Here is a 278,195-nt window from a genome sequence, read left to right as displayed (position 1 = left end):
GACGGTCAGAGGGAGAAGCAGGCTCCTCGCCGAGCAGGGAGCCCGATGTGGGACTCGATCCAGGGACTCCAGGATCATGATCTGAGCCTAAGGCAGTTGCTCAACCAACTGAGCCACCCAGGCGCCCCGTGTCTCTTCCTTTTTAAAGAGATCATGGGGGCGCCTGGGTGGCTCAGTTGGTTAAGCGTCTGCCTTCAGCTCAGGTCATTGATCTCGGAGTCCCGGGATCGAGCCCCACATCGGGCTCCCTGCTCAGCAGGGAGTCAGCTTCTCCCTCTGCCCCTTCCCCCTCTCGTGTTCTCTCTCTCATTCTCTCTCTCAAGTAAATAAATAAAAATCTTTAATGAAAAAAAAAAGAGAGAGAGATCATGGCCTGTGTCCGGATGGGGGTGGGCGGGGGGCGAGGAGATGCAGGGACAACTTTTCTCTCCCGGCTTCACTGGCAACACGCCTCACTAGGTAGACACTGGTCGGGAGCCAGCACCGCGTGGAAATCCTCTCTGCTTCTCTGACATTAGAGGCTTCATAATTCTGAGTTTCCTAGTCTCATAAAGTAAATCCCAGGTCTCAAGCGCCTTCTGTTTCTCTAATCAACAAATATTTGCAGGGTGTCTTAGCATGGATCCTCGCCACAATTTAATTAGAAAGTGGTTTCGATGGGGCGCCCGGGTGGTGCAGTCAGTCAAGCGTCTGACTCACGGTTTCGGCTCAGGTTGTGATCTCGCGTCCTGAGATCGAGCCCCGCGTCGGGCTCTGCGCTCAATGCCACGTCTGCTTAAGGCTCTCTCTCTGCATCCCCCACCCCCCCGCCCCGGCTTGCACTCTCTCTCTCAAATAAATAAATCTTTAAAAAAAGGAAGGGAGGGAGGGAGGAAAGAAAGAGAGAGAAGGGAGAGAGGAAGGGAGGGAGGAAGGAAGGAAGGAAAGAAAGAAAGAAAAGAAAGAGAAAAGAAGGAAAGGAAAGAAAGAGGTGTAGATTGCTACCCATTTCTTTCCAGGCAACGACCCCGGTGGTGGTGGCAGCCACGAAGGCCCACTCAGCCTCAAGGGGAAGAAACTTGGGCCCCAGCCCTTGGTGGGGATAGGCTAGATGCTGGACCAGCAAGAGGACATGAGTTATCCTAACCGCCGTCTTGGGAACAGGTGGTCGGCGGCAGCCCATGGCACATACTGCACACATGGGAAGGTGGTTCAGCATGGAGATGAACGTCTTATGCCTTGGAATCAGCTGGAATGGGCCCAAATCTTGGCATGTCCCCTGACCAGCTGTGTGACCTCGGGCAAAATTACATAACCTGTCCGAGTCTCAGTTTTCTCATCTGTAAAATGGAGAAACCAAGCCCCTTCTTCATGAGATCAAGCGCGTGAAAGCCTTAGCACCTCCCTGGCATGTAGTCAGGGCTCTGGTGTGAATATCATCACTGTGATTACTAAGGCCACTTAGTCCTACGGTAAGGGATCCCATGTGCTGCAGAAACCCCAGGAACATGCTAACCATGCCATGACACAGGAATTTATCTCCAACAGAGTATTTCACTATAACTCGGGTCTTGGTGAGAACACTGAATTATCAAGAAGAGATTGAATTATATTTAATACAGTTATTAAGGCAGAAAACCTGAGACGTTGATAAACACCAGAACTGGTGGCCCAGCCACTCTGAGCTCTCTGAAAGCGGGAGCTTGCTTTATTCATCCTTGTCACACCAGGGCCGAGAGCCTGGCATGCAGTAGATGCTCTCCAAATGTTCATGGCATCAAATCGCCATCTAATGAAGGATGAAACAGCTTTCTCAAAGATGCACGCATTATGAACTAGATAAATATAGGTTCTTCTTTTCCATCCAGAATGGAAATGGGGGAAAATATGGCTTTTCCTTATTATTAAAAGTCATGCATGCTCGTTGCAATATTTTTTAATTTCAGGCAAAATAAATTCAGGCAACTGAAAAATATATTTAAAAGACAGTTTTAAAAAAAAAGAAAGAAAGAAAATTCATCACCCAGAAATAACTATCAACATTTTGATGAACTTTTTCTCAAGTGCTTTTTAAGAAATAAAAATAGAAGCATGGTATTATAGTGTTTTGTAACCTGATATTTTTCCCATAGCAGCATGATCATCAGACCTGCCGTGTGCACTGCAGGGAATTAAAGCAGGACAAGAGCAGAGACGCTGCTGGGCGGCTGCTGTGTCTGCCTGTCTGTCTGTCTGTCTCTCCCTCCCCCTCCTCCCTTTCTGTCTCCCGCTTTGCATGACCATAGTGTAAGCTGGGGGCTGTCCCTGCAGGCTTGGCTGGAGCACCAGCTCTTGGAAGTGCCTGGTTCTCAGGCTCCGTGCCTGCCCCTGTGCCCCTCAGCCCTTCCCTCGGGGTCCAGGCCTTCTCCTTCTCCTGCTGCTCGTCCCTTCAGGCAAGCAGAAGGACTAACGCCCGCTGAGTTCTGGAGTCTCCAACGCTGTGCCAAGTACATTACACGCAGTACGACCGCCACCACACCCATTTTACAGATGAGGAAGTGGAGGCGAGGGAGGTGAAGTACCTTGCCTCGGGCTACCGTAAACAAGCGGTGGCTTAGGATTTGAACACGGGACCTAAGGCTCCGCGTCCTCTGTCTTTGCCACTTAACCACTATCCTGCATGGTAGAACGAGGTAGGGGCAAAAAGTGGAAATCCGCTTGCTGAGTGCTTTCTCATACTTTCCCTCACGTCCCTGAAATGTACACCCTTTAAGGTAGAGTTGAGCGGTTTTCCAGCAGGGAAGCTAAAGCTCAGAGACGTTAGGTGATTTGCCTGGAGTCTCACAGCTCGTAAGACAGAACCATCACTTGAAACCTCACCGGCCTGATGCAGAAGCTCGTTAGTGATGCAAGTAACACAAGCCTGCGCCTCCCCGCACGGTGCCCTGTGGTTATGTCCCACCGCACACCCAAGGGCAGCCGTTACGCCAAGAAACCGACCCTTGAGTAACCGGTCACGAGCAGGGCAGTAAGTCACAGTGGACACTGGAGCCAGACTGCCTGCCTAACTTTGGGCAAGTTATGTAACCTCTCTGTGCCTCGGTTTACCTCCTCAGCAATGCAGGTAAAGATAGAGCCTACCTCTCAGAGCTTTGTGCGAAGTGAGTGAGTGAGTTAGTTTATGCGAAGCGTGTAGGCCAGTGTCTGGCATCTGGTAAGTTCAATACCAAGCATTAGTGATTCTTACTATTTTTTTTTTTTAAGATTTTATTTATTTATTTGAGAGAGAGAGAATGAGAGACAGAGAGCATGAGAGGGAGGAGGGGCAGAGGGAGAAGGAGGCTCCCCGCCGAGCAGGGAGCCCGATGCGGGACCCGATCCCGGGACTCCGGGATCATGACCTGAGCCGAAGGCAGTCGCTTAACCGACTGAGCCACCCAGGCGCCCAGTGATTCTTACTATTAATGGAGGCCAGCATTTGATACAAATGTATTTTTCCCATGGCATTTCCTTTTGAAGCAAACAAAGCAAACCTTGGAAGGGATGTAAATGTCCTGCAACTGCTGTAACAAATGACCAGGAAGTTCCTGGCAACCCTGGCAACATGGGTTCATCCTCTGAGAGGTCTAGAGGTCTGGAGCTCTGAAGTCTAACCCTGTTCTCCCTGGACTAAACTCCCGGTGCTGATGGGCACGGCTGCCTCCCTTCTGCAGGCTCCTGGGGAGACTCTCATTTTTCTAGCTTCGGGAGGTGCCCACAATTCCTTGGCCTGTGACCGCTCCTCCGTCTTCCTCCATAGCACCTTCAAAGCTCTCTCCAGCTCTGACGTTCCTGCCTCCCTCCCCTTCCACCAGGAAAACTCAGGGCAGTCTCCCCATCTCAAGGTCAGCTCATCAGCAACCTTAATCCCACCTACAGCCTTACTTCCCCTTTGCCGTGTGACCTAACGTGACCACAGGTTCCAGGGATTAGGACTGGGACGTATTTAGGGGGGACATCAATCTGCCGACCACAGAATGGTAGCAGGGTCCCTTTCCTCCCGTCTTTATTCACTTCTCTTTGCCCATCAAAGCTGTGACTCCTCTTTCCTAGCGCCCTTTCAGACAGCGAGGAGGGCCCTAATGGCTGTCTACAGTTCCCCTGTCATCAGAATGTAGCATCTACAGATAGGCAAAGGGACTGATACTGACCACCTTTCTTAGCTTGACTCTGAGGAGTGTGTGCAAGACTCCATCCCCAGTCACTGGAATTCTGCTTCTTTGCCTGTTGGTTCCAATGACAAGGTGCTTTTAAAGTGCAACCAAATTATGGCCCACTTCCAGTCATTCAACAACAAATACACAAAATCTACATTAAGCAGCTACTATGTGCCAGGTGCTGGGTTAGGCAACAGGCATGTAAGAGTAAATGAGACACAGATCCTGCCCTCACCGAGCTCAGTGTTGGAGGCATGGATGCGGGGAGGAAGGCCGATGTGTGTGAAAACGTGGTGGGAAACAGTTGGCCCTTACTTAGCATAGTGGGACCCTGCAGCCCAGCAATTTTACTCATCGGCCTTGGCCCCAGTGGTTTCCAATATGACTGCATGTCAGATTCACTTGAGTCTTTGCTTTTTAAAAATCCCAACGCCTGGGCCCTCCTCCAGCCCAATTAAATCGGAGCCTCTGGGTGTATGGCCTGGGTGTGAGTATTTCTTAAAGCTCCCAGGTGATTCCAGGCCACGTGAGAACGAGGGCTAGCAGTGTGTCCCCGGGTTCTGATTTAATTGGACCTGGTGCAGTCTGGACCTGGATATTTTTAAAACTCCCCCATGTGATTCTAAAGCATAGCCGAGTGTGAGAAACACGAGTCGACAGCTGTGGTTCTCGATAGTGGCAGGGCAGTTTTGTCCCCCAGGGGACAGTGGCAATGTTTGGAAACATCTGATGGTTGCAATTAGGGGGCGCTACGGGCATCTGGTGGGTAGAGGCGAGAGATGCTGCTAACCATCCTACAAAGCAGAGGACAGCCCCCCCGCCGCCCCACATCCAAAGAACGATCCATCCCCAAATGTTTATCGTTTCACGGCTCTGCGTCACCTAGACACACCCATGTACATGTGTTCCAGGACCAAGAGACATGTCTAAAGATGTTCCCAGTACAGTGTAACAGCAGAAACCAACCAATCTGAATACAGCCCAGATGAAGAGATAAATCTACATTAGGATATTCATAGCACAGACAACTTCAGGGATCTGAGGGGGGAGAGGCATAAACACAGCAGGGGTGAGAGAACAGAGGCTTCCCTGGGGGGAAACGGGGTCTCTGAACCATGGCTGCATTCTCAGCTAGCACCAGTGACTTGATGAGTCTCTTTTCTTCCTAGGCTCTTTGGTTAGTTTGCCATTTCCTGGGGAAATTTATCCTATTTGGTCTTTTTAAGTAATTTGGGCAACTCCAGTAAAGAAAAAAATCAGCATGCACGGAAGTAATTCCTGCAGCGTAATTGATATATACATAATAGAAAAAAATTAGAAACCATGTAAATATCCAGAAATGGCAAAGTGATTAAGACATTATGGTACATCAACTCAATTGAATGTTATGCAGCCATTAAAAAGGATAATTATGAAGGTGCTTTAGAAACGAAGGAAATGTTTGTGATATGATGGGAAGAGAAAAAAAACAGGAAATAAACAGCACAAACACAGTGATTACAACTCAGAAAAATATGTTGGCCTGTGGACAAATACTGGAAGGATTTGCAGAAATAAAGACTGTCGTAATTAAGATGAGCAAATTATGGGTGGTTTTTTTCCCTAAAAATCTCTTTAATGCTGGTTTTTTTTTTTTTTATACTTAAAGTAGACATTTTTCAGGACAACTGCCCAGGCCATACCCCTCTCTGCTGAACACTGTGTCCCCACCCAAAAGGGTGAATCCCCCTCAGCTCTGCTTGGTCCCTGTGACCCTGTGTCCCAGCCTGGGCACCTGGTCCTACCTGGACCAATCAGATTCTCTCTACTGATTAGCTAGAGAGATTCAAGATACTGATCCCTCTGAGGCAGTCTTTTTTTTTTTTTTTTTTGAGATAAAATTCATATAACATAAAATTTACCATTTTGAAGTGTGCAATTCAGTAGTTTTTAGTACGTTACAGTGTTGTACAATCACTGCCAGTATCTAATTAACGAACATTTTCATCACCCAAAAAGAAACTCCATACTCATTAGTGGTCACTCCCAATTCTCCCCTCCCCCAGCCCTAGGCAACCATTACATTTACTTCCTGTCTCTACAGATTGGCCTGTTCTGGAGATTTCATATATTTGCGACCATGTAATATGCTAGTTTTTTGTCTGGCTTCTTTCTTTCTTTCTTTCTTTTTTTTTTTTAAGGTTTTATTTATTTATTTGACAGAGACACAGTGAGAGAGGGAACACAAGCAGGGGGAGTGGGAGAGGGAGAAGCAGGCTTCCTGCGGAGCAGGGAGCCCGATGCGGGGCTCGATCCCAGGACTCTGGGATCCTGACCTGAGCCAAAGGCAGACGTTTAACAACTGAGCCACCCAGGCACCCCTATATCTGGCTTCTTTCATTTGGCATAATGTTTTCAAGGTCCATCCATGTTGTAACACGTATCAGTGCTTCCGGGCGCCTGGGTGGCTCAGTCGATTAAGTGTCTGCCTTCCACTCAGGTCATGATCTCAGGGTCCTGGGATTGAGCCCCGCATCTGGCTCCCTGCTCAGCGGGGAGCCTGCTTCTCCCTCTCCCTCTACCACTCCCCCTGCTTGTGCTCACTCGCTCTCTCTGTCAAGTAAATAAAGAAAATCTTTTTTTTTTTTTAAGATTTTATTTATTTATTTGAGAGAGAGAGAATGAGAGACAGAGCACGAGAGGGAAGAGGGCAGAGGGGGAAGCAGACCCCCCGCCGAGCAGGGAGCCCGATGTGGGACTCGATCCCGGGACTCCAGGATCATGACCTGAGCCGAAGGCAGTCGCTTAACCAACTGAGCCACCCAGGCGCCCCAATAAAGAAAATCTTTTAAAAAAAATTTATCAGTGCTTCATTCCTCTTCATGGCTGAATAGTACTCCACTGTGTATTCCATCCCATATTTGGTTTATTCCATTCATCTGTTCGTGGACATTCGAGTTGTTTCTCTCTTCTATTATGAATAATGCTGCTCTGAACATTTGTGTACAAGTTTTTGTGCAAATAAATGTTTACAATTCCCTTGAGTACCTAGGAGTGGAATTGCTGGGCTTATAGGATAACTCTTTGTTTAACTACTTGAGGTACTCCCAAAATGATTTACACAATGGCTGTATCATACTACATTCCCGTCAATAATGTATGAGAGTTCCAATTTCTCAACATTCTCACCAACACTTATTTCTCTTTTATTATTATTTTTTTAAAGATTTATTTACTATTTATTTGAGAGAGAGCATGAGTGGGAGGGACAGAGGGAGAGAGAGAGAGAGAATCTGAAACAGACTCAGCCCTGAGCCTGGAGCCTGACGTGGGGCTCAATCACACAACCCCAAGATCATGACCCAAGCCGAAACCAAGAGTCTGACGCTCAACTGACTGCACCACCCAAGCGCCCCTAATATTATTATTATTATTATTACCATCTCAGTGGATTTGAAGTGATATCTCATTGTGGCTTTGATTTACATTTCCCTACTGACTAATGATGTTGACCATCTTTACATGTGCTTATTGGTCATTGGTATAGCTTCTTTGGAGAAATGTTTATTCAAATCCTTTGCCCACTTTTTAATTGGGTTGTTTGTCCTTTTATTGTTGAGTTGTAAGCATCTTTATAAATTATGGATACTAGATCCTTATCAGATATACAATGTGCAAATATTTTCTCCTAGTCTGTGGGTTGTCTTTTCACTTTCTTGTCAGTGTTCTTTGATGCATAACAGTTTTTTATTTTGATGAAGTCCAGTTTATTTATCTTTTTCTTTGGTATCATTTAAGAAATCACTGCCTAATCCAAGGTCATGAAGATTTATACTTATTTGCCCTTCTAAGTGTTTTATAGTTTCAGCTCTTCCATTTAGGTCTTTGATCCATTTTGAGTTGATTTTGTTTATGGTGTGAGGTAGGGGTACAAATTCATTTTTTTGCATGTGGCTATCTAGATGTTCCAACCCCATTTATTGAAAAGTCTATTCTTTGCCCAGTGAATAGTCTTGGAATCCTTGTTAACAATCATTTGACCATAGATGTATGGGTTTATTTCTGGACTCTCAGTTTTATTCCATTGACCTCTATGTCTGTCTTTTTGCCAATACCACATTGCTCTGATTAGTGTTGCTCTGTAGTAAGCTTTGAAATCAGGAAGTGTGAGTCCTCCAAGTTAGTTCTTCTTTTTAGGGATTCTTTTGGCTGTCTGGGACCCCTTGCATTTCCATGTGAATTTTAGATTCAGCTCTTCCATTTCTGCAAATTGGAATTTTGAAAGGAATTGCATAGAATCTGTAGATTAATTTGGTGAATATTGCCATCTTAACAAGATTAAAGCTTCCAATCCATTCACAAGGAATATCATGCCATTTATTGAGGTGTTCTTTAATTTCTTTCGACAAGGCTCTGTAGTTTTCAGTGTACAGATCTGAAACTTCCTTGGTTAAGGTGATTCGTATTTTTTCCTTTTTGATACTCTGGTAAAGTGAACTGTTTTCTTAATTTCATTCTTGGGTAGGGAAGTCTTTTGAGCCAAGGACATGAGCAAGGAGAAGAAGGATCCAGGGACTCCTGGGGACACCTAGAGAAAAATGAGTGTGAACACAGATAAAAACAGAAACCAGAAATTATGGGAAAAGGAAGGCAGTTGGGAGAGGGAGACTGAGAACTGTACTTGAAGCAAATGCTTAAGCAAAATAGGAGATTTGGAGACCAGGTCCCCACATAAGTAGGAGGATCCCAAGCTAGATGAGAGCATGTGGGAGGCAGATGTGGCCAAACGCCAAAGAAGAGCATCTAAGCCAGAGAGGCTCCAGCCGCTGGTGATGAGTTCACGCCACTTCCTTGGTAAAGAGGAACTTCAGGGTGCTTTGTGTGTCTGTGTTTTTTCAGAATGAACCAAATGTAGTTTCCACATGCTCTGTGAGATCAGACATGCCCCGCAAAGCCTGGTCTCGCAAAAAACTACCTCCCAGGATTTGTAAACTGCCAAACTTGCTCTGGAGGGTTCCATCTATGAAATTCTGGCACCTAGAGAGAGTCAACCAGGTGCTCCACCCCTCCTCCCTTGAGCAAAAGATACTATATTTTCATCTGAATGAAGCAAAGTCCCATCCTAGTGCTAATGCTTCTTGCAGTTTGGGTGTGTGGGGCACCTGCTCAGTGTGTGATATTCTCTTCCATAAAGGTAGCACACTGGGGCAAAGGAGGAGGAGGAAATGAAGGGGAGTTCAGAGCCTAACTCCCTAGAGGACAAAACAAATCTCTCTTAATCACTGTAACTATTTGAAAATCATTTCAAAAGAAAATGTCTTCTTGTCGTCTGGCGGTTGCTCAAGGAATTACAGGTCTCAGAGTCATGAGGAAATAATCCTGGGTCAACATGTTGCTTCATTTTGGACACATGCAAACATACACCCATCCCAAAATAGTTCTGTTTTATTTACTCACAACACTTTACTTCCTTCCTTCATTTATTTACTTATAACAGTTTAGCTATGGGGCGCCTGGGTGGCTCAGTCGTTAAGCGTCTGCCTTCGGCTCAGGTCATGATCCCAGGGTCCTGGGATCGAGCCCCGCATCGGGCTCCCTGCTCAGTGGGGAGCCTGCTTCTCCCTCTCCTCCCCGCTCAGTGTTCTCATTCGCTATCTCTGTCTCTGGCTCTCAAATAAATAAATAAAATCTTCAAAAAAAAAATTTAGCTAAAATGTTACTGTCTTTACTGCTTGCCATGTGCTTGCCCTGAATTGTTTCACTGAATCCTCACAAGACTGTGAGATAGATAACTCTGTCATTTACATCTCACAGATGTGGAAACAGCTTTTAAAAAGTGACAAAGCCTGCTCACAGTCACTGAACTTGTAAGTGGCAGGTCCAGGACGCATAGCTCCGGCCTTCTGCCGACTTGGGAGCCTGTGAATCTTGGTAGTATGCAGTCCTGCCTCCGTTGATTGGCTCTGCAAATGTAGCTGTTCCAACCAGCCTCGCACCAAGCTTCAGTTGCTTATTGGCCAAAAGATTCTAGAGCAGAATTTCTGAGGCTGAGTCCCAGCCATCATGAGAGACAGTTCTCCGCGCCCCTCACCTGCATCTCCTTGTGGGGGGACCCGATATTGTCCTAGTCTCTGTGCCTATCTCCTGGTCCTGCTGATTGAGTGCCCCAAGCATGATCCCACCTGTCATTAACCCAACCCTTTCAGCAGATCAGGTATTTATTAGTAAAAATCGCTGGGCCAGTCTGCCGTGTTGATAGATCTTGCAAAGGCACCGTCTGCAGGGCTGAAGACATACTCCCAGCAGCAAGGTCACAGGGCCCTTGTGTCCCCACAGCCTGTGAGCAAGGGGTCTTAGCAACTTTCTGATCATGACAATCCAGTAAATGAAAGCTGGTAGCTCACTGGAGTTTTAATTTGCCTTTTTAAAATTATGAGTGAAGTTGAGCACTTTTCCTATTTTTAAGAGCCATTTCAATTTCCTTTTCCAAGAGCTCCCTGGTCATATCCTCTCTCTCCACTTTTCTGTTGGGTTGACAGTCTTCTCACATTGTATTGTGGTTTTTTATGTGTTAGGGAAATTAACAGTGTGCAAATATTTTTCCAATGTAGTGTTTGTCTTTTGATCTTTTTTTTTAAGATTTTATTTATTTATTTGAGAGAGAGAGAGCACAAGAGGGAGCACAAGCCAAGCCGGTGGGGAGAGGCAGAGGGAGAAGCCGACTCCCCCTCTGAGCAGGGAGCCCAATGTGGGGCTAATCCCAGGACCCTGGGATCATGACCTGAGCCGAAAGCAGACGCTTAACCGACTGAGCCACCCAGGCGCCCTTTGATCTTGTTTTTAAGCATAAAGAACTTTGGGGAAAAAATTATGTACTTAAATTTACCAATTTCTCTTTTATGGTTTGTGTCCTATTTTGAAAGACCTTTCTTGCTCTGAGAATACTTTTATTTCATTTTATAAAAATTTAAATCCCTAAGCCATTAGGGTTATCATGAGGATTAAATGAGATAATGTGTTTAAGACTAAGAAGAGCAGATGACACTTAGTAAGTGCTCGATAAAGTGTTGTTAGTGTGTCGAGGTAGGTAAAGGGCTTAGCCAATGCCTGCACACATCTCTCTTCTCAAAGGCACGTCCGGAACATCCAAGGGGGTTTAATGGGATGTCAGTTACCACTGTGTGACTAAGAAAGGAAGGGGTCCAGTCTCTGGTACCCACAGATCATGAGGTACCCTATATATCCCCAAACAAACAAACCAACCCTTCCCCAGACACTGTCCACCCTTTGATCTCAGCAGGCTCTTTCATGCTGTCCTTCATCCTTTGTTACCTAGATTAGGCTTCTCTTTTTTAAAGAGCACAGTGAGCTCTTGGCTGGATTTTTTCTGGACTCCACTAAACTTGGCATCAGGCCCCGCAAATTCCCTCCAGTCTCTCACTAGCTCTCCTTCTCTAAGGAGAGACTGCCATAGGTTGTGTTTGGAGGCTACAGATTGAATATGATTCCACAACCCTCAACACCAACACCTCCACCCCCACCGACAACTGCCTCTCCCACCCCGTCTGTGTTGCTTCTCCCAGTGTTTTAAGAATGAGTTCCAAAATCTAAAAGTCTAGGGCCATCGAGCCTCAGAGTAATAGAAACAAGATGGGAAGAGACAAAAGATGTGGCTAGAAAGAGCAGGGGCTGTTGGTGTGGGCTCTAATATGGTTAGACGGATAATTTAGAAAGTTCACTCAACAGCTGATGCAGAGAATGGATTGGAGGACTGAGCCTGGAAGCAAAGAGCTTACTGCCGTGGCCCCGCTGAGAAGGGGTGTGGTTTCTAGTATCTGCCTTCAGCTCAAGTCTTGATCCCAGAGTCCTGGGATGGAGTCCGGCATCAGGCTCCCTGCTCAGCCTGCTTCTCCCTCTGCCCTTCCACCCACTTGTGTTCTCTCTGTCAAATAAATAAAATCTTCTTTTTTAAAAAAAGTAGAGATCACTAAACCTTACATGTGGGATGAAGGGCAGGGGAGAGGTTATAAAACTGTGCTTTTGAACTTGGAAAAATGAATAGGTCAGCTCATCCCCGCCCCCTGCCAAACCATAACTAGCTTCTGGTCTCAGCTTAAATGTCACCGCCTCAGAGACTTTCCTGCTCACCCTGGTCACAGTGGAAAGTCCACCCCAACCCTGCTACATCATGTCAGTGCACGCTCCCTATTTCCTTCTTAGCACCATTCAGTTTGTAGTTAGGTTATCCTCTTCATTGGACTGTAAACTCCATAGGGCACCATCTGGTCTACCTAGCTCATTATTTTATCTCCATGCCTAGTACAAGACCTGGCACTTAGCAGGTGGTTAATAAACTCTGTTAAATGAATTTAGGGAGGAGGGAGAGGGGCACCTGGGTGGCTCAGTTGGTTGAGCATCCAACTCTTGGTGTCAGCTCAGATCATGATCTCGGGGTGCTCCATGGTGGAGGGGGGAGCCTCTGCTTGGGATTCTCCCTCCCCCTCCTCTCCTGGCGCACTCTCGCTTGCTTTCTCTCTCTCTCTCAAATAAATCTTTAAAAAAAAGGAAGGAGGGACAGGCTGGGGACTAAGATGGTGGGGAGCGCCCCATTTGCCGCGTCCATGAAAATTTCTCCGGCAGGCTGCTGGCGACCTGGATCCCGAGCTCAGGAGAGAGGAGAGCTGCACCTCTGGGAGGCATCTTGTATGATCAGACCCTGGCAACGATTTGAGATCGCCTAGGCACGACTTAAGACGAAGGCCACCCTGCCCGAGAACTACCACCAGGGACACTTGGTAAGCCCACAGGTTCCCGCCCAGGCTTCTCCTCAGACACGAGGGACCAGGAATCCGCAGGCGTAGCACGTTCCCCCAGGTGACTCGGATGCAGCTCGCGGTAGCAGAGCTCGCGTCCGGGGCAGGGGGGGCACGTACGCGCTGGGGCAAGAGGGTGGCGACCGAAACGGTGACTTTGGGTGGCCAGGTCGCAGCGCACGCCCGCAACCCCGCCCCGCCCGCATCCCCCCAGCGCAGTGGCCTTTGGCCTCACTTGGCCCCGCGCCGCGCTCCGCCCCGGCCCCGCCCCGGCCCCGCCCCGCCTCCCGATTGGCCACCGTTCCACCCGCCCCCTCGGCCTCGACTAATGAGGCCGGCGCGCGCCGGAAGCCGGAAGCCCCGCGGCGCCGGCGTCCCCCGAGCCGCGGCCGCTCGGTGCCATGCGAGGCGTGGGGCCAGCCCTGACGGCGCGGCGCCTCTTCCGCTTGCGGCTCTGCCCGCGGCCGCCGCGGCCGGTCGGACCCCGGCTGTCGAGCGGGGCGGCGGCGGCGGCGGCGGGCGCCCTGGAACGGGCCATGGACGAGCTGCTGCGCCGCGCGGTGCCCGCCACGCCGGCCTATGAGCTGCGCGAGAAGACGCCGGCGCCGGCCGAGGGCCAGTGCGCCGACTTCGTGAGCTTCTACGGCGGCCTGGCCGAGGCGGCCGAGCGCGCCGAGCTGCTGAGCCGCCTGGCGCGGGGCTTCGGCGTGGACCACGGCCAGGTGGCCGAGCAGAGCGCCGGCGTGCTCCAGCTGCGCGAGCAGCCGCGGGAGGCGGCCGTGCTGCTGCAGGCGGAGGACCGGCTGCGCTACGCGCTGGTGCCGCGCTATCGCGGCCTCTTCCACCACATCAGCAAGCTGGACGGCGGCGTGCGCTTCCTGGTGCGGCTGCGGGCCGACCTGCTCGAGGCGCAGGCCCTCAAGTTGGTGGAGGGGCCGCACGTCCGGGTAAGGCCCCGCCTGGGCCCCCGCCTTGCACCAGGGACGCGAGCTCCTGGCGGTCCTCCCGGTACCTGCCCCTCGAGCCCCAAACACTCACCTTCCCCAGCCTGAAGCCGCGCGCGCTTTGCCCCCGGTTACTGTCCCCCGCACCCCGTCCTCTTCCTCCCCAGGCGTTCTGAATCCTTGCCTTGCTCCAGGGTTTACTGTGTAGTGCTTACGAGAAACTCGGCACCGCCCGCCTTTAACGTGACTGTCAACGCCTCCGTCGTGGTTAAGTGTGTTCCACGAAGTCTCTTTTTTTATTACTTTAGCTGAGTTGCCTCTGTGTGGTATTCTTGAACGAGTACGCAACGGAGCATCACGTAGCCTCCAAAAACCTGGATGATGTCAGCAAAAGTTAGTTGCACACCCACTGTGTGTAAGCCCTGGTCTAAGAAGCCCTGCAGAATGCCCAGGGGTGAGGACTCTGGTCTCTGCCTCATGACTGTGCAGGGCGTTGCACTTTCCTGAGTTCAGCCCTGAAATGCGATGATTCCAAGCTGAGTACTTGAGTAATCAGGTGCTTAGCTCAGTGAGCTCATGTTAGGTGCAAGTAAATACTTCAGGATTTAAATAAGGACGACTTGAAAGATTGCTGACAGTTGAATGTAGTCCTCTTCTATTCTTGGTATTAAATATGAAGGGGCCACTAGCCTGCCCTTTTAGTGGACAAAAAATGATGTGAATGTTTCAGGAAGCTTCTGACATTGAGAACTTCTTTGGGTGCAGTTGGCTTTAAAAAATTGAGCAGTTGAACGATTATGTCCTAATTCGTTTAAGAACGCTAACACTGGCATGATCATTTTCATGTTCGTGTCCTCATTCTCAGGTGGGTTAAGGAAACCTACTGAGGTCAGGAGACTTGACCAAGGACTCAAAGCAAATAGGTATGTCTTCAATCATCTACCCAAACCTCAATCTGGGGTTCTTTGCACCATGCTTTATAACTACATCATGCGGTGTGAGTTATGGTGTTTATGAGAGACTTCATCTTTCTTGACTATTTGGCCTCAGATGCATAAACACTGGGGATAGTGAAAAATGGGGTTAATCTCAGTGATAACAGTGCTGTGATTGATTACTCATGATGGCTGGTTAATTTATAATGCTAAATGTTAATCTAGGGCCACGATTTGAATTGATCACATTTCTGACTCAAGCCCAGCCTGAATGGCTGGGACTTCATGTTCTACACACTGTGTGCGTTCCCATCTGCCTGGGTTAAGTCTTCAATCCAAGCACAGGTGTTGGGTTTTCTTTGTTTTTTGTTTTTTCTTGAAACAGGGACCAGTACTTCATGGTGGTCCTTCTGTAGCTTGATTTTTATTACATAGAAAACTGGAGAATTAGGTAGAATGTCACCTGTCCCAGAATGAAATAATCCACCTTTCTCTCCATCCTTCCACCCAACACGTGACCATTGGGTGTTTATCTTATACCAGGCATGCTCCTGGTGCTCAGGTCACTTGCTCAAGAGCTTCCATTCTAGTCTAGTATGGGAAGAGTTAATAGCAGGCATAGTGACTGGTAGGTGCTTTTCGCACACTGGCTCATCTCATTCTCAGCAAGCCATAGGGACCTGTTGTACAGATGAGGAGATTAAAGCTCTTCATGGTCAAGTGCAATGCCCAGAGTGCTGAGCTGGAATTCAAGCCCAGTCTTGACTCCAGAATTATGTACTTTGTCGCTACACGTTGATTCTCGGAGCCGATGACTTTACTGGATCTAAAAGGGATTTGGTTTTCTTAGAATTTGCCTTTTTCTGCAAAATCAAGGACAAGATAAAACAACCCAGTTAATTAATGGCTTTGTTTTTTACTTAGTTTCACCTAATGGGGAGTTTAATGTTCTCTAGTTGTGAGTGTATTTACTTTTTCCAGGAGTAAGTGTACAAGCTTCCATCTCACCGGTAACATCAGTACTCATCTTTCTCTGGAGCCACTGGTCATTGTTCCCTGTTGCAAAATCAGCAATCCTGCCGTGGCCAGAAGGATCAACGTGTAATGTCTTTCCTTTGGCTTTCTTGGTGCACAGCAAACTACTGCGGACATTTCCAGCTTTCCCACCCATTACTCGCTCCTCTCCACAGACCCCCCTTTGATGGAAAGAGCCGACCCCACATTACTACGTGATTCTTGCTTGGGAAGCCCGTTAGAGTAGGAGCTGCTCATCACTCAGCGTTTCCAGCACTCCAGTTCAAGGTGGCCTCCCCCAGTTTTGAGCTTCATGGCATGTATTATTTGTGCATGTATTATTATATTATTTGCTTGGATCTTATTCCTTAACATTAGAATTTAGCATTTGAAATGTATTATTCCACCAGGCCCCCCCCCCCCCCACCAACTCCAACTAGATGATCAGCCCCTTGAAAACTGAGAACCTTGTTTTAAAAGTCTTGCGTAGCAAAATGGTGAATGATGCATGAGATGAGAGTCTGGGGTGCCCCGCCACAAGACGGAGTTGACACACTGATCACTTCCGTTTGTCTTGACGTCACCCTGCTGCACTCAGAGGTCTGAGCCCGGAGGGAAGCCCAGAGGGCTGGGAAGGTTTCTGCATGGCCAGCAGAGGTGTCACGTCAGACATTTGGCCAGCCCTTGGCAGATTTCAGCGTGTTGGCCCCAGTGATGTCTAAGGTCCCATCCAGTTCTAAATCCTCCAATTCGTGAGAGGTTACCGAATGCGTCCATCCCCTTGCTGTTCCCCACGCAAGAAAACTTGGGTTATCATTCAGGTGAGAAGGCGCGTGGCAGCTGAAAGCTGTGACATTGAGACTTGATCTGGGCGCCCGAGGGGCTTGCTCTGGGGAGATCCTGAGCCAGGTCCTCAGCTGTTCAGGGTTCCCTTGTTTTTGTAACCAAGGTAGTCCACACACGAAGAAACCTTTTGTACCAACAGGCAGAAGGTCATGTGGAGTAAAGGTATTTCTTGAACAGAGGATGAGTAACAATAGCCTGACCTTTGCCTCTGCGGGTGTCCCAGACAAAGGCAAGAAGCCTTTTCTAGTCACTTAGTCACACCTCTTGGCGTTTCTCTACCTGGAGTTCTTGTCCTTCTATCCAGTGCATGTAACTATTAGAGCTAAATCCGTCCATTCCCTTCTTCTTTGCTTTACGTGGTCACTTAGCACTTTTTTAATTCCTATCATTTAAATCCTTCAGAGAATAGTTTTTTTTAATCCATAGAAATTGTCCCTGGGATCCAATTTTGTAATCTATCGCTAGGATCACATAATGTGTGCAATCCACTTTGATTTCCGTTTCTTCTACATCGTTCTGGATTTTGCATCCAGGTTAAAGAGACGACAAAGCTAGAACCTTTTGCTCTGAGGAATTCAGTGTTAGAAACCACTGGAAGTTTGGCACATAAATCTTTAGAGCAGGAGTCCCAAACGCCCAGTGACCCATGGTGCCCTGTGATGCTGGGGGAGCAGGGAGCTCACTCCGTGTCGCTTCCGATCTGAGTGCCCCTCCCTGCGTGCACATGGCACCGTGTCCCGGCTCTGTCACTCTTCCACACCTGCTCACCTCCGGACTTGCTGGACGAAGTCACATGGACACGCGCTGGTTTGCATGAGGGCTGCTGTAGGTTTGGCCCTGGGCGTTCACCCCAGAATACGCTCAGTCCACTGCGGGACCACGACAGGTTCTTGTTTACTGAATCCTATAGGGTGCAATGGCATTTTTAGAGTAACGGGCAAGTATGAGGCCAAAAAGGAAGCTGCTGGGGTGTCTTTCATGGGGCAGTGGGGACTGTGGAGGAAGCACTGTGTGGAGATGGAAGAGGCCGGCTCTCAAGACTGTCTGTGCCCTCTGCTGATTAAAGGCATGATTTTATCCAGGTCCTTTAACCCCTGGGCCCATCGGCTGTGCACTGAGATGAGAGATTCTGCTGGCGGTTGGTATGCTCAAGGTCAGCCTGCTTCCCCCTTCTAAGAAGTGCTCTGAGGGTTACTGTGAAGCTTGGCTCAAAATCAGATTCACAAACGAGGGTACAGTTCCTCACAGTCCAGGTTGTGATTACTGGAAATAGGGGTGTATGCTGTGGTGGGGGGGGGGGTTAGAGGCTTTCTGTTTTTCTCCAGAGGCCGACTTGGGTTGAGGAGTTAAGTTTCTTAGAGAGAAAATCCCCCACGAAGCTGACTTGAGTTCCCATTCTAGGAGGTCCGAGCTCTGTTCAGTGGCTTGTGGGCACCAGAGGGAAGCTGGCATTTAGAAAGTGGAAGGGTTTCTTGATGGCAGTTGGAACATAGAAATTCCAGTGAGATGAGAGGTGTGCGGGCCTTGACAGAAGCACGGGGTCCAGCAGAGAGGGGACTAAACTCGCAGCTGACTGGCCGGCGTCCCTACTGTCTCGAGGTCCAGCCACACTGGATGCTTTGTTGTACGACCTCTTTTGATGGCTTGTCCTGCTTTGCAGTGAACGTAGTGGTCCTTGTTGGTTCTACTAAACTCTGTGCTTAGCTAGACCAAAAAGGACCTTATCTGCAGTTTGGCAGGGATGCCCCAGTGCCCCAGAGGGACAGCAGCTTCCACCAGTGGGAATCGTACCTAGAATGTCTTAGCTGTGCCTCCGGGACCCTGTCCAGTGCTTCGAGCTCCTTGTCCCAGCTCAGGGCTTCTGAGCAATGGAAACTAACTTTGCTCCACATTCCAAACATGGGGAGATCTTGATAGCCAACAACTTCAGCAAACTCTGCCCAAAGGGGAGTTTGATTGGCCTTCTGCACAGTGTCCTCCAAGATGACCACAGTGGGCAGGTGTGGAAAGCCGAGTCCAGGTTGATTGGCAGCCCCGGCAGTTGTGTGTGTGAGTCTGGGATCGATGGCAGAACTGATGCGCATAAAGCAGAGGCAGTGTCTTCCCCTCCTGTCGCCTGCGATCCGGCCCAAACAGCTGTGCCGCGTGAGCACCGAGCCTGGGGACTTGTGCCCTTTCACCTAGATTCCCAGATCTCATGTGGCAGGGTCACATTTCACAGCCGTCAGTAGCCCGAAATAGAACCAAGAGACCTTGGAGGGGGAGCTCTCACCGGCCAAACCGTTTCTTTCATCATTAATCCTGAATTGATACTGGAACTAGGTACCTCCCGCATGCTCCTGTCATGAATGTGGAAGAGGCACCAGCCCTCCCCACATGGAGCTTGGCTAATCCAGTCCTAACCCTGCAGCGCACAGGTTCCTAACCTGGAGTCCACGAACCCCAGGAGATGAGCCATCGGTGAGTTTCAGAGGGCTCCACGAATCCCAGGAAATTATGTGCAGAAATTGGCTCATGTGTTTGCGTTTTCCTGGGGAGCAGGTCCCTGGTTTTTAGCACGTGCTCAGGAGGGCATGAGGACCCCAGGAAGATTAAGAACCGTTGTGGCCCAAGGCAGTATTTTATAAGCAACCTTTGTGCACTGCCTGGCCGATGGCCTCTCTTCTCCCATCCTGCCATTGCCTCCTCCCCATTCTCCGGTCTTTCTCTTTCATTTGACATCAGTCTGCAAACCGTCTTCCACATGGGAGACCCCCACCCTGAATTCTTTGGGCACCAGAGGAGTAAATTTGAAATAACCTCTGCCCTCACCGTGAGCATAGAGCTGAGCGAAGAAGACCAGGTTATGGAATTGAGAATTAAAAGGCATTGTAAAGGGCATCTGGTCCAACCCGTAAATCCTTAAAACAGCTCCACCAAATCCTCATCGACCCAGCGCTCGGTGCCCACCTATGGTGAGGGCCATCCAGGATGGCGTCTGTAGTCAATCTACCTATTCAAGCCTTCTTTTATATTAAATTCAATCCACGTCTAACTTGGTCCATGATTTCCCCCTGTTGGTCCAAGATTTACCTCCCTCCTCTCCCCCATAGGGTCACACAGAACAAATTTGTGGCTGGTTCTGTGCCCCAGGCCTTAAATATTTAAAGATGAATCTCACTTCATTCTGAAACCTTTTCTGAGCCACCAATCCTATACTTCCTTGCACCTTGTCCTCAAGTGACAACATTGTGAATCCTTCCACCTTTTACCAGGGAATAAAATGTGAAGTGGTCCTATAACGTTTTTACAGCTTTTGCAATTACAGCTCTTTGTCAATTCTGTACCAAATGTGCTGAGATATTTATTATTACTCAGTAATCAGTGTATCTGTTAATACATAGTTCATCTATGAGTAACAGAGACCCAAAATAATAGTGGTTTGAATAAGAGAGAAGTTTGTCTCTAACCTAAAAGTCTGGAGGTAGACACCCCAGGGATGATTCTGTTCTGTGATGCCTTCAGTTGACCCAGACTTCCATTTGGATCTCCCCTAAAAACCTTAATCCCCAGAGTTACCTCATGTCCCAAGATGGCTGCTGCAGCTCTGGCCATCACATCATCTTCCAGCCTGCAGGGGGAGCAACAAAGAAAAGATGGGCAAAGGGCATACTCTTGCCATTCTTTAAGGTTCCCCAGAGCTGCTCCAGGACACTTCTGTTTACATCTGGCCAGAAGTCAGTCATATGACCACCACTAGCTGCAGTGCAATCTTAAATCTGGACAGCCATGCACCTACCTAAAGCATAAGGCTTCTGTGCATTTGGAAGAAAGGGAGGCAGATGTTGAGGAACAAACAAGCCACTTCTGCTGCCCTGGGCGTCCTCTTGCTCTGGCTGTCAGGAAGCCTACTGCTGTCCCATGTTCAGCGAGTCACAGGAGGCTACCCTGAGCCAGGTCTGCCCCTGTGTCCCCTCCTTTCCTACACACCTAGTGCCATTCTTGTTTGAAAGGTGAAGTTGACTCACGTAGATCAGATACAAATAAGTGAAGTGAAATTAGAATAATTTCATCAAATCTAAATGCACTAATCGCCAAACACGCGATTATTTTATGTCCCACGGAAGTAGGAAAAACCGCTCCCCCACCACGAGGGTGACCCGCCGTCACGTGAAAGATGCATGTCGACTTCAGAGATGTTCAGATACGACATGTGGAGCTGCCGACTGTGGTGCCCGGCCCCTGCACTTGTTTCTCTCGGGAAACAAGGGGCGATACCTCGGTGCGTCCCAGAGTGTTCCCAAGAGCGTGGGGACTCGAGTCCCACGCCGCCTGCATTAGCGCGCCCTGCGTGATGCACCATCCTTTGCTCTGTCAACCTCACGTTTCGGTTGTGTTCACTGCAGTCAGCACATCCCAACATACCATTTGCTTGGGGCAGCTTAGCTCCCATCGAACGCTCCCCTTGAGGCCCCTTTCTGACCGGGGTCGCAGAGGCTAAGCAGAGAGCTGGGTGCCGAGCGCCTGGTCGGGGTGGGTCCTGCAGAGAAGCTGGTTGGCGAAGCCCCGTGCAGGGGGCTTTTGTGTCCCGCTTCATCCGCGGTGCCGGCTCGCGACGAGGCAGGGGTGCGTGTGCTCTCCCGGCCCCGGCAGCTAGCACTGTGTTCTCCCTTGCAGGAGATGAACGGAGTGCTGAAGGGTATGCTCTCCGAGTGGTTCTCCTCCGGCTTCCTGAGCCTAGAGCGGGTCACCTGGCACTCGCCCTGTGAGGTGCTGCAGAAAATCAGCGAGTGAGTATTAAGGTTTTCACTTTGCCTTAATGTTAGCTGAAAGCCAGTCTCCACCCACACAGGCGCTCGGTTCCAAGCACAGTTTTCGCAAGTGGTGTGGCTGTCCTAGCCGGCGATGTCGAGATCACAGGTGGGCACCGGCCATTCTGCCCGCAGGCCCGCACGCGGGGTCCCCTTGATGTCCTTGGGTTTCCTGCAGGCCCCAGTGTCAGAGCCGCAGGACTTCCCTGGACTTTAGGATCTCCCCTAATGGGGCAAACTTCTCCCTTGGGTGAATCTCGGAGTGGGCCATATGGTGCACGATGCGAGCGTGCCCGGGGCATGGAGAGGCCCCAGCTGGCATATCACAATGGCCCTTGGACAGGAGAAGCTCTTTCCATCTCAGGGTCTCCATGCTCCATGCCGTCTTAAGGAAGCTAAGGCTTGCCAAAGGTTGCACTCGGAAGCATGACAAATTCCAGGGGCTGCCATTTCACAACAACCAACAATATAGTGGTTGGAGGAGGTCACTAGACAAATGGAACCAGGTCACAATCTCAGGGTCATGAGATCGAGCCCCGAGCTGGGCTCCGTGCTCAGCAAGGAGTCTGCTTCGGATTCTCTCTCTCTCTCAAATAAATGAATAGATAGAATCTTTTTTTAAAAATAAATAGATAAATAAATAAAATTGCAGCACAACTGCTTCCCAAGGGCCCTGCAAACTAGTCTTAAGACCAGGTATTAAGAATTAGAGGACAATTTGGTGTGTAAAATGATCATTAGTTGGAGTTCCTCTCAGTCAGTGCTGTTCCATATTAAAACGATTTTCTTTGAATTCTCCTGAAGTTGTAATATGAATCGGGATCAGCAATGGTTATTTAACTTGTAGATTGTTCGACTGTCTTATTTCTAATTCTCTGCTCAGGTCTGAGGCCGTGCATCCTGTGAAAAATTGGATGGACATGAAGCGACGCGTCGGGCCTTACAGGAGATGTTACTTCTTTTCTCACTGTGCAGCCCCCGAGGAGCCCCTGGTCGTGTTGCATGTGGCACTGACCGGCGAGATTTCCAGCAACATCCAGGTACCTGCACGGCCGTGGCAGAACCACGCAGGCGTCCCACAGGGCCCCGTACATTTTTCTAAAACCTGATTTTACCCCCCTTTATGAAGTGGGTTGCTTGAGGCATTCGTGTTCTGAATTGGCTAGAGAAGAAATCTCCAGATCTGTAGCCACAGGGTGTAGACCCGTACTAGACAGAGTTACGGACTGAGGACGGCACTCCTCTGCGGGAATTGACTTTGAGTGGAGACGGGGGTAAGGAAGGGAGGGCACTCGCTTCCACAGTTGAGCGTTCGTTCAGTGCCTGTAGGCAGGCATAAAAGATCCATGACTAAAAACTTGAAAACTAGACTGTGTGCCTTGTGCCTACTGCGGGCCCAGCGCTCTGCCCAGGGAGCCGAGGGGACAGGCCCGTGGTGATGGGCCCTGCCTCCTGCGGAGTTGACAAGAAAGTCCCCATCCTTCCTGCAGGTGCAGGGATGGGGACACTGCTGCAGAAGAAGAACCATTGTGGGGCTAGGGATGGGGGCAGACTCCGAGGAAGGGAAGGGCAGTGAGGGGAGCCGAGACACCCGGGTCACTTCGGGCTTGGATCCGGAATGGCCGGTTAGGAAGCTGGAAAGATGAGAACGGATACCGGGATGGGCTCGCAGGCAGCGTTTCCTAGTATCAGAAGGCGGAGAAATCAAGCAGGGCAACTGGGCAGGTGTTCTTGCCCACCAGGGAGGAATGCCCTGAAGGCTTTCGTGTCTGAGGGAGCCGGCAGTCCTCTCTACAGGCCAGGCGGCGGGATCTATGAAAATGGAGAACGGGCGTTCTTTTCCACCTACAGTTTCCACTCTGAGGGATTCATCCCTGGGACCTGCTCAGACCTAAGAGTGCGGACGGTGGCTCATCAGGGCATCGTGTAGTTTGGGAAGGCTGGACATGGTGGCCCGACTGCCCACCATAGAGAACGCAGCAAAGACACGAAGGCATATACCTCTGTTACATCCTCACACCCAGGATCTCCAGGCGTGTATTTAAATGGGAATTTACTGCTACGGTTTTGACGCGGAGAGCCGGCCTTGACTTACTCTTGAGTAAAATTCAGGCCCCGGCCTAGCATGTGTAGCGTGCTCTTACTTACATGTATATTGGTTGAGCGTTTGCTCAGTGCCCGTCGGCCCCTCAAGCACATTCCCTGCGTCACTGCTCAGCACCATGTGGGTTAGGTGCCACTCCCGCTAATACTGTCCTCGGTGGGTGTGAGAAGGGGAACTTCAGTGATGTGCCCACGATCCCAGAACCGGTAAGGATGAGACAGGATTCCAACCCAGCCCACACACCAGCCTTCAGGGCAATGCCTTTTGTGTGGAGATCGGGGCATATGGGAGCAGGTGAGGGGGGAGGGGGTTGTGTGCAGGGTGTGTGTGTGTGTGTGTGTGTGTGTATTTAAGTGTGTACATACCTTTAGCTAGTCAGACTGGAAGGCATTCACCCCAAGGTTAACAGCAGGACTTGGCATTAGGTTTTGGAGTAACTTGTGATTCCTTCCTTATGCATTTACTTCTTGCTCCCTCTTTGACATTGTGCACGTCTCACTTGTATAATCAAAGAAGGATTCATTTGTATTTTGAGCACTTTAAAAAAAGATTTGCTGGAACTTTTTGAATAGGGAACGCAAGATAACCTACAGAGTTCGGGAAGGACAAAAAGGTAACCCCATAAGGTGAAGACCAAGCCCAAGGCTGAGGTGCGCCCTGACCCTGACAGCTGGGAGCCCTCCCTCAGAGTCCAGCCCCAGGAGAGGGTGTGGCACCGCCCTGGGGGTGTCCCTCCCTCTGTGCCACCATCCACCCCACTTTCCTATGACAGTAGTTCTTAATTTTTCAGGAGTCACAGGAAAGACCCTTTGAGCATCTGAAGGGGATGAAATGAAAGCTGGAGGTCATTTTCCCCTGGGGGACATGCGCAGACTCACACGTCCCGCACTCAATTTCAGAAAGCTTGGGGACTCCCAGGCCTCATCGGGGCTCTGGGCCAAACCACCCCTACTGCAAGAGTCAGATGTAGCTGGTGGCAGTTAGGGTAGCTTAAATGTGTTCTGGAGAAGCAAGCTGGTGTACGTGCGTTGAAGCAAACTGCAGGTAACCACCTGCTCTTCCAGTGGTCAGGCGACCTTCGGATGGGAAGGTTCAGAAATCCCTGCATTCAGAACTCAGGGCTAATAAGATCAGCCCTGGCAAAGGGACTTTCCTACAGAGTCTTTCCTAGGTCACTTCGTGAGTGGGTGTGGGTGTGGGTGTTCTCCCTGGGGAAAAACAAGGATGTAGCACAAAATCAAAAAGGTACAGAGAAAAGTACATTTCCTCAGAGAAAAACTGTATAGGAGCATGTATGGCCTATTGAGAAATCCAAAAGCCTAGAGCTCGGAGAGAAGGAACAAGAACAACTACGGGCTACAGCCAGCAGGCCTGCACGGGGCAGCCGGGGAACGGAGGTGAGGCGGATGGGTTAGGTCTGGGTGCCAGCGTGGGTGGGGAGGAGAGTCATCTCTGGCTCCCACAGCACAGAGGCCTGGAAAAGAAAAGGTAAAGGGGACTCCCGTTGTTTCCGGAGAAGCTCAGAGGGACTGAAATACTACCCGTGCAACAAACAGCCCAGGGAGGCCACGCAGGTGCTGCCTCGGGGAGATTTCCAGTCAGAACAGGCCTTTGGCCTCCAGAGCCTCGTCGTGAACAGGCGCTAGGGTCTCCCGGCTCCCGCCCTCCCTGGCTTCTCCTGGCCCAGGAGGTAGGGCAGGCACGGGAAGCAAGGGGCCCAGGCCCACCATCATCGTGTCTTCCAGGCCATAGTGAAGGAGTGCCCCCCTTCGGAGACGGAGGAGAGGAGCAAGATCTCGGCGGCCATCTTCTACTCCATCAGCCTGACGCAGCCAGGACTGCAGGGGGTGGAGCTGGGCACCGTCCTGGTCAAGCGAGTGCTCAAGGAGCTGCAGGTGGGCACGGCACAGGGCCTCTGGGTGTGAGACGAGAGGACCTAGAGGGGGTGGGGGGAGTGGGAAAGAGCCAGATGCCCCTTGGCACGTCCCAGGTGCCCCAGGACGACTCGGGAGAAGTAAGCAGTGCCGAGAGAGGGGCATCTGGAACCTCGCTTCTCAGATGTCTTCCGAGGACATCAGCCCCCCCGGGAAACCATCCGCCCTGTGGCCGGGGCCTCTCCTGGCTTGCGTGTGCTACCCCGGCTTCATAACCACCAGCCCCTTCACTCCCATGTCCCAGTTTGGATGACACACTTTGTGGTCGTCCTGGCCGTGCCTGACCGGCCCCCACACCCTCCAGGCTCTGGCCCCGACACCCCCTCAGTGTGGGCTTTCTCAATAGCCCTGAGGGAGTGTCGAGGTTAGACCAGGCACCTCGAAGGTAAACACGCTGGCCTTTTTGTTGTTGTTGTTTTTTAATAACTTCCCTCTGTTGCCCTGGGAAAAACGCTTCACCATCCTACAACAGAATTGTTCACATTCAGTCTAGGTCTAGCTTTCTGAAACGATCTCATAAGGGGCTTGAGTGAACTGTAGTGAGCAGAATCTAATTATTAGGTAAAATAATTAGATTGCTAATAATTGGTTCTGAGAGCGGTGCTCTCTGCTTTGGGTGATTTCAGCACAGCACCCGCAGCAGAAGCCCTTCCATGGAGAATGACAGAATGGAATTAAAATACTGCCGTGCTTTGTGTTAAATTCATAATCAATCTTAAATCTGAGAACTCAGGATTCAGTTGGATATCAGCTTCATTAAAATCACTCTCTTGCCACCTTTTCCCCAGAGACGATAGGAGCCCCATCTAATTAATATAAGTTTCTTTTTCTTTCCTTCTTTTTTGCTGACGGTGTTGATGAATGGAGCAAGGAGAGAGAGCAGGGGGTGTATCGGGGTGAGAAAGGCCATCAGAAGAAGAGCAGAATCTGGGGTTCTGGGTAATTCACCCGCAGACTCTACTTCCGGTTGGGTCAGAGTCGGCCCCTCCGCCAAGTAGCCATCCTGGGGGAGGGAGGGTCTCTGGTCCCATGCTCGGCTGTGAGCCTGATAGTCACCAGGAGAACCCGAAAAAAGCCCTATCACTGTCCTGCACCAGCGTGTGCATCACGGTTTATAAAAGCAGACCTTTTTATAGAGAGCCGCCCGAAATGCCCGTTGAAAAGAACGTGGTTAGGAAAATCATGCTATAGTCTTATCTTTTAATATTACTCTGTTGTTAAAGTTATGTTTTTGAATTTTGAATGGGAAACAAGAAAATGCTCACGATCCAGGTTCATAAAGCAGGGGCATAAAATAACATCTCACTCAGGGAAAAACTGCCTGGAGAAAGACCAGGAGGAATTACACTTTATCAGACCTGGAGAGTAGCTATTCAGAGTCCTGGAGTGTGGTAGGTTTGTTGGTTTGTTTTCAACGTAAGTTAAAAAAAAAAAAAAAATTCTTCTGTAATGAGCACATAGTACATTTTTAATCAGAAAATTCTAGGTTTTTACAAAATGGTCCTTGAGATCTGTCATTTGACCATGAATGGTACCGTCTGATACGGAGAAGCAGCCATGGCCCCCCCTTCTCGCCCATCCTTGCACGCACTGTGGGATCTCGGGCCAGCGCTTTCCCACTCGAGACACAGCCATCTGGTACTTGCGTGCCAAGTGCCAAGCCAGGCTCTGTGGCCGCAGAGAAGTCCCTGGGAGGTGTGCCACACAGGAGCTATGGTCAGAAGACTGCGAATCAAGCCCCACGTCACTGCAGCCCCCGCTGCTCATTTCGGTCCAGCCCCTGACTTACCACTGTGATAGTGCAGACAGAGAAGGCCTTCAGACAGGCTCACCTTGGGGACTCAGGATGCCGCCGGGCCCTAGCATATGTCAGGTTCTTAGTAAACGTGCCTTGAAAGGAGAGAATGAACGCACATCAAATACCATGATGTAAACCACACAGCAGCGTGCAGGGCTTAATGAGGCCTAAATGATAAATGGAGGGGTGTTTCTGCTTCTGTGACATACCAGCTGAATTTTGTATGTGTGTTTTCTCCACCTTCCTTTCCCAACCAACCATGCCTTACAGAAAGAGTTTCCTCGTCTTGGGACATTTTCAAGTCTGTCTCCTATACCTGGATTCACCAAGTGGCTTCTGGGACTCCTGAACGCACAAGCAAAGGAACACGGGAGGAATGAACTCTTTACAGATTCGGAATGTAAAGAAATCTCTGAGATCACAGGCGGTCCCATCAATGAGACCCTCAAGGTCTTTCTCAGCAGCAGTGAGTGGGTGAAGTCTGAAAAGCTGGTCAGGGCGCTCCAGGCCCCCTTGCTGCGGCTCTGTGCCTGGTACCTGTACGGAGAGAAGCATCGGGGCTTTGCCCTGAACCCTGTGGCAAACTTCCACCTGCAGAATGGGGCCGTGATATGGCGCATCAACTGGATGGCCGACGTGAGCCTCAAGGGCATCACCAGCTCCTGCGGCCTGATGGTCAACTACCGGTACTACCCGGGGGACACAGCCACCAACAGCACCAACTACCTCTGCTCCAAGAACATCAAAGCTTCCGAGCAGGTCCTCAGCCTCGTGGCCCAGTTTCAGAAGAACAGCAAACTTTAGACCTGTCCCAAAGCAGACGTCCCCAACCCAGAGAAGGAGGATTTTTCTGGATGAGTCAGGGAGGGTTATGCGTCGAAAGGGGCTTTTTTAGTCAAGCAGGGTGAGAGCGTGTTCTTAGGCCCGCAGCAGGGTCACACCGGGAGGCTGTGCCCTGACTTCCGTTGCAAGAGCGCAGGCTGCCGCCAGATGCTGGGGGCCTGGACGTGCACTGGGCGGGGACACCCTCCCCCCCACCCCGAGAGCGGCCTGGCTCCCTGCCCGAGGCGGTGCTCTGGTGCTCCATCTTCAGAAAGCTCTAGAGCCTCTGCTGGCTGTCGTCCCAGGGTGGACCGGCCAGCCTCACCGGGCCCCGGGCCGCTGGCCCAGGTGAGAGCAGATTTTCCTTCAAGCTTAGAACATAACTCAGCCATGGTTGTCTTAGCTGTTTCTCTCCACTCACGACAAAGAGGTAGAGGGCTGTGCTACACGTTACTCAAAGTTTTGGAGATCCGAATGTAGGGAAATGTTCATGACTGCACCAAGTTTCTTAAATTAAATCATTGAGCACACGAGGTGGTGTCGCGTGGGGCTTGGATTGGACGGTAGACGTTAGGATTGCAGAGACACGGGTGCGTGAAGAACCTGAGCGTGCCGAGCGAGCTTGCCGTGTGAAGCACTGGGCGATGTAAGACGGCGTGGTGGCCGCCTCGGAGAGCCGAGACCTCGGGGGCTGGAATGCGTGCGACATAGCAGCGGTGCTGCGGGCAGCCGGCCCGGCGGGGGGCGGGGGGCGGGGGGCCTGCGTGCACGGCCTCGCTGCTGTCCCTCCCGCAGGCAGGTCCCCGGGCCTTGCACGCTCTTCATCCTCCACACTCGACCCCTGCGCCTTCCGCATCACCTGCTGCGTGGGGCTTGTTGCCTGATAAGCAGCGCTGGGCCGGTGGTCACCCTGGAAGTGTCTCTTGCTCTGAATCCTGGTGCAAACAGTCCAGTGCCGCTTGGCACGGCTCTGAGCTCCCGTCCCGACCGCGCCGGGCTCTGGAGCCCCTCCGGGCCCGGGGCCAGCGCCGAGGAGCTGGGCAAGAGTTCACGCGTGAGCTGCTGCGGTGTGGCCGCCGCCCTGAACACCCCCTCCCCGCGCGTGCACGCGCACGCTTCACACCTTCTCTCTCTATGTAGCCTCTGGTTGTGGACATTTTCAAAGCAAAGACACAGAAGCGGACAGATAGTCAAGCGAGCCTGTGTGCCTGTCGCCCGGCTCCCCCCACGCTCCGTGAGCTTGCTTGCTTGTCAGGCCTCATCTCGTGACTTCTTATGGTGGTTTAGCAGGTGCCCTGTGAGATGGGCCGGCTGGCTGGGTCCGGGATGCGGAGGGGGCTGTGGTCTGAATGTTGGACCCCCCCAGTTCATACCTTGGACCCCTGTCCCCCAAAGGTGAGGGCATTAGGAGGTGGGGGCTTAGGGGGTGATTAGGGCATGAGGGTGGGGTCCTCGTGAGTGGGATGAGTGCCCTCCACAAGAGGCCCCACAGAGCCCCCTGGCGCCTTCCACCCTGTGAGGTTACAAAGTGTCTGTGCCCGGAAGAGGGCCTGCCCCTGCCCGTGCTGGCACCCTGATCTTGGATTTCCGGCCTCCAGAGCTGCCAACAGTAAATCCCTGCTGTTTATACGCCATTCGGTCGTTGTTATTTCGTCCCAGCAGCCCAGACAGCCAGGGAGGGATGGATGTGGGTGGACGAGTATCTCATCTCCACGGATCAGTCCACATCACTGACGGGAGGGAGCTGGGCTGCCGTATCGTGCTGCACTGAGCCAAAACTCACCTCACACCACTTAGGTCACAGGAAACCCTGTTGTTTGTGCACTCGCCACACTTACCACGGCTCCTAGCAAGGCAGGGGCGGCTGGCACGGCCCAGCTCCCCCTTCTTCTGAGCGATGATCAGACTGCCCAGGTGCCCTTACAGCATCCTTTGCGCAAGGACTGTGGCAGCAGCGGGTTCCTGGATCCTGGCATTGAGTTTGCCGCCCACTGGTGAGCCCCCACTGCCCAGGTGACGTTGTTGCAGGGGGGACACTGGCTTCAGGTATACGTGCTGTCTCCCAGACCTGGGCTCCGTCCCATGTGCTCTCAGCAGACCCGGGGCAAGCACTCGGACCACAGTGTCTTCTGTTAAGGTGCCCACGGTAGGGCAGCTCACAGTAGGTGCTCAATAATTTGTCCTTCGTTTCCATAGCGTTCCAGATTCAGGGCTGAAGCTGTGCTCTTCCCAACCACAGAGCCCGCTCCTCGCCCGTGTCCCCCAGCCCACGTTTCAGACCCCATCTCAGGAGAGGCTCGGCCCCCCTCCCCCTCGAGCTGCTGGTCCAAGCTCCTCTCCCGTGGCCTCCCTGCTTTGAGGTCGGTAGTTCAGACACACCCCCAGCTCCATCCCGACCACAAGGGTTTCCCCACAGGCCCAGGCCTGGGCTCTGCTGGAAATGGGATTAATTACGATTCGGGCGTGCTAATGGACTTGGGGCTGACCTGCTCAGACTTGTGCACAGGCCCCTTTCTGTCCTGAAAGGCAGCACGTCGTCCGACAGCTGGAGCCACCTACCCTCACCTTGCCTCAGTCTCCCCATCTGTAACTGGGGTAACCACAGCGCACAGGCACTTCAGGGCTGCTGAGAAGCCTAAAGGAATGACCACCGTCATGTTCACCTGGATAGAAGAGGTTCTCCAGCCTCTTCCCCGTATTTGGAAATTTAGAGTGTTGGGCGGTTTTCTGGCTTCTGTTCAAATTCCTAAAGGTGACTGTTCCCGGAGGAAAAGGGGCAGGAACTTGCACTCTGCACCGCACAGGCGGGCATCACTGATGCCTGCCTGTTCTTTCTCCCCCGGCGCGCTATCCCTCCTTCTCCCTCGCCTCTCCTGTCCTCCCTGCCCTCCCTCCCTCTGCCCTTCTCACTCAGGACTGCACAGCTCCGCCCTCCCTTGGGCTTGGGGGCATTAACGCTCCAGCCAGAGGGAGCTGCTTTCTCCTGATTCTGTATGTGGCTTAAAAGGTAGGGAGGAGGACTCTCCTAACATTTTTGCAAAGATCGGCTTTTCCTGGGCTTTGTTTGAAATTAAGTGTAAAGTATGTTTAAAATTTAAATGGAGGGAACATCTCTCTGATTTTTAATTGGATTCTAAAGCTCTCATTGGAATATGAGGTCCTTTTGGATCTATTCTTAGAACAGACAGCTGCTGGGTGATTTCCACCCACCACAGACAGTTTCTGCATTCTTTGCAATTTAGCTAAATTGATAGAGGGGACCCCGTGGCTCTTTCTTGCCCTTGTTTTTTGTCTTTTTCCAAATGGCATTTGTATTTCTCACCTAGCTAATTTCCTGTCATCCAGAAAAGGAGGAAGAAAGCATTTATCTGTGCTCTGGTCCTGTAGTTCTCCTCACCTCCCGACCATGAGGCCTGAGGATGTTTCTGATTTATTGCTGGGGAAACTGAGCTCTGGGAGGACTGAGCAGCTGGTGAGGGAGGAGCTGGGACTGCCAGGGCGACAGCTCGAGCAGAGCCTCAGAGAGGAGGCGCCCAGCCACCTGGCAGAAGGGCAGCTGGGCAGGCGAGGCGAGGAAGGACAGGGCACGTCGGGCAGGACACAGGTTCTGGCAAGGGGGCGGGGTCCTGGGCAGGACTCTCCCGAGGTGGAAAGCAAGTGTCCTGTTGTTAGCCATCTCTCCCAGCTGCTAACCAACAGGCCAGGCCTGGTGCTCCAGTCCGGGGGACCCCGAGGGCCTGGGCGAATTAGAAGCAGAGCCCTGGGCCAGGGTTGCCAACACTGTTGCCGAACAAACTCGAATTAAATCGTCACAAGAGAAGCCAATAACTCAAGGACGGACATTTATGTCGGGTGCCGGCAGCGGGGCGTGGGCTCAAGCCTTAACAACTCCCTTCTCCACCCACAAGACAGACATCTAGGGTTTTACAGAGAGGTCTGGGGGTGGTGGTACGTGCGGAACAGGCAGGAGCGCGAGGTCATGGGTGAGGGCAGTGTGTGTTCAGCACGGTCGGGGGCAGGGGAGGGGGCACGTGGGGTGTGGTCTTCCAGGCATTCCGTTGCTATCAGGGCTTTTTTGGCCTGACGATTGGAATGGGCTCAGACAACCTCTCAGAAGTGTCTGGGTTTGCACAGTCCCTTCTTTGTCCCCCTGCCAATGACGCACGTGTGTGGGTGGCTGCACGAGCATGTGTCTCCCCCTAGGTAGAAGCTCCCTGAGGACAGGGGTCCCACTTGGTTTTTCCAGCAGCTTGGCACAGCTCCTGCCATGGGCTGGGCTGCAGGTCCACCGGGGCTCCCAGGGTCACCTCCAGTGCAGCCCCCTGCAGAGGGATGCTCCTCACCCTGCTCTGCTCCTGGCCCAAAGCCTCACATCTCCATATAGGCAGGGTCTTTCTGGCAGGGCTTGGCCCTCGGCCCTGGCTCTCCCCCACGGAGTCCTGCCCCAGGGCACTGTGTGACACGGGGACACAGCCCTCCTTCCCACTGGGACCCACGGGAGCCGCTTCCTCCAAATCCACTTCCTGCCCAGGAACCATAATCCTAGCCGCCCTTGGTGAGTGCCCTTCCCTGCAGGGGTGACCTGGGCCTTGGCTTGCAATGATGAATGGAGACCCTGGGGCAGCCTGTAAAGGAGCACGACTGTCCCTGTCTGAGAGCTGAGGACACCGAGGAGGGCAGAGGGTGAGGGGCCAGCTCGGGAGCTCCTGCTCTTCCCGCGCCGCTGTGCCCCCTGAGACTTTAAACACAGGGAAATTAAAAAGACACTTCTCTTCCATAGTCCCACCTCTCCCGGGCCAGACGGTGTCCCCAGATCCCGCCACCTGGCTGTGAAGGCAGGCCTGTGCTCAGTGCTGATGGCTCAGCGGGCCCTCCTGGGTAGAGAGGCAAGGAGCCGCAAATCCCTGTTCCGCCTTGGGCCACTGTCACTGGAGGTCAGAGATGCCCTCCGGTGCTAAAAGTGCTTCTGCGCCTGGAGTGCGCGGATCTCGGGCGCCATCCACCCTGTATGCCACTAGATGGCGGTGCTGCCTCTTCCTTTCGGGGGCTCCGGCACTCAATCTCAGCTCTTAAGCAGTGACCCGGGTACTAGACCTGCACCCAGATCCCACACAGCAAGCCCCCTTTCTCTCACAAGGCCTGAGGAACAACACTCAGGGCCGCTGCATGACCCGGGGCCGTCCAAGCCTGCTGCTCTCTCAGTTTTCCCAAGGTGGTCCCACCGCAAGCTCCTTGGGTCCCGATGCAGAATCAAGGTCATTGACAGGGGAGGAAGAGTGGGGTCATTTGTCCCAGAGTATCCCCTCTCCAGTCCCTTAGGTGAGTCTCCACTTGGGCCAACTGAGGACATGACTTTTGGTTCAGGCACGGAGCCCAGATCACAAATCCTGCTAAATTTAGGAGCCGTGGCCCCAAACTGCGGTCATTTGGTGACCATTGTGACTTTTTATATCATTGCCTTAAATAAAAACTCAGTATTTCCTATCCACAAGTAGAAGTGCAGAGCACAAATAATGCAATTAAAAAAAAGAAAAAAAAAACAACAGTATTCTTAAATCCTAGTTAGACATGGCTGTCTTCCCTCTCCCTCCCTCCCCTCCCAAGAAAGAGGTGAGTAAATGCCAGGGAGGATTCCAGGTAGACTAGGCACCAAGCAGACTCACAAAGTCCCCAAAAGACTTTTGAAAGAACAAGAATTGCGAAAGGATCCAGTGAGGTCCTTGCTCTGTCCAAGAGCCAGCAGATTAGCACCCATCTCACACTTTGGGAACACAGACACACAAAGTGAACTTCCCCTTCGGGCTCGTCGAAGGCAGGTTCTCCAGGTGTGTTCTTGAGAGCCCCGCGATAGGGACGAGGACCAGAAGGAGAGCCACGGGCAGGAAGGACTCGGAACCAGGCGTCCTGGCCAGAGGAAGTGCCCTCGGTGGACAGGAGATGGGCAGCTCCCCGGTGCAACCTGCTGACCCCTGAGCACAATGATGTTGGGGGGACTGTCCAGGCTCTCTGCACCTTTTGGGGCTCCACAAATTCATTAAACTTCTTAAAAATCGTATTTATAACTTATTAACTGCCGCAAAACCAGCCTATCCATAAATGTAATGTATCAGATCTTAGCGCACCGGAGCCACCAACCTGTCCGCCTGTGGGACGGGGGACTCTCGGTCTTGTTGAGCCCTCAACAGACCCAAGCTGGCCCCAGATCTGCTCAGTTGAAGTACACACTGGGAGAAGGGTCTAAAACTAGGCCTTTGCAGCCTTTCATCTGCATGACTCAGCTCTCCCTTGGTACCGTGCAGCCACAGAAACGGGCAGGCTTGTCGAAACAAGCACCCGACATCCCAGACCCTTCCTTCCCAGTATGTGTGATCCTCGCGTCAGTCTCGCCGCTAAACGTGAAGATTGTAGCCCCAGACCTCGGGATCATGCAGCCAGCCCCCTCTAGGGAAGCAGCTGATGGCTGATCTTCTAAAGGGGGGTGTGAAGTACTGAGAACAGCCCCGGGCAGGGGGCACCTTGGAGGGCTTCCCGGATGGCTAGCATGCCAGAGAGATTGATCAGCCAACATGCGGCACCTCCATCCCTCCAAACTCAACCCACCTCCTGCACTGGCACCAGCCGAGGCCAGAGAAACCGTCCACAGCTCTTGTTTCATGTCCTTGCATCAGAAAGCCCCGTGAGGGCCGGTGGGCTATGTGCTGCCCCATCCGACAGGGACGCTGCTGGAGAGCGGAGGGAGGGCTGGGTGCCGACAGATTAAGTGAGGGGGAAGACACATTCTCTTCACTGTCAAGTCCTTTCCTTCCGGCAGCGGAAATCCGGGAGCTTCTTGCAGGACCAAGTATAGCTTCCCACAGTGCTGGTGTGGGTTATGAGCGACCCGCGCATCGGGCGTCATGCATGGGCCCCCCCCCGACGTGACTGTGTTCACGCATCGTTGTTACATCTCTGACCTCCACACACAAGCCATCTGTAGCTTCACACAGGTGTCTTCTGCCACTTTTGTCATTGCCGGGGACCGCTGGTGACCACAGAGGCTGGGACATGCTTTATTTGGACCCAGATCTGGGTCCCCATCCGGACGTCATCCCTTCTGAGCTGTGCGACCATTACTGAATGTACACTGAGTAAATGCATCCATTTTAATCTATAAAACAGATGTAAGCTAGTAAACGAATTCTTTCATTTTGAAATTTTTCATATTGGCGCCCCAAATGAGATTTTGTGTGTGTGTTAAACTCCTCTGTGGCTGCAGGGGGAAAACGCTTGGAAACGTTGGACGACATGATTTGTGGGCCCTTCCGAATGGCAATGGCGAGCCCGGACCCTGGGCAGCCTCCTCCCTCTGCTGTTCGCGTGATGGTGAGGCCTCCGCGTCCTGCTGGTTCCAGTGCCTCAGTTTGGGATTAGCGGTGGCTCGCTTCTCTTTCTGCCACTCCGTCCAGAAGATTCCGGTAAGTAGAGAAGGCCATCTGCCCTGCCCCAGGCCTGGGGGGCCGTCTGTCCGAGATGCCCAGGATGCCCACAGACCTGGTGTCCTGGGTCTGCTCCCATACCGCAGATGGGGAGACCGAGTCTTCCGGAGACTCAGACCTTGGCTCCAGGCTGCACCTGGAGCAGGTGCACGGGTCGTGGTGCTGGGCTGAACACGGAGGCGCCTGGCCCCAGACCAGAGCTCCGAAGCATGCAAGTGCAGGGCCTCTCACCCAGCTCCCTCCTGCCTGGGGCTCACCTTGGCAAGATGTGCCCATGTTCGTGGTGTTCCCCCCGGAGGCTGCGGATGCTGCAGAGGGAGGAGCTGGGCCAGGCCAGGCCCCCAGGGCAGCACCGCTCTGAGGCTTCCCCTCCTGACCCCCCCAGCCAGCACAGCTCAGGACTCTGTGATGCGACAAACAGGACAGCCTGACCTCTCCGGTTGCTACATTCAAGTCAGGGGAGGGGGTGTCCCCTGAAGGAGGACCAGCTGCACCGTGCCTGCTCCTCCCCAGCCAGCACTGGTCACCGGTCACCCTGCAGCACCCAGCCTGTTTGTCACCAGGTAAGGAGGGGGCCCTCGGCAAGGAGGGGCAGGGCCTTCTCCGGGGAAGCCGTGGGGGCCTCACTTGGCCAGAGAGGAAGAGGAGGCTCCAGAGAAGGGGCAGCTAGGCCCTCTGGCCCTCCAGTCCTAGAGCAAGCATGTGGTCTGGGTGAACCCCAGCATTGCACCTGCTGTTGTACCATCTTGGGAAAGTGCCGTGACCCCTGAGCCTCAGTCTCCCCAGCAGTAAAATGGTCTAACTCGTCCCGCCTGCACAGAGCTCCTCCGTGGGTGGCCCCAGCACATACCCGCACATATGTGCAGAAGCTGCTCAAAACAGGACATTGACCTTTGTCGCCAGGCCCCATCAAAGCTAGACTCAGGGGCTCTCCTCAGGGCACCTACCCCTCCCCACTCCCAGCACCGCACCCTCCTCAGGCTCCAGAGGCCCTCATCGGCCCCCCTCCACCCGCCACAGTGGGGCCAGGGAGAGAAGGCGGTCAGGGGCAGGTCAGCCCTCGGGCCTCTGTCCTTCTGGATCTTTGGCCTCTCACCTTGGCTCTGTGTCAGGCAGACCAACAGAGGCCTTTGGTTTCCTGACTCAGAGTCTCTGAAATCAGGCTGGAGCCTCACATGTGGTGAGCACGTCCCCCCAGGAGACCGTGTGCTTCACCGCGTGAGCCTCAAAGCCTGCGGGCAAGGACATTCGAGGCCCCAATTCCCGCCTCCCCACCCACCCCACAGCCAGGGACGCTGTGGCCTCACTGGGCTCCTGACTGTTCTCGAAGGTTCACGCCTGACTTTCACTTACACTTTTCCGCTAGCCGGGGTTTGTCTGTCCAGCTAACCCCATTTGAGACTCAGCCAGGGTACTGGCCCTGCTTCCTGCCCGGAAAGGCAGGCTGCAATCTGACCCCAGATCTCTCCCATCCTTCCTCCACGACCCCTGGCTGCCCACGAGAGTCAGCTTTGAGAACACTGAACCCCAGTGCAAAGCCGAGTCCCAGGCCAGGGTCCCGCCCACCCAGGTCATCCAGTTCCACCCCAGAGAACACACAGCTGGGCTGGGCAGCGTCCGGCCCTCGGTTAGCCCTGGGCTCTGCCGGTTGCCCCAGCCCTGCTCTACCCCCTCAGCCCTCGACTTGGTCAGGAGCCCCTTTTATGCCTTTTAGCTGCTCAGCCAAGATTGGGCTCTTCTGGTTTCTGACCCCGGCCTTGCCATTTACTGAAGGGGGGGTGACCTTGGGAAGGTCATGTGCCTCGGTTTCCTTGTCTGTAAAATCCTATAATTGCAGCTCCCTGGTGGGGAAGCTGAGCTGCCTTGTGGTGTAAAACGGGTGACGTGCTGAGCTCCCTGGTGGGGTGAGTGGTCTGTAAACGGTGCCGCCCTTCCCGACCCTGGCCTCGGGCGTTCTCCTACCCGCCATTCTGGGGAGTAGCATGACTCGGCGTCACTCCACTCACACGGGGGCCCCTCGCCCGCGATTGGGAGAACATGGCTCCTCCTGTGCAGTGTGTTTTCCCATTTCAAACGGCCTCTGAGGTCGACAGCATAGCTGTGGGGGCTGGGAGGCTGCGGCCCTGGGCAGAGGAGGCCCAGCAGAGCCAGGCCGCACCTCACACCTGCCCCCCGTGTCCCCTGACTTCTGGCTCCGTCCTGGGTAGACACAGAGCTGAGGAGGTGCTCCCAGGGGCCCTGGCGCCTGCCACGCCCCCAGAACCACCTTCCCTGCCTCCCCAACTCCCAGGCCAGGGAGCGGGTGTACCGCCAGGCAGGAGCCTGAAGCTCAGGAGGAAACGTGGTCCTGGACAAAATTGCCTTTCGGTCAGATGTTCACGTGCCTGTGGTCCCTTCTGTGCGAGTGGCCGGGGCTTTGGTACCGCGTAACCGTGAGCGGGGGGCTTAGAGCAACAGAAATCTATATCCTCCCAGTTCTGGAGGCCAGAACCTAAGATCACAGTATGGGCAGGACCAGAGGTTCTAGGGGAGGCCCCTCCTGCCTCTCCCAGCTCTGGGGGCCCCAGGCATCCCTGGCCTGTGGCCAGGTCCTTCTGTCTCTGCCTCCGTGGTCCCATGGCTTCCCTGTGTCTGTCAAGTCTCCTTCTCTCTTAAAAGGACACTGTCTTTGGATTTAGGGCCCATGCTCAATCCGTGAGGATCTAATCTCTAGATCCTTAATTGATTATATCTGCAAAGATTCTTTTTCCAAATACGGTCTCACTTACAGGTTCCTGGGGTTAGGACGTGGGTGTGTCTTGGGGAGCCCCCACTCCCGTCTCCTCTCTGTCCGAGATGTGATGGGGTCTCAACACTGCCTCGGAGAGAGTGTGGGGTTTGCACTGTAACAGTTCCCGTGGACTAGCTCGCGATCTCCACCAGCAGGTGCCTGCTGCCCCCTCCGGCCGTTCCCCGAGCCACTTGCCAGGAGGTGGGAGATGGCGGGAGCGGGGCTGGGCGAGCGGACATCCAGGTATCTGTGGCAGAAAGTCCCACAGAGAGCACCCAGGCCCACCCCTCGGTTACAGATGAGAAACCTGGGCCTGGCTGTGTTTCGAAGCTCCTCTGCCCTTGCCCTCCACCCCTCCCCCACCCCGCCTCTTCCTCGGACTCCCGCTGACCATCACAACAGCCTTCGGGCCTTCTCTGTTCTGCAATCCCCATGGGAGCCATCCCTGCCCATGAGCCCCTCTGCCTCCCCCCGAGACTCCCCTCCCCGCTCTGTGCACCCCGAGCCCCTCTGGCTTCGGCCTTCCCTGCCCCCACCCCTGCAGGCAATCTCCCTGTCGCCCAGCTCCTCTGGCTGATGCCTTCGGCCTTTCCTCCCCCGCTTGCAGAAAACCTCCTGATGACAGACAGGGCTCAAGGCTTCTGTGCCCACCCCCCCCACCACCACGCCCATCCTCAGTTTCGCGTTTGCCCTTTCTTGGCTCACCGTCCCCTCCTCGGATCTCCGACCCCCACGAGGAACAGGCGGCATGGTCTGTCCCCCGTGCTCCTGGCCCATGCAGAGCACCAGCCCCACACTGGCCGAATGAATGGAATGTGACCTACCCCGATTCCATGGCCAGAAAGTGGCTCCCATGCTGGTGTTGTGCTTGGCCCCCACCAGAAGGAAAGCCACGTGCCTGCTCCCGGAGCTCCAGGGTCTTGGAGTCACCTGGTAGGCGCTAACCTCTCTGACACTGTGTCTCTAGTGACAGAAAGGTCAGTCCCAGAGGAAGGAGCCCGGGAGAGTGCTGCCCTGGTGATCTCTTGCTTAAGGAGCACCCATAGGCTCAACTTACGTAATCATGTTTATTGAGCACCTGCTATGTGCCAGGCCCTCCAGGAGGCTCGAGATCGAGATCCACCAGGGAACAGAAGAGAATACACCCTGCCCTAAGGGAACTTGCATCCCAGTGTGGGGTCCAGACAAACAAATGAACAAGTTAGTGTGTAGTACATGAAGTGGTGGTGAGGGCAAATAGAGAAACACAGCTAGATAAGGAGGGTGGGAGTTACCCTTTTATACACTGAGAAGACATTTGAGCAGAGACCTGAGTGAATTGAGGGAACAAGTCACATAGACATCTGAAGGAAGAGCATTCTCGGCCCAGGGAATAGCAAGTGCAAAGGCCCTGCGGAGGGAGTGTGCCGAAAGCAGCGAGGAGCCCAGAAGGGCAGGGAGGTGGGAGAGGAGGTCAGACGGGTGAGGAGGGCAGGTCACAGAGGACTGGTTTGGACCCCTGGCGAGAGGGAAGTCATCAGAGGGCTAGGGACACCATCTGGCTTTGGGTGGTGTGGTCATCCCAGCAGCTGGGTGGAGGATGGGCTGTGGTCAGAGCAAGACTGATGCCGCATGCCCTGTGTGGTTCGGAGGCTGTGTGGCAGTCTAGGGCAGAGACTTGGCAGCTGCAGATGTCGTGCGAGGTGGTCAAACTCCAGATGGTCTTGCAGGTAGCGTTGGTGGGGTTTGCTGATGACTTGGGTGTGAACCAAGGAGGAGTCAGCCTTGACTCTGAGCAGCTGGAGGGAAGGAAGGGCAGTTCTGGGGAGCAGTCCCGGGCCCCACAGGGAGCTGAGGCCGGGCTGCACCTTCCCTCTGCCAGTCGCTGCCTGCCCCTTCCGGTCCCTGCCAGAGCCCGAGGATCACGCAGAGGGACGCTCCGCTCCTCCCCACCTGGCAGGAGGCGGCAGGCCTGCTGGGGCGCACGCAGCCCGCAGGGGTGGGCAGGCCCGCCAAATCCTCTTTCCAGGGATGTGGTCACAGTGGTAGAGACAGAAGCTCCCAATTAGGGGCCTGGACAGGATCCAGAACCCCTGGGCCTCTGCCAGCCACAGACTCTTCCAAATCAGGGTGTGTGCGCAGGGAGAGGTGGGAGGGAGCAGTCAGAATGGAAAAGACCCAGAATCCCGAGCCGGTTGACCTGGTTTCTAGGCCTGGCCCTGTCTCCTGGGCTCCTCCATTGAGGAGAGTGGGGAGGTTGGCGGCGAGGATTTCAGCAGAGCTTACCACATGCCAGGCTCTGTTCTCCGTACAGTGCGCCCTTCCCAATCCTGGGTGATGGTTGCTATTTTTAATCCCCGTTTTACCCATGAGGAAACTGAGGCCCAGAGCTGGTAAGTCACTTGCCCCAGGCCACTCCGTTGGGAAGTGGCCCCTGAGGCATGTTGCTCACCACGCTGCCTCTCAAAGCCCCGTGCGGCCGGCCTCAGCCCACAAACATCCCCCATTCCCCAGCCCCAGTCCCACTGCTGTCCTCACACCAAGCCTCCCAGCCCCAGGGCCTTTACCTGTGCTGTTCTCTGCCTAGAGTGCTCTTCCTGAGGCTGACTCTCCGTGCACTCTTCAGGTCTCAGTGGAAATGTCACTTCTTCAGAGACATTCCCTGACCACCCACCTTCCCCCAAAATCCAGACCTCATCTTGCTCCTCCGCTGACACCTCAGCCATTCAGTAAAGCCTCCCAGGCTCGGAATACAACGGTGAGCACAGAGAGCAAGATCCTCCCTGCGCCCTCACCTCGGGGACAGAGCCCTGCCACCAGCTTCCACAGGGGAACCCACAGGGTCGTCCTGACCCCTCACCCCTCTCCCGCCTCTTAAATGCACACAAACTCCTTGAAATGTGCCTTGAGCTAGCCGGTCCCGCACATGACCCCGGGAGTCACTGGTCTGTTTGAAAGAATTGGCCCTCCCGCAGCCTCCCCCTGCCAACACCTGCCGCCTGTCCTCAGGGAGCCTCCCCTGGAGCGAGCGCCGCACAGGGCAGTGGAGAAACCTGAGTGGCTTCGAGCACAAGCCCTAAATGGAAAGGGCTGAGGGCAGGTGGGACACGTGGAGCCACTGTTCCAAGGAGTGCCTTCTGCCTCTCGGTCTGTGGCAGGAACTCTCCAGAGAGAACAGGCCTAGCGTGAGCCCCTGAAGACCCAATCTGGAACCTTCTTGCCATGTGGGTTCCTCTTTTCTGGACATTTTCCGATTTTCTGTTAAGACGTGGGGCTCAGAACCAAGTATCATTGGTCAGTGCCCAGTCAAACAGGACCTTCACCTCCACCTTCTGTGGACGATGCGATGTGACCCCAGATTGCAACACAGGAGGGCCATCCTCTTGCCCCTCCCGCAGATGCCAGCCCTAGAACAGTGGTTCTCAACTCTGGCTGCCCATGGGGAGCACCTGGGGGGTTCTTCAAACTCCCAGCACCTGGGCCGCACCCCACACCAGTTCAATCAACATCTCTCGAGTGGGGGACCAGGCTGGTGTCCCAGGCCTTCCAGTCCTCCGAGCCCCGACCCTTGTACTTGACTCATTGAGTCCCTGGTCTCCAGGTCTCAAGGGTGCCAGTAGGTCTTTCAACTAACCCAGGGTTCCCAAAGTGTGTTCCAGGGAACGCTAGTTCTGCAAAATGTCCCATGAAGAAAGGGTGTGTGGTCAGTGAGTTTGAGAAATGCTGCTCTAAAGCCACCCCCCCCAGACGAGGTCATCAGAGGAGTCACAGGGGAAGGCAAAAACACCTGAAATCAAGCTTCCTGTAGAACTAACCGGAAGGGCTGTTCCAGCAGAGCGTTTGGGCCCTTGTCCGGCAGTCAGTCAATCCACAAATATCCCAGCGCACCCTGAGCCAGGCCCTGGACCACAGGGCGTGCGAGCCCTCGGTGTGGCTGGGCTCGCCACTCCACACGCCAGCTCCCAGCTTGCTCTCTTGCTCAGGTGGGCACTGAGCTGAGTGGAGTGAGGATGGGATGGGGGGCGGGGGCTGGAAACCCTGGGACCAGGGAGAAGGCACCACTGCAGGGTCCTTCTTGGACCTCAGGTGTCCTGCCCCCATGGAGCCCAGCGGAGGCCTAGAGGGCCCTGGAGGGGTGCCTCCGCCCTGGTCAGCTGGCAGGGGGGCCCTAGCTCGAGTTCTGGGGGCCCAGGTGTTGGGGAGGCCTCTGTGAAACTCCAAAAGCATTTGCTTGTTTATGTGTGAATTTTACCTATGTGCCGACCAGGCGTAGTCCATGGAAATGGTACGGCCCTCAAAGTGCAAACGGGTGTAGAGGGAGCAGTCGGTCCCCAGCCACCCAGGTCCCCACCTCCCCACCTGGGAGAGAGCCAGCCCGTCCTCCTCGCGCCTCCTCCCCCCGCGCCCCCTTCGTCCTCTCCCCCCACCCCTGCCCCATGCTCTGCTTTCTTCCTTTCCCCTGTCTTGCACAAATGGGGGCAGACTCCACCACCTCCTGATACCCTGTTTTCATTCGCCATCACAGGGCACCTTTCATGTCACTCCATAAAGAATGGCTGCAAAATAGTCCATTATAAGAATGTGCCAGAACCTATTTCACGAGTCTCTTAACGACTGGCACTTGGGTTGCGTCCCGCTTTCGGCTCTTCTCAACAATGCCGTAATGAATAACTCTAGACAGACATCATTTCGGATGGGTGCAAGTCTGTCTCTAAGACAAATACCTCACGAGGGATGGCCGGTCCACAGCCATGTGCACTGTTATCCTGACAGACGGGGCAGTTCCAGCTTCCACACCCGCCCGCGATGCCCCGGGGATGCTGTCCCTTTTCTAAAGAGGGCCTTTCTGCCCTGGAAAAGCTCACCATGCCCCCAGGGGTTTCTGGTTTCTGGTCTCGGAATCATTTCTTCCAGTGACATCTTGTGCAGAAGGTTGAGAAGTAAAAGAAAGAAGGGGCGGGTCGGCTGGTGTGCGAGCAGGGTTGGGCATCTGCTCCGTTGTCTGCCACTCGCAGGACGCCCTTTGGGGGAGCCAGGAAGGGAACAAGAAGCATTGGGGCACCCTGGGGATGGCAAAGCAGGAAGCCAGTTCTGCCCCTGCGCTGAAGGGACAAGGGGAGTGTCACTGGAGCCGCCGAGGGAGACCGAGGGAGACCGGGGAGAGGAATCGGGGCTGATGCCGGCCGACGAGGTGTCACCCGGCCAGCACTGCGCCCACACCTGCTTGTGCCCTCCTACTTGCAAGAGCTGATTGTGACCTTTTCGGGAATTTTGTGTGCCAGTTGTGAAACACCCCCATGTTTAAAAATTATGTGAATCATATTCAAAACAAAGATAATCCATCCTCAGAACTCCTCACTTCCTGATGATTTTGCTGCCTTTTGCCACGCACTGTGGTCACAATGTCATCCACATCCGAGGTGATCCTCCCACATGCCTCTCCCCGACTCCACTGCGGAGCGGTCGTAACTCGCCACGGTAGCTTGAGATTGACGGTGGGCAGCACTGCTAATTAGGGCTTTCCACCGTGCCCCCGAGGCTGGCTGTTCAAGTTGCCCAGCCCTCCACCACGCCCGCTCCTCTGCCCTCTGCCCTCTGCCCTCCTGCCCCGGTCTTTCCTCGATGAAACCCAACAGAAGCCAGCCGGTCAGGGCACCAGACTCCCAGGGCTCAGAGCAGGACAGAGAAGGTAGAGAACAGATGTGGGAGAAACCAATGGAAAAGAGTTGGCATGCCGGGCCTCTACCGACGGGGTGACGAAAGACACCTTGGGATCCCCGGCTCCCTCCGTGTGGGAAGGGCATTTGGGCAGGGTCTCGACCCCCATCAGTGCTGAGCCAGGCAGCCAGCTGGGAACTGGCCGGTCTGCGGGGGACGCTCCGGCCGGTGCTCTGATTACGGATCAGAGGATGTCAGACCCGGGTAGCAGAACCCTTCCACGTTCTTTAGAATGACTATGGCATCGTATCAAAGAAAGCAGTGTTCCCATCCTGCCTGATTCATCGCCAGCACACTCACGTGCCGGGAGTCAGGGCTTCTCACACCCAAGCTGCACCGGAACCCCTGGGGGTTCTGCGGGAGTACAGGCTGCCAGGCCCCCCCCCCCAATGTTCTGCCCCAGCGAGTGGGCATTGCGATAGAAGAAATGCATAAATTTGGTCTTTCCCCCTGGCTCCTGGCCAGAGCTCCTCCAACCTTTGTAGTTTTCTGACTGATAAATGTGCCTGGAGCATCTTCTGTTGCCATAGTTGATCTTTGACCCCAGTTCCGACATAGACGCCCTGGTGAGATCTTTCCTGGGTCATGGGAATGCCTTTTGTCCCAGTGAGGTGACCCTGGGTGGCTCCCGCACAGCAGCCCCACCCCCCATCCTCCTGGTGGGGGGCAGGAGACCGAGCTCACGGTCCATCCTGCCTGTGTGCTGACGCGTCCCTCGAAGTCCCTAAGGTGTGCGGTTTGGAAGCTTCCAGGTTGTGAGCACATCCACGTGCCAGGGGGGTAGACACACCCAGCTCCACAGGGACTGAAGCTCCTGTGCTTGGGACCCTGTCGGGCCTCACCCTGTGTGTCTCTCCGTCTGGCCACTCCCCTGTGTCCAGGACCACAGCCTTTGTAATGACCCAGTAGTCGTATGTACACTGTTCTCCGGGGTTCTGGGAGCTGCTCTAGAAAACTAGGGGGCCTGAGGAGGGGGTCATGGGAATCTGTGATTGTAGCCAAGTCAGAGTGTGGGTCAGGGCATCTGTGGGGCTGAGCCCTTAACCCGAGTGGTCTGGGCCAGCTCCGGCTGCTGTTGGAACGGATTGAACTGTGGGACACCCAGCTGGCGGATGAGACTCGGTTGGTGCAGGAAACACCCACACATCGGGTGTCAGAAGCCCCGGGGGTTGAAGCAAAGGAAAGAAACAGTTTTCCTAGACAGTGAGTCTGGGATGCGGTCTGAGACCTTCCTGAGCTCCCACGTGCTGAAGCGTGAGAACGCACTTACTGCCCGGAGGGGGCCGACCTCTAAGGCTCCTGCCCCACAAATATAAAGTGTCTCTCTCGCTGTGTTGTCGCGCCAAGCCCAGACGTGTGGCCAGGTGGACCAGGGGGACACGCGTGGGCCAGAGTTTGCCTTGATCAAAAGGCCAGGTGGCTGCCGAGAGGGACCCAGCAAGGCCCAGGAGACCGGGAGGAGGAGTCTGGAACAAGCCAAGGAAGGCAGAGACCAGAGAGAACATTCTGTGTGATTCCTTTTACAGCAAGTTCGAGAACAGGCAACACTAACCTATGGGGAGAAAAATCGGAGGCAGAGCTGGGCGTGTTGCATGCGTTGGCCTCGGCAGCGGTCCACGGGCGTCCGTGCCTACGAAACTCCGTCGAGCTGCACGCATAAGCTGTGTGTGTGCTTTATCAGAAGGGGGTCCCATCTGCCTGTGTGTCCACCCAGCCTTGGCCTCGCTGATTCAGCTATTTCGTGTTTATAGCAGCCTCCTCCTGCCTGTGAGATCCTAGCTGGGAGAAGAAGCCGCCATCCCCACCCCAAGGCAAACTCGGGGTGCTCAGGAGAGCCTGAGCAAAGGTGGCTTACAGGAGGCGGGAGAACGTGGGGTCAGAGATGCTGGCCAGGGCCTGGGGGACGTCAGCGGGTCGCCAAGACGCTCTAGTGAGATTTGAGAGGCCCCGGAGGCTGTCCCCAGGAGGGCAGTGGACAGACGTGTGCTCCTGGCAGAAAGGACGGTTCGTCCGGGAGGACAGAAGTGACCTGTGTTTGGGGAACTGTGAGCCTAAGGGCAGAGGCCGCCTGCAAAGCGCTGCAGGCCGCTGGGTGTTGGCGCTGATGGGGGCCAGCAGAAGCCCAGACCAGCTGGGCACAGCCTCTGGAAAGCCATGTGTGGTTTCTAATAAACTTGCATACTCGCCCTCCCTGTGACCCGGCAGTTCTACTTTACCCCAAATAAACGAAAGCAGATGTCCCCACGAAGGCTTGCCTGGGAACAGTCACAGTACAAAGCTGGAAACAGCCAAATGTCCAGGAAATGGATAAGCCAGCTGTGGTGTTTGCAGACAGTGGAACTGTGCTCAGGAATAAAAAGGAGGGAACCGCAGGCCCACACATCAACGCGAGTGAATCCCAGAGCCACACAGGGGAGCAAAAGATCCAGACACCCGAGAGGACATTCTGGGAGATTCCACTGATGTCAAGATCAAGAGCAGGCAACACTAATGCAGGGGACAAAGAAGAGGGTTTGACAGAGGGTCCCGGGGAGGCTTCAGGGGTCTGGGCATGGTTCATGTCTTGACCCGGCTGGTGGTTACATAGAAAGCACATCTGCAGACCTCGGTGTGCGCTTCACCGTGTGTAGGTTATACGTACATATGTATATGAAATACCAATACTGCCGGTGGGCAGAGCTGCAGGGCGCCCGGGGTAAGGGACAGATGGAGGGAGGTGAAGGGTGAGGGCCTAATGGGACTTTGTACCGCATTGCTCTGGACCTTGGGAGAGGAGGAGAGACCACACCCATGTGCCCTCTGACCTTTCCCCCCACGGCAAGCCCCCCCCCCCGGCACTTTGACCTCTCTGTCTGCTCCTCACATCCACACAGCACACACACACACACACAGCATCCTGGAATCTGGTGGGTCCCAAAAGGAGCTGCTTCCTGAGGAACAGGAAGTGGCTATAACCTTGACCCTTTCCTGAGACAGCGGCCACAGCCCCTGACCCATGCTTGCCCTCACCCTCCCCATCACCTTTTCACACTGCAAGCCTGATCCTGTCACCCTCCTCTGGGGTCTTCCCTTTGCTCTCGGTGGCGGGGAGTGGGGGGGGGGGCGACGGGGACCAAATTCCTTCCTTGGCCACCAAGCCTACATGATCTGGGTCCTGTGAGCCTCCGCCGCCCTCACGCAGGCACATTCTTTTTCTCAAAAGTCTCCTACCAACCTCGGGGCCTTTGCACCTGCTGCTGTCCTCACCTGCACGGCTTCTCTCCCTAGTCAGTACTTAAGCACCCCTCAGTTCCCAGCCCAGTTGTTCCGTCCCAGCGCAGCTTTTCCCAACCCCGCCAGAGAGGTTGGTTTGTGATTGCACACCTCTGCACTTATCTCCCCGCTGGGTAAGATGATCTCGGTCTTTCTCGCTCATCATATGTCCACTTCTTAGCACAGCGCTCAGCGATAAATTCCAGCTGATTGAGTCACTGAAGGCCGGGGGAGCTTTGGGCTCCCTCCCCGGAGGTCACAGACCTGTGGAGGGGAAAAGAGCTCTAGGCAGATTTCCAAGGCTGTTCCTGCCGGGTGACCCTGGAGGAACCACTTCCCCAAGGTTCGTCAACTGGGAGAGAGGGTGCTGGGCTCGTGGGACAGCATGCTCTGAGCACAGGCGTCCTCGCCCCCAGGATTCTGTGCCTGACCATTCTAGGCCCTCGGTGGGCCACGGATCTCAGAGTTGGGGGGGGCACAGGCACAGTCCTGGCTGATGACACATTAGCGGGCACCCTGATCAAATGGACGGTGGAGGCCGGGGGCTCCAGAGGAGGAAGAAGGCCACAGCGGCCTGGACTCAGGTCCGCAGTCCTTGACAGCCAGAGGTGGACAGGCCCATCCTTGCACGGACTTGTGAGGGGAGTGGGGCCAGGCCCGGCCTGATGGCATTTTTAGCCTCCATGCCCTGAATTCCACCATTCAAGAAGCATCGCCTCAAGTGCAGGAGTTGTCCGGAGGTGAGGCCAGCTGGGTGCCCCCCCCCACCGGCTCGTACAGTAGACATCTGTGCAAATCTCCCTGAGGCCAAACAGCCAGGTCACTCCTCCACCTCCACACAGGCCCCAAACACTCAGCGCCTCCAGGACCCTGCCCAGACATGACTGTGCCCATTGGCAGCACCCCAGCGCCTCAGGGGGCAGGCAGCCAGGTGGTCAGGTGGCGGGCTGCCCGGCATGCTGGGGAGAAGTCAGTCCAAGGGGCCTGGGGCCTGTCGGGTCCTGCTGGATGCAGCCCCATGAGCAAGGCGGGGCTCCGACCGTCTCCCCAGAGAGGCGCCTCCGTCCCAGCCCCATCCTTCCCCACACTGGTCCCAGTGCCCGCATCCCACTGTTGGACCGCCCCCCGCCTCCAATGGGCAGTTAAGGAGCAATCCTGCCGTCCCCCTATCCAGGCTGCTGCTGGTGGTGGCGTTGAAGGTGATGGTGATGGTGAAGGTGATGAACGTGGTGGTGATGAGGACCCCCCCGCCGGAAGCCAGCGGTGGTTCTATTTGGTCTCAACTCAGGGTGGTATCTGTTCCTCAGAAACCACAAGCACTCACCGAGAAGCTGTGTGTTGTGCTCGGGAAGGAACCGGGCGCCAGGGACACAGGCCGCCAGGCTAGGCCCCTCGCCGCCCCTCGGTCTGCTCATCTGTAAATGTGGCTAATGGGAGTTACTTCCTCAAACACCAGCCCGGGGTCCAGCTAGGATGGACTCGGTGGTAGCTCTTACCATCCTCATGTTGGTCCCGGCCTTCTGCTCTCCGCCGGTAGTCCCATCCCCCTCCATCCCCCTCTGTTTCCCCCCCAATCCCGCTCTGTCCCCGTCCCTGTCACCTTGGCCCGGAACCAGGCAGACCTCTAAGCTGCTTTGCAAGATCCTCATAGGGTCTACCTGAGGTCCGGGGGGCTCCAGAGTCACAACCAAAGGGGGGACGTCACCGGCCCCGTGAAGATGCATCCTCTGAGCACGCTGGGCTCCACCTCAGAGCCCGACAGCATCCCCCCAGGGTGGGGGGGCGCATGCATCTGAACAAGCCATGGGGACGCGGCCGGCTCCATCCTGGCCTCCTTTTTCTCTCTGGGAGCTCCTCTGAGCACCGACACTTACATCCCAGCCAAGACCCCTTGGTCCCCACACCCCAACCTTCTGTGCCCAGCTGGAGAGGTCCACGGGTCCCCCGGGTAGCACGACAGCGCTTGACTGCCCCCTCCCTACCTCTCTCCTTCCCAGGCTTCTCAGCCTAGCAAATGCCCCGCCACCAGGAAAATGTTCTTGGCCCTCTGTGTCCTTGCTCACTGCCACAGGGTGCTGCATGCACGTTGGTAGCCAGCACATAGTAGGGCCCTGGAAATGCAAGTGCCAGTACCCCGACCTTGGTCTGAGCGGAATGGAGACAGAGCTCGAGAGGTTTGCCCAGAACCAGAGGAAAGCAAGGCAGTGCATGGTGGGCAGAGCAGAGAGCACACCCCCTCGGGGCCTGGGGGGAAGGCAGAGACCTGCGGGGAGGCCTTTCTAGGTCAGCTCCTGCAGGGGCCTGCCTGTGCTAAGGCCTAGGTGGGCCTGGGGGCAGCGGGGGAGCCCCTGGAGGTGGTCCAGCAGGGGAATGCAGGCTCTCCTGTGCCATTTGTAAGCTTCTAAGAGACTCTGCAGGCATGTGGGGCCTCGGTGGGAAAGGACAGGGCTCTGGAATCCTGCCTCTGTGTTGGCCCTGGAGCCCGAAGCCCTCTTCTTAGGACTTCTGTGCTGGGCACGGGCACCGTTTGGGGGAGAATCGTGCAGAATGCTCTTGGGGCTGTTCTCTCCTCCTGTCCAGTCCCTGGGAAAAGTCTAGTCACCTGACACTAAGTTAAATCACTGAGGCCCTGACCCCACCTGCCCGAGAAGGCAAGGCCCCGAGGGTTGGTAAAGCCTGATAACAGTGGCAAACATGACATTTTTTAGCAGCGTGTGAGCCAAAGTAAACAAAGACAGTGATGCCCCCACTCCCCAGGGACCAAGGGGCAACAGCCATAGCTGCCAGGGAGAAAACAGCCCGGCAGCCGCGGCAGCTTCTGGCCCCTGGGTCCCGGACAATACACTGGGGCTCGGATGGGCCACACCCCCGCCAGAAGGGCCTGGAAGCCTGGCGGAGGGGCTGGCCAACCCAGAGTCTGCAGGGCTTCCTGATGTTGCAAGCCCACCTCTCGGGGTGCCGAGGGGACGGGGGCTCCCAGTCCCCCAGCAGGACCCTCAGGGGCAGGGACGAGCATGGGGGGCCCCAGTTTTCTGAAGGATGAGGCACACGCTAAAGCTCCAGCCCCAGGCCGCAGGTTACTTAGGGATTCCGAGCCTGTGGGGAGAGAAGAGCGGCACCCCAAGGGCTGAGCGTGGGTTCCCCAAGAGCAGTGGAGTCACATGGCTGTCTTGGGCCTGGCTCCATCTGTAGGCACAGACAGATGGAATTTCTCGTCCTTTCCCTCAGCCATTCAAAAACCCGAGGGAATCACCAGGAAGCCTCTTGAGAATGCAGGCTGTGGGTTCCCCGATCTCGTGGGGCCTGGGTGGGGTCTGAGCCCCTGCGTTTCTACTAAGTTCCCAGGTGCTGCTAGTGCTGCTCTGGGGACCACATTCTCAGAACCCCTGCCCTCGAGGAAGTTTCAGGGGGCGATGGGGCGTGGGCTGGGTGGCTGGAAAACGCACAGGCCCGGAGCCACGTGAATGGCCGCCCAGAATGAGAATGTCCGAATGGGGGTACACAGAGGTGAGGGGTGGCCACCACCCCCTGAGAACCCACAGCAAGCCAGGCCAAGAGCTACCTGGGGGCCAGGTATTATATGGATAAGGAGACTGAGGCTCAGAGAAGTGAAGTAACCCACCCAAAGACACATAGCTTCTAAGCTCCAGAGCTGATGTACGACCCAGGGTCTCTGACTCCACACTATTCACTCACCCCTGTCGCCAATCAGAACCATGTCTACTGGAGGAAGGGTCTCTACTGGTGTGCCACAGGGCTCTGTCTTCAACCTTGGCCAATTCACAGTTGGTCTAAGATTTAAATATATCAAGGCATGCCAGTCCTCCCATATGATAGGAAGCATAGGATATAAAGAGGGCTTTATTCATGCTCAGAAATGTTTTAGGAGTCTATCAGGAAAGTCTGAAAGCCACGAGATTCATTAATTTGTTTAGTCAGTATTATCTGAGCTAGCACTGTGTCCCAGGCCCTGCACTAGACACCTGCAGTGCATCAGTGAACAGAACAAAACACAGAAAGTCCTTGTCTCAGATAGTTTTTACTCAGGCTGATTACTGCTGTTTATGACACGAAGGCAATGGAAATGAAAGCCATCTGAGACTCCCTGGCCTTGAGCATTGGCCTCGCTTCCTCTCTTTGCCCAGTCCTGATCGGTTCCAGCCCCCGGGCCCCTGCAGCGGGTGGGCATCACCCCAGTTTCCAGGCTGCCCCTCCTGCTTCTATCATCCCGAGCTTCCTCCCACGTCGCCTCTGGCTCCCGACCTGCTCTTTCCAAAGGCTGCAGAGTATTTCTGTCTGGGCCTTCGCCACCACTCGCTGACCCGCGGTCAGCAGCGGCCACGGAGGTCACTCGCAGCCTCTGCTGGTAATATCAGCGCCGTCGGGGGGGAGAGGGGGGTCTCCCAGTTTAGCGGAGCTGTTTCCCACGTGGGGTTGCCCCGGGACTGGACTGGCTCACGGGATGGTGGTGCAGATGCATGACACGATGTGCCAAGGGGGCGAATGTCAAGTTCTCCACTGAGGTCAAAAGTCAGTGGCATAGGGGCACCTGGGTGGCTCAGTTGGTTAAGCGACTGCCTTCGGCTCAGGTCATGGTCCTGGAGTCCCGGGATCGAGTCCCGCATCGGGCTCCCTGCTCGGCGGGGAGTCTGCTTCTCCCTCTGACCCTCCTCCCTCTCGTGCTCTCTGTCTCTCATTCTCTCTCTCTCAAATAAATAAAATCTTAAAAAAAAAATGATTAAAAAAAAGTCAGTGGCATAGAACTGAGTTGGGGAAACCGAGTCACGGTAAATGAGCAAGGTGACATCGGGGTGCATCCAATGGTTGAGTCGGTGGTGCTTTGGGGCTCCGGCGAGACCCCCACCGGGGTCACCAGCCAGTCCCTGCCGTCCTGGTGGTCCGGCTCCTCTGAAGATGTGTTTCCCTTGTAGACCTCATGACTCTTGCAGAACTGCACAAGGAATGTGGCTTACAAAGGTCAGGCCGCGGGCTGGGAGGGACACTCGCGTGCTGGGCCCTCCACGGGCCAGGTGGTTTCCGTCTGTGTTGATTCAGCTCATCTCCCAACAGCCGCAAAGACAGAGGCTTCCAGCCCCGCTGCACAAGCAAATTGCTGGTAAAACTCCCCGGGGCCAGCCGCACCCCAGCCCAGCAGGTCAGAATCGCTGGGACGGGGGCCTCGGTGTCAGGGTAGCTTTAAATTCTCACCAGGCGATTGCCGTGAGTGGCGGGGCTGAGAAGGCTCTCGGCCATCTGCCGCGCGCACACACAAGGCAGGGGAAGCTCAGAGGGGTTAAGGCACGTGCCCTAAGTCCCACAGCTGAAGGTGATGGGGCAGAGTCCCTGTTGGCCTGACTCCTGGGCCGGGCCCCCGTCCACCCTGACTGTAGGGCAGGCATGTTCACTCTCCTGCCATAACTGTCCCCCTAGTTTTTGAGGAGAGGAGGAGTGAATCAGGAAGCAGACAGTGTGGCTGCGGGATGGGGCTGAGCCCCCCCACCAGACTTGCCCTCTGTGCAGACTCTCCTCTGGGGGCCGACCCCACGCTCTGCTTGTGGCTCCTGACCTCCCCGGTCTCTCTGTGGGGTGGGTGGGGGGGGGCAGGCCTCCTCCAGCTTTGACCTCATTTCCCACAGGGCTCTATGGCAACTCCCTGGGTCATGAACCCAGGCTGGGCCAGGCCCTGGCAGCTCACACCCCTGTCCTGGGGCCATCTGCCACCAGACACACTTAAATCTCAGTCCCCTCCACCACTTCATGGGGAAGAGTGGCCTTGGGCAAGCCCCCCCCCCCCCGGCTTCTTCATCTGTCAACTCAACATGTTATTGAAAATATTTGCCTGCCCCCTGGTTGTGGAGAGTCGAGGAGATAAGGTGGTGACAAAGTTTTGTAAATGGTGAAGGCAAATATTAGCTCTGGTGTCATGTGCCGGAAGGGCCTGGTCTCGTCGCGCCAGGGCACCTGGTCACAGTCCCACCGTACTGCTGGCCGTGATTCGGGGCCATGTTTACCAGGGCCTCAGCTTCCTCACCTGTAGAATGGGAGAACAGTAGCCCGTGCAGCCTTTCCTCACCGGACCAAACGCACCAAATCCCCAAAACGCCTTTTCAGTGTGGGCACCTCAGACCAAGGGCGACCATGGTGGTAGGTAGGCCTTTCTGGAGAGTTCTTGAGGCTGTGCATGCCTTTTTGCTCCAGGCAGGAAGGAGACTTTGTTCCTTCGCTAGTTCACTGTCTGCCTTTTCCCAGGAAGTGTCCAGACTCGGCAGTCCCAGCCCTGAGTTCAAGCCCCAGTTCTGTTGCTCATGCTGTGTGACCTCAGGCTCAAGACTGGCCTCTCTGAGCTTCAGCTGTGTGTGAAGAATATTCCGTCTACAGCCTGAAGGTGCCCAGCAAGTGGCAATGCTATGGGAATGGCCACCAGGGAGAAGGGAGGAGGAGGGGGCCAGGAGCAGCCCCTGGGAATAGTCCTAGGATTTTGTAGGGAGCAAGAAATGGTAGTTCTGATATGGGGGCACAGGGGATGCTTTCACCTGAGGCTACCCTATCCTCCCTTCCACTGGTTCCCCAGCTCCCAAGCACATGCAGGGGGCTGCTGTGTCTGAGCTCCTCCTTAGTGCTGGGCCCCTCCCTCAGCGGCACCACCTTGCAAGTCCGGTGCCCTGATGGGGAAACTGAGGCTGAGAAGGGCAACACCCCTCCCAGGGCACACTGCCCAGCTGTTTGCAGTGAATGCTCCAGATGCCCAACCAGTGCGGTTTCCCAGGGACTTCCGCTGCTGAATCCAGGGATGTCACAGTTGGCAGGAGCAGCTGGAGCCCACGTCCAGGAGAAGGCGAATGAAAGCCCCATGTGTAAATTTTCCAGTCACCACATTAAATACGTTAAAAAAAAAAAAAAGGTGAAATTAATTTTAATAATACCCCTTATTTAACCCAAGATGTCCAAGATATTTTCACTTTGTCACGTAATCCACATAAACGTTATTAATGAGACGTTTTACCTTCCCTTTTTTATACTAACTGTTCAAAATTTAGTGTATTTTACACTTACCGCTGGGTTTGCCAAATACAGGCTGCTCAGGTAACTGAATTTCAGATAAACAATGAAAAAAGAATTTTTTTTTTAGTGTAAGTGTATCCTAAATGTTGCGTGGGACATATTTACACTCAAACCTCTTTTTTTTTTTTTTAAAGATTTTATTTATTTATTTATTTATTTGAGACAGAATGAGAGACAGAGAGCATGAGAGGGAGGAGGGTCAGAGGGAGAAGCAGACTCCCCGCCGAGCAGGGAGCCCGATGCGGGACTCGATCCCGGGACTCTGGGATCATGACCTGAGCCGAAGGCAGTCGCTTAACCAACTGAGCCACCCAGACGCCCTCAAACCTCTTTCTTATCTGAAACTCAGTGGCCTGTGAGCCTGTAATGCTATTTGCTACATCTTGCAACCCTAGTTTCGGCACCTCTGGATCCAGAGGCTTACCGGCCACCTGAACTGGGAGTGGAGAAGAGGACAGGCAGGTGTGGAGGGATCAGGGCCCCCAGGAGAGTCCGAGAGAGCCAGTCACCCCGAGACAACTTGCCTTGCTCCTTCCCTCCCCATGGCCCCGCCTAACCATCATCCCTTTGTTGCCCGTGACATTATCTGTCTTTGTCTTGGTTGAACTTTTGGGAAGCAACTCAACACATTCTATTTCCCACAATCTCCTGGCAGAAAATCAGGCGACAGGGAAGAAAGTCCACATCTCACCCACAATTCTCTGTATCAGCAAATTTTCCAAATCCGGAAAAGGAGTCAGAGCCAGCGGGGGCGGCGGGGCAGGTCGGGAGGAAGGATGGGCCAGACCCAAAGATGGGGGACCCGGGAGCCCACCTCTTTCCCAGGCCTTCCTCTCTGGACCCCAAGCCTCAGCCTCGTCCCACGGGGGCTGAGACGCTGCAGGTGGGAGTCTCTGACTCGGGGTTGTCTCTCTCTGCCTCAGTTTACACATCCAAACACGCTGGGAAGTTGCAGTCCAGAGCCCTGGGATGGGGAAGTGGACACAGCCAGGCGGCTGCCGGGGAGAGATGCAGCCCGCACAAGAGGTACGTCAGAGGGGAGCTGCCCTCCCCCGGCTGGGGCGGTCCCTGGGCTCCTGGCGTGTGGGGGTGCACATTCCGAGTGTCCGGGAATGCTGGAACAGAGGCCCAGAGAGGTGGGCCACAGCTGAGGTCACACAGCATGTCTGCAAGGGGCTAGAACGAGCTGGGGAGCCGGGGCCCAGAGCAGTGGGCTTCCCGCTGCCCCTGCCATAGTCCATGCACTGTGTCACACGTGTCCCCGAGGACGAGAGCGGAGGCAGGAGGGAGGTGCTCCCTCACACCTGGCCTGGTGCAGCCCCCTTCCCGGGCTCGTGTCCCCTAATCTCCTCCCTAAGCCCAGGGTCTCCCTTCTAAGCCCTACTCTCTATGCTGCCCCCCAATCCCTCGGTTCCCCCACCCCCAGCCTCCAGCCCTTCCCAGCGCCAGCCAGCTCACCTCTCTCCCCCTGCCCACCTCAGCTCTCCCCTCACTCTGTCTCTGTCTGTCTCTCTCTCTCTGCTGGTCCCAGCAGAACTCTGCATCCTCAGAGGTATCTTTCCTTGGTGGGATGCCAAAGCCTGTGCCTAAAAGAGCCCCTGCCCTCCCCGTCTCGTCCCCCCTCCCACTTCCCTGTGCATATTTTGTGCTGTGCACATTTCAGCCCCATCCCCCGTGGCCACCAGACCCAGGAGGGACCACACGAACTATAAGGGGCACGGAAGCATTCCATAATCAAGACCCACAGTGTTGTGTTCCTGTGATATTTTTAAAAATCAAGAGTAATGCCAAAAATCCGGGATGAAGAAAAGAGCAAAGTTTTAAATAAAGACAGCATGAGTATTCTGAGTTTTCCTCATGCATCAGGCTCCAGTATGGCTCAGCACGGCACTGTTACAGATCCTGTTTGGTTCTGAAAATTTAATATTTTAATATTTAATCTCCACTTTTTGCATTACTTTTGACTTTTTAGAAAAGCTTATTTATTTATTTCTAAGTAATCTCTACACCCAACACAGGGCTCGAACTCACAACCCCAAGATCAAGACTCACACGCTCCCCATACTGAACCAACCAGGCCCCTAATTCGGATTTTCAAAAAAATTTTGCACTAAAACATGATTGTCTTCATCACTGAGTGTTTTGGGTACCCCCTTGAGCCTTGCGTGCAAGGTGAGTGCCTTCCTTGCCTCCCACAGGCCCCCCAACTACAGGGAAGTCCCCAGACAGGAAAGGATGACGAGGTTAACCATCACATCAGTGCTGGAAATCACAGCTGATGTGCACTGAGCCCCAAGGGCTAAATACCGTTCCAACTCTACCCCTTCCTTCCTGAGCACCTACTATGTGCTGAGCACCATTCTAGATTCGTGGTAAAGCAGACACGGAAACACTTCCCTGCCCACGCAGAACCCACATCCTGGTCTGGAGAGAGAGACAATGAAATAATAAGTAAGGATCAGCAAAATGTGAGGTGTGCAGAGAAGAAATAACCGAGAAAGGAAGACAGGAACCGGGGAGCCGGCTTCACGTTTCAGGCGTGGGAGCCAAGAATGGCAGCACCTAACCACCACACCCACCCCGGGAGGGACAGCCTGCTTGTTGGCCCCATTTTTCAGATGGGAAAACTGAGGCAGCTTGCCCAGGAAGTGGCGGAGCCAGTCTCACCCTGGGCAGGCTGATGCCCGAGGGCTTTATAGTGGGTGGGACGAGTAGGAGCGGAGAAGGGGGCGACACCGAGTGCAACCAGGGTGCCTTTCGCCCCTTCAAGGGCCACCTCCCTAGGACAAAAGGCCGGGTTGGCTGGGTCGGGGGGGCCCTTGGGTCCTCTGCTTACCGACCCGGAGAGGGGGAGTCGCCTGGCACCCCCCTCCCCCCCCCCCCCCCCCCGCGGCGGGGCCCCCTTAAGGCCCTGGGTCTCGTGCAAGTTCATTCATCCAGGGGCCCCTGCTGACTCACGCTTATGAAAGTGCTTTTCCCGGCCCCGCCCCCGCCCGCCTCCTCCCGGCCCGTGAAATACCCCGGCCTCCGCGCCGCGCACAGCCTCCTCCGTGCCCGCGGGAGACGGCCGCCCGCCCCGCGGGGGCTCCGACAGCGGCCCCGACAGCGGCCGTCGCGGCGCGCGCCGGTCCGGTGAGTGGCCTGAGCAGGGCGGGGGGGCCCGGCCGGACGCCCTCCCCGCCGCCCCGGCCACGTGCCCCGCGCCGGGCAGGAAAGGGAGGTGTGGCCGCCGGCCGGGCGCTCCGCTCGTCCCCTCGGGCTGAGCGCGGGGTGCTGGGCTCGGGGCTGGGGGGAGGCTCCGGGGGGAGGGGGCGCACCCGGTGGGCCCCGAGGCTGCGGGCAGCCTCCACTCGTGTGCACGGACCCTCTCACCCTCCGCAGCCTCAGCCTCCTGTCCCTTTCTTGGCACCCCGTCCCCACGCTCTTTTCCGCGCAGGGGCCTCGCCCACCTTCTGACGGTACGGCCCGCAGGACTTGCGCCCGGGGGCATCGTCTGGGACGTTCCTGGGCGAGACGCCCTCCCTCCCCCCCGCGTCTCTCCCTCCCCCGCAGGGATGAGCACGCTCTCCGAGGTGGGGGGGCGTGGGGGGGGTCTCAAAGTCAAGTGGGCAAAGGGCCCACCAGCGGGGCCCAGTAAATGCAGCCATTCGGGTGTCCTGGAGGCTCAGAGCACTTTTAAGCTCTAGTAACCCTAGAAGGAAGGGTGCTACAAACTTCAAGGAATCCTGTCGTTTAATGCTGCCAACATTCCCATTTCTTCTATGCTTAGTTGCTTCTGGGAATGACAGTCTCTTCCAGGAGCTGTTTGCGCTTGGCACTTGCTGTCTTCAGCCAGGAGGAACTTGAACAAAAAGCTAACATTAAAAGCTGGCCATTCTAACACCACATAACTAAAACGCATAAATGAAAATGAAAATAGTTTGAGACCGTCCACTGTCCGTTGGCAGTGGGTGCATTGTTCCAAGGTAATGAGGGCTCTCAGCTGCTCGGGGACCTCGGGACGCTGCACAGGAAATGACCTCGGGGTGGTGACCTCATGTATGTGGCATCTAGAAGCTTCTGGGAGAGAGCACTGAACTTGGAGCCCAAAAGCCCTGATGGTAAATGGGTTCCTCCACCTCCTGGGAAGCAGGATAAGAGGCGAAGCAAGGGCTCCTAGGGGTGCCTCTCACACTGGGGAGTGGGGGGACCAGCAAAGGGAGAAGAGAGGTGAAGGGCATGGCCCAGAGTGGGCATGCTCATTTTGGGGGGCCATGGGGAGTCCAGGTGGACTCAGACCTTGGGGGCATGGCCTCACCTCCCTGAGCCTCAGTCTTCACATCAGTGAAGTGGGTTGCCATGAGAATTAAAGTTGTAAGGCATAGGGAGCTCTCAGCAAGGACATCGCATGGGTCCCCATTGCTGTTCTTCCTGGGGATAGTAGAGAGGAGGGGTGGGGCCCTGGGGCTGTTTGGAGGTTCCAGGAGAGCATGCTGGGGGAAATGCAGCTCCCCCAGTGCCCCGCGGGGAGTGAGAAACTGCTCCCTCCCCACCGGGAACGTGGGCCCGTGGCCTCCCTCCCCGTCTGCAGTGGGGACAGAGCAGAGGGTGAGCAAGGACAGCTGGGCATGCTGCACTCTCGGCCTGGCTGCGAACGGCCTTTGGCAGAAGCTGTCACGCCCTGTCACTCGGCACTCTGGAGCCCGGCTCAATGACCTCAGCTGCCCTATCTGTAATATGGGAGTGAGTGGAAGAGTGTGCAGTTAAATAAGGATGACATGAGTTAATGGGTATAAAGTGTTCAGGACACGCTTGGCACCTACTCAGCTCTGCACAGCCATGCACGAACGTTACCATTTTTGCTGCTGGTAGTGTTAATGCTGGTGCCACTCCCAAATCCTGTCCCCGGGCAGGCAGCGCCACCCCTGCAGGGAACCCGCTGTGGAGAAGGCGGCGCAGTCCCCAGTGCCACCTTTGATCTTTTGGGGCCCCGGGGCTCACCCACACAGGAGGAGGAGACTGTTGCCCTGGGCCCCCGGGACCCAGCCGAGGCAGGGAGGGCTGTTCCCAGCATGAGGGAGTCCCTGACATGCTACCTGACGTGACACTTCCCGCCATGGGTCCTTCGCCTCTGAGCCTCCCTTTCCTCACCTACCAGCAGCGGTGACACGGCTCACGTCCCAGGGTCGCCGGACCCAGGGCTGTCACTTAGGTGCGAGCCCCTCACACACTGTAAGGTGCGGGGAGAAGGTCTGTCGTCATCCCTGGGAGAGCAACACCGGGTCTTCTCACGGGCCCTTCGGTGGCGGGGGGCGGGGAAAGGGTGGTGCTGTTCCTTGTCCACCTGCTCGGGACCTGCCTGGGGGCAGATGATGGTGTTTCTGTCGCTCTGCACGCATCAGAGGTCATGTTCTGGCCTCCGTCATGTTTGGTCACTGGTCAAGATTTTTTCCTATAAGTGTGAATTAGTTACCCACTTTTCCAAAGCAGAGAATGCACATCAAAATCCAGATTTCCACCTTCTCCGGGGCCCCCATCCCTGGCTGTTCTGGGACACGTGACCGCTCGCTCACTTTTTTTTTTTTTTTTAAATCGCTCACTCACTCCTTGCACGTGTGTGTGACCCTGGGCTGAGCCCCGGGTCTCCCTGGGGCAGGCCAGTAGCATGCAGGAAAAGCCTCGGCACCAGTTTCAAAACCACCTTCGTGACACCGAGCAACTGTGCGCCCCCTCTGGGCTCCAGATGATGCGTGTGTGAAGTGGGATCATAACTCACAGTGCTTTCTGCGTGGGGCAGCATGAGGAGCTAGGTCCGTGCTAAGGGCCACATGCTCCTCACACGCTCATGGGGATGTTGCCCTGTGGCCTTCAGGACGGCGGGGTGTGGGCAGTGGGTGAGGTTGGAGGCCCCGTTAGGTGGGTTTGGGGGATGCAGAGCAGGTGGGTCTGGACCCTCCGCCGGCACCTGCAGCCCCAAGAACTGGGTGTAGGTCCCTATGAGTGATGCGATGTGGGCCTGTGGCCAGCAGGGGGCGCTGGTGTCCCAGAGACAAGCAAGCTTACAGGCATTTTCCCCAAACCTCTGTCTTCCAAAGTTTCAAGTCCACCTGTTCCAACTGAGCTCCTGGAACAGGCAATGGGCTCCAGTCCTTGCCCAGTGACACATTTGCCCCGGCCAGTGTTTCATGGCCATTAATTACCTCCCTGTGTCCCCCAGCCCGATGGGGTAGAGACTATTATTCCCATTTTATAGATGAGGAACCTGACCCAGAGAGGTCCAGGAACGGGCCCGTGGTCACCAGTTAGGAAGCACCTTGCAGCGGTCATGAAAGGGCTAGGCGGGGCTTGCCCCCACGTGCGGCAGAGGATGGGGAGAGTGGGGTGAGGCTCAGGGCTGGAGGAGGGGACCCTGCCTCGTGGGGTGGGAGGGGAGGCGGTTTGTTTGGAATGGAACAGGTGTGAGGAGGAGAGAAGGAACAGGGGAGTGGCATCCCGATAAGCCTCAGCAAGGACCTTGGACTTGACCCTAAGGGCCACCGGACGATACCCCGTAGCTGGGAAGGGAGTGCCTGACACCCCAGGCTCATGGCCCTCCCACCCCTTGCCCCCAGGTCAGCTGCCAGCCGCGAGCCCCCCACCAGCCACAGCCATGAGCAACTGGAGGAAGGACCACCTCGGCGCCAGCAGCGTGGAGCCCCTCCCGGTCGTCATCATCGGTGAGTGTGTCCAGGGGGAGGGGCCGCACTGAGCCCCTGGGGTGGAAGGCCAGGAGCCAGGCGGGCCCAGGCCAGGCCTTTCTCTACAAAAGTTGTCTTTAAAACTGGCCACTGAGCATTCAGGACGGGCCTGGTGCTGTGCCTTGTGGTTTATAAAATGTCATTCCCTGTGCTCCATCCAGGAACCCACGAAGCCAGAGCAGAACGGTCCACTGAGGCCGCCCAGCGAGGGCGAGGGGGGCCTGGTCCTAAGCCTGCAACGGTCCCTGTGCTTACCCTGTGCCTGGCACTCCGCTAGGGGCCCACGTGAGGGGGACACTGCTGAAGCATGTGGTTCCTGTCCTTGGGTCTGCAAAACAGGGGACAGACAGCCCCTCCCCTATGCAGTGGCCATTTCTGTAAATCAGAAACCGCTGAACGTCAGTGATGGCATATGGTTTGGCCTAAGGGGACTCCACACATGGGTAATATTCTGCACAGCACAAGATAAGAAGGCAGGGGGCGGGGAGACTCAGATAAGAGAAGTAACGTCACGAGGGTCAATGCCCAAGAAGTACCGCAGATGAGCAGTGTGACTCATTCGGGCTTGGGGACTGGAGGCCCCACAGGGGGCTTTGCACCCCTCCTTACCCCCCCGCCAAGCTCGCCCCCCAGAGCACAGGTATCTATCCTGTAAGATCTTTCTTCTCTGTCTGAGCACTCACATAGCTCTGGGAGGACAGGACGAGTTCTTAGTGATCTTAGCATCTGTCGTGTTGCTGTGTGACCACAAGCAAGTTACTTAACCTCTCTGAGCCCCAGTTTCCTCAAGTATGAAAGGGGGAAAAGGGTAGCCTGCACCTCACTAACGTTATCGGGAGGGTACAGTGGTCTAATGCACGTCAGGGCTTCACGTGGGGCCTGGCCCAGCAGGAGCATGTGCCACGTCTTACTATGTTGTTATTAAAATCCCTTGAAGCATAATAGGCACTCCGTAAACACCTGTGGTTATCACGTGTACCTCGCTGTTGTTAAAGTAGCACCCGGTGTGGCTCAGTCGGTTAGGTGACTGCCTTCGGCTCTGGTCGTGATCCTGGAGTCCCGGGATCGAGTCCCGCATCGGGCTCCCTGCTCGGCGGGGAGTCTGCTTCTCCCTCTGACCCTCCCCCCTCTCATGCTCTCTGTCTCTCATTCTCTCTCAAATAAATAAATAAAATCTTAAAAAAAAATAAAATAAAATAAAGTAGCACCCAGTAGGCTCTCAGCAGTCGTTCCTTAGTTCCTATGATTAGGCACAGCGCCTGGCGCGTGCTAAGGACTTACTGTTGTATTTTTTTTTTAAGATTTTTATTAATTTATTGAGAGAGAGAGTGATAGAGAGCATGAGAGAGGGGAGGGTCAGAGGGAGAAGCAGACTCCCCGCCGAGCAGGGAGCCCGATGCAGGACTCGATCCCGGGACTCCAGGATCATGACCTGAGCCGAAGGCAGTCGCTTAACCGACTGAGCCACCCAGGCGCCCCTTACTGTTGTATTTTAATGAATAAAGAGCAAATCAATGAACCAGCCAGGTCACGACCAAAGCCCTCGGAGCTGGTGGTCTGCTGCACCTATTGGGCCCTGCCCTCTGACCCCACCCTCTCTCCCCAGGCAATGGTCCCTCGGGCATCTGCCTGTCCTACCTGCTGTCGGGCTACACCCCCTACGTGAAACCGGACGTCGCCCACCCACACCCGCTGCTGCAGAGAAAACTCACTGAGGCCCCGGGGGTCTCCGTCCTGGACCAGGTGGGCCAGAGCTCTGGGCACGGCGCAGGGGACACAGCCACCCTGGGGAAGCAGGGCAAAAAGAAGAAGACGCGTTTGTTAGACGCAAGACCCAACGAGGAACGGGAGTGGCCGCACAGTCAGGCCAGGAAATTGTGAGAGAGGAACCAGGGCTGCCTTTTGAGACCTGCCGATACCGCACCTGCTTGTCCCACGTCCCCGAGACCGGTGGGTCTAAACCTGCTCTCCCGGGCACACTTGGCAATATCTGGAGACAACATCAGTTGTCACAGCTAGAGCTGGGGCGGTCCAGGCTCACAGGGTCGCGGCCAGGGAGGCCACTTAACCCCCTACAGCGCAAGGGACAGAGCCCCCCACAAAGTGTGAGCCGGCCCAAACGTCAGCAGTACCAAAGTCGAGAAATCCTGCCCGAATACTTCGGTTCACTACCCCCTGCCCAAGAGGGCTCACCAATCCTCCATCCATGCCCCTTGCCTTCGAGAAGGCCACCCATTGTCCACCCACCCCCAACTTGCAACATCATCCGTCCTCCTAGCTCCTTCCCCCGCCCCCAAGTTGGCTGATGAGGAAGGAAGCTGGCATTTGGTCTGGATCAGCATTTCTCAGAATGCCTTCTACAGGACGTTAGTTCCTCAGAGAAAATGTTCCTACTTCAGTAAGTCTGAGAGATACCAGGTCTGGCAAAATTAAACAGGTAAATTCAGCTGCGGGACTTGTCAGAGCCTTTAAGATGTTGATGTGCATTATCTCTGTGAGGCAGCATTTTCCAAGCTTATCTGACCGCCGTGATGTTAGGGTGCCCCTCTGGATGGCCCCTCCAGTGCCCCTCTGACCTATGCACCACCTCCAGGACCTGGATTACCTGTCTGAAGGCCTCGAAGGCCGGTGCCAAAGCCCTGTGGCCCTGCTCTTTGATGCCCTCCTGCGCCCAGACACAGACTTTGGGGGAAACATGGAGTCCGTTCTCACCTGGAAGCACCAGAAGGAGCGAGCCATCCCCCACATGGTCCTAGGCCGGAACCTGCCCGGGGGAGCCTGGCATGTGAGTGGGGGCTGGGAGAGGATGAGAGGGGCTCTGGGCCGAATCTACCCGAGGTCTTGGAGAGACTCCCTCCCGAGGGTTAGGGCTCTTCCATTTCCGGCCTTTCCCTATTCCTTCCCCCTCCTGCTCTCCTAACCCCTCCTCTCCCTCCCTCTCTACCCTTTCTGCACCCACCCCAGCTAAGGCCTCCCATGCCCTTCCTCCCTACCGGGCTGGGGGCTCGGAGAGGCCGGGACCAAAGGACTCCTTTTACACACAGTCCATTGAAGGCTCCATGGTGACCCTTAGCCAAGGCCAGTGGATGGGGCTCCCGGACCTGCAGGTGAAGGAGTGGATGTGCAGGAGGCGAAGGTGAGGCCGCTCTGGAGAGCCCGGGGGGGGGCAGGGGTGACCGGGGCCCACCCCCACATTGAGCCCAGGAGCCAAAGGTATAGGGGCTCTGAGGCTCCCCAACTGCCCCCCTTCTTACTCCAGGACGGGAAACTGAGGCTTGGATGGGGAGAGGACTTGCCCGGGGCCACAGGGGGCTAGGCTCACCCCAGGACTCCCTGCGAGTGCTCCTTCCACCTGATGCACAACACCCCTTCCCCCACCCCCAACATGGCCCGTGGGAGCATCCCAGCTTCTAAGGAGGGCGTGGCAGCTGGCCCTGCCCTGTGCCTCTGGCCTCCCTCCTGCCCTTCCCACCGCTCAAGCCTGGCCTGGAATCATCTCTTTACTCCAAGGTCAGCTAATAGGATGCACTTCCTTTTTAAAAAATGCTCTTGCAGTAGAAACAGAACCACACAGAGAAAAGGAGACAACTCAGCCGAACGCCACGCCTCTCTACCTGTTGCTCTCCCATTTGGGGGTGTTTCCCCATCTTGTTTCCTGCCCCATCAGGACCACACGACAGCTGTCTGACTGCCTCGGGGAACAGTTCAGTCACTGACCAAATGAATTCCAGCCCCCGCTCGTCCTGGGGAACCCTGCCCAGTGCTCTGGGGGGGCACATAGGGGATTGCCACTTGCGTGGTGGCTGGCCTTGTGTGACACCCTGCTCCCTCCAACCCCCGGGGGCCATGACAGGGGCCTGTCGTCCCCGCCCAGCAACTCCGTTTCACCAAGACCGTGTGTCCCTGTGGATTTGGTAGGAAGATATCCAGGCTGGTGGAGTGATGTGTTAGCAGAGAGACAGGAACCGCACTTTTAATTGGGGACATACCCTTTTATATCCTACTTGTAAATTTAATATTATGGCATAAGGACCTCAGGTGGGGGAGACAGTGTTTGCAACCGTCCTTTTACAAGGCTGCATAATACTCCCGATCGAGCAGCTCTCCGCGGTCTGTTCCCGGACGCGGGGCCACGCCCCCTGCGCCCCCCCCACCCCCCCCCGGGCGCTGCCAGGGCTCCGGAGCCCCGCCCAGTCCTGGGGCTTCGCTTCTTTCCAAGCCGCCCTTAGAAGGAACCTTGTATGTAACATCTTAGGACCGTTCTCTGGAAAGGTTTTTACTCAGAGAAGGGAAGTGACAAACTCACGGACACAGCCCGCAGAGTTCCAGTTCCAGAAGCAGACTGACGAGCTGGGCTGCGTGGCGTGGCCTTGGGGGATGCGGTGTGAGTTGGTGCTGCCGTTGGTCCTGCTGGCTGTCACGGAGGATCCTCCATCTTTTTTAATTTGAGAGAGAGAGGGGCGCCTGGGTGGCTCAGATGGTTAAGCGTCTGCCTTCGGCTCAGGTCATGTTCCCAGGGTCCTGGGATCGAGTCCCACATCGGGCTCCCTGCTCCTTGGGAGCCTGCTTCTCCCTCTGCCTCTCTCTCTCTGTCTCTCATGAATAAATAAATAAAATCTTTAAAAATAATAATAATAATTTGAGAGAGAGAGAGCACGAGAGGGGGGAGGAGCAGAGTGGGGAGAGGGACAAGCACATGAGGCTCGATCTCAGGATCCTGACGTCAGAACCTGAGCCAAAACCAAGAGTCAGACCCTCAACCAACTGCGCCACCCAGGCGCCCCATGTAGGATCCTCCTTAAGCACGTGTCCGCAGTTGGGAGAAAATAACCCACTGAGGTCACACGGGTAGAGGGAGGAGCTAAGAGCTTGCCCAGGCCTGTAGCTCAGCCCCCTGGCGACACGGGCCGTGCGGTCATTGCCCTGGGAGGGGTGGCAATGAAAGCGAAAGCAGGAGGAATGACACTGATAATAAAGTAGTCTCTGCCGTCGCGGTGTGTGCGGGGGACTCTGCCAAGTGCTCGGCATGGGTTATTTTTAAATTAATGTGTTTTATTGAAATACAGCCTGCCTATGGAAGAGCGCACCGCTCCAGCGCATGCAGGTGGCTGGGATGTCTCAGAGCTCACATCTGCACTGCAGCTGCCCAGAATCAGAGCTAGATCCCCTGGCCCCAGGAGCCCTCCTCACAGCCGCCCCCACCCAGCCCCCCACCCGGGGGAGCCACTCCTTCACCTCGAACTCCATGCATCAGCTTTACCTGTTTCTGAACTCGATACGAATGGGATCCTAGCATCTTTCCATAGATTAGGATTTAGTCCTGGGCGGTAGGACGGGTGGCTGACTCTCACCTGCCACTCACTACCTGGCAGGTTCCATTTCACACCACCACCGTCTGATCCTCTCAACAAGCACAGGAAATAGTTACGTCACCGCCATCATCCCCGTCGCACAAATGAGGAAGCTGAGGCACAGAGCGTTTCAGGCACATAGCTCCCCGGCAGCAGAGCCAGGATTTGAACCCAGGCCACCACACCCTCACCCCCACCCTGAGGAGGCCCCCGAATCAGCTCCGTTTTACACACGAGGAGCTGGAGGCTCCGAGGGGTAAACCGAGTCCCACGGCAGGGGGAGGCAGAGCCACAGTCCAGCCCCAGGGCCCGCTGCCGCCGGCCTGGTCACCCCTGTCGCACCTGATCACCCCCACACCCCAGTCTGCTCTCTGACGCCCTCCCCCCTCCCCCGACCTCCTTCCCTTCAGAGGTCTTCGCAACAGCCGGGCCACGGCTGGGGACATCGCTCACTACTACAGGGACTACGTGACCAAGAAGGGCCTGGGCCACAACTTCGTGTCCGGCGCCGTGGTCACGGCCGTGGAGTGGGGGACGCCCGAGTCCAGCAGCTCCGGGGTCCGGCACCCCGGCCCCCTCTTCCAGGTGAGCGGCTTCCTGACCACCGAGGACCAGAGCCGGCCGCCCTTCTCCCTGTGCGCCCGCAACGTGGTCCTGGCCACGGGCACGTCGGACAGCCCGGCCCGGCTGGGCATCCCCGGGGAGGCCCTGCCCTTCGTCCACTACAAGCTCTCGGCCCTGGAGGCGGCCACGCGGGCGGGCACGGTGAGCCCGGCCTCGGACCCCGTCCTCATCGTGGGCGCGGGGCTGTCGGCCGCCGACGCGGTCCTCTACGCCCGCCACTACAGCATCCCCGTGATCCACGCCTTCCGCCGGCCCGTGCACGACCCCGGCCTGGTCTTCAACCAGCTGCCCAAGATGCTGTACCCCGAGTACCACAAGGTGCACCAGATGATGCGGGAGCAGTCCATCCTGTCGCCCAGCCCCTACGAGGGCTACCGCAGCCTCCCCGAGCACCAGTTGCTGCTCCTCAAGGAGGACCGCCAGGCCGTGTTCCAGGACCCCAAGGGCCTCCAGAAGGTCTTCGGCGTGGCCCTGGTGCTGGTGCTCATCGGCTCCCACCCCGACCTCTCCTTCCTCCCCGGGGCAGGTGCGAACCTGGCCATGGACCCCGAGCAGCCCCTGAGCGCCAAAAGGAACCCCATCGATGTGGACCCTTTCACTTACCAGAGCACCCACCAGGAGGGTCTGTACGCTGTGGGGCCGCTGGTGGGGGACAATTTTGTGCGGTTCGTGCAGGGTGGGGCCCTGGCGGTGGCCAGCTCCCTGCTGAGGAAGGAGGCCCGGCAGCCGCCCTAGCACCTGGCCTGGCCTCCTCGCACCCAGGCCCTAAAGAGGAGGGGAGATTCCTACAGCCCCGCTGGACACCCCAGTGAGGGAAGGGGGCCTCTCCTGGCAGGAGACAGGAGGGGCCGTGAGCCCGTGCAACAGGCCTCTCTGATGAAGAGGAGTGGGGAACCCAGGCTGCCTGGGCTGGGGCTGGTGCCCAGAGTGGGAACAGAGGCTGCAGGCCAGGGTGGGCTGTGATTTGGGGTGAAAGTTGCTGGTATGAATTGCGGTCACCCGGGCCAGCTGAGCACTGAGCCAAGAGGACTCCAGGCCCTGCTCCTTCCAGAATCACGTCCTAATTAAACCCAGTGCCTGCCTCCACTCATGTGTCTGAGGATTCTGTGGGTGGGGAGGGGGCTGGGTGCCTCGGGCGGAGGGGGGCGGAGCACAGGGCCATGTGGCAGGTGGGATGGTGCGGCAAGAAGGGGCACAGCTGTGTTAGGAAAGTGAGGGGGGGGAATGGTAGGCTGGGGAGGCTTTCACAGCCCCTGCCCACCCCTCCAGCCTAGTCCCTGCCCCTCTCCCACGCTCCCTCCCAGCCACGCTCTCTCTTTTCAGGCCCTCATGCTCCCCCTCCTTGCACCTGCCACAGGGCCTTTGCAGGGGCTGGTCTCCTGCCCAGCCCTTCCACTCTCTCAACCTAAGGATCACGAGCCCCTCTGTAGCCACCAGGGCAATCCCCTGTTCGCGGCCCAAGTTTCGTGGCAGTTCAGTATTAATGGTTCGTGTATCTGTGGAATCCCTCCAGTATCTGCTCCCTTGGATCTAGGTTCCGGGAGGCAAGGACACCCCCCCCACCCCCACCGGCCCCATTAGTGCGACCCAGCGCCTAGCCCGGGCCTTAACTCGTCCTTTGGACAGATGGTTGATGGGTGGATGGGGTGTGAGGGGAAGAGGGCGCTCTGCTGTGGAGGGGGGGTTCGAGGGGGCACGCAGGCCCGCGGGAGTGGGGGGTGCCCAGCGCGTGGGCACCGGTCCCCGGAGCTGCAGCCAGCAGAGGGCGCTCCGGGCTCGCCGGACACCTGCGCTCCGGCCCTTGCGTCGGCGCCACGGGGGGGGGGGAACCTTCGGGAGGGGGCAGCGGGAGACTTTCGGGGGCGGCCCCCGGGAGCCCCCGGCTGCGCAGCCGGACGCCCACCGACCCCGCGCCTCCTGGGCAGCCCCCTCCGTGGCCGGGGCTGGGGTCCAGCCCGCAGCACCGCGCGCCCCCCGCGGTTAGCCCTCCCGCCCGCGGCCGGGGCCGGGGGCGGGGGGGCGGGGGACACGAGGCACGTGGCCCGGGGTCCGGGCGGAGCGCCCCCCCCCCCGGCGCCGGCCCGTCCCCGCGGTGGCCGCGGCCGCGGGGCAGAGGGAGGGAGGGCGGGGCGGCGCGGGCGGCGGCGGCGGCGGCGGGGAGGGGTCGCGCGGGGGCGGGCCGCGGGCCGGGCGGGGGTCGGCGGGCTTCCGGGCGGCGGCGGCGGGCGCGGCGCGATGTGCGAGCGGGCGGCGCGCCTGTGCAGGGCCGGCGCGCACAGGCTGCTCCGGGAGCCGCCGCCGCAGGGCCGGGCGCTGGGCGGGCTGCTGCGCTGGGTGGGCGCCAGGATGGGCGAGCCCCGGGCGCCGCTGGCCCCCGACGTCCCCGACGCCCCCGCTGCGGACCCCGGCCCCGGCCCGGGGCCCGGCTCGCCGCGCGGGGGCACCGCCGTCATCCTGGACGTGAGTACGCGCCGGCCGGGACCCCGAGCCCCCTCCTCCCACCCGGGCCCTCCCGACGCCGCCCTCCTGCGCCCCCGCCGGGCCCCGCGAGGGCCCCTCCTCCCCGGGCGGGGGACCCCCGGCCCTTTCCGCTCTGCGTCCCAGAGCGCGACCCCAGCCCCTCCGGGTCCCGGCCGGTCTCCATCCCAGTCTAGCCTCGTCCCTGGACCAGGACGGTCCTCCTCCTCCCGGCCCCTCCCTCCATGTCTCGGGATCCCCACCTTCTCGGAGCCGGGACCCCGGAGCCCTTCGACCTGGCCACAGCCCCCCTACTTTTATGCTGGCTGAACCCTTACCCTTTCCCCAGCCCTGCACCTCAGCCTTTACCCTCATCCCTGTCGGGACGAGAGCCCCTGCCGCCTCCAGCCCCCTCCTGCTCTCCATCCCAGATCCCTGCCTGCATCGCTGCTCTTCTGAGACCCCCTTCCCTTCCAGCCTCTGGCTCTGGGGCCCCTTTTCTCATCCTGGCCATTGACCCTGAGCCCATGTATTCTCATCCCCAAAGCCCCCTTCCACCCCAGGCTCCAGCTCTTTGAAAATGAAGCCCCCTCCCCACCTGTGGCTTCCCCTCTTCTTTCAGGAGAGCCTGGACCCCTCTGGGCTCCCTGCCCCCACCCCACCCCCACTCCACTAGGAGCCCCGTCTGTCCTCCACTCCTTCCATACCCTCTACTCAAACCACCCCCCCCATCCCCTCTGGGATCCAAACCACCCACCTCTGGGAAGCCCACCTCACCCTCCCACCCACTCCCCAGGAGTGGGAGGAAGATTCTGCAGGATGGACTGCTGGGGGTGGGAGACTCGCTCTGTGGAGTGAGGGAGAGGCGGCGGGGGCTCTATCCTGGGCACCACCCCCACCTCCTAACGGCATAGCCGTGGGTTGTGCGTGTCCCAGTGAAGGTCCTGTGCCGGGTGGGTCTTGGGGAGAGTTGTGTCTGTGTGTTTGAGTGTTGGGGGGGAGCATGGATTTCCTCGCCCCTTCCCTTCCTCTCTGCTGGAACCCACCGTTGGCTCTGTGCAGAGCGGGCTGGGCAGGGCAGGGGGCGCTGTGCTGTGGGTGCTTGTGGCTGCCCGTGGACAGACAGACAGACACACACACACACACACACACACCCAGATCCTCTCTCAAGACCCCAGCACAGTCCATGTGGGAAAGCCCTGGGCCCACCCTTGCAGGGAAGCCCTGTCTAGACCCTTCCTGTTTCTAACAGGACGGGTAGTGGGCTCCAGGGTCCTTCTCAGGCTGGCGCGTGTGGGCTCCGAGCCTCCATTTCTTCATCTGGGAGACGGAGTGATGGGGGCGGGGGGAGCCGACGCCTGCAGCCACATCACGAGGTCTGCCTCGGTTGCTTGTTTGGCGTGGCCATCGCGGACCCCTGAGGGTGGGGACCCCTGGTCTCCGGGAACTTTGCAGTCAGAGTCAGAAGCGGGGGTGTGGAGGGGCCCAGGGTGGGGCTTTGGGGAGGGCCCGGGTGCTCTGGTCTTTGCTCCCCCTTCTGCCCCAGCCACAGTGGCTCCTGCCCAAGTACCCCAGACGAGGGTTTCGGCTGCAGAAAGGGGGTGATGCCTGAGAAGCCCTTCCTGAGCTGCAGCTTCAATTTGTCACAGTCTCAGGTGCTTGGGGGCGGGGACATCTATTCTTGGCCCTGGGGCAAGAACCAAAGGTGGGATGGTCCGAGGGGGTGTTGCCCCCCACCCCCCACTCCTTCTTATCAGCGTGGCTCCCCTCATCCTAAAAATACCAGGAGGAGTAGTCATCTGGTCTCAGCTCAGGTTTTGGGGGGGGTGGCTGTCACCTCCCCCCTCCCCTCCCCCTGCAGCCGGAACCTCGCATCTGCAGCTGGGTTTCCAAGCTCTTGGTGGCCGGCTTCCACCCACCCCCTGCCCCCCGAAAAATAATCCAGTCCCGTCCCTGGCTGGCCCAGTCACCAGGCCTCGAGGTTCCCTTAGCGGACACCTCTGTTTAGACCTAACCGACCTCCCTGGAGGACAGCGGGGCTCCCGCGGGGCTCTGGGAGGGGTGCAGTGGCTGCGGCCGGGGGCCACGGATGCCGAGTGTGTGACTGAGCATAGCACAGTGGGTGCGGCCGCGTGGACCGCTCGCCCCGAAAGCACACCCGCGGGCATGTGTGTCCGCGTATGCGCGCGTCTGTCAGCGTGGCCGTGGGCAGGCTGGCGGCCCAGAAGGAGAGTGGGCGCTGCTTCCTCGGCCCCTGGGAGGGCTCTGCCCGAAGCTCCGAAGCTCCGTCCCGCCCTGGATCCCCGCCCTGGATCCCCGCCCTGGATCCCCGCCAGGGTCTCCTCTTGGGGGAGGGGCTGCTCCGCTTCCCAGGCCGCCCCACCCCTGCCCCCTGGGACGAGTGGGATCCCAAGATGAGTCAGAAGCCGCTGGAGGGCGCCCGCCCCGCTGGGGCCCACGCTGACTGTACTTTTCTTCTCTGCAGATTTTCCGCCGGGCCGACAAAAACGGTGAGTTTCCCTCCCAGGCTGTCCCCTGAATGAGGCCCCGGCTCCTTCTGTTCTGATGCTTCAGGGGCAGGGGCCCAGGGTAGGGGCGTGGACAGCCTTGCACCTAAAGGTTAAAAGGACAGGATGCCCTGAAGTCAGAAGGCCGAATCCTGGCTCTGCCCCGTGCCTCAGTTCCTGTCTATACCGTGGAATTCCCATAGTTCCTACTTAGTAGGGATGCCACAGGGATTCAGTGAGCTGGTGTCCGTGGTGCCCAGATGTCTTGCATATAGTAGGTGCTCGGTGAACGTTAGCCCTCATGCAGCTGGGCTGGACCAGAGCAGCCCAGGTAGGGGGCGCCCAGCGACCACCCTTTAAGGAAGCCCCCAGCCTCACTCTAGGCCCTTCCCAGGCCCTGGCGCGAGTCTTCCTCGCCACGAACTCATGCACTCGGTGCTGTTTGCTCCTGTTCTGACAATTCCCTGGTGGCCCAGAGAGGTTAAGTGACTTGCTCAGGGTCGCCCAGCTGCAGGAAGATAGTCGAGCTTGTGCTGCAGATGCCCGGACTTTTCCCCACGTCAGGGGTCCTCCCCAACGATGTGAGCCGCACGTTGTCGGGGCCAGTGGGTTCCTGGCACTGCACTGCTCCTGGCTTCTTGGAAAGGCTTTCCGCTGTACAAGGGAGGTGGGGGCCTGAGAAGGGCCAGGTTTCCCAAGGGTCCCCCTGAGCCTCACTTGCAGCAAAGAGTAGCACAACTTCATATGAACATCGCTGTCCTTATACCCGGGACCAGAGCAACGCTCCGTGGCCTTTAGCCAAGACACAGTCCCTCTGCAGGCCTCAGCTTCCCCATCTCTAAAGTGGGCTGATCACACTTAACGTGCCTGTGTCCTCGGCTGTTGGGAAAATGCAGGGAGGGGATGTGGGAAGGGTGGGCAACAGGACGCCCTCACGCCCCAGCACCTGTCCTGCGTGGGCTGGAGTTACAGGTGGCAGCTCTAACCTGGGTCCCCGCACCCCCTCCGTGACCATGGGGGTTACTGCTGACCCATCCCCCCCATGGTGTTGGGGGGTGGAGTGTGAGGCCTTGGGGGATGGGGGTGCACAGGCCTGGACTGGAAGTCAGGGCCCAGGGGTCTCCGTGCCCTGCCCCCTTCCTTGGGCTTGACGGTGGCCCCTCCCAGGCCTCTTGGGACACAGGACTCTCAGCAGCAGCTCCACTTGGAGGAGGGAGAGGGATGTGGGGGAACTTCAATGACCTCGAGAAGTGCTTGTGGCATCTGGGCCCAAACAGCCTCCGAGGTTGGAGCAGGGGGTTGAGGGGCTCGATCCCTGATGCAGGCGTCTTCAGGGTGCCGTGGCCTGGGGCCGCGTGGTCATCTGTGCACATCCTGAGCTCCCGGCCGGTAGGAGTGCAGGCTTGTCCGCGTCATGGGCCCGAATGCCCGGCACACAGTAGGGTCCTCGCAGGTGTCTGTGGGGTCTGTTCCTTGCTGAGTGCGGCTGTGCACGGCCGTGGGGCGCAGCGGGAGTCTGGCTGCGGGTCTCCCCGCGGCGGCTGCGGGTCTGCGTGGCTGTGCTCTGCCTCGCTGGACACACCGAGTGTGCGTGGACCCGCCTGGTGTGGGGGGGCGGTGCGCTGGCCTCCCTTCGGGGACGGATGGGGTCTCCTCCTAGTCACTTCTTGCCCTGTCAGAGACCGTGTTTCTGCCCCCTGAGCACAGCTGTGGGGTCCCTCGACTTTGCTCTGCGGCCCCCACAGAGGCCGAGCCCATCCTCCTTCTGGGGCCTCAGGTCTTCCCGGCCACCGCCGCTGAGTAGCCCTGGGGGGGTGTCACCAGGCTAAGGTGTGTGTGATGTCGGTCCCAGAGGAGCTTCGGATCCTGTGAGGAGGTGGAGTCTCTTCTCCGTCACAGTCCTGGCTCTGCCACTTGCCAGCCCTGTGACCTCAGGCCAGTCAGCAAATGCTTGGGGCCTCTGTTTCCCCATCGGCAAGTGGGCATGATGGCACCAGGACCCCCTCAGGCCCTGGTGGGGCTGTTGCAGAGTCCGGGTGCCCAGGCCGTGGGGAACCGTGAGCCCGACGCCACCTGTGGGCGTGGACGCCGTGGTTGCCAACAGGTGTTTGGGTCCCGCCTGCGCTCCCCGGGGAGTTTCCCATCCGGGGTCTGCCGGCGGCCACCGAGCACCCATTCATCGACCTCCCCGGGGCCTCACTGCTCCTGCTGGGATAAGAAGCATCACCCCCTTTTTAGCGATGACCGAAGCACGGCCCGGAGCACGAGGGCGCGGGGCTGCAGGTCCTCGACTGGGGAGCAGTGTAGACAGCTCTGATGGAGAACACGCCTGGGGGAGGGGCTGGGAGCGAGTATGCTCGCAGGTGCAGCTGGAGCTGCCGACGGCGCACACGGAGGTCGCCCACAGGTGGGTGCTGGTCCTGTCCCCGGCATCCGCAGGAGCGATGCCCGGGGCTGCAAGATGGGGCACGGTCTCCTGGCGTAAGCCTCCGGGATCCCAGGACCAGGCGCTCGGGCTGGCCTGTGCTGGCGACTCCCGGGGCAGAGGCGTCTTCATTGACCCGTCGTGGCTCCTGAGGGGAGGCCGAGGGGCAGGGGTCTGCCCGCAGCCGGGGCACGAAGCCTGGAAGGGTGGGCAGGTGGCGTCCAGCGGAGGGGTGAGTGCCAGAGTGCATTTCTCTCCAGGGACATGGACTCAGGCAGAGTCCTGGCATTTGAAAGGTCACTGTGACAGGGGCTGAGCTCATGCTCATTAGCAAAGACACCTGCAAACGGCCCGCTCAGTGTCCTTGCTGGGAGTGGGGGTGCCAGGCCCGCTCCTCGGATGGTACAGAGGCCTGGGTAGGAGCTGTTACCTCCCTCATTAGCTGATCGGGGTTCATTAGGGCCGTGGTAGGACATTTAAGGTAAATGTCAGCCCAGCAGACTGTGCTCGGGAGGCCTGGCGGGCGGCTCTGTGCCTGCTCTCCTGAGTGCAGACTGGGTGGAGGGACCTGGACGGGCAGGAGGAGATGGAGGCTGAGAGATGCCCCCATCACCCCCACCGCTGTGCCCGTGGTAGCCATGACTAATCAATCACCGCACACTTCCCCTGAGCGCAGACCTCAGCCCTTCCACACGGCCCCGTGGCCAGGGTCGGGGGTCTCACCAGAAGACTGTGCCCTGGGGTTGGGGTGAGAACATGGACTTGGGAGCCAGTTGGCCGAGGTTCTAGCCCCAGCTGTGGATCCCTTAGTGGCTCTGTGTCTCGGTTTACCGCTCTATAAAATGGGAGTCTTGTGAAGACCGAACGCATGGAATGAGGCCCGTGTGCCGGCCGCGGTTCTTCTGCACGGTGCCTCCTTGTTTTTATCAGCAGTCTTGCCAGGGGAAACTTGGAAAGTCTCCTCTCTTTCAAAGACAGAAAGAGGCACCGTAGAGCTTGCATAGCTCACAGCTGGTAGCGTGAAGTCCTCTTCACGGTTGTTTTTTTCTGTGAGTGTGTGTAGGGGCGGGGCGGGGCTTGTCTGCTTTGTTGGGGGTTGCGGGGAACTCTTGTTTTTGAAAGTTACAAATTAATTTCCCTCTGTGACAGTGAGCCTTGAGCCCGGATGTCAGAAGCGCGAGGGGAGGTTGCCCTTAGCCCCCCCCACCTCCCGCACATTCATTTTCTCCCTCTCTCCCAGCCCCTGACACTGTAGGCCTGATGGGCCAGAGGGAAGACAGGTGGAGGGAAGCCATGCAAGGTTCGAGGATCTCCCTCTGCTGAGCTGGTACCTGTGTCCTGCTTGGAGCCCTTGCAGAGTTTGCGGGTGCAGAGAAAGATCATCCCGAGCCTTTAAAATACAAGAATGGGGGCGCCTGGGTGGCTCCGTCGGTTAAGCGTCCGACTCTGGGTTTCAGCTCAGGTCTTGATCTCAGGGTCCTGGGATGGAGCCCCGCTCAGTGGGGGGTCTGCTGGAGATTCTCTCCCTCTGCTCAAACCCTGTGTCCCGGTCCCCCTTCTCCGTCCCGGACCAGGAAGGGGCCTCTCTAATCCACACAGAGGTACCACATGGGCTTGTAGGGACTTTGGTTGCAGATTGGCTGGAAGTAACGGCAGGGGGTCTGTGCCGAGGGGCTGGGGGCTTCCCTCTCCCTGACTTCCACGGCCTCCCACAGACGTGGCTCCTTTAAGGAGCAGCAGGAACTGGTCTGAGATCATTGAGGAAGGGGCGGAGATCAGCAGGTGCGCCCAGGTAGAAGGAAGTTGCAGAGGGGGAAGCTTGGGGACTGCGTCTCCCAGAGTCACTGGTTCTGCCGCGAGCCCTTCCGTCTGTGACCACCTGCCCCCAGCCCATGAGACGTCCCCCCGCAGATGCTGGTGCCCAGGGGGGCTGCAGGCGGAGGGAGAAGAGGTGAGACGGAGGGTGGGACCGGTGGGACACAGGGGCTGTGGGGCCCCTCCCATCCCAGGCCCACAGAGGCTGGGCAGTGCCGGGGGGCCCCAGGCACTGGCGCCCATGGCGCTTCCTTCCCGTGCGGTTTGGCGTCTTCACGGTTGGGTCTCTGGCAGGGTGAGAACCAGACGGCTGTGGGCAGCCGTCTCCCATCAGACGGTATGAAAGTTTGGGTCCAAAGTTTGCTGCGTGGATGGGGCAGAGTGGTGAGGAGGTGTTCCCTCCCCTGAGTCAGGACCTGGGTGCTGGGGTTGGAGATGATGCCGGTATTGGGGGGGGGGGCGGATTATGTGGGCATTTGGAAGCAAGAGAGAATGGTTGTCGGCGCAGTGCTCCCGTAAGCCGTACCCACCCCCAGGTGGCTAGGCGAATCGGGAGAGAAGAGCACCTGGCCGGGAGCAGGTGCTGTTCGTTGAACCTGTCAGTAAATGAGCCCGAGCAAATTAGCTACTTCTTGTGTTTGTTGGCTTGGGGATTATCTGTAAATGGGAGCTGGTGTGTTGGTTTGGGAACCAGCTGGATGAGTCGGTGATTTTCTGTGGCCTGGAGTTTACTGGTTAATTTGGGCATTCACTGGGCGGGCGGAGATTATCTGGCTAGAGTTTATCTGTTGATTTGGGAACCGTCTGGATCTGGGGATGTCTTATCTCTTAGACACCAGCTGCTCAACCTCCTTCCTCCCTTGCTTGCAGACGATGGGAAGTTGTCCTTGGAGGAGTTCCAGCTCTTCTTCGCAGATGGTGTCCTCAACGAGAAAGAACTAGAGGATCTCTTCCACACGATCGACTCCGACAACACCAAGTGAGCCAGGCCCCCGCTGCTGGGGCTGGGGGGCGCAGTGGCTCTGGGGAGGACCATCTTCCCCTCAGCGAGGTGATCCGTCTCTGTCTCCCACTCCCCCGGAGGGGTAGGAGACCCGAAACTTCCCCACACTCGCTGACCCAAAGTCCGATCTGTTTGGCCCCCACCAGCCGGGGTGACCTGGGGAGTGGGCACGTTGACATCACATTGGCACGTTGGTCTTTCCTGAGCACACGTGGCTAAAGAGGGATAGACCCTCAATTCTGCGTTGTGTCCACAGGGTAACGAAAAGGGAAAGTTGGTAGTGACCTCTGCCTCCTGCCCACTCAACCCAGTTCTGACCCTGGCACCTCATGCTCATCCCCAGTCCCGATGTGAACTCCGTGACCTTGATCCTCACTGGTCCTGTCTTAAACCAAACGGACCAGATACTAATCGTAACTCTGAGTTTAACCCCGCTTCTCTTTATCTAGCTAAGCCCCTTCGTGACTCCCCGAACTTGCATCTCAGAACTAACCAAAAACACTGGCCTGACCCGTCCCTGAGCCAAGTGCATACTTACCGACCCCGCCACCTCGTCTTTCCCTGGGATTCCCCAGGCAGGATGAGGCCCAGCCCCCTTCTCCACCCCGCAGCCCATCCCTTTCCTCGGGACTACGCAGGCATGGGGACCAGAGTTCCGGGGATGCTGCTTGGAACAGATTTGATGAGCTGGGGTCCCCTGAGACAGGCAGGAGGTGGTCTGGACAAGAAGCTGCCACCAGGCCTGCCCGCAAGGGACCCAGCCCAGTGGTGGCCTGGACCAGAGGTTGGGGCTGAGAGTGTCCTGGGAGGCACAGGCTGGGGACCAGGGTGGGCAGGTGTCCCTGTCTGGGGAAGGCCCCTGGAAACAGCTTCCTGCTGCAGACCCCGTGAAGGGCTCGGTTTCTGCCAACAGATGGAGGTTTCTGAGCGCTTCCTGCCATCCCCCAGGGAGTTTTCAAAGGGCCAGGGCAGGTGCCTCTTGGTTTATTCATTGTCCTGGTGCGTTTTGTGTTGGGCCAGCTGGGTCGGGATGGGGGAGGAGGAGGCTTTGGTTGAAATCCTCACTTAAGCACAATTAAACAGGTTTCCTTTCTGCAGGACTTGTCAGAACATTTAATATGGGATGTGACTTGGAGGAAACTCCAAGACAGGGCTTCCAAAGCCTCTGAACCCAGGTTTATTTGGCCATAGGAGCCTTCTCCCAGACACAGCTTACTGACCTGGGGTTCCAGGAGCTCTCCAGCCCAGGGCAGCCCCTCCTCTCAGTGAAGGAACTGGGGCCCAGAAGGGGCCAGCTCATCAGAACCTGCACAGACACTCGGGTCCCTTGGCATCTGCCCCTAGCACGCCCCACCACCGCGTCTCTGCTCTGAGGCTGCTGCGTGCGCCTTCCCCAGCGTGGGTGGCATTCTGGGGCTTAGTCTCCTCTGAGGAAGCGCAGAATCCTCTCCACGGTGTAGGAATGGGGACGTGGGACACCAGGGCGAGGGTAGGGACAAGGAGGGCTGTCCCAGGACCCCCGAGAGCCCCAGGACCCAACAGACGGGGATGCCCCGGGGGAAGCCTGTACTAGCTATGGGCCCCCCACCTTCTGTCCATTCCCTCCCTTCTCCCAGCCCCTCGCTTAGCCCCATTCCGGGTCCCATGTGCTCACGACATGGGTAGCGGAGTGGGGGAGAGGAAGTGAGTGGTGGTGGGGTCAGAGGACATGCAGATGTGGACCCTGCTCCGTCCTTGGGAGGGCTGGCATCCTTGACCTCATCTATGAAGCAGGGCTCATGGGGCCAGCATGGAGGATGACGACAGACAGGGTGTGGCGACAGCCTGGGCTGCAGAGGGGGAGAGCGGATGGGATGGGACGGGCCTCACCTGAGTCTCCCTCCTTCTCTCTGCAGCCATGTGGACACCAAGGAGCTGTGCGGTAGGTGCCCAGCTCTGCAGGGACCGGGCCTGGGGTGGCGGGATGGGACTCGGGAGTGGTGGGGGCACAGGTGGGATTCCTGGGAGGGCCCGAGGGGTAGCGTGGGGTCCTCCTCCTCTCACCCTGACCTTTGCTTTCGCTTCCCTCAGATTACTTTGTGGACCACATGGGGGATTATGAGGACGTCTTGGCCTCCCTGGAGACCTTGAATCACTCTGTCCTGAAGGCCATGGGCTACACCAAGAAGGTCAGGGGGCGTGGGTGGCCCCTGGGGCTCCGGGGCCTGAGATTTTTCCCTGGGCATCCTCACCCAAGGGGGCCTGGATTGGGGATGCCAAGTGCTGGGTGGGTCGGGCTCTGGGGTGGGCTTTACTTGGGACTCCCAGAGGGAGCTGATGGAAGCTGGCAGGGGGATGGAGGGGCTCGGCGAATGGCCTGGTCCTGCGGTATCTGGTTTGGAGCGCGAGGCCGTTTCCTGGAGTTCGGGGTGGTCCAGCCTCGCGGTCCTAGAAAGCGAGCAGGGGCCTCCCGGAGCCCTCCGGCGCCCTCGGACAGGTGAGGTCCCCAACAGTCTCAGGCCCTCCTGTAGCAGGGTTGCGGGACCCCAGGGGCCGGAGAGACGCGGGGTCCTTCGGCTGCCCTTGGCCGAGGGCTTGCCCAGTGTCCGGCGTGAGAACCCTACCCGGGTGGCAGGACGGTTGGGAGTGTTGGGAGCAGGCCCACTGCTGGGGTCCCTACGTGTCCCGGAGAGAGGTCTGGGGGCGGCTCCAGCGGCCCTGCCCACAGCCCTGTCCCTGCCTCGGGTGCCCTGGAGGAGGACGAAGGCAGGGAGCCGGGGCCAGGTTGGGGGCTGGGCGTCGCCTTCTCCGCTGCCACTCAGGGGCAGAAGCAGCCCATGCCCCAGCCTCGGGGCCTGCACCCCGCTGGGCAGGCACCCCGAGAAGAGGCACACTGGCCAGCCCCGTAGTATACCCACCGTCACTCTCACCGCCCCGTTTCGTGGCCATGCACACAGGCTCGGAGGAGGGAGCCTGCAGAGTCGTAGCCTGATGGCCGTAGCTGCGGGCGGCCAAGTGAGAGAAGCTGGGGCCGCCCGGTGGGAGGCGTGGAGCTCGCCGGGAGGGGGGGGCGGTGGGGGTAACCAGAGGGCCAGTGAGCAGCCGGGGGCGGGGGGGGGGTGGGGGGTGGGTAGCACACGGAGCAGGCGTGCAGGGAGGGAGCGGGGAGCGGGTTGCGCTGAGGGACACGTCGACCTGGTGGAAGGACCCCGAGCCAGTCCCTTCCCCCCCACGAGCCTCAGTTTCTCCGTCTGTGGAATACAGTGTTCACCTTCGAGTCCTCAGGGGGATTGAAGGAAGTAAGGTCTCCCGGCTGCTTAGCATGGGGCCCGGCATAGAGCAGAGGTGGCTTTTTATCATTAGGCTCCTGCCGTCTGTCCGGACAGAAGTAAGATGAATTCTGTACGCTTTTTCAAATGGTACTCGGTTACTGGCCCGCTTCTATCAGGGAATCGCTCTCTTCCTCCAGGTCTCAGAAAAGCTGGGCCTGATCCTGAGCCTCCACGCGCCCACATTTCCATTCCTTTCCTCCTGCCCTGCTATCACGGGTCTTGGTGTCTTAGAGCTTATTTATTTATTTATAAAAATTTTATTCATTTATTTGACAGAGAGACACAGGGAGAGAGGGAACACAAGCAGGGGGAGTGGGAGAGGGAGAAGCAGGCTTCCCGCCGAGCAGGGAGCCCGATGCGGGGCTCGATCCCAGGACCCTGGGATCACGACCTGAGCCGAAGGCAGACGCTCAACGACTGAGCCACCCAGGTGCCCCTAGAGCCTATTTTAAATATCGTGTAAGACCGTTTGCCTGTCATTGTTCATCTGTCCGGACTTCGGACGTTCTGAATGTAGCAGGCGGGCAGTGGGTTTGCAGGGGAGCATGGAAAGAGCCCAGACTCTGGAGTCCCTGCCCAGACCGGGGTAGCAGCCCAGCTCCGCGCCTGAAGGCCCCAGGGGGGACGTGCCCCACGTGCCCCCATGGGACCCCTCGAGGTGGAGCCACCTCCCAGCTGTGCCCTCTCGAGGTGTCACCCACATGCACGGTTACTTCTTGGACTTTGGTCATAACTCTTCGTCGGGGAGACCTCGTTCTCCACCAAGGAGCGGATTCTAACGTCTCCCAGTAGAACTCGGGCCGGGTTGGAGATGCTACTCTGGGAAGGCGTGCGCTGTGACGCTCGGTGCGGCCTTCGGGGCATTTCTAGTGGCGACTGTAACTGTGTTTGCGGCGGCGGTGGACATTCCTTTTTCTGGCTTGTTTTCTAACCGAGTTGTGTTGGTAGAAATGCAGCTCGTTGGTTAATCCAGATGCTTCACTCGCACCGTCCGTCCGTGTTGAGTCGTGAGCTAGTGCGCTTCGCTTCCTCGTGTGTCCCGCGCGGTCCTCTTAGTTCTGGGCCGCGTCCTGCTGCCTCCCCCCCCCCAATTCTGCAGCCCCCCCTCTGCTGCGTCAGCCGTCCTTGTTTGGCTCGGGATTCTCAAGTGCGTCCCTCCGGTACTTCTCCGCTAATGACAATATTAATACCAGCTCTTATTTTAGAATCCTCTTCAGCCTGTAAAAAAATATGTATGTGTATTTTTTGCCTTCCCTTCGTTAAATTCCGTCTTAGGAGGTGGTAGTGGGTTTTTTAAATTGCCTTTCTGATGACGTGATTCTTCTTCAGCGATTGGTGGGGTGGATTCTATTCTTAGAGTCTCTTCTATTGAACAGTCCTTCACTTCCTGACGGGCGCCCTATCCCTCCGTCACAGGGCTGCGTTCCCTGGGTCTGTCTCGGACTTGATCGGGAATGAATTTAGGTGGGCTTGAAGATTCTGCTGTGTGTGAATCAGCTTCTCCGCCACAGAATCCTTTTTCTATTCAAAAATAGAAAGAATTTATCCAGGAGGCTGGGGTCAAGGTCCTCTGCAGGGGAGGGGCTGTCTTTTCATAGGTTTTTGAGGTCAATCCTGGGTTCAGTTAAGTGCTGGACTTTTTATGTCCATTTTAGTGCAGTTTTAAACAAAATGGTCACAGACACGTTCAGCTTCGCGATCTGTCATGCAGAGTATGTTGTTGATTATTTTTTTTTTAAATCTAAAAGCTTCTTTGACCCAAAACAGGCACTTCATGCAGATTAAATTGAACAAAAACATCTGCTTCTATAGCTCTAGTCTTGTTTTAATTTTTGTCCTGTTGTGCTACATTTTAGAAAATTTCTGTGTGACACTTTTGCCTGTTTTGTTTTTTTTTTTAAAGATTTTATTTATTTTAGAGAGCGTGCAAGCAAGCGGGGGGGGGGCAGAGGGAGAAGGAGAGAGAAGCCCAGCGGACACCCCACTGAGCGCAGAGCCTGACTTGGGGCTCCATCCCCGATCCCACGACCCCGAGATCCCAACCTGAGCCCAAATCAAGAATCAGGTGCTTAACCAACAGAGCCAGCCAGGCGCCCCAGTTTACCTGTTTTAGTTTCTCATAACCAGCCCCTCGACAAGTGTCTTTACATTTCCTGATATGTTTCCTACTGTAGCTACAGTTTCGGGCCTTCTCTCCTTCCTACCTGCCCAGGCTGGTGGTTGCTGCTCTTTTCCACATGTGAAGTGCATTGCTTACATTCTTTTGATAATCAGGCTTGACCTTGGATGTTTTCACTGCACCTGTGATTCTCGGAGGGCGGCACCTCCTCCCTCAATCTCCCTGACCTCTGCTGCATCCCTGCTCATCCCAGGCTTCACTGTGCGGGGGATGGAAGCGAGCAGCCCCCCGGGTTTCCCCGCTTCTCTCACACGGTGTGATTTCCTCATGATACAGTGCTTGAGTTGTTTTGATAATGACCTCGTGGATGCTCGAGAGGCAGATGTGGGTCATACTTTCCAGAATAGGAAATTTGATAATGGCTGTCCCTTCTGTGTTAGGACGTGTGTATTACTAAAGAGGGGAAACCATGTGTCTCGTACAGATGTAAAAATGCATGCGTTCTCTCATTTTTGTCAACCCCAACATTGTTATTTTTCTTACAGGTATTTAAAAAGATTTTATTTATTTATTTGACAGAGAGAGAGCGAGAGCAGGAACACAAGCAGGGGGAGTGGGAGAGGGAGAAGCAGACTCTCCTGCTGAGCAGGGAGCCTGATGCGGGGCTCGATCCCAGGACCCTGGGCACATGACCTGAGCTGAAGGCAGATGCTTAACCGACTGAGCCACCCAGGCATCCCCCTCACCAGTCACTCCTTCTTAAGTTTTGGTTTCAAAATTGAGAAAATCACTTAAGGCCTTAAGGCTTTTTTTTTTTTTTTTTTTTGTCTCCATAGATAGGAATTTTCTTCAGTAATTTTAATCCCAGAAATACAGAGGTCACATCACTCATTTATAAATACTTGGCTTGTGTATACAGTTTTTCATGCAAAATCTTTATATCATTTACCATGTTGTCTCTATTTAAAAAGGTTTTCATGATTTAATTTTGACCTTACTTCCATGACTCAATAATCAAAGTTAATTACTTTTGTTATTCGTTTTTGCTTTCTACTTCCTGTATAAGGAATGTGAATATTTAAAGGACTCATGAATTAATGTGAGGACGGGTAAGATGCCAGAGCTAACTCAGAGGAAAATTCAAAAAATCCACACCATGTACAGAAGCAACCAGGAATTCTGGGGTGACTTTGTGAATAAATGCAGAACTGACCCGTCCCCAGTGACAACCCTTGTCCAGACAAAATTCATGTGTGCTTTTTTTTTTTTTTTTTAAAGATTTTATTTATTTATTTGAGAGAGAGAATGAGAGACAGAGAGCATGAGAGGGAGGAGGGTCAGAGGGAGAAGCAGACTCCCCGCCGAGCAGGGAGCCCGATGCGGGACTCGATCCCGGGACTCCAGGATCATGACCTGAGCCGAAGGCAGTCGCTTAACCGACTGAGCCACCCAGGCGCCCCTCATGTGTGCTTTTGTAGATGAGAATTATTTGCAGTATCATCCCTCTTCTACATTCTACAGGGTTTTAAGAGTAGCTCCAAAACAAGGGAAGACTTAGCCCAGAGGCTGTACTAGGCAGGAGACCCGGTAATAATCTTCTCCGTTTTGAAGACTTTCACACTTTCCTGGCAATGCTCTTTCCGTTCGTGTTTATTATTGTCCGATTTATCTGTCCTCTGGGACAGTGACGAGCTAATTTGTCACACTAAATGACTTAATCTCTGTATTTTTAATGTGTTCCCTAACTGTATTTTTAGCCATGTTGTTTGATGCATATAGACTTTGGTTATGTTTTTATTATATAAATGTTACATGTGCAACTTGCAAAATCAGGAAATAGAGAAAAGTATGAAGAAGAATTTCAAATTTCTACTCCCAACGTTCCTCACCGCTGTTGTTAGTTTATTACCTTATTACCTCTGAGCCTTTTTGTCCCCATGTGTGTTTCTTTAATATACTTAATACTGTTCTGTGCACACAAAAACTTATGTTTTACTTTTTTTCCCCACCTAATATCTTTAACACTTTCCCCACGTTATTAAAACTGTCCAGAAGCATCTTTTTAAATATTAGTATTTAAATGTACTGTTCTTCTTTTGGGGGCATATTAGATTATTACCAGGTTTTTGCTATTATGAGTAATACTGTAATCTTGGGACATAAACATTTATGCACATTTTGCATGATTTCTTAAGGATGGATGATCAAAAGTGGAATTACTGGGCGCCTGGGTGGCTCAGTTGGTTAAGCAACTGCCTTCAGCTCAGGTCATGATCCCAGGGTCCTGGGATCGAGTCCCGCATCGGGCTCCCTGCTCAGCGGGGAACCTGTTTCTCCCTCTCCCACTCCCCCTGCTTGTGTTCCCTCTCTCGCTGTGTCTCTCTCTGTCAAATAAATAAATAAAATCTTTAAAAAAAAAAAAAGTGGAATTACTGGGTCAAAGAATAAGCAGTACAAGGCTCTGGATATAAAGCAAAATTGCTTTATGAAGTGGCTGTGTCCATCTGAGTCCCCATTGCCATGTTTGTTTATTTTTTGCTGTTATTTTTTTGTTATGTTAATCACCATGCATTACATCATTAGTTTTTGATGAAGTGTTCCATGATTCATTGTTTGTGCACAACACCCAGTGCTCCATGCAGAACGTGCCCTCCTCAATACCCACCACCAGGCTAACCCATCCTCCCACCCCCCTCCCCTCTAGAACCCTGTTTGTTTTTCAGAGTCCATCATCTCTCATAGTTCGTCTCCCCCTCCGATTTCCCCCCCTTCATTCTTCCCCTCTTGCTGTCTTCTTCTTTTTTTTAACATATTTTATTTTTTATTTTTATTTTTTATTTATTTGAGAGAGCGAGAGCACAAGCAAGGGAAGCAGCAGGCCGAGGGAGAGAAGCAGGCTCCTTGCTCAGCAGGAGCTCGATCCCAGGACCCTTGGATCATGACCTGAGCCGAAGGCAGGTGCTCAGCTCACTGAGCCACCCAGGCGCCCCTCCATGGCCGTGTTTACGGCATCTTCGAGTGATACTGTGACTTGTCCTTTGATTTGACCAAATTTGGTGGCAGGATTCTTTGCACAGACTTGACTTTGTTAATCTTGCGCTGTTTTGGTTTAGAGGTGCCTCCGTGTCGCTCTCATTTCATCAAGTCTGGGATTGCGTGTTAACACGAGGGAGCTGAGGCTGCTTTCTGCTGGATTTTATGGTTATAATCCGTCTGCTCTGACTGCTGTTGGAATCTTTTATGCTTCCCAATTTGCGTGCTTCCTTTGTTCCTCGGTTTGCCACTTGATGGTCAGCTTTGTTAATGGCATTGATTGTGATTTCGAAGGGAAACACTGTAGCTTTCATTTTCCACTGGCCACCTGGAAAACAGGAGCTTTGTGAGCGCGCTTCCTCCCGTTTTTGTACCTAGCTCATAAAAAACACTTCCTATACCTTCTTGTGGAATTAAAAGAATTTGAGATCTTCAGATATTTGTTCCATACTTCTGCCCTCTTTATTGACATAATCCGGTGTGATCAAAATTAAGCTATGATTAATATTTTCTTTTCCTGACCTCTGTAACTTTAAATTTAATTGCAGCTATTACTGCTGCTCTTTTCATGATTCCCCGAAGCAAGAGTTCTTTCTGAGGTTCGACCCTAGATATTTCGGGGGACATTCCCAGGCATAGTTTGTTGGAAAGGCGCTCATCTGGTAGCATGTCAGAGATTTGCAGGTTTCTGAGGGTCTCCCTGTTGTGTGTCCACCCGGTACAGCATTCCCGGATCTGACCCTTTCCTTCTGGAATCGGTGGAGTTGGTCTCCTGGTTGAGGCTTGGATTGTGGTGGAGGAGAGATCTGTAAAGGCTGCAGTTTCACTCCTTGGAAAATAACTCGTCTTTCTGGAATTCAGCCAACCAGTTACACTCATGGATCTTTTGCAACCTCAGCCACGGATCTGGGTGCTTCTAACACACTTACAGCTCATTTTTCTGCCTGATGGTTTCTAGCAGGCTCTCTCTCTTTGCATTTAAATTCTTACAACATTATATCTTTTTGGCCGTTCATTTGTCCAGGGCCCGTTGATCACTGGATTGAGTGTGACTTCAGCCGTTTGCTGGGGAGGGTAATCAGTCACTGAAATGCATTAGGTGACGGGGGCCTTATCTACCTTCTGCCACAGATTCACTCTCTGTCGGGGCTTGTCTCCAGCGTTGGCACGGGACGTCCACCCCACACGCCTCCCTGTGTGTGCCTGCCTGTCTTCCCCACGCTCCCCATCCCTGTCTCTGTTTCCCTCTCTGTCTCTAGCCATGTGTCCCTTGTGCACACATTGCTAATTAATTCCCGATCAGAGTGATGGATGGCTTAATTTGCTGTCCTTGGGAGCCCTGTTTTCCCTCGCCTTGCCAGGGACTGGGTGGACCTCCAAGGTGCTGGGCAGTTGGCTCGGTGGCAGGGGGGCGGTCTTGGCATAGGAGGCGGGAGCGCTGCACAGCATTTCGGGGACCAGCGTCCCCAACACGGTGCTTATTGGATCCCTTATCATCCTTGAGTGACCCAGCTAAGCCAGAACCTTCTCAGTTCCACCGTAAAGCCTTCCGAAGCCAAGGGGATCGCAGCTGGATCCAGAAGCCCTGAGAAATGTCTTTGCTGCAGACTCTTGACAGAAGGGGAGATTCTGTCTTGCACCACAGAGCGAAATCTGTGGAAACCCTTTTCCTCCTGCTCTACCCAGAATTCCTCTTCTCATGGCCTCTGAATCTCCCTCTCTCGGTTCCCCCCAGACTCCCTGCTGCCCCCTTCTGCTGAGATGGAGTCTCTGGCATTTTCTTGAGAGGAGCCCGTTGAACTTCTCTGGTTGCTTTTGAGTTTTCTTTCATTTTTTTCTGGGTAGCATCACGAAGTCCCAGGAGCCCAAGGAATCCTTGGAGGAGGAGGGAGGGGCAGGGTTGTGTACTGTTCTTCTGTCACACTTTGTCCCTGTCAGTGAGAACATCAGGAACGCCACCACCAGTGAGCGTGCTTATCTCTACCAGCCCCTCACCAGCATCATCTTCACCATCACCTCCATCGTCATCACCACCATCCTCTTCAGCCCCTCCATCACCATCATCCCCACCATCATCACCACCACCACCACCTCCATCCCCACCATCCCCACCATCCCCATCATCCTCATCATCACCATCATCTTCATCACCACCACCTCCTCCATCCCCACCATCCCCACCATCATCCTCGTCCTCGTCATCATCATCTTCATCACCACCACCACCTCCATCCCCACCATCCCCACCATCATCCTCGTCCTCCTCCTCCTCATCATCATCATGACCACCACCATCTTCACCATCTTCATCATAGCAGCTACTGTTCATTGAGTACTTGCTATGGGGCAGGCACGGCACTGAGCATGTTACGTACATTCTGTCACTCAGTCCCCTGTATGACCTTGCAGGAGAGATACTAGAGTGACTGCTCTCATGGTCACAGAGATGAGGAGCTGGTATGTGGTAAAACCAGGGCTCAAACGTCTTCTCTGAATCCATAGCCCGTGTGCCCTGATGCAGGAACTCTACTGTTCCCCTGATGCAGGAGGCACTGGGGTCCCCATTTCCTCCTGCAAGGCAGAGACACCAACCCCAGGTGCCCCCCCAGCTCAGCCCCCCCCAACACCCAAGTTCCTCTGTAACCCCTCTCCCATCTGCCCCGTCCCTTCCCTCCACAGGTGTACGAGGGCGGGAGCAACGTGGACCAGTTTGTGACACGCTTTCTGCTGAAGGAGACGGCCAATCAGATCCAGTCGCTGCTGAGCTCGGTGGAGAGTGCGGTGGAGGCCATCGAGGAGCAGACCAGCCAGATCCGGTGCGTTCCCGGGACCTCCCTGTGTCCCTTGGGGCTGTCGTGCACATACACACGCAGTCTGCTGCTTGCAGGGGCCATGTGTGCTTGGGGGCTGGGGGGACCTCGGGCAAGGTGCTGCACCTCTCTGTGCCTCTATTTCCCCAACTGTAAAGTGGGATGATTCTATACCTGCCTTTTCAATGAGTGTGTGGATGGAATGAGACACTACGTGCAGAAGAATGCCGGGGGTGCGTGCAGGACGTGCAGGCAGAGTTAAGACTTTCCTAGAGTCTGACCGATTTGCCACATCCCTGTACCACTCACTTACGTTATTACCCAAGACTATTCTGTTATTTGCCTCGCTTCTGAAAACTGGAAATAATTTCAGGAAACTACATGGTTGCCATAACCAGAGAAGTCTCCACATGCCGTCAGTGAAGTAGCTATAAAACCCAGCACCTGCTTTTGCATGGTGTTGGGGAAGCCCGAGGCCTGCCCTGCCTCCATCTGTTAGAAGGAGGGACTGGGGTTGCAAAGAGAGGCCTTGAAGAAAGAGTAGCCCTGAATCCTGACTTTCTCCGCAGGACTGAAAGAGAAGTAAGGTGATTTAAGTGATCTCAGGCCATGTTTGCATGTCAAAAAGCCAAGGAAAAGCATCTGTGCCAAGTTGAGACAATTCCCCTCTGCCCCTTCTTTCCAGAACAGCCGATGCATCTGGTGCCGAGGGGACACAGAAACGGGACGGGAACCACAGCCATGCATCTGCACAGGCAGAGGCTCGCTGGGGCCAGGGTGGCCGTGGCTGTCCCGTGGGGGTTTAAGCACGTGGTGTGTGGCTGGTGAGGGCTGGTCCCAGCCAGATAGGCTTGCAAAGGCTGCTCAGGGTCGCTGGTGCCAAAATTTGTTTGCTCTGGGTACCCGTGGGCACATTATCTGGGAGATGTCAAATGCAGATCCCCGGCCCCTGAGCGTGCCTGCTGGATTGGAGTCCCTCGTGGCTGAGCCCACAGCTTTGCATCCGTCTGCGCTCAGCCTCGTGATTTGGAGGGTCCCCAAAGTGAACAGCCCCAGCTCTGGAGGCTGACACAGAGACTTCCTGCATACTCTGGTCACTGTCTGGAGTAAAGGCTGCAGGTTTTGTCCTGCTGTAGGACAGGAGTTGGTGGGTGCAGTCGGCGGCCGATTCCCTGCGCTGTGCCAGCCCCATCATGTGTCAGCACGTACACCTGCCCGGCCCCATGCTGGGACCTTCCTTTGGGACCTCGATGGCAGAGGGGGCCCTTCGCGATGGGGAGTCCCATCTCCATATGCACTCCCCCTTCAAACCGCCCCGAATCTCAGCTAATCCGTCCCCTGGCTGCAGGTCCCCTTAGGCTCCCCTGTCCAGGAGTGAAAGCCACTGGTTCACAGCCCGCGGTCCCTGTGGGACTCCCGCTGCGCACATTTGTGGTCTGAGGGCCACGCTGCATTTGCTGCCGGTTTGTGGAGCATCGGGATGGACACCTCAAAGTCTCCACCAGCCTTTCCCTCCCCCAGAGACTTGGGGTAGCCCCTGCTGCACAGGAGCGAGGCTTGCTGAGCTTTTGGGGTCGTGGGAGACAGAGTCTGGAACGTACCAAGGCAGAAGGCGGCCCGGGACAGGGCGTGTTGGTGGTGTGCCCAGCGGTGTGTGTGTGTCCGGGTGTATCTGTGTGTCTGCGGTGAGTGTTCCAACATCTCTTTGCACGTGGGTGTTTGGCCATTCCCTGAGCATTGGTTGAGCCCCCACTGTTGGGCCCCGCAGCGTGCTTGGTGAGTCGCGTGTGCCCGCCAGGGCGTGCCGGGCTGTGCACTTGTGTGTACGTCCGCGTGCATGGGCGCAGTGGGCAGGGACAGCACATGGGGCCTGGCCCCTCTCTCTAGGACCTGGCTGAAGTCGGGAGCACAGATTTCTCTGTGCTGTTCTATGCCCTCTCTGGACTGTGTCTTAGGGCTCCCTTTTTCAGAGAAGGGGGCTGTCTAGCTGGTACAGACCCAGCCTCCCCCTGCCCCAGTGAGGCAGGGAGGGGAAGCTGTCACTTCAGTGGGGTGGGAGCCTGGCTCGGTGTCCGCCCTGGAACGGAACCCCCCGGGCACAGAGCCGGGGCTGTGTCGTCCTAGAATGTAGCGAAGTTCGGATCCCGACTGCCCTCTAGCTGTGTGGTCTTGCTGAAGGCACCTGTCTCTGGGCCTCATTTACTCCTCGGGGAAACCAAGGCCATCATGGCCGCCTCACAGGAATGGGGCTCCACCGGGTCAACTGTGCACATTTCCGCTCACAGCAGGTGCTTAATATTTGCCAAAGCTAGAAGCGGCCAGGGTCCTGCAGCCTCCCTCATGTGTGTGTTTCCTCCACTCACTGCAGACGGAACCACAGCAAGCCCAGCCACGGCGTGGTGGAGACCTGGTCTGGAAGCGCTGTGCCCCCCCACGCCCCCAACCCCAAGCTGGGGGCCTCGGAACAAGGGAAGAGTCTTCCTTCTGGTGAGAGAGAGTGGCGGCCTGGGGTGGGGAGCCCTGGCGGTGGCCCAGATGTAGCCTGGGCCTCCAGGTGGGACTGGGAGGGCTGAGGGCGCCTCTCCCCTCCCCCAGGCCTCACCCTGCCCACCGTCAGCATCTCCGTTCCTTTTTCTTAGTCACTGCGGACCCCAAGGAGGAGGGCCTGGAAGCCCAGATCAGCCGCTTGGCAGAACTAATAGGACGGCTGGAGAGTAAGGTAAGCCCGCCTAGCCCTCGCCCTTCTCCCCTGTCCTCTGCACCCAGTGAGTGTAGGGTTGGGTCTGGAGTCCGGACAGGAGCCAGGGACCTTGGAGGGGGCATCACCCAGGGGGCAAGGGGGGATGGAGAACAAGACTAGGGAGAAAATGTCCTTTGCACAAGTCCAAGGAGAGGTGCTGGGGGTGGGGAGCTGTCCCAGGGCTGGGGGCAGCCCGGAGGGGCGGAGGGGCGTCTAAAGGAGCAGGAAGGAGTCAGCAGGGACATGGAAGGCGAGGGGACAAGGCTTCCTGCAGCTTTGCTCGAAGGTGGGCGTGGCCTGGGCAGGTGATGCCAAAAGGTGGTGGATGAGGGACTGCGACGTCCCAGGGGAGATGAGAAACATCCCGAATGACCAGATACGATTTGGCACGTCCACGGGTAATAGAAAATGGCACAGTCTCTACAGAATCCTGTCTTCAGAGAACATTTCACCACTCAGTAGGTCCTCAGAGTAGGACCGCATTAGTCTCCCACGGTGGCCATAACCGGTACCACGAGCGGGGCTGAAAGCCCAGCCTGGGGTTTGAGCCTAGACGTCTGAGATGAGGCTGTCCCCTGAGGCCTCTCTTCTGGGCCGTAGACACCGCCTTCTTCCTGTGTCCTCGCTCGGTCCTCCCTCTGTGCGCGTCTGCGTCCTGATCTCCATCTGAGGACAACGGTCAAGTTGGATCAGGGCCCACCCATGGGACCTCATCTTAATTACCTCTTCAGAGGCCCTATTTCGAAACATAGTCCCGTGCTCGGGTGCCGAGGGGTGGGACTTGCACATAGGATTTTGGAGAGGAAATAGGTCAGCCCATAACAATGACCATTTGTTGGCAGAAAGACAACAGGCGGCCTTGAGGTTGACCAATGGGCTCAGGTCTCAGATTGCTATTTGAATCCCGGCTCCAGCACTTGGCTGTGTGACTCTGGGCCAGTGACTTACCCTCTCTGAGCCTCAGATTCCCGCTCTAACCACAGAGAAGTATTCAGGATAGTCGTCCTCCCAGCGTTGCTGTGAGGATTAAAGAAAATGAGGTCTTCATGGCCTAGCCCAGAGCCTGCGTGCGGCGAGCATCTCCTAAGAGCGGTTGGTAGCAATCGCTACTGGCTCTTCTGATACCAAACCCGGACCCGGGCGCCCTGCCTGCCTGCGGGAGCAGGCAGCTCCCAGCTCTGCGCCTACAGACCTTTTCCGTGGCTCCTACCTCGCTGAATTTTTTACGTCTTTGGCAAAAGGGCAAAGAAGTACTTTGATGGCTTTGGGGGTTCTGAGGGATTCGTGGGGGCGGGGCTCCCCCCGCCGAGGGAGGCTGAGGCCAGACCTGGAGGGGAGCCGGAAGGAGGCGCCGCTACCCGCCTGCAGGGCGGAGGCCGCTGAGTGGGAGCGGTGGGAAAAGGGCCCGGCGGGACCCTGAGGCCCGGTTGTCATAGCAACTCGGAGCGCCTCCACGGGGCGGGTCTTTGAGGCTTATTTTTAGCACCCGGTCGCCTTAACAACCAGCGGGCTGGAGCCCTCAGAGCACCTGGGTGTCCCGGAGACGGGGCGGGGCCCCCTTGCCGGCCTCTGATTGGTGCAGGCCGCCGGCGGGAGCCAATCCGGTCGGCCGGGGCTCTCCCGGCCCTCCGCCCGCCAACCTGCGCCTGCCCGCTCCGCCTGGGTGGGGCTGATGGGGCGCTGGAGGGGGCGGGGCAGACCCCCCAGCCTCGCCGCCATCCTCGCCCTCCGCCCTCCGCCCTCCGCCCTCCGCCCTCCGCCCTCCGCGGCCCTGCTGGCCCGCAGAAGCCAGGGGAACCAGTTGCAGCCCCTGCCTCCAGGGGCCACCTATGCGGTTGTAGGATGACGTGCCAGGCCCACCCTGGCCTCCGGTAAAGCTCCTAGCGGCGCCGTGTTTCTGAGAAGTGGGTACTTTCCGCAGGACCGGCTGCAGAAATTGCGAGGCCGTTTCGGGCACATGCAAAAGGAGCACGCAGGGCCCCCTGCTCAGACATTCTGAAGTTCAACGGGGTGACTGCACAGGTCACATGCCCCATTACCGCTCGCTGTTTTCCTTAGCCAGCTGCGGGTCTCCCACTCGTGCCTCCTCCACGCGCGAGAGCAAGGACCCGGGTCTGTGACTGTGCCGGAGACGCAGGCTGTCCTCGTGGAGGGTGGACGGGGATAGGCACAAAGGCGCCCAAGTTGAAGAAGAATCACAAATTTGTGGCTCAGGAGGAGAGAGACCCTGGCTTCACACCCAGTCTCCAGCGCTCACCCAGGGCTCTGTGCTCTGGAACAGCGAGAGCATCCGTCAGGTGCCCTGTTCTAGACACCGGCTCGGGGTCGTGAGCAGTATGCACGCGGGTCCTGCTTGCTTGGGGCTGACGGTGGGCCAGCACCTAACCTCTGCGTGCACAGTTCAGCAAGATGTATTGGCGAAGTGTTTAGTTCAAGGCGTGTGGGAGGCCAGGCCGTTAGATTCACGAGGCGCCAGGGGTTAGGACTCGGGGTGACTGGTCGGTTGATGGGGAGTCTCAGGGCTGTGGCCAGCAGCTGTGGCAAAAACCCAGCATCCTGGACTCGAGACTCAAGCCCCCACTGCTGCCTGTCCCAAGACTACCCTCCCCCGCTAACAGAATGCCCGCTGGGCAGGTCTGGGTGGCCTCTGTGCTTCCCAGTGCTCCCACATGCCAAGGCCAGAAGGGCTGTCTGCCGTCGGTCTCCCAGCCTGGCTTCCCAGCTCCCCGCAGAGCCAGCACGGTGTATGGAGGGTGGACTGGGTCCTGTCCAGCCGCCTGGGGACTCCAGAGCCCCTGGAACCTTGCGGTGGAGAGGCTGCAGCTCTTTGATGGCTCTGGGTACTCTGGTCTCATTGTGGTGGTCCTGGAAGCCTCCCTGGGGGAGGTGGCCTCTGTCTCCAACACGTCTTTGTGCATTGTTGTTTCAGACCCTTTGGTTTGACCTTCAGCAGCGCCTCTCGGATGAAGAAGGCACCAACATGGTGAGGCCTGCTCCCTTCCTGTCCCTTTCCTGTGGCCCCATCCCTGCCTGAGCCCGGACTCGATGTCGGCAGCTCCCTGACCTTGACACCCCCACCCCGGGACCACCACCAGGGGAGACACAGCCCCAGCTCCTGGCCACCCAGCCCTCCCAGGGCTGCTTTACTTTTGGACGAAATAGTTGGGCTCAGAGCAAAGTGAGCAGCCCAGTGACCCCAAAACCCGGGTTCAAGCAGAAGTGGAGGTTGCCGGGCGCTGCTGAGGCTGCATCTCGGAGCAGGGAGCCTTGCAGGCAGCTCCCGACGTCCGCAGAGCCTCTTTAAGCACCCTTGTTGGCTGTCCTGCGTTGGTGGGGTTACGCAGCTTTGAGCTCTGAAGTCCTAGTTCTTTTTGGCCAGTTTCATGTGTAAGAAAGAAGGGGCCTGTGTGTCCATGGGTTTCTTTGGTTTTATTTTGGCCAGTTGTCCTGTCCTCTGAAAGGTCTGGGGAGGCCGGGTCTTGAGATGTGCCCAGGGGGCAGGGAGGGGTCCTGGGAGGAGAGGGCTGGCGTGGAGTGGGGGCGGGCGGCCCACGCTCACGCCCCCCCCCCCCCCCGGGTCCCACAGCACCTGCAGCTGGTCCGGCAAGAGATGGCCGTGTGCCCTGAGCAGCTGAGCGAGTTCGTGGACTCCCTGCGCCAATATGTGCGGGGCACCGCCGGGGCCAGGAACTGCTTCCAGTGAGTGAGCTGGGGGGAGGGGGAGGTGCGGCGCGGGCACCTCGGCCTGGGGGTGGAGGGCGGGCTCCCCCTGAGAACAAACCGTGCCCCAGGGAAGCCCCTCGTTGGTCCAGGCTTTGCCCCGCCGTGCGAACATGGCCGGGACTCTGTCTCCCTGGCTTTAGCTTCCTCGTCCTCCCTGGGGTTGCTGGAGGTGACAGTGGAGTAGGGGCCGTGAGGGACCCAGGCCAGGGGCTGGGGCAGTCTGCGTTGACTCCGGGTGCGCGGCCGCCCCCGGGCCTCACCCTCTGCTCCCTGCCGCCCAGGCTGGACGCGGCCACGTCTCAGCCTTGCTGGTGGCGCTGAGCGAGGGCTGCTGGCCCAGGCCACCGGGGAGCAGCCGGAGCCTCCGGTCCCTGCCGCGGTTCTCTCCCCCCAGCTCGCTTGTCTCAGCCTCCAGAGCACAGGCACCTTCCCCCTGCTTCCTGGGGATACAGCCAGGAAGCAGGCCCCTGCTCTTGCTGAGCATTTATTCTAGGAGGCAGAGGGGCAGGCAGAGAGAGGGGGTTCCCGACGGGGCCAGGAAGCAGGGTCCTGGAGGGGGGCTTCAGGAAGGGTTTGCTCTGGGTTGAGGGGCTGCATGTGCTTGAGGCCAGAGCGAGGAGCAGCCCGACCCGCAGGATCTGAGGAAGGGCAGTCTGGGCCAGGGATCAGCTGGTGCCGAGTCTGGGGACAAAGCCAGCACCTGGTGTGGCCTGACAGTCACACCAGCAGAGAGAACTGGGGCTGGTCGGGACCGTGCGGGAGATGCTGGAGAGAAGGCAGACGTGGTCTGGTCTCCTGTGTGGGAAGAAGGGCGAGTGGGGACCGGGGCCAGGAGGGGCCCCGCAGTCTCGGGAGAGGGGCAGGCCTTCCCGCGCTGTGGGTTTCGGAGCCCAGCTGACCGGCCTTGTGAGGGGCTGGGATGGAGGAAGGTGGAGAGAGGAGGCAAGGCTGAGTGGAGAGCCTTTGGCTTAAACCCGAGAGGGGATGGTGCTGTGTGCTGGGCTAGAAGGGTGGGAGAGGCCAGGTGTGCTGGTGGGGGTGTCCTACAGGCCTCTGGGGCCACGTTAAAGTCCAGCCAGCAGTCGAGGCGCTGACATACAGGTGGGGCGACCCCGGGAGTGGAGGCGCGCTCACCGTGGGCGAGAACGGGGGACAGGGAGGGCAGCAGGCGGGACGCAGTGGGGCTTCATGCCTGCGTGGGAAGGCCTGTCCTCCCTGTGCCCCACGCCTGCCTGCCTGTCGTCCCGCCCCCCCCCCCCCCCCAAGCAACCCGTGTGCTGTCAGCCAGACAAATGCAGTCCCCACGGGGGCTTTCATCACCCAGTAACTGAACGTACGTGAACCAACTCGCTCCCAAGCTGTGCCATCCGCGTCGGGGGAAGGGTTACGTCCAGTCAGTGGGGGACACGCGTGCCCCGTCCTCTCCCCGAGTACGAGCCCACAGCCCCACGTGTGCTTTGAGGCTACGACCAGCAGCCTCGATCCTGTGCGGTTAGGGCTGGAAGGGCCCGTGATTCTACAGGGACGGCCACCCCTGACCAAATCCTCCTCCTCCTGGGATGCTGCGCATTCTGTTCTGCGGAGCTGTGAGAAAGCAGAAGGCAGGAGCGCAGCCAAGGGTCCCGATGGGGATGGGGTTAGAGAGGGTGGAATCCTAGAGCCTCCCCCTGTCCCCGCCAGGTCAGCCATGCTCGGGGAGGCAGCCCCCTGCCTCCTCCCCTGGCCCAGGTAGGATCAGCCCTCTTTAAGGGGAGGTAGGGGGCCTGCCGGCCCACTGACCCCAGGCAGGCCTCCCCGAGCCACTGCTGGTCCAATTCCAACTCCCGAGACTGTTTCAAGCATTAAATGAAACAATTCTAGAGGACAGCGTCGCAAGAGGAAGATGCTTTTATTTTTGAAGGAAAGTAGGTAGGTAGGGTTTTTAAATGAACAGAAAACCTTTTCACGTGTCATTTGATTGTAATTCATTGAGTATTTCTTGGCCCCTTTGCAGGGTGGGCCCTGTCCTGGGTGGGGGGGATACTCCCTGAACTGACCAGTCTGGGGGGGGGGGCTTGCCTCGAGAGGGACAGGGGCGGCCCCCCCCAGCTGGAGCCTCTCTTTCAGCATCGCAGCTGTGAGGCTGGCGGACGGCTTCACCTTCGTGGTCTACGAGTTCTGGGAGACTGAGGAGGAGTGGAGGAGGTGAGCTCCAGGCGCGGTGGGTCAGGGGTAGGATGCAGGCGCCCCCAGGCATCACTGGAGAGCTGGGTGGGCAGGGTAATAATGAGCGCCTCACCGGGCCGCCAGGGGCCCTAAATGCCATGGGAGGCACATTTCTATGCCTCGAAAGACCCCTCCCCCCCCACCAGCTGGGCTCTGAACCCAGGTCGTGCCCTGGGAGCCGAGGGTAAGGCTGTTTCCACTTGGGGCTAAAACTCCAGAAAGTTCTCTGATTAAGAACACTCTGGGAGGCCGGGCTGTCCTCTGCCCCTCCATATCTTTACCCCCTGGCTCGAGGCGCCGAGCATGGTGAACAAGGGGTTAGGCCTCCTATCCTGGGCAGAGCCAGGACCCCCCTGCGCCCACGCTGGAGGCTCCCCCAACCCCTAGAGCACACCCCTCCCTGTTCCCCTGGCTTGCAGGCACCTGCAGAGTCCCGTGTGCAAGGCGTTCCGGCACGTGAAGGTGGACACGCTAAGTCAGCCAGAGGCCCTCTCCAGGATCTTGGTGCCAGGTAGACGGAAGTGGGGTGTGCAGAGGGTCCTAGAAGCGGGGAGACCAAGGGTGTAAGAGGCGAGCCCTTGAGAGGGGATAGGGCCCACGATACCAGGTAGCCCTGCAACCTCGAGCCGAGAGTGGGGCAGAGCCTCCAGCACCAGGGCTGTGGGCCCCCAGTGTGGGCAGGGGCTGCCCTTCCCACTCCCCTCCTCTGTTTCCTGTCTCTCCCCCGCCACCAGCTGCTTGGTGTACTGTGGGCCATGCCTGACCACCTCCCGGAGGCCTTTGGATCAACCTGCCACTCTGTCCACTCTTTTCTAGAAACTTTGGTATACAACCTGTCTTTTCAATATACTTCCAGACAAGAATGTATTTTCCCTGTGTGATGTGAAGGAGCAGCCCCTGCCCCGACCCCCCCACCCCCCAAGGCAGAGCAGCATCCGAGACACAGAATGTACAGGGAAGCCTCCTGGAATCAGCACCCTCCCTCCCCAGCCCAGTGGCCATGCATGACCCTCTCCTCCCCCCCTACCCCCAGCAGACCGGCCCCGCCCCGGGCCACTGCCTCATGGGCCTGGGGGCCATTCCTCTCCCTGGTAGGAGCCGAGACCCTGTAGTGCCCACCCACGGCCTGGGCCCCGCTGCACAGGACCGTAGAGCCCACGTAGCCCGTGCCCTGCTTGGCAGTCAGGCACCAATAAACCCTGGTTGGGAACGGCCGCGTGCTGTGTTTTGCTTTCGAATTTTCTAGTGCAGGGCCGCTAGAGGAACAAAGCGGTCTCGGTGCATGGGGCCCCCTTAGTGGTCATGAAACCTTGGCCTGTTTCCTTATCTGGAAAACGGAGCTGATAAAGCTGAGGTATGTATTTTAACAGACACGGTCTTGCCCGGTCCAAAGTTCTGGGAGTCCCCAAGAGTCCCCCTGTGGCTCAGTAACTCCCTGAACTCCGCGGCACCCTTTCACTCAGCTACGAATTACGGCAACAGCAAAGGGAAGCTGTGCAGGGGTGGCGGAGAGCAGGCCCAGAGCCTACACCTGCCCCCTTTCTCCCGGCACAGAGGCATGACCACGTGCATGGAGTACTGCTCTCCAGAGCCTTGGCGGTCGGCTTCCACCGGGGGCCAGCCCTGCCCCGGGCTGACCTAGCCTCCAGCCCCTCTGGAGGTCAAGGTGAAACCTCCTGGTCAGAGACCCCAGGTAAACACAGAGGTTTGAGGGCAGGACAGTCCAAGGTTCCTAGAGGTCACCTCCTGGGAGCCCAGGGCCAAGGCCAGACTGCTCTAGGCACAGTGGATCCTTCACTACACACCTGTAAGTGAGCTATGCCAACAAGACATTTCAAGTCCTGTTCTGGAACCTCTCTAACTTGCCTGCTCTGTTTCTGTGTCAGACAGAGGTCAGACACAGAAATCTCAACGGACCAGGAAAGAGCACTCTGGCTCCCCGTCTGCAGGCAGGATGGAGGGGGCACAGAAAGGTCCTAAACCAGGGCAACAGTGGGTCGGTGGGACCTGGTGGGAGCCCTGGGGCCACAGATGCACCCGGAGCCGCCAGCCTGTGACATGGGAAGGAGAGGACAGCTGTCCTGCCACCTCCTGGCAGGGTTGGATGCTGGCCCTTCACGAAACACCAGTGACCTACAACATGTGCTTGCAGGAAGTGTAAAAACCAGGTTCGGATCCCAGCTCTGCACCTCCCAGACGCATGCCCCTGCAGCCAGCTTCTCTGAGCCCCCATTTTCTCACCTGTAACACAGGGAGAAGACCCTTCCTTGAAGACCAGGACTGCCTGGCTCACAAGAGTGGCATGTAACAGGGTCCTGCCCACAGCATCCACAAGCACCCCCAAAGCGGGGGCTGCGGCTGTTTGGGGTGTAACTGAGGAACCCCACGAGCTGGGCGTGTTACACTTCCGCCCTACATCTTACCCGCTGGCCCGAGCTCCCCCGCCCATGTTGTAGGCTCTCTGCTGATCGCAGCTTGAGCTCTTAGAGCCTCAGTGGATTCTGAGTGGGTGGGAACAGGCTCCGAGGAGAACAAATCTCAACCCTAAAAGGTATCAGAGCTCCCACTGAATTTACACTTCTTTGCCAGGCACGCATACACCATCTCCCTCAACGCTGCCATCCTGTGACTGGCAGGTTCCCCCGGGGGGGGCGTAAACAGAGCAAGCAACTCACCAGAGGTCACACAGCAAGGTAAGGGCACCACTTACACCCCAACCCAGAGCTACCCACCCCCAGTCTTGTGCCACACAGCACCCCCACGTGGTAACAGCTCCAGGATGGGACATTAAGACCTCAATCGGGTTCCTCAGTTAAAGACGGAGTCACCCCAGGAGCCCATTGCTAGGTCTATGCTATGCCCAAAAGAACAGAAGAGCCGCAAGCGAGCAAATACTCGTGTACAAACGCCGATGGCCATCAGTGGATGATGAGATGACGTGGGCTCTGGCCACACCAGGGAGTGAAAACACGATGCCATGTGAAAGTGACCAGCCATGAAGGGATCTAGCGTGTGATCCCATCCCCATGAACCGTCTAGAATAGTGACGTCTACAGAAGCGGGAAGCAGATCAGTGGTTGCCGGGCTGGGCTACGAGGGAGTAAGGAGTGACTGCTAAGGGGGCGGGGTTTCTTGTTGGGGGACGGAAGTGTTCTGGACACAGGCAGAGGTGGTTAGAGGTACCGGAATCGTACACCTTAAAATGGTTACTTTTGTGTTAAAGTTCACCTCAACTACCGCCCACCCCCCAAAAATCTCAAATCAGCTCACCTGCCCCGATCAAGAAGTTCACCACCTGCGTTCAGTGGCCGATCCACGTTCTTGCCACATATCCAGCTCAAAACCCAAACCTCCCGCGGCGAGCGTGCAGAGGCAAGCCTGGGTGGAAGGGGGGGGCAGCTGCTCAGGGGACCGGCGGCACCGGGGGCTGGTGTCCCTGCCCAGCTACCGGGGAAGCACCTAAGCCAGGGGAAAGGTCCTGCCCAGAGCACCCGGCAGCCCTCGCCCTCACAGCAGAACTCATCACTCTGACACACTATCACTTGGCCACATCTGCAGGATTGAGACGTGGGTCTCCACCCTCCCGCACAGGGGTGACCGTGGCCCGGGACCCGGGACAGGCCAGCCTCTGTGCCGGTGGTGTTACAGGTAGGTCTCAACTCACGCTCGTTGCTAACCTGTGGGGGGCAGAGGGGCTGTCCTTTGCTCGGTTTTAGAGGAGAGCGAGGAGGACGCAAACTGAGGGCCACAAGGGAGAAAGGAGGCGGTGGCTGCTGACCTACCCGAGGAAGGACACCGAGGCTGACACTAGCAGGAGGGAGGTTTGCGTGGGCTAGCCCAGGCTGTACCGCTGCTAGGGAAGGGCAGAGCCCACCCCTAGAGCCCAAATGCCACCTTGACCGTGAGGACACCACTTCAGCCCTTCCTGCCACCCGCCGGCAGGAACCTCACGGGGTCACTTAGTGTGGGAGGAGGACAACCCTGAGTCAGCTCATACATCCGCCGGCTGAGACATCAGAGGGCAACACCCCGGCCTGCAGTTCTCTGCCGTACGTGCTGCATGATGACGGTTGAGGTGACACTCCATCCTAGGAGGACCCGATCCTGTCCCTGACACAGATCAAGATAAAAATGACTGTCCCCAGGGAGATGTGCATCGCCCCTTCAGGGGCCCCACCCTCTTCCCTCAGCATGGAGTGCCAGTCCACTTCCTCCCTGATGTGCCTTCCTGTTTTTGGATGGGCCCTAGCATCTTCTTTCCCTTTTCCCTTGGTGGCCGGGAAGCTCGGTGTTCACCTCATCTCAACCTAGGTTTTCTGGAAATAAAGCTACCATTGCTCAGCAGCCCCCACCCCACACTGCTGCGTGAGACACATTATCATCTTTAATTCTCACGGTTGAGCCCTCCTGGCATCATACGCAATAAGCCTGCTCTGTTTGGTGGGGAAACAGATTCCCAGAAGCACTTCATCAACTCCCCCAATATTGAGATAGCAAGTGGCAGAACCTGTGCTCAACAGCAAGAGTCTGACCCCGAAGCCAATTCCCACAGTGCCCCCTTCAAGGGCCCAGCCTTCCCCTGCCACACTCGGCTCTTCCCCGGGACTCCGTGAGCGGCCCTAGCCCGGCCCCAGCCTTCCCGGCCGGCACGGCACCACTCGTCCGAAGCGTGCGGCATACGTGATCAAGGACTCCACTGGCTGCCGCCGAGGGGCAGTTCTGCCGCAGCCCCTGGCCTGGCTCTGAGGCCCTTGCCCGGGGGGACGCTGTGGCCACCAGACACAAGGTGTGGGGCTGGCCAGAGGGCACCTGGAGGAGACTCCTGTGCCCGCTTCACTGGGTCAGAGTCTACACCCGCAGCCAGGACGGAGGAGGGCAGAGGGGCCATCCCTGTCCCTGGGGTTGGGCAGACCAGGTCCCATCCCCTTGGCCACTTGGAACATGTGCTAGAAGGAAAAGGGACAATGGCATTTAACCCCAAATCCATCCCGACCCTGGCTCTGTACCTCACAGGACGGGTATCCTGGACTTGTCCGAGCCTCAGTGCCTCACCTGTAAAACGGACGAATCTGAAAACACGCGAAGTCAACGGAGCCAGACACAAAGGCCATTCGTACGGAGTGTCCGGAAGCAGCCGATCCGCAGAGACGGCGGACTCCTAGTTCCCGGGGCCAGGGCAGGGGCTGCTGATGGGCGCAGCTTTCTCTGGGGGCACAAAATACACCAGAATCAGATGTTGGCAGTGGCAGTACCACTCTGGCCATCAACACCCACCGCACTGTGCGCTTTGCAAGGTTGAACTTCATGGTATGTGAATTACAGCTCAAAAAAAATTAATGCAACTGGCTAGGCCGGAATAAAAAAGGCCCCCAAACCCCAGCGGCATCACCGCTCGTCTCACACGGGCAGGCACGCATTGCTCAACACAGGACCGACAGGGCCCGGGCCAGCCCTTACCCTGAGGGCGCGGTCCTCGCACGTCGGCCCCTCCCGGCTCTGGCACACTGGCTTCCAGTGGACGTCCCAAGGCAGAGGAAGGGCGGCCCGGATCCAGCGGCATCCAGAACATCCCAGGTCCCATGCAGGGTCAGTGCCAGCAAGCACAGCACGAAGGAGCAGCTGGGCCCCGGCTGCCTCTCCCCCCACCCTCTCCCCGCCGCCGCCTTTCCCCTACCCTGGCCCCAGGGCTGAGCCCCGGTCCCCTCACCCTCAGCTGCAGGTGTCACCCCTCACCCCAGGATTGGCTGGGGTCGGGAAGAAAGTACAGAGCCAACAGCCCACTGGGCCCCCAGGCTCTTCAGGTCCAGCCGGAAGGGAAAGGGGGGCTCTCCCTGGGGCCCTCCCGTCGGAGTGTGGGCCAAAGCAGAGCTCCCTGGGCCTCAGCCCCTGCCTGTGGTATGAACTGTATCCCCTGGAGATACTAAGTTGAAGGCCCACCTCCTGGAACCTGTGACTGTGACCTCATCTGAAAAGAGGATCTCAGCAGTCCCTCAATTAAGGGGAGGTCATCCTGTACTAAGGTGGTCCTGATCCAATGACTGGTGTCCTCGTAAGAGGAGGGAAATCTGGACGGACACACGAGCAGCCAGCCATGTGGGGGCAGGAAGCTGAGCTGGAGGGGTGTGTCTACAGGCCAAGAAATACCAAGGGTGGCCAGCAACACCAGGGGCTGCAGGCGGCGGGAGGGCCCTCGCCCAGAGCCTTCAGAGGGAGCACGGTCTTGGCCACGCCTCAGTCTCAGACCGCCCCCCTCCGGGACTGTGTCTGAAGCCCCCCAGCGTGTGGCCTTCTGTTAGGGGAGCCCCAGGACGTCAGTACACCCTCCTCAGCACTGCACCTGAAACCCCCTGAACCCGCACAAGCCCAAATGAGCAACCTTAGAAGACAGGACGGGTCCGTTTCCGCAGCATCTTTATAATGAAAGGACACGGGTCGCAGCTGGACACGGGGGCAGCCACACCGGCGCCGCGTGGAGGCCAGGCCGACCCCCTCCCGCTCAGAAGAGTTCCAAGACCGCGGCCACCGTGCTCTGCCCGAAGATGAAGGTGCCCACAAGCACGGAGACCACTCCCCACACTTCCAAGCAGCACCTGCCAGGTCAACACACACACATCAACACACTCTTCTCTGGACCTCTGTGCAGACAAGCCAAGCACATGGCAGAAAGCCCATCACGGGAAGCCAGCGGAGGGACCGAGGTAGAAAAAAATCCACAGTATCCTCCCTCACCTGTAGGGATGGATGGGTTTCCAAGGCAACGGGGGATAATGGCCCCAGGCAGTTAAAGCCCCACACTGCAACTGTTAACTGATGACTCCATTCCTCCCTAGCCTTTTATCAAAGCCAAAGAAATGGGGGAGGGAGACACCTTGTCATTCCTTTCCCTTTGGGAGCAAGGGGAGGAGGGATGAAGTCCCCCCCTGAAAATGAGGAAGGAGAAGAAAGCCCAAAGTCACCCTTGATCGGGACAGTGGGTGGGGCACGAGGGCACGGGAGGCAGAGGTGGTCGGCCACGGAAGCCCCCAGGACACGTCTGCGAGCTTCATGATGTACCGGCCGACACCGTGTGGACAAGGAAACAGGATTCCCACGAATGGCAGGGCTGCCAGAGACCTTTTCTGGCCGGATTAACAAAGGCCCCCGGACCCGCGGTCTCGGAAAGACTGTTTAGCAAAGCAGAGTCCCTGGAAGCAGGGAGAGCGTGTCAACGTGCCCGGGGCCTGCAGGCTCCTCGAGCAGCTCTGAGGGATCAGGAGGCCCTAAGCAGCGCCAGGATTAAAAATCTCTTCAAAGCCCACCAGTAGAAACTGCTGTGAGCTTGGCCCGAGGCCCAAAAGAGCAACAGCAGGACCTCGAAGACCACTGAGGGAAAGAGCCGCGTAGGGGCCCCAGACGATCGGCGCCAGCCCCCAGCCCAACTCAGGTTCAGAGACGTCCAGGAAAGCTCTTCTCCCCCACAAGGGGACAAATCCTAGCTGGCTGCTTCAGGAAACCCGAACCTGGGCTTGAGGGGGCTGGAGACAAGGGGAGACAGAGACACCGGCCTGCAGGTGGGACCCAAGCCCACGGCTGCTGTAACTTAAGAGCACCTGCCCTGGGCTGAATGCTGGTCCCCAAAATTCACGTCCACCCCGAACCTGTGAACATGAACTTATTTGGAAATAGGGTCTTTGCAGATGTGATGAAGTTCAAAATCTGGAAAGCAGATCATCCTGGATTGGGACTGGGCCTTCAACCCCATGACAGGTGTCCTTATGAGAAAGAGGCACAGGGAGATTTAAGGCAGAGACACACAGGCCATGTGAGGCTGGAGGCAGAGACTGGGGTGATGCAGCCACAAGCCAGGGACACATGGAGCCACCAGGTGATGGCAGGAGATGGCAAGGAACAGAGCAGGCTCTAGAGCCTTCCGAGGGAGAACAGATTCCTGTTGCGGTGTGTGCCCCAGCAAACCTAACACGGCGTCTGTCTGCAAGCCTCGGCCTGTCCTCACGCCTGTGGGACGGGCACAAGGGCCACCCAGGCTCTGGCCGAGGTATGGTGCTTCAGCCATGCACATTCCCTTTCTCCGAGGGGACGGCCTGGGCCCCTCAAAGGCAAAGGACAGGCTCCAGTCCTATCAGAGGCCACGCTGGAGAAGGACGGCCTTCTGCTGGAAAAAGGGATATCTCAAATTCTCTTGTCTACCCCCACCACGGGGAACAGGGAGGAGGCAGGTGTGAGGCCCGAGCCAGGCCAGCCAGGCTGGAGTCCCAGCTCTGTCCTGACCTGCCATGCGCCCATGGGGAAGTTTCTGTCCCCTCGTCCGCAGGCTGGATAGCCCAGGATCACAGGGAGCTGGGCGAGGCCCGGCAGGTGTCCAGACAGGGCCTACTACCTTGCTGAGGGAACGAGCTACCCTAATGCCCACATGGCCCCCAGGAGGCAGGGTTCCGTGCAACAGGACCAGCTGTGCCCCGTGCTGCCCAGGGTCGGAGTGCAGGATGGGGAAGCATGCACGGCTGGGACCCCCCGAGCCCACAGACAGCTCCCAGCACGGACGATCACCCTCTGGGTGGGAGCGAGGGCCGTGCACAGACTGCTAGCTCGCGGGCCCCAGCGTCGCAGGCCGGGGTTCGGCTCCTGGCGCAGACGCCCGCTCATTGTGTGGGTAAGGCCCACATTGTGTGGCCGGCCGTTTTCTCCTCCGCAGGACAATGGGATCTCCACAGGCCCTGCCACGTTCCCGTTCTGCTCGCTCGGAGCCCCTCCAGTGCCCACGCTGCCACCCTTGTTTCAGCACACTTACTTGACGTTCGGAGCCATGGGCTCGACGCTGGCAGCATGAACGAGGCACAGACCTGCAAAGAGACACGGGGCCGCTGCAGCTGTGGACAAGCGAACCCAGAGCAACCCTGAGCTCGAGAGCTCAGTCGGCACCCAGCCATCCCCAGGGACCCAGGAGGCCAGCAAGGCCTGTGCCCAGCGAGGCCCCCTGGGCTCCCTCTGCTCCCGGCACAGCGAGCTGGCGGAGGGCCCGGCCTTGGGCCCAGCTCAGCGTCCCCCTCACACCCTGGCCCCTCTGAGCCTCTCTTTCAGACGGCAGGGACAGCCCATCCCCCATGCCAGGCTCTGGGATGACCCGTCAAGGACCGGACTCTGGGCCAGACACCGGTAGGCAGCTGCTAGGCTAATTTTTCTTCTAAGAATTCTCCTGGGATCTGAAGCCAGTTCTGCCTGAAGCTCCCATGGCTTCTCCCCCACTGAACCCAGCCTGGCTGATCGTTCCCAGAAAGTGGAAAATGGCTGGAGCTAAAGGACACCCCCAGGACAAGGGCACTGAACCCGACGGACGGGATGTCTCGGACTCCCAAGTAAGCACGAGGGAGGCCAGCAGACCTGGCGCGGCTGAGGGAGGCGGCCATGTGACCACGGCCCTCGCATCCGAAAGCACTTCCCAGAGCCAGAGATACAGGGATCTGGGGTTCCTGCCCTGAGCACCAGCAGGTGCCCGGCACGTCTGCTTCTCTGGGAAGGCTCTCCCCGGGCTGCCCAGGCCGGGATAACCCTCAGGCCGCCTTGACTGGAACTTCACTCGCTCACACCAGGAAGGTTTTGTAAGAAACCGCGTTTGCCTCCCAGGTCAGGGAACAAGGTAAGAAGATGTTTGCGGGTGAATATCGTCTAACTGGAAACATTTTTACAACATAAGAGGAAATCCCACAGTGAGTGGCAGCAAGGGGAGAGTGGGCAACGTCGAGGGTGACGCAGCCCCGCTGTGCCTCCCGAGAGGCCTCTGGGCCTCAGTCTTCTCACCGGCAGGATGGGATGACAACACTCCCATCAGGTGCATCTGCCAGCCGCGGAGACATTTCCCACACGGTGTACGCAGTCCCCAGCCCGTGTCCAGCTCGGTGAACAGGGCTGGGCACCATCCTACCTCTGCGGGGCTCCCCCACCTCCAGACCCTTAAGCTCCAGCAGAGTGGAGCAGGTGCCTCACCTGGGAAGATGAAGATGAAGAAGGAACTGATGCCCCCAATGATGCCGATGATCTCGCTGAGGTCGGGCAGGAACAGGGCCAGGGCCAGCGTCACGGCTACCCATAGCACGGTCAGCAGCCCCCGGACCCACGGCCCCGAGGGCTCCGCCAGGGCCGCGAGCCCACCTGCCCAGCAGCAGCTCCTCCTCCAGAAATCCTGCATCACGGACCTGGAGGCCACACCAGCGCAGGCGGCTCCAGCCCCACGCCCGCCCCCCATCGGGCCCCCCTCACGATTGCCCTGCACACCCAGCAGGGCCCCGGTTCCTCGCCAGGCGCCGTTCCCCAAGGACTGCAGGCCGCCGACAGAGAAGGGCCACGCGGGGTGCAGTCCTGGGTGGGCTCAGGAGCCAGGCTCCGGTCCTGACCCTCATGAGCTGGGCCACTCTGGGCAAACCACCTCAGCTCCCCCCTCCATGTTCTCTACAGAGATCTTCCCCAAACACGAGCCCGCGTGGTGCCTGGCGTGCCCCGAACCCTAACAGAGGGCACTGTCCCGTGCCGAGCGGAGCCCCTGTGGGCCGGGCCTCACCTCCCCAGGAAGAGTGCGATGGGGTAGACGGTCACGATGGAGACCCCGAAGAGAGCCCGGGCCACGATGATGACCACGTCGTTGCCCGGGTAGGACATCAGGATATCGGCAGAGACGTCTGTCCCGAAGGTCAGGAAGCCATAAACCCCTGGGAGGCCAAGAGGGTGGAAGCCCAGAGTGAGGATTAGGAAGACGCCGTGCCGGTGGCAGAGACGGGATGGAAGGCACAGCACGGGGCGTGCGGTCAACAGCACTCTACTAGCACAGTGGGGACACGGACGGCGGCCACACTTGCCGCGAGCACGGCCTAACATAGGAGCCCACCCCCTGCGCTGCATGCCTGACGCTAACGTAACCTCGTGTGTCCGCTATACACACACACAGTATTTTTACAGGTCACATCCCCGCTCCCTCCGCTCGGACACACTGACAGCACCCAGCTCTTACCACCCCGAAAATTCTCCCTGGGAGCAGACAGAAGGTTCTAGAAGGGTTCTCTGTTCTGCAGTTTCTCAAGGCTTTCCTATCCTCAGCCAACACGATACCCTGCGCCTCTGACTCAAAATTCCTGCTGGCCAAACTGCTGCTTCTCCTTTTTTCAGCTCCCAGTGCCGGTGTGAGGGGCCCGCTCGCGGAAGCAGCCGCCGCTCAGAACCGCAACGACACCTCATGCCCGGTACGTCCCACTCCTGCCCAAGCACCCGTTTTCCTGACCCAGGGCATCAACCGTTGCCGGAATCATGCAGCTAGCGATGGCAGGACCAGGGCACCAGGGCCCTCCCCCACACCCCCACCCCCTCGGCATCCTGGTCACCTGCCCTGTCCCGACACCGTTCATCCCCTGCCGAGAGCTGTGCCTCGTTTTGGCTTCTCTCTGGGCCCTTTCCAGAAGGTCCCACAAACCTGCTGGCCCTGGAGGTGACTCTCCATCACCAGGTCACGGACCTCCGACCCAGGGACACAGACTGACAACCACCACCCCGCCCTGCTGGGGAAAGGTTATCCGGCAAGCTTCCCAGATGACCACGACGCTCCGAGGAGCCCGAGACATTCTTGGCTGCCCACGGGCTTCCCAAGTCAGGAGCTCCAAAGCTGGATGGAAGAAAGGGCCCCGGGGCTGGAGGAACACAGCCGGCCACAAGTCTGCCTGAGCCGGAGACCTGGGGCGTGCTGTGTGACCCTGGGCATGTCACAGCCCTCTCTGAGCCACACTTCTATCACCTTTGGAGACCCTTCTGCCTACAGGTCTGCGAGCACCCAAATCCGTCAAATCCACAAAAGCATTTTGTACGCTGCTCCCCAGCTGTAACACGAAGATGACCCCCATTACGGTCCTGTACGCCAGCAGGGGACGGGGGTGGGGGCAGCGTGTAAGAGCAGGGCCTTTGGGGACAGCCGGGCCCAGGTCTGGGTCTCAGCTCTGCAGTCTAGTCGGGAGACCCTGGACAAGCCATGGAAAGCCTCTGACCCTCCGGCCCCTTGTCTAGGAAATGGGGACTTCCCTAGGGGGTTCGGGTTAAATGAGCCAAGGCTCCCACACTGCTGGGCCTGCTCCTGGCACGGCACAGCGGAGCTCACAGGAAGGACTCCAGAAGCACACGTCACTCGGGCTCTCCTGCGCCCCCAAGCCAGCTCCGTGGTACCCCGGCGGGCCTTACCGGTCAGCGAGTAGATGAGGCAGCAGGCCAGCAGGGACAGCACGGAGACCAGGGCCCAGTGGGAGAGGCTCTGGTTGTGCATGCTGCAGTAGATGGACACGGCAGCTTCATGACACTGGAAGGCAGGGGCGGAGCTCAGGGGGACGGGGCCAGCAGGAGGGAAAGCCCCCCCAACGCCCGCCCAGAGTCGAAGGTGTACGGAACCCGGCAGAGATTCACACGTGGAATATTACACAGCACCAGAGGAGGAACACAACCTTACGCCCACACGTGGGAGAGCCTCACAGCTTTAACACTACACCCGAGGAGAAAACACGTTTCCGTGGACGTGCAGTTCAATTTACAAGCTAAACGTGCCAGGAGGTTCTCGACGGCAGCACGTGGACAGGTGGGGGCGGTCCTGTGCACTGCAGGATGCTGGGCAGAGTCCCTGGCCTCGACCCCCTGGATGCCAGGAATAACCCCCAGTTCTCACCACCAGAAAGGTCTCTGGACGGTGCCAAATGGGCTCTGGGGGACAGAACTGCTCCTAGCTGAGAACCACCACTTACAGGAACAAAAGGAACTGTGGGTGGAGGGTGCTAGTGAATGGGAAAGGTCACAAGGGAGCTTTCGGGGCTATCGGCAATGTTCTAGATCCTGACTGGGCTGAGGATTATGCGGGAGCAGACGTACCAGCGACTGATACACTTCACAGGAAATCTGTTACATCATGAGAAGATTTAAATACAAACCACCTGTAGCCAACATCAGGGTGTTTGTTTAGTTGGGGCAGGTCCTGAGCAGTGGCATTTCACGAGCAGCCCAGGAGACCCTGACTTGCATTCAGGGTTGAGAGGCACTGCTTCATCTCCATGTCCCTCCCCCCACCACCCCACCACGCCCCCCGCCATGGCCTCCAGGACCGTCACAGGCTCCTGGGACCGGGTTCCTCCCACACGTCAGCCTCTCTACTCACTTCTGATCAAAACCAAACACGCCGATCACGTCCCCCTACCCACGCTCCAGGCTCCAGGGGGGACGCTCCCCTTACCCACTGGGCTCAGTTCACCTCCGTTCCTCCTTGCTGCCTCAGGGCCTTTGCTGGTGCTGGGTCATCTACCTGGGATTCTCTCTTGGTCTGGCCAGCTCCTACCCATCCTTCCAGAAAGCTCTCCCTAGGAGGACCAATTTCCTCCCTGGGTCTCCCCCGCCCCGTGAGTACACTGGGGTTTGCTTGTTCCGCATCTGTCGGCTACCTGATGGCCAGGACCACATCTGCCTCACTTACGCCTCTGAGCTCAGGCCATCCATGGAGCCTGGTGCACAGCTAGAGAATGCTCTGGGGTGACTCATTTACCCACCCCTTAACCCACCCAGCAACCAAGAGGCCTCCCCTAGCCCAGCCCCAGCTCACCAGCACTCAAATGCTGAACAGTCCCCCTCGTGCCAGTCTGGGATGCCACACAAACAAGCGGGACACAATCCCCACCCTCCTGCAGCACACATTCGGGAGGGGCGAGAGGGGCGAGAGGGGCGGGAGGGGCGGGAGGGGACACACACTGGGTCCTCCTGACTCCAGGTGTAGTGGCAGCATCCAGCCCAGGGTGAGCTCACGCACACCTTCCCCTGTGCATCTTAGGCTTTCTGCCCTGGGCCTCCCTGACCTTGCAGGAGCCCGCTGGCTGCAGGCTGGCTCAGCCAGGCAGTGGGGCCTCGCAGGGAACCTCCACCAGGGGAACCCAGAGGACCTATGCTCCCACCTCCTGCACTCCTATTGCATTTCTGAGGTACATCCCACATGCTTCCCAGGATGGCCCAGTGCCCGTGACAGGGAGCCACCCTAACACACCTTCCGTCTCCCTGTCCCTGCTCCCAGGTCCATGCCAGCCCCAAGCCCACGGGCTCTGCAGAACCACACAGGATGCCACGTGGCGGCGGGGGGCGGGGGGGGGCCTCGGGGCCGCAGCTCTGTGCCTAGAGGAGCAGCCGAGCACAGCGACCATGAGAAGATGCTTGGCGGTGGCAGGAGGCCGCCCAGCCCTCCTTCCAGTTTGTCCCCAGATTTCTGGGCCCTGTTCCTCCTGGTTCCACACAGGGGACTGAAGGTCATCTCCCAAGGGCGGGGCTGCTCGGCTGGGACAGTGTGTAGGGTGGGGGTGGGCCGCTGCTGGCCCTCTGCTCTCCTGGGGTCAGAAGGCCAGGCAGAGGAGCGTGCAGCCGCTCAGAAGCAGAAAGCGGCCACACATCCACCTGCCGAGGAATGGATTCACAAGCCGCGCTCGATCCGTCCAGCGAGACACTCCAAGGAGGCCGGGAGCAGAGCCTGCAGCCGTCCTCTGCCCCTCCGCGGGCCCTCGGGACTCTGTGCAGGCCAGACGCGGAGCCCCATTGCTCAGTGTAGGGGAGGGGAGCTGTATGACCAGGTCAGAGCTCCTGAGGACAACAGGCAACCTCCCCTTCCTGCCACCCCCCCCCCGCCTCTCTGCCCTCTCACCCTACCCCCTACCATCCTCACTTACAGCTGCTCTCCTCCACCCCCAGGTCCCAGAAGCTCCCGGCCCAGATCCTGGCAGCCCTGCCTGGGCCTGAGCCTCACCCCCACCCCCACCCGCACCCCCATGCCCCTGCAATTCACATCATCTCCCAGCTCCCCATCGCTGCATCCCGTGTCCCTGGAAACGGTAGCCCAGGCCCCGGTTGCTAGGAGAACCGGTTGAGGGAGCCGAGGCAAAGGTGAGGGGGGCACCTCTCGTAAGCATCTGGAAGGCCGCCCCCGCAGCGTGAGCCTGCCGCACCATATGGTGTCTGGGCACAGGAGGGAGGGATGCAAACCACGTCCAGACAAACCGCTGACAGCAAAATCATCGCTTTAGATCTTTCAAAATATTGGGTGCACAAGAAATGTGAGAAATTCCTGCAAGCGGCTTGCTAAGCCCCAGAAGCAATCTATCAACGGATTTTTAAGGAAGATAAATGGAAATGTTCCAAGATTTTTTTTTTTTTGTCAAACATGGTTCTCAAAGAAAATGCAAGATGAAGAAGAGAAGCAGAAGCTAGTTGAGAGAGAAGCAAGGAGAAACATCAGGCCACGAGGCACTGCTGTCAGGCCTGGACCCCCTGCCCTCGAGAATAAGATTTTACATTGGGGCTGTTTTGGTGGTGGTGGTATGCTGGGTAGGTGGCTGTTTTTAGGAGGGAGGCACATCTTTCCTAAAATAAACACCGAACAAATGGAGTCAGCTGCCACCTGCTGAGAGATCAGAAGACCCTGAGAGGGACCAGAAGGCAGGGACCAGGACCCATGCCCTCCACCACACCCCTCGGGCACCGCGTGGGGCGCCTGGCTCGCCCCCTGCCGCTCTCCCACCAAGCCTGAGGCCCTCTGCCCTCCTGAGCTCACCAGGCGTCCTCATGGCTGTCCTCTCGAGCTGCCCGCCCTCCCCTTCACCTGGCTGCCTCCCACACGTTCTTCAAGGTTCCTTTTAGGCGTCAGTGCTTCGAAAAGGCTGTCTCTGAACCTGCCCCATGCAGGGCTACCCTACCTTACGCTAGGCCCTTGCTGGATTCCACACACAAAAGCCATCCTCACTCCATGACACCTGGTCAGAAATTCTGTCTATGCCCCGTGTGCCCCGCCACTCGGCTACCAGGACGCCTTCCAGCCCTCCCCCCCAGCAAGCCTCCTGAGGCAGGATCTTTCCTCTCGAAGGTGCCTGGGGCACGTGTGTAAGGTGTTCTCTAGAAAGCAGGTGGCTCTAGGTCTCCAGCCATGGTGACAGTCCTGTGAGAATTCTGCAGAGGACGGAACAAATTCCGGATCCCCACACCCAACAAATGTGCTGTTGGTGTTGGTGGGGGGCCAGGTTCCCGAGTTCAACGACAATTCATACCTCACTGAGCCCAGATGCCCACCGCCATGCACAGTCTCCAGGAGACAGCCCGTCTCCTCCTACGGCGAGTCCTTAAACTTCTTTCCTGACAGGGGGCCACACTCTCCCCAGGGAGCAGGACGTCACCACCACAGCCTGAAACACCACACACCTCCACACACCCGCGGACATTACCTGGAATCCAAAGCAGATGGTCGGGAAGACTCTAAATACGGATGTCCAGGAGGCGGCTCTGCAAAGAGACACGAACAGGTGTTTATCACAAAAAGGGCAACTCAAAACAGACTCCACTTGAAGAGGAGTTTTCAACGATACCAGCAAAATGTGCCTAAGCCTGACTAGGAGACAGGTTCTTAATCCCCAGGAAAACGAGGCATGTTAAATGCTACACCTCCTAGATGTATCTGCACCGACATTTGTTCACTTGACATTCTCTGCACAGGCAGAACTCGGACAGGATGTGGTTAGAAGGAAGTCCCAACTTCCTGCCAAGCCGGCCTGTTCCCACTGAGGTTAGGGGCGGGGGCGCAGGCAGCACCCCTGGAATCCAGCACTGCAAGGACAGCTTGACCACCATCCACGCTAAGAGGACAGAGGTGTGCACAGAGCAGAACCTTTAGGTCCAGCCCTCCCAGACAGGGGCCCCCCAGCTTCCTTTGATAAGAAGCTCTAGGGCCCAGCCTCTGGCACCTTGGCGGACATAGAGGCATGAGCAGCACCTGCAGGCCTTGGTCCCCCGTCAACTCCTGCCCATTCCTCCCCTCCCCTCCTCAGAAGAATGCTCTTCCCTGCCTCCCTTTCCCCTGGACCCAATCCCCCTGGGCCCTCACCCCCTTCTCCTGCCCCAGTGGAGCTCGTCCCATCACCCACAGCCTCCACAGCTAAATCCAATGCCAGGGCTCAGTCCCACGTGACCCAGGAGCAGCATCGGGCAGCAATCACCCCAGCCTTCTTGAAATTTTGTTCATTGACTTCCGAGGCACACCCTCTATCCTCCTCTATCCTGGGTTGAATGACATCCCCCCAAATTTACATCCCCTGGGAACCTCGGAACAAAGACTTATTTGGAAATGGATACATATAATTTGTTAAGTTCAGATAAGGTCACACGAGCGGGGTGGATGCTCATCCGACTGGTGTCCTTAGAGGAAGAAGAAACAGAGACAAGGGGAGAAGGTCTCGTGAGGACAGAGCCAGAAACGGGAGGGAGGCGCCCATGTGCCAAGGGAGGCCAAGGATGGCCAGGGCCACCAGAAGCTGCAAGGGGCGGGAAGGAACCTCCCCCTAGAGGTGCTAGAGGGAGCAGGGCCCTGCCACACTTGGCCTCTGGACTTGCAGACCCCACGGAGAGGCACTTCTGCTCAGCTCAGCCACCCAGTTTGGGGTCTTTTGTCACAGCAGCCCCAGGAGGCGAACCCATCCTCCTGCTTTGCCTTCTCGCTTTCCTTCCAAAGGCTCCGCCTCCTGTCCCTGACCTCCTGGTCCTGGACTGCGTGCCACCGGCTCAGGGGCAGGTCTCAGCCTGGCAGCCCTAAATGCCACCTCTGGCCAATACCAACCACGTTTCTCTCTCCAGTCCAGATCCCTCTCTCCGACCCCCAGACACGCAGGTCCAACCGGCCACCTGACGTCTTCATTATAGGTCTCCGAGCCGCCTCCAACTTAACACATCCCCACATGACTTCCTCCCCCAGCCACCTGCTCATGTCTTACCCACCCCAGGAAAGAGCACCCCTCCCAGTGCTCAAGCCCAAAGCTCAGAGGCGCCCTGGCCTCTTCTCTTCCTGACGTTCCCCTTCCAATCCGTGAGCCAGGAGGGGCCACATCATTTGTGGAGTCTGATGCAAAATGAACATGCTAGCCTCTTGTTCAATTGAGGACTTCAGGATGGCAACAGCAGAAGGGTAAACCAGGTGCAGGATCCTTCTGGGCACAGGGCCGTGGTGACTGGCCTGGTCACGTGCCCATGGCCCTGGTCCTGCCATGAGCGGATTGGATTCTAAGCCCTGCTGGGCTCAAAATCCTGCAGGGGCTTCCCAGCAGAACCGAAGTCCTCACTGCAGTGCAGCATCCCCAGAGGACACCCCCACCCCACCCGACCCCCCGTCTTGGCCTTGCTCAGGCCGGTCGGGCCACACCAGCCTCCACGCATTCCCGTTCCCTGTGGCCAGGCACCCGGGCCTTGCTGGCCAACTTTGCTGGCTCCGTGCAGTGGGGGAGGTCTGCAACAGCCTAGGCACCCCAGGCTGGCGTGGTGTTTAGTGCGTGTGTGTCCCTCGTTCTGTCCCTGGCCCTTACTCGCCGAGTCCATCCTGAAGGAGGACAGGTCACTCCGCAGGGCTCTGCTGTATCAGAGCCAGGAAGGATTTCCCAGGGAGGTGCCGGGACTCTGTGCAAACCACAGGAGGAGGAGTGTCCCTCCTCCAAGGATCCCCGTGCAGCAGCCCTGGGAGCCATGAGGAGCCACCCCCGCAAACTCACCTCACTGCAGGGCGGGTCTCACGAACGAGGCCTTGGGGCCCGACGTAGTACTGCACCACGATGACCAGAGCCAGGTAGCAGGCGGCCAGGGTGCCTAGGATGCTGAGGGACGGGGCGCGGTGTTAGGGGCCTCCTTGGGGTGGCCGCCAGCCCCGCCGACTAGAGCCTGGGCTACCGCTCACAGTGGGGTCTGAGTCCCAGCTCTGCCCACACTGGCAAGGTGTTGGCCAAAGTTCTCACTGCTCTGAGCCTCGATTTCCCTGTCTGTGCAATGGGGACGGGGGAAGATCTCTGCTCCTCTGTTCTACTTCCGAAGTGAAATGTCTATCATCACGTACAACGGGGAAGGCAGGTCGCAAACCCGGAGGAATACTTCTGCCCGACTCTATTTTTTCAGGACTATACGTAAAGCCTCAGACTGTAAAGTAAAAAAGAAGTGTTTGGGGTCTCTCCGTGCCTGTGTGTGCATAAGATGTCTGTACTGATTAAAGAACAAAAGCTCAGCAGCAGGTCACGTCCGTAGAGGTAGTGTTCTTGTTCATCTGTTTCCCATCATGCATATGTGTTACTTGTACGCTTTTCCAGCTTTTTTCTCTTGTCCAAATGGGGGGACAGGGGCTGGCCGCTCCCCTAACCCCACGCAGACACCGGCAGAGGTGGGGGCCCTAGGCAGAGCCACCGCCCGGCCAGCCAGGAAGCGTCTGCAGGCCCGTACCTCGTGTATTTCTGGAACCCGATCTCCCGCGGGGCGGACAGGGGCAGGATGACCAGCGCGGAGAGCAGGGGCAGGGTGAAGCGCTGCTCGGCATACCAGGGCTGCAGGGCGCTGGGCAGCAGGACGTCACACACTGGAGGGCAGGGGGACAGGGCCCACTGAGAACACTGCACGGCCTCTGCCCTGGCCATGGCTCCGGCCACGGGGCTCTGGCCACGGCGCTCCCTGCCCCACGTCTGGGCAGGGTTGGCCCCGGGCACTAAGCCTGTGAGACTAAAGGGATGGGACAGGGACCCCATCACGTGCCACCACGGGGGGAGGAAGCCTGCTGCACAAATTCATTCCCAGCCACTCACTGCACTTCTGCCAGACAGACACTGTGCTAAGTGCTGGGATCCAGCGACAAGAAAAGACAAAACTGCCTGCCCTTAAGGCACGTCGGCCCTCAAGTTCTTGTAAACATGTTTTGGTTTGCTCAGGAGCCCGGTGGGTGTGCAGGGTGGGGGCCTGGAGTGGCATTCCGGGGCTGGAACCGGGAGACCGAGTCAAACGGTGGCCCAGAGCGACCACTTTCTCGCTCGCTAGGGACTGGAGGAGAATTAGGGCAGGGCTGAGCTGCCCAGGTCGGCTGCATGTGGGTAGGCTGCAGGCACCTGGCTGACCAGAGGGCTGGGCTGGACGATCCTCGATGGCTCCACACTGGGTGCCTGGTGGGGACACGTGGGCTCCACTGGGCCCTCCCTGCAGGCTAGGCTGGGGCAGCTGGGGGCTCCCCGAGATCCCGGTGGAAACCACCTGTCCTCTTAAAGGCTAGGCCTGTAACTGGCACCATGTCACACTGGCCATATTCTACTGGGCTGAGATGCCTGGGAGCCCACTCTGATTCAAGGGGGCGGGACACAGACTCCCCCCAACCCACCCCGTCGCCCACCAACGTCTCAGTGGAGGGAACACCGAAGAACCTGGGACCATTTCTTCATCCCGCCACAGTAAGATGGAGAATTTGAAGTTGAGAGAAGAGGCAAGATGGATGGGGGAGGGGAAGGCAATGGTGGGGACTGCAGCGGGTGGGGACAGCAAGATGGCCTGAGGCTGGGGGCGCCTGGGTGGCTCAGATGGTTAAGTGTCTGCCTTCGGCTCAGGTCATGATCCCAGGGTTCTGGGATCGAGCCCCACATCGGGCTCCTGGCTCAGCGAGGAGCCTGCTTCTTCCTCTCCCTCTGCCTCTCTCCCTGCTCATGCTTTCTCTCTCTCTCTGTATCTCTGTCTCAAATGAATAAATAAAAAAAATAAAATAAAGATGGCCTGAGGCTGGAAGGGGCTGGAGGATGGGCACTGAGAGGTGGTTCTGGCCCACTTGGGGCTGCTTGCTCTGCTGCACTGTAACCCTTCTTCGTGCTCCACCAAAAGCTCAATAAAGCCCGCCATGCCAAGAAACGAATGGCTTCTCAGAACAGCTTGTTTGCACTGAACCACTCTAAGGGCAGACTCCCACCTTGAGGTCACTCACACAGGCACCAGGCGGGAGAGCGAAGCAGGCATTCCAAGCCACAGATGCCATGGCCATGCCAGAGGCCACATGGCCTGGGAAGGGGCCCAAGCCCCATTCACACACCTGGAACTCCTCAGTCAGGAACGCAGCTCTGACAGCTGGGCTCCTGAGCCCTCATTTTCTAGAACATTCCTCTAGGTCTTTCAGCACACGTCACTTACCGTCATTTGTATCCAATGCACGAAACGACACCCCCAAGCACCCCCAAGCACCCCCAAGCTCTATTCAGCCCCATCCCAAGAAGCCTGGGCTTGCCTACAGCGAGACCCATCCCCAAATACCTAACCACCAACACACAAGCAATGCTCTCTCGACCCCAGTCAAACTGCCCAGGCCGGGGTGGCCTCTATCCTCAGTGCACTAATCCGGCTGCCCTACTCCTGGGCCTGAGTGCAGCCTCTGAATCCTTCTCAATGGGCACCACACCGGACCAACAGAGGTGAAACCAGATGTGCCTCGACGTACCTCTAGCAGGCAGGGCACTTTTGTGCCCATTTACCCACCAGGAGGCCCCAATTTACCAACTTCCCTTCTTTCTGGGCTGAGTACCTCCCAAGACATGGAATCCATGCGTTTCAATATCCCAGGATCAGGGACCTGCTCATCTTTGGCTCAAGTGGCAGAACACACAAAATGGCAAAGTGGGAGACCGAAATCCAACCATATTGATAGTTACGTTCCAATTAAAAAAATCTCAACACTCCAGTTAAAATCAGACAGCGTCAAGATGATAAAAAAGCAAGACCCAACCACATGCTGTCTGCAGGAAATGCATCCAGAACTCCCAAGGCACAGTTAGGCTCACTGTGAAAGAGCTGGGAAGAGAGAGAAGCGGGCAAACACTCATCTTCCTCTTTTTTTTTTTTTTTTTAATTTTATTTATTTGAAGACAGAGAGAGACAGCGAGAGAGGGAACACAAGCAGGGGGAGTGGGAGAGGAAGGAGGAGGCTTCCCGCTGAGCAGGGAGCCCGATGCGGGGCTCGATCCCAGGACCCTGGGATCATGACCTGAGCCAAAGGCAGACGCTTAACGACTGAGCCACCCAGGCACCCCGGCCAACACTTATCTTAAGGAGGCTGGCGTGGCTACATTCATAGCTAAGGTCCATTTGATGGCCCACTATTATCAGAGACCAAAAAAAGGGACAGTTCATGGGCATGAGCCTGATAACAGAACTTCAAACACCAGGAGGCAAAAATGGACAGAATTAAAAGGGCAAATAGGGGACTTGGGTGGCTCAGTCCACTATGCGTCCGACTCCTGATTTCAGCTCAGGTCATGATCTCAGGGTTGTGAGATGAAGCCCCCCATCCAGGCTTGAGATTCCCTCTCTCCTGTCTCTGCCTCTCCCGTGACTCACGCTATCTCTAAATAAAAATAAATGAAATCTTTAAAAGGGCAAACAGATGAATCCACAATGACAGCTCATTTTAACACCTCTCTTTCCGGAACTGACAGAAAAACTAGATCTGAAGAAAACAAACCGGCGAGGCTATGGAGGATCCAATCAAAGCCATGGACCTCCTCGAGCCGTGTGGAGTTCTCAGACACAGCGCCCAACAGCAGAACGCACACCCCTTAAGAGCACATGGAGTGCCCACCAAGCTGGACCTCGTCGGGGCCCAGCACAAGCTTCCAACGCCCAAGACCGAAACTACGAGCAGTGTTTTCCGACTGTGGCATAAACGAAGGCAGAAGCCAAGAGGGGACGCAAAAAACTCCCAAGGAACTGGAAACTGAACCACACGAATCTAAACCTCCTATGGGTCAAGAAAGAAATCACAGCAAAAACTAGCAAATATGTTGAGCGGAACAAAAAGGAAGAGAGAACCTATCAATGTGGGGGAGACGCAGCTGATCCACAGCTTGCAGGGAAACGGTCAATGGGGGCCGAGAAGCCAAGGGGGTCTGTCCTCGGTCATGGAGGTCCCCGAATTCAGGGTGTTACTGTCTCTCTCTTCATAGGGGCTGCCCCTGCTCCGTGCATGGGGTCGTCCCCATGAGACATCTACCACAGCCCCTCTCCCTCCGTGACCCTCAGCGTGCCCATAATTACTACTCTGGGTCTCCCTCTGCCACGAGTAAGGAGCTTAAGGGTGGCCTTAGCCTCTGCTGCCCCCCCAAGGCCCTGCCCAGCACCCACGTCCCGCTCATCAACCAGGACCCCCCACCCCCCGACTCCAACGCCAGTACTTACGCTTCTCCAGCTGGTCCCCAATCACCCTGAGGAAGGCCACGGAGATCATGAGCAGGTTGACAATGAAGCAGGCCTCACACAGCTTCCCAATGGTGGGGCCGCACAGCCCTCCAACCACGCCCTGGTAGGTGGCCTGACCGCTAACAGAGGCCGCGTAGCCCAGGATGACCAGCCCGCTGATGAGGAAGACCAAGGAAACCTGCGGGGCGGGACCATGGGGCCAGGGTGCATCCCCAGCTCAACACCCGAGCCCGCTGCCCCTTGGAGTCTGATACCCTCTCCACCAGACCTGTCACCCGCAGAGGCCACCTGCCGGCCGGGGCCTCTCCCCCACGTGCCACCAGGCCCTCCCCTGCCCTGAGCCCAGAGCTACAGAGCAAGCGATGGTCAAGGCCTCTCAGGCTGTAAGTCTATGCATCTGGAACTCATACCTTCCTGCTCCAGTTGGACAAAAGAGGCATCGGAAACGCTGAGAGTCTAAATCCCTCTCCTAAAATTCCACGGGTTGCGCATTAGGAGTACGTATCATCGGAAGAGGACAATAAATCCATGTGTGCCACCCACGTGCATCCAGACAGAACACACCACCATACCCCAAAGCTTTCTCTAGCCCCTTCCCATCTCATTCTGCCCCTGTTCTGTCCCCACAGGAAACCTCTTCTCACACCCGGAATAACGTGTGTGAGGCCCAGCCACGCTGGGGGCACCAGCCATTTATCCCTATTTTTCTGAGTGCCATTCCATCGCCTGGAATGAACCACAGTTGGTTTATCCATGCCCCTGATGACAGACATCGGGGTGGTTCTTCCTCCTAGGCTACTGGGGAAGTGCTGAGCATTCCAGAATAAGTCATTTGGAGGATGCATCTTTCATTCTCCTGGACACACATCTAGAATTGCTGGATCACAGAGGAGGTGTAGGTCTAACATTGCAACAGTTTGCCAGACTGCTTTCCACAGTGGTTGTGCCGCTGGACCCCCTCCCCCAGCGATGCACGAAAGCCCCACTCGCTCCATGGTTAAATGCTCCGGAGCCTTTTCAGGACCGACGGCTACGTGTCCCCAAGCTGGACTGGGTCTCCACGATCCCGTGGAGGAGAGCAAGGCAGGAGTTGGGAGACAGAGCCAAGACGCCTGAGGAAGCTGGAGCGTCCGTCTTCAGACCCAGCTGATGCCACTGGACAAGCACAGGACTCCCAAAACGAACCTGAAACCTCAGAACCACAAGGAACACGCACGGTCTGTCCAGCCACAAGGTCTCTGTCCAGGCCATCCCTGTGCCTGGACCCCTCTCTGCCTCCAGCACGCCCCCTCACCTGGAGGGCTCCTACTCTTGCCCATCCTCTCCAAGTTCACCTACTCCAGAAAGTCTCCTGACAGGCCACCCCGAGGTGGCTAAGCCCTCCGTTTCAAGCTCTCACAGAGCCACACTTCTCTTGGGCACGTTTCTGCCTGTAGCTGGTGTGACTTGGCAGCTACAGTCTCTGCAGATGTAAATCATGTAGATATAATTAAGGGAAAAGGGGTCTTTGCAAGTATAATTAAGCATCTTGAGATGAGGTCCTTCTGGATGGTCCAAATGGTCCCTAAATCCATGGACAAGGGGTCTCCTAGAAGAGAAGGCCATAGGACGGTGGGGCAGAGATTGGAGGGATTTGGCCATGTGCCCATCCAGAGGTGAAGGAGGCAGGAAGGACCCTCCCCTCGAGCCTCCAGGGGGACTGCGGCCCTGCCCACACTGGATCTAGACTTCTGGTCTCTGGGACCCTGAGAAGGAAGTTGTTTTAAACGTCCCGTTTGTGGTCCTGTGGTCAGTCCGGCAGCCTGAGGACACAGATATTTACAAGTGTCCACGTCTCCTGGGGTTCTCAGGCTTCTTTACCCACCAGACTCTAAGCCCCATGAAGGCCAGGACTGTGTCTGTTCTGCGTATCATTTAGCCCCAGAAACATGCCCAGCACGTGGCCGGCACTCAGGAGGTATTTGCGGACAAAAGGAAAGGGGTGGCGGGGTCAGACGGAGCCTCTGCCTGTGAACGCCCTCTGCCCATGCCGTGAGCCATCCATGCAGGACAGCACAACACCCACCCCACACCTGGGCCTGCCTCCCGGAGACTCCAAAGGAAGTCCAGGTTCATTATATTTCACAAAACCTCCAGTGCTAACCTGGTCATTAGAGACCTACAGTCTCGCACCAGTGACCTCTCAGCAGTGGGGTGTTTAAATGCTTGTGAAGGGAGACATGGGCTCACTGGCCAGAAGTGGGGGAGGTCGCTGGCTGGGGACAGGGATGGGGGCTGTCGATCACCAGCCTCATTCCTTTCCTGGTTGGGCGCTTACGTTTATTCATGTCTGGTATCCCTCTACTCAGGTCAGGAATCTTTGGACCATCCTACACAAAGTGCGAGTCACGCCGGCAGCAGCCCTGTCCCCGGGAGCTCCTCAAAGACGCAGGACCTCAGCGCCCCCCCCAACCCTGCTGAATCAACACCTCCACCTCAGCAAGGCACCCGGGGGACGGCACAGAGCGTGAAGAGGGGGACCCCATGCCCCTGCCTCACACAGGACACTGGCCACGTCCATGGCTGACCACCTGCTTCATCGTTCACTCTGTGGCTGGACATCAGGCCTCTTCCTCGTCGTTCTGAAGTCGTCACACGTCCAAACGCAGCAGGTTCCCCCCCCTCACAGGCACCTGGACAAGCTCTTCTGTTTCTGCTGGGGCTCAGCTCAAGGCCACCTCCTCAGGGAGGCCTTCTCTGACCACTGCGTACTGCATCGTCCCACCCTCTGTCACAGGACCCTTCGAGCACGACCACCGCCCCAAAGGATCTTCTTTGCCTTCTTGTATCTTACCTGTGTCCCCCGGTAGGAGGAGCTTCAGGAGGACAGAGACTGCACGGTCATAGCCAGGGCCCCCCAGAACAGGCCCTCGACCACCACTGGGGGTGGCATGGGTTAGTCACCCTACACAGGGCAGGACCGAGCACTTTCCAGAAGGACATCAAAGTCCCCGAGGCCATTATCAGCTAGCTGCCAGAAAAAAGCACTTAAGATAATGTCTGCAGAAGAGCTCACCACAAAACTCAGCGGTTGCATTCAGCTCGGGGAGCAAAAAATCCTTGCAAATAAAACGAAGCTGTGCTAATTAGCGGCCCTTCTCTGTGACGGATGTTCAGCCCCGGGCTCCGCGGGGAGGGAATTCGGGCTGGACGTCTGTGACTCGGCAGAGGGCCCAGCGCGGCGGCCTGTGGGTGTGAGGGGCTCGCAGCACCTTACACGTGATTTGACTGCGCGCAGGGTCCGACTTTCATCATGGAGCTGCAACCAGCAGGTGAGAGCGGCCAACTGGCCAGGTGATGGCGCCTTCCCGGCCACCTACCAGGTTCACTCGCTGCAGGTGCCCTCGAGCACTCGGCCTTCACCTCCCCGCGCTCGCCAGCCTAGGGGTGTTCTCAGCTGGGGGCTGCGGCGGGCTGACCCCCTCCCCAAGCAGCGGAGAGGACCCAAAAGCCAATCTCTAAGGTGTTGGTTTCTACGACGGGCAGCACCACAGAAACCATTCCAAGGATCCCGCCTGGATCCCTCCCCTGGAGACCCCCCCAAATGCTCCGCAGGGGCTTACCAGCTCCACCAGGAATGCGGGGGCCACCCCGCCCGCCTTGCAGAAGGCCCAGGGGAAGTTGAGCAGGCCAGCCCCCAGCGCGGATTTCAGGAGGATGAAGACGGCGCCCAGCGAGGACAGAGCGGGGCTGGCGGCCACAGGGACCGGCTTCTCTGGGAGGCCTGGGCGGCCGCCCGGCCCCCCCTCCATGGCTAGAAGCAGCAGCAGGGTGGGGAAAGGGGCAGTCTTCACACCGCCTTCCCGGCTAGGACGCGTCCTGCTCCCCAAACCAGTCAGAGCAACGCATCTGCCCCCATGTCCCCACGCCACGGTCTACCTTGTGCTGCCCCGTTAGGTGACCCGTTCCCTGGCCGGCCCCACAGCCTTGGTCCTCAGCCCTTCTGCCCTCACCTGCCCACCCTTTATCATCACTCGGGTCCTCCCACGAAAGCCCGAGAGCGGCCCCAGCCCCTCACCCTGCTCTGCCAGGCTCCACTCCTCCCTGCCCACCCCAGCCCCTCGCCTTTACCCGCAAATACCACTTCAAGGTGACCAGTCAGTCCTCAGCCATCAGGGACGGGGCTCAGGCTTGCTCCAGGTGCTTCAGCTGCATTTCCTGGGGCCCCACGGCTGGAAGAAGGAAAATTCTAGCTCTGCCAGGGGGTGGTAAACCAATCAGGAATTAAGGGAGCCTTAGAAAGCATATACTGGGGTCACATCCCCACACCTAAGGGGACAAGGACAAGAGACCAGAGCCATCCATCCCAAGAGCTTGCGGCTTCTGAGACTCCCAGCCTGAGGAGGGGTCTTAAGACTCCCTCCCCTCCCCCACCCGGGTGAAGGCCCCTCCCAGGAGGCGGGGCTTTCCTGGCGGCCTGAAGGTCGGAGGGGGCGCAGCTGGGAGAGCTCAAGGGGCAGGCCTGCACCTCCTCTCACCACAGACCCCAGTCTGAGGAAGCGGGCCTGGAGAGAGCTCGGACCTCAGTGTCCACACTTGCTCAGTGTGTGATCTCTCCGAGCCTAGTTTCCCATCTGTCTGCCCACCTTGCAGCTCAAAGTGGGCTGTGGGGCCGCTGTAGACTCAAGTGCGTGCAAAGGCCCCGGGCAGTCAGCAGGTGCTTCCTCGAGATCCTCTGAAACGAGCGTGCACACGAATCACCTGCGGTCTTGTTAAGAGGCAGATTCTAATTCATCGCACCTGGGTGGAGCCAGGATTCCACAATATTCACAGGCTCCGGGGGGTCAGGTGCTGCTGGTCCGGACCATACTTTGAGCAGACACCACGTCTCCGACCTAAGACACGGTCAGCTAAGATGGCAGAGTACAGGGAACTGTCCTTTCTGGAAAATGCACATTCACGAACGTCACACCTCGAATTGCAAATGTGAACCTGCTCACTCCTGACACCCAGCTTCGAGTCCCCCCCCCGAGAGCGTGTCACAACCCAGTGCTTCTGACTCAGTGGGTCTGGGAATCTGCATTTCTAACCAGCTTCCCGGTGATGCGGGCAGAGCTGGTCCAGGGACCACCTCTTGAGGACTGCGGCTTGAAGTTAAACATCTCCAAGGCCCTGGAGCCTCACCCAATCAGTCCTTATCTGACAGACACCAGATCAGCGCCGAGGGCTTCTTCTCCGTGTGGTCACCAGCAGACTGACTGTACCTTTGCTGGCCCTGCACAGAGCATGTTCAGTAAGCACGGGGCCCGCCAAGTGACCAGCCTGTTAGCACGGACCTCAAAAGGGACCTGGGATGGTGGCCCGGGAGTGCACAGCTGGACCACATCTCGAGCAGCACTCGCTGCCACCAGCTGAGCAGTGCTGGGAGCCTGGCCCCGCAGCTGGTGCCAGGCATCTCACTGAGCCCTCACATCAAATCCCGAGGGGGTGCTGGCAGGGCCACGCTCCCCGAAGACTCCAGTGGGTAACCCCTCCTGCCTCGTCCAGCTCCTGAGGACTCCAGGCTCCATCTTCACATGCCACCTCCCCAGGATGATCTCATCTCCAGATCCTTACCTTCACTGCACCTGCAGAGACCCCTTTTCCACATCCACGGCTCTAGGGCACACTATTCAGCACCCTGCTCCCCATGTATCTGGGGTCTGAGTGTGTTCTCAGTCATTCTGTCGGACAGTCATTCGACAAACACTGACTCAGAGCCAATCGGAGGTGAAAGAGGTCTCCACTCTGGAGGAAGGGGCGACCTGTGAGGAGATCAGGACCAAACAAATAGGCACGGTCCAAAGGGAGGAGTGACCACAAGGCTCCAGGAGCAGGGGCATCTGGAGGAGCTCCCGGGATGAAGGTGACAAGTCTGTGCACCCTTGGTGAAGGGAGGAGGGGAGGCATTCAGGGGAGTGGGGAGTCCCCATGAAGGGTCAGCTGGGGGTCCCGGGAAGGCCTCTGTGTTCTGCTGTCCCCCAGGGTAGGGACCCAGATCAGGCACCTGGGAAAGGCCTTTCTTGCTGTAGGAGACATTGAAACCCCACCTCCTCCTTCTGGAGGTTTTCCAGGAACCCAGTGAGGTCATCGGCCCCCCGAGGAGGGTGGTGGGCACCTGGGGAAGGTAGGTGGAGCTGGGCAGCAGCCCAGGCAACTGGAGGGCAGAGAGCAAGCCCAGCTCAAGCCTCAAAAGCTGCACAGCTCTGACCGGCTCCCCTCACGTCCTCCCCAAGGCAGTGAGAGGGGATCAAGAGCCTCACCAGCGGCTGGCTTTGTACTTCTTAATCTGGGCTCTGGAGCCTGGGGCACCTCAAGGTCCCTGCCTGGACACCTCATTAGCTGCCCATTAACGTGCATGACTTAGAAATTGGCCACTGGGCTGTGAAATTCCACTCAGTGAGGAAAACCTCTTAGTTCTGAGAGGCTTTGATATGCACCCCCTGCCAGCCTCCCAGGGCCTCCCAGGGCTGAGTGACCTTTCCAGCTGGGCTGCTGTGGAGAGGCGCCCGGGGGGGCCCCATCCTTGCGGGCGGGCGGCTGGCTCGGGTGGGGTGCACACTGGCACCTCGGAGCACCAGGCAGGTGGTGGCTCAGCCCAGTGCCCCCACGCGGGAGCCGTCCCCCTTCTGCGTCATCCCAAAAGGGGAGCACCTGTCATCAACTGACCTTGTCAGACCATCCATGACCCTGTCATTCTTCTCCAGGGTCCAGCTCCTTTCCTTCTCCACACAGTATGGGTCACCTGATAGGTTCAGAACTGCAGGGAGAAAGACCTCACTTGTTACCCTGGACCTTGGTGCTCATACCCCTTAGAAAGTTCTGGAAGGTGGATGAGGGCAGGTCCCAGGTCCCCTCGTGCACTGGCTCTGCAGTCTGGGTCTGGGCCTCGCTGGGACCACCTGGGAAATGGGATCACAACAGCTCCCACCCCACAGGGACGTTGGGAGGACTCAGGAGAATGTGCTCTCGGCACAGAAGTGAGCAGTAGGTGTCATTGGGAATAGTGCATGTCAAATTCCATTACTGGCATTTATGTGTCTTTCCCTCGGTCTGATTCTGAGCTTCTGGAAGAACGTTCTCAACACTGGCTGCCCAAGGAACTCTTCTAGAGGAACCAGAGCCGGACTCACCCTCAGAGCTTCGGTGACCGTGTTCTGGGGCGGGCATCCGGATCGCCACAAAGCCCCCCCAGAGCTGCTAAGGTGATGTGTAGGAGGAGCACTGTTCTTTGCAGGAAGGGACCCTGCCTCACTGTGCCCCTGGGCCCACGCCCCCCCCCCCTTACCCTCGGCATTTGCCCCAGGCCTCGGGCAGCTTAACAGAAGCCAGCTGGGCTGAACCAGCCGCGGAAGCAGAGAAGCCTCAGCTCTTCAGGCGCCAGGAGCCGGTGGCCTGTCATGGGCAGGTCCACCCGCAGCAGCTAACCAAGGACCCGCAGTTCTCTTGCGCAAATGCACCACAGCTCGGGGACAGAAGGACCCAGCGTGCTCGGCGGACTGACAGCTCGTGAAGATGTCCTCATCCCGATCCCAGACCTGTGAACGCGTGAATGGACACAGCAAAAGGGACTCTGCCAATGACAATTAGGGACCTTGAGATGGTGCGAGTGTCCTACCTGGGCCGGCTGGGCCCTCAGTATCACCCCAGCGCCCTGACCACAGGGACACAGGAAAGGTCAGAGGTCAGGGGGGAGAAGGTGGGGTCAGGACTTTGGAGGTGGGGAGGGGCCGGGAGCCGAGGAACACAGGCCCCTCTAGAGGCTGGGAAAGGCGGGAAACTGGTTCTCCCCGGGAGCCTCGGGAGGGAGCCAGCGCCGCCCACACCTGATTTCAGCCCAGAGGCTGATTTTGGCTTTCCAACCGCCAGAACTATAGGAGACTAAATGTGTTTTCGGCCCCAACTTCACAGAAACTTGCCACAGTGGCAACAGGAAACGGATTCACCCAATACCCTGGGTTCTGACGCTCGGGCCTCTCAGAGAGGCTGGAGGTCCAGGACCCCCACCCACCCGCCTCCGCCCCACACTCAGGGCAGGGGCTGGGCCTCTGGGTGACACACGGCCCAAGGGCACAGGCCGTGCCAAGTGTTGCTGTCCACCCCCTCCAATGAGGGGCTGGTGCCCCAAATTAGGACCCGGAACCCAGCTGTGGGTGAAGGGAGGGCACTGCACCCTCGCAGCCAAAGGAGGGGGGTGCTGTTTCAGCAGGCAGACAGCAGGCTGATGGCAGGGCAGTAAGGACGGCGCCTGGCCCCTGACCCCTGGGCCCCTCTGCCTCTCCCTGCCCCCACGCCTGGTACAAGAACCCCCTGGGGAGGTGTGGGGGTTTGGGTGGTAAATCACGTAAAATCCACCATCTGAGCCCCTGAAAAGCATAGTCCTGTGGCAGACTGCATTCACAATGTTGTGCAAGCACCGCCACCACAGAGTTCCAGAACATTCCATCCCCCAAAGGAAAGCCCTGTGCCCATCAGCAGTCGCTACCTGCCCCCACCTGCACACTAGCCAGTTGTCTGTCCCTGCGGCCGCCTGTCCCGGACATTTCACAAACACACGATCACATGCTCTGTGGCCTTTTGTGTCTGGCTTCCTTCACTCAGCAGGACGTTGTCAAGGTTCAGGAATCAGTACTTCATCCTTTAGTGGCTGAAAAATGTCTCGGTGTCAGGATGTGCCACTTTCTGTTCATCCGCTCATCTGCTGACACACACATTTGGGTTGTTTTCAGCTTTTGGCCATTGTGAATAGTGTGGCTGTGAAAGGTCATGTACAGATTTTGCTCAAACACCTGTTTTCAATTCTTTTGGGTCTACGCCTAGCAGTGGAATAGCTGGGTTGTACGGCGGCTGTTTATGGGGAGCTTGTAAAACAGATTTCAAAGCTCCTCCCGAGGAGCCTATGACTGCAAGTCCGGGGCCAGGCCCAGGAATGTGTATTTCTCAGCGACTCACCTGCAGTACCCTGTGTCACCAGCAAATGAAACCAAGATCTGTGTGTTCATATCCACATATCCGGGTAATACCAACCGTTTAAATAAAAAAAAAAATCAAAAATCTTACTATTTCTCTGGAAACTTCTATTTCATCTACATACGAGTCCCCGACTCCATTTTACGTCCAGCAAATCTAAATCTAAGTAGCACCCCCATTATTACCAGTAAGTGGGCATCCTTCCTGCCACGGGAAAAGGGGAAGCAGCCTGGCCTCAAGGGGCCCAGGCCAGACCTGGGCTGGAATGCTGGTCTCACCTTGGTTTTCTCACCTGGGAAGGGGCAGTGAGAGCATCACAGGTGGCTGAGACGCCCAGGTGGCTTCCTGCACGCAAGACCCAGGCCAACGCCAGGAGGGTGATGGGCACTCTGCAGACGCAGTGCATCCGCTCACTGCTGGGGCAGTGCCCTCAGACCCACCGTGCATGGGGCCCCCTCCTGTGGGGGCACACAGGACGGACACAGGCACGTGCAAGAAGACCTCAGACCCTCGTGTCCCCTAAGGCGGGGCTGAGGGTGGCGATGGGGCACCCAGCGTCCCTGTTTCCAGCTCACCTCCACAGCACCTTCGAGGTTCCTGCAGATAGGACCCCTGCCTGGCTCCTGAGAGCACGGTCAGGGATGAGCCCTGGGGCCCAACCGCCATGCCCAGCCTGCTCCCTCAAATGTATTTGTGGTTGTGGTGGGCTGACTTTTTTTTTTTTTTTTTTTTTAAAGATGCAGGTGCTCTCTGGGATGATGGGAGTTCACACCAGGGCAACAAAGGATCCCCGACAAGCAGGGAGTTGGTCCAGCCTGGGTGCAGCCATCACATGCATCTGTCACCATGGAACGATCTATCACTGACAACAGCTGACACAAGGCAGCACGGCTCGGTGAGCAGGGCCCCCAGCAGGAAGCAGCCGGGCTGGAACTGGAGCCTGAGGCTACAGCCGGGGTGCAGTCCAACACCTGTGCCTGGATGATGACATCCCCTTCATACGTCCCAGGTGGACCCTGGGCATCCCAGTGCAACCACCAACAAGGGCTCTTTTAGGGGAGGACATCTGTTTTCCAGACCCCGTTATCAACTGGTTCTCCCCAGAGACCTTGTCCCCTTTCCAGGGAAGCACTCCCCACGGAAGAACTCTCTCAGCTCAGCCTCACCCACTCCTCCGTCCCCTCCCGTCCTCCTATGGCTCTGTCCAAGGCCTCCATGTCCAGTCATCCTCCTAGTGTGTCACTGTCCCAAAAGTGAGGCGTACAGGCTCCGTTCCAATCCTGCCTGCACCAGTGGTGTGGTTCTGGGCCAAGTACCAGGCCCCCGGCCATGCACAGAGACTCAACGCACACAGTCTACTGAGCGCGGTCAGCCCAGCACACAGCTGCTGAGAGTACCCCTCTGGCTAGAAGACAGGAAAGGATCCACCTTCTTTTTTACACGTTACACCTCTATTAACGCAGCGCTTTTTGGCAGGCACATCACAGAACAGGCTGCCAGCTCCTGGGCACATCCCCATCCACACCCAGGGCTCCAGGATGGCTAGGAAGCTGCCCCGTACTCAGAGGCCCACTAGAGTCTTCACATGGTCGCTACTGAACTTCACCTTGCTACATCATCCCCCATGCAGTTTCCCTTCATGGAGCTGCGGTAACCACGGGTCCCTAAAAATCCAACTACTTGCTAACAACTCTTCCGTTCTTGTCCTGTCCCAACTATGCGACCCTATGGACCCTACGCCCGAACCTAAACCATACATGTGTGTGCCCCGGCTAGCCCAGTCCACCCTGTCTAAACAGGAGAGCCAGTCCCGAAGGCAAGGGACAACCGTGGACGCCGACCTCGAAGGCCAGGTGAGGGACCTTCCCAGCAGGCAGGAACAGGAGACACTCCCAGGTCCAAGTTCCATCTTTCGGGGAGGAGATGTCCAAGTCCGCAGAGAGATAGGCGCACCCACGGCCTTCAGCTGGCAGGGAGACTCTGGGGTCTAGAATTTCGTTCCACAACCACATGGCCTACGGTGTTAGGGAGACTTTACAACAGAGACGGAGAGAGAGTGTAAGTCACAAAAAATGTCTCTAATTCAGTCATTTGCCAACATACTCCAGGTTTCAGGCTTCTCTGGAACAACCTAAAGATGTGCTGTCCCCGAGACAAGGCCTGGGCATTCCAGTCAGTCCCAGCTCCCACAACCTGCTGTCTTACTCCAAGGCCGTGTCCTCATTCCCGGGACCTGCCTGTGCACGAGGACAGGCTGTGACCCCGGCTTCCACGGTGCCGAGCAACAGGACAGGCAGCAGGACCAGAAGGCCCCATAACAACGCACAAGCCCCTGGTTCTGCCACACTGTCGCTACCCTCGGACCCCCGGCTCACCCTCGGACCGCAGGGCTACCGAACGCTTACGTCCTCCAGGCTGCTTGGGGTGAGAGAGCTTTGTGGGAACCCAAGAGATGCCTGCAACACCCTGAAGCCGCAGCAGAGTGCAGGGAGGAGCCGCAAGGTCACCAGTGTGGGGCGCCTGGGTGGCTCAGTTGGTTAAGCGACTGCCTTCGGCTCAGGTCATGATCCCGGAGTCCCGGGATCGAGTCCCGCATCCGGCTCCCTCCTTGGCAGGGAGTCTGCTTCGTCCTCTGACCCTATCCCCTCTCATGTGTTCTCTCTCTCTCATTCTCTCTCTCTCAAATAAATAAATAAAATCTTTAAAAAAAAAAAAAAAAAAAGGTCACCAGTGTGACCGCCAAGGATGTCCTGTCGCAGGGAGAGGTGAACCTAAGCGACGTCCCCTCATCCCATGGCCTGGGCCTTTCTGGTCCCAGGACCTCAGCAGCACCCTGATCGGCCTCTGCCCCTCCGGTCAGTCTGTCCTCACCTGTGACGTGAAGGCTCAGGTCAGCCGGTTGGCATACGGAAACAGACTGGACAGGCAAGGCTTAAGTATTAACGGGCTCCCCGGATTAGGTCATGGTTTCCTACGAATGGCACCTGGCAGATAAAAACGGCCTTCGTCAAAATTAAGACACTTTCATGCTTCAAAGGAGACAATCAGGAAAGTGAAAAGACAACCAACAGAACGAGAAAACACATTTGCAAGTCACATACCTGATAAGGGACCTGGACCTGGAATACAAAAAGAGCTCTTACAACTCCGTGATAAACAAAACCCAATTACAAACTGAATCCGAACAGACAAGTCTCCAAAGAAGACGTACAGATGGCCCACAAACGCCTGAAAAGATGTTCAACATCATTCATCTTTAGGAAAATGCAAATCCCAACCACAATGAAGACACCACTCAACAGCCACGCTGTACTAGAAGGATGCACGCTCACGGACCTGGGGGAGGACATGGAGAGCCGGGGACCCTCATGCCCGGCCGCTGGGAATACAAAATGGCGTGTTCGCTTTGGACAAGAAAGCTTGGCAGTTCCTCAGAAAGGTAAACAGGGGTGCTCTAAGATCTTACTTCTGGGTATTTACACCCAACAGAGATGAAAACTGATGTCCACACACAAACCTGTACGCAAATACTCTTAGCATCAGTAATCCTAAGAGCCAAAAAGTAGAACAGTCCCAACGTCCCCCGACTGAGGAATGGATATACCAAGTGAGCCCATCCACACGCCTCACTGTTGCCTGGGCCATGAAAAGGCATGACGTCCTGGTCATGCTACCACACGAGTGCGTCTTACAAACATGCTAAGGGGAAACAATGGGCCACGTATCGCATGATTCCACGTTCGTGCAATGTGTGGGCCAGGTACATCCCCGTACAGGAGGGGTTCTCATGGGCTTGGAGGGAAGGACTAGAATGGCGACAGAAATCAACTGGTAGTGACAGTGTGGCATTTGTTTTGGGGGGCTAATGACAATGTTCTGGAATCACAAGGGTGACGATTACACAACCTTGGGAATATACTAAAAACCACTGAATTGGACACGTCAGAGAATTTTACAGTATGTGAGTTAGAGCTCAAACAACCCCCCCTAGCCCCCCCTGCCCCCACCCAGCAGGCTGCCTAGGAACCCATTCCAGCAGGTCATCAGGGAGAAATGGGGCAGGCGGAAGAAGAGCCTGCAGGTCATCAGGGAGAAACGGGGCAGGCGGAAGAAGAGCCTGTTACACCCTTCTTTTCAGCTTCATACAGATAATGCATATTTATTGAAAATTCTCTTCACCGACAATGGTGAAATCAAGACCCCAAATTACAAAACATGATGGCAGTTGATACTTATAAAAATAAAGCGAAGGTCTATGTTTCACAGATCTGTGCAAGTTTCCTTCAAATCTCAGTCTGTCCTTTCATCAAAAAGGAGATCACGGAATCTGTGTTATTCCTCATGATGTCATAGTAAAAAAAACCGCATTCCACTGACAAAAAAAATAGCTTTGCTTCCAAATAGCAAAAGTCTTTAAAGTGACTTTTCCCAACAATAAATATAGAAAATAGCCTTTGAGGAGCACAGTTCAGCTTGGTCAGGGCTTCCGCTGGTGTATCTCGGCGCACCCCTCGGGTCAGGAGCCCCCAGCCAGCCTGCCCGGGCCCCTCCGGGTGCGTGCCGTGGCCGCGGGAGGTCTCCCCGGAGGCTGATCCGCGAGCGAGCCCCTCCCGCAGGTCCCTGCAAGGCCCAATGAAGACAGACTCTATGCCACTGCAGCTGGAGACCTGAGCCCTCTCCAGTGGGGCTACCCTGGGAAACCGCCAGCGCCGCCCGCCCCTCATGGCCGTCCTCGAAGGCTCTCTTTGGCTCTCACGGTCAGCTGGTCTGGTGTCACACGGAAGGGGTCTTTGGTGGGTGAGCCTGCTGCATGAGCTGGGGGCGCTTCACCCTGGGCTTCCTGCGCTTCGGCCTGCTTCTGGCCTTGTTGATCTGTACCACAAAGAAGGCCAGGACCACCATGGCTCCCAGGAAGGCAAACACGGGGATGGTCTGGCCCACCTCCTGGTTGTAGCGGCCGGGCATGATCCCTGCAAGAGCACAGCAAGGGTCAGGGGCAGCAGAGCTCTTCGGCCACAGCCTCTGCCTCGGAGGCCAACGCGGCAGAAACAAATGCTAGCGAACTGCATCAGCGAGGCTCACAGGGCAGACATCATCTGAAACCTGAGGTGAAGTGACCCGGGCCATCCGTAGAGAACAAACGAGAGATTCTCGGGTAAGCAGCCTCGGGAGTGAGGGTGGGAGGGGTGTCTTGAGGTGAGGTTTTTGCTCCTTCCACTCCCTATGCCACCTCAGACGGAGTCCACGACTGGCCCTTCCTCCGTCACAGACAACCTACAACAGGGGTGCCTAGAGCTGCTTTCGGTTTCCCTAAGTGCATCGCAAGACAGAGGAGTCTGGACACTGGGAAGGAAAGGAGGTGCTGCGGTCAGAGCAGCTGAGTGGGAGGAAGAGGAGGGAGGCCGGGCAGGGAGTAAGGATGACTGGCCATGCCCCACCCTCCTGGGAAAGCCTTCCACAGATGGGACATGTGGTCACAAGTTAAGAGTGGCAGCTGGCGGACCCCTGGTCCCAGAACTAACCATCATCGGTACACCCCATGAGTACAGGCAAGGCCCTCAGGAGCTTGGCATCACCGCACAAAGTTCCCAGGGTTGGAACACATGGGCCATGGCACGCCAGTTCCAGGAACCAGGGATCCCACAGGGAGCTGTAACCTCTTGGAAGAGCAAAGGGATCTCCAGAGAGAAACTGCTGCCCACACCTTACTGGAATAACTGGGTATCAGTTGTTCCAGGTAAGGGAGAACCTGTCCCAAATGGTCTCGTCAGGCTGAAAGCCACTGCCTGTGGGGGGGACATTTTATGTCATTTGGGGTGAGGGGACACAATCAGATCAGCTGAGGGGCACAGACCCGCTTTCAATGGAGTATCCCAACCTAGTAAAGTCCCATCCCAGGTGGGCCAGAACAGAGAATCTGTGGAGACCTCTGGGCTGAGGGTTTAGGGGCCAGGGTGGCTCAGCCACTGGCTGGGACCAAAACCAGCAGATGACAGGCGTTCCCAGGGATGCACCATACATGTCTGCTTGCAGAACTTTGACAAGAGTGTGCAAATTACTCTACTGGAAGAATTTTAAGTGTAACGCCTGGCTATCCTGAAAGAACTTCAAATTCGAAGATCATGGTACAATGTTCTGAAGGGAACACGGTGTGTTAATCTCTGAGACCCACTTCTGGCCTTGTTGATTCGTACCACAAAGAAAGCCTGGACCAGATGCTCCCAGGAGGGCAAAGACAGGTACATCTGGCCCACCCTGCAGGGGACTGGGGGTACCGGAACAAACAGAGTAGGGTTGAGCACACTGAAACACCTACGAACTGACCTCCAGGCATGTCCCAGGCACCGCTCTCTCCGGGAGACAACGGTCTCACTTGAGGGCGGTTCGATCGAAAGTTGGGCAATACCACTTTGTCCAGGTCGATGGAGAGCAGCTTCTGATGTTTCCAAAGATTACTTCACGAAAATGGATTAAAACAAAATAAAAATAAGCAATTGTACTAGCTAATGATGTTTAGCCAATACCTAAGAAATAAAAAGTAATTTAAGGAGAAAGGTGAAGTGACGTCCCATTGACACGTACCTAAGCCCAACAGCATAGCAACACTAGTGACAGCTTCGAGGTCCCAAGACAGAAATGTCAAATCAAGTCCATACGCGTGCGATAGGAGTATTCTGAGGAGGGGCCAGTTCTACTGGGCTCCTAACAGGCCCCACAGAGCCTGCTTCTGCTTAAACTGGACAGGCTGCCAAGCAGTGGGAGAGGAAAGCACACATTAAGCTCTGAAAGGAGCCTGAGCACAGGAACTGAAGCCAGGGCTCAGGGACCCGGGCCGGCAGGAAGGTGCGTGCACGTCTCTGCCATGAGGTACCACGGCCGGCCAAGCCTGCCTTCTGATGAACGTGGACCAAGGCGGCCTAGGAGGCTCCACGGGTGCCGGGAACCAGACATCCTCTCTGTCCTCAAGGACGCCACCACGAGGACGGAGGATGAGGCACACACGAAGAGGGGAGCAATCGAGAGGAGCAAACCATGGGAATGAGCATCAGCCCTGCCTGCTGGGCCAGAACGGGGAAGAAAGAACAGTAGTAGCACCGCTATTCTCGTTCCTGATTCTGAGACCCCAGCGTTTCAGGATCATACGTGAAGAACAGAGAAGCTGACATGCTTCACAGGGCAGCGAACAGCTTGGCCGGGGGGGGGGGGGGGGCTAGATTAGAGCAGAGTGCAATCAGGCCATCTGAAGACTGCTCTGGCCGACTCGGGGGAAAGGAATACAGTGTGTTTGCTGATTACTTCTGGAAGTGGCCGGCTTGTCTTGTACTTTGGCCAACTGAGGCAAAGAGACTCCGTTCTCTGGGCACCTGGGGTGAAGGGGCACCGGGCGACCCCGGGTCTGGGAAGGGCCCTTTCTGTGCAGGAAGGAGAGAAACTATTCTCGCCTACTTGCAGCTGGGCAGCTGCTTGGAAAACGCTGGTGAGCCCGACACTGTCCTGCCTCACGGGGGTGGGACTTTTAAGTTGCAGGTTTCATCATCTGAAAATTAAACTGACAAGGTGAAGTTACGGAATCAAGGCCAGATAAGCTTTATGACCCTGCAGCTGAATAGATGCAGGCTGTGCTTGAATTCTGACGCGAGATCCTGCTCTGGAATTTAATTATCTGGCGATGGCACTTTCTAGTTGAACAATCGTGGAAAACGGCACACTGCGTCGTAGTCTGAAAAATTCATGACACTCCCAACGGAAGGACGGAGGGGCCACCTTGCCCACAGGTTCCTCTCGGGTGTGACATTCCTGCGACTGCTCTAAGTAAGGACACCTGATGCCCAACAACGAAACCAAGAAGGGGGTCATTTCAGAGGCGGACAGAAACTTGGCGCTCAGCATCGGCCTGACGGACACCAGGCCTTTCCAAGGCCGTCTAGAGCCGTCTGACATGGTCTCCGATCTCTCAGCTTCAGAATCGAGACCCAGACTGAGGACTGAAAATAATTCTCAACAAAATGTTTCACATGAGATAAGGGGGAGGCTGACTGGGCGTGTTAAGAAGCAATTCTCGAGAATGCTGGCGGATGCCAAATCCCAGGCGCTGCACGCCGTCCTTGACGGCTGGCTAGTGGCGGCCAAATTCCTGACGTGGGCACATGTAAGGACCAAGGACAGCCTTATCTGCTTCTGAGTCCTGAACAGCACTGTGCGGAGAAACTGGGCTTTGGCAACTCTGGCCAACACTGACTGTCCCCTGAGTCGGAAGTGCTGACCACAGCTGGAATGAAAGTCTGGTCCAAATGCTACGATAATGGGAGGTTATGAATAAATGAGATGTAAAAATGGAATCTTATCAGAAATTTTTAAATGATGGGATGTTAACTAGAATGGAAAAGTACTCTGTAATTAAAGTTTCAGGAACAAACAGCTGACAAGAAGACGACATGAACCCTCTACAATCCCACGGTCTTCTGCCAAGCATGTTCTCAAGAGGGCAAACGGTCCGTGACTGGTGCATGACGAGTCTGTTCACAACGTGCAGGCATCCTCCTCTGGTGGCTCACAGCATCGATGGTGGTCCTCTGTCCCCTGCCACCCCCAGCCCCGGCCACAGCAAAGCCTGCACACGCCGAGACCCAAGCTAAGGGGGAGCCTGGTAGGGGGAGCCCCAGTGGCCAGGAGGCGTGAGCTGTGCTGCCAGTGAGGGGGACGGCCGCCGCGGCACCGCTCGAAGAAGAGGTGTGGGCAGACCGCCCGCAAGCTGGCCCGGGGCACGGGCCCCTGCCTCACTGTGCCAGGACCGCAAATCAGGACAAGCCCCCATTCTTCTGGCCAGAAACAGGGAGGAGGAGTGAGGGGGAGAAAACACGGGAAGCAGCGTGCTCAGCTGGCTGAGGTGCCCAGGAAGAAACAGCAGGAACCACTCTAGCTGTGGCTTCTGAAAGCAAAGGGCGCAAATCAGTGAGATGAAGCAGCAGGTGGCCCCGCAGTCCCGGGCACCACACGCACAGGGACCCCGGGGGAGGGCGAAGACACACGCTCCGGCCCCCAGCGGGAACGCATACCGCCTCCAAGCAGTCTGAGCCCCCCGCCCCCCCGGGCGCGGACAGAATAACCCGTCAGCATTTCAGAACCTGAACCAGAGGCATCAGAGCTGTTCGAGGGACAGCACCGTCAGATCTCAGCTTCTTAAGCGAGAATCAACCAAACCTAACAAAATGCTAATTAGCCAAAGCACTTCTTCAGGCAGGACACCACCAGAGCATAATTCTAAAGGTCGATGTGGGGGCTCACCAATTTAAATAACATCACAAAATGACAAGCCGGAAGATCGGATGATTTGATAATGATGTCAGTAAAATTCCATTCTCTTAGAAAAAAAGAGTAATGAATCACAAACCACGCAGAAGGAGTGGAAAAGCACAGGAAGGCACTAACCTGGGAGCCGTCTCGTTTAAAGGCTGTGGCTTGGCCCACGACAGGTGCGGACAGGCCGGCAGAGCCCGAGGCTCCGGGCCTCCCAAACGGGCCTCGAGGACCTTGGAGTACCGATGCAGGTGGTTCCCTGGGGCGGCAGCAACACCAGCGACACAAAACCACGGTCGTTAGAAGATGCAGAGACAAGGGAGGTGCCTTAGCCTGTCTGCCCGCCAACAGGCCCACCACGCGCCCTGGTAACCTGGCTCCCAGTGCTGACTGGTGCCCCCAGGGACACGTGCTCACTGCTCACAGGGAGTGAACAGAGCAGAAGGACCATGCCAGACGCATGGCCGTGGCCGGGCGCCTTACTGACCACACTTCCACACACGAGGCTATACTCGAAGAATCTAACCTGTAGATACACTTCAGAAAGAAAAGCTTTCTTGGAGTATTTAATTTTCAGGCAAAACAAAAAAAATGAGCATTTTCAAATTTCAGAATTTATTTCTTAGACCTGCCCTGTCTAGTACTGTAGCCACGTGTGGGTACTGAGCAACTGAAACAGGGCTGTCAACGTTTCAACAATGTTCTGGTGTACTGGGCCAAAGAACTTCACTGAGATGAATTTCACCCATTTCTTTTTGCTTTTTTAGCGTGGCCACTGGAAGATCAGAATTGTATCTGCAGCTCACACTACCCTTCTGGAGGTCCCCACGGTGAGGATCTGCCACACAGCGGGCTAGGCCACACGTCGCCACGGCTCACTGCCCGGTGACCTCGACCAGTTACACCTTTCAACTCCGGTCTCTTCATCTATTTTCCCAGAGCTCTGCGAGGCCCTGGGGAGGTGACCCGTGTGCCTGGCACTTGGTGAGCGCTCAGAAACACTGGCCCTTCTTCCCGAAGACCCCCAGGAGCTGGGGCTCCATCTGTGAGAGGAGACAGTACATGCTAACTTGGGGCAGTGTGGGGACCTCGGAGTGCACGTCCTACCTATTCCCAGGAGAACAGCCCGCCTGTGAGCATTGGGAACAGCTGGGGGCTCGCCAACAGGCTCTGTTTCTAGCAGGCACGACGGCCTCCTGAAGCAGCCAGGCGCCCGCCACACACACTCACCTTCCATCCTCTCTGGAGTGGCCGAGCCGGCTCCGCTGGGAGGGCGCTGCCGGTTCCCGGAATGACTGAGGCTGGGAGGGGTCACCCCATAGGACGTGTACTGAAGGAGTGCATCCAGGAGCCAAAAGCAGTCTGTGGGTTCAATGGGCAAGCTGTTTAGGGATTAGAGTGTTTTTAAGGAATCCCAACAGGAAAATAAAAGCCCCCCAAATGAGGAGAAACGGAAGGTGAGAAAATCACCTATTCCTGAGAAGCGCACATCCTCTGCGGTCAGCGCCAGCCCACAAAGACTAGCATGACGGACAGGACCTGACTGTGGGCCTCATTCCTGGCCCCAGGGCTCAAGTGGGTCAGTGCCACTGGGCGCTGGGCTGGACAGGATGCCCAAGCGCCACCTGGCTCTGGGCCCCTCACGATGAGGACAGAATGGAGCCCACTGAGGGATGGCCAGACCACGTGACACCCACTGAGCAAAGAATTGCTCAGAGAACAGGGCACCAAAGCTTCTGCCAATTTCTGGAGGCTGTCCTCAGGGAAGGATCTGGATCTACACTTCGAGGGGGGGAGCCAGGACCACTGTGTGCACTCCACTGGGAAGTGAATTCAAGGTCAACACAAGTGCAGAGTCTAGTAACTGGGCCAGTGGGCCCCACAATGTATGGGAACAGGGAACAGTCAGTTATTCTGAGGGACCCAGGAAGGAGTCTAGGTGCTGGGCAGCAGCCGACGGCCCTCATCACAGACCCACGTGAAGGGTCCTCTCGTCAGGAGACTGAGATGCTGCAGCGTCTGTAAACCTAGACCCGCTGCCTCCACGCGGGTTCTGCCCGCGTCCATCACCGCAGTCCCACTGCCACCAGCCGGGACTGGACAGGCCCCTGACATCTGACGCCAGCAAGCACTTCGCTCACTCAAGGGTGCTCTGGCCACGTGCTTGAGGATTTAGAACCAGGACAGTCCTCTCAGGCATTTAAAACTTTAATAAAGACTCCTACCAGAAGATCTCCAGTCTTAAAATCTCTATGGAAATAAAACATTAATCTTCTTTCAACTGTGACTTTAACCTTTTTAAAAAGACCAACCACATTCTGAGGATTTACACAAAACGCTAGGAATTTAGTCAAGCTCAACTTCACTCCAAGAGATGCACGCAGCTCCCAGCTCACGCTCCCGTGGCTTCGCTCTTTGCTTGGGCCGGGTTCCTATTTGCAAATGTGAGGCTCCGGCCCCCCTCCCCGTCCCGTTCTCCAGGGAGCCCAAAGACAAGCTTTAGACCTGGCTGTGTCAGCACCTTACCAGGCCAAAGGACACAATGCTTTCACTCCCATTTCCTCCTTCACAAAATGAGAAATCAACAGTCCGTGTCCAGGCTCAAAACCCCAAATTTGGAGGATGCACTGAGAGATACTGAAAAAGTGGAGGAATGCCAAGGACCAGTCCCCCCCTTGCAAGCTCCCCCCACACCCAACGAGGATACCGAACGCCCCCACTAATGAAGGCTCACAACAGCCAAATTCCCAAGTCTGGGAGGAGAGCCAAGCGCTGGTCCTCCAGAAAGAGTGGGTCCGACCTGGGAAGGGCACCCCACATGGCAGCGCCTGGGACGTACAGGCTCCAGAGGGGGACGCGGGGGCAGGCAGAGCCAGGCAGAGAGCCTCTCCACTCAAACGCGACAGTCCCAGCATCTACGAGCCTGAGGACAGCGGCACGATGGGGAAGGCAGGGCAGCCTGGACACGCAGTCTTGTTTGGCTTGCTCCAGTGTCCAGACTTAGACACCTAGCGAACGTGCCACGCAGCGAAAGCAGCTGGGACTTGCCCGGCCGCCCTAGGCACTCAGCAGCAGGTCCCTGTATCTTCCAGCACCTTTCCAGGGCCTTTCCAGGGACAAGGGGGACGAAGGCTTTATACATCAGGCAGGTAGCCCAAGCTGTTTTGTGGCCACACCCCCAGCCCTCACCCTTCTGTCGGTGACTGTCGTCCAAACAATTGGAGTCCCCGTACAGCACGATCCGGCCTCCGCCCTCGGCTGGAATCTGATAAAGTCCCAAAATGGGTACATTTTCAACAATTGCCGTTTCCTGCTTTAAAACCTCCAATCCTAAAAAAATACCACAATGAAGACAAAAATATTGAGGAATAAATTATTTCTTTTGTCGAGGAATGAAATGATTTTCCAATCGCTACTTGATATTTAATCCACACGACCATTACTTGACATTTAGTCCACAAGACCAAAAGGAAAAAAAAAAAATCACAGCAAAATCTAATATTCAATCACAACAGTGCAAACTTTTACAACACGAAAACGTTTTAAGTGCCATTAATTTGGTTTTAGCAAAACTCACATGTGTATAGACATTTCCTGCCATCCTCTTATATTTTCACTTGAAATGGTGGTACATAGTATTTTTAATCCTGAAAACACACATACATGTCCCCTCTGATTCTGCTAAAAGGCCTATGTCCCGGGGCTGCGCTCACAAGGGGCCACTGGCCAGGCAGCTCTCGGTATACATGAGTACCTTTGCGGATTCGGTTACACATACCTAGGTTTGGCATTTTATTATTAAAAATGAGGACAAATATAACTCATTTTTTTTTAAAGGGACAGTCTTTTTTTTTTTTTTAATTTTATTTATTTATTTGACAGAGAGAGACACAGCGAGAGAGGGAACACAAGCAGAGGGAGTGGGAGAGGGAGAAGCAGGCTTCCCGCTGAACAGGGAGCCTGATGTGGGGCTCGATCCCAGGACCCTGAGATCATGACCTGAGCTGAAGGCAGACGCTTAACAATTGAGCCACCCAGGTGCCCCCAAATATAACTAATTTTTAAAACAGATGCCCACATACTTTAAATTCACATTTAAGACACTGGTTACGTTTGTCTCACGATACAAATGTTCCCACAGTGCAGCCTCCTTACCTCTGCCCAATCAGATGACACAGTTTACAATAAGAACCGAATCAAGAAGTCAAAACTGCATCAGTGCCACGGGGAGCAGCTGCCAGTGACCTCACCGTACAGCCTACAAGGCCGGCCCCGAAGCCAAAGCTCTCCTCTGCACTGGACAGGACGCACATCTGCTGCACGCTGCTCACCGTGCTGGTAACATCTAAATTACAGTCTGTGGCTGTAAAAATATGGCATTTCCTGCTCTCTGTGCACAACCCCACTAGGAACTAAGTGCAAGAGAAAACAAGATTCTCTTTGTTGGAGGGAAAGACAGAGCAGGAAAACAGATGAAATGGGGCGAGTGCGCACTGCGTTGCCACACGGCCTCGTGGTTTGTCAGAGGTTTGTTTCTGACAAAAGGGTCCCTCTTGATCCAGCATAACCTAGATTTTCAAATTCCTATTTCGTACCCAAAAGATTATTCAACTTAAAGGCTATCTGTAAATTAAACGCCACTTAGAAAGGACTTGAAGATAATTAATTTTTATTTTCACCAGCAGAACAGCGAAACAGACACCCTGAAATCTACAGTGATATGCCCCCCTCCCCAAACCAGGCAGCAATAAGCCGACAATGAGACCACTACTCTCGCACCTGCACCAGAAACTACGCTGCCCTGGAAGAAACGGATTCCGGAAGAAATCACTAGCCCATGGTAAACTGTGCCTAGCAACTGGGAACACAGAATCACTGATGTGCCTCAAGTTAAAATACAACCTTATGAACACAGATCTATCTATTGACTGACCTTGCCTTGATGAAGGGAAAAAAAATCACTCTAGGTAATAAAAAATAAATTCTATCTTATAAGTGCAAACAGATGACAGAGAAATTCTGCCTTCTTGTCATTTTTAACCAAAGAAACTGTCCTAACTTCCAATTACAGAAAATGGCGACCTTCATTAGAAGCAAAACTGCAAGGAAGACCTTTCTTGTCTTCAAATTCTTTTTTTTCTTTCTTAAGATTTTAATTAATCTCTACATCCAGTGTGGAGCCAGAACTCATAACCCCAAGATCAAGAGTCGCATGCTCCACTGACTGAGCCAATCAGGCACCCCCTCTCTCCTTCAAATTTTTTTTTTTTTTTTAAGATTTTATTTATTTATTCATGAGAGACAGAGAGAGAGACAGAGGCAGAGGGAGAAGCAGGCTCCCCGCGGAGCAGGGAGCCCGATGCGGGACTCGATCCCAGGACCCTGGGATCATGACCTGAGCCGAAGGCAGACGCCTAACCGACTGAGCCACCCAGGCGTCCCCTCCTTCAAATTCTTAAGGGAATTTTAAGAGATGATCTGTAATTAATATTATGGATCTTAAAGTTCTTAACTTTAAAACAGGGTCAACATTTTTCTAAAATTTTAGTGATCTGGCAATCTAGAAGCAGAACTTCAGAAATAGTAACAAATTTCAAGCAACTGTGAAAGTCATTTAAAAAATCTACAAATATTCAACAGCTGCTCTCCTGAAGGCAATCTATTTATTTTGCAGTGATCAGTATCCACAAGTACTCAACTTATCTTTCAGCCCCCAAAGCCACCATCCAGAAGTCCTGCCTAAAGCAGGTACCGTGCAAATTATACTACAGTAAGTTTTAAAAACACAAAACTGCTAAGGGGTACGGGGTGATGAAAATGTTGTGGAAGCAGCTAATAGTCATGGAATTGTACACCTTAAAAAAGTGTAAACAGAACAAAACAAAACCATTAAAAAAAAAGAGACAGTAAATGTGAATTATATGTAAATAAAATGGTTATTACAAGAAAAAGCAAAGAAACCAAAATAGCATTCCTTACCTTGGTCTTTAAACGTCTGTGTTATCACAATGCCATCTTCTGGAAATTTAGCGATGCTGCACCCTGACGCATAATACACTAGAGAAAAAGAGTTACTCGGAGTTAGTTACGAGAAGGCAGAGACACTCAACACTTTATCAACAGCTACTCATTCACCTCAAATGCAGTCTTTATGTCAGTTTTTCTAACACTGTTTTTCATTCTAAGACAAAGCTTGCTAGCTCCGAATTCAAGCTAAAAAGTGCTGCTAATGTGAGGTTTCTGAACAGACTTCGGAAGTCAGAGCTTTGTCAGGGTGAACAGAGGTGAGAACAGTAATGCTCAGGATGTTGTTCTAGAGACTAGTTACCAAAAGCTGATCTGCGGGTAAACTTCTTAAATGAGGCATGCACAGAGATTTCATGACCAGAATTTTAAAAAGCAGGGACCCGTGAGGAATGTCCTCTCTGGGAACACACACGAGTGAGGTCAAGAACCTGACTGCTGGCACCAAGATCAGGAATGCCCACAGACAAGATTCTCCTTTGAAGATTATGGATCAACGACAGCTTTACTAAAATGTCTTTTTGGGAAGACACTGACTGGTTCTGCCTACAGACCCTGCTTCTTCAGGAATCACACCATCCTCTCCCTCTGAAACCTTAACTTCACAGACACATGGCTTATGCTCTCGCATCCTGAGATCATGTGCCCTATTCAAGAACAAGCGAAACCTTACTGTCATGGTTTGCTAAAGTAAAATCCCCTTCATACAGGCCGTCGCTGAACCCCATGTTCCAGACAGAGAGAAGTTCGTTCAGAGCAGGGACATTAGCCCCTCCGGTGTCCGGCATCCACCACTGCCTGTGGAAGAAACAAGGGGCGCAGGTTGTGAGGGGCTGAAGCCTGCCCCCCACCCGCGCCACACACACACTCACTCACTCACTCACTCAGTCTTTTCATGACGAAACTAAATGTCTCCTGCCGGAATCCAGCCCGTGCACACTAAGGTCACCTGTCTGGGTTTGATAATACAATGTACATGCTTCAGCCAGCATGCACAATAAATCAAAGCTAAATTCACTTCACGCAACGCGCCATGTGAACACAAATACACCGCTATGGAGCCTAGACCTCGAGAGGGTCCATGAAAAGAGATGAGAAAAGAGTCTTTAAAGTTGAACTCTCAGACTCTGAAGAAAAAAACTCAAAATACATTATGATACATTCATAAAACACCGGGAATCCTTGATCAATAACTTATCTTCTAGAAGGTTCCTTTAAATAACGGCTCCTTTCATACACTTAAATTTGTATAGATTCAACAACAGAGATATGGGAGAAAATGACAGCTCAAGTATCTAAGATCAACAAGGGAAGACAATACCTGGGATCAAGGAGCACATCGCTTAGTCTATAAGCGACTCTCAGCAACATCGCTGCTCGGGAAGAGGGAGCCCACTCCAGCCCAGCGTCTGAACCTGACTCTGGCAACGGAAGGACCACTTCGGACCAGTCCTCTTAAGTACTTGCTAGACAGAATTTAATTCTCAAGAACCCAAATTTCTTATCAAATACCAACTTCTATGAGTACCTCGTATTTTCGTCGTAAAACTTGACTTTCCTCATGACAGATGTATTATACCAATCACTGAAGACAATGAGCGACAGGCCATTGTCCACGTCCCTCCTCAGCTTGGCGACCTCCTCGGGGAAGTACTCCTCCTCGCTGTCCACCATGAGCAAAGTTCCTGAGGGACAGGGTGCCGGCGGTGAGTCCGCGCCTCTGAACCGCAGGATTCGCGGCTTCAGAAACACACTATTTTACTGGCATCCACGTCTCAAGCCCCAGCTTCTAATATTTTGGTCTGTGGTCCCCGTACCCCTCTACAAGGGGGTGAAAAACAGAGGACCCGGGTCCCAAAGCACAGTCACCTACTAACAACGCTGGGCTCTCTCGTGTGTGACACCCAGGTACATAGATGTCACTCACTGGAGAAGAAGCAAAATGCAGCACTAGTTTCTTCTAATTAAAATAAAGACGTAAAATGCACAAATATCCTTGTCCCTAGTTTGCCAGTGTCCCCTTCCCCGAAGGTTACCACTGTCACTGCCAGACAGGAACACATGTCCCTCTGCTTCCGAGCCTGGCTGCAGCCTCCCCGAGGACGGGAGGCCCTGCGCCGCTGGCTCGCTGCCTCTCGCTCACACTGCGTTCACCTTTCCAACGGTCCCCGCACACGCGACCCCGCGGGAAGGACACCTGGCCAGCGCCTGTGGCTACTCACCGTACTGACTCGCGTCAAAGCACGTGAACGGGGAGCCGAGGACTTCAACGAAGTAGCCCATGCTTCTCAGGTGCTGGTACATGTCCCTGAAGTTGGTGTGGATATGGTCACCGTTCCTGAAAGACAGTAAGCTCTGCGCTTGGGTGGCCCATCGCTGCGGAGATGAGGGCTTAGCTAGCCACGCAGCTCACTTCCGAAAGCGGCCCCCTCGAGGCAGCGCGGCTCGCCGACAGCACGCGCCCGGGGCGTTCGGCTCGCCCACCGACGTCGGCCCTTCCAGACCCGCGGTCCCCGGGCTTGCACGTAAAATGGGTGACACCAGGAAACCGCACCTACAGCATGGGCTCGAAGGACACACCCGATGAGAAGGAACGGCCGCAGAGCTGCTCTGTGAAGTGCCCTGAAGCGTCACGTTAGCCGTGGCAGGCACGGAGAGCAACCACGCTGACCGAGCACGGGCACGCAGAGGCGCGGGACCTGCCCCGGCAGCCAGTGATCCCGTTAACCATGCAGCAGCAGCGTGGGTCACCTTCCCATCCCTTTCCCCCCGAACCTACTCATTTTCCCACTGAACCCTCTATGTAAGCCCCTAGCCAAGCCCCCGTGGCAGCGCCAGGGGCCCCCTCCCTGCCGCCCTCCAGAGCCAGCTCCCCCGCACGGCTGAGCCCAGGCACCTCTCCAGGACGTGGCCCTTACCTCAGCCTCTCAGCTTCTCACCACTCCTCTCCCCCTGCCTCTGGTCTGAGCCTTCCAGAGACATCCTCAGGAAGAACCTGTTACACCTGTAAGTGTCCTGCCCCCATCTTTCAAGGCTCCTTACTCCCCCACTCCCTGCAAGAAGTCCAAACTCCAGTACTTACAGAAGGCGGCGATGAGCCTGGCGTACGGGCCAAGAAGACGCCAAGCCAGCTGCCCTGGAGGGCAAGCCAGGAGGGCTGGCTGAGGGGCGGCATGGCGCAGGGTTGCAGGGCGGAGCAGGACACACCAGGGAGTGTGGCATGTGAAGAGGCAGCCACTAGAGAGTTTTAGGCCACGTGTGCTCGAATTCCTGTTTTTTAAGATTACCAGGGCTGCTGCACAGAGAACGGACTTTAGGGGAATAATGAGACTGGCCAGGAGGCTGCCGCGCAGGCGAGCAAGGACAATGGCCTGGGTGCGGAGGGGGCGGGCAGCCAAGGTGGCGGCAGGCAGCTAGGGCAGGGCCCGGGACACACTGTGAAGGCAGGACTGGCAGAGTCTGCTGACTGACTCAACAGGAGTCAGGAGTGAGAGCAATCGAGGTCGAGCTCAGTGGTCGCAAACGCCGGGCTCCCCCTGCCGTGGGAGGACTGGGGGGGGGAACGCGTGGCGGCTGGCAGCTGCTTACCAGTCCAGAGGGTCGTTCTTCATTCTCAGGTTATCCCTGGGGAAGTAGCCAGGCGGATAGCGGAGGTTGTGGTACTGGTCCCAGAGGACTCTCTTGCTCCGTGGTGGGGCAGGAATGACCTTCACCTTCACCGGGAGCTTCACGGTTGAAGTCTGCTCGGCGCCATTTTTTGACTGAAATTAATAAAAGACATTCAAACTACCCCTTCTGCTCAGAAGAAACTTTCAGGCTTTTGGGTTTAAAAAATTACTTCTACATATCATTTGAACACAAGCATTCCTAATGACAAATGTAGGAAGAAACATTCCCATGTCACAATTCATCCCATTAAAATTCTTCCTTTATGAGTTTAAGATGTAAAATTTAAGGCACCTCGTTCCTAAAAACTCTTGGACTACACAGGTTTAGCCCCACCGCCCCTTGTAGAGCACGCGTATTTTTGCAATCATTTTGAACTTGAACTCTGGCACGAAAACAGTCTTACCTGCTGTTGCTCAGCAAGAGAATGGGAGGCAGCGCACTCACTGCTGAGTGGGCTCTGGAGCTCCAGCTGCTCCGCAGGAGGCCCGGGGAGCACCACCCACGGCCTGCAAGCCTCATCACACCCGTCAACTGGCTTCAGACCCCAGACCCCAGGCACTCGGCCCGCGCCCACTTCCTGGCAGGAGCTGGTGGAAGGTGGACAGCAGGACCCTCCCTGGCGAGCACGCACTCTCACCTCCGCTGGGGAAGCTACGGTGACCGTGACGTGCCCCTGCGCAACACCTTCCCACGAAGCTGCCTTCTTGGTGACAGAGATGGAGATGGCCAGGTAGCCTGACCACGGCCATAACACGGAGGAGTACGAGAAAGCAACTTCGATGTTGTCTCCATTCTGCGGTAAGTAGGGCTGCCAGTCAGGCTGCGGAGAAAAATAAGCAGAAGCTCTGGTGAGATACTCATTTGCAACCTTACCTGACTCGGTTTCAGACCCTGCTCCACTAAACAGCACCAAATGGAATTTATATTCATATCTTAAACTACCTTTAAACAAAGCAGACTAGGTAAAGTCTGGAACATCACCCACTAGGTCTAGAAACAACTATTTCAGACAATCTCCCACTTTAAAGAAAACTTTTTTCGCCAAGCTTAAAAAAAAAAAAAAAAAAAGGACACATGGTTTGGCAAAGAACTTTGATCTGATAGAGAACGTAAATAAATGAAAGCTCTCCAATTTGTGAACAAATTCCAATTATTTGTACGCTTCAAGAATCACAGCAACGTAAAGAAATAAAATACTAAAATGGCGCGGATTAACTGTCCAAAGTCAGACCATGCAGCTAGTGGCCAAGCAGGCAGGTCTCTGCAGGACGCCCAGAGGAGGGGGCTCGGGCCTGGGCAGAGGGGAGCATGCAGGGAGGCATCTGGAAGAAACACAGACTCACTCCTGCGAAATGAACCAGTATTTCAAACCAACCTAAACTACTCATTTCCCTCACGAGCCAGAGAGCAATATTCTCCCCAAGTGAGTCAGCATATTAAAAAAAAAAAAAAAAAAAATCCTGGAAAAGACGACAAATATTTGTAGGATATGGCACAACAAACAGTGCTGATAAATGCTCCAGGGACCACTGGTTAACAACAGAAAAAAGTTAATTTTTATCCATCTCTTATGACATGTATCAAATGAGCTCAATACTAATGAGAAAATTAAATACCTTACAAGCATAAAAGAACATTAGTAGAAAATAAAATCAAGATTTTTATCCTACTCTGGAGAGAAAAGTTTCTAATTTTTGGAAACGAGAAATCATAAAAGATGAAAATTCAACCACAGGGAAGTGTGGGGAACTTGTACAAAACCAAAAATAAGTAAGTAACACTACCTCTAGTGTCGAAGAGAAAGACACCAATCTGGGAGAAACTGATGCGCAGAAACACAGCAATGGTTAATTTCTCTAGGACAAAGAGACGTTCAGATCGACAGAGAGATCCTGAAATCCCGCAGAAAGAACGGGCCACGGGAATGAAAAGCTAACTCACACAATCGGGGATGAAGCCAGAGAGCGCCACCTCCCAGATAACTGGAGAAGAGCTCAGAAGCAAGACATACACGTTATCCCCTCTGAATTTAAAGTTAAAAGATGAACCACATACAAACAAACCAAATGTCCACCAACTGATGAATACACAAACATGGCCCGTCCACAAAACGGAATATCCCTCAGCTTGAAAGAGGAACGAAGCACTAACGTGCTACGACATGGATGAACCGTAAAGACGCTGCATGTCGTGAAAAGCCAGTCACGGTGGGCCACGCTGGGCATGACCCCATGTATATGGGCTGTCCCCAACAAGCAAATGCAGAGACAGAAAGCACCTCAGGAGCTGCCCGGGGCTAGGAGGAGGGAGAATGGGGAGCGACTGCTAACAGGGGTTTCCTCTTGGGGTGATGAGAATGTTTTGGAATTACAGAAAGTGATGGTTGCAATCACTATTTGTCAATATACTAGGAATTCCTGATTCACTTGATTTAAAAGGCTGCATTTTATGTACATGAATTTTATTTCGATTTTTAACAACCTCGTGGAATTAAAAAAAAAAAAAAAAAAAAGAGCTGTCCCAGCCCCTGCAGGCAATGCAGCCAGCGCCCCTCCGTATAGCTTGGCCGGACTGCCGGCAACACCGTGAGCAGACACGACTCTCAGGGAGGGTTCGGTAGCGTGTACCGAGGGCCACAATAATGTCCAGGCTCTCTGACTCGGGATTCCAGTCCAGGGAGTTCATGTTAAATAACTCAGAAGAAAAGGAAGCCACATATGCAAAGACTCTCAGTGAACGTTTACAGCTGGAGAGCCCAGCTGTCCAAGCCCGGGATGCGGGCCACTTCCTGCGTAGCCCCGGTGGCTAACGCGACAGTAAGCAGTCACAGCTGCTGCCTGCGTGCGTGTGGACAGATGTGACATCAAGAATTCACACTGTGAAGAAGAGTGAGAAGGAAACTGTTGCCAAGTTTCTGAGATCTGACGGCTTTGTTTCAAATACCACCAGAAGGAAGGATTATTCAATTAGATCAGCGTTTGCTCAATGGAAATCCTCTAACGATGCTGAGAAGCGCCTGAGTATGAATGGATTTCTGTTTTGTCTTATAAAGACAACAAAGTAGAAATCTCTTTTAAGTTTTTAACGTTTGGATTATATAAAGCTGCACTGTAAATGCCCTTTTTTGTAAGCTCATCACGATTATCTTGAAAAGAAAAAGTTTGTTCCCTGAAGGATAAAACAAAACCGTTTTCGGTTAAAAAAAATAGATAAATTATGATTTAACAATCCTATGTGATATTGAATGGCTGTTAGCAAGTACGTTGAGACTGTGCGTAGAGTTACATTTAACAATATGACAAGAGCCGAGAAAGACAAGACTAAAGTCAGGCCTACTACACAGAGAACAAAAATACATACTTGAGATAAAGGCTGGAAAAGAACACTTTAAAAACAGTGGTTACCTTGATGTGCTGGGGCTGGAAGTGATTTTTCTGCTCTCTTTCCCCAACCTTTACTATCACGATAATACTTACGCAGTAAGTAAAAGAAAAATTATAAAAACAAAACTAAAATCAAGAACACACCTTTTTGACTGGAGGGCCCATTAGTGCTCACTCAAGAATACAATAATTATAGGTGGGCATTTAATTACAGGTGAAAATTACATAATGAAGAATCAAATATAATTAGTCCATTCAGGAGCCAAATCGGAGATGCCAAAGTAAAGTACCAAACTGGTTCCATTAATTTATCCTCAGCTTATCTGTAAAGGACTCAGGAGAAAATAAATCACCGCTTCCAATACCCTGGCACCCGAGACAGGAGGAGAAAACCTCTCCTGCTTTAACATTAGGAGAGAGACAAGGCACGAAGGCCGGGCCACGTCCAAGTTCACCACAAGCCAGAGAGCGGCATCACCTTGTCTACAATCCTTCCTGTGACGCCCATGCCGTTGAGGATTGTGACGTTGACGATTGTCGGCATCCCTCCATAGTAGATAGGCTGGGAGCAGTAGGGCCACATGTAAGGACACTCGGTCAGATCGATGTAGCTGGGGCTCAGGCTGAAACAAAGAACACAGTGTCAGAGCAGAGCACATCAGAGGAGGACAACGAGGTGCCACAGCTGCAGGAGTGCGTCCTCACGGGAACCCGAGCCAGGGAGGGCTGCGTGCAGGGCCGCCCTGGGTTGGCACCTGGGGACCTGCTTTGCCACGCTCCCTGCACTGAGAGACCACAGGGCCAGCCTGCCCAGACTGCTCACGTGTGGCACGATGAGCAGGGAACACCTCTTTCCTTCCATGATTCTGGAACTCTGGAGGCCCTGGCTGGCAGAGAATGAGCACGTGACCATCCATCCCCAGGGACTACCCTGGACCCAGAGTCTCGAATGACGGCACCTCAAATCACTGGGGCAAAGATGGGCGTTTTATAAAGGGGGCTCACAGACGGGTGGCCATGTGGCAAAGATACAGTTAGATCCCTGTTTCACACTGTACGCAAGAATAAACTCCAAACGGATCAGAGAAACTCAAGGATATAAAAGAAAGCAGACACATATTAGAAGAAAACGTGGGTGAATTCCTGTACTTTCATGAACAGAAAAGCTTTCTGTGACTCACAATCCAGGACTGGCAACGCCAGCAAGAACCTAACTAATGTGGCTACAGGAAAAACACAATGAACAGCAACGAGCTCTTTACATCAAGTCAAAACACTGTCACACGGAGAGAAAGACCTGCAGTGTATATCGCTGACAAAAGGTCAGTGACCCTAATCTGTAAAGAATTCTTAAAAACTGAGGAACAAAACTGCACAGAAAAATGAGAAAAAGAAATAAGCAGACGCTTCACAAGAAAGGGATAAAAACGGCCCTTCACCATAGACAAAGTGCCCCACCTCACTCAGAACTAGACAAACACAAAAGCAACAGGGAGAGCCCCTCTATCCCCCATGAGACTGGCCGCAAGTCAGGTGTGGGGGCATCCTGTGGCGGGGGCTCTGGGAAGCAGGCCCACGCCTTCTGCAGGGGAGCAGGGCAGGACCTAACTAAGCCTCCCAGAATCCCACTGGTAGGAACCTCCCCTGAAGACACACCAGCAATGCAGCAAATTTATACCGGCACAGTGCCTTCGCTGCAACAGTCTGTCATTACAACATGCTGCAAATAATTTAAAGGCCCACAGGTGAGTACGTAGTTGAACAGACAATGCACACCCACATTACGCCGCTGTGAAGAGAAAAAAGAGAGAGCTCCATGAGTTGATACGGAGTGATTTCCAGGACACTGTTAAGTGAAAAAAGCAAAACACAAAAAAATATTTGCAGTGACGCTAAACTTAATGTAAGAAAAGGGATGCCAGGAACATACACGTGTATCTGCTCATTTGTGCAAAAAGAAATACAAGAAGGATAAGCCCAAAACTAACGAGACTGTTATCCACAGGGGGTGGATGGGACAGGGTGGAGATATGGGGGAGCGGGAGCAGGGACAGAGGGGACGCGGGACCTCCCCTGTGCCCCTCTGACCGCAGAGCCAGGGTAACGTCTCACGTACCTAATACATAACCCGTAGAAATCAACCACAATGTGTGTGGGGGTGTGTCCACCCAGAAATACAAACTAACCAACTCAACTGCAATAAGAATGAGCATTGAAACACCACGAAGCACCACTGACGAGGCGGGAGACAAGAAGCGAGCTGAGGAACTCTGGGGCTCAGCAGGGCCACGTGCTGCAAAGCCCCAAGGATAAGAACTAGACACAGATCCTGCCCTCCATTCGGGACGTCTGTTTTTCACTAGGGGAGGGGTCAGCAATTCTGCAACTACCCGGCATAGACTGTGAGGACTGAGCAAAGAGGTAAACATCCTGTGCCTGGTGTGCTGGAGAAGGGCGTTCCGCGTAAGGGAAGACTGGGTGGAGAACCTCGGCCTGGGTGGGACCAGGGGAGGGATGGACTCCTGGGCTCCTAGCCTCATCGACGGACAGACGCAGGTGCGGACGGCGTGAGCAGGTGCGGACGGCGTGAGCAGGCAGACTCTGCCCAGCCGTCTGCTGAAGGGCTACAGAGCCACCGGCTCAGCGGCTGCCGGGTCTTGGTTCCAAACACCCTCTCCCACGGAAGGGCCGGGGCTGCGTGGGGAAAGAAAGAACACCAGGGCTGGGGCTGAGAACGTGTGATCAGCCTGTGCTGCCAAACAGTGAGAAAGTGCTCAAAAAACGAGGGAGCCAGGCTGCAAAGCCACCGCAGCCAACGAGAAAGAGCCTCCGATGGCCAAATCTGGGACAATCTGAGCAACAAAACCAACAAGGCTATCAATGGGCCTCAATCCAGAGAGTAAAATAAATATCCCTGTGCCCACACCGATATAAACAAGCGGATAAGGAAATACAGGAGAGAAAAGGAAGGAGAATTCCAACCAGTAAGCGTGGAACGAATGAGAGAAACAGAAAGTCCTCACGGGGCGGCCTCTACAGCAGCGCTGTTACAGTCAAGAGCCAGTAACGAATGCCGGGACCCGGAGTCAGAGGACGACAGAAACAGGGTCATCTCGGGGCGCCCGGGTGGCTCAGTCAGTTAAGCATCTGCCTTCGGTTCAGGTCATGATCCCGGGAGCCTGGGATCAAGCCCCACGTCGGGCTCCCAGCTCAGAGGCAAGCCTGCTTCTCCCTCTCCCTCTGTTCCTCCCCCCACGGCCCCGCTTGTGCGCGAGCTCTCTCTCAGTCTCTCTCGCTATCTCAAATAAATAAATTTTTTTAAGAAAGAAAGAAAAAGAAAAGACACAGGATCATCTCCACGTGCACTCACACAGGACACTCAGCAATCACAAGGGCCAGGGGAGGGACCTGGCAGGTGCCACCTATGGAACCAGGAGCCCTGCTGCTCGGATGTGCCGCAGGACAGCCCACGGACCCTCTGCCGTGTCTGTGCCAGGGCAGGTGGCCCACTGCTGCCTCCCCACCCCACCACCACTGCCAAGGCTGAGCATGGGAGTACCAGGGCAGGGCCATCCCTAGGGACACAGGCCCCTCTTGGTTCAAGAGCTCCCCATCAGTGGACACACTCTGAGATCTGGCTGTGGCAGCCCTCAGACTCTTCCTGTCTCCTTCCCGAGTCCCCTCCCCGCAGCTGATCTCCTGGACATGCCCTCCACCTTGGTGTCTGCCTCCTGGAGGGCACAGAGTGACGCACCACCTCAACCACACGAGGCCAACGGACACTGCCAGCCATGAGAGGAACAGGAACTGAGGAAGTGTCCCCACGGGAGGAGACCAGGCAGACGGGCCCACCCAGCGTACTGTGGGACAGTGGCTGCATCCTGGACCCGGAAAAGGACGGGACGCACAGTGGGTGAAATCTGACTACGGTCTGGAGATGAGGCTACGGTAACGAAGCAGTGTTAATTTCCAGGCTTTGAGGCTTGCACCACGTTCCCTGAGACATAGTCCTCATGTACTATTTGTGAAACTTCATTGTGAATCTAGTAATAAATAACTCTCTCAAACAAAAATTTCAACATAAAGAGCAAAAATCAACTCTGACTAAAAATACATGACCTCAAACTAATCATGAGAAAGCATCAGATAAACTCACACGGAGAGGCAGTCGACTTACTACCTACTAGTAAGTAACCAGCACTCCCAAAGGGTCGGGACGGACACAGCGCACCGGGGCCTGGGCGCCTGTGAGCGAAGTCTGTGGCTCCATCACAGCGCAGTGTCAGGGCTCCTTTGCTGTTCCAAGAGTTCAAGTACTGTCAGCGAAGGTTCTGGCATCAGGGGAAGCTGGGTAAAGGGCATGTGACAACAGCTACACTATTTTCGCCAATTTCTGCAAACCTAAGATTATTTAAAAGGAAAGTTTTGGGGTGCCTGGGTGGCTCAGTTGGTTAAGTGACCCACTCCTGATTCTGGCTCAGGTCATGATCTCAGGGTCCTGGAATCGAGCCCTACATCGGGCTCCGTGCTTAGCAAGGAATCTGCTTGAGGATTCTCTCTCTCCCTGTCCCTCCCCCTGCTCACGCTTGCACGTGTGCTCTCGCTCTCTCTCTCCCCAAAATAAATAAGTATATCTTAAAAAAAAAACAGTTTTACAAGTAAAAAGAAGAGTGCCTGGGTGGCTCAGTCAGTTAAGTGACTGACTCTTGATTTCGGCTCAGGTCACGATCTCAGGGTCCTAGGACTGGGCTCCGTACTCAGCACAGAGCCTGCTTGTCCCCCTCCCTCCCCCTCCGCTCCTCCCCCAGCTCGCACTCTCACTCGCTTGTGCTCTCTCTAAAACAAAAAAAAAAAATCACTTTAAAAATAACCTCCCTTAAAAAAAAAAAGTTAAAAGAAACCAAACCAGTATCTTAAGCTATGTGTGTTACAAATAACAGAACGTGAGTTCAAGTGCCGCCTCGTGGCAGCTGCATGATGCCCCCCCACCCCGAGGGGCTGGTGTGGTGTGATCAGTGCCCGGCTCCTGTCCCTGAGGCCAGCATTCTGTGCACAGGGAGGAACACCCTCAGAGCCCAGGGAGGAAGGGAGGCCGATTTAAAGGAAGCATACCAACCTCGCCTGTGGCTTGTAGCTGTTGAGGATCTGATAGGCCCTGAGGAGATCCAGCTTGCCGTGGCCTTGTTCAAACATGTTGACACCAGGAAGCCTCCGGGCGGACGCAATGAGCGCCTGCTTCATGCTGGCCGGGTTCACCAGTTCGCGTTTCTGCACTGTGCTGGAGAGAAAATCACGAATTTGCTCACTGCCTCTCAGCAGGAGGAGGAAAATCGGACTATTCCTAACCTATTCCGATCTTGCGTCACATCTCCTGGGGGCCGCTCCAGTCAAGCCCGTGTGGGCTGAGAACGAACATGTCATTTCTGCACCTGTCTCGAGACAACTTCTTAGCCAAGTGACTCAGGGAGCTTCTGCCTGTTATATACTAAGTTCGTGAGAACCACGTATTTTCCCAGTGACACGACTAAACAGACCACAAAGGCTGCAGGAGGCAGGAACGGGTCAGAGTGCCCAGCTCCTGAGGGGAAGGGAAGCCTGCTGGCAGAAGGAAGTAGACAAGCCGTGATGGCACCCGGCAGCAGAAGGAACAGAGAGCAGACGGGGCCCGCGGAGGACCTTCACGCGGCACAGACAGGAGCCACAGCACCCGAGTGACGCCCATGGCCTCCGCCCGCCTTGGCCGTTCTGGAGGCCGGGTGTGCGAGCTCACAGGTGGGGAAGGCCCTTGCACACCTGGGCCCGAGCTCGGCCTCATCAGAATGCACCTGGACAAACGAACACACAGCGCTACCTGGCCAGGAACCCCGTGACACACGGGCACAATCAATGCTTAAGAACACGAGCACTAACACACACATTTCCGTATGTCTACGTATCATAAATACAAGTAAATTTTACCCCCTCAATGCAGGGCACAAAAAAGAAAGCAAAAAGAAAAATGGACTCTCCACAGTTCCCAAATATCTAGGATGGTGGCTGGTCTTGGAAGTGTGGGCGGGATTTCTAATAGGTCTAGATGGGAAATCTGGTGTAAGGAGAGTCAGAGGAGGTGAAGTGGGAGTCAGAATCAGAGTGGCCAGAAGCTCAGTGGCAGCCACCAGCCCCCACCCCTGCATGGACAGGCCAGACCAAAGGCCAGGCCCGGCTTCCTCAGGAGTGCTGCCAGGCTGGAGGCGAGCTGACTCGCCCTAGGCACATTTCTGAGCTCCGACAGTGGCACTTTTATTAGCTGCAGGGAGATAAGGAAAGTGAAAGGCCTCCCCGACATCGGAAGCAGCTGTACTTAGAGAAAGTACTGGAAATGAAAGCCTCCTCGCCTCGCTGCTTGCCCGATGGGGAGAGGTCTGCTGGGCTCAGGAGTGCAACTGAGCCTCAGCCCCGTCCACAGTCATGGTCGGCGGGGAAGGAGCCAGGGTCTCTGTTCCCATTAAGCAACAAGGTAGCCAGACCCCAGTGGAACGTACTCCTCCACCTAGTATGAAAGCCTGAGTGCAACCAGGTGACTCCACAGTCTACCTTCCCTCCCCTCCTCCTCTTTGCACGGAACGTGGGGTAAGGAAAACAACTGGAAGAAAAGACAGGGTTCTTCTCTAGAGCCCACCCTAGCCAGTGTATTTTCAAGAATCTGGCTCTGAACTCTAAGGGAAGGATGGGAAAAGGAGGACAGAGGTAGAACATTCCAGGCCTCAGAAACTAAAATCAACATAAACTTACTTGTTTTAAAAAAGAACTTTAAATATAAAAACATTTACTATCATCTCCCTATTTTAATTTTAAAATTAACATAGAATATATTAATTTTCAACTATGCAGTTTTACATTACCCCAACACAAAAGCTCAACTAATGCCTCATCTAAGTCGAAAGAGAGTGAGTTGGGGGAAAAATACAAAATGAGCACTAACTCCAAAGAGCTCTCTCTGTAACCTTGAGATAAGGCACACGGCGCATCTAAGTCACAGCACGTGAGCATCAATTCTGGCCAACTGTCTTTGAGAACTTTCTTCCAACTTCACTATCTGCAAAATTAAGGGCCAATCGCTAAGCTCCGTTCCAACCATACGAGGGACTCAATGAGACAGAGAGAACAGATAAATTACACGGAGAAACTTCAGTCCCACTGCCTGACCGCAGCTCCTCTCGGCTAACAGAGCACATTGAAAGGTCACTCCCTAAGGAAATGAAAAAATGGGAGGAAAACATCTTTTTGTTCCCTGCCTGAGATACACACTTGCTTGGACATAAAAAGTACAACTATAGCACAAAACTGTTATGTTAAAAAGGAAAAAAAAAAAAAAAAAAAATGGAAGCACAGGGTCCCTGGGGAATCCTGAACCTTCCTCAATATCGCTGTGAACGTAAAACCATTTTTTTTTTTAAAGATTGTATTTATTTATTTGAGAAAGAGAGAAAGAAAGAACACGTGGGCATGCACGAGCAGCGGGGGGAGGGTCAGAGGGAGAAGCAGACTCCCCGTGGAGCAGGGAGCCCGACAACATGGGGCTCCATGCAGGACCCTGCGATCATGACCTGAGCTGAAGACAGCCGCTTAACCAACTCTTAAAAGTAAGTCTTTAAGGGGCTCCTGGGTGGCTTAGACAGTTAAGCATCCACCTCTTGATTTCGGCTCAGGTCATGATCTTAGGGTCCTAAGATCAAGCCCCGCGTCAGGCTCTGCACCGAGTGTGGAACCTGCTTAGCATTCTCTCTCTTCCTCTCCCTCTGCCTCTGCCCCCACTCTCTCTCTCAGATAAATAAATCAATCTTAAAAAAAGTATTTAGTAAGAACAAACTGGAACAAAAGCAGACATGAGAACAGTCACAGGTACTGTGCCCTCACCCAGGGCTTTCCAGTCAGATTTACCGTGTGTTCATGCACATGAATCCCCACCCCACGGAACAGGGTGGAGACGGAGAGAGAGATGGAGCCAGGTTCACGGCGTGCTCCTCAACTCTCAAAGCTGCTGGGGACAAGCAAGAGTCAGCCCCTGCTCTGAAGCACCACCCCCTCTCTGCTGAGCGGCACTCACCTTACCAGCAGGGTGACGGCGCCGGCAACCACCGGAGAAGCCACGCTGGTCCCCGACAGGGCCCGGCAGCCCCCCTTCACCCCGGAGCCCCTCACCCCAGCACCATAGGTGACGATATCGGGCTTCACACGGCCATAGCCTCCTGGGAGTTCCTACGGAGAAAGCAGCTTGGTTTCCCCCACAGCACAGCACCGGCATGCATCTGCACGCAGCTGGGGGTGAATACGGGGTATTTCCACGTGGTGTAACCTTAGTCACACACTGGTTCTGCCTGAAATTCACCGCACTAGAACACAAGCTTAAATGGCAATGTAGAAAACAAAATTATTCTGGTGCTTTTTAATAACCAGTATGATAGTAATGTAACAAAGCAATTCAAAGTGAATATCTTAAATTCTGTAAGACTAGAAACTAGAAATTGCTTTAAGTAACCTAAAAATTAGAAATATATTAGAAATATCAGAAAATTAGAATTAAAAATTAAAGAAAGAGGTTTCTTTACAAGGAAAAGATGACACGACTGGATATTTCAGTCTCAGCAGAGGGGGAAGAAAACACTCAGAATGGTAAGTGTAACTGCATGAGTAACAAGATTTTAACTGAGTACTCGCTTAAATGTCCTGAAAATTGAAGCAAAATGAGAATTACAACAAGATCTTACATTCTGTAAGAAAGAAGTACACCAATCTGAAGTGAACAAAATCTTTCCTGGCTCTCAAACCTAACTAGATGTTGGATCCAGATTTGCATGGGGCCCTGTGTAAAGATGACTGCCAGACCAGGCAGGAACATTTCTCAAAATGCCGCTACGAAACAAGGCCTTGGTGAAGGCCAAGGACACGACTCGTGAGTCAGAGCATCAGGAAAGGCAGGCTGGAGTACCCGAGGCTGCCCAAAGGAGCGGCTACCTGCACATCCAACTCTGTCCTGGGGGTAGCAGAGGACGACTCAGTGGCACCATTAAACCCCAAGGAGCTGAGCTGATTAACTTGCTGGAGTTATTTCAATTTTGTCCAGCTAAATAGAATTATTTCCAGGGCAGCAGAGCTGATAGTAAACTGTTCTCAGTGGCTTCTCCAGCTTCCTAAGGCAAGAAAAATCCTCTCACCAACACTGAGGAAGGACTGCTCACCTTCCTACCAGTTAGGACAGTGGCATGAATCCAACCGACCTAAAAAGTGAGCTACTCAGAAGTCAGTTAAGAAGTGCCACCATGAAACGGCAGACATCCAAGGCACCAGATCGTTCACCCTAGTGGCCAGGCAAGCACCCACAGCCCCAGCCACCTCCCCCAGCTGCTTTTCCATATGCACACCTATAAACACACCCAAGGCTCATACACACACGGTTCTGTGCAGTGCATCCCGCTAGTGAAGAGAAGCCTACCCAGGTAGTCATTCCCCTTGAGGAGAAGCGGGCGATGTTGTCCTCAAAGTCAATGCCGCCCACTCCGATCACGTCCATTTGGTCAGCAGGGTTATTCAGAGTGCTAGATTGAGGCACAAAAACACAAGGGAAGAGAAGTATTTTAAACGAGTAATTCAGGGGGGCACCTGGGTGGCTCCATCGATTAAATGTCTGACTCTTGATTTCAGCTCAGGTCATGATCGCAGGGTCCTGAGATCGAGCCACATGTCAGACTCCGCGCTGAGCACAGAGTCGGCTTGTTCTTCCCCCTTGGCTCCTCAGCCCACTCCCCTCCCTCTCTCATAAAATCTTTAAAAAAAAAAAAAGAATAATTCAGATAAGGGCCTATACTTCCAGAAAAATCCAAGATGGCATTAGGTTCTTGTGTGGCTCCTGGTGGCTGTCTGTCAAAGGCCATGCTCTCTGCTACTTACACGCTGGTCTGAGGCCATTATCTTGTATGTGGGGCACATTCTCATTATTTCCCAAGACGCACTTCTCCGGGCGCCTGGGTAGCTCCGTTGGTTAAGCAACTGCCTTCAGCTCAGGTCATGATCCTGGAGTCCCAGGATCGAGTCCCACATCAGGCTCCCCGCTCAGTGGGGAGTCTGCTTCTCCCTCTGACCCTCTCCCCTCTCATGCTCTCTCTCACTCTCTCTCTCTCAAATAAATAAAGAAAATCTTTAAAAAAAAAAAAAAAAAGACACACTTCTCCCTCGTGCTCCCGGGCCTGGAGGAGTCCTCTCTCTGAACGGCACAAGACTCCACGCACTCACGACAGTCGCCCACTCACGGGCTCTCACGTCACTCTCACACGGTGCCCAGGGTGTGCATCCTGCCCCCACTAGATCCCACACTTCTCCGGGAAGTGGCAACAGCCACACATTGGCACCTGCCACCGTCAGGAAGTCAAAGTTCTCAACTGATCACGTGCAGGGTGCGCCCCTGCCTCACGGGGAACCGAGGCACGACCCCTCCACCCTCATCGTGACCTCCTCACGGGGCAGACACAAAGGAAAACAATGCAATTCTCCTCAATACCACAAGTGCACCAGATCTGCAGAGAAATCACAGTGAAACAAAGCACAAAGGTTTTAACTCTAAAGACAAGACATTAAGTCAAGATGACATCAAACTGTTGGAAAGTATCGATTTCAATGCATGAAATCACATTTCTGAACCTCACCTATTACAGCTCTATCACCAAAACCAGAACTCTGACAATTCAATAACCACAAGTGATTTCCCAGGGGCTTAAGGGAGAGTATAGCAAGACTAGGCACGTGCTTTTACCCAACTATTTTAAACCACCAGGAGTCAATGCCGGCACTGCCTTCTTAGCTCACTGGCCACCAACATGCTACCAGGTGGTTGTTCAGAGGCACCAACACTGATTTTTTTATTGGCTTGTGCTAAAAACGAAGTCCAAATGTGCCAAGGGCTCAGGACCCCGAGAGGGGCTCGCAGGCGGGGCATTGTGGGGATGCATTAATTCAGAGGGGTGGGAGCACAACGCCTGTGACAGACAACAGCTCTTTGAGCACGATCCTGTCATGTGCCTCGCGGTCCCTGAAGCACAGCAGTAAGGCATCATGGTGGGGGGGGGGGCATTCCTAGCACGAGCCCCCTGCGGCTCCACAAGCAGACGCTTCGTCCGACACGGGGCCCTCGCCAGGGTGCTCCTCTAACACACAAAAAACGGACAACTCTTTGACTGTAAGAGTGTGACTGCCCACAGAAGTCACAGGATTTCAGAAGAGTGACCAGCGTGGGGCAGCGCGGTCAGAATGCCGCGTGGAAGAGCTGGTGAGAGGGGCGTGAACAGATAGAAAGGCAAGCAAGGAGGGTCAGCAGCAAGAACAGGTGATGGGGACAGAGATAAAGAGGGTTACTGCACGGAGACCCAGGAGGGGACTGGGTCTGAGGAAGGGGCAGCGGGGGACTGAGCAGAGCCAGCACCCGCAGGCTACAGTTCCCCAACTACGGCTGCAGGCCCAAGCGGGCCCGCCACCTGTCCACATACATCCCCTTTTCCAGGAACAGCCACGCCCACTCGTTGACACACGTCCAAGGCTGCTTTCCCGTTGCAAGGGCAGGTGAGTGCTGACAACAAACACCACACAGCTTGCAAACTCTAAAATATTTACTATCTGACCCTTTGCAGAAAAAGTTGGCTGGCTCCAGGATAGAGTAGCGAGGACCTTAAAAACCAAAAAAAAAAAAAAAAAAGTGTGCATCTAATTAGGCAATGACGACCTACTGCAGATTCCTGAATAAGAAAACTGCTAGAATCTGTCTGAGGAGCAGAACAGAAACAAGGAAAGGGAAGAGCTACTACTTCTAAGGGCTCAGTATTGGCAGAGCCTTCCCTCTGCTGTCGAAGGTCTCCCTTGCAAGTGCCACCCAGGGTGGCCTCATGCCCACTGTGACAGACAGTGAGGCCGAGGCCCAGGGATGAGAGGGCCCCAGGGCCTGCGCTCTTCCCACAGCAGTGACCTTACACCATCCAGGCAGGGAGACAGGCTGGAAAGCTGATGGGCAGTCTGGGGACTCCGGACTGAGGGGGGACCAGAAATGGGAGAAGTGGCCGAGGGGGGAGAAACACATGAAAGGGGCAACGAGACAGCTTAGTACCTGGGGCTTCCCACACGTCACAGCACACACGACTGGCGACACAGCAAACCCAGAACCGTGGGCCCCTTACAAGGAGACAGGATCACTAACAACGATCAGGCTGGAACCACGGCTGCCAGGACATACAGCTCCTGACCTATACAAACAGTAATCTCCTAGAGCTCAGCCTAACCCTGTGCCCTGGGCCCCTTGTGTCAGTCCGTCAGCTGAGAACCCGTCGTGCACGCCTGGGGGTGTCACTGCATGACGCAGAGAGCAACTCTGAAGGCCCAGGCACATGCTCGTCTCTCCCCGCTGCGCTGCGGAGTAGTGAGGACGGTCTGCGTCTCCTTTTCCCTCTGTGGTTACCTCATACCCTGTCACAGCACTGAACTACACACATCCTGGGGACCCAACAAGGGAGGGTGACACATATCCTGCCGCAAAAGCATTTCAGCACAAGAGATGACTTACACGCGTCACCTACAGAATAAGAATCAGAGCCGTAGGTGAAAGAAGATCGGGATCTCTAACCAGACACGAGTTCAGGGCTATACTGCAGTGACCGATGTTTCACATCTCATGCTGCTTTAGTTCACCATGACGACCCAGCACAAAGGGGCATTTCTGTGACCGCGTTCTCTCTGCTTCCCTCCATCTGACCCCACTCATTAAGCCTGCAGACGCCGGCCGGGTCTGTTACACGGCCCACACTTTCCCCCTCCACCAGCTCTGCTGCATCTGCACCTCGTGCTTCCTAAGACGACAGGCACCTCATCCCGTATACCATCTCACGCCCGGGCCTCGCAGAGTGGGTCTCAGTAAGTACTGTGCAATCCATTTATTTCTAGCAGGTTTACTTTCCTGATGTCAGAAAAAAAAAAGGGGGGGGGGGTGAATAAAAACTGTAGGCCTCCAAACTACTGTTTACAGCAAACTAAAAAATAATAAATAAAAAATTAAGCACAAAAAGGCTGGCCTGAGCTGACCAGTGAGGTGGGGGTGGTGGGCACTGGCTCATTTCACAGTCTGGCTGGTTGTGTGTGGAACATTCCCGTGATACACAGTTTGAGACAGACACAGAGACAGACGGACAACAGATCTGCAGTTACTTCAGGGGGAAAAGCCCCTCTAAGTCATCCCTAGGGGGAATACTCACCCATAAAGAGGCCCGTCGTTGCCAATAGCAGAAACCATGATTACGTTGTTAGCCGTTAATTCCCACACCTACAGGATTAGCAAACATTTATTTATGTTAGTGTGCCACTCTCAATCACATACAACTGTCCAAAAGTAACTACACCTTCTAAAAAGACTTCTAAAGAAAGAAGGGTGACCTTGAAAAGGTAACACTCGATCATGGGCACGGACGTTTGCCAACCAGCGTGTTCATCGGCGCTGACCAAACCCAGGATTTGGGGCCTTGCAGCGCACAGAGCAGAGCCCGCTCTCTGCGCAGGTTCAGAAACGCGCCGTGTGGAGGAGGAACCAGGATGTGCTGGTCCCAATGCAAATCGCCAAAGCTCACGCCCTCACCCATTGTTGCGACAGGCCACCAGAGCACCAGTGATGAAGCGCAGAGAGCAGAAGCTCTCACCAGGAGCGCCACCGTCCTTTGTGCGGGGACACGACCAACCTTGTCAACGAAGGGATGGTCCATGAAGTCGGGGCCGCCGATGCTGAGGTTCAGCACATCCATCTTCTTCAAGATGGCGTAATTGAAGGCGTCCAGGAACCAGGAGGTGTAGGATACCTAGTTAATTGCCAAACACGACTTTAGGGGTTTTAGTGAAAGTCTCAAAGGGCTACAACACAGTTTCTGTCTCTAAGGGTAAAGTATAGCCTCTTAAGCAGCATAATGTATTAACTAAAATTTCAGAAACGAAAACCTGGAAAAAATAATGCTCCGAAATGTAAAGTATACACCCAGAAATTCTAGGTCCCTGCAGCTGGACTCGAGGGACAGCCGTGCTGTGGGGGCTCTCCCCAGGCCAGACGTACAGTGCCTCACCCTCAAGTGTACCTTCCGGGGTGGGGTCAACCCCCACACCTCTCACTGCTCTCCTTAAAAGGATTTATCACAAGACACTTCCCTTTCAGTTGAAAGTTTCTGCGCAGTTTACTGTATGTGCCTAATATTCTTCATCCTAAACAGACTGACGGGTAAATGGCATCAATAAAAGTTATCTCATAGAATTATTTCTCTGATGTTCAATTCCCCCCAGTTTCCTGACAGCTGAATCGCCTTGTGTGTAACACCATTCAGACGTTTTTATAAAATATACAATTAAACTTACAGCAAAAACAGGATCAGTGCAATATTTAAGAATTATTTTTTAAAGGCTTTTACAAATAAGACAAGTTTATGTTTCCTTGTATAGGCAAACACAGGAGGAGGGGATACAAGAAATTAAGAGACTATCACACTGGAGACATGAGGAAGTAAGGTGAGCCCCTGCTGGATGGGGACAGTGTTGGGGGAATTATCCCTGTGTTGCCTTTAGATATTTCTGAACCGTGCACTATCTGTAAAAAATTAAATTAAAAAAATAAATAACAGGACCCTCCCCTTTTCTATGACTAGTTATGAAAAGCTAGGGAACAGGGCCGGGATCCCACACTGCCCAACGTGACACCACGTGGTACAGAGGCAGCCCTCAAGCCCATCACAGCCCAGGAGGGGTGGCAAACACACCAACTCGAGATTCTTCTCGCGTGTGAAAGCACCAGAAATGTGCCCGTGACGTGCGGGCAGGCCAGGAGGACAGGAAGGAATGAGATGGGAGGGAGCCTGCTGTGCAGTGCCCTGGGGTGGGGTCTTCAGGGTCCAAGTGAGGCTGATGGGGGGGGGGGTGGCGAAAGGGCGAAGCCACACAGAGGGGCCGTGGAGGGACAGCGTGGCACGTGTGGGATGCCAGAAGCAGCTCAGCATCAAGGAGGCATGCTGTTTTTCTTTTTTTTTTTTTTAAGATTTTATTTATTTGCGAAAGAGAGAATGAGAGAGAGAGAGCACATGAGAGGGGGGAGGGTCAGAGGGAGAAGCAGACTCCCCGCCGAGCAGGGAGCCCGATGCGGGACTCGATCCAGGGACTCCAGGACCACGACCTGAGCCAAACGCAGTCGCTTAACCAACTGAGCCACCCAGGCGCCCCCCAATTTTATTAATCTTTTTTTTTTTTTTAAAGATTTTATTTATTTATTTGAGAGAGTGCGAGTACATGAGAGGGGGGAAGGTCAGAGGGAGAAGCAGACTCCCCGCTGAGCAGGGAGCCCGATGCAGGACTCGATCCCGGGACTCCAGGATCATGACCCGAGCCGAAGGCAGTCGCTTAACCGACTGAGCCACCCAGGTGCCCCATGATTTTATTTATTTAAGAGAGAGAGAGAATGAGATAGAGAGCATGAGAGAGGGGAGGGTCAGAGGGAGAAGCAGACCCCCTGCCGAGCACGGAGCCCGATGCGGGACTCGATCCCAGGACTCCAGGATCATGCCCTGAGCCGAAGGCAGTCGCTTAACCAACTGAGCCACCCAGGCGCCCGGCGTGCTGCTTTTCAATGAATGTGTTCTCCAAAGTTTTACTTTTTCATGTTTCAATGTCAACTCCTTAAGCTTCAGGGGTCCTCAAAACACCTACCTGGTTATTGGTAAAGACCCTGAAAATATGAAGTTCCGCATCTGGAGCAAACCCTTGGCATTCCCGCATGCTGGCTATCACACCTGCCACAAAGGTGCCATGGCCCAGCCCTGCTGACCACAAGGAGAAAAGTCACAGAACAGAGCTGATAATGTGCGCCTAGATGCAACACTTCAAACCACCAATTCAAACAGCTTCGTTCTCTGAGCCCCGGATGAAGAAGCTGCACTGCCCCTGCACGGTCTCCCACCCAGAGCCCACGCCCTGGCTGCCCCGATTCTGGGCCTCGCAACCCCGCCCCCTCTCAAACTGGGAGGTCAGTGCTCCTCCACCAGGCAGCCCTCTCTCCTCAAATGCTACTTCCTGACATCCTGAGACAGACAAGCTTCTGCCCAAAGGCACAGTGGACTCGTCTCGGTAACAGCCCTACATGACTGTGTCATCATGAGCATCCAGAAAACTGCACTCTGAACCCATAAAACTAGGGACAGGAGCGAGGTTCAGAGACCGGGTCACACCACAACATCGCCACCCACCGTCGTCCAGCGTCCGCTCATTGGTCCAGTTGGTTCTCTCCTTCACATTTTTGAAGTGGGGATGCTTCTCGCTCAACCCAGTGTCAAAAACAGCAACCCTTACGTTAGCACCTTATTCCAAAAAAACAAGCAAACACAATCATGTTTGGAGAAATCACCTTTTTGGATTTTGTCTATAAAACACATTCCTCCTTGGGACCTGTCACGGAGGCCCAGAGCCTGCCCAACGTGCACGCGTTAGGTCAGGAGCCCCAGGGGCCCTGGCCGAGCCAAGAAGAGGAAAAGACTGGGAGACTGGGACAGATGCCATCATGTGCTAAATAAGACCTGACGCTATCGGGGAAATCTCTTGGGACACCCCTCACCTGTCACCAGTGCTCAGTCCTCCACACGGGAGTGATCTACCCCCTTCTGGTAACTTTCCCCACATCTCCCTCCCCTCATCTCTATAGAGAGGCGCAATGGATCAAAGGGCACCAATAAAGAACACACCCGCAGGAGAGGGGAGACCATTCCCACGCCTTCCCTCTGACGCTGCTCATTAATAACCTCTGCACACGGGCTGCCAGCAACATGCGGGGATAAGGGTACAGTAAGGAAAACCAGTACGCTCTACATCTTGCTATAATAAGGAGCCTATTTCAGATATAAGCCAAAAGCTATGTGCACCAATGTCAAGACTGATATTGCCAGGTCAAGAAATTCTAGAAAACTTGTAGAAAAATCCAAGATACTTGTATTATTTAACAGCTAACAGTTGTCACGAAGGTGGGGTCTTTCTGGTGTGAGAGTTGTGTTCACGTGTCAATACTATGTTAAATAATCAGTTACACTGACCTAACTAACAGAACATACTGCTTACATTTAAATACTGGACACAATCTCAAAAACCACTTGGTTTGGGGGGGGGGGGGAAGAAAATGCTTTTCTGCCTAGAGAATTTGCTTTGTGAAGAGTTCTCGCCCTGAAAAGATAAAACCACGAGGTGATAATCATTTTAATGAAACATCAGCCCACCAGGCATGAAGAGTTCAAGTGTCTCGGACCTTCTGCAGGGCGCGGGCTAGGGAAATCAAGGGAGAGGTATGGGTCTCCCAGGCTAGTGGATGCGGGCGAGGACCCCGAGACCAGCTGAGATGGACAGGGGTAGGGTGGGGGGGGCTAGAGAAACTGGCTTCCGTTTGGGGTGGGGTACAAACCTTCACAGCAGTTATGACAGCGATGTTCTGCCATGATGCATCAGTCAGGAAAAGTACCTCATTGGTTTTTCTATTTCCTAGGACATGGTCATGAATACCATCCCCTGCTCTGAAACTAATGATCGACAGGTGCACACTCTGTAACTCAGCCATTCTGCACAGAGCTCCACACTCAAGGGAAAAACTCATTTTCACATTCTCTCTTCAAAGTAACCATCTCTGCACTTGATCTCATTCCCTGTGTCACCTACGTGTCAAGAGGAGAGAAATGCTCCATCCACCCCCTAACCTCAGAAATGATACAGAAAGATAGAAAAGGTGCAGAGCATGAAACGACCTCAAAAGGCACAGAAACCGATGCCCAGCACAGCGGAAGTCAAAGGCGGGGGGCTGGGGGTGGGGGTGGGGGTGGGGAGGGGTGGCTGCCGGACGTGTCCAGCTCCACGTGAGCAGAAGCGCAGGTGCCTGAGGCCTGTGGCAGCAGCACTAGGCACCCGAGACGGAGGGGCGCCCCGGCCACCAGGCCCCACGTGGCTCCTGGGCGAAGAGCACGCACCTGTGTAACCCATCTGCCAGAGCACGTCCGCCTGCAGGGTCTGGGCGACCTGGCGTGGGATGGCTCTCAGCAGCCGTCTACTCGAATGTCTCCCGGTAGCGTGCCAGAAGCCGGAGCCCAGGGAGAGGCTGGCTCTTCGCAGGGGACGGGATGACTGCCACTTCTGGCTCCACCGGGTGTCGTTACAGGGCGCTACGGGGTCCGCTAGAGCCAAGGAGAGACAGATGAGAAGCGGAGCGGCACGGGGACAACCCGACCCGTCAGGGAGAGCACCCATTCTGGAAAGAGCGCCAACTACCCCTGAAACCCTGGGTGACGGAAGGGGGGCGGTTCTCGCCCCTGCCAGAGGCCTTTCTCCAGGCAGTTACACCCACAGGACATCACTTAGCTATCATCGTTATTCCCAAGGAGTCCTCTACTTGGCATTTCCTAACTGACGGAAGGCAGAGAAGGACTGGCAAAATAACCACTTTTAAAGAAAGAAAGTCAATCGTGCCTAAAGCTGAAGAGAGGAGAAATGCCTGATTTTTCACCAGCAACTTGTTCTCACTGAACCAAAAGGGTTAAACACAACGACGACAACAGAACAGCAAGGAAGCACGTGGCCACCGAGTGATGGCGACATGTCACAGCACTGGGTGCTGGGACAGAAAAGGGCATGTTAACCCACCACACCTGTCTCTGGTCCAACAGCAGCAGGACCTTCTTCCAACTGTACAGTGCTCACTACTCTCAACATGCTTTCCAAAAGCAGAAGAACTAGAAAGGAGTCGGGGGGGGGGGCGGGTCTGAAGGCGACGAACTGTGTCTTCTCTTGACCTTGCGGGGGGACCGCGGGCTGCACTCTCATCAACACCTGCCAAGCTGCACTGACAACCACGAATCCCGTTATCTGTAAGTACCTTACTTTGTTAAGAATGGAAGGGAAAAAGCAAAAGAAACACCACAAGAGTAGTCCTTACCTTCCAGGACCACACTATCACAAAGAAAAACTACATCTCCAATCAGTTTTGAGAAGAACACACCTATGCTCCTACTACTCAAATTCTGTCTCTAAAGCAAAAGACTATCGTTTATTCCCGTCTTACCAGGCTTCCCCATGAAAAAGCACAGGGACCTGGGAAAACAGTCATGTCAATTCCATTAAGTAATTATTTGCACAGACCAACTGAAATTATTCTGCGCTGAACCCGCCATGCTGACTCTGTTCTTTAAGTCAACAGCGGGGGACAATACTGGACGTGCTGATGGAAGAGTGGTATTGACAACATGCGAGGGTCTGCTCCGTCGGCCTGAAGCAGACCAGACTACACCGAAGTAATGAACTCGGCTCTCTAAGAGCAATTCAGAAAAACTAGAGAGTACTGGAAGGAAAGCAGTTAAAATGGTGAGAGGGCTTGAACCCATGTCGTGTGAGAGACAGCTGAAGGACCTGGAGAGAAGAATCTGTCAAGGGGGACACCGTGGATATCTTGACAGTATCTTTAAACACTGTCTTGAGGCAAACAGGTTGGCTCTGAATTCCAGCCTGTGGACAGAGCCAGGGATGGGAGCCAGGGTGGGACAGGCTCCAGCCAAAACAGAGCAGAGCCTTCTCACAACACAGCCAGAGAAACAAGCAATATTTAATGTCTATTTACATCCTAAAAACTCTGCTAAGCTCTTACACTTGCACTATCTTATATCATCTTTGTGAGAACCCTAGGAGGTAGGTAGCATTATCTCCATTTTTCGGACAGGAAAAGATGAAGCTTACAGGAAAGCGGCTCAGCACACGAGGTGGCAGATGGTGACAAGACGGACCGGGCCTGTCAGCAGTGCGCCACGTCCTTAGGGCGCGTCAGGCACACGTGTGACAACCATGGTGCAGAGTGTAGAGAAAGGAACCCAACCCTGAGATTCCAGGATTGCTGTGCTAAAATTAGGCACTTCCATGTTTCTTAAAATGTCCTGGGGCTCTTTATGATAAAAAAGTAAAATAAAAAGCACAATGCTAAGCCATTTATCTAGCTAAGTGTACAAGGTCTGGTTTGGTTTGATCTTCCTGGACTGTTTTTAAAGAGAAAATGCATCACAGAACATCCTGCCTGACACAGAGAGCTCTGAGGAAGTCAGGCACCTGACCTCTGCGGAGCCTCCAAGGGCGGGCTTGTCACACTATGCAAATTAGCTCGGCCTCCCCGGGCGCCCTCTCTGAACCTCAGAGGCTCTCAGGCCTACTACCTGACAAAGGGAGAAAAGGAAAACTTTATTGCTCTTTCCTTCCAGGGAAAAAAAATGACAGTAAATAACAGAACTGGCAGTTTGTTACCCTAGTTTATCACAAATGGGAAAAAACCTTTTCTCTGGTAATAAGCATGCTTCGGAAAATGTTAAGTAATAAATATGCAATTTATTATTTAAGGATAAACTCTACCCTGACAAGCCCAAGTTGTAAAGAAGTGGGAAAGAATAAGCCCTCAGGCTGGAAGAATAATCAAATGCCTTCCATCCTCACACCTGCACAGCCTGTGACTGAAACAGGCCCAGGGGAGGCAGGACTGTGCATGGTCAGGAGGCTCTCAGAAAAACAAAACAAAACCCACAGAAAGGATGTTTTACAAGATGCCTTAAAAATAAAAACACATGCTGACAGAAGCACAGTGCAGCCAGAGGAAACTCGAAGACCCCAACCTCTCCGAGGAGCCTGGGTGAAAACCACTTGCAGCAGAGACGAACATCACCATCGTCCTCTACTGCAAACTTGCAGATTTTTCCCACCAGAATAGCACGAAGCCTGTTGTTAGTTTTTTAAACTCCTGGCAAGAAAACGTTCACAACTGATGAAACTAGGTGAAGGGACGTGCGTGTTGACTAAACCCCTTCTCGGCAGCCTGTGTGAACACGCACATTCTCTCTCTGAACCCCAGCGAAGCAGATGAAGCAGACTGACAAGCGGAGCCCGCGATCACAGTACTCACACTCTGCGTACTTGAGCGAACGGAAGACTTTCCGCTGGGGTGTCACCCGTTTGATGTTGGGATGATCTTCAAGTGTCAGCAGCCCCGCTTTCTGTTTTTCTTTTATCTGAATCACCTCAAAATCACTAGGGTAGTCACTGGATGGGTTGTTTCGAGGAATGATTCTCCAATTGTCTATTTCACTGCTCTTCAGGGCACTCGAAATAAAAGAATTTCTAGCTTTGGCTGTAAAGTATCCATTGAAAGCCACGATGTATTCTGAAATCAATGACCACAAACAAAAATAAGAATTTATGTCCCTGTATTGTAACATAAGGATGTATCCACTCTCAAATTTCCCTGGTAAAAGAAAACTTACAGATCCTAAAACCTACAGTAGAAGGAGCAGTAAACCAAGACTGGTTTAAAGGCCCTAAACAGCCATTTCCAGAGCGCTGAGTTAAAATGATCTGTAGGAGTCCCCTGATCACAGAATACATCACTTAAAATCAGACACGTGTGCTATTTTTAAAAAAGCAGAGATTAAGAGAAGTTTGAATATATGGCAAAGAAATGCACGTAACTTTTTCAAATAGGAAAAAGGGATTCAGAAGGAAAGGCTCCGTTTTATTTTACTGAGCATTCCGCACCTCCCAACTCCCCACCCTCCGTGGCTGCAACGGTACCTGTCCCAGAGAATCAGGTTTTAGGGAAGTAATTCAGAATGCCAACGTCCTTGCTTCACAGAAGCTACCTATCTCGGGAAAACCAACTTTAGCAGAGTGAACATCTAAGCGCCGTGCACTCACCTCATATGAAATGTATCATAGAAAAGAGGGCAACGTCTTTTTTGCAAAAGCTAATATTTAAAATTAAGTTTTTAAAAAATGGGGAGAGGGGGCTAAAATAGTATCATTACCATATTCCACAACCGTTGAAGAGAATTCCACCTTCAATGTCAGGTGGGAACAGCCAGGGCACGGGGCCTTTTCGAAAGACTTCTTCTCCAATCTGTCACCCAGATGTTTCTTCCCACAGAGCAAAACCACTAGCAGAAGCAGCCAGATGTTGACAAGCTTCATGGTCCTAAGTGAGTATGGTCATAAAATCGCATAAATTCAAATCGCACTTTTTTTCTTTCTTGATTATAAGTTAATTTTTGTTTCGGCCAAAAGCTGAAACATTATTGATCAGCCACTTTACAGTCTTGTCCAACGTAAATAAAAGTTAAATTTCATGGCCTTCTGTGGTTTGGCCTGGAAAGAGGCTTTCATTTCTTTCTTCGTTTCTTCTCCATCTTGGGCCTCGGGCTCCTGTCACTCTGGGCCAGACAACTGAGTCCTCCACTCCATCTGCAGCACAGAACCACAGTCTGGCAAGGCGGGCAGTCCCTCTGGGAGTTGTGAGCCGTCTATAAAACAAAGTGAGCCAAGCGAGTCAGTCCTGCGGGAGTCAGTCCTACGGGAGTCGGTCCTTCAGGAGTCAGTCCTACGGGAGTCAGTCCTACGGGAGTCAGTCCTTCGGGAGTCAGTCCTACGTGTACCGCTGGCCAGAGAGCCACACAGACGCCCCATGAGAAGATGAGACAGACATGCGGCTCAGGCACGAAACACCTGTCTTCTCTTTCTTTAGTTACTCCTCACTTCTCTCCAGCAGAGAAAATAAGAGATAAGACGAAATAAGAAAGGTTAAAACAAATGAGAAAAACGGAGCAAACTGAGCATAACAATGCCAGGAATACTGAGCCCCCTAGCAGCCAGAGAGGGGGGATCACAGTCCTGCACATCTGCCCCCCTGCTCTGCTTCGACCTCAGATTCTCGATTTCTCATCATGTGCAACCCTTCATCTCCAGGGCTCTTCCCCAACAGCATTTATTTTTTAAGTAGGCTCCACACCCAGTGTGGAGCCCAATGCGGGGCTTGAACTCATGACCCTGAGATCAAGACCTGAGCTGAGACCAAGAGTTGGATGCTTAACCAACTGAGCCACCCAGGCACCCTGCAACAGTAGTTTAATTCCTCATAAATTTTACCAACTCTTCAGGCAAAAGCTTGGTATATACATCCTCACTTTCTACCGTAAAATAATACCTAAGCACAAACTAATTTCCATGCAAGTCATATCCTTGCCACTTTTTTTTAGAGAAACTATGCTTTAAAATTATTCAAACTATTTTGAATATTTTCTGCCAATTCTCTGAAGAGAACATAGAAGAGTTTACACAGTCATCAAATTTATTTTACATGAAGCCTGACCTTAAAGAAATCTAACCTGCTAAATAAGTTAAAACACCAGATTACCTCTTTACTGGAAGTAATACAAGAGAACAGTTTGTCAGATACACTGCTGCCAAAGAAAAGTGTTATCTGAGCGTTAAATTACACACAGGCACAGATATCTTTCAAGTATGTGAGTGGCAGAAAAATGATCATTCTTCACAATGAAAAACAGAGCGGCAGTAAAACAAACAAACAAAACAACGATGCTGGCTGTGGCATATCCAGAAAAATCAGTTGCACTGATCCCACCAGAAACATAAATAATCCAGCAAGGGGAACACAAATCAATAAAACAGGACAGGCCTTACACTGCTAACTTGTTTCTAAAAAGAAAACACTTAGGACCAGGAGCTGACCCCCTTTAAAGAGAGGTACGGAATTGGGCGCCTGGGTGGCTCAGTTGGTTAAGCGACTGCCTTCGGCTCAGGTCATGATCCTGGAGTCCCTAGATCGAGTCCCGCATCGGGCTCCCTGCTCGGCAGGGAGTCTGCTTCTCCCTCTGACCCTCCCCCTCTCATGCTCTCTCTCTCTCTATCATTCTCTCTCTCAAATAAATAAATAAAATCTTTAAAAAAAAAAAAAAGAGAGGTACGCAATTATTAAAACCCCTTCCTCTGGCAGCAACTGGTGCTTTAGAGTAACAAGGACTTTGTGGTTTCTGGAACTATTCATATGTGCCTCTATTCACAGGAAAACACATAAAATATAAAAAAGTTTGAAAGGTTAATATTTAGGACTTCACTGCAGTAATAACACACGATCCTGAAAAGCAGGCCTTCTCCGGCACTAGGGACTAAGGCTGGTTGAATGGAGCTCATCAGATGGAAATGAAATTTTAGAAGTTATTTCCTATCAACACAAAGAACAACAATGAAAATGCCAACCACAAGAACAAAGAAATTAAAACCAAAGATCGGAACAGAAAGACCAAAGAAAGGCAACAGGGGACACCAAAAAAGCCACTCCAACATATTTCATGGCAATACGCTTGGGAGTGAGCCCCAATTTTTTCTGCTTATACCTGATATTTGCAGTAATGGGGTATCACAGAATATAATCACATGAAGCATATACCTCACTTAATTATAGTATGAGTGGTCAAAGAAGATAAAGCTCACCACTGGTGAGAAGAGTTCTCATATTAAATGAACTTACAGTGAAAAAGATTTAAACAGGTCTCTCAATTAAGGCAAATTAAAAAAAAAAAAAGGCAACCTCTTAAGCTCTTCTGCCTCAAGCTAAAGAATCTATGACATATTTGGGCTACATGTAACAAATATTACTGAGTGATACTGGTGAGCCAATCTTAGACCTAACTGTGTCAGATAGACTTTAATTAAACCTGTTCTTAATCTGCACACAGGCACGGACAGCGAGCTCATACCGTAGCCCGTGTGGAAGAGATGGCTGGCGTTCTACAACTGATCCCCAGAGACGGACTTTGCAAGACAGAGAAATGGGAAGAAAAGGTTAGAGGGGTTTTAAACTTTAAAAATGCCTAAGATAACCAGCTCTCTCCCGAAGAGAAAATGTTTTAGGTTTTGGAAAAAAGGACACCGCAATATCCCTAAGACATTCTACCTTAATTTATGCAATTAAATCATACAATTTTATATCGTGCTTACCAAGATTAAGGTGCGATCCAGCCAAGAGGCCGACTATAAAAGCAAACAGCTAAACAAAGCGCAGGAAGACACCGAAGAAGAGGCGCACACGCAGGGCCGGGATGCCGCACCGAGAGTTCTTCTGGGTGAAACGGGAGGCTTCTGCCAAGGAGGAGGAGGAGGAGGGGGAGGAGGAGGAAGGAGAGGGGGAGGAGGGGGAGGAGGGCGCTCTGACAGAGCCTGAGCCAGCAGAGCCGGAGTGTGGAAATACGGGGGGAGAAGGGGAGCAGCCTGAACACAGCTACAGCACAGCCCAGAACAACACAGAACGTGCAAAGGATCAGCAAGTCCTCTGCACGAGGAGGGAGGCCAGGGGGTGCCAACCTGGAGGAGGAAAGATGGTGGGAAGCAGGCACCTGGCGCAGGTGCGACCTCTGCGCAGGGCCCTCGGGAAGCAATGGGAGTGAGGTACGCAGAGATGGTCCGGAGCCTGGTGGGGCTGCTGAGCAGCTCTGCTCCCAGGTCCAACTCCTTTACGGCGCCAGTCACAGAGCCAAGCACCAAGAGACGGCAGGGACACAGCAGCCAACAAAACCCAAGCCAAACCTCCGAGCTCACCGTGTGAGTGCGCGCGTGTGTGTATGTGTGTGTGTGTGTGTGTGTGTGTGTGTACACAGAGGTGCCCCGTGAGCCTGGGAGGGGACCTCTGAGGAAGGACCTGCAGAAGCAGGAAGCTGGCCAGGCCAGCTGGGCACAGTACCAGAGGCACCTGGAAGGGCGAGCCCAAAAGCCCGAGGCAAGGAACACGCCTGGTTTATGTAAGGAAAGCCAAGGGGCCCTGTGGCTGGAGCAGGGGGAGGGAGGGGGAAAGCAGAAGGGATGGGAGAAGTGCGGGAGGGCCTTGTAGGTCAGAGAAAGGACCTCAGCTTTCACTCCCAATGGGAGGCAAAGCAGGATCTGAGCAGAGGAGCGACCCCAGCTGGTCTGCACGAGAACTGGCTCGCCCTGGCTTCTGTGCAGAAGGGGGCACAGGCAGACGCAGGTGGCCAACTGGACGGCTCCCAGGACGACTGGGTCGGGCCAGGCCGGGGTAGGAGGGGCGGTGAAGGGGGGCACGCGACGGCAGTGAGACAATCCGCGGACAGCCAGATTTGGGGGGTGCACACCTGAGGAGCCAGGGACAACACTGAGGCCTTTTGTCCAAATACAGATGGCGTCTGCCCCTGACAGAGACGGAGAAGGTGCAAGAAAAGCAGGTGCTGAGCTCTGACCACGTGAAAATTAGGGTAAGCATTAGCGCTAGGAAGGCATGGATCAGGGCAGAAAGGAATAGGGAGATAAGAAAAACCCCAAAATCTGTGAGAAAGAATTTCCATAACGAACAGCGGTCTGTTGAAAGGGCCACACACAAAAAGGCGAACAGCAGCCTGCCCCAAACTCCAAAACCACCAGTGGCTGGAAGACACCCTCAAGTAGAAAAGTCCCGTGGGGATAACGGGAAGGTTGGAAATAATGGGACAAGGAGACACCTCTCTGTTTGGTTTGGTTGTGGATGACCTGCTTACATTCTAGGTTCTAAGAAGACACTCTTTACAAAGACCCGTGGCTCCTAAAAAACTCTGACAACGGATACTGACGTTTCTAGGGTTTCCCAATCCCAGAATAAGCAGGCTTCAAAATATAAATTTGCTTTGAAGAAAACAAAAATGCCACCAGGGGCCCAGAGGCTGGTGAAGGATGCCACTGGCACCGAGGTCACAGGACCGGCCACTGCGCTGCTGGCCTGTTTTAAAGACAGCCAGTCCCCACGACTTCTCTACTGGGACTTCAAAGGCACAGACCGCACCTCCCTCACCTAAACATCTACTCACCTGTGTCGACGATGGGTTACCCGCCCCCCCCCACCGGCTCTCACTGCGCAAGGCAAACCTGCTCAGCACTGTCCCTGAGACAGCCTCACCATCGAGGGGCAAGCATGGAAGCAGCAACGCATACAGAGCGTGTAAATACAGACGCAGACATACACACATAGGAAAAGAAACATTTTAAACAAGAGCTCCGTCTTCCCTTTTCTTCCTCTCTTTCTGCGTAATTTAGCCGAGGGCAAGAAGGCGCTGGTGGAGAGCCACGGTGGCCTGGTGTGGGGCGATGGCGTCTTGAGAGGGTGAGGAAGGTGTGGAGCAGAGGCATCTGGTGAGGGTGTCAGAGCCTGAGTGGGGTGATGACCATGAAAGCGGGAAACTGAGTTGATCAAATAAATATTTACAGATAATGGGAAGCAGGTTTCTATTGTCAGAGAAGAAAGGCACAGGTAAGAATAAGGAAAAAAACCTGAAAGATCCATGCAGGATCAGACTGAAGTTGGAAGTACTGGTGTGAACTCCAGGTTCTCCATATATGGGACAGACAGACATAAAAACAAACATGCAAGTGTGTATGTGGTACACACGCACACGTGCATTTCCTAGCTCTGTCTACTGCAAGGACACGGGAGTAGTGACAGCTCAACAGGAGGGAGCCCTCTAGTACCCAGAACTGGTTTCCTTTTTTCTTTTCTTTTTTAAGATTAATTTATTTATTTGACAGAGGGCGAGAGAACATGCTCGCACGAGCAGAAGAGAGAGGGAGAGTAGGAGAGAAACTCAAGCAGACACTGTGCTGAACGCGGAGCCCAATGTGGGGCTCCATCCCACAACCCCGAGATCAGACCTGAGCCAAAACTAGAGTCAAATGCTTTAACTGACGACACCACCCAGGCGCCCCCCAGAACTGGTTTTCTAAATGCCATTCCTCACTGCAAGAAACCAGGCTCCTAGTTCCAGATGAGTGGGCAGGTGAGTCTGAACATCCTGTGCCAGAAAGTGAGAAAGCACTCAGAGAACAATGGGAGTGTGTCTGAGGAACACAGAGGCCAGTGTGGGACAGCCTGAGCATCAAAATAAATAATCAAAGTAACAGATGTTAACCCACTGCAGAAAATACAAAACAAGAGTCCACAATAATATTTAAAACTAAGTTGAAAGCTTGAAGAAGAATGAGATATTTACAAAGGCCCGGAATGCCTCCCAACAACAACAAAAAAATCCTTATTTCCAAAGGGACAAGCTACTTCTACAGCAGAGAAGCTTCACCAAGTTAACCAGCCAGGGGACAAACGGACCCAGACACACCGAGCAGATGACTGGAAGAGGCTGGCATCACTTGTGGGGTTCCTGCCAACGATGCAAAACCTGAATCACATCATGAGGAAACATCAGAACCCAATCAAGGGACATTCTTCAAAATAAACTGGCCTGTAATTTTCAAAACTACCAAGATAATGACAGCCAAGGACTGGCTGAGACACAGCTCCAGACTGAAGGACACTCAGGAGACATGACCGGTAACTGAACTTGAGGTTCTCAACTAGATCCCTCTGCTGTGAAGACATTCCTGGAACAATTGGCAAACCTGAATGGGGCCCGCCTGGGATGACATAGCAGGGAGGTACTGGGACTCATTTCCTGATTTTGAAGGCTGTGCTTTATGTAAGAAGGACTCTGCTTGCAGGAAATGCCCCATGAAGTATCTAGGGATAATGGGTATCAGGTCTGCAACTTACTTTGAAATGGTTCAGAGGGGGAAAGGCTTTGTGCTGTTCTTGGAACCTTTCTGATAGATTGAAACGGTTTCCAAAATATGTAAAAAAAAAAAAAAAAGAAGAAGAAGTTGTTTTATATTTAGTCTCAGCTGCTAGGAATGAATGAGAAGGATGGAAGTATTAAATTTTAAAAAGTGGTGGGGAGGGCAATTTTAGGCTCTTTTCTGATACTCAGTCTGAGCTGCCCACTATGTGCACGACCAGACTACAAACCATGTCAGATACTCACACACATCAACTGTCACACAGAATGACATTCCAACAGCCCAAGAGATGTGACTGAGCTAGTCGAAGTGAAATTCAAACTAATTCTCCTTCTAATGAATTGACAGAACCCCTGAAAAGATTCATGGTAAAGTAAATTTCTGTTAAAACTGACTCCAGTGGGGCGCCTGGGTGGCTCGGTCGGTTAAGCGACTGCCTTCGGCTCAGGTCATGATCCCAGGGTCCTGGGATCGAGCCCCACATCGGGCTCCCTGCTCAGAGGGGAGCCTGCTTCTCCCTCTCCCCCTGCTTGTGTTCCCTCTCTCACTGTGTCTCTCCTTGTCAAATAAATGAATAAAATCTTAAAAAAAAAAAAAAAACCTGACTCCAATGTTTCCACAATTTACATTAGATCAAGAAACTCCCTGAAAACAAGTATAATTGACAAAGAATATCCTATTACCTTCAGGTGTACATCATCTTAGTGCTTGGATATTTTCACACACTGGAAGTGATCCCCCTAAGTCTGGTTACCATCTATCACCACACGAAGTTTTAACAATGTAGTCTGTCCCTGACTTCTTTATAACTGGAGGTCTGCACCTCCTAATCCCCTTCACCTATTTCTCCTGCCCCCCAACCCCTCCCCGCTCTGGTAACCAACAGTTTCCTGAACCTATCAGTCTGTTTCTATTTGTTTTGTTTCTTCATAAAAACCAAGTAACACTGTGAGAGACATCAACTGAGACACCAATGTAAAACACAAATCATGTTTAAGAATTCAACCCAATAAAATGAGGACTCTCATATGTTGTGAGTGAGCGTAAATAAAACTCCTGTTACCTTTTAGAACGGTCATTTACCAATATGTATTAAAAGCCTTAAAAATGGGGGCGCCTGGGTGGCTCAGTCTAGGCATCTGCCTTCGGCACAGGTCACGATCCCGGGGTCCTGGGATCGAACCCCGTGTCAGGCTCCCTGCTCAGCGGGGAGCCTGCTTCTCCCTCTCCCACTCCCCCTGCTTGTGTTCCCGCTCTCACTGTGTCTCTCTCATGGAGCGTTTATTCTGTGGCAGTCGCTCTTCTAAGCAATCTTCCCAACCTGTTACTAACCACCCCCTTTCCAGATGAAAACACAGAGGTGCCCACGGTGGCTCATCACCGGGCCTGGAGCCACGTGGCAGTGAGTGGGAAAGCCAGGTGGGAACTTGAGTAATCTGGCATGGAGGCCACCCTCTTAAGAGGCAGGTTACCCTGCTTTTCTAAAATCTCCCCTAGAGGGGCGCCTTGGTGGCATAGTCGGTTAAGTGTCCGACTCTTGGTTTTGATGCAGGTCATGATCTCGGGGTCATGGGATCAAACCCTGTGTCGGGCTCCACACTCAGCCCAAGTCCGCTTGATACTCGCTCTCCATCTCCCGCAGCCCCTCCCCTCAGCTCACAAGCACACACATGCACGCACTCTCTTTTAAATCTTTTTAAAAAAATAAAATCTCCCCTAGAAATTCATTTCATAGAAGTGTGAATCTGAAAGCATACAATGATTTACACCCAAAGACTATAACCAGGAAAAATTAGAGAGTATCTAAATGTGCAATACGAGACTAGCTAACTGATTAACCAAAAGTATGGAATGCTGTGTAGCAATTTCAAATTATGTTCCTCCAGAAGGCTGAATAATGGTCCCCCAAAGATATCCACATCCTCATCCCCAGAACCTGTAAATGTTACTTTATATGGTCAAAGAGATTCTGCAGGTATGAGTAAACTAAGGATCCTGAGATGGGGAGAGTATTCTGGATTATCCAAGTGGGACCAATGTAATTACAAGAGTCTGTACGAGAGCGAGGCAGGCCCACTGAGCTACTCCCCCACTGATAGCAGGAGAGAGATGATGGAAGCCGGAGGCTGAGGTAATCAGAGGAAGAGGCCAGGAGCCAAGGAACGCAGGTGCCCCTAGAAACCAAAAAAGGGAAGGAAACAATCTCACCTGGAGCCTCCAGAAGGAATGAAGCCCTGCCGACACCTTGACGTCAGCCCAGTGACACTGATTTTGGACTACTGACCTCCAGAACTGTAAGATAATAAACTGGTGTTGTTTTAAATCACTAAGTTTGTAGAAATTTGTTAGAGCAGCCATAGGTCTTGAATATATTTCCCAAAGAATACGGGGAAAGGTTAATGCAATATTAAGTAAAACAGTTCACAATGATCCAAATTTCGATTTTTAAATAATGTATCTATATGCACAGGAGAAAAAGAAAAGGAAAAGACCTTTGCCACAAGGTAACAGTGGTCCTATCTCTCAATGATATTAGTACAGGGAGTTATGGTCTTAGTTCTGGTCATTTACACTTTTACAAAGAGCCTTTGTTACACTTTCATAATTAGATAAAACAACTAAGTACTTTAATAAACCTTTTATAGAAAAACAAATTTTCTGGTAACACAGTGGCACAAAGATTCAAAATATATTTAAGATTTAGGTTTTCTTAAATAAATTTTATTTATTTTTAAGTAATCTCTAAGATGCCTAACATGGGGATCGAATTCATGACCCTGAGATCGAGTCACACACTCCACCAACTGAGCCAGCCAGGCACCCCAAAGATTTGGTTTTATCTGTACACACAGTAGAGCTTAAAAGGGATCTATTTCCTAGGAATTGTGTTTAATAATCTGTGTCTACCTTAGAGCTCCAGGCAAAGCTTTTCCCTCGTTTATTCTGAACAGGCTTATCATGTGCCATATCACCTACTCATAGGGCCTAGCTAGAGCTGTTACTGGATCCACTGTTTACTGGATTTAATTTCTATAAATTCTTTATGTAGAAGACCTGGTGATTTTTCCATACAAAGGTATGCCCTAAAAGATGGTATTTGCACAATTACGGATTTTCTGTTAATAAGTATGCCTCTAATACAGGTGTAATCAAAACATGTTTGACATCAAATACTAAACGGAAAATAAACAGTTCAAACGATATATGCCAGGAAGAAGATTTAATGAGCTATGTTTTAAAAGGAGACCAAGTAGAGGAAATGTATTACCTGGGCAAACAACAGGTCTGACAGCTAACATTCCTTGCAGCTCAGGTTCTTCTACTTTGCATTATAATAGAATATCACTCAGATTATAATTCTGAGTATAGCTAAAGTATATCTGAAATCATTTCTTGGCAAATAAGAACACAATTCAGGGGAGAGGAAATTACTTGTATCACCCCACAGTCATCTAGTTTAGATACACCAGCTTTTTTAATGAACTTTTACTGAAATAGCTCCAGAGAAAACTGAACTGTGTTTAGGCCACAAAAGGGTAGCATTCAGTTCAATTACACTTTGGCTGTAAAAGTACCACTTTCATAACTAATTGCATACTCGGCAGTACTACCACTGTGTAATCAGCTAACATTGAAACGATGCCAGACCGCACTATCTTGAAATAAAGGTGTATTCTTCAGACTGACTGAACCATTCCTTCTGGCACATTCTGTCCATTAGCGGGACAAAACAAGTAATTCAGCCCAAAGAGTCAACAATGCCAGGGTGAAGAGGTGCTTGTCTACACTGTCCTTTACTGCCTATTCTTTCACGGGTGCTGTGTCCATCTCCTTATTCTCTTGATCCTTCAGTCATCCAGCACTAGCTAGCCAGCCGCACGAGGCAGGCACCTCCAAACCCAGTACTTTCCTCAGTTTACTTGAAACTCACTTCCCTAAGCAAAGACATCGTCAAGATTAGTAAATCCAGGTAACAGATCTCTGCAGCACATCAAAACTGATTAGGCCACAGGGAAGGGAAAATCGATGTGTCTGTTTTTACTACCTCCTTGGCCTGTCTCAGGCAAGATGCTGACGGAGACCAAAGTCCCCACCCAAATACCAAATGCAAAGTCTAGCCTCCCATCCTTAATTAACATTTCAAGTCACAAAGGGTTGGAGTTAAGTTCTTCCAATGAAATACAAACAATATCTCAGCTCTCCCCTGGTGCAAAGAGGCAGTTGCAAATCTCCCCCTAAAAACCCCACACAGGACACAGATGAAACCCGGGTGCAGTTTACCTAAGTGTTCACCCCTCCTAGCTTCTGTTAGTCTATTTATGACACTTAACTGTGGCTGCCACACAAAAGAGGCAATAGGCAGGGCAGAGCAGGAACTATCTACCACTAGAATGACAGAAGATGGAATCAAACATGTGAATTTGAAGGGAATGCTAAAAATTTAGCTAGAAGAGATCCAGCTTGATCCCATGGGGCCCCATGGGCTGCAAAGACTCTGCAAGCACTAAATTAGAATTTCTCTTTTTTCACGGATACAACCGACTCCTGAATATGAGAGATGCATGGGGAGTGCAATGGAGAGGCTGAATGAGCAGGGGTCCCACTGAGGCCAAGCCCAGACACAAAGGCCACAGATGATCCCACCTCAATGAAATATTCAAAAGAGACAAGTCTAGGGAGTCAGAGAGCAGATGAGTGGTTGCCTGGGGCTGGAGTCAGAAATGGGTAGTGACTGAACATGGGCACTGGGGATCTTTTTGGGGTAACAAAAATGTTCTAAAAGTGGGTTGTGGTGATGACGGCACCAAAAAAAAAAAAAAAAAAACACTGAATAAGTACACGTAAAACAGGTGAATTTTATGGTATGTAAATTTTACCTGAACAAAGCACTGACATAAAAAATATATATATATCGTGTGCTGCAGATAAAAAAGGAAAGTTGGGAAGAATCAGTTCTCCAAGCTCCTCACTCTTACACAAATGCAAACTGAGACCCTGCAGGTGGGTTGCCTACTAGCACAGCTAAGGCTAAAGGGCCACAGGAAAACAAATTCTACGGAGTTCAGCTCTGAGATCTTCTGCTACTTTATTTCACTTGGAAGTGTCCTTCAGAACCTAAAGTATTTAACTTAATTTGCACAAACTGGCCAACATTCCCAGGAGCTCTCACCAAAACAAAGGGTAAACATCTTAATAAAAAGGATACTGATAATCTGTAATACAGCAGTCTTAGACTTCGTCTCAGGTAGCGCACACACGACAGGGCAAGGCAGGAGTCTCTCCGGCCCACCTTGCCCACGAGCTTCCCGCACTGCACTCCTGAAAATCGGGATGTTCAGCAGTGTGCTCGGACTGCGGCGAGCGAAGAACCCAGGTCGCTGAAAACGGGATCCCGGAGCCCCTACGGGAGCCGGCCCGGAACCGTGGGTGCGCCGGGAAGCTGAGGGCCAGCGCCGGGGACACGGGTTCGCTCCGTCGAAGTTTACTTCACCGGGAGAAAGCGGTGAGGCTGAGCAAGCTAGCACCCCGCGCGAGCCCGGAGAAAGGGCCGGGCAGGGCCCCCCGGCCGCAGCCCGCCGAGCACGGCCGCGCGCGCTGTTTCGGGGGCTGGAAAACGCCCGTCCACCCGGCCGCCGCTCTTCCCGTCTGTCCCCCGCCCCACGCTCCTGTGCGGCTCCCGGAGGGTCCAGGGGCGCAGGGAGGCCCCGGCCCCGGCCGCCGCCGGCGCACACCCCCGCCCTTGGGGCCTCGGGCGCGCGGGCGGCTGCACAGGTCGGCGGGTGTGCGAGCGAGCCTCCGCCCAACCTACCTGCTGCCGCCTCAGGCTCGGGCCCCGCGGTCCCGGGATGACGGCACCTCCACCGCGAACACGCCTCGCGTCTCCATTCGGGGCTGTTTACCCCCAACTCTCGCGAGACTGCGCGAGCGGGGCGGGGAGACCGACGGCTGGGAGCGCCGGGAGCGCCGGCCCCGCCGGCTGTGCGTCCCCTGCGTGCCCTGCGTGGGCCTGCGTGCGCGCTCCGGACGCCGGGGGCCGCCGGGCGCGGGCCGGGCGGACGGACACAGGTCTCGCGACACTTGCGGCCGGGGGGAGGGTGGCGGGCCTTCCGGGTCCGGGTCGGTGGCGGGGCTGGTGGGGGTGTTGGGCCGTGGGCCCTCGGGATGGTTGGACGTGGGGCCCGAAAGCGGCCGCGCGGGGCCAGGGCCCAGGGATGACGATCCTGGCGGAACGGCCAGCATTTGCCGTAAACGCCCGCGAGCTCCCAGCGCAGCGCCCTCCTCCTGGGGCCCGACGGCGTCCGGATCCGGGGCCAGGCTCGGGCGGCGCCCCCAGGCACGCACTTCTGCAAGCCTCTGCCCATTTGTCCGACGCGGCCGCGGGGCCGGGCCCGGGGACCCCCCACTGGCGGGCGAAACTGCCGCCCCGGCTCCGGTCTGCTCCCCACTTCGCCGGGACCACTGATGCCCAGTGGTTACCCCATTGACCAACAAGGCTCGGTGCGTTCAACTCTGAAACGCTGGCCTCCCCCGGAATGCCTGCGTGGTTTAGGTACTAGGATCGCGGGCTGTTTTCTGCCCACGCGTGGAACCGGCCCACACTCGGCGCTGGGTACAGGCGGAGGACGGAAACACGTTCTTGGTAGTGCTTTTGAAAAGGGATGTGCTGGGCGCCTGGGTGGCTCAGTCGGTTAAGCGACTGCCTTCGGCTCAGGTCATGATCCTGGAGTCCCTGGATCGAGTCCCGCATCGGGCTCCCTGCTCGGCGGGGAGTCTGCTTCTCCCTCTGACCCTCCCCCTTCTCATGCTCTCTCTCTCTTAAATAAATAAAATCATGGGGCGCCTGGGTGGCTCAGTCGGTTAAGCGACTGCGTTTGGCTCAGGTCGTGGTCCTGGAGTCCCTGGATCGAGTCCCGCATCGAGTCCCGCATCGGGCTCCCTGCTCGGCGGGGAGTCTGCTTCTCCCTCTGACCCTCCCCCTTCTCATGCTCTCTCTCTCTTAAATAAATAAAATCATGGGGCGCCTGGGTGGCTCAGTTGGTTAAGCGACTGCGTTTGGCTCAGGTCGTGGTCCTGGAGTCCCTGGATCGAGTCCCGCATCGAGTCCCGCATCGGGCTCCCTGCTCGGCGGGGAGTCTGCTTCTCCCTCTGACCCTCCCCCTTCTCATGCTCTCTCTCTCTTAAATAAATAAAATCATGGGGCGCCTGGGTGGCTCAGTCGGTTAAGCGACTGCGTTTGGCTCAGGTCGTGGTCCTGGAGTCCCTGGATCGAGTCCCGCATCGAGTCCCGCATCGGGCTCCCTGCTGGGCGGGGAGTCTGCTTCTCCCTCTGACCCTCCCCCTTCTCATGCTCTCTCTCTCTTAAATAAATAAAATCATGGGGCACCTGGGTGGCTCAGTTGGTTAAGCGACTGCGTTTGGCTCAGGTCGTGGTCCTGGAGTCCCTGGATCGAGTCCCGCATCGAGTCCCGCATCGGGCTCCCTGCTCGGCGGGGAGTCTGCTTCTCCCTCTGACCCTGCCCCCTCTCATGTGCTCTCTCTCAAATAAATAAATAAAAATCTTTAAAAAAAGAAAAGGGATGTGCTGCACAGTCAGATAAAACTGTTTCTATCTTGTTTGACTTTCCACAGCAGCTGATCGTGCTGACAGGCACCAACAGGACACGAAAGCACAGCACTTCGTATTCCCTTCATCATTCTTTAACCGAACTAGTATACTAAGTTAATGCACCATCACCCACTAGATTTGTGATCCTGGGCAAGTTGTGCCCCGGCTCAGTGTACCTCACCTTCCTTACCCGAAAGACGTATTTGTATCTCACAGGATGAGGGTTCAATGAAACACCATGGTCCATAAACAATGGTGCTTAGTATCTAGACCCACCTACACCTGATTAAGTTCTTCTCCCCATTCTGAGATCGCATCCATGTTAGGAACCCAGAGAATTCTTGACTCTTTCGCATTCGCAAGTCCTCTAAGTGAAGCAGTGCCTGCTGCCACCATATAACGCACTTGAGCTTAAGCTCCACTGTGGTGTTCTAATGTGGGGTGAACTGGTCTAGGCCACGGTTCTTTTAACAGGCCTTGAGGTCACTGTGCCATTGAATACACAACCCAACTGTCAGTAACTGAGGTAGGCTAGTGAGCTGCAAAAATCCTTGTCGTGTGATCGCAAAGCCCCAAAGTAGGGAACCCGGCACTGCTGCTGGTTCCAAGAACCCTATAAGCTGAAGGGGGGAGTATGAGAGAGGTGTTTTGGAAATCTACCAAGAAAGGATGAGAGCCACAGGATCCTGGTCTGTCGGTTTTCCACCACTCCAGGTTCTAGAATAACTTCATGCTTTATGTGTATAATAAGGAATCTGCAAATTCCACGGGAAGGTATATCTTTATTCAAACTGAATACGATTTTAAAGAGTAACAGCCGAGCCAGCAGTGAGACAGACACACAAACAGACTGGACTTGGTTTAGGAGGGCACACGATGTCAAGACAGACGACACCACCTAAACCCCCTGGTTCCCAAATGTGGTACGATTTTGAGTAACAGACATTAAAACAGCGAGACTCCTCAAAAGCGCTCTCTCCTTGCTGTCTCCCTTTCTCTTTCTACTCTTTTGAACCCACTACAATCTACCCTTCATCCCCACCATGCGACAAAAATGGCTCGTGGCAAAACCAGCAGTGATCTCCACGTTGCCAAAGTCGATCAAAATCTACCTTCAACTATTTACTCAACCTCTCAGGAGAATGAGATCAAGAAATCTACTTAGTCTATTTCAAAAGACTTAATAGACACATGGTTATGCACAATTTTCTTGCTGAATTACCAGCTTTTAAGGAATTAGTACCATAAGTGTTCATAGATTAAATTAATTTTAAAGTAACTGTTTCTATGGGGAAAAAGCTCTCTCTCTCATTCCAAATACAAATACATGGAGCAAAACCTCTCCCACAGGAAGCAGAAGCAGTTTTTCTTGTTAAATTTTCAGTTTACAGGTTGTTTCAAAGGTTCTTCATTTTCCACATTCTTAGTAAGAAACCCCATCTACAGTGGCCCAATGATGATTCTCAGATGAGCCCTGGGAAAAAGTATTTCATCAAAGGGGAAACCTAAGGAAGATTCTTGGTTTTGATCTTTCACTAGCTTTGCACCCGTCAGCTTACTTACACAGGTCCTGCCAAGTAGAGAATTTGCAAATATCACTGACATGATTTACTTTTTCTCATCATTTGGCAGTGACTCAGTCCGTAACCTATAAATAGAAACACTGCTGTGCCACGTAACTCCCGAGATAGAAATATGGTGCTTTTACATACAGTTGCTGCTTCTTACTACATGTCAGTAAAATTCAGGTTGATGTGGCAGGAAGTCAAATTTTCTCTAGTCTTAATGACCATAAGTTAATTGTTAGGTGAGGGAAAATAGCCAAATGTGACAAAACGAAGGCTTCCAAGCAGACTCCATCAACACCTTCCGTGCTGTGTAACACCGCTAGCAAGTTTTCATATCTGAAGGTCTTCTTTGGTGTAATGAAGGCCTGGTCTATACCTGGAAGAGCTTCTGAACTCAACCACTGATCTTCCGAGTCCAAGTCCGATCTGGAAACAGTGAGGCAACGGCACTGACAAAACTGTGGGTGCACCGTAAAGGCATGGCCAGGCCTAACTCCTAGTGGAATACCATCTCAGATGAAAACAGCTCCATACAAGTCCTGATTTCAGCCAATTTACTAGTTTCTGCATCAGTGTCACAGTAATAAACTCCAAATTCTTAACTTGCATACATTGTCACGTTCATATAGTGATTTACAGTTGCTGAAGCACTAGAGAGTGGTCCCCCAAAATGTCTGGCTTTATAAGATCCAAGCCAAAAAACATTTATTTCACAGTAGGTGTCAAAGCTAACCCCTATCACGGGGGGTTGCGCACAATGATCGTCACACCAACAAAAGCGTTCACTGCAATGCGTAAATTTGTTACACGAACCAAGAATGAGCTTCTAACTTATTTTAACACATTACTATATATCACACACATAATTTGTCCGTATTTTAACCACTATTCCGTAAGTAATTGATGTTTACTCCAATAATGCTACTATAAGAGAATATTACATAGAAAAGTGTATGAAAACCAGATATAACAAGCTCTAAAGGGCTAAATTTCAGTTATAAAATGGGTCATAGGCTGAGAAATCACTACTTATCCACAATAATTATAAATCAAGAGATAACTGAGGGTCAACCATTATAGGTTCAAATCTAAGAAAGAATGAATCAATTCCACAGATAAAAAAAAAACAACCACCAACATAATGTATGATATTATACATGGCAAACCTATAGCACAAAATTGGGTAGGCTTGTTTAGTGCGAAAAGGAGTAACCTAGAATTTCAAGACCCCGTTAAGTTTCCACGTTAAGCCACCTTAGCAAGACATCTTTTTTAAAGTAACTTACCCATAAATAAAGTTGCCCGAATGTACACAACATATATACACAGATGGTTCTCTAGTGAAATATCGCTTGAAGAGCAGCATTTTCATACAGAGTCAAACAGAGCTATACAATAGGATATACAGGGATTTCTACTGCTAATTACACCAGCGATCTTACTTATAACACTTTCAAAGTCTTTCCTGATGAACATTTGAAAACCAATACTATAATTCGTGTACCAAAATGATTTCCCTTAAAAAACAACATTGGAAACTACGAGAGCTGACAAGTCATTATATTTTAATATCAGATTGCTATAGCTCCTAGAACAACATAAATCACACAGCTTTGAGACAGCTTCGAGAAAAAAAAAGAAAAGCATTACAATTTAGGTTCCCTCAATAGGTTCTTGTGCCTCAGTCACTATGTGCTCTGTGCCATCCACATGATGCGGCCCTTGTGGTTTTTCCACAGCATTTTCTAAAAGTATTATGTGTGCTTTGCAAATGATGAGTCAACAGTATGCTAAATCAACCAGTAATAAAACCAGTAATAAAAGAAAATACAGAAGATAAATTAAATGTGTCCTTCCAAACGTCAGAATACTGCAGGTTCCCAAGAGGTGGCAAAACTTCCCAAACCATCATGCAGTTTCATGCTTTGCAGGATAAGGCCTCCTTACGTAAAGAACGATTGAGAACATTTGCTCCCCACACCCAGAGCCATTCAGGCATATACTGTGCAAAAAGAAACTAAAAATGAAAGAGAAAAAGGTTAGAAGGTTAGAACCCAAAGCACAGACCCTTAAGTGTCAGTATATGACTTAATACAACAAACATCACCAAAGTAAATACAAAAAAAAAGGAAAAGCCCTTAGGTGCTCTTGTACCCAAGCACCTATTTTTGCAAAAGAACCTATGCTAGACTCCCTGGGAATACAACACACATGACCACTGCCTGCCCACCCCTTCTCTAATGAGGCTGGACAGACTCACACGCAGTAATACAATCCCATTCTTACTTAACCTGGTATCAATAACACATTCATTTGGTTAAGAATGACAAAACCACTCGAGGAACAAAGGGCAGCTGAAATGGATAAATGCATCCGTGATTAGTACTGTGTGAGGGGCAGGCTGGGGTGAAATGAAACAAGAGGGATATATGGCAATGTCCAGAAACCTTCCTGGTCGTCACACCTGGGGTGCTGTTGCTACCGGCAGCCAGTGGGTAGAAGTCAGGGATGCTGCTGAACAGTCTACAGTGCCCAGGACAGCCTCGCCACAAGGGATTATCCAACACCAAATGCCAACAGTGCTGATGGGGAGAAACCCTGCACTGTGCGGATGCGTTTGTCCAAGACTGAGCTGAGCTGTATTAGAACTTGTGCTACTGTAAGGAAGGGAGATGAATGGGAGGCCCGTCTCAGTTGGTGGAGCATACAAAACTTGATCCCAGGGTTGTGAGTTCAAGCCCATCATGGGCATAGAGCTTACTTTTTTTTTTTTATAAAGATTTTATTTATTTATTTGACAGAGAGAGAGACAGCGAGAGAGGGAACACAAGCAGGGTGAGTGGGAGAGGGAGAAGCAGGCTTCCCCGCGGAGCAGGGAGCCCGATGCGGGGCTCGATCCCAGGACCCTGGGATCATGACCTGAGCCGAAGGCAGATGCTCAACGACTGAGCCACCCAGGTGCCCCTAGAGCTTACTTTTTAAAAAAAGGAAGGAAGGGAGATGAACAGGCCACTGGCAAGTGCTAAAATTCTAGCCTTGAACAGAAAGTAACAGAGGTCACCCCAGACCCAGGGAAGCCGCACGGAACAGGAGGGGGTCCCGGTGTCAGGGACAGCCGCAGCGGTCCATTGCAGGTCCCAGAGAAGCTCCACCTCGCCACCTCAGAGACAGGAGCCCCGTATTTGCCCAGGAGCCATGGGAAACTTTCTGGGGACACAACTAAGGTCTCTCTGGACCTCTTTAAAGAGCCAGGATTTTGTGGATAAAATACTGGGATACTCCTCCTTGGAGCTACTATTTTAAAGCGAAAGATTCCAAACATAAGGAGATAAAAGAAGTCAGCTTCAGGTCCCTTAGGAGGACCCTGGAAGTAGGGATCTGCTCAAACACGTAGGCACCTGGGACAGACTACAGAACTGGACCCCCTCTTCCAAGTACAGTGGTGCCCCCACTGTCCTGGTTTTGCTTTCCATGCTTTCCGTTTCCCATGGTCAAGGTCAACCGTGGTCCAGAAGCACATGATCCTCCCGACTTACCGCCCTGTCAACAGCAGCCTAACGCGACGTCCCCTCACTCCCTCTCCTCACACAGGCAATTTATCGTGTCATGTCAGCACAACAGGAATGCTGCGTACCGTACAGGTATTTTGGGAGAGACCACCTTCACATAACCTTTGTTATAGGATATTGTTAAAATTGTTCCATCTTATTATTAGTCATTGTTGTTAGCAGCTCACTGTGCCTCCTTTATAAAGTAACGTCATCACAGGTAGCACGCACAGACAGGAAAAAACACGGTCTGCATAGGGTTCGGCACTATCTGTGGCTTCGGGCGTCCACTGGGCGCCTTGGAACATATCCCCGCTGATAGGAGGAGGACTACTATGCATTTTTTCAGCATTTATTTAATGGAGACGGGATCAACGCCTAGAAATCCGTTTGTTTTTAATTTCCGTTCAATACGGCCGCTGTCTATCACGGGGGACCAGCAGCAGGATGCACCTTGCCGTTTCTTATGACAATAGGTGTAGAGCCCTCATGGGGGCACCATTTCCAACTTATCCTAATGGGTCTTAGCACCCTGGGGAGCAGGATGGAAAGAGCTAATGGAAGAGGAGAGAACTGCATCCTCTGTGTCCTGATAGATTAGAAACTAAAGGGGTGACTCATCTATGTGTTTACAGGAGGAGAGCGGGGAGGGGAGGGAGGACTGGATCTTTGGCTCTGGAAGGCTCTGTGCATGTTCAGAGACCTGACCCACCTGTCTAGGCCTAGGAAAGGAGCTGTCCTCCCCTGCGACAAAAGCCAACGGTAACTGACAGCCCCTGGGGGGAGCCAGAGCCAGAGGAGGAAGTCAATGGCAAATGCACATGTACAGCTGGCTGGAAATCTGCATTGGCAATGAAAATGCCGACGCCATTATTTCCCAGAGACTGGAATGGTTAGGACCTAGGTAAGAAATGGGGATGGAAAGGAAGGAAAAGATCCCAAAGAACTTGGGCTGGATCCTCGAGCCAGAGTTTTTCCAAAGGTAGAAACAAAGCTGCAGTGAAGGTGTGTGGTTCCCAGTCCCTTCCTGGCTGGCAGTGGGTGTGGGAACTCAGGCTAGGCAGGGGGGCCCTGACCTCTGAAACGGCTGCTGGCCTGCCTCCCCTGGACCCTCACCCACATCTCAATATGCAGCCCCAGAGCCTTCTCAAGGCCAACCAGCTCCCTTCTCCTCTAAATACCACGTCTTCTTTTTCCAATAGCAACACACATGCACTACGTGGAAATAAATATACCAAAAGTGGGTAGAAATTGAGAGCAGACTGCAGGCCCATCCAGAGAGCCCAGATGCCCCCGCTTGCCAGTCCCTGTGGCTTTTTCTATCTTCCTACACCAGGAACACAGCCCCCAGAGTAATAAGCAAGACACTTACTGGTCAAGTTGTCAAATTAATGGCTTTTTCAACCTAATACATACCCACATGCTTCTGGCCTTCACCTCAAGTAACCCAAACAGAAGGCTACAAGCTTTTCCACCTTACTCTGTGTTCCGAAGCTGACAACCCTGCCTCGTGCACTTCTGAAAACGAGAAGAAAGGCTCCCAAATCAACACTGATAACTAGTTAACAAAGCCAAGACATTTGACTCCTTTATAGCTGTTTTAAGTTCAAATCATTTTTTCTATTTTCTGCTTGCAAATCGTTAAGACAACTAGCACAACACAAAGAAGACACCATCATCTGATTACATGAATGCCAAGAGGGCAACAGAGGCCAGTTCCCAAACAGCTCCTGTGCAGAAATGGTGTCCTGCAGACATCCGTAAGGGCTGGGCCAGCTGAGGAGCGAGAACACCGCCCTAACCTCTGTGCACGCTCATCAAAAAGAACTGTTTATGCAGACTTAGCAATGACCAGTAAAAGGCTGTGAAATCACTATAGAGGCCATCCCGGCAGGGGCTCCCACAGGGTCCCTCACACAGGAGCAGCGCCCAGCTCTCTGTCCCCGACACTGTCACTTCAAACCTCCCCACTCTGCAAGCCCCCACTCACAGGAGCCAGCAGTCAGCAGCCCCTGCTCGTCCCCTCCACTGCACTCTGGGTCCAGCCCCCACTGCCAGGAACCATGCCTTCTCCCCCTGCCCCCGCATCTTCGGGCTGCTCTTCTCCACACACCCCTTCCCACCAGCACTTACTCCCAGCCACATCTCTGCTGCCGGAAATGGAATAACAAACACAACGGCTTCCTCCGGCCAAATCCACCTGCCGCCGTGCCCGCACAGCCTTATTTGTGGAGCAGGAGGTTGCCATGGCCCTCCCCACACTCACCTACTCACTGCAATCCGCAGCTCCCTTTTAAAAGGCTCCCAAAACTGCCTTCATCCAAGGCATTGAGCACTTCTAAGACCCTACAGCCAACACAGGCTATCACTCTTACTCAGGCCCTAACGTGGAAGACTGACCGGGATAAGCACAGATATTGCTTTATAAGGTGTGTTTGACACATCAAACTTCCTCCAGGAAACTCCTTACGGGTTAAAAATTGACAGAGGATTGAATAAATAAAGCTCCTTCTGACTAAAGAAACTTTTAGCCAAATCTTTCAATAAAAATAAGAACTAATGTTGATTTTCTTATCTATTTATGTGGTGATGGCAAATTTAATAATCTTTATGCAAAGAGTCCCCATGAATACTGAGTATTTTATACTCCCGCCATTTCCTGTAGTAAAGCAGCATACTTCATCTCTTAGGTGCCACACAGATTAAACTATCAGTAAGAACTGCACAGAAGAGAATTTAGGGACTTAACCAGAACGACTACGAGTGTCAGGTTTAAGAATCAGAATGTGCAATTCTCACGTTTCAGCAGTAGGTTTCAATCGGATGGCCATGTATCATTTAGAAAGGTTTAGGATGCATTAACCTAATTACAAGAGTTGCGCGCATACTGTTACCTGGATAGAATGGGACCAGTATCCTGTGGTCCTTTTTGAAATGCCAAGGGTAGAAACAGCATGATGTGCATACACTTTCGGTGAAGGCACCAACCACGGACACTTGTGCAGAAAGCTGCCAGGTGTGGTCACGTTGGTGGCCACGTAGAATGGGATGAGACTCTGTACAAAGATTCCTTTAGAAGCATATTCATACTGCAGTGCTCTGCTGAAGTGGTCTAAATAAGCCTGTTAAAACAGAACAAGGGTAAAGACTTAACGGGCGGGGTGGGAGGGGTACTTGGAAGAAAATTCAGAAGAAAACAGGCTTATGACCATTTCGGGAGAAAGTACAGCATAAGTTAACACGAGCTGGGGACAAAGAGCTCAACAAACTGGACCAAACCACATAATAAATGTCCTCCTGCTTTATGACTTTGCTGTCCGAATCAGGAACACATTACCTTAGAAGCAGAATACGCAGCCAGCTGGGGAGTGGGTTTGCAGCAGGAGCCGGATGAGATGGTTACAATGGCACCCTTCTTTCTCTCCAGCATCCCTGGTAACACTATATGGACCATCAAACTAGCCGCAGCAATGTTTACGTTTATGATGTCCCAGAGTTTGTCCTCGGAGACCTGAGTAAAATACTGGGGGTAGGGATAAAACACGCCTACGTGATTCACCAAGATGCCAATGTCTTTGTCCTTCAAGGCTTCTCGAATAGGGTCGTAGATCTCGCGGCCGTGGCTGAAGTCCGCAACTATAACTTCGGTTTCCACTTTGTAGGTGTTAGCTATGTCTTTAGCGACCATCTGCAGCTTGTCTTGATTGCGGCTAATCAGGATGATACTGAGACCACGGCTTGCTAGCTCTTCCGCGTATGCTCTGCCGATCCCATCGGTCGCACCTACAATACAGGCCAGGGAATGTGAGCACGCTCGTTTCACGGTGTGACCTTCAGAGCGAACCTTAAATACCCCATTTCTGGGTTTAAGCTGAGAAGGGTTCACACTAGAAATAAACCCAGTTCTCATACTGATCACTATGTCGAGTACAATGTCGAATCCAAAGATGAACGACACCTTAGTCAAACACTCTTCCAGACCCCCTGACAAGTAGAGGAAGGGCAGTCTCACGTTCACCGAGCTGGTAGTGAGATACGGCAGGAAACAGTTTTCAAACTTATATCTGGCTTGAACGAGTGCCAGGGAGGTACTTTCCTGGGAAACAATGATAAATCAAAATGAAATTTAAAAGAAGGGAACTGACAGTGGTGACAGTTTCTAAGGACAATCTCAAAAGGGAGCGAAAGGAAAAACAAGAGGTGGGAAGGTGGGCTGAGGCAGGACCGGGAACAGGAGGACAGAATAAGAAGGGCAAAAATCGTTCCAAGAGGAGGGCACTAAGAAAATGTGGACAGAATCACAACAGAACTGTGTTCCCGTGAACACATCACAATGAATTCAATGGCTCCTCGAATAAGGCACCCCACTGAAAACAGAGCTTACACAGAAGAGATAATACTGTTTTGAAATCAGGCAAGGACTAAAATCTCCTCTCTTACCACTCACGACTGCCCATCTTCCATACTGCTTGATCAGATCTGCTCTGCTCACCAGGCGTGGGATGAAATGCAGTCTGACCAGGCTGTAGAAGTCACAGATGACAGTGATGCTCTTCCTGGCTGTGTACCAGGCTCCGACCAAGGCCAGAGCTTCCATGTAGCAATTGCATGACCTGGCGATCTCCCTATACAAGAGGTAGAAGCTGTCAACGGCAGCCATGGCAGCCTGCAGGGAAGGGGAAAGAGAGAGGTGTTCTTTGCTTAATTACGTTAAAGGAACATGCAGAGTGGGAATGAAGAAAGACATCTAAGGATGTCAGAGCTTATCAATTATGCACTCAAATAACAGTTAACGCTTCAAATGCATGTAACCCATGGATCCACTCAATGTATAATCTCGTTAACATCTGCAGCTTATGAAGTCCTTTTCTTCCAGGGAGATTAGTCAATGTAACTACCAAGAGCTATCAAATTCCTACTGAAATTCAGGCACTGTGCTGCATGTTGTGGATACAGAGATAAACACAATATGCTCTGTGCCCTAAAAAAGCTCCTCGCCCAGCACAGTGACAGACACAGACTTTTAATTCATGTAACAGCTGAGAGGTGTGTTTACTTCTCTGCTTTCTTCATCATCAGCCAGCACAGAGGGCCTACCACCCACACAGAGACAAAGTAGAAGGAACAGTGGCGGTCTTAAGATACCACCTTGGCCAAAAAGAGCTTACAATCCATTTGAGACAAAACTAAGCTGTAATAAACTTTCCCATAAATTGTATTATGTATACATAATATGCATAAACGCTTATTTACAAAGGGATAATCCCCAAGCTTAAGGAACTGGTTTTCTTAAACAAGAGAACAAGCACTCCTCCGTCTTACTGCCGTCGTGGGCACCCCTAACTCTGCCCTGCGCCTTACATCTAAGGGAAGAGTCCAGTACGACTCCTATAAGTATCCACACGGCAAGCATTTCCAAAGCACCTACTACGTTCCATGGACCGTGACAGATGCTAAGGATTCAAAGATGAGTTAAACAATTGCACCTAGGAAAACAGAAGGACACTTAACAAAACTACTTTAAATGCCATATGAACTGCTTTGTGGGCCTCTGTGGTGCGAGACGACCCTGCAGAGGCAAAGGCCAGGCGCCACCAAGGCTGATGAACTTGGTCCTAGACGAGGCCTGGGAACCGCGGAGGCTGGGTCCAACTGTGTGCTGTCTGCGAGGGACAAGATATGGAAGGGATCACAAGAGCCTGCAGTTAAATTACAGCAAACTCTGATGTGCACAAACACAAGGATATAGAACTTATTACATAAAAGAAAAGATGACTTTACTCCAAAATATATATATAACACTTCTGGGAATGGCCTCTCTTTCGAAGTCCTGTTAAAATAGAAAAAAAAAAAAAAAATTCGTGAAACCAAGAGAATTCCCAACGATAGTAGCAAAAATAGGCATAAGCTTAAGAAAGAATGAGTGAATGCTCCACTGCAGTGTAATCTGAGCCCAATCATGTTCTGCAGAGTGAAAACGAGCAAAGCAGGAGAAAAACCAATTAGCCACTGAAATGGAACACATTCTAAGACTGGCAGCATCCTGTGATAAAAGGCATAAAATAATGGAAAACCTGTTGAATATAGAGAGAGATAGGTATGTGAATATATATATATATACTGATACATATATGAACGTGTAATCCAAATTACAAACCAACAAAGGATACAAGGAAATAGGACAGAAAACTGCGGAGAGGAGCAGGCCGCAGGATTCCCAAATGCCCCACAACAAGGACACAGTTGCTCAGGCAGGACGCCGTACACGGCTACCATATTACTAATTGTGTGGACATGGCATTACATTAAAGAAATGTTTTCCCCAAAGGGCAGAAAAAACAACTGAAGTTGGGCCATCTCATATCCTATTGGCAAGTGCTATATCCTGGGGTTCTGTTCATAGAGACGCACCTCCCACAACAAGAATGCCAAAACTGATCGTGAAAAGAAAACTGTAAACTGTATTAACTCCACAAGCCAAATCCTTAATAATATAAGAACAATGAAATGCTCCTTTGGGGTAATTTTTCTTCAAGGACCACACTAGCTGAGATTTTCTGAAATCTGAAGTGTCAAGATCAACGAAGTCTGGACTGAAGAGGCCCTTCTAGTCCTGATCAATCTGCCATTCAGAAGGCAACAACACTCTGAGGGTTGCTCCCAGATCCTTGGAAATACATTCACAGTGAGGATCATCTGTCTCAAATATGTCCATTCTCTCCCTGCGGTGCAGGAATGCCCCTCCAAGCTTCTAGATGCTAGAGACAAGGGAGTGTCGCGTCACCCTTCTCAAGGGCCCTTGTTCTGCAGCTCAGGACACAGCCAGGTCCCTGCAGAGGTAGCTGGACTGAGCAAGCCCCTGATCTGGCATGCCACCACCGTGTTTGCCATGGCTCTGGCCCTCAATAATCATAACGGCAAGACTCCCAAACAAAGGAATAAAACAGTAATTTCTCATAGGAAAGAACATAAAAACGAAATCCCATGTTAAACCTTCACTTTGGGGAGTTCCTGAAATAATTTTTTTTTTAAAGATTTTTTATTTATTTGAGAAAGAGAATGAGAGAGAGAGAGAGAGAGCATGAGAGGGGAGAGGGGCAGAGGGAGAAGCAGACTCCCCGCTGAGCAGGGAGCCCGATGCGGGACTCGATCCCGGGACTCCAGGATCATGACCTGAGCCGAAGGCAGTCGCTTAACCCACTGAGCCACCCAGGCACCCCTGAAATAATTTCTTAAAAGCATATACGTGCCTTCTGTCATAACTAATCTAATACAAAGCCACAAGGAAAGTAAATGCAAAACAATAGTATTTGTAGGTACTAGTACTTTTCCAACACAATGTAATAAAATTAGGAATAACAAACTACAGCAAAAAAATCTGGATTCTTGGAATATTAAATCTATTCTCCTAATAACAGGTGGGTGGGGGTGCCCGGGTGGCTCAGTCAGTTAAGCATCTGCCTTCAGCTCAGGCCATGATCCCAGGGTCCTGGGATCAAGCCCTGCATCATCGGGCTCCCTGCTCAGCGGGGAGCCTGATTCTCCCCCCTGCTCCAACTCTCTCTCAAATAAGTAAGTAAATAAATAAATCTTAAAAAAAAAAATAACAGGTGGGTGTAGATCTGAGATACTGAAACACTGTTTTCTATGAAAATTTATATCCTATGTATCAAGATCTACTGGGTTGTCACCAAAGCAATACTTGTGGGAAAATTAACTGCACCCAGGGTCTGCAACAAGGTTCTAGCTAAAAAGGAGTAGCTCAGATATGGCTCAGACTAATGCGAAGCTGTGTAAAGGGAACTTCTTCTCCCCTCAAACACCACTTTTTCCAAGAATTTGAACATTGGTGAAGGAAAAACTATCGAAAGGGGCCTGACTACAGAGGAGATTCCCGATTTTTCTGCTGTGGTCCTTAACTACCTTGCTTTTCTCTCACCTTCTCTCAGCCGGTTCTGGGTCTTCAGGAAAATGCTGCTGTCTTAAGGCCAACCTGCAAACAAAAAACAGCATGAAACAAACTCCTTTCTTTTGCCCTCACAGCTCAGCTGGGAAAACTTTATATAAACATAAGACCAAAGTTCTTCAAAATTAAGGAAACACAAATTCTTACACCATGAATCCCCTGTGCAGACGGCAGAGCATTTCCTCATCTCAGAAAAAGGAAGGCACTAACAGCGTCTGCAGAAAGACCCAGCTGCAATGTGCCCGCTTTTCCCTGGGCCTTCTTTCTTAAGGAACATTTCATTAAACGGAACAAAACCAGTTACAATAGCTGGGAGAGAGGTGGTGCTCTGCACGACACTGGGAGCTCAGGACACAAAGCCCCGGAGCAGGCGGGCAGGGAAGGGAGCAGGCTGGGCCACTCTCACTCCCCGATGCCTGCCTGGGCTCGCCGCGGGCCTCAGCCCTCTCCCTGCAAGCCGCCTTCTGACGCTCCACCTGCAGAGCCCCTGAGCTTCCCCACTACTGCGGCCTGGCACCTCGATCCCACATTCCTGGCAGATTCTGCCGGCCGCTGAGCCCCGGCATCCAGCACTTGCCTAATCAGCTGGCAGAGGTGGCGGGAAGAAGTGTCCTGCGGTATTCGGAGCAGCCCCTTCCAGCCCGTGAGTGGGGCCAGCACTTTCAGAATGCGCAAAGGAAAAGAACCTCTGGCACACCTTTCCCCTTCTTTCCACCCTAGACTCGGTTTTAGAAGACCCCCTGCAGGCTGAGTTGCTCCACGGCTGAGGCCAAATCTTATTCCTCTCTGTTCTTCTAGCCCCTTCCACGGGCCTTGGCCCAAAGCAGGAGCTCAGCACTACCCGGTCTCCAGGTCAGCTCTCATCCTGCACTTTCTTGTTCACCAGCTCGCAAGGGGATCTCCCGATCCTCTACAGACAGGAAAACCGCATATGTAAAACCCACCAGCAACCTCCTGCTCAGGTGCATCAGAAAGATGCACCAACTTCAGAGATGCTCTGAGAACAGCAGTTTCAAGGGCCTTGGACCTGGCATGGCCTGGCTTCCTGGCTCTGCTTATCACACTGCCCTCCACCGTCCTGTCACAGGGTACCAGGGCGACATTTAACATCACAGTTCCACCACAGGCAAGCACCTTAAACATATACTGTCATGGCTACATTTGTTTTCAATCACAGAGAATCAGAGGGCTGACAGTGTTCTAGGCCTGGTCTACAGCTTTGAACGACAGACAGCATGCCATCTCATCATTCCCCAGACACAGCTCAAGATGGAGACCTGACTGACAGCCACCAAACTCACAGAAGACTGAGACATTCCAACACCAACTTATTTAGGAACAATAAACAATACCGCCAAGAAGTCTAAACATGCATGGTCACTGCCTAGGCAAGTCCACCTGGAAAACCAAACTACTACAACAGCAACGAACAGCTAAGTGTCAGACACTGAGGACCCTTCCCCAGTAAGCCAGGAGTCCCTGCGTCGCTGTGCACGGAATTCACCAAGATAAACAGAGCAACTCCGTGCAAAGTGGCGAGGGTACTGCTGCAGGGCATAAGGCCCTCCTGGGCAGAGAGGAAGCAAGGGCACCTCACTGCAACAGGTTCGGCCTGCCAGGAACCGCTGACAAACTCAACCGGCTCATAGCACAGGAACTGCACCCAGGGGTGGCTAGGGGGCTGGAAGGGAAGGCCAGACTGTAAAAGGTCTTTATGACAAACAGAAGCGTGCGGACTGACTCTCTAAGTCCCTTCTGCCAAAGGAGGGAGCCGATCGGGTTTGTTGTAAAAGGCGGCTGGCAGCGGCGGGGGCCGGCTGTGCAGGGAGAGAGGGGTCCGGGACCCTCGTCCTTCCAGATGGGGACAAGGCAAGGCTGAACGGAGAGCGCATGGCTTTGTGATGACTCCACGCTGCTTCTCAGACACACCAGACGTTTTCCTACTTTCGTTCATACCCTGATGGACCGACCGTAAATGGAAAATAACAGGACATTAGACATTCCTGACATCCTCTCAGTCCTCTCCCCACCCCTGAGTACATGATGGAAAATAATGTCTTCCTAATGAAAGAACAGATCAAGACTTCCCCCAAAGCCATTAGGATCTAGGAAGTCTCACGGAAACCAAGTTCAAAGGAGTTTATTACACATTTAAGTCCAGAAGCCTACCAAGATACCTAGCTGCATTTAACTTCCTATGAGGGTTTGACTAGTTCATTTTTCTGCAGATAGGTATTAGCCTAAAACTTAGAGAAATCCTTTATAAAGCAACACTGAAACACAGTAAACTTCTGGCCCCTATCCAATCTGCTTGTAAAAGTTATTATAAAGCTTTGTTTTCTTGCCTCTACAGAAAACTCAATCATCATTTTTCACCAAAATAGGAGAAAAACAGGTGGAGGGAAAGAGTCAGAGCTGTCCCCAAAATAGGAAGAGAGCAATTCCCTATGGTCTGTTAGGCACTTTCTACTTCTACAGGGCAATATTCATCAGGGCTAATGCATTGAACACATCCTAGGTAAACTACAAACTTTGGGTGATGATGATGGGTCCATATAGGTTCATCCTTGATTTAAAAAAAAAAAAAAAAAAAGGTACCATTCTGGTGAGTGACGCTGACAGTGGGGGGATGCTCCATGTGCGTGGGAGCTGGGGGTATACGGGCCATCTCTGTACCTTTGTCTCAATTTTACGGTAAACCTAAAACTGCTCCCAAAGAGTCCTAAAACAAATCCTGTGGGAAACAACAAACAAACCCTAAAGGTAATATTGGAAGTCTAAAAGTGTCACGGGAAAATTATGGTCAAAACTGCAAGGAGAAAAGTCACCTCTTCAAAGCACGGCTATGGGGGTGCCCTCCTGGCTCAGTCTGTAGGATGTGCGACTCTTGATCTCGGCGTCGTGCGTCATGAGTTCGAGCCCCACGTTGGGTGTAGAGATAATAAAATAAATAGAACAAAGCACCGCTGTGACCCGTAACGTTCTCCTGACCCAGAGTTTAGCGGGCTCAACCTAGCAGGGATGAGGGCAGGCAAACCTCATGCAAAACCTTCATGAATCAAGAGTTCTGGGGGAGAAGTCTTGGCTCAAACACTGACATCACCAAGTTATCTAAACGCATGAGGCCTGAGGGTAAAAGGACATCAGACAGACTGGCCACAACGTTTTCAAGGAAAACGAAGCAAGCATGATGGGAAGACAGTTAAAGCACCACCAAACAAAGGCAGCAAGCCTGGTGGGCTGAACAATGGCCCTGGGAGATGGCCCCGTCCTGATCCTCACATGTCCACCTCATGAATGCCCCACCTTACGTGGCAAAGAGGACTTTGCATATGTGATTAAGCTAAGGACCTTGAAACCAGGAGATGATCCTGGATGATCCGGGTGGGCCCCTGTGATCACACGTGTCCTTGGAGGAGGGAGGCAGGTCAGAGTCGGAGGAGATGTGATCAAGGAGTGGAGGTCAAGGAGGCAGCGGGCAGGATTAAAAGACGGGAGGCCATGGGATTTGAGGATGGGGAGAGGGGTTACCCTCTAGAATGCAGGCACCTCTAGCATCTGGCAAAGGCAGGAAAGATATTCTCCCCGGAGCCTCCAGGAGTGACACAGGCTTGCTGACACCTTGACTTTAGCCCACTGAGGCTGATCTCAGACGTCTGACCTCCAGAACTGTGAGAGAATAAATTTGCACTGTTTTAAACCACTAAGTTTGTGGTAATTTGTACAGCAACAATAGGAAATTAAGATGGATCAATGGATGGAAGGACAGAAAGAGACGGTCAGCCTCGTTTTTAAGACAGTACAGAAACAAGCTGCAAATCCTGCACATCCCTTAATCCAAAAGCTTCTAGTGTTCGAAGGAGCCAGAAACAGCCTCAGAGATTCCTATGATCTTCCCCAGAGTGGGGCAGGCCTGAGGGGGTCCTCCCCATCCTCATCCACAACTGGCACTGACCAGCTTTTCAATAAGGCTCCAGGGCTGTGGACTTTATTTTCGTTAAGGTTTTTTCATAGAGAGAGCTCTTCTTTCACACAGAGTCTGCATCGGTCTTGCTGTTGGCACTGAAATCCTGTCTGTCCTCCCAAGACCAGCTCAACCCCCCATTCAATGCCAGTGCTCACTGATAAGTGCCAGCGACACACAAGGCCTGGGATGAAGGGGAGCCCTGCGCCTCTTCCCTCTCCTTCATCGGCCACTGCACCGAGCCCCCCGAGTTCCTGTCTGTCTTACCCACACGGCCCTTCCCGCACCACTGTGTATTCTGTTCAGCTGTTTCCCTTGTCTCTTGGTTCCCCAACTAGAGCACAGGCCTCTCGAGGGCAGATGTATCCACAACTAATTTTGCTGTCACTTGAAAAAACTGAAAAATATGCACAAAAGTTGTAAAACCTATTACGCGTAGTTCAAAGAATAACCAAACACCCACGCGGCCACCCCACTTAGAAGCCTCATAGCTTCTTCCCTGATCATATTATCACCTTCCGCCACCCTGGGGGTTACCACCCTCCTCAATTCTGACATCACCGTTCCCTTGTCCTTTTTTAAAAAAAAAAAACAGTTGTATGATTACCCCAGCAGGGATTCTGAAAGAAAGTGCTCGGTTTTGTCTGGTTTTGAACTTCCTCTAAAGGAATCACAGCACGTGTATTTTTGGTGACTTGTTTCTTTCAGTCAATGATGTTTTCGAGACTCGTCCATGCTCCTGGAGCTGCAGGTCATATACTTTCACTGCTGCACACTAGGTCACGATACAAACACACCCGGAGTCACACATCCATTCTATCGCTGATTTGCATTTGCGTTGGGGTTTTCCTGGCTTTCACTCTACAGTTATGAACAGAGGTTCTGTGCACACTCACTCACATCACCCGCACACAGGGACACACCTGAGTCAGACTGCTGTGCCACAGGGCATCCGTGCATTCAGGCAGGCACTGCCCAAGCCGCTGGGCCGATCCCCACGCCCACCATCAGCCAGTGTGAGTTCACAGTGCTCATCCCCAATAGCTGGCACCCGTAGGCTCACCTTCCGCCCACAGGGTGGCCTTGAAACGGGGGCTCACTATGGTTCTAACTTACATTTCCTGATTATGGATAAGGTTGATTGCATCCTTACGATGCTTCTGTGTTGTTTGTGTGGCTCCTCGTCTGTGAAATGCCTGTTCCTAGCTTTTGCTCTTACTTCTACTGTGTTGCCTTTCTTTTCTTTCTATATTCTGGATACTGGTTCTCTATGTTTGCTCTCTGCTTTTGATGAACTGAACATCTTGATTGTAATGCAGTCAAATGGATTAATCTTTTTCCTGTATGCTTTGTGCTTTGTTACATTTCACTTCAGAAATCCCCTCTTAGCCCCAGGACATAAAGGTATTTTCCAATATGATTTTCTCAAACTTTTCACAATTTTGTGTTTCAGATTTAAGTCTTTAACCCTCCTGTGGCTCTGTGATGGTGTGAGGCTAGGATCGCACCCATCTTTAATATTCCTCCTCAGCAGCTGGAGTAAGGTTGTGTATAAAAATCTGTGTAATAAATAGAAGCAAATACTGGTTTGTGTTCAAAGCTCAAATTTCACTCTTGAGGAGAAAAAAATGTAAGGAGCTTCTCAAATTGTGTGTCAGCACTTTGACAAAGTTATTATTGGTGTATCATGACATTTTGGAATTTCTTTCCTGCCCTTGCCAATTTTTGGGATACCGCTAACCGGAATTCATGGGGAGCTCAGCGGAAGGGCAGAAATGGGAGTTCTCATCCAAGATCCAATAGGCCTGGGTTTCTCCATTTGGAATTAAAATAACAACGGCATCAACTCCTAGATATCAACCCAAGACAACTTACACAGAAACTTGTAGAACCACATTCCCAGCAGCCCTATTCACAATAGCTAAAACATGGGGACAACCCAAATGTCTATCAACAGACAAACAGATAAACAAAACGCGATCTATCCACATCCCAGAATATCAGTCAGCAATAAAAAGAATGAAGTAGGATGCATGCTGCTACACAGACAAACCCTGAAAACACTACGCTCAGCGAAAGAAGCCAAACACCATATGATCCAATTTATATGAACTGTCCAGATAAGGCAAATCCAGAGACAGAAAGGAGATTAGGGTTTCCAGAGCACAGGCGCAGCGGGAATGGGGAATGACTGCTAATGGGGAAGGATTTTTTCCTGGGATGATGGTTAAATAGTGGTGGTAGGGGGCGCCTGGGTGGCTCAGTTGGTTAAGTGACTGCCTTCGGCTCAGGTCATGATCCCAGGGTCCTGGGATCGAGTCCCACATCGGGCTCCCTGCTCGGCAGGGGGTCTGCTTCTCCCTCTGACCCTCCCCCCTCTCATGTGCTCTCTCTCTCTCTCTCATTCTCTCTGTCTCAAATAAATAAATAAAATCTTTAAAAAAATAAAAATAAAAATAAAAAAAATAAATAGTGGTGGTAGTTGCACACAGTGAAGAGGCTGCTATGAAGAGCACACTTTTAAATGGCTAAGAGGATGAATTTTACATTATATGAATTTTATGTCAATTTTTAAAATCTACTAAAAAAAAATGCTGATTTGTTGAACTCTACGCCCCTGGAATATTCATTACTGTAGTGACTAAACCACAGATTCTGAAAATAGACCTCCTGGAGTCAGATCAAGGCTCTGCGCCCCCCACCACCCCCCCCACCCCAAGAGCTGTGCTGGGTGAAAGTGAAGTTACTTCGCCTCTGCATTTTCCTTACATTATCTTATGTTACCTAAACACGGAGATACTAGTTCCAACCTAAGATTTCGTAAGAATCAAACGAAGTCATACATACAGAGCACTGAGAACAGTGCCCAAATTTCAGTGCTCAATAAACCTTAGCTCTTAGCTGCTGGAACTCCGTGTTCAACGTTAGCTAGGGGCTATCTGCATGGGTCAGGGTTAGATCCCAGAGCTGGCTTTAAGCCAAAGACACCGCTAAGGGCTTTACCCCTGACCCCTCACTGTTCTCTCACCAACGTTAGGAGGCAGAGTTATAATCATCCCGTTTACAGATGGGGAAACTGAGGCCGACAGAGATTAAAGTGACATGGCCAAGACCCCACGGGAATTCGGGTCAAGGTCTCCCAAAGTCCAGAGCCCTGGCTAGCCTCCCCACTGTGAGACCCCCGGGCGGGCATCCTGCTGGCATCGCCGCGCAGGCTCCAGGGCTTGGGTCTGCTGGGCGGCACGCTCCTCCGAACCAGGGACAGCCTCATCCATCTCCGGAACCCTTCCATTCCAGCACCTGACGGCGCCCAGCAAACCCCAGCAAACCACCGCGCTTCGGGAGCCGCAGGTGCCCTCTCTCCAAGAGCTCCCTGATTCCGAATTACTCCTAATTCAGAACAAAGACAACAACAAATCCCACTGCAACCAAGTCCTTTAGAAATGAGAATAAAGGAGCACGGACAAAGGGGTGACTCTCGGAGCCTCACTGGGACCCCCGGGCTAGAGTCTGGGGCCGGAAGGGCCGCGCTCGGGTGGGTGGGGCCCCCTACCTGCCGGGTCCTGGGGGAGGGGGCGGACCCAGGACAGGGGGTCCTGCGGGGGTGCAACGCCGGGATGGAGTTGGGAAGGGGCGCCGTGGGGCTGGGGGACGAGTCTGGAAGGAGCGGTGCCGAGGCCGGGGTCCGAGGGAACGGAGAGACGAAGGGGTTCCGGGGGTCCGGGGTGCCGATGGCGCCGAGGGGCACGGTCCCGGGGGGCGTGGCGGGGAGCACCCGGAGGGATGGGCCGAGGGCGAGCAAGTGGGGCCGGGACCCGGGGCCGGGCGCGGGGAGGCGGGGGGGTGCGCGGTACCTGCAGAGGCTGCGCAGTCTCCGAGCCGGTCCCGCCAGAGCCGCGCGGCCGCCGCCCCGCTCACCGTCACCACCACCACCGCCGCCCCTGTCACCACCACCGCCGCAGTTGCCGCGAGCCGCGCCCCACGTGACCCGCGCACGCGCCGGGGGCGGAGCCGTTGCGGGGCCCGCCCCCGGCGTCCTGACGTGCCGGCCCACCCGAGTGCGCGTGCGCGGCGGTTGCTGTGGCGACCAGGCGAGCGTTAGGCTGCCAACGACTCCGGCGCAGGTGGTCGGCGGGTTAGCGACCCCGCGGAACGGGGTGTTCGGTGTATCCGGAATAAGCATGCACCCCGAGGCCTCGGAGCCCGTGGTGGACGGGGCGGCGGAGCAGGGCTGCGCGCAGGAGCCGGGCGTGGAGGAGTCGGCGGGCGCCCACGGGGACGCGGGCCCGCGGGGCCGCAAGGAAGGTGCAGACCGCCGCCCCCAGGGAGCCGAGGGGGGCGGCGGGCTGCGCCCAGCACCACCCCTAACCTTCCCTGCCAGCGATAACAACAGTGATAATAACGGGAGCGGCACACACCTTTGAAAGGATGCGTGCCCCGCGCTCACCTCGTTTGAGCCGTGCTCCCGCCCGCTGCGGTAGGCACGCCTCCCCCCATTTCATGCAGATGAAGAAACTGAGACTTCTAGAGGTTACGGAACCTGCTGCGAAGAGATCACCCTCGTGCAGTCCATGACAGAACAGACCTGCGGGTCAGTCGGACCCCGGAGCGCAAGCCCTTACCCAGCACACCCTTCTCCCCATCGCCCACCTGTTACATGTTTTAAATGTATCCCTTCGTTGCTATCACTATATGAGATCAAAGGCTCTCCGGGCAGGACGTCCTGACTGAATTCACAGTGTCCAGTCCAGCGCCTGACCCACGGTAGAGGGTGAATGAGGAGCTGGTGCTTCTGGGGCCAGTGGGTGACTCCCCACCGGTTTCTCAGACAGACTTCAGCCTCTGCTCCCCCTTTGCTTGAGGCCCTAAGGGGGATCTCTTAACGACTAGATAAACTACTCGATTTGTGTTTCATTTTTTGAACCCGGTCAACAAACATGGAGCAGTGACTGACTGTCCAGGCGCATCCCGTGTGAAGAGCCGTAGGGAAGCCGTGCAGCTCTCTGGAAAGAGACAGGCACGGACTCTGGGTACAGATTGCAGCTCTGCAACTCGCCAGGTTATGGCTGTCAGCCCAGAGCTTAACCTCTCTTTGGGGGCCGTCTACTCGTCTGTAGGCAGGGATAATTATAATTAGGTTTCTGGGTTGCAGTGGGCCATTAATCAACACTAGCTCTTGTTATTCAGATAATCATTGTGTATGTTGAGCACCTCTCCTTTATTTATTCCGCAGACACTTACCTGGTGCCTCTTGTGGCTGGGCATTGTGTGCAGTGGGAAGGGGGAGAGTGAAAGACACAGTCCCACACACAGAGCATTTAGTCGATAGACGCAGGGACACAGAGCGCAACAGCCAGCCGCTCTTAAAGATGAAGTGCGTCTGAACTGGCCAGTTTTGATTGACCTTTGAAAAAATTAAGTGACTTTGAATGTGCTCATTCTCTTTTTACCAAAGACATTTTCACCACTTTTGTTTCTTTTCCTGTGGTTTTTATTTTGGGCACTTTTTAAAAAAAGAAGAGGGAGCATTATAACAAACACCCTTGTATCATCACTAAGAATTGAAAGTGATGAACATTTTATCATTTTTACTTTAGTCTTTTTTTTAATTAAAGAAATAAGACATTTCAGATAAAGTTGATGCTCCTCTTGCCCTCCTCCCTGCAATTCTCAGTCCCATTCCCTTCTCCCCGTCCCTTGTCTAGAATTTTGTCCTTAAACAATACATAGCATTGGTTTGTATGGTTTTGTTTGTTTGTTTGTTTGTTTTTAAGATTTTATTTATCTGAGAGAGAGAATGGGAGAGAGAGCATGAGAGGGGGGAGGGTCAGAGGAAGAAGGAGACTCCCTGCTGAGCAGGGAGCCCGATGTGGGACTCGATTCCGGGACTCCAGAATCATGACCTGAGCCAAAGGCAGTTGCTTAACCAACTGAGCCACCCAGGCGCCCTGGTTTGTATGTTTTTAACTTACATAAGTGATATCCTGTGCTTATTATGAAACTTGCTTTATCGTCTCATACACGTTTCTGAGAATGATCCATATTTACTGATGTAGCTCCAGTGCATTCTTCTCCAAGGCAGACTACTAATCCATTGTTTTACCTAACCAGCCACAATGGGTGGACATTTGCATTGTTGACAGTCTTTGGCTGTATAAAGTAATGCCGTAATGAATATCTTTGTACACGTGTCCTTGTGCACCTGTACCAAAGCTTTTATAGAGGACCCGCCTAGACGTGAACTTTCCATGGTCCTTATCAATGCTTTACAAATTGTCGTGCACTTCAAGAGTACTCATGTTCCATACTAAAACCAGACACTTATTAATCAAGTTGAAATTGGGCAAACTTTTTATAGATCTCTTGATCTCTGTAGAACCAATCTCTTCTTTTATAGAAATTAATGATCCGAAGGAAACATGTGTGGGTCCTTCTGTCACATCCCACCCAAGTGAGCAGAAGCAGAGCGGTGATAGCAGGTCGGACAGTCACTTCACACACCAGAGAGATGACAAGGAAGATCGTGGCCCCAGGTATGTGGGCACACCGCTGCCAATTATAGTACATATCTACTAAGGAAGGTAGATGGTGGGATTGCCCGTTTGTATAGATCAGGCGATTGAGGCTCACAGAGGTTAAATAGTTGGCCCAGTGTCTGAGAATTAGCAACAGAGTCAGAACGGCGCTGCTTCTATGGTGCAAGTAACCACAACGTATTAAACTTTAATGCCAGGCCTGGAGAGAGAAACATCAGTAGTTCTTGATGACACTATTAAAAGAATTTTTGTTAGAACATACATTGCAATTTTTAAGAATGCTGAAAGTAATGGTATTGGATGAGGCCCTGAAAGGTATACAAAAAAAGAACTTAAAATAGTTTATCAGGCAAAAAATGAAAAGTTATCAGTCATGTATGATATTTTGAAATTTGAGGAAGAAATGGTTGTGGCAAAGAATTTTTGGAATGTATTTCACAACTGACAAATTGCAACAAATTTCTTGTTCACATAACAGAATGACTAAAAGTTTTCTGCAAAAACTCTGCAAGCAACACAAGCTTTATATTACCCCAGCATTGAATGACACACTGTATTTACACTTTAAAGGTAAGGACCTGGTAGAGGTATCTCACGTCAGGGGGAAGCCTCTAGCAGTGTAAGAAATTTCTTGCTGGGATCCTCTGGAGTTCTCAAAGTACATTTAAGGAGAAATTTTGGAGTTTAGTAAAGATTTGTAGAAAAGCAATAATATTTCCTTGACATGTCTTCCCTGACTGGGCTTATAAAGGGGGCCACTGACTATACGGATACCAAGGAAACATGTTGATATCCTTTATTTATATTTTCTGAAGGACTTATAAATTTTTCAAGCCAGCAATCTAGCGGCGAACACTTTGCTTGGACAGAACATGTCTTGAAAGAGGAGGGTGGTCGGTGCCTCCCAGATTGGAGAAGCATGAACAGTGGCATCCTTGGGGGCCAGGGCTTTGGCGTGCAGGGTCACATGTAAATCTCAGCTGGGGTTCGTAGACCCGGGTAGTTCCAGGAATGACAAAGAGGAGGGACAGCTTCCACTTCCTCGGGGTTCAGGGTGGCTGACCTGCTTCATAGGTCCTCTGTGTGTTCCTTATTTAGTCAGTAAATGTCTTCTGTGCATAGTGCTGAAGATGCAGAGACGCATATGGTCAAGATGTCGTGGGTGTCCTGGGGGCTGGGGCAGCCACTGTGAGCCATGCTGTGCCACAGAGGCCCACGAAGAGCACCAGCAACACACATACCTTAAGGAAATGCAAGGACTCCTAACTGGTCTCTTCGCCTCCACGTCGCCCCCTCCAAAATTCTGCACCCAACGGGGAAGTGTCGTGGTGCCTGGGACGACATAGCAGGGCGGATCCCAGGGGACCTGATATTTAAGAGTTGGGAAGAAGAGGACCCCACGAGTCAGACTTAGTGGAGAGAATCAGAAGGTAGAAGAGCTAGGAGGGAGATGTGCCCATATAATCTCCTGCTGGAGACCGGACCAAATCGCCCCCAAACCTAGCAACCTAAAACAAATTCATTATCTGGTACTGTTTCTGAGGCCTGGGACCCAAGGAATGGCTTAGCTGGGTCATCCCGGCTCAAGAGGGATACTGTAACTTTTTAATCAAAATTTTTTCAGGTAACAAAATAAATAACTTTTCAAAGGCTTTGGTAATAGCAGATGAACCATGAATTACAGACTGATGATGAGTTACCAAAGTAAAGAGCGTTTGTTTTCCTAACCTTAAATTTGGCTCCTAAAACTGAAAAATAGAACAAAACCCACAGTTTGAGGGCACCTGGATGGCTCAGCAGTTAAGTGTCTGCCTTCGGCTCAAGTCTGTTGTGACCCCGGGGTCCTAGAATCGAGCCCCAGGTCGGGCTCCCCCAGGTCGGGCTCCCTGCTCAGCAGGGATCCTGCTTCTCCCTCTCCTTCTGCCACCCCCCCCCCCCGCTTGTGTTCTCTCTCTCTCTCTTTCTCATTCAAATAAAACCTTAAAACAAAAAACAAAAAAAACCACAGTTTGCCCTCGCTTCAGGCTTAGCCAGACCCCCATGCTCATGGCATTGCTTCACTGGGCTGCCTCTTCCCTTGGCTTGGCCCTGCTTTCCTTTGGTTCATTTGAGGCAGGTCACCCCTCACCTCCACCCACTCCCAGCCATGAAGGGCAGGTGGCCGCTGCAGCTCTAGGCTCCACCCTACAGGGCTGGCATTCCAGCAGAGAGACTCCCTCTCTCCAGTGAAGCCAGCAAAACCTCCCAGGGTTCATCACAGTTGGCCCCGCTTGACTAAGTGTGACCGGTGCAGAGTGGATTGCTCTGACTCTGCTTGGCTGCCCGGGGAGCCTTGTCGGGGGCGGGGTAGTGTCAGCAGAGGAATGCTCATCAAAGAAAAGTGGCAGTGGGTCGATAGAGGAAGGAGGTGTGGCTGGCCGGCAGGTAGTCAACAGCAGGGGTGACCCCGAGCCTCATGTGTGTGGAAGAGCTTATCCGATGTCCCCTTCCTTCTCCCTAGGTATTTTTTTTTTTTGAAGATTTTTATTTATTTATTTGAGAGAGAGAGACACAGCGAGAGAGGGAACACAAGCAGGGGGAGCGGGAGAGGGAGAAGCAGGCTTCACACTGAGCAGGGAGCCCGATGTGGGGCTCGATCCCAGGACGCTGGGATCATGACCTGAGCCGAAGGCAGACGCCCAACGACTGAGCCACCCAGGTGCCCCCCTTCTCCCCAGGTTTTGCTCGCATCGAGAACTTGGAAGAGTACACGGGGCTGCGCTGTCTCTGGCTGGAGTGCAATGGAATACAGAAGATCGAGAACCTGGAGGCCCAAACCGAACTGCGCTGTCTCTTCTTGCAAGTGAACTTGCTCCATAAAATCGAGAACTTAGAACCTCTGCAGAAACTGGATGCTCTTAACCTGAGCAACAATTACATCCAGACCATTGAAAACCTCTGTAAGATGCCCCACGAGGGGTCTTGATGCCATTATGCCCACCATTTTCCCCTAGGGGAGGTCCTAAAAGGTGTTCAGACCCTTGTTACTTACTTCTGCTGACCTCCACCTTGCAGCCTGCCTGCCGGTCCTGAACACGCTCCAGATGGCCCACAATCACTTAGAGACCGTGCAAGACATTCAGCATCTTAAGGAGTGTTTGAAACTTTGCGTCCTTGACCTTTCCCACAATAAGCTGAGTGATCCGGAAATCCTGAGCGTCCTGGAGAGCATGCCTGATTTGGTAAAACCTGCCTTCTTTAGAGAATGAATTTCTCTTCCCCCGCCCCCCGCCCCCACACACACCCCCTCCCCTCCTTCCCTCCGGCCTTCGTCCTTCATCCCGCCTGTCCTCTTGGGGTCTTTAGCTGGAGTACCTTAATGCCAGACACCGTGTCATTTCACCCACAGACCTCAGGCAGATAAGCACTTCTTCCCCTGATGGTTCCCCCCTCCCCTGACTCTGCTACATGTTGGATTTGGTTGACTGCATCCTCGAGGCGTCCTGTAACCTGTTCTGCTGGACCCATGTTTCTTGCACGATGCCGGGGGAGGTGGAGGCTTGCTCCCGTCCAGGTTCAGTGTTCTCCTGGGAGGGGTGCTGCTGCGTCTCGTCGCAGGGCCTGTGATGTCTGCTTGCCTCCCTCGTTTGTGACTTGAAGACAGCGTGATGGGGCCCCGGGGTCGTCCGCCTGCTGCAGCCAGGACAGAGCCCCATCCCTCCCTCCAGTCCTGGAGCAGTTGCCTCATAAGTCATTCCTTCAGGAGCCACACGGTGGCCACTGTCCTGCCCTCCTGCTCCTGCCTCATTCATTAGCTGGAGCGCTTCTCCCACGAGGAACGCCCTCGTCACCTAGTGGTTCCCCAATATATAGTTCACACAGCAAGAGCCATGATGATGGTTTGGCTCTTTCTTTTTTATTCCTGGATTTTCAGAGAAAGGAGCCGAGAACCTAGCAAACGCTAATGGTGACAAGGGACGGTTTTTCCTTCCATTGTGTCATTACGAACTCGTGGGTGTATGTATGCAGTATTTGATATGATTTAACCCTTGCTGTCATTTTAATTTTGGATATTCAGATGGTCCCATCTTCCGGCCTGTGCCAACCCCTCCGGGCCACCCCTTCCTGTGTCCCTTTGACTCAACTGCGGTAGCCCTTGATGGCTTCCTTGCTTTCTTGTGTGCATGTGTTGTCATGTGCTCTGGGGAACATATTCAAAATAGCACCCCAAAACCCCGAGTTCACTGTTTACTGCTTAGGGTATGGATGTGTAAGGGAAAAGTGAGTCTATTTTAAGAAAAATAGTAAGCAAACCATAGTTCGGGAATACTGTTCTGAATAGACTGGGAACAAGGACTAGTTTAGAATTACCAGCGTACGGCGATAAGATAAAGCTGTATCATACAATACTTTTTTATTTTCTTTTCTCTTAACTGCCGTAATGAAGTACCACAGACTGGATGGCTTAAACAACAGAAATTTATTTTCTCATGATTCTAGAGGGTAGAACTGGCTCAGGATCACAGTGTCGGGGGTGGGGCAGGGATTGGTTTCTCCCGAGGCGCCTCTCTGTGGCCTGCAGATGGCTAGCCTCTCCCCATGTCCCGTGTCCTCTCATTGTCTCCTCTGCGTGTCTGTGTTCTAAGGACACCAGTCAGGCTGGACCAGGGCCCATCCTGATGACTGCACGTAATCTGAATCACCTCTTTAAAGGCCCCGTCTCCAAATGCAGCCACATTCTGAGGTGCTGGGGTTAGAAATCAAACATATGAATTTGGGGAAGGGGGACACAGTTCAGTCCAAGACAAAAGCAGTCTGCCTTACAGTTGTTTTGTGATTGCTTTTTTTTTTTTTTTTTTTAAGATTTTACTTATTTGAGAGAGAGTGAGAGACAGCATGAGAGGGGAGAGGGTTAGAAGGAGAAGCAGACTCCCTGCTGAGCAGGGAGCCCGAGGCAGGACTCGACCCTGGGACTCCAGGATCATGACCTGAGCCGAAGGCAGACGCTTAACCAACTGAGCCACCCAGGTGCCTGGGTGATTGCATTTTTTTTTTTTTGAAGATTTATTTATTTGAGAGAGAGAGAATAGGGGGAGGGTTAGACGGAGGGAGAGAGAGAGAATCCCCAGCAGACTCCCCGCTGAGCACGGAGCCCAATATGGGACTTGATCCCATGACGCTGAGATCACCACCTGAGCCAAAATCAGGAGTTGGACGCTTAACCAAGTGAGCCACCCAGGCGCCCTGTTTTGTGATTGCTGTTAAATCCTCCACCCACAATGCAGCCCTTTGGTCTTTTAGTGCCTGCCCTGGGGTGTATAGTGCACCCCCACCCCACTCCCCTAGCCCTGCAGGGAAAATACCACCAGAATGAAGTTTGGGGAATGCTAAACTAAACTAGTTTGCAGTGTATTTGTTTTCTCCAGACCACTTTAGACACAAAACTCTTTTATGAGTTCAGGCAAACTAGTCTTAAATGTGTCTCCCACATGTCGCCTTGGCTGCCCACTTCTGAGCGTCACAGGCGGGAAAGGAGGAGGCAGGGTTTAAGGACAGGGGATGCTACAAGGGTCCCAACGACATCCAGCAGATGCATGAGCCTGGCGAGTGGGCGCCTTCCATCCTTTCCCCATCCCTGCTTCCTGTCTCCCCGGGGGCTGTGTACGCTTTCTTAAAATGGGTCCTGGCCGGGAAGGAGAGAAAACAATCAATTAAAATGAGGTTAATGTCAGCAAAAGAGCTTGAGTGAGCAAAATAATGTCCTTGCTGAGTTGGACAGGACTTCGGGTGTGTTTTCTGAGATTGTTCTGGAAGGACGGTGAGATTTCAGGTCTGGAGTTCAAGTACAAGAAAGGGCTGCTCCATTATCAGGACAGGTCTGATGGCACGAAAGCAAGGAAAACCTTCTGGCTTCCCTGATAAGTCATCAGGAGGTGAAGAGCCAGAACCTTCTGGCTTCCCTGATAAGTCGTCACAGGTGTCTTTTTTATGGACTCCCAGAGCACAGCACATGTAAACTATTTGAATCACACCCATGTTTTATTAACCAGTCTGGTTCTGCCTGTATGCTTCCAGCGCGTACTGAATTTGATGGGAAACCCTGTTATCAGGCACATTGCTCATTATCGAAAGACGGTCACCGTTCGACTAAAACATTTAACGTACCTGGATGACAGACCAGTTTTCCCAAAGGACAGGTAAGGAGGAAAGAAGCCTTTGGATCACATTTTCACGTGTCATTGTTGAGCATGCTTAATAGTAAACTTGTACACATTTCTGACTTGTGAGCATTTTCACACATCATTAAATGTTCTTAGGAAACAAGTTTCATGGTTACATCATTGTTTATAAGAAATTCCCTATTTTTGAGCACTTAGTCATAGATTTTTTTTTCATAATCGTCTGATAACTATCCTTGCACAGAAGTTTCTGATCTCACTGCTGATTTCCTTAGGGTGGACTTCTAAGTGTTGTATTATTGGATTAAAGACTGCGGTTTGAGCCTTTTTAAAGGTGCTTGTAAATATTTTCTGATTGTTTTCTAGAAAGTTTGTGACGGTTCATGACTTCACCAGACATAGCCATGTAAAAGAAATCTTTGCCAGGTGAATTGATGAGTGAAGATTGTATCTCATCTTATTTTGGGGGTAACTGATGGGGTCAGGGGCTCTTACCATGTTTGTTGGGCAGGTGGATCTCTTCCTCTGTGAGGACCCCATTTAGAACTTCCTTCCAGTTTCCTTTTGTGATGGGTTCGTAGGAGCTCTTCTTTCTATTAAGAATATTGAACCCGGGACTGCCTTGCATATTGCCACTACATTTCTATCTGTATTTTAATTTAGGTCGCCGTTCCTTCTACCTTAGAATAAAACCTCAGTAAATGGGCTGCTTGAAGGGAAGTGCAATGTAAACTTTAAAGCACACGGCATTTAAGAAGCAGTGTAGCTGGTAATATGCTTCTGCATTCAGAAAGTTAAATCAAACTAACAAATATTTCAAAGAGAAGTGAGAGCCTCTACTCCAACCGGGTGAGGAAACAAGACCACCTGCTTCTAGGAAGTTGGGGTGGGGGGAGGTGCACCCAGCCCTGGGGGTGAGGGGGGGACACCAAGCAGAGCCTAGGCGATGACTTTGAAGGCCAGCCCTGCAGCCCTGAGTTCTGTTCCCTCGGATGGACTCGCTAACCTCCCCAGCCTCACGTTCCTCACCTGGAAAGTGGGGACAGTATGACCACAGGGTGCTTGTGAGTAACGGGTGGGATCTGAGAGGTACGGGGATCAGGAGTGAGCCAGTGGGAGGGGCTGCAGCCAAGGATTCTGAGCCTCATCCGGGGGCGGCGCTGAGCCGCAGGAACGTGGGAACAGGGCTAGGAGCCGGCCCCCTTGCGTGGCGCTGCTGCTCTCTTTCAGGGGTCGGGCTCACCTGGCTTTGAGTTCTCGTTCCTCCCATCCCTAGCTGTCCCGCATCAGCCACTCGCTGTTCTCCCTGCCTGGGGAGCTCCTCACAGGTGTTTGCAGGTGTCCGCTCACCTGTCACCTCAGAGCCCTCCCTGACCCACCCCTTAACTCAGGAGCACCTTTTCCACCTGGTGTCTTTTTAACCGGATTTCTTTTCTTTGGACACATCAGCCTCTGACATAGTTGTTTCCTTCTTTAGGGTCTGCCTGTCCCCCTAAAAAGGCAGCTCGTACAGAGCGAGTTTTGTCATCTCTTACGTTACCTGCTGTATCCCCAGCCCCTAGGACAGTGTTCCCTCTTAAAGTGTGCAACTCAGTGGTTTCTAGAATATTCACAGAGTTGTGCAACCACCACCACATCAATTCTAAAATATTTTTATTGCCCCAAAAGAGTAACCCTTACCCATTAGCTGATATTCCTCATTCCCCCCTCTGCCAGCCCCTATCTCTATGGTTTGTTTCTGTTCTGGATGCTTCTTATCAATGGAATCCTACAATATGTGGTCTTGTGTGATTGGCTTCTTTCACTCAGCGTGATAGTTTCAAGGTTCGCGCACATCGTTGTGTGTATCAGTAACTCATTCCAAAATAACGTCCCAAAAGAGTATTCCATTTGGAAACCCCAAGTTTTGTTTAGCTGTCAGTTGATGGGAGTCTGGGGTCGTTTCCACTTTGGGGCCATTGTGAAGGGTGCTGCTACGAATATTCACGTGCAGGCTTTTGTGTGAACATTTGTTTTCAGCTCCATTGAGCAGATACGTGGGAGCACGACACCGGCTGGGAAGGGGAAGATTTCATGTAGCTCCGTAGCTGCTAGGCTCTTTCCCGGCTGGCTGCACGGCCTGCGTTCCCAGCAGGAGGAGTGGCCACGTCCTCGCCAGCGTCTGGTGGCAGGGTTTCGGATTTCAGCCGTTCTAACAGGCATGATGTGGTACCTCACTGTTGTAACCCACAGTTCCCCCATGTCAGAGCATGCCGAGCTGCTTTGCCACCTGCCTGTCTTCTTTGGTGAGGGGTCTAGGTCATTTCCCGCCTTTTTTTTTTTTTTAATTGTGTGTGTGTGTGTTTTTGGGGGTTTTTTTTTGAGACTTCATAATTGTTTGTTTTGGATATAAACCATTTATCAGTTATCTTTCCTGTAAATACTTTCTCCCAGTCTGTGGTTTCTCCTTTCATTCTTTTAAACTTCCTCCATTTTTAGATTGTGTTGTCTTTGGAGTCATGAGTCATGGAAGTTCTTTATGTATTCTATATACACGTCCCTCAGTAGGTGTATGGTCTGCAGAGACTTTCCCACATTCCGTGGGTTGTCTTTTTACTTTGTTTATGGTGTTCTTTGTGTTACACATTTGTAGTTTCGATGGAGTCCGACTTCTCTATTTTTCCTTTTATCGCTGGTGCTGTTGGCTGATATGACGTGGAGAAGGCTCCGCAAACCATTGAGGGGGGAGGTGTGCACGTATTAACCGGTATCCTTGTGGCCACATGTCCCGTGTGCCTTCAGTTTGGTTTGGGGGAAATGAGCGAGTTTGGTGAGACCGTCTGTTTTGAATTTACTTTTAACCTGTGAACATTCAAACCTCCCCAGTTTCTGTTTCTTTGTCCTCATCCACAGAGCCTGTGCGGAGGCCTGGGCCAGGGGCGGGCTTGCAGCTGAGAAAGAGGAGAGAGAGCAGTGGGAGAGCCGAGAGCGGAAGAAGATCAAGGACAGCATCGAGGCCCTAGCGATGATCAAGCGGCGGGCGGAAGAGAGAAGGCGGCAGAAAGCCAGCCGGGAGGAAGGTAGGCGCTCGGGATGGGAGCAGCACCCAGGGCTCCGTTTAGACTAGAAATCTGGGCTGGTGAACTTGGTCTTTCATCTCGGGGATTTATTTCTGACCATTCATTCACACATGCGAGGATCCATGCGCATGCGGCCTCACCCACCTGCCAAGGGTTGGGAAGAGCCCCAGCATTAATCGGCAGTTTCAATCCACTTTCAGGGATGGAAGCGCAGTTCTGTTCAAATAGCCTCAGTTTTCCAAAATAAATGATGTATTAGTTTTCTAGGACTATCCTAACAAATTACCGTAAATTTAGGGGCTTAAAACAACACATTTATCATCACAGTTTTGTAGGTCAAAAGTCTGATGTGGGTCTCACGGGGCTAAAATCAAGGTATGGGCAGGGTTGTGTTCCTTCTGGAAACTCCCGGGGAGCTTCTAGAGGGGCCCACGTCCCTGGGCCTGTGGCCCCTCCACCTTCCTCTGCAGGACCTTCAAATGTCTCTCCAGCTCTGACGCCCCTCCCCCCTCTCTTAAGGATCCATGTGGGGCCACTGAGCCCACCCGGATAATCTAGGATCATCGCCCCATCTCAGGGTCCTTAATCTCTTCTGCAAAGTGCCTTTTACTACGTGAGGTCACATATTGACAGGTTCTGGGATTAGGATGCGGACACCTTTGTGGGGCCATTATTCCATCTACCACAAAGGAATATTGTGAATTCCTATCAAGGCAGTGTGGGGGTGTACTGATTTCATGCTGACCCCTCATAGGGCCACCGACGGGACTAACACCAGCAAGCACCTAGACCAGGGGCGCGGTCTGTGCCTTCCTCCCGTATCTCAGTCACGTGGTTATTAAGGTTTTCTGTTCCTACTACTGCTCCTTTAAACCCACCATTTGTCTGCACACAGAAAGTTGTCTCTGCCCATGTGTGTGTGTGGGGGGGGATAAGGAAATAGGTTTTGGCACACACACGTCAGGCCCACGTCCTTCCTCGCCTGAGGACCAAGCACGCAGACATTGTCCCACACGCCAACAGGGAGAGCGCAGGGTTCCGCTCCTCTGAGGAGCCCGCAGTTTCCCTGGGGAGGTGCAGAGGAGAACCAGATGCCCGTGTTTGGAATGCAGCCGTAAACTGGGAAATCAAGTAAGGTTCCTGGGTTGGACGACATCACATCAAGAAGGGCTTTGAAAACCAGCCCTGCCATGGCAGGTGACAGGAGGCCATGGGCCGTGAAGTGATGCTAGGGGCATGAGCTTGGTGGCTCATGTGGGGGCAAGGTGGCCTATGCTGGGGGCCAGGCAGATTGCTGTAGCCCTGGTGCTGGAGAATCGCCGTGGAAAAACATGGAGGCCCTGGACCGCTTTTTTAATTGACATGAAATTCACATAACGTGCAATTAGCCCTTTTGCTGTGGTATGATCACCGCGTGGAGCAACCAGCGCCTCTGTCTACTTCCAAACATTGTCATCACCCCAGAATAAAACCCTGTGCGGGTGAGCAGTGACCCCCCACGCTGTCCGCCCCCAGCCCCCGACAACCACCCATGTTTCTGGATGCTTCATATACACGGCGCTCTCCGCTAGACGGGGCCTTTTGCGTCTGGCTTCTCTCACCTGGCCTGGTGCTCCTGGGCTCCTCCAGGTGATCACATGATCAGTCCTTCATTTCTTTTAATGACCCCTCGGCAGCTCAGTTCTGTGAACGTGGGTTGGCAGTAGCACACCTTCTCTGGCACAGACGGTGCTCCCTCTGGCTGGCTCCGACTAGAGCTGACCGTCCGGTCAGTTGCATGGAACCCGCCAAACCCTCGAAAGGTTCGGATCGCCCGAGTCCTGGCTCGGCAGGACCAGGGAGGCCTGGGAAATGCTCTCGGCCCAGCTGGTCTCTTCCAGGATCTCAGAAGCTGTCTCCCTGCCTTGCTCTCTCTCACCCAGTTTCAAGACTGTTTACTCCCAGGGTATGGGTAAATGACCCCCCCGCTGCCTCCCCAGTCTACTACCCCAAATCCAGAACTCAGAGGCACCTGCCCACACCCGATGCCGCTGGCCGACATTTGGTAAAGGCTTCTAGGGACAGAGTGAATCCTGGGTCTGCGTTGGTCCAAGCCCGGCACAGGATCCTCGGGACAGTCCTCAGACCACCTTAATAAGAACCCCCGTCCTCATCTTATACCCAGTAGAGGACCTGGAGTCTCCATGTGTATTTTTAAATGACATTTAGTGTTTCTGACCTAATTACAAAATGTGAATGTAACCACACATAGAAAATGAGAAACCACCAGTAATAACAATGGCAGCAAGAACCACTCAGCATTTAGTATGAGCGTTTTCTGGCTTTTTCCCATGCATGTAACATTTATGGATTTTACAGAACAATGGCATAACCATATTGCTTTCTGCCTGTTGTTTTAAATTAGCATAATATATTTTCCATAAAGTAGACATTCTCCTATAGCATTTTTCCTGTTTTAAGCTTTTTATTTTAGTGTTTTTCAAAGTTTCAGAAAAGCTTAAAGCATAGTAAAACAAACAGCTGTATTGTGTCCGCTTAGATTGGATGGTGTTCAACATTTTCTCTCACACACACACACACGCACACACATGCGCACTCCTGTTCTGCCAAGACACTTCAAAGTCAAGGTAGACGTCGAGGCCCATAAGGCCCAGTGCTTCCGTGTACATCTCCGAAGAGCCCCCTGCACGCTCTTTAGGCGTGTCCTGTGCTACTAGACGGATGTGCTGAGCCACCCCCCCGCCCCATGGACACTGAGCGCTCCTTCCTCAGTGCTCAGCGTGCACTTTGACGGACCCCTTGGCTGCGTCCTCGAGCTCGCCCCCAGCAGTTCGCTGCGTGTCCCTGAGAGACGCCCTGAGCCCCCTGCCCTCCCAGACCGTTTCCTGGCTCACCCTTGGACTTCTCCTGTTCAGGGGAGGAGCTGGCGCCGGAGGAGAGCGAGAACGCGGATGCCAACGTGCCAGGGAAGGAAGAGCCTTGTGAGGAGGGGGCGAGGCAACAGAAAATGGAGCTGTTTGTCAGGGAGAGCTTCGAGGCCAAGGAGGAGCTGGTGGTGGAGGTCGGCGGAGAGAGCGAAGGTCCGGCGCCGGGGGGGCTGCGCCTGGAGGAGGCCCTGAGGCCGGCCGCCCACGAAGGTAGGGAGCCGCTGCTGAGCGGGTGGCTCCGCGCACTCCCCTGCACGCTCGCCCCTCCCCGGAGCCCTTGCTTGGCAGCTGCCCCTGACATGGGAGCGGAGTGGCCGGAGAGGGACCGCAGCCTTTGCCGTCCCGAACGGACGGAGGGCGCCTTTGAAGAGGAGCTGGCGGTCTGGAGCGGGACACCGCCAGCTCTGTGTGCCTGACATGCATGGTGCGTGGTGATGACCAGAGGTTCCCAGGCTGGTCTTGTGTGGCCCCATCTTATGCAAGTGGAAACAGAGGCTCAGAGGGGTGAGGTAACTTGCTCCAAGTGGAGAGCGAGCGCATGGTGGACGGTGGACGGCGGGGACTGGGGAGAGCACCGCCTGCAGAGACCACCCTCATTCATCCTTGCTCCGCCCACCCCGGCCTCTGCCCTCTGCCCCTCCTGAGCTCACCCCTCTGGGTGTCGGGGGGCCTGAGGGGCTGAACTGAGCTTCTTCCACTTTGATTCAAATGACTCAGCCCCAAGAAAGGCGAATCTACATATAAAAACCTTCTGTTTAAAAAATTACTTTCCGTTCGCATTTCCCACATTGGACTGTCTTTCCTCATAGGTGGGGGGGTGGGGGGAACGAGGAGCTAACCGACGTGAGCAGCTCTTCTGCATTTTCTGTGCAAAGTCTGGGACCTCCTCATGCAATCAGGAGTCAGTGCGAGCTGGCGGAGAAGCGAGTTGGGACTCGGTGCCTGAGTCACCTCCCCAACCCCGTGCGGAAGTTGGCATCTCAGGGCAGAGAGAGCGCGTGCACCATCGTGGAAATCACAGTGTCTCCCACCTCTTTGCACTCTCCCTAGGCGGCCTTTGGCTGCCGTCTGGTGGTCCCCAACATGGTCTGAGAACCACACAGGTGTCTCACTAGGACACCCTGTGGAGAGGCCAGGCAGTGCGGGTTCTAGACAGATACCCTGAGGTCAAAGCCATGTCCAACCCCTCCCATCAGCTGAGTGACCTCAGGCAAACCCCAAAACCTCTGGGAGCCTGTTTCAGCCTCTGTGAAATGGAAAGTCTCTGCCATGGATTGAATGACGTACGTCAGCCATGCCCCCAATAATTGTTCATCTCTTCCTTGCTTTACCTTTTCCCAAAACAAAGCCTAAGCAGATCGTTTTTAGGGAACAAAGGGACCCAGCCACTTCCTTGACAAGGCAGATGCTTCACCGACTCAGCCACCCAGGCGCCCCATCGCTTCGTTATTTACTGGGCCTCCCTGACACTCACGCCACCACCAGGGACAGGCGGTCCCCGCGGGTGGTGGCCTCAGCCCCTCCTGGGCCAGGCTGCAACCCTGGACTCTCCAGCCTGCCTCCCCTCCACCTCCCCAGGGGAGCTTTATTTCCTTGCCCACGAACCAGGCCTTTTCCTGGCACCTGCGCATTCCACCTGCTCCCTGGCTGGTACTTTCATCTTGTCGGAGTCACAGCCAAGTTCCAGCCACAAGGTGGCTCTCTCCTCCCCCTCTCCTTTCTTCTAAGACAGAACCCTGTCCTAACCGGGGGATTCTCCCGGCTTCTGTCCCAGGGGCTGGCCTCCCTCCACTCTTGGGCCTGTCAGCCTGACCACTGCGCATAAAACTCACCCCAAGGTGAATAACTCTGTGTTGTTGTCTTAGAACCGGCCCCCCAGACTGTGGCCGCGGGGGATGCAGCAGACACAGAACTGGGTGCCGACGAAGATCTGGAGACCATCAAACTGGAGGTGGAGGAGAAATTCTTCATCGACGTACGTAAATAGCTGCGTCTGCAGAGAGGGGTCTGCTTCACAGTTGGTATCAGATCACACAGAAACCCTCCAAATCCGCACTAGCCAAAGTGTGCTCCGTGGTCAACGGGCCTGGCATCCCCGAGACCCTCAGGCCAGACCGGCCCTGTAACACGATCTCCCCGGGTGTTCATAAACGTGCACCTTCGAGACTGAGCGATGCTGGCCCCGGTGTCCCCCTCCAGCTCCCTCTGCAAAACTGGATTCGTTTTCCCCAAAGTCACACGGCAAAGCAACTCTGTCCAGAGAGCCTTCTACCGACCTGTTGAGAACGGGATGGGACCATGGCCAGCTGTCTGGCCGCTTGCCGCTTGGGCTTCCTCCGCTCCTCCCAGCCCTTCCCATTTGGGAACTGTCGCAGGAGTGGGTACCATGGGAGTTCACGCATTTCCTCGCCACCCCCAGGAAGCGTGCTTGGGGGGGCGAGGAGTGGGGAGGCATCTGTCACCTCCCCAGCCTCCTGGCCAGTGGGCAGCTGGGGCTCACTCAGGGCTCCGGGAAGGACGGCCCACAGCTTTGCCTGCCGCTGCCCACTTCCCTGGTAAACTGCGCGATTTCACGCGGCTCAGTAAGACTCGCACTGAGCAGTCCGTGTTCAGAGCGGGCTCCTAGCTCTCGGAGCCCACGTGTGGTAAGAAACACTGGGGAGGGAGAACCAGCTATGTCCGGGACGACCGGTAGAGCTTACGGTTCTCATTCTGCCTGGCACTGTTCTAGGCTGATCATGTTTTGATTGACTGAACCTTCCAGTAAGTCTAAGAGGCGGTAGGTACCATCGCCATCCCCACTTCACAGACGAGACTGAGGAACAGAGAGGCGAAGTAACTTGCCCGGGGCTCCACAGCCAAGCCTGGAGGGGCAGGAATGCCAAGTGAGGCAGCGTGCCCCAGGCCCCTCCATCCAACTGCACGCTGTCTGCCTGCCTCGCGTCCTGGCCTGGTGGCTGTGAAGACACAAACCCATGACAGGAGAGCCCCCCGCGCCGCGCCCCGCCCCAGCCGTGGGGAGGCCCGAACCACACTCCCATTACACCACAGAGTCCTAGGCCGCGCGTCTGGCTTGGGCCCCATTGTCTGCCCCCCCCGCCCCCCCTCCCCCATGCGCTGGCTGGGTCTTTGATGACAAAGGCATTCCTGCCGACCTCTGTCATCGCTGAGGTCCAGATACCCGGGCTGGCGCTGCGTGTACGCTGTGAGCGCGCACGGCCTGCCTGACGGCTTCGGGTCCTTCCTGCACACTCGGCTTGCACACGCCCCCCGCTTGCGCGACCCTGTGCCTGCTGCCGGGTGACAGGGGCTTGTTTGTTCTTGCAGGACCTGCCCGACTTGGAAGACGCTGACACAGGCGAGCCTCCGGAAGGCCAGAACGAGGTCATCAGCCCCGCGTCCCCACAGTCAGCCCTATGTCACTGTCACTCCGGTCCTGTTACTCACAAAGCACGGCTCCTTCGTGCACGTCAGGCGCCCCTGGCCCGCACCCCCGCACCCCCGGGTCTCCCCTCTCCGAAGCAAGTGGAGCTGCTCACTCGCGTCAGGTCTTACGGTTAAGCCCTTGGGTCTTCCTGAACACACATCTGGCACTGATTTTTAACACCTGCTCATCGTACATGAGTGCCTGGGAACAACCTTCTGTCCTTCTGACGTGGGAGGCGTTCATTTTCGGAATGCCTGTCCCATAGCGACACACAGACGGGGAAGGGGAGGAGAGTGTCCGAGGCAGGATGGGGCTTCTCCCACACAGACCGGCACTGCGAGGACAGCGTAAGACACCATCTCTGGGCCCGAGCCCATCGCCAAGGAAGGAAGCACGCACGAGCCCACAGTTCCCGTGGAGGGCTCCTCTGCAAGGGGGCTACGTCCGGTGGGGCGCCTGCCAGCCGGAGGCCGAGGCTCCGAGCGGAGCAGACCTGGAAGCCCAGGAGGGTGCTGGGGCAGCGGGCGCAGAGCGGGCGAGGGGAGTGTGGCTGGACCCCCGACGGAGGGCCGGAGAGGAGCCCTGCTGGAGAGCTCACCACCCCTTCGGGGGCTCGGGAATTTGGCCAAGGGGCATCAGTCCTGAGGTCTCACGTCCCAAGGGCAGAGTGCGGGGCTCCCTCAGGCCCTTCTTGTATGTGACAGCAGAGTATCTTACGATCAATAAAAAAGCAGTGTCAGCACAGGGCATTCTGCAGTGACTACCGTGAAAGCAGAAACGTTCACACATCTTTTTTCTCTTAACAGATGCGCTTTCCAAAGATTATAACCATCTCAAGCTTGAGTGATGACAGTGACCCTGAACTGGACTACTCCTCACTCCCAGTGCCAGAAGACATCCCAGACGCCCTTTCGAACATATTCGCAATCCCCAGGGACCCGGCGAGGAAGGCCGAGACACCCTTCACCGACATATGTAAAGCAGCAGCCGAGAGGGACTCAGAAACGCCAAGGGGAGACATCAAGTCCCCACGCCCACTGATCCAGGAGCTCCCCGGCGAGGAAGCTTCAGGCCAGCCACCGATGCCCCCAACCTGCCAACAGGATGGCACACCACCCCCTTCCAGTGCAGACGGGGACAGTGACCTACTTCCAGCCTCTCTCCCAGGTATCACGACCCTACTTTCGAGACCACAGGGGTCCAGGCTTAGATGGGGGGAAGGAACTGCCGCTATCCAACCCCAGGGTAGCAGCCGACGGGTTGGAGGCCACTCACAACAGACCACGGAGACCGCTGTAGATCGTGTCCCTGCTCATGGCTGCTTGCTGACCTGGGCCGAGGATGGCCATGTGGGTCTCGGCGGGGCTCGGGAACCTGTTCTCACCCCAGTCCACACCGCCCAACCCTCAGCCTGTCCAGACCCAGGCTTCTGAGGAAGGGTGAGCTCCGGTGACACGACGACAGGAGTGTGGGACAAAATGAGGGTGACTGCTGGCCTGAGGGTGGAGGATGGGGTGAATGCTGAGCGGGGTGCTGCTGGCGGGAAAGGGAGGCCCACTGGGCAGGGGGCGGCCAGAGCACCTGGCTGGGTGCGACAAGTCACCAGCTGACCGGTCGGCCTGGCCTGGTGCTGGGGGCCACGCACATGGCCAGGGAGAGGCACGTGTGGGGGAAACAGGGCAGTGTTCACAGGTAACGAGCAAACAGGGTGGGGCGCGGTGACAAGTTAGTCTCTGGGCCTCTGATGAGCCCAGGCGCTTCCTAGGTGACACTAGCCAGTAGCCAGGCTTCTTTCCCAACACCAGCTTGCGCGCCTGACTCGAGGCCCGCACGCAGGGGGACGTGAGGGGCTGACAAAGGTCCCAAGAACACAGCTACCTTCTCTCCTAACTCTTCAGGTGAGGCCACTGATGAGAATGAGGCGCGGCCTGAGACGGAGCTTGCCGAACCCGAGGCGGGAGAGGACAAGGAGGACATTGAATTTGGCTTGGATTGAACCCCAGGGTGGCCCTCCTGCCCCTAGGCTAACGGGGACAGCAAGCCGGCAGTTGGGGCCCCCCTGTGGGTACAGGTCACCCCCCTGGCTGGGCTCCCCTTCCTTCCAAAGAGTCGCAGTTCCTGAGAGCGCCGGGCGCCTCGGCTGCCGCGTGCACCTGCCGCTCAGCCCCCGTGCGCCGGCCGTTCTCCTGCTCTCAAAGCAGGACGCGACCTCCCCCGCTCTCTGTGGCCTCGGCTGCGTCCTGACCAGTACAGACATTGAACATAGTGAGTCAGTGTTACTGGATTATTTCACATCCCCGCGAGTCCTATGTGATTCCTTTAACCAGGTACGCTCTTCCCGTGTGATGAGAAATCTACATCAGATCCTGGTGTCCTGTGACATTCTGAGGGGCTGTTTTCCCCGGAGGGGGGCAAAATCTTCCACAGAGCCACACGCTCAGGGAAGTGAATTCAGGCATCACACATCAGAAGTGGCAGGAGGGGGCGCTGTGGCCCGAGAAACCGATCACGCCAAGCCCCGTTCAGCTGCCAAGTTTATTCACTCCCGAAACGTGGGGCCAAAGCGTCTCCCTCTACAAAACACCGGATCACGGCAGAAACTGCTTAACAAACACAAACAGCAGCACCAGCAGCTGCGGACTGCCCGCGGGCGCGGGGGGCTGACGCCCTTACGTCACCCCGGCGTCCGGAGGGCGGGTGGGGGACGCGGCAGGCCCGGCTCCTGTGCGGTGCGGCCCCCCGCCCCCTGGAGGGAATCCCAAGGACACGGACCTTCAGGACAGGCCCACTGGGGCCTTCTCGACGTGCCCTCTGGAATGATCTTCTAGCAAAAGCGCAAGTAGGAGAAACAAGTGTTGCTGTCCCCGCCGCGCCGGAAGCAGAAAGGTCTGCGCCCTGGATCCTGCGCTCCTTTCACTCCCCAGCTTCCAACCACGGAAGGCGCGGCAGGCCCAGGACGAAGGGCTCCCGGGGGCCGGGGGAGCGGCTTCCCCGGGCCCTCAGAAGCCCATGCGGGGCTTCTTCCGCAGCGCCTGCTGCCTGGAGGTCTGGGAGGAGGACACCGCGGCACCTCCCCGGGTGTTCCTTCCTGGCGGCAGCTGGGCCGTGCCATCCTGCAGGGTCTGGGGCCGGGGGGGCGTGGCCCGGCTGCTGGAGGTCCCGGGCAGGGGGGAGCAGACGCCTCGAGGGGGGGCCTCTCGGAGGGGCAGCCTGGCCATGTAGTCGCGGAGAGTCTGCTGCCGCTCGGAGGGGACCCCCCGAGCCCACGGCTCCTGAGTCGACTCCTGGGAGGGCGGGGTCGCCGGTGGCCGAGGCCTGGCCTCAGGGGACGCCCGGTCTGGGCTGTGAGGGGGGCTGGTGGCGTCTGAGAGCTCCAGGCGGCCGCTGAGCGAGGAGAAGGCACTGGACAGCGGAGTCCGGCGCTTGCGCCGCTTGGGCCGTCCGCCGGGCCCCGGGCTCCTGGCCTGCTGCCCATCCCACCAGGCAGCCACGCGGCCTCCCCAGGCTGCCTCCAAGCGGGCACTCAGCTCGTCCTCAGGGCCCGGCTCGGGGGCGGGGGGCGGCCCCGCGGAGGGGAGCGAGCCCAGGTCCTTCTGCCGCAGCAGCCGCCCTGCAGCCATGGCCGCTCGGAGACCCTCCGGCCCCTTTTGCTCCACCTTCCTCTGTTCCATGCGGCCCAGCAGACGGCGGTGGGAGAAGGTGGGTGCTGCCCACACAGGCGGGGCCGGGGGCACGTCCAGCAGGGCCTTCAGCCACCGGCTGCAGCAGGCAGTGGCCTGGGGAGTCCAGGAGGCTGCGGGGCCACGCGAGTGAGGCCCAGGGTCTGCCTGGAGGCGGAGGTGCTGGTGGAAGACATCCCCAGCCGCCGAGAGCTGGAAGAGCGACAGGACTGGCTTGGAAGCCGACGATGGGATGGTAGCAGCCAGCCCTGGAGAGGGGAGTGACGGTGACGCCAAGGCCCAGCGGAGTGCCCCCCTCGACTCCTTTCCCTGGCCCCAGCGCACCTATAGTTGGCGCTTTCAGACGCTCCTGCAGGCGCCACTGACTCTTGGGCTCCAGCAGGGGGAACGCGGAGAGGGAGTCGCTGCTGGAAGGGAGAGACTGGGGGGGCCCCGCCAGCCGGGGTGCAGAGGCCCCCTCTCCTGGAGGAAGGAGAGACGGCTGAGGCCCTGCCTGCCTCCCGCCCGCCTCCCGCCCGCCTCCCGCCCTTGCTCGACTCTTACCTGCGAGGTGCAGCAGCTGCAGGTGCCCGCCCTGGCCCCCCAGGAGCAGCGGCTGGGGGTAGCCGGGGCAGGGCGGGGGCAGCAGCTGGGCCCACAGGGGAGCCGAGGGGAGGTTGTGGTCCCACTTCAGCATGGGCACCAAGGGGAGGCGCTCGTCCACCAGGTAGAGCGAGAACTGGGGGCGACAGGAAACAGACGACAAGAAGCAAGACGCAGGGCTGTGACTGAGGAAGAACCGGACTGGGGCGGGGGGACGAGACAGGGCAGGGGGAGGGCTGTGAAGGGGGAGATGTGTGGTGGGGACAAGGCCAGACTGAAGGGTGCTACAATGGGGCTGAATGGGCAGTTGTGGGGGGGGCTATGACCGGGGGGGGGCTGTGACCGAGGGGGGCAGCACCGAGGGGAGAACAAACCGGGGGTTGTAGCCACCAAGGAAGGCCACGATGAGGGCGGGTGCACGGGCGTGTGTGTGTGTGGGGGGACCCATGACCGAAGGGGCTGTGACTGAGGCACGAGGAAAGTGTCCGATGGGACAGGCTGCTCCGTGTGGCTCTCAAGGGGACTTCAAGCCCCAGAGCTGTCCTGGCCCCGTGACCCCCCTGACGCCCCCACCCCCGTCCCCACTAGGTAGCACCACATGGGGGGCATTTCCCGGTGTATCCCCCAGAGCACCCCATGGGAGGGACCCTCAGGAGAGGTACAGAGCCGTCTGGTGGCACAGAACCCCCCCCTGGCCTGCCCCAGGCCTTCCCCGAACCCGTCCAACCCCGGGACCTGTGTCCGAGGCACACCGGCAACACCCCCAGGCTCCTGGGGGGGGGGGGGGGGCACAGACCCTCAGACCGCCTCCCCTTCTCCTCAGCTCACAGGGCAACTGGCCCACGTCGCACGGCCCGCTGCCCAACACCCCATGCCTTTCCTCCTTCCCCGTGGGGCCCCCTTAAAGCTCCGCTCAGCGGCCCCTCCCCGTGCAGCCTTAACCACCTGCCCGTTACGCAGTCCAACCCCAGACTCCTCAGAGTCTCCCAACGCCCGTCTTGCCTGAGTTGTCCCCTCTGACAGTGCGCAGGGGAGAGGAGGGGAGGGCGCTGCTCACCTGGGTACAGATGAGCTGGAGTGTGGGCAGTCGAGGCTCGGCGCCGCACTCCCCCAGGTACTGGCTCAGCAGGACCCGCTCCCCCTTCCGGCAGGCTGCTTCTGCCCCGCCACGGAAAAGCAGCAGACCACAGCCGGGTGGGCCCTGGGGGAGAAACCCAGGTCAGCCCTCCCTCAGCCCGGGGCTGTGCCAAGACCCCCGCCGGTCCCCCCACCAGGCGGGCAAGGCTCATGGCCCTGCCGCTCTCCATGCCCTCTGGGGAAGATCCCCGGCCCCGTATCTGCTCTGTCCCACTGCTATGCCCAGGACGGTCCCCTCCACTCACCTGAGTGTCAATAATTTTCACTCCAGTGCGGTCCCCCACAGTCAGCACCCGGGGATGAGCGGTGAAGTCTGCCCAACGCCAAGGAGAGGGGTCACAGAACACAAGGGTCTCGGGGTCCTTGTAGACTTGCTGCAGCCTTGGGGAGATAGGCCAGCCATGTCGGGCTGATGTCGGGGGGGCCGGGGTCCAGGACATGTTGCATGGGGAGCACGGGCTGGGGTTCGGGGCGAGCTGTTTATAGCGGTGGAGGATTTTCACAGGAAAGGGGCATTACCCATCCTGGGGGGTCCACAGACAGACGGCTCCGGAACGGCTGCAGACAGCCAGCTCCCCAGGCAGGTGAGGGCTGCAGGGCACAAGCAAGGTCAGCGGACCCCCCCCCACCCCGTTCCCATACCCAGCTCCGCGCACACCAGCCTGACTGAGCCCCTCACCTGAGGCTGATCCCTGTGGCCCCCTTCCCGACCTGCAGCACCTGGAGAGGGGCGACCCGCCCCTGCTTGCTGACCTTCCACAGGGCACAGTGGTAGTCAGAGCGGACAGCCAGCAGGGCTGTGGGATGGAGAGGGTCAGAGTTAGGTAGCAAGTCAGTCAGGGAGGGAGGGAGGCAGAGGGGGAGGGAGGCGTCCAGGGGACTCACATTCCCCTTGCACAGTGCGGGTCACCACCTGCCGGACAGGTCCTCGGAGCTGGATGTGGCCAGGGTCCCCGAGAGCCTGAGGGTCACCGCCTGGGGGCAGACTGACCTCTTGGAAACCTGGGCCTCTGGCTAAGGACAAGTCTATGAGCTCTGGTCACTGCAAGTCCCCCAACATCCTGCCATTCTCCTGGACCATGCCGAGAGCACCTCCTCCACCAGAGGGAGCCTCCTCCACCCCCTCCTGCCCCCTACCAAAGGATACAGAGCGTGTCTAGAGCACCTCCCGCAGGGTAGACCAACTGTCCCACCTGCGGCGTCCCCCCGGGCACCCAGGCCAAAGCACCCCCGGTGAATGTGTCGTCCAGGAGCAGTTGCTCCCACCGCATAGCCAGCTCCTCGTGCAGCAGCTCCCCCAGGAGGCTGGCCACTGACTTGCCCAGGACGGGGCCCCCGACAATGGAGAACCGGCGCTGTCGGTAGCTGAGGAAAGCCCAGGGGCAGCTGGGGACGAGGGAACAGCAGGAGGATCAGGCGGTGACGGTGACCGAGAGGAGGACTAGGTCCCATCCCAAAAGAGGCCAGGCCATTAGATGCATATTTTTATCAACCTAGAATCTCTTCCTTTGGGAAATGATTCCACCCTAGTCCCTGCTGCTAGGGTGGTCATAGGTTGCCTCTGGCCACAGTGATCGGCTCATGGAGGAGCCAGACACAAAGACCACACCAACCACACCCTTCCCAGGGCTTTTGCTGGTGCCTGAGGAAAAACACTAGCTTCTTCCTTGAGATCATAAGCCATCTCACTGCCACTTAGGAACAGTATGTCCAGGAATTAAGCCAAACAAAGCCAAGTGAAGGAGAAAATAAAGAGATAGAGCCCTAGTAACATTATGTGAACACCTAGATGCAACCATGCCTGCAGCCCATAAATCTAATTCCCCCTTCCACTTAGAGCTGGAGTTTGGTGTGAGGAACTGTGGCCCCTGACCACGTGGGGCAGAGGAAACAACTCTGAGGGGACCCTGGATCAGTGCCCTGGCTGCTTCCACATCACCTCAGCTAGGCCTTCCCAGCCCGTCCTTTCTCACTAGCCACTTGCCCCCAGGGCTGGTGTCCACCGAGGTCCTGGAGTAGACTCTTCACACTGACCACTGTCTTCTTCTTAGAACGGCTCTGTGTGGAAAGGCCTTGTCAAGTTCGCACAACCGAGGTTACCCCGACAACAAGTAGGGAGCCCCCTCTCCTGGCTGGACAAGGGTTACTCACCCGTGCTCCCTCCAGTTTGAAATTCTCCAGCATCAGCTTCCCCAGGGGTGCAAAGGCTATGTCCCCATGGTCCCACAGGAAGCGGCTGAGCTACAGGAGAGGAGGCTGGGTCACCGCGCACAGCCCCCACCACTCAGCACTGCCCACTGTGGGGCTACTCACCTGCTCGGTAACGTCCAGCACAGCTTGGGGCTTCCTTCGGAACGGGAAAGCTCCCCGGAAAAGCAGGTCCTGGGCAGTCACCCCAGGGTCCCAGGGATCTGAGGGAAGAGTGAGGCTGGAGAAGGGGTTTGTTCGGGAACCAGAGATGGCCCAGAAGTGGGGCCAGGTATCCCAGATGACTGGAGGTCACCAGCAGGGAGAGGGAAGGCCTTTGGGTGGGAGGTGGGGGACAGAAGTGACAGGGGGAATGGCTTGGAAGGGAGCCCCAGGGCCCAAGACCCTTACCAGGACCAGGAGGCAGCAAAGGAAGGGGTCCGGGGGTCTCTGGCTCCCAGAGTAGGCCTGTGGCCAAGTGTGGCGCCTCATTCTGAGGAAACACAAGCCCGAAAGGAACACAGTGAGTGCAGTCCCAGGCCAGGTGCGGGCGCTGGCACGTTGTCTTTTTTTTAATTTTTTTATTTGTTTTTTAATTTTTGTTTTAAGTAGGCTTCACGCCCAACATGGGGCTTGAACTCACGACCCTGAGATGAAGAGCTGCATCCTCTACCAACTGAGCCAGCCAGGTGCCTCTTCATTTCTTTTTAATTTGTAAGCATGTGTCTTACTACTCGTTGGTACAACAGTCACTGGGGTGAAGCAGTGGAGGCACGGGGAGGCTCGCCCTGGGCAACAGCGGGTTAGGAGAAGGGCTGGGAGCCTGGGGCCAGCCCGTGCCTCTGAGCTGCGCCCCCCCCCCCGCCCCGCCCCCAGCCCTGGGCCATTACTGGCTGACCCTGTGCCACCTGATTCTCACTTCCACTCAGGACACCTCATGCTGACTCGGGGAGCCCACAGGCCACTCCACTCCCCAGGGCTGAGCCGGCCCAAGACCACTCAGCTCCAACACTCAGGGGTACAAGCGCGAGCAAGCTGGGCTCCCAGAGGGGACTGAATGGACATTAAGACCTTCCTTGCCAGGGACCCGCCCCCCCCCCCCCCATCTGCCTGACATCATCCTTAAGCAGCCTGTCTCCAAGTGGGAGCCAGATGGCTTAGGCTTCCAGGGCAAGCCCCTTGTCCTTCCTGTCCCAGGAGGCCTCTCCTCCCCTGGCTTCATTTGCACTGTGCTATGTGAGCATCCTCTGGGTTTCAGGCTGAGCTCTTATCACACAGGGTGATGATTCTATCCTTTGGTCGCTTGGTCCCACTGGCCCTAACCCTAAGTTCCACAGGGCAGGGGATGCCTCTGACTTCCTCACGCTAGATTCCCGGGACCTAATGAGGCCCCCCTGAGCACTGCAGGGGCTCATCAGTGGGCATCAGCTGAGCAAAGGCAGGAGAGGAAGACAGAGGGAGGGGCGGCAGCCCGTGCTCAGGAAACCCTCTGTGGAGAGCGGCCGTCCCCGGCAACCCCGAGTGGAGATTCTGGCTCACCTGTGTCTTGGCAGGTTAGTGCCAATGCCACCCCACCTGAGCCCGACACCTGGTGTGAGTGCTGGGAAGGGGGGGCCGGGAAGAGGCCACAGCCAGGGCTCTCCCCGCTGCGCTCACCTTAGAGTTCTCGGGCAGTGACTCTGGCAGGGTCAGGGCGTCTCTCCAGCTACACATGAAGGACATGTCAGGGACATTACTCAGACCAAGGGGGCCAGTCATGAACAGCGTGGGTCGGAGGGAGCTGGGGAAGTCCATCCTGGAAAACAAGAACCACACATCACGCCTTCTCGGAAACTTGAATCTGAGCATGCTTTCCAGGGTTCCTGGGAGAGTAAAAACTGCCCTAACAGGACTATATCTCATATTTTATTTCAGAAGATAGATAATAAAGAATAGATATGCAGCCTACTGCCAGATACTAATAAGTACTAATATTAAAACCAACCAACCAACCAACCATGAGGCAGGGGATGGCAATGGTGATGGGCAGCGGAAGCCAGGGAAAGCCTCGCTCAGAAGGGGGCATTTGGCACGGCCTGAACCTAATGAGGAACAGAACCATGCAGACAACTGGGACGAGGGGTCCCGGGAGAACGAACAGCAAGTGCCGAAGTCTTGGGGCAGGAAAGTGTGAGAAACAGCTGGGAGGCCACAGAATGAATGGGGAGGAGAATGGGAGAGGGATGAAGTCAGACAGGTGGTGAGGGGGCAGCTTCTACCATAGCTCTCCCGAATTCCAATCACTTGTTGGTAGACCATGCACCTTACACCCGAAGTTACACTCTCAAGACCAACTGCAGTTCCCCCAAAGCCAGGACAGAGTTTTATTCGTCTGTCTTCCCACTTTCAAGCATAGTACCTTGTGGAAAATGCAACTGACCCTGTGCTGAATAACAGTAAATTTACGTCAAAGCGTTTTGCCAAATTCAAACTGCTCTAGAAAAATAAGCAGCCACACCATCCCCCTTCTTTTATTAACCACAAAAATAACAGCAGGGTTCACTTTCTGAACACCAGCAGCTGCAAGCGATGGGCTAGCTCTTTTACTCGTCTGTTTTCCCTATTCTGGAGTTCAGGAAACTGAAGCTCGGGGAACAGCAAACCCCCAAGGCCAACAGCCTGATCTCCCATCCAATTCAAAGTCTCAAGTTCTGCACCACTCCACTCCCAGGCATCCACAAGCCAACACCAGCATTAGCCTTGGTAAACAAAAATCTTTTCCCTTGGAACTGCCACTGCATTTGGCTGATTTATTCTGTGACCTGCACACATCGACGTACTCTCAGCACCGCGCAAAACACCCGCCATGCAGTAAAAGCCAGTAGTGCTTCTCAGTGAACGAACAGGTGTATCTTATGGCACAGCAGCCTCACTCTAATTGCGGTCTCCACGTACAGCCTTATCTCCTTCCTGAGACTGGGAGCTCTCCTAAGGCAGGGGCTGGATCTGATTCATTCCTGAGTTCCTGGCGTCCGGCTGCAGCCCTCACCCTCTTTCCCGTAACAGGAGAGGGCACGAATCAAGGAAGTGCTCGGTGAATCCTTGTGCGAAACACTGGCTACCACAGGACGCGCGGTCCTGACTGCACTTAGGGGCACCCACACCTCCCAGCGCTGGCTGCGTCCCTGATAAGCCAGCGTGCGCAGGTGTCCAGACAGGCGGCTCCAGCTCACCTCCAGCTCCTCTCTCGCGCCTGAGCGCCAATCACTCTGACCTCCTTCGGGATTTCCTCACCATACTTTTCACTGCAGACCATCTCTCCGCTTAGAATGAACGCCAGCGCCCTTCCCGTGCAACTACAGAACCCTACTCATCCTTGAGATTTTCAGGCCGCAAGCCTCCCGCAGGTCCTCGCCTCCCAACACCCGCACCCCTCCCCCAGAGCACGTGTGTGATTAGACATTTAAAGACGAAACTATCGGATTCCAAACTGCTCTAACAGTCCCCACGGGAAAGGGACTCCATTTCCTCCCAGTGCCTCGGTATTTGCTCCAGTGCAACAACTAGTACATATAAACTGAAAGAACAAACCCAGAAGTGGATGAGCCTCAGACAAAACCGGGCAGGCAGAGGGCGCCGGTGGAGCCCGCGGCCACCGCAGAGGCCCCGCGGGAGCCGCTCCGTGTGCGGGACAGCTGCCGCCACGCTTTGCATTTGTGGGGTCCTCCCGCTCCGTGAGGTAGGAGCTGACGACCCGCCGGGCGGCTGTGGGGCGATGTGTCCCAAAGTCACACAGCGTGGCGCCCGCGGACCCGCGCAAAGGCCAAGCCCGAGCTCCGCTCCCGGCCGGGGGACCCCACCGCCCCCCGCCGTCCCGGCGGCGCGCGCGCTTACGTGGCCCAGGCCCCGCTGGGCTCGTCGAGGACTTGGACCTGCGCGGGACGCCCGGCCGACCCACGAGCCACGAGGCAGCCGGCCAACTACACCCCGACTCCAACGCCCGGGACGGAACGGCAACACCGCGGAGATTAACGGTCTTCCGGGCCGGGCCGGAAGTACTCCCTCGAAGGCAGGAAGTCCCGCCTCCTAGCCTGGCCTCCGCGGGCGCCCTAGAGCGCCACCTCCCGGGCGGAGGGGGAATGGGAGTGGAGGCGCCGCCTTGCGCAGTGGAAGAACAGTTGTAAGGCCAGCGTGGCCGCGGGTTCGAATCCTGTATCTGCTTGACTTCCTGTTTCAGGGCTTGTTGTTGAGTATTAAGTTAATTCATTCAACAAACACTCACTGAGCACCAATATGAGCCAGGCACTGTATTAGTGACTAGAAATCCAGTGAATTGTTCTCATACCCTATGAAGCCAGGCTTTACAACTAGGGGTACGGTAAGCCCTGGAGTGCATGAGGCGCTCCCAGTGGTCAAGCAAGTATAGCTCTAGGCATATGGTGACTAACATAACATAATAAAATAAAATTAAAAAAAAAAAAAAGTATAGAGCGCCTGGGTGGCTCAGTTGGTTAAGCGACTGCCTTCGGCTCAGGTCATGATCCTGGAGTCCGGGGATCGAGTCCCGCATCGGGCTCCCTGCTTGGCAGGGAGTCTGCTGGTCCCTCTGACCCTCCTCCCTCTCGTGCTCTCTGTCTCTCATTCTCTCTCAAATAAATAAATAAAATCTTAAAAAAAAAAAAAAGTATAGCTCTAGGCATATGCTTCTCAATTCTAGCTTTCATCGCATCACCTGAATGCGGTGTAAAACAGTTTCTGGGTGGGGTGGGACCTGATATTTTGCCTTCCTAAATTCCCAGGTGATGCTGATTGTGCTTGTCTGGGGGACACGCTTTTAAGAACTACCGTGCAATCATAAATCTTACCATTATCTTAACCCAATAGTTCTCAGACTTGAGTGTGCAACAGTATGCCCCGGAGGGCTTATTAAACTACTTTGCTGGGCCCCACACCCAGAGTTTCCTGTTCCGTAAGTCTGGGATGTGATTCGAGAATTTGCATTTCTAATGAGTTCCCAGGTGTTACTGATGCTGCTGGTCCAGGCACCACACTTGGAGAACCATTATTTCTAAAAAATCAATTTCCAAAATCTCAGCATCCATCTATACAGTTTTTCTCTGGGAGGTGCTTGAGATCAGACACTTGCCTTTCCACACTGTGGAGTATTGCCTGAGATGGGTGCCGAACGAGCAGGAAATTCCGAAAAGCAGAGTTCCTACAGGAGAGTCCCCATTAGACTGAGAAAAGTGGGTTCAGTAAGAAATAGTGATGGAAGGATGCAGAAGGGGCCTTTTGGGAGCTGACAATACCACGTTCATCTCAGTGCTGGTTACGTGGATGTGTTCAGGGCGTGAAAATTCATCAAATGATCTGTACACTTCTCTGTACGTGAGATATGTTTCAATAAAGCAGCTTTTTTTAAAAAAAAGGAAAATGTGATGCTTTATCTCATTAAAACTTCTCAGTGTGCCTTCTCAGCTGTTTTAGAAGGCAGAAGTCACTCTATGAGGGCAGGAATTCTTCAGGGCTGGTCACTGCTGTACCCCAAACACCTGGGAGAGTGGACGCTTGGTAAGTACTTGAATAATTGGAAGCAGGAATGAAATGAGATGGTTCTCCTGAGAAAATCCCAGCACTCTGATTTAAACTGAAAAAAATGAAGTCAGACTGTTTCTGATAGGCAGCAATTCTGTTTTAGCTGACTGGTTTGATTATGAGGGTAGGCTTTGCCAATGAGGTCACTTGGAGAGCGTTTTTCATAAATGGAATAAGTGAAGCCTGCATCTCCATGGTTTTGGTGGAAACATACTGGAAAGATAATTATAATATATAATAAATTAGAAATCGCTGCTTTTGCAACTATTTAAACTTGCGACTAAAAAATTGGGGATGTATAGTTTTTCAAAATTGTTTTAAGGTTATATATGCAAAAAAAATTGAGGACCGTTTATACTGGTTTCCTATTACTGCTGTAAACTGCTGTTTCCTATTACTGCAGATTGCCACAAACTCAGTGGCTTACGACCACAGAATATTGGGGGTGCTTGGGTGGCTCAGGTCACCATGTCAGGACCCTGGGATGGAGCCCCATGTCAGGCTCCACACACAGCCTGCTTGAGATTCTCTCTCTCCCTCTCCCTCTGCCCACCCCCCCCCCATGCTCTCTCTGTAAAATAAATGAATCTTAAAAAAAAAAAGACAACATAATATTGTACAGGTTTAGAGGTCAGTGAGACTCATTTCATAATGGGTCTCACTGAGCTAAAACCAAGATTTTAGCAGGGCTGTGTTCCTTTCTGGAGGCTCTAGGGGAGAATCTGGGTTCTTGCCTTTTCTGTCTTCTGAAAGCTGCCTGCATTCCTTAGCTCCTGGCCCCCTTCCATCTTCACAGCAACGACGGTCAGTTGAGTTTTTGTCATGATGCCAACTTTCCGATTCGGCCTGTGTCTCCTTCTTCCCTATTTAAGGATCCTGGTGATTGATTACCCTAAAACAATCTCCCCTTAAAAAAAAAAAAAAAGATTTTATTTTTAAGTAATCTCTCCACCCAAGGTGGGGCTCGAACTCACAACCCTGAGATCACGAGCTGCATGCTGCACGTGCCAAGTCAGCCAGGTGCTCCCAATCTCCCTATCTTAAACTCAGCTGATTAGAAACCTTAATTCCCTCTGTAACCATAATGCTCCCCTTGCCATATGATGTAACATAATCCTACGCGGTGGGAATGAGGACACGGACATCTTTGGGGGACTGTTATTTTGCCTACCATACCACTATTCTGTATCACCCTTAAGAGATACCCATCTAGCTTCTGCATTGTGAGGCCAATCCATTTTTTCCTTCCTTCTTTTCTTTCCCTAAACAAGTTGTTACTTTTTTTTTTTTACCGACATACACTTATCGTGCAGTAAACTGCACAAGTCTTAAGTGTCCAGCTTATCAAGTTTTACATACATGTATCTCCCCATAATCACCACCCAGATCAAGACAGAGAACATTTCTGCCCTTCTAGAGAATTCCCCTTCCCAGTGCGACTTCCCAGTCAATATCCCCTTCAAGAAGTAACCACAACTCTGACTTTTATCACCATAGACTAATTTTTCCACTTCACGGAATGTGTATCAACATAATCATATTGAAGTTGTTCTTTTTAGCCTGGCTCCTTTCACTCAAATGCCTAAGAGATTCGCCCATGTTGTGCATGTAACAGTAGTTTCTTACTGTTGGGTTACAGTCTATCGTATGACTGTTTGCCCATTTGTCCATGCAATTTCCTGCGGGTGATGTTTCTGAGCTTCATAACCCCATTCTTGTCTCTTTGTGGTTGTATGCAGCCATCATTCTGTTTCTGAGCACCTGCTGTGATGTCCCTTCTATCTACATAGGCCTGCTTCCACTCTCTGGACTATACCCAAAACCAGAATTGTTCTTCCTGATGCCATTCCTTGAAAGGTTTGAGAGGGTGAATCTGCCCTGCCCCGCTCCTCCCAAGTCAAATATTCCTGGTTCCACCAACTTCTCATAGGCCAAGCATCCACACTACCTGGTTAGCATCGTCATGACCCAAAGGTAGGGATCACCAGCTGCAGGAGCAACAGTGACAAACCTTCAGACTGTGAACCAAGAAACTGGTCCTATTTTCCTGTTCATTGGCTTCTGTAAGACTCCGTTAAACATGTGGCCCCTTAAAACTGTAGTGTATTGCATCCTAGCAGGCTAGATGCCAATCGTCTTCATTCCTAACTTCATCTTGTTTTTGTTATTTTTCCTTCATTCCTAGTCCCTCACCTTAAAAAACTGCTGTTTTGTGGTATTTGTATAAGCCAACTTAAAATCCCTTCTGAAACAACAACAACAACAAAAGGAAGGGGGTGCCAAATGGTTAATTTTGGCTAGAGGCTTCAGGAAGTGGACACTTTTTAAACGTAGATCCTACGGATGCCGTGAGGCTGCCTCAATTGAGAATACCTGCGTTTATCAGCTAAAGACATTTACCTCCCGCCGAAGTTTAGCGGTTGGGGGTGGTCTGGTGCGATGGGTGCAGTTTGGGGCATCCTGGGGCGAGAGCAAGGGGGAGGCCCTAGACCCACATCCCCAAACCCCTTCCCAGGTCTTCACTTCCGGGACCACCCCAGGCTGGAGAACAGGGTCATGGGAGCACCCGCCTTCCTCCCCTCCCCGCTCCCTGGCCTGAACACCTGGAAGCGGGAGGTTAGCCCGCAGACCGCTCAATCCGTGCTCCGCGTCCCGGCTGCCGCCGCTCCTGCGGCTGCTCAGGAGACTGGCCTTCAATTGGCTGGGCACAGCGTCGGACGCAGCTCTGCAGGCTCTCATTGGCCAGCAGTGAGGCGGGGGCGGAGCTTGACTTGCTCCGGCTGCCGAGCCACGTGCTCCTCAGGCGGAGCCGCGCCGCACCGTGTAAAAGGGCGCAGGCGGCGTGAGATCGGTCCCGTCGTCCTCTCTGGGCCCCGTGTCCGGCCATGGCCTCGGCAGCCGGCACGGCCTCAGGCGCGGATGACGGTGGCCGCAGGAAGCCCCGTCTGGCGGCGTCGTTGCAGATCAACCCCAGGCCCAGCTCCTGGCGGCCCACGGCCAGTCTGGGCCAACATCCCCGGGAGCCCGCGGTCACCCCCAACGCGGAGAACGACGAGGGGGGCGGGCAGCCCCAGGCCTCGGCAGCAGGGGACGGTGGGCCTGGGGAGGGGGCCGGACTCGGGGACCTGGGGGCAGCCGGGGCACGGGAAGAACCGGGGGGACAGATGGGGAGGTCCCCGAGGGTCTCTGTCCCGCCTGCAGGGCCTGCCGGGGACCTCCCGACGGCGGTCAGGCAGCTGGGCCTGCAGCTCAAGGACCCGCCGCAGGGCCAGGCCGTGGCCCTGCTCACGCAGTATGCGGCCAGTCTGGGCGTCTCCCTGATCTTCCGAGAGGACCAGACCGCAGGTGAGGCCCGGTGGCGTGCGACCGCGGCGCTCCCTGGGCTAACGTCCTATGAAGTAGGCGGGATCGCGAGCTGGCCTGCAGCGAGGCGGACCTGCCGGGAGCACCAGCTCCACCCGACATCTAACTGGCGAGGTCACAGCAGGGGGAGCGTTATCCCCAGCTGAAGCTTGGAGAGGTTCACTACCCAGCCTTTCAGCCCGGGTTTTTTTGAGGGCCAATTACTTGAAATTCCAGGTTGCCACGCCAACACTGGAGCTCCCTAAGTGAGGGCCAGCTCCTGACCGAAAGATGTTATCGAGCATAGTTTGGTAATGGCAACAGTGCGAGGAGACGGGATCGCTCGCATGTCCTCTCCTCTTCCTCCGTGTGTCCCCCCAGCTCTGACTCAGACACACACAGCAATACCCCAGGTCCTACATTCAGGTTCCCAACCTTAAGGCAGAGCCTTCCCAGTTTCTAAGGAGATGGTAAGAGAATCTGTTCAGATGCTGGGTACATTTGTAGACTGCCTAGGAGAACCCCAAATGAACAGCTCAAAAAAAGGTAATGCATTAAAAATGTACTTGGAACTTGTCTTAATCAGGGACGGTAAGACAGCAGGCACGGAGGTGATTGTCATGATGGAAAGAATTAAGGACAGGTCCCTAGGAACGGGAGGCACGCTCACCACGCAGGTTCACAGGGGACAGGACCAGGGTTGGCCAGGAGGCAGAAGAGTGGGTAGAGAAAACTGCAGAGCCTTTGTTGGGGTTTTCTCGGGAAGGAATGGTTGAGGCAGGGTAGGTATGCTGGGTAAGCTTAGGATTGTGTAAGACAAGGCGCCAAGTAAGGTTTGGGGTTAGGAGGGTGTCCCTAGTTGCCCAGTATCTGCCTTGCGGTGATCTAGGGTTTATGGTCTGGGTATGAGCTCTGGATCGGTTGGTTTCATTTCTTTTTTAAAGATTTTTTTTATCTATTTGAGAGTAAGCCCATGCACGAGTGGGGTGAGGGGTAGAGGGAGAGGGTTCGCAGACTCCCCACTGAGCTCGGAGCCCAATGAAGGACTCAATCCTGCGGCCCAGAGACCTGCGACCCTGAGCCAAAAACAAGAGTTGGACAGCCAACCGACAGAGCCCCCCAGGTGCCCCTGGAGTGTTGGTTTCTATATCAAAGGTGTGTTTGTGGGGCACCTGGGGGGCTCAGTCAGTTGGGCATCTGCCCTTGGCTCAGGGCATGATCCCTGGGTCCTGGGATGGAGCCCCGGGTTGGGCTCCCTGCTCTGAGGGGAGTCTGCTCCTCCCCCTCCACTCAAGCATGAGCTGTTCTGTAGCTGCGCAGGGCTCTAATCTCCTGTCCCCTGACGCAGTTCCTCGGCCCACCTTTGTGTGCAGGACACTGATGTTTTGCTGTGAAAGAGAAAAAAGGCGTTGATAGTTTTGACAGTTGGGTTTCCTTTCTCCACTGACCCAGAACTCCCATTTTAACATTGTATAAATCTCAGCGCTCACAGAGGTCCATACAGAGTTTGAGGCCCCATATCCCTGAGAATTCTGGACTGTCCCCGCACAGGGGACAGTATGCCTGAGCAAACAACAGCGTACACACTCCCACAACACAACACAGAGCTCCGTCACAAATACGCAGTCCCGCACTGGGAAACGGATTCCTCTCTTAATGAAAAAAGAAACTTCATCAAAAAAAGCAAAAGCGCACTGCCGAGCGAGGAGCCGTGTAAGACTGTGTGTGAACGAGAAGCTTTGAAGACAAGACGTCGGGGGTCCAGTCCACAAAATGAAACCCATTCTTCGTGCAGTATTGCCATGAGCCCACGCTTCGCATTTTGAACGCGTTCAAACATTTTGTATTTTGTGGTCATCGTTTTGATTTTGTGATTCATATTTCATGCGTCGTCACGTCCGTTCTAAATAAGAGGAATACTCCTCTTATTTCTTCTGGTTTTCTTTTATGGCAAAATTGCCTGATGGCCGGTAGTTTCGGGGTGAAGGTAGGGGTGGGGTCAGGAGGAAGCAGGCTGAGAGGGGCTGTGGCTCAGGTGGGCCCGTGGTGGGGATGGAGTGCGGGGCGCTGCCTCAGGGCCCCTCCCTCCGCAGACCCCTGCTTGCCCTTCTCTATGCGCGCCGAGCTGGATGGGCTGCTCTGCCCCGCGGGAAATGCCAACAGCAGGTCGGAGGCCAGGCAGCAGGCGGCGCTCTCTGCCCTCCACTACATCTGGAGTCAGCTGGGGAGCCCAGGTAAGGGGGACAGGTGATCCAAGTGGGTGCGTGTGCCGGGCTGGGTTGTCACGGAGACCATCTGGGCATCAGGGCCTCGCCTGCAGGGAGCTGGGGAGAGGGGACTGTGAGCTGACTGATGCCCTAATTCCTTTGAAGCCTGCCCACCCTGGGGGTGCAGGGACCGCTAGAGGGGCAGCCCAGGAGTTTGGGGTTGCTGGAAGATGATTCCCCCTCATTCCCACCAATTGAACGTCTTGGCTTCCAGAAGGACCAAGGACGGGTGGGCGGGCCCTGGTACCCATGGTAACCCACCCCCTTGTCTTTCTTCCAGAGCCCCCAAAGACCCCAGGCAAGCCTCCAGTCGCCCCTCTGAGTGTAGGTAGGTGGGCCCCCATTGTCCCCAGCCCTGTGGTGAGGGGAGGGGTACAGTCTGTGGGGTCCCCACCTCCACCTTCTCCCCAACGTGCAGAGAACATCCTGACCCACGAGCAGCGCTGTGCGGCCGTGGTCAGCGCTGGCTTTGACCGCCTGGTGGACCAGACCTCCCCATACAGGGCCTGTAAGGGGACTGTGGCTGCCGTCATCTTGGAGAGAGGTAGGGCTTGCCCTGCCCCCACCTCGGGACCACCCCCACCCCACGGACCCCTTGCCTTTGCCAGCGTGGCTCTGCCCCCTTCCCTTACAGAGGTGCCAGGCGCCAGGGGCTACGCCAAGGAGATCTATGAGCTGGTGGCGCTGGGCACAGGCAGCAGCACCTACGCCGGCTGGCTGGAGTTCTCCGGGCGGCAGCTCCACGACTTTCACGGGCTGGTGGTAGCCCGCAGGGCCCTGCTCAGGTGAGGGGTGGGCCGGGCGGGCGCTTGGCTGCAGGACCCGCAGCGCGCAGGACCCCACAGCCCGAACCGCTCCTCCGCCTGCCTCCTCCAGGTTCTTGTTCCGTCAGCTCCTGTTGGTGACACAGGGTGGCCCCAAGGGCCAGGAACGGTCGGTACTGGCCCCCCAGCCTGGGTCTGGGCCCCCCTTTGCCCTCAAGCCCCGGATCTTCCTGCACCTCTATGTCAGCAATACCCCCAAGGGAGCCGCTCATGACATCTAGTATGTGGGGAGCCCTGGCGGGGCCCTCCATTCAGCTGGGTGGGGAAGGGCAGTATGGGGGGGACAGAAGAGCAGCCTCACTCTTGTGTCCTACGCCTTCGCTCCCTCTGCCCACCTCTGCAGCCTCCCACCAAGCTCTGAGGGCGGCCTCCTGCACAGCCCGCCCTCCCCCCTGCAGGCCCACGTCCGCGGGGAGCTGAAGCCTGTGTGCTACGTGGCCCCCGCGCTCCGGGACACCCATGTGGGCTGCCTCTCCGCCAGTGACAAGCTGGCTCGCTGGGCCGTGCTGGGGCTGGGTGGTGCCCTGCTCGCCCACTTCCTGCCTCCCCTCTACGCCACCAGCCTTGTCCTGGGTGAGGGCCCTGGGGGCTCTGGGGGTGAGGGCGGAAGGTGGCGTCTGCGTGGTGTGTGGGAGAGGGTGTTGGTGACGCAGACCTTGTCTTGTGCTTCTGTCCCCCCAGCTGACCCCTGCCATGACCCCCCAACTCTGAGCAGGGCCATCCACACCCGGCCCGACCTAGACAGGGTCTTGGGGCCATGCCTGCCACCCCCCTATGCCCGTACCACGCTGCACCTGTTTGCAGGGCCCCCCGTGGCCCCCTTGGATCCTGCCCCCAACACCTGCCATGGCCTGAGCCTCAACTGGAGCCTGGGGGACACCGATGTCGAGGTTGTGGACGTGGTCACCGGGCGTGTGAAGGCTGAGTAAGAAAGGCCCGTGGGCAGCATGGTGGTGAGGGGTCCGTGGCTCCGTGCCCTTGGGGCAGGACGGTGCATCTGGGTCCCAGCTTGGGTTCTGATCCTAGCTTTGTGACCTGTAACCCTGGCTGGTGCTTCTGTCACTCACCCTGTGACACCCATGAGTCCCCCCAAGATTGCATGGCCAGAAAGGAGATGGCGTGAGCAGCATGGTGTGGGCCCCTTAGCTCAGTCTCCCGGCCTTCTCTGTCCATCCGCAGTGCCGGCCTCGGGCCCCCCTCCCGCCTCTGCAAGGCAGCCTTTCTCCGGGCCTTCCGCCAGGCTGCCAGAGCTCTCGGGAAGCCCCGCCTCCTGGCCTTGAAGACCTACGAGGCAGCCAAGGTCAGCGCTTGGCCACCCCTCCAGCCCTCTCTGTCCTCCCGCAGCAAGCACGCGCTCTCCACCCTCCTCCTGTCCTTTCCTAGGCCGGACCCTACCAGGATGCTCGCAGGCAGCTGGCCCTCCTCCTGGACCAGCAGGGCCTGGGGGCTTGGCCCTCGAAACCACTGGTGGGCAAATTCAGAGACTGAAGCCCACCTCCTGAGCCGAGCTGGATCCTGCTGGAGGAGGGTCGCTTCTGGAGAGGGGTGGGGAGGCGCATAGGGGGATGGGAGATGCACGGGCAAGGTTGGGGTTGCAGGGAGGGGCTTATGTCGTTGGGGGGGGTGGCTTGCTGCACATTCGGACTTGAATAAAGAGCAGTTTTTGGTGCTTCTACGTGTTGTTGGCTCTTTTGGGAGGAGCGGGGAGCCTGCAGCCCTTTTTTTGAAGGATTCATGAGTGGGACAGCTCCACCTACCTGCAGAGAGGTGTCCCCAGGAGTGGAACAAGATGGCAAGTTTTTCTAGGAGGGTGGGGGCAAAAAGTTATTGGCAAAAAAACCCTCAAATAAATAAAAAGTAATTGTTCTCGACACAGAGTTTTCTTGGAGAAAAAGCAAAATGTCTTGTGCAGATCAGCTCATCTTCGGGGAGTGGGGAAGACCCAGGTGAAAAATCTCTGATGGACCGGTTGAGACTACCCTTTTGGGGAGGTTGAAACTGCAATTATATTATGTGTTAAACCCCGCTTTGGGAACTCAGTCTAAGTGACACCATTTGGGGACTGTGGGGTTTTTTTTAAACACAGAATGACTTTATTGTGTCGCCAGCCCACCTGAGTGGTCCAGGGGAGGCCCTGTGGGTCCTGGGGCAGGGCTGTGGTTGTGTGGGGGCGTTCCTTCTTGGGTGTGATTGGGGCTCCTGTGTCCCTTCCTTTCCCAGTCATGTGGGAAACAAAGGCAGAAGAAAAATGATTAAATATCCTTACTCCCTCCAGCCCATTGACAAGTCCTTGAAACAGGCAGAGTGACATTCCTCTAGGGACTCAACTGTCTCCACGCTGACACTTTGCTGAGGGCAAAAGGCAATCCTAGCTCAGCACTCCCACCCCCCAGGATCCTGTAAGTATACTTTAAAGTATAAAAATTTAGAAATTTCCTTTATCCCTGAACCCCTCAAGATACGTGTTGGCAATCATCCCCCAAGCATATAGCCCACTGATAGACATCTGAAGGGTCTCATGACTCAGGTTTTATTAGACGGTAATAAATGACCTTTTCCCAACAATAGCTCAAGGCCCTGGGAATGTTGCTTCCAAAATTCCTTAGAGAATGATGCAATCCCAAATCCCCTCCCAACTAGAAAGTATGTAATGGGCCATTCCTCATGACCCCGGCAGAATCTGTTTCTGCCCACGGGTCCTGTCCCGTGCTTCGATACAACCACCTTTTTGCACCAAAGACGTCTCAAGAATTCTTTCTTGGCCATCGGGCTTCCAACCCTAAAGTTCTTTCCTACATCAGCTGGGGGAGTACAGACCGCCCAGGCAGGCCTGATTATTTCTCTAGATGAATCGACTCCAGTGCACCAAGCTCAAGTGGCTGGCAAAGGCCACACACACCCAGGGGCAGAGAGGTGGCTTGGACGGAGGGGGCACCGTCCCAGGACTCCAGCATCAGCACTGGCCTGCCCCTGAACGTTGACCCAGCTTCCCAAGGCCCACCTAGGGGAGCAGTCCGTAGTTCTGAATCTTAAGACAGCTGCAGGGGCAGGGAGCCTGGGGCCACAGGGCGTGGAGCTGGGGGGCTGGCAGGATTTCAACCACCCGTGGCCCCCGGTCTCCAGACTTCAGAGCAGGCTGTGCTCCTGCGCAGGGGACACTGCCCGGGCTGGCGGGGTGCCCAGGTGTGCAGACATGTGCAGGTGTGCGTGCCTGTGTGGGGTGAGTGGTCTTCCCAGCCGAGGCCCTCAAGAGTGCCTGATAGCCCCGCCGATGCGCCACAGCTCCCTGGAGGAAAAGGAAGGCTAACCCCGCAGCCGGCCCTGTGAGGCAAGCAGGCTCAGGCAATCCCTTGAGTTACCCAGGGGAGCAGCTGGGGCGGCACAGGAGGAGGACCGGGACCCCACTCTGTAGGGCTCGCTCTGTCAGCTTCCCAGGGCTGCAGTAACAAAGGACCACACGCTAGGTGCCTTAAAACAGACATTTGTTCCCTCCCAGCTCCGGAGGCCAGAAGTCTGATCAGCAGCAGGGCCGGTTACTTCCGTGGCCTCTCGGGAGCAAATCATTCCAGGTGGCCGCTTCCGGGAGCAGCGGGCCGTCCTTGCTCAGGGCAGCATCACTGCTGTCTCTGCCCCTGTGCGCCCGGCCTCCTCCCTTTATACGTCTGTGTGTCCCTTCTAAGGACCCCAGGCATTGGATTTAGGGCCTACCCAATTCCCATAGGACCTCATTTTAACTTCACATGTGCGAAGACTGCTCCCAGGTAAGGTCACTTTCAGAGGCCCCGGGGGCGGGGCATGAATTTGGGGGTGAATGTTTACCTCTATACACCCGCAAGCCCAGCGGAAGGGACCCTGGGCCCTACCCTCTCACAAAAACCCAAAGGACCTTACCGGCAGGGATTAGGGCAGCAGTCTGCCCAGGGCCTGCCTCCTCTCCCCAGTGGGACCATGATGCCCGAACCCTCTGGCATCCTTCAACATGGGGCTGGTGAACCCCCATGTTGAATCCTGGTCCATGTGGGACCATGTCTGCTACCACTCCTTCCTGAGCCTTGCTGATGTAGGAAAGAACATTAGGGTTTGAGGCCAAGGGCCACGAAAGAATTCTTGAGACATCTTTGATGCAAAAAGGTGGTTGTATCGAAGCACTGGACAGGACCCGTGGGCAGAAACAGCTTCCCCCGGGGTCATGAGGAATGGCCTGTTAGATACTTCCAAGTTGGGAGGGGGTTTGGGATTGCATCATTCTCTAAGGAAATTTGGAAGCAACGTTCCCAGGGCCTTGAGCTATTGTTGGGAAAAGGTCATTTATTACCGTCTAATAAAACCTGAGTCATGAGACCCTTCAGATGTCTATCGGTGGGCCACATGCTTGGGGGATGATTGCCAACACGTATCTTGAGGGGTTCAGAGATAAAGGAAATTTCTTTTTTTTTTTAAAGATTTTATTTATTCATTTGACAGAGCACAAGCAGGGGGAGCGGCAGGCGCCGTGGGGCTAGTGGGGCCCCACTTCACAGGGCAGGATGCTCCTGAGGTCAAGTAGAGTAACTTCTGGAAGAACACGTGGGTGGGTGGGGTGGTGCTGCCTTCCCAGCCCTTCCACCCCGGGCACTGCGGCGGCGGCTGCTGGATTGGCTCCCGTGACCTTGGACAAAACTCCCAACAGCTCTTATAAAATGAGAACTGTACGTGGGAGGTGGGAGATGCAGTCTTTGTGGTTGAGAGAAATGCTCGGGGCCGCAGTGTTTGGGGGATGGCAGGGAGAAAGCTGCTGATGGGAGGGGCAGGGGGAGGGAGGGGAGGGGGAGGGGAAGGGGGAACGGAGGAGGAGGGAGAAGGGGGGAGGAGGAGGGAGAAGGGAGGGAGAAGGGGGAAGGGAGGGGAGGGAGGGGACGGAGGGCAGGGGCTGCCTCTGGGCTGGCCCGCAGGTGCTCAGGAATGTGCAGGTGCAAGGCAGCGGGGCAGGTGGAGGATTAGGGGAGGGAAGTCGGAACCCTGAGGGTTCAAAGCCAGGTCAGCGCTGATGGTTTTATCTGAGTAAACGGCTGGGTTATTTACCATTAGGTATTGTTTCTCTAAAAGAAACTTCTCAGGCCAACTTTGAAATCACGATTTCTCTTGGTTATTTTTTTCAGGGACGAGAAGATTTTAAAACACCCAAGCCTATTAATTAGCCCATTAATTGCACGTTGTTGTCCCCAGGAGATAATTTCAATTGATTTACTTTTTGTACCGCATTGGTAACTACAACAGCCGTCCCAGACTGCGGCTATATGCCGCAAGCCTTTTGATATTCATTCATCAGATAATCACTGGGTAAACAGGTTATTCACGGTGACATTAACTCTGCTGTGTTCTGCCAAGTAAGGAATATTTGTCCCCACCCTGCGTAAATCTGCCTGTCCAATCCTTTCCTCCCAAGACAGTCCTTATTACACAAAACTAGCTCAGGTCCTTTGACTCAGCTTATTTATGTTGAAGGACAATGATAAGGGCTGCTTTTGAAATGGAGAGTCTGTTAATGTCCCCTTGGCCTAATCCCCTGTGGGTGCAGTTTTTGCCAACCCAGCATATTTAAATTAAGAGGTGATGTCATCTAGCTGGGCACAAGTCACACGGGCCGGCTGCCTCCTCCAGGAAGCCTGGGCCGTCCCCTCCTCCCTTCCCGCCGCTCTGAGCTCTGGGAACCTTTCCTGAGCATCCCCTGCACCATGCTGTCCCTCCGCTGGGCATGGACTTCATCACTGAGCAGGAGGGCGGACCTGGAGGCCAAGGGGCCACTCCACCTTCCCAAGCCTCAGTTTCTCCACCTGGCAAATGAGTCAGCCACAGATGCATCGCCTGTGGGGTGGTGGTGGCGGAACTGGGAAGGGGGCTGAGCAGCGCTCCCGGGTCTTGGCGGTCCTCAGGCGGTGGCCTGTGTCAAGCCTGTCTGCTCCCAGCTCCCGGGGGTGGCCCCCGGTTTGCTTCTCCCCATCTCCTTGGAGGGCGGGGGTCTCCCACACAGAAGGTGCCTGACCGACAAGCGCTGAATGGGAAATGAATGAATTATATAGGATGTCCTCTTTACAGGAGTTGGCTCCAGGGAGAGAATAGAAACCCTGTTCTCAAGTATAGTTTTAGATGACATTTTGATATTTTCCATTGTATTGTGGCCCTTTTCCCTCTGCCCTGCAGAGAGTGAATAAGAGTTAGAGAAAGGTTAGTGAGAGTCACCCCACTCCCCGGCTCGGCGGTGTGATGGCAGGTTAAAAACCCCCGCATACACCCTGAGACGCTGTAACAAAGACAGCCACCCCCTTGGGCTTTCAGCAGAAAGGAGGTGACAGGTCCTCCGGTGGCTGTCCCCCATCCTGACTTCAGGGGAAGGCAGCCTCCCCTCCTAGGACCGGAGCCGGGGTTCCCCACATCACTTATGCTCACCTGCCCATTGGTCCACACGCAGTCACACGCTGCAGGGCTGGCTGGGACGCGGGAATCTGGTGAGAGCGTGAGTGGACCCCACTGCTCACCTCGTCCCTGGGGCCGGTACTTGGAAAGATGGGGGGAAGGCATCACGCTCTGGGAAAGAGGGGGCACACGCGTTTGCTGCCAGGCCGTCCCTGAAGGTAGAAATGGGCTGGGGGCAGAGGTGGGTGGGTCTAAGATATGGGTCTAGGACTGAACAACTGTTCTGGGGGCATCACGAAGTGAAAACATTTCATTGCCCAGCGTTGCTACTGGTTGAGAAGACGGCGCGTGGGGATGTCAGTGCTGCCCTGGGTGACCATGCCGGTGTGGGCTTTTCCCCATAGGCTTTGCTGATGTTTGTCAGGATCACGTCCCAAATAAACCAGCTGCATGTAAATCCCTGAATCAGGGTTTGCTTCTGGGGGAACCCAAAGCTCTGGGAGAACCAAGTCAGACCTCCTCAGAAGCCGGTCCACATTTGGCGCCCACAGGCCCCCACGTCACTGGTCTCATCATGCTGCCCTCTTCCTTCCCAGGACTTACCACAAGCTGTGCTTGTCCCATTCATTTCCTTCTGGACTTCTCTGTGGCCTGACTTCCTACCTCCCCGCCTCCCCTCCGCTCAGGACCACACCAGCATCTGTCGTGCTAACTGCCCTCTCCGATGTGCTGGAACAACATCGGGCACGTGGCAGACATGTAAGAAATATTGCCCCAGAACCCAACTCTTGTCCCTCCCAGCTTCTGAATGGCCTTGGTGTGACCCCTGCCCCCTAGCACCCCTCGCCCGGCGGCCCTGGGACTAGACCTGCCCCAATACAGCAGAGAAGTCACAACATCACTTTTTAACATTGTTTAATGTTTCTCTCGGAGTTGCAGGGGGCAGGGGAGCCCCGAAGCTTAGTTAGGACGGCGCCAGGTGACACTGCTGAGCTCCTCAGGGGATCTTATTTTAAGCTGATCACTGGCCAAGTACAGTGGAAGCCTTTGGAACAGCAAGATTGGCTAATTTTAGCGTGGGGCGCCCAGATTCGTTGTTTCCAGTCACCCTTGGTTTTGTCCCGCTTAGAGCAAAGGTGAGTTATGAAAGTCACGTGACATTTTCCACACGTTTTTGGGAGCAGGCTGCCCCAAGGCAGGGCTGGGGAGCACAGCCTCAGCCAGGGCCCCTCGGACGACCAGGGAGCCACAGGGCTCTCGAGGACAGCCCTTTGTTTTATTTTTAACCGACATTCTGTTCCTAGGGGTGCCCCTTGGTTGGATGTCAAATGCTGGGTAGGGCAGGTGCCGGCCGAGGACCAGGAGGCACGGAGCTGAGGGCATGGGCTGGCAGTCCTGGCTTTGCCGACTCAGGCTGTGTGACTTGCCACATCACAGCCCCTCCCCGAGCCCTCACGTCCACACTTGTAAAATGGGCAGGTTCTTTGGTTCTAAGAATCCGTGGGCCAGGCTGCTCCCCAGTTGGCAGGGTCAGGGAAGGGCACCAGAGGGCCCCTCCTCGTCACAGGTGAAGAGAGAAGTCCTGCTCTGAGCCTCGGGGACTAGCTCATCTGCAAGGGGGACACTCTCCTCCTCCCAGAGGTGGCCTGTGCACACCTGGCCTTCTGGAACATTCTATCTGGCCTGCACGATCAGGGTTAATTTTGTTTCTCTTTGAATGCCTTTGGGCCCAGCCAGCACTCCGTCCCTTTCTCACTCTCCACTCCCATGCTAGCATTTCCTGGGGCCACCTCCCAAACCAAGGGAATGCACATCACCAGTGAGGGGCACGGCGCCCCCAGATGTGACACCCGGGAGGGACGCCAGCTCACAGGTGCCGCGGCTAGCTGGGGATGCAAGCCTCAATCTGAGCATGAAGAGACCTGGGACAGACACAGAACGAGGAACATTCTATTACAAAGGAAGGGCTATATTCGTCCAAAATTTTGGTGTCAGAAGTGCCACAGAAGGCTGTGGAAACAGTCCAGATTATGGGGGGCTAAAGAGATGGGCTGCATAGATGCCCCCTCTAGTCCCTCCTGGTGGGGGAAAAGCCGTAAAGGACATTATTAGGTCAACTGGCAAAACTGGAACCGACAGTAGGTTAGATTAAAATATTGCGTCCACATTAAATGTGCTGAGGTTGATAACTATATTGTGGTTTTGTAAGAGAATATCCTTCACCTTAGGACAGAGACCCCCTGCCCCCGAAGTATTCCAGGGTCTCCTTGGCTCTCCATCTTAAAACAAAGGACGTGATTTACCTTAGAGCTTCCTCTCCTTTTATTTTCTTGGGTGACTCACAGATTCCTTTGAGAATCCAAAGAAATCACTGGGCACTTGACACTCTGAAACGCACATACATACATGCTTTGTTGCTTGTCATCTCCAGAGGCTTCCAGGCCCTCTTGGAAACCCTCTGCTGAGAATTCTTGCACTGATGGTTTTCCGACAGACCTTCTAGTGCTACATTCTTTTTTTTTTTTTTTTAAAGATTTTATTTATTTATTTGAGAGAGAGAATGAGAGAGAGAGAGAGCATGAGAGGGGGGAGGGTCAGAGGGAGATGCAGACTCCCCGCCGAGCAGGGAGCCCGATGCGGGACTCGATCCCGGGACTCCAGGATCACGACCTGAGCCGAAGGCAGTCGCTTAACCGACTGAGCCACCCAGGCGCCCCTAGTGCTACATTCTAAAGTTGTTTTGTTTTTTTTAAGATTTATTTTTTTGAGAGAGAGAGCGCGCGAGCAGGGGGAGGGTCAGAGGGAGAGAATCCTGGAGCAGACTCCCTGCTGAACGCAATCCCAGGACCCTGAATCACGACTCCGAGATCACGACCTGAGCCAAAACCAAGAGTATGACGCTTCACTGACTGAGCCACCCAGGCGCCCCTACATTCTAAAGTTCTAAAAGGACCATGATGTAGTCAACTTACTCTCAAATGGTCCAGAAAAATCTATTTATATATAATTAAAAAAAATAGTAAGTGATAAAGCAAAGCAAATGGCAAAATGTGTTTTTTTTAAAAAAGGTGTATTCAGGTAATTGTATGTATGTACTGTTTTTGTTCTTGCAACTTTTTTGTGTTTGACGTTTCCCAAATAAAATGTTAAGGAAACAGTTGCCTGGTGACTAGTAATCATTCCCTAAGTGCTGCCCATTATTAGCATATCAATGTGAGGAAGAGGGGAGGGGATTCAGGGCCCCTGGTGAGAGGCAGGCCACTGGCAGGCCCAGCCCCTTAGCCTGGCACCTGCGGGGCCTCAGGTGGGGGCAAGGAGCCCAGGTGGGTGGGTAGAAACAGGGCAGGCAGCTCGTAGACAGAGATCTCAGTGAATTTCTATTCAAACTTGAACTATTTCATGATGTTTGCTAAGGGAGCCATTCTGTGAATAGTCAGGGACCATGGTTTGGTTTGTTTTGGGTTTTGTTTTGTTTTTTACCTCTCTTCTGGTTTCTTAACTGCCCCTCCATGGCATAGACTGTTGCAGTGAACTCTGCTCCCCAGAATCACATACTGTCCAAACCCAGACGGACTTTAATAACCATCTGGTCCAACCTCTCCATGGGAATCAGTGAGAAAAGGAAGGGCCAGTGAAATCAGTCACCATGTCCACTGTGATATGACAAAGAAAGGGTGACAGCTGGTGCCGGAGATACCCCGAGACAACCCTGCTTACTCTGCTCAGGGTAGCACAGCAAAGTTATGTTCTTGTAATATTCTTGTCTTGAATATTTCCTTTGAGGGCTTGGGCACTGTTTCAGATGAGCCTAAGAACTGAGTATTCTGCTGGAAATCAGGATGCTTGGATCTAACTAAGTAAACCGGCTGTGTGACCTTGGGCAGGTGGCTTTCCCTCTCTGAGTCTTGGTCCCCCCATCTTAAAATACGAGAGATGATTTACTACATAAATTCTTATCCTTTTACAGGGGCCATGGATTCCTTTGAGGATCTGATAACAATTGCTGGACACTTTTTTGAACCCGTGCACTTTGAGATGCACATAACCTCCAGAGGTTCACAGACCCCCGCATGGAAACGCTCTGCTTAGATGGTATTCCGATGAGCTGTCCAGCTACCGATTTCTCAAGTCCTGTAAGCCATCAGACTAGAGTCAGTGGGTGGAGCCCGCATTTGCACCATCCGTCCATCCATCCCCAGGTCACTTTTTGGGCTCAACTCTGCTTAGAGAGACGGTGAGCCAACATTGTAAAGCCTTCCAGATGTCAGCTACGCTTGTGGTGAGTACAGCATAACGTACAGACCTGTCCAATCACTCTGCTGTACACCTGAAACCAGTGCAACATTGTGTGTCAACTGCACTTCAATTAAAATAATAATAATAATAAAGTTATCTGTGGGAGCCACATCTATGACATGACATGAAATTGCTTGAAGCAGAGGGCCATTTGCCTTTTGCCTTTGGCTGGAAAATTTCCACCTTTGGCCACAGTCACGCCCATCGACCTCAGAGAAAACAAGCCCTTCGGGGACTGGCAAGACTCCTTTCGGCCAATGGGGATGAAGAGACCGCCTAGCAACTCGCTTGTCATCACTATCCCATCCAATCAGCATGCAGGGAAAGCTGGCTAGACAAATTCTACTTAGACCAGTCCCTGGGGCTATTGCTGGGGAGAAAAAATAGAGCGTTTAATTAAGCCCCACGTGTGAGCAATCAGTTCCAATTTTCTACTTCTAATTCGGTAGAATTTCCACCGGACACGTATTAAGACACTGTAGAGTCTCGTAATGTTGGCAATGGGCTTACCTATGTTTCCTTCAGCCCTGGCACACTTTTGTTCAGATGGCTGGGATGTGAACCAGAGGAGAATGCAGATGCCTGGGTGGAAGCCATCACAGGATGGGCAGAGCTGCAACGAGGAGTTATTGCACCAGGCACGTGGCACAGGAAAAAGGCCTCCAATCAGAAGAGGGAGGGCCGGGTGTGGGGTCTGATTTGGGTCCCAGGCCTTCCGTTGGCTGTCGAGGATTGTTCCTTGGTTCTGGGGTGAGCTCTCCAACCTCAATTCAAGGCACCCTGACCGGAGGTGGGAGGGTTAGAAATTCTCACATTCTTTTCAACATCATCATTTGCAAATGTTTCACCTTGGGATGCAGAGCTCTCTACCCACAGAGCAGCCCCGAGGGTCTTGCTGGAGCCCCAGCCAGAAAATCACAGATCTAGCCCAAGCCCCACACTTGACAGAAGGCAAGGAGCCACGGGCATACAGAGAGTGAAAATCTAGGCCTGAGGGAGCACCCAGAAGCTCATGAGACTCTGCTACTCACTTCCTGGGGCAGGTGGCACGGGGTGGCGATTTTATAAGGGGCAGGGGCTTCCCTCGTGTGTGATCACTGGGCCACTATGCAAAGAGCTTCCTCGCTGAAATGTCAGTGTGGGAAGGACTGCGGTTGACCTGCCGACTTTGGGGGTCTAGAGGAGACATGTACCCCCCTCAGCTGGGAGGGCACCCAGGGGAGTCAAGAGGCGTGAGGGCTGCCCACGAGGTAAGGCTGGCTTGCAGCCAGAGGAAGGCATGGGCCTGGCACATAGTGGGCCTGCGCTGAGTATTAGCCGAATGAACGAAGAGCAGGCAAGCTGTCCCGGGGATGAAATGCTGGCATGCTTACACACAAACGATATCGGATCTGCCCGTCCCCGACTGGCTCGCCACCACCCATCTGTGACCCAGGCCACCTTCTGCTGTGGATTTCCAGCCAGCAGTAATGTGCATGGCTATGTCACTCATGGAAGGTGCCATCGAGACCTCCCCGAGGTGTGGCCTCCTGGGGAACAAAAGATGAGACGAGGTACTCCTCGTACAACTAACAATACGAGGAGAGAGGCCCTCACAGCCTGTCTGAGCCGCTCGGTCGTTCTCTGCCCCACGCTGGTCTCCCTGCGCGCTGCCTGACCATCTGCATGCACACCTGCAGTCCAGCCACATCACTGCTTCCTCCAGCACCTACCAGAAGGCCCAGACCCTCCACTCAGCCTCACAGCCCACCACCTTCCCATCCCTACCCCTTTCCAGCTTCAGCTCCCCAAACATCCCTCCTCATTCAAGCCCTCCTGGGTCTCGAGCTCAGGATTCATTGCTCTGGCCTCAGCACACACTGCTTTTATCTTGAACACCTTGGTCCCATGTCTGCTTCCTCCATTGGATGCAAAGGGCTGAATCTGTTCATGAATGAATAGTTACTAGACAAACATATTTAAATGTAAGCTGAGGAATTACCCTCTGGCATCAAGGGCCTGGTCTGGAGTGGCAGCTAAGGGGCAGACCCTAAGGCCGCCCACATGTCTTCACTGAAGCTTTGCTGCATCCATGGTGGCTTAGCTGAGGGCATAAAGCCAAGGTCCCTAAAGGGCTCAGAAGCCAGTGGCAGGAATGGTTCTCTCGAGGGCCCTGCAAGAGCTAGCCACAGTCAAGGCCAAGAGCTGGATAACTGGAGAATGTCCCACCAAGAGTCCAGTTGGCCAAGGAAGGCTTGCTGTGCTGGCAAGTGGCACTCCTGCCCAGGTCCCAGCCACATCAGGAGGAATGACAGGCCACCGGCTCCCCATGTGGGGTTTAACACAGAGGCCAGTTCTGCCTTCTTGACTGAGAGCTTCCAGAGGTGGGGAGGAGGCAGCGGCATTAGGAAAATGCCACTGGTGGAGGGGAGTGGAAAGAGGACATATTGATCTCTGCTGGAACCCATGATATAGGGCTGGGTGGGGAGATCTGATCAGAAGGGTCTGCAGTGACTGGCCCCTCCAGTTCCTGGTGGTAGGGTGGCCCTGGAAAGAGAGTCTCCGGGGAGGAATGGAGTTCTTTAGGCGTGGTTCTGTGGGCGTCTGGAACCCAGGCTGGGGTGTGGAAGACTGCAGGGGAGGAAGGAGAGTGGAGGATGGCAGACCTAACAGGAAGAGGGGATGTGCTTGGTGATGGGCACAGAGAAAGGAAAAGGCAAGGAGCATCGATAAGGTCAGCAGGAATCATGGCGGCCAGTGGGGGCCAAGACTCACAACAAGCAAACGCCTGTGGCCTTGAGCCCCTCCTAGCTTTGGGAGTGCTCCTGGGGCTCTAGAAACATCCCACCGGATGGTCTACACCTTGGTGCTCTCCAGCCGGGTCAGCCGGGGGCGATGGGTTGCGGTCCTGCCCTTCTCACGAAGCGTTTTGAGTTAAACGTATTTAGTGGGCAAGGCGGGTCCCTCTGGGATCATCAGGTCGTCGACGTCGCTCAGCAGCTCGTGCTCACTGGCCGAGGCGGCGGTTTGCTGGTGGCGGAGGCGCGCCTGGAGTTGCTCCTGCTCCTTCTTGAGCTCCAGGTAGGAGTGCGAGAAGGTGTGGAAGATGGACGTGGCTGGGAAGGCCATGATGAGGATCCCACTGAGGATGCTGCTGAGGGCCACCATCTGGCCCGGCACGCTGCGCGGGACCATGTCTCCGTAGCCCACCGTCGTCATGGAGATGACCGCCCACCAGTAGGAGGCCGGGATGCTCGTGAACTCCAGCACCCGCCCGGACTCATTCTCCGCCACGTAGACCAGAGGGGAGAAGAGGGTGACGGCCACGCAGAGGAAGAGGAGGAGCAGGCCGAACTCGCGCGTGCAGCGGCGTATGGTGAGGCCCAGGGTCTGCAGCCCCAGCGAGTGGCGGGCCAGGCGCATCACATAGAGGACGCGCAGAGCCCGCAGCACGCGCAGCGCCAGCCCCACCTTCTCCAGGTACGAGCCCCCGCCCGGCCTCTCGCCGTCCTCCCGGGGCTCGCCCGACACGGCCAGCGACACGTAGTACGGGGAGATGGCCAGGATGTCGATGATGTTCAGGGGCTCTTGGAAGAACTGGCACTTGTCCGGGGCCTGGACAAGGCGCAGACAGAACTCCAGGGAAAACCAGGCCACGCAGACGGTCTCCACGATGAAAATGTAGTAGCACTTCTGAGAGCACTCACCCTGGGGAGGCGACAAAATGCAGAAGGAGAGTGGTGGGCAGCCGCGCTGGGTAAGGGGGGAGTGACCGTGCCGAGAAGCGACTCCATGTATCCATAGTGAGATTGACATCAATATCAATTTCCATATGTATGGATATAGATTCTCTATATATTATATCGTTTTTCTCTATATTTGTGTATTATCTATTATCTATCTATCTATCAATCACGATTGAGTTCTGTGTGCTGTAGACTCTCATTTGTCCACCCAGATCCCCTTTATGAATAGTTCTCAAGTTGCGGCTGGGCACGAGGCCAGTCAGCTAGATCAGGGACCACCCTTTCCAGCCTCCCTGGCATCGAGGTGTGGCCAAATAACTAAGAACCCACCCACAAAATGTGAACAGAAGCGATGTGTGCCGCATCCCGTTCCAGGACTTAGGATGTTGGCATGAGTTCCTACACACTCTTCTCCACTGTCAGCTGGGACAACCCACATGACCCTGCAACCCAGCTTAGAACCTACAGATTGGACCAACGCCCCAGGGGAGGATGGAGTGGGAAGGTGGAAACAATCCTGGGTCTCAGGTGAGAGCTGCCCACTCACCTTGACCCCTCTTTGCAGGAGAAATCAACATCTATTTTGTTTTTTTTGTTTGTTTGTTTTTATTTGGGGGGGAGGGGCAGAAGGAGAAGGAGAGAGAGAATCTCAAGCAAACTCCATGTCCAGCGCAGAGCCAAACACAGGGCTCCAACTCACAACCCTGAGATCATGACCTGAGCTGAAATCAAGAGTGGGTGCTTGGGCGCCTGGGTGGCTCAGTTGGTTAAGCGACTGCCTTCGGCTCAGGTCATGATCCTGGAGTCCCGGGATCGAGTCCCGCATCGGGCTCCCTGCTCGGCGGGGAGTCTGCTTCTCCCTCTGACCCTCCCCCCTCTCATGTGCTCTCTGTCTCTCTCATTCTCTCTGTCTCAAATAAATAAATAAAATCTTAAAAAAAAAAAGAGTGGGTGCTTAACCAACTGAGCCACCCAGGTGCCTCAACATCTATTTTGTTTAAAGCCGTTCTCTCTCGGGGCCTCTTTGTAATAGCGGCCAATCTTCGGCTTCACTAATATAAGCCCCTTCTGTGTACCGTGCCCTGCTCTAGAGCTGTCACACCGCCCAGTGATGTTGTGAGCAGGCAGTGTGACCCCGTTTCGTGTCCGGGACATGGCTCGAAGCAGTGAAATGACTTGCCTGAGCTCATATGCAAAGCAGATGGTCTCTCAGCCACTGTAGGCTATTTTGTAGCTTCCTTGCCTGCCATCCCTCATTCATTCATCCAACAAAAACACAAGGAGGGCTCACCTGTGCCAGGCTCCTAGGCCCTGGGGGTAAAGTAAGAGAGAAGCAGATGTCGCTTCTGGGAGCTTGGAGGCCAGTGGGGCAGAGAGGGCTCCTGCGTCCCTGGTGCAACCTTGTGATGTGTGCGATTGCAAGTATTCACACAGGGTCTGTTTGCCTCCAGAGACTGCAGCTAGGTGGGGGCTGTTGTGGATTCAGTTTTGCATCGTTCATGCTCCCTGCCTGGCTCCTAACAGAAAATTCCACTAGCCCCCGTGCTACTCAAACTGTGGTCCTCGAACCAAAAGCATCGGCCTCCCCTGAGAACTTGTAAGAAACGCAGATTCTTGGACGCCACCTCATCCCTAAGGAATCAGAATTTGCGTCTTAACGAGACTCCCTGTGATTCATGTGCACATCAAAGTTCAAGAAGCTCTGGCCTAGTGCAGTGGTTCTCAGCTTTGGCTGCACAATTAGAATCACCTGGGGGCTTTGAACCCCCCCCCCCCATGCCTGGGCCAGGACCTCAGAATTCTAATTTAGTTGATTGAGGTTTGAATCTGAGCTGTAGAATTTTCCAGAAGTCCCATAGATGATTGTAATGCAAAGCCAGAGTTTGAGAACCTGACTCCAAATACTATGTGTATATATATATATATATATATATATATATATATATGTTGGCATATACACATCATATATATCTATATGATGGATGAGTGAATGAATGACCAAAGCCAGTTGCCTGAGTGCAAAGCAAGGTGTTGACAACTGCAGTTTTCTTTGGATTAAAAACCTCTGAAATGGAAAAAGAAATTATTTCCAGTGCCTGGGCCCACAGGAATACTGAACTGAAATGAAATGCTCTTTATGTCTGGCCGCTGGAGGAAGAGGAACGGGTGTTCTGTCCCCATCTCAATGTGCCTGTCTGTGTCTGTGACATGGGTTCAAATCCCACACTTCCACTTACTCTGCAGACCCATTGTCCCCCCTGGACTTGTGGTTCTCTACCCTGGGAGATGGGTGGTGAATGGAAACGAGGACTGTGGCTGTCTGTGTGCCGTGATCCGCCGGTTACAGACACAGCCTGCCCGGTCAGTATAAGGGCAACAGTACTCTTCTCCTCTTGCTGGATTTTACAGGAAGGGGAAGAACCTCCAACACAGGAGGTCTTTGCCACGACCACCTGGGGTTTGCTTCAGCATCCTGGAGAGCTCAGGAATTTTGGACCCTGACTCCCCAGTCCTGCTGTAGACTCGCTCTGTGACCTTGCAGGAATCACTGCCCCTCTCTGTGCTTCCGTTTCCAATGAAGAGGTTGGAACAGAACCGGTATTTCTCAAAGCTGAGTCAGCACACCCCACATCAGAATCCCCCAGAGTGCTTGTTATAAATGCAGATTCTTGAGCTCTCATCACAAAATCAAGGGGCCCAGGAATCTGCATTTTGGCAAGCCCTCCGGTTGACTCAGAGGCGCCCGGGAGGTTTTTCAGACTCTGGGCCAGATTGTCCCTACAAGGCCACTCTTGTCACTGACATTCTGGGAGTTTTCCCCTTGGCTTAAGACTTCCAGTAGCCTGGGAATAACCTTTCCAGACCAGTGACCCAGAGGTAGGGCAGGCTCTGTGGGTCCTCCCTCTGCCTCCGTGCCGGCATTTGGCTATTCAAGACATGCACCACCCACCTCCCTCCAGCCTGGCCTGCCGGCCACCTCCCTGCACTGCAGCAAGCCCTCTGCCGCATCACCACCCGGCACCACTCTGCTCAAATCCTGCAACCACTGTCCCAGCCCTGGTCCTCCGAGAAATGCGTTCATGGCGGGGATGGATGGGGCCTGAGCCAAGCAAAGAATCCCCAGGCCAGCCATAGTTGAAGAAAAATAGGAGGGAAATTAAAAACTGACTTTTTCCCTCTCTGCGAAGCTTCTGGTGGTATTTTGTCAGTAGGGTGAACAACTAATTCTGGTTTGCCCACAACTTTCCTGCTTTGAGCACAGAGAGTCCCAGGTTGCCAGAGCCCCTCGGTCCTGTGCAAATCCGGATGGGTGTCACCCTCCTGGTGGGCCTTGTCCCTGGAGGAAAGAGGTCTGCTCTGATTGCTCCATGTAGTGAAGAATGTGAGTCAGGTCTATGACGACCGGGGGTGAGCAATGCCACACTGTGGGGGCTCCCACACAGCATGGGGGGGACACAACAGCCTGACGCAGAAGGAGATGCACTCTGTGTTTCCATTGATGTGACACTCAAGATAGTGAACAAAATCACCAAAACAGCTGGGAGTATAAAGACAGAAAGTCCTAAGTGTTGGTGAGCCTGTGGAGAAGTTAGAACCCCCAGCATTCTGGTGGGAATGTAAATGGTGCAGATGCTGCGGAAAACAGGTTGGTGGTTCCTCAAAAGTTGAACACACGTGGGGCGCCCGGGTGGCACGGTCGAGTAAGCGCCCGACTCTTGGTTTCACCTCAGGTCATGATCTCAGCACGGAGTCTGCTTATGATTCTCTCGCCCTCTCTCTCTGACCCTCCCCAAATAAATAAATCTTAAAAAAAGGTTTTTTTTTTTTAAATTAAACACACGTTTTCCATATGACCCAGCAATTCTACACTTGGGTATATACTGGCAGGAACTGAAAATATCCATCCACTCGAAAACTTGTCCATGAATGTCCACAACAGTAGCCAAATGTGGAGTCGACATAAATCCCCATCAGATGACGAATGAATAACCAAATGTGTTCTATCCACATGATGGAATATTTTTCAGCCCTAAAAACGACCGATACGCGCTACAGCACGGATGAACCTTGACAACCTTCTCCGTGAAAGGCCAGATGCTGCATGGTTCCTTTTTTAGAAATGTCCAGAGAAGGCAACCCGTGGGGACAGAAGTACATGGATGGTTTCAGAGGCTGGGAGGATGGGGGAGAATGGGGAGCACCTGGAAGCAGAGGCAGGGTTGTTTGCGGGAGGATGAAAATGCTCTGGGACAGAAGTGATGGTCGCACAAATGTACCAGCGATGTGAGCACGTTAAAAGGGTGCCTATTAGGATGTGAATTATGTCTTAATACACAAGAAGCCAGGGCCCGAGCCTGAGCTGCCAGGTCAGCTGGGTGAGGCACTGAGGGGTCCCACAATTTTGCCCCAAACCCTACCTCAAACCTTGAGAGCAGGGTGGCTCTGAAGGGCTCTGGGGTCAGAGGACAGGCAGGGCTTTCAGAGGGCAAGGCCACGGGCCCTGGGGGCCCATATGGACCGGCTGTCCCACGGATGCTGCTGGTACAAAAAGGGCCAGTTCCAGCAGTTCCACCTGGGAGGGACTTGGGGCCAAGGTCTTGACCTTGGAGTTTTCCTCACACCCTGGGACCTTGGACATAGGGCCCGAATCGGCCACTTCCCACATCCTGGTAGCTCAGTGCTGGTCCCCAACCACTCAGCAGCTCAGGCCTTCTTTCTGCCTGTCACTTCGTGCCGTGGCCCTGGCCTCTGGTCCAGGGCTGTCTCCTCTCCCTGCTGACTCATTCCTCTTCCCGGCTTCTCCTTTCCCCAGGAGCCAGTTTTCTCTGCCTTCTCTTCCCTCCATTCTGCCCCTTCCTACCCCTCTCTGTCCTCTCCCTCCCAGCCGCCCTGCTCCCCAGCCCTGGGACACAGAGGCTCTGGAAGTGTGGGCAGGAGGGGCTGGGCACGGAGACAGGGACGTGTGACGAAGCAGGAAGAACAGGTCAACTACCGTGAGTCAGGAAAAGTGGGTCCCGTCCCGGAAATGGGGACTACCTCTTGCTGGCCTGGATATAGGGAGACTAAGCTGAAGGCGGAAAAAAAAAACAACCCCAAACCAAAAAGCCAGGTTAAGAAGAATTCCCTGGAGCAATCGCCAAATATCACTGAACACAGGGAAGCTACTGAGAGTGAGGCAGTTTTTTATGGAGCTGATTCATGATCCAAGAAAGGCGCAGGGGAGAGAAGGACATCATTCCAGCGAGGGGCCCCTCTAGTTCCACCTGGTCTTTAAAAAATCTCTCTTGCCTTCCTTCCCCGGCCCCCTATCGAGATGCTGAAACTACAGACGGGAGGGAAAGCACTTTGCACGGCTGTAACCAGTGCGCATCTCCCACAGCAAGGTCCCCAAACGCCCCCAGCAAACCTCTGGGGCAGGACTAGAATCTAAAGTGGAGGAGAAAGGAGTGAAGGCTGAGCTGGCGGGGGGAGGGCAGTTTGAGCCTGTCCTTGCCTCCCCTGGGTCTCCGGCGCAGAGGAGGCCCCCGGGAAAGGTCTGCTGAACGCACGACTGAATGAAGAAAGAAACAGAGAAGACATCTGAGCAAATGGCTGCTGACCTGGCTGCTGACCAGGCCGCTGGTGTTTGGGTTCCAGGGGCCGGGAGAGGCGATGAGCAAAGTGGACAAGCAGGTGGAGTGCCAAGTTGGAAGGGGGTGAGCTGAGTCCCAAAGGCTGCATAAACACGGCCAGTGATGGCTTCGTGCTGGCAGGCGCAAGATGGATAGGACCGTTGAGTCCTCAGCACCAGCATCTGAGTAAGGTGAGGAAACAGAGGCACAGAGCAAGAGAGGGGCTCGTCCAAGGGCGGAGCCCCGGAGTGGCGGTGCTGGGATCTGAACTCTGCACTAGGGAGCTAGAGATTCTGGCTCCTCACCGTGGTGCACTCCTGCCGAGCCGCTGAGGATCTGGGGAGCAGCAGAGAGGAAGGGAGGGGTCAAGAGAGATGGGGCAGGTGTTCAGTCCAAGCGGCAGTGACCTTCGGCCTCCCCCCCCCGAGGGAAGGGGGCGCCCTGACCAGCAGAGCTGCCCAGCCAGGGCCGGGGCCACATGGAAAGGGTGCTGGGGATGAATGGCGGGGTGACAGTCATAACAGAGGACGCAGGCAGAGGGAGGCACGGAAATGGCAGCACTCACCCCTGGATGATGGGATAAACAAACTGGCGTGTAGAGACGGGACCTATTACTGGGCCATAAGAAGGATGGAGCACTGGGCCAGGCTACTGTGTGGATGGGCCCTGCAAACACCACGCTGAGTGACACAAGCCAGCCCCCAAAAGGCCACATGTGTGTGATCCCATTCGCACACCGTGTCTGGAATAGGGAAATCCACAGAGGCGGAAAGCAGAGCGGTGGTTGCCCGGCGCTGGGGGAGAGGGACGGGGAGTGAGTGCTAGTGGGGATGGGGTTTCATTTTGGAGTAGTGGAAATGTTTTGGAACTTGATAAAGGCGGAGGCTGCGCAACATTGTCAATGTACTGAGTGCTACAGAACTGTCCGAAGGCAAGAGAGATTTTTTAAAGACCAGCTGGAACTAGAGGGGCCCCTCGCTGGAACGATGTCCTTCTCTCCCCTGCGCCTTTCTTGGATCATGAATCAGCTCCATAAAGAACTGCCTCACTCTCAGTAGCTTCCCTGTGTTCAGTGATATTTGGTGATTGCGGTTAATTTTATGTTATGTGAATTTCACCTCAATTACAAAACAGGGGACAAGGATGGGCAGAATAAGAGCTCCAGGAAGGTTAAGAAATTTGTCTGACTGTCTCCAGCACCTAGAAGAATGTCGTTTGTAGGCACTCAGTAGCTTGTTGAATGAAGGGAAGGGTGAATGCTGTGATCTCCTGTCAGCTAGGACCTAACAAGTGAATGCTGTTGGGACTGACATGTGCTAAGGGCTTCTCACGCATCAGCATTGTTCCTACTGCTTTATGCAAATTACTCTTTTAGTCGTCATCATAACCCCATGGGGAGAGGGCTGGGAGCATCCCCATTTTCCAGGTGACAAAACTAAGGCTCTCAGAGGTTAAGTGACTCTCCCGAGAATAACACTGAGTTCATGAGCAGTGAGGCCAAGATTCAAACCTAGAGGACCTGCACTCTGGCCCTCCTGCTGGACAGGGATGTGCTTCTCAAACCCTGGCGGCCTCAGAAACGCCAAGTGCTGCTGAGCTGAGTGTCCAGATAAGAGGCAGAGCAGCCCAGCACTGAAAGCTGGTGTTGTGTGGTCCTAAGGAGACAGGTTTTAGAACCAACTGGTAGGTGAGCTCAAACCCCAGCTCTGCCACATAACTGTGCGCTTTAGAAAGGGATAAAACTTGCCCGAGTCTCAGTTTCCTCGCCTGTAAAATGGGGGTGGTAGTAGTACCCGCTTCCCAAGCTGTTGCAAGGACTAAGTCCATCCATCCAATGCCAGCCTCGTGAAGGGCACGTAATAAGCCCCAGTTCTTTCCTCCCTTTGGGGATGAGCTCTTCCAAGGAAACCAGAAAAGGCTGGATGCACCTGGGAGGTGCTTAAGAATTTGGCATGGTCCTTCCTGTCTACACCGCCTCCTCCCTCCCCTATTTTAATTTACCAACCTCCAGTGCAGACCCTTCTCCCCAGCTGCCAAGTTTACTCCATGGGAGGTCACTGGAAGAAGGTAGAAGAAAAAGCAAAAGGAAAGCTGTCTCTGCCAACCAGTGTGGCACCGTGTCTGATGGGGGAGGTCTGTGGGTCCCAGCCCTGGCGTGTCTGTCTGCCCACGTGGCATTGATTCATCTGAGCAGATGCTGCTGGGCCCCCAGGCCGACATGGCCCCCAGATCTCCTAGCTGGGCCTGCCCCCAGAAGCATTTGGCCAGCTGAACATCCCCAAGGGCAAATTCGAAATATCGGACACGCTTGGTGCTGGAGAGAACATTGTCTTTTTATGTAAATGAAAGACACAGTCTTGAAAAAATGAAGACCGCCTCCCCAGCCTCCTGGCTCTCTGAATTACCGTCTAAACAGTTTTTTTAAGGGCAGCGTCTCCCAGCCTCTCTCCAGGCAGCAAGCACACACGAAGGTGGTTTCCACAAGGTGAAAACGCAGAGATGCACCCCGGGCATGGGCATGGCCCCTTTTATCCTAGGGGCAATCGGCAGCCTGGCTCCTGAGCCCAGACTTGGGGCTGCTGGTCCTGCGGGCCTCCCAGCGACCTCTGATTTGATCTCCTGGGTCCCCTGTCAAACCAAGCCTGGGTTCAAATCTTGGGTAATTTTCAGAGCATTAGGTTTTGAAAAGACCTTGTCCCTCTGCACAGTCTAAATCCTGGCTTCTGGGAAATCCCCGAGGAACAGGTTTATGGAAATCGAGGGGTCCTTCCTCAGCAGCTGGGATCAAGGGCACGCTTCTGGGGGCAGGGGACCAAAGCCACTTATTTTGTCCTAATTTTTTACCGCAGTGTCCAAGTGTAAATATTTCTGTGAACAAGCAGGCTCTTAAGTCACATGATTTGGTGCTAAAGGATAAAACAACGTCTGGATGTTTGGAGCTATAGTCCTCGCCCTTAGGGAAAAAAAGCTGTTCGAAAGTCGAAAGTCGAAACGTTTTGGTTGGTTTGCTTTAGGACAAAACATTTATAGGTTGCACAAGATACATTTTATTCAATAAATATTTATTGAGAGCCTACCCTGTGTAAGGCAGGGGCTGGCTCTCCATCTAAGTCCCCTCCTTCTGGAAAGTTCTCTGGTCCTACCATATTGCCCTGGGATATATCCTTAAGGGAAGGGAACTTCTGTGGACTGACAACGATTATGGGCCATACACAGGGTTCATTATCTTATGTATGTGTTCTAGTTATCAGCTCCCTCCGTCTGCCATAATGTAAGTTCCATAATTAAGGTGATGGGGAGCAATGGAGGAACGTAGAGCAGGATAGGAGCAATATTTTCAAGTAGGAAACAAATCCAGTTCTCAGTTCGAAGCTCTCCAATAAACTTCCCAATGAAATATTAAGCTTTTATCTCATTTCTCAGACTCCCTGGCCCCTGGGGGTCTCCCACAACTTCCTGGAAAAAGAGTGCAGGAGTGGGCAAGAAAACCTTTCTTCTGTTGCTTCCTGGGGCAGAGTCACTTAGAAGTTAACTCATCTCTGAGTTCCCCATGCAGTGAGACTGACTGGGAGGCTCAGGAGCCAAGTAACCAGCAGGAATCTTGGCCCTCGTCTGCATCTTTGCTCTGTTAACTCCAAGAAAGCTAAAGGCCCTGTGCCTCACTTTCTCCACCTGAACATGGAGCGGGGATGCCCATGAGAACGGTGGCTCAAGAAGGCAGAGATTTGAGCCAGGAACAGTGCATGGCACAGAGTAGCTGCTCAGTAAACACACACGGAGTGTGTGAACCCTTACCGCAATATTACCCATTTTACAGAGGAAGAACCTGAGGTTCAGCGGGGTGAAGCAATTTGCCTGTGGTCACAGAGCTGGGAGACGCAAGCCAGGCCTGCCTGGCGCATGAGCACCAGGGGTAGCTTTGTTAATACCGAGTCCTCTATGAGGCAGAGCCACCTTATGACTTTTGCGGGCCCTCGGTCTTTTCCTCCAAAAAAAAAAAAAAAAAATTAAAATTAAAAATTATCTTTCACAACTGCACTGATCTAAAAACACATCCAGGGCGCCTGGGTGGCTCAGTCGTTAAGCGTCTGCCTTCGGCTCAGGTCATGATCCCAGGGTCCTGGGATCGAGTCCCATGTCGGGCTCCCTGCTCGGTGGGAAGCCTGCTTCTCCCTCTCCCACTCCCCCTGCTTGTGTTCCTGCTCTCGCTATGTCTCTGTCAAATAAATAAATTAAAAATCTTAAAAAAAAAATAAAATAAAAATGCATCCAATCCACGTTAGACAACAATCTCTTTTTCCGTTGTTTTAAAAGCTACTTAGACGTTTTCACAGGCCCTAAGTCTCGGGGGCCCTGGGCCCGGCCTTGGGGGGGGGTTCGGGGGCCACTCACCTTGTCCTCCTCGGCCCTCAGGTCGGGCATGGTGCTGACGCACAAGCTGACCGCGGTGGTGGCCACGAAGAGGATAGACAGACAAGCGAAGACCTTGCCCGGGAGCCCCGAGCGCGGGTTTTCCACGGTCTCGCGCAGCCAGTGCATGAAGACCCCCCAGCGCGAGGGGTCCCCCCCGGGGCGCCGCGCCTCCGGCAGCAGCGGCAGCGTCTCCCGGCCGCCGTGCAGCTCGGCCAGCCCCTCCAGCTTGCGGAGCAGCTCGCCCAGGCAGCACCTCTCCAGGCGGGCCTCCTCGATGCCCCAGTAGACCAGCTCTTCCCGGAAGGACAGCGCGCACATCTCCCGCAGCAGGGCCAGCCTGCCGGCCGCCAGGAAGCTCACGATCATGCCGAAGGCACTGGGGCTCCGGTCGAAGAAGAACTCCTGCTTGTCCTCATCATAGTCGTCGCAGAGCTGCGCGATCTCCTCGTGGTTCCGGCACAGCCTGAGCTTGCTCAGGCGGCTCAGCGGGAACTGGTCCAGCGTGCTCCAGGGCAGGACGTACCGCCTGCCCCCGACGTTGACCAGGATCTCCTTCTTCAGGTCGGCGGCCGGGGAGGCGTCCAGGGCGCCCACCTTGCGGGCCCTGCGGTAGTAGAGCCCCTTGGAGGGAGTAGAGGACGGCGGCAGGCGGCCGGGCAGGAGCTGACTCAGGGGGCTGCAGGAGCCCCGGTGGCGGCGTCCGGGAGGCAGGCCCCTGGCTCTGAAGGGCATGGGCATCGCCGGAGATGCCCTACAACGGGGCGGGGGGGTGGGTAGGAGAAGAGAGGGCAAGGCAACGGGGAAAAAATTCACTCTCACTTTGCAGCAACTGCATCTGTATCCTTCATTTTTCACCTCTTCCACCCAACACAGATTTACTGAGCACCCATTATGCGCCTGGGATCTATCCGTGACCAAAAAGAGGATGGCATCCCTTCCCTGGTCAGAGCTGTGCCACTCCCAGGCTCTGTGGTCTTGGGCATGTGGCCTAACCTCTCTGAGCTCAGCTTCTTTCATGCCAATGACAAGACTTGTACCAATCTTACAAGGTACGGTGGGTAAAATAGAGCTTAGCAGTGTAGGAGTTTCTCAAGTTCACTGCCAGGTTCCGATCCCTTAGGGACTGCCGGCCCGGGTGGATTACTCAGCCCCTCTGAGCCCTTTGCTTCATCTGTACAGGCTGGGGTAGTTTGGGAATCCACCTCACTGGGCACGGTGAAGGTTACATGTGGTAATATACATGAAGCGTTTATTTGGAACACTTCTAGATGCTTCTGAGGTGCCAGGCACCAATCTACATGCTTCCCCTATATTAACTCACCCCAACACCTCCATGAGGTAAACATCAGTGTCCCCACTTCACAGATGAGGAAACTGAGGCACAGAAAGGTTAAGTAACAAGGAATGTGACAGTGCTTGGCACAGCGTCTGGCTCTCCGGAGTAGCTCCACAATGATCTTATTTCCTCCCTCCTTTGGAGGACTTTGCTGTCCCCCGTGTTCACGGGGTGCTTGCCTCAGCCACCCTTGCCGTGTAACCTTGAGCCAGTTACTCCCCCTCTCTGGGCCTCGGTCTTGTTATCTGCAAAGTGAAGGGGCTCTAATGCTCTCTCCATTTCAGACCTATTTGAGGCACTTGAGTGAGAATAAGAGTTTTAGATTTAGCCCATGCATTTAAGCCCCTGTCCTCCTCGGCACCCTGCAACCATTTCCTACGCTTTTCATTCCAGCAGAGCTGTTTCCAGAGCATCTATTATAACCTTACATTCCAATAGGCACTCCAATCAACGGAAGAACTCGGCGGCTGAATGGAAATAAAAGTTCCTCTCAATTTCAGAGCCAGTTGGATTCCGGCAGGCAGCAAAGAGGTGAATCACAGCCCGTGCATTTCACGCTCGCTCACCGCGCAGCGTTCTGGTACTCCGCACGCATGACTTCCTTTACAACGTATGGCCAGAGGAGGAGGAGCAGCCTGCGGAGAGAAGACTGTTTTGAAATCTGGGGAGTCCCTCCCGAGTGTTCTCATCTTCCGAGTGCAAGCCCCCAGACCCAGAGAGCTGAAGTGACTCCCCCAAGGTCACACAGCGAATCCAAATCCAACCCAGGACTCTGTCTCCCAGCCTGAGGCTCTTTCTAGAACACGCCCCCCCCCCCAAAAAACACCCTCTGCCCTGTCTGCATTCAATGCACAAACCCAACTTTGCGATCCACTGTCCCCCTGAAACAGCCAGCACACAAAGCTCCCATCCCGAGCACGGGAAAGGTATGCATTCAAGACGGCACTTTGGACAAGCCTGTTCAGTGTCCTGCAAGCCCCCAGCCCTGCCGCAAACACTAACTTCTTCCCCCGAAGTTTAACTCACCTTCCTGTCTCAGGGAGCCCTTTTCTTGCTGTTTCTCTGCAGGGCCAGGGGAGCCCATGTCTCGATGGCCAGGGAAGAGACAGGTTCGTGGTGGAGATGAAGGAGAAGAAAAGAAAAATTCCAAACACGGCAGTTTCTGGCAGAGTTAGTTTCCAACCTTTCTTCCCTTGCCTCCTCCTGAAGGCAGAGGTACGTTCATTCCGCATCTCTCTCTCCAGCAGCTGCGGAACAGCCCTGGGGCACTGGGCTGGGGTTTGTACAAGGACCCGGAAGCCCCTTCCCCCGGGAGGGGTGACAGTCCGAGGGGTTCGTGCTGGGAGGGAGCCAGCCAGCCGTCCTGCCTCAGCAGCGGGCTCTGTGCTCCGAGCCCCAAGGGGACAGCCGGTGTGGTCCTGCCAGAGAAGCGGGGGCGGGGGGTTGGTGGTGGCTCAGAAATAATCTCTCCATCACCAGGCTGCTGCGAGCAGCCGCGGCAGCCGCTCTGCCAATGGCCTGGGAGGCAAGGAGAGCTGTCCTTCCCTCCCCTCCAAGGAGGAGCATAACTCGGAAGGAGCAGAGGGCAACTTGGGGCCGGGACATCTGCAGCTACCTGTCCCCGCACCCTGGAGGCTCCCGGGGAGGGGCTGCCGCTGATGGGGAGGTCCCGCTCAGGTAAAGGCTGTCGGAGGAGCTCTCCTGCTTCTCACCAGCCCGGGGACAGGCTCGGTCAGAGAAGCCCAGTATCCGAGCACTGGCTGGGAGCTCCAGAGGCTGCCTGCTGGACTGGGAGGAAGGGTGAGTGTGGAGTCACACACACCCGGATCCCCTGCTCCCATGTGAATGGCTGGGTGACCTTGGGCAGGTGACTTAGTGCCTCTGAGCCTCAGTTTCCTTGTTTGTACAATGTGTAGGAATGAGAGGGGTTCGGAGAGGGCACACCAGAAGCCAAGAGGCTCCTACTGTGGGTTTGGCTTCCGGGTTGGTGAAGAGGAGGGGGCACGGTTCCAGACCTGGGTCCTAGCCGCGGCTCTGCACCACCTTGCTGTGTGTCCTTGGTCAGGCCCCTCACCTCCCTGGGCCCCAGCCTTCTCACTGGTCAGATGAGGACAGTGGGGGCCGTGATGGCGCAGACCGCACAGCTGCCTTGCCCTGTAGGTGCTCCATGTACATCGGCTCTTCTTAATTTTCTTAAGAGGTTCTGGGGCCCTGTCTCTTGGCTTCCAAAGGTGAGTTATCATCAGTTCCATTTTGCAGGCGAGGCCCGGAGGTCCAGGAGAGAGGTTCGCTCAAGGTCACCTTGCTAGTGGGAATCTGCGCATGACAGAGACTTTGAGTTCTGATGCAAGGGTTTGGGAGGGGGGACGGTCCGAGCGTGGGCCTTTCTCAGCTGCCTGGAAGGGTGGCAGCAACCGGTGGCCTCAGTGGGCTCTCCGTGGCCCGGCCTGTGGGGATCAATCCAGGCGGGAGCAGAGGATCCAGAGGAATAGAGGTGGCCAAGGGTGGTGGCTTTCACATTGCATTGTGTGAAACCCAGGTGTTCTGCAGCAATGATCACGGGGTCTGGAACGAGGGTGACAAAGGGTAGGATATGGGGATAAGACTCCCTGCCTCAAAGTGGCGGCTTCTCTCTGGCTGGTTTCCCATAGTGAGTGTGACGCCAAAAATGCCAGGGCCCCACATGGCCCAGTCTTCACACACTCGGCCCACTCAGGGAGACCCCAGGGCACCTGTTAGTGATGGGCATGCTCTACCCCCGTCCCCTGGCCCCCCAGTTCTCTCAGACTCCAGGGCTGCTCCCATGCCTCTCATAAACCAGACTCCAAAATGATCTTTCCAGCTCATGTTGGTTTTTTCCCCTTCCTCTTCCTGTCTCCCTACCTCCTCTAGCTCTTTATTATTGATCTCACCTTAACCTCTGACTAATTGCCCCCAGCCTGTCAGTTCTCTTTGCTTCTGGAGTGCGTGGGTTCAAATCAAGAATTTATTTATTTCATTTATTATTATTTTTTTTAGAGAGGGAAGGGGGAGGGAGGGGAGAGAGAGGAGAGGAGAGGGGCAGAGAGAGAGAATCTTAAGCCGGCTTCATGCCCACGACTGTCCGACTCAGGGCTCGATCTCACAACCCTGAGATCATGACCTGAGCCAAATCAAGAGTCAGATGCTTAACTGACTGAGCCACCCAGGCACCCCCAAATCAAGAATTTAATACTTCCCTGCTGGGTGACCTTGAGTAAGTTTCTTAACCTCTCTGTGCTTCAGTTCCCTCTTCTGTGAAATGAAAATGGTAGCCCCCCCCCACCCCCCACTGATTTGTCGTGCGGACTGAACAAGTGAATTTTCACTTATAAGGTGCTTACAAGAGTGCCTGGCGTGAAGGAAGTCCCATTTAAGCTCTTGCTCTTATTATGAGTATTATCTTCTGTCCAAGTCACACAGGAAAGATTTTGTTTGAAGACAGGAGTTTGAAAAGAAGTTTTAACTGCTGTTAAAAAGGGTTTTTAGGGCGCCTGGGAGGCTCAGTTGGTTAAGCGACTGCCTTCGGCTCAGGTCATGATCCTGGAGTCCCGGGATCGAGTCCCGCATTGGACTCCCTGCTCAGCAGGGACTCTGCTTCTCCCTCTGACCCTCCCCGCTCTCATGTGCTCTCTCTCTCATTCTCTCTGTCTCAAATAAATAAATAAAATCTTTAAAAAAAAAAAAAGGGTTTTTAAAAGAACACCGGAGTACAAGCCCCTCAAATCTCATAGAGGGGACGAGGGGATCATTGTCTGAGCTCTCAGGGCCAGGGAATAGCAGAGCCAGGCTCAGTTAGGACTCACAGTCCAGTGCTCTTTCCACAGCCCCAGTGCCGTCTCTCAGGGCTGTCACTTTCCCAGGGCTAGAGGACTTTTAACTTTAGCCTGGTCCCCAAGCCCACCAGCCCCTGCCCCAGAGCACTTGCGGAGTCCTTCCATGTGGCTTGGTAAAGTTCCAGTCACCTTTTAACTTTAATGCCACTGCCTTCCACCCCCTTGTTCCTTCCTTCTGTGTAACCAGGGAAGGTAGGCTGGCCCTGGCCTTTCCAGCATCCTGCTGGTCTTGGATACAGGACCGCCTATGGCAGCCCATCCTCTCTCTCTTCTGAAGGCCTGCGACCTGCCAATTTTTTTCTGATAAGGGATGACCCACAGTGGCCACGTGTGAGGGAGTCTCCCAGGGCTGCTGTAACAGAAAAGATAAGCACCGTGGCTTAAAACAACACAAACATATTATCTTGCAATTCTGAGGACCAGAAGTCCAGTATGGGCCTTCAGGGGCTAAAATCAAAGTGTTGTCAGGACTACATTCCTGCTGGGGGTGATGGGGGAGAATCCAGTCCCAGGGGCTGCCCACATTCCTCGGCTGGTGGCCACCTCACTCAGACCTCTGCTTCTGCCCTCACGTCTCCCTCTCTGACCCTCCCACCTCCCTCTGATAGGGACCCTTGTGATTGCATTGAGTCCACTGGATAATCCAGGATCATCTCCAGATTTTAAGATCCTTAACTTAATCGCATGCGCTCAAGTTCCTTTTGCCACGTCAGTAACATATCTGCAGGTCCCGGGGATTAAAATGCAGCTATCTTCAACTCCAGCAACTGGCTCTCGTCCAGATCAGTGAAATCTGAATTTCAGTGTTTGGGGCCCTACTTGTAGGATGGCTTTGAAAGCTCCCCATGGTGATTTTATCATGCGGCTGGGGGTGGGAATGGGTGCCTGAAGTCGGGAGTGACATGATCAGGTGTGCATTTTCCAGAGCTCACTTGAGCTCACTCAGGTATTGCTAGAGACAGTATAAATCGGGACAAGCCTCATCAAGGGCAGTTTGGCCCTATTGATCAAAATAAGAAATGCAGGTGCCCCGTGACCTACAACCACTAGGATTTATTCGGCAGAGGGGCACGTGCAAAGATAGACGTATAAAGTTATTTTACAGCACTCCTTGTGGTAGCAAAGGATTGGAAGTGACCGAAATATCCCTCGTTGCGGGACTGGTTAGGTAGATGGTGATTGTGAAGGCAACAGAGAGCGCTGCAGATGTTACAAAGAACCTGGGCGGTCTGCACGAACCAACGTGGAAGGACCAGCGAGATGCATAAAGTGCAAGGTGCAGAGCAGATCATACTGAAGGCGCTAGTTTGTGTAAAAATAGACAAGAGAAGCGTGTGTGTGCATAGAATATGTATTTCTCACAAATGGGTAAAACACTGGAAACTGGGGTTGCCGCTGGAAAGGGAAACCGAAAGGTTTGGAGAAGGGATGAGAAGAAGAGGGGATTTCCTTTTCTCTCTATATCATTTTGTATTGTTTAATTTTTTATTTTTTTTAAAAGATTTTGTTTATTTATTTGAGAGATTGAGAGCATGAGTTGGGGGAAGGGCAAAGAGAGGGAGAAGCAGGCTCCCCACTGAGCAGGGAACCGGACGAGGACGAGGGGCTTGATCCCAGGACCCTGGGATCATGACCTGAGCCAATGGCAGACGCTTAACTTACTGAGCCACCCAGATGCTCCTATACTGTTTAATTTTTTAAATCGATGACATGTGTTGATTTAAAAAAAAATTTTTTTTTTAAGTTAAGAGGCATCCTGCTACCAGTGGGGGTTGGAGAGGAGCCAGCCTGGAGGAGATCATTTATTCGACCTGGCAGGAGGTGATAGGGGGGTGAATAAGGCAGTGGCTGTGGGGCTGGAGGAGGGGGAAGGCCAGGAGAGTAGCGAGAATAGACAGATGGAATCACACGGAAGGTGCTGAACGAATGGCAGCTGATGGGCCCTACCCTGCAGGCAGCTGTCTCAGCCTCTGCCATACCCCATCAGGGAGATTTGGTTAGCGACCAAGGCCACAGACCCCATTGGAGTGACCTGATCACAGTCTCTGGGCCACTGAGATCATTCATCGTGACCTCACTGGGGAAACTGAGGCA

The 278,195-nt window shown here is 54.4% G+C and overlaps 10 protein-coding genes across 25 annotated transcripts; 5 read left to right on the top strand and 5 right to left on the bottom strand.

Annotated features, from left to right (window-relative positions):
- Positions 1-13,311: 13,311 nt before the first annotated feature.
- On the top strand, positions 13,312-28,666 carry MLYCD (malonyl-CoA decarboxylase). Its single transcript, XM_045890664.2, has 5 exons — positions 13,312-13,893; positions 21,342-21,454; positions 22,359-22,515; positions 25,325-25,474; positions 27,582-28,666. Exons 1-5 carry the CDS (start codon positions 13,348-13,350, stop codon positions 28,113-28,115), a joined length of 1,500 nt encoding a protein of 499 aa, XP_045746620.1. The 5' UTR covers positions 13,312-13,347; the 3' UTR covers positions 28,116-28,666.
- A 26,670-nt stretch (positions 28,667-55,336) lies between these two features.
- OSGIN1 (oxidative stress induced growth inhibitor 1) lies at positions 55,337-68,166 on the top strand. Of its 2 annotated transcripts, none has more exons than XM_045890662.3 (6): positions 55,337-55,415; positions 60,980-61,084; positions 62,712-62,848; positions 63,699-63,890; positions 64,150-64,241; positions 66,867-68,166. In XM_045890662.3, the coding sequence occupies exons 2-6, from the start codon at positions 61,018-61,020 to the stop codon at positions 67,813-67,815; spliced, it is 1,437 nt and encodes a 478-aa protein (XP_045746618.1). In that variant the 5' UTR covers positions 55,337-55,415; positions 60,980-61,017; the 3' UTR covers positions 67,816-68,166. The 2 variants fall into 2 exon arrangements, with proteins under 2 accessions (XP_045746618.1, XP_045746619.1); XM_045890663.3 differs by lacking the exon at positions 55,337-55,415 and adding an exon at positions 57,389-57,521.
- A 3,743-nt stretch (positions 68,167-71,909) lies between these two features.
- Positions 71,910-98,425, top strand: NECAB2 (N-terminal EF-hand calcium binding protein 2). The gene is made up of 12 exons (XM_045890295.2): positions 71,910-72,047; positions 77,155-77,263; positions 79,183-79,208; positions 79,358-79,455; positions 88,430-88,566; positions 90,929-91,047; positions 91,200-91,279; positions 94,230-94,283; positions 94,887-94,999; positions 97,130-97,207; positions 97,648-97,739; positions 97,963-98,425. Exons 4-12 carry the CDS (start codon positions 79,375-79,377, stop codon positions 97,989-97,991), a joined length of 783 nt encoding a protein of 260 aa, XP_045746251.2. The 5' UTR covers positions 71,910-72,047; positions 77,155-77,263; positions 79,183-79,208; positions 79,358-79,374; the 3' UTR covers positions 97,992-98,425.
- On the bottom strand, positions 97,652-133,283 carry SLC38A8 (solute carrier family 38 member 8). Of its 6 annotated transcripts, XM_045890661.3 has the most exons (12): positions 132,137-133,283; positions 124,388-131,297; positions 123,880-124,070; positions 120,257-120,455; positions 116,507-116,639; positions 115,792-115,893; positions 113,485-113,542; positions 109,439-109,553; positions 107,781-107,928; positions 107,210-107,418; positions 106,017-106,068; positions 103,344-103,818 (listed from the first exon to the last, which is right to left on the bottom strand). In XM_045890661.3, the coding sequence occupies exons 3-12, from the start codon at positions 124,066-124,068 to the stop codon at positions 103,725-103,727; spliced, it is 1,299 nt and encodes a 432-aa protein (XP_045746617.1). In that variant the 5' UTR covers positions 124,069-124,070; positions 124,388-131,297; positions 132,137-133,283; the 3' UTR covers positions 103,344-103,724. The 6 variants fall into 6 exon arrangements, 3 of the variants coding, with proteins under 3 accessions (XP_064436876.1, XP_064436877.1, XP_045746617.1); XR_010408087.1 differs by lacking the exons at positions 103,344-103,818; positions 120,257-120,455; positions 123,880-124,070; positions 124,388-131,297; positions 132,137-133,283 and adding exons at positions 97,739-97,768; positions 100,499-100,606; positions 101,226-101,338; positions 102,281-102,433 and having other exon boundaries at positions 116,507-120,212; XM_064580806.1 differs by lacking the exons at positions 103,344-103,818; positions 120,257-120,455; positions 123,880-124,070; positions 124,388-131,297; positions 132,137-133,283 and adding exons at positions 97,652-97,768; positions 100,499-100,606; positions 102,281-102,433 and having other exon boundaries at positions 116,507-120,210.
- Positions 133,284-133,404: 121 nt separating this feature from the next.
- MBTPS1 (membrane bound transcription factor peptidase, site 1) lies at positions 133,405-186,089 on the bottom strand. 4 transcript variants are annotated; one of them, XM_045890658.3, is made up of 24 exons: positions 185,930-186,085; positions 182,329-182,412; positions 173,532-174,023; positions 172,634-172,891; positions 169,674-169,877; positions 167,919-168,029; positions 167,383-167,492; positions 165,384-165,500; positions 164,907-164,974; positions 161,114-161,216; positions 159,728-159,879; positions 156,755-156,916; positions 152,117-152,261; positions 148,893-149,075; positions 148,175-148,347; positions 146,809-146,924; positions 146,115-146,271; positions 145,260-145,384; positions 144,542-144,619; positions 141,752-141,892; positions 139,793-139,924; positions 138,695-138,821; positions 135,590-135,720; positions 133,405-134,235 (listed from the first exon to the last, which is right to left on the bottom strand). In XM_045890658.3, exons 3-24 carry the CDS (start codon positions 173,692-173,694, stop codon positions 134,039-134,041), a joined length of 3,153 nt encoding a protein of 1,050 aa, XP_045746614.1. In that variant the 5' UTR covers positions 173,695-174,023; positions 182,329-182,412; positions 185,930-186,085; the 3' UTR covers positions 133,405-134,038. The 4 variants fall into 4 exon arrangements, with proteins under 4 accessions (XP_045746614.1, XP_064436875.1, XP_045746612.1 ...); XM_064580805.1 differs by having other exon boundaries at positions 182,329-182,427; positions 185,930-186,040; XM_045890656.3 differs by lacking the exon at positions 185,930-186,085 and adding an exon at positions 183,389-183,407.
- Positions 186,090-188,488: 2,399 nt separating this feature from the next.
- On the bottom strand, positions 188,489-208,755 carry HSDL1 (hydroxysteroid dehydrogenase like 1). 2 transcript variants are annotated; one of them, XM_045890651.3, is made up of 6 exons: positions 208,627-208,755; positions 200,782-200,835; positions 197,283-197,508; positions 196,180-196,625; positions 195,737-195,964; positions 188,489-191,311 (listed from the first exon to the last, which is right to left on the bottom strand). In XM_045890651.3, the coding sequence occupies exons 3-6, from the start codon at positions 197,500-197,502 to the stop codon at positions 191,213-191,215; spliced, it is 993 nt and encodes a 330-aa protein (XP_045746607.1). In that variant the 5' UTR covers positions 197,503-197,508; positions 200,782-200,835; positions 208,627-208,755; the 3' UTR covers positions 188,489-191,212. The 2 variants fall into 2 exon arrangements, with proteins under 2 accessions (XP_045746607.1, XP_064436878.1); XM_064580808.1 differs by lacking the exon at positions 208,627-208,755 and adding an exon at positions 203,637-204,906.
- A 103-nt stretch (positions 208,756-208,858) lies between these two features.
- Positions 208,859-229,237, top strand: DNAAF1 (dynein axonemal assembly factor 1). The gene is made up of 12 exons (XM_054511236.2): positions 208,859-209,077; positions 211,170-211,305; positions 211,787-211,878; positions 214,026-214,247; positions 214,363-214,529; positions 217,363-217,484; positions 220,359-220,525; positions 223,441-223,662; positions 225,318-225,427; positions 226,780-226,836; positions 227,686-228,046; positions 228,778-229,237. Exons 1-12 carry the CDS (start codon positions 208,954-208,956, stop codon positions 228,873-228,875), a joined length of 1,878 nt encoding a protein of 625 aa, XP_054367211.1. The 5' UTR covers positions 208,859-208,953; the 3' UTR covers positions 228,876-229,237.
- Positions 229,207-238,506, bottom strand: TAF1C (TATA-box binding protein associated factor, RNA polymerase I subunit C). 6 transcript variants are annotated; one of them, XM_045890649.3, is made up of 15 exons: positions 238,339-238,506; positions 236,122-236,260; positions 234,877-234,958; positions 234,592-234,689; positions 234,430-234,519; positions 234,263-234,336; positions 233,426-233,664; positions 233,164-233,280; positions 232,958-233,075; positions 232,798-232,869; positions 232,524-232,659; positions 232,199-232,342; positions 231,103-231,277; positions 230,884-231,021; positions 229,207-230,807 (listed from the first exon to the last, which is right to left on the bottom strand). In XM_045890649.3, exons 2-15 carry the CDS (start codon positions 236,257-236,259, stop codon positions 229,879-229,881), a joined length of 2,550 nt encoding a protein of 849 aa, XP_045746605.2. In that variant the 5' UTR covers position 236,260; positions 238,339-238,506; the 3' UTR covers positions 229,207-229,878. The 6 variants fall into 6 exon arrangements, with proteins under 6 accessions (XP_045746605.2, XP_064437739.1, XP_064437738.1 ...); XM_064581669.1 differs by lacking the exons at positions 233,164-233,280; positions 233,426-233,664 and having other exon boundaries at positions 234,252-234,336; XM_064581668.1 differs by lacking the exons at positions 233,164-233,280; positions 234,263-234,336; positions 234,430-234,519 and having other exon boundaries at positions 233,472-233,664.
- A 4,418-nt stretch (positions 238,507-242,924) lies between these two features.
- Positions 242,925-248,007, top strand: ADAD2 (adenosine deaminase domain containing 2). The gene is made up of 10 exons (XM_045890294.2): positions 242,925-243,384; positions 245,475-245,615; positions 245,929-245,976; positions 246,067-246,192; positions 246,283-246,433; positions 246,525-246,692; positions 246,816-247,045; positions 247,154-247,397; positions 247,652-247,772; positions 247,856-248,007. Exons 1-10 carry the CDS (start codon positions 242,925-242,927, stop codon positions 247,958-247,960), a joined length of 1,794 nt encoding a protein of 597 aa, XP_045746250.1. The 3' UTR covers positions 247,961-248,007.
- A 12,067-nt stretch (positions 248,008-260,074) lies between these two features.
- Positions 260,075-271,649, bottom strand: KCNG4 (potassium voltage-gated channel modifier subfamily G member 4). Its single transcript, XM_045890293.1, has 2 exons — positions 270,891-271,649; positions 260,075-260,848 (listed from the first exon to the last, which is right to left on the bottom strand). Exons 1-2 carry the CDS (start codon positions 271,647-271,649, stop codon positions 260,075-260,077), a joined length of 1,533 nt encoding a protein of 510 aa, XP_045746249.1.
- Between the last annotated feature and the right edge of the window lie 6,546 nt (positions 271,650-278,195).

This window comes from Mirounga angustirostris, unplaced genomic scaffold (assembly GCF_029215605.1).
Source record: "Mirounga angustirostris isolate CCGP_5_RB_7025 unplaced genomic scaffold, mMirAng1.0.hap1 SCAF_16, whole genome shotgun sequence".
In the NCBI taxonomy this organism is placed as follows: Eukaryota; Metazoa; Chordata; class Mammalia; order Carnivora; family Phocidae; genus Mirounga; species Mirounga angustirostris.
This window is presented reverse-complemented; position numbering and strand designations above follow the sequence as displayed.

Bases quoted from the DNA above. Each gene is read 5' to 3' on its own strand.
- ADAD2 (XM_045890294.2), top strand. From the start codon at position 242,925: ATGGCCTCGGCAGCCGGCACGGCCTCAGGCGCGGATGACGGTGGCCGC. The intron at 245,616-245,928 runs GTAAGGGGGACA...TCTTTCTTCCAG, and splicing joins GAGTCAGCTGGGGAGCCCAG to AGCCCCCAAAGACCCCAGGC. The intron at 247,046-247,153 runs GTGAGGGCCCTG...CTGTCCCCCCAG, and splicing joins CGCCACCAGCCTTGTCCTGG to CTGACCCCTGCCATGACCCC.
- MBTPS1 (XM_045890657.3), bottom strand. From the start codon at position 173,694: ATGAAGCTTGTCAACATCTGGCTGCTTCTGCTAGTGGTTTTGCTCTGT. The intron at 146,925-148,174 runs GTAAGCAGCTGC...ACTGTCTTTCAG, and splicing joins AAGAACGACCCTCTGGACTG to GAACGGTGACCATATCCACA. The intron at 144,620-145,259 runs GTAAGGTTTCGC...CTTTTTCTCTAG, and splicing joins TACTTTAGCAAACCATGACA to TGTATTATGCGTCAGGGTGC.
- SLC38A8 (XM_064580806.1), bottom strand. From the start codon at position 116,805: ATGGGGTCCCTGTCCCATCCCTTTAGTCTCACAGGCTTAGTGCCCGGG. The intron at 107,419-107,780 runs GTGAGGCCCGGC...TGTGGCCTCCAG, and splicing joins ATCGCACTCTTCCTGGGGAG to GTCCGTGATGCAGGATTTCT. The intron at 97,769-100,498 runs GTGAGCTGATTT...CCCCGCTTCTAG, and splicing joins GAACTTCTTGATCGGGGCAG to GACCCTCTGCACACCCCACT.
- HSDL1 (XM_045890651.3), bottom strand. From the start codon at position 197,502: ATGGCTGCCGTTGACAGCTTCTACCTCTTGTATAGGGAGATCGCCAGG. The intron at 195,965-196,179 runs GTAATGTGTTCC...CTGTTTTAACAG, and splicing joins CTGCGTATTCTGCTTCTAAG to GCTTATTTAGACCACTTCAG. The intron at 191,312-195,736 runs GTAACAGTATGC...TTTCATTTTTAG, and splicing joins ACTGGTCCCATTCTATCCAG to TTTCTTTTTGCACAGTATAT.
- NECAB2 (XM_045890295.2), top strand. From the start codon at position 79,375: ATGGGGGATTATGAGGACGTCTTGGCCTCCCTGGAGACCTTGAATCAC. The intron at 88,567-90,928 runs GTGCGTTCCCGG...CACTCACTGCAG, and splicing joins GAGCAGACCAGCCAGATCCG to ACGGAACCACAGCAAGCCCA. The intron at 97,208-97,647 runs GTGAGCTCCAGG...CCTGGCTTGCAG, and splicing joins ACTGAGGAGGAGTGGAGGAG to GCACCTGCAGAGTCCCGTGT.
- DNAAF1 (XM_054511236.2), top strand. From the start codon at position 208,954: ATGCACCCCGAGGCCTCGGAGCCCGTGGTGGACGGGGCGGCGGAGCAG. The intron at 209,078-211,169 runs GTGCAGACCGCC...CTTCTTTTATAG, and splicing joins CCCGCGGGGCCGCAAGGAAG to AAATTAATGATCCGAAGGAA. The intron at 214,530-217,362 runs GTAAAACCTGCC...GTATGCTTCCAG, and splicing joins TGGAGAGCATGCCTGATTTG to CGCGTACTGAATTTGATGGG.
- KCNG4 (XM_045890293.1), bottom strand. From the start codon at position 271,649: ATGCCCATGCCCTTCAGAGCCAGGGGCCTGCCTCCCGGACGCCGCCAC. The intron at 260,849-270,890 runs GTGAGTGGCCCC...TCGCCTCCCCAG, and splicing joins TGAGGGCCGAGGAGGACAAG to GGTGAGTGCTCTCAGAAGTG.
- TAF1C (XM_045890649.3), bottom strand. From the start codon at position 236,259: ATGGACTTCCCCAGCTCCCTCCGACCCACGCTGTTCATGACTGGCCCC. The intron at 234,337-234,429 runs GTGAGTAACCCT...CTTTCCACACAG, and splicing joins TCAAACTGGAGGGAGCACGG to AGCCGTTCTAAGAAGAAGAC. The intron at 231,278-232,198 runs GTGAGCAGCGCC...TGTCGCCCCCAG, and splicing joins TCCAGCTCATCTGTACCCAG to TTCTCGCTCTACCTGGTGGA.
- MLYCD (XM_045890664.2), top strand. From the start codon at position 13,348: ATGCGAGGCGTGGGGCCAGCCCTGACGGCGCGGCGCCTCTTCCGCTTG. The intron at 21,455-22,358 runs GTGAGTATTAAG...TTCTCTGCTCAG, and splicing joins GTGCTGCAGAAAATCAGCGA to GTCTGAGGCCGTGCATCCTG. The intron at 22,516-25,324 runs GTACCTGCACGG...CGTGTCTTCCAG, and splicing joins AGATTTCCAGCAACATCCAG to GCCATAGTGAAGGAGTGCCC.
- OSGIN1 (XM_045890662.3), top strand. From the start codon at position 61,018: ATGAGCAACTGGAGGAAGGACCACCTCGGCGCCAGCAGCGTGGAGCCC. The intron at 62,849-63,698 runs GTGGGCCAGAGC...CACCACCTCCAG, and splicing joins GGGTCTCCGTCCTGGACCAG to GACCTGGATTACCTGTCTGA. The intron at 63,891-64,149 runs GTGAGTGGGGGC...TTTTACACACAG, and splicing joins TGCCCGGGGGAGCCTGGCAT to TCCATTGAAGGCTCCATGGT.